General features: G+C 39.3%; 12 protein-coding genes across 24 annotated transcripts; 6 read left to right on the top strand and 6 right to left on the bottom strand.

Annotated features, from left to right (window-relative positions):
- Positions 1 to 2669: 2669 nt before the first annotated feature.
- Positions 2670 to 22640, bottom strand: scarb1 (scavenger receptor class B, member 1). 4 transcript variants are annotated; one of them, XM_044095825.1, is made up of 14 exons: positions 22243 to 22640; positions 20047 to 20207; positions 18213 to 18354; positions 17918 to 18121; positions 17607 to 17702; positions 16943 to 17058; positions 16691 to 16857; positions 15837 to 15955; positions 9493 to 9566; positions 9295 to 9346; positions 8455 to 8601; positions 7368 to 7415; positions 5449 to 5518; positions 2670 to 3600 (listed from the first exon to the last, which is right to left on the bottom strand). In XM_044095825.1, exons 1-14 carry the CDS (start codon positions 22360 to 22362, stop codon positions 3587 to 3589), a joined length of 1530 nt encoding a protein of 509 aa, XP_043951760.1. In that variant the 5' UTR covers positions 22363 to 22640; the 3' UTR covers positions 2670 to 3586. The 4 variants fall into 4 exon arrangements, with proteins under 4 accessions (XP_043951760.1, XP_043951762.1, XP_043951759.1 ...); XM_044095827.1 differs by lacking the exon at positions 7368 to 7415; XM_044095824.1 differs by lacking the exon at positions 5449 to 5518.
- A 10770-nt stretch (positions 22641 to 33410) lies between these two features.
- On the top strand, positions 33411 to 45323 carry LOC122819251 (G protein-coupled receptor kinase 6-like). The gene is made up of 16 exons (XM_044095828.1): positions 33411 to 33569; positions 34211 to 34300; positions 35797 to 35909; positions 37234 to 37311; positions 37423 to 37520; positions 37942 to 38034; positions 39158 to 39221; positions 39398 to 39538; positions 40381 to 40571; positions 40649 to 40686; positions 42061 to 42150; positions 43525 to 43733; positions 43877 to 44014; positions 44708 to 44845; positions 44922 to 45065; positions 45139 to 45323. The coding sequence occupies exons 1-16, from the start codon at positions 33518 to 33520 to the stop codon at positions 45205 to 45207; spliced, it is 1746 nt and encodes a 581-aa protein (XP_043951763.1). The 5' UTR covers positions 33411 to 33517; the 3' UTR covers positions 45208 to 45323.
- A 1139-nt stretch (positions 45324 to 46462) lies between these two features.
- On the bottom strand, positions 46463 to 56657 carry ash2l (ash2 like, histone lysine methyltransferase complex subunit). 4 transcript variants are annotated; one of them, XR_006368578.1, is made up of 18 exons: positions 56557 to 56657; positions 55622 to 55688; positions 55078 to 55223; positions 54912 to 55000; positions 54736 to 54830; positions 54006 to 54101; positions 53763 to 53858; positions 53602 to 53677; positions 52812 to 52829; positions 49082 to 49181; positions 48747 to 48964; positions 48499 to 48666; positions 47535 to 47728; positions 47331 to 47423; positions 47159 to 47257; positions 47027 to 47086; positions 46746 to 46919; positions 46484 to 46658 (listed from the first exon to the last, which is right to left on the bottom strand). XR_006368578.1 is itself a non-coding variant. In XM_044095829.1 (17 exons), exons 1-17 carry the CDS (start codon positions 56613 to 56615, stop codon positions 46812 to 46814), a joined length of 1782 nt encoding a protein of 593 aa, XP_043951764.1. In that variant the 5' UTR covers positions 56616 to 56657; the 3' UTR covers positions 46463 to 46811. The 4 variants fall into 4 exon arrangements, 2 of the variants coding, with proteins under 2 accessions (XP_043951764.1, XP_043951765.1); XR_006368579.1 differs by lacking the exon at positions 52812 to 52829 and having other exon boundaries at positions 46463 to 46658; XM_044095829.1 differs by having other exon boundaries at positions 46463 to 46919.
- Positions 56658 to 59280: 2623 nt separating this feature from the next.
- pnx (posterior neuron-specific homeobox) lies at positions 59281 to 60885 on the top strand. The gene is made up of 2 exons (XM_044096172.1): positions 59281 to 59302; positions 60353 to 60885. Exons 1-2 carry the CDS (start codon positions 59281 to 59283, stop codon positions 60790 to 60792), a joined length of 462 nt encoding a protein of 153 aa, XP_043952107.1. The 3' UTR covers positions 60793 to 60885.
- A 3248-nt stretch (positions 60886 to 64133) lies between these two features.
- Positions 64134 to 82341, top strand: aebp1a (AE binding protein 1a). The gene is made up of 20 exons (XM_044095831.1): positions 64134 to 64617; positions 68901 to 69131; positions 69292 to 69336; positions 71159 to 71221; positions 71837 to 71896; positions 71986 to 72054; positions 73183 to 73260; positions 73356 to 73465; positions 74162 to 74301; positions 74525 to 74609; positions 74705 to 74849; positions 75749 to 75828; positions 75924 to 76047; positions 76165 to 76361; positions 77375 to 77548; positions 77639 to 77764; positions 77847 to 78093; positions 78457 to 78596; positions 78710 to 78809; positions 79188 to 82341. The coding sequence occupies exons 1-20, from the start codon at positions 64377 to 64379 to the stop codon at positions 79742 to 79744; spliced, it is 3012 nt and encodes a 1003-aa protein (XP_043951766.1). The 5' UTR covers positions 64134 to 64376; the 3' UTR covers positions 79745 to 82341.
- On the bottom strand, positions 81898 to 91101 carry ddx56 (DEAD (Asp-Glu-Ala-Asp) box helicase 56). Its single transcript, XM_044095832.1, has 14 exons — positions 90979 to 91101; positions 89539 to 89700; positions 89260 to 89414; positions 87873 to 88043; positions 87065 to 87155; positions 86522 to 86763; positions 86299 to 86433; positions 85294 to 85407; positions 85116 to 85210; positions 84922 to 84995; positions 84752 to 84841; positions 84572 to 84677; positions 83501 to 83601; positions 81898 to 82938 (listed from the first exon to the last, which is right to left on the bottom strand). Exons 1-14 carry the CDS (start codon positions 91033 to 91035, stop codon positions 82855 to 82857), a joined length of 1677 nt encoding a protein of 558 aa, XP_043951767.1. The 5' UTR covers positions 91036 to 91101; the 3' UTR covers positions 81898 to 82854.
- A 1567-nt stretch (positions 91102 to 92668) lies between these two features.
- LOC122819256 (dual specificity protein phosphatase 26) lies at positions 92669 to 101440 on the top strand. Of its 3 annotated transcripts, none has more exons than XM_044095836.1 (4): positions 92669 to 93038; positions 93251 to 93429; positions 94243 to 94454; positions 95509 to 101440. In XM_044095836.1, the coding sequence occupies exons 2-4, from the start codon at positions 93251 to 93253 to the stop codon at positions 95718 to 95720; spliced, it is 603 nt and encodes a 200-aa protein (XP_043951771.1). In that variant the 5' UTR covers positions 92669 to 93038; the 3' UTR covers positions 95721 to 101440. The 3 variants fall into 3 exon arrangements, with proteins under 3 accessions (XP_043951771.1, XP_043951770.1, XP_043951769.1); XM_044095835.1 differs by having other exon boundaries at positions 92670 to 93144; positions 93246 to 93429; XM_044095834.1 differs by having other exon boundaries at positions 92670 to 93038; positions 93246 to 93429.
- A 1345-nt stretch (positions 101441 to 102785) lies between these two features.
- On the bottom strand, positions 102786 to 105388 carry ppiab (peptidylprolyl isomerase Ab (cyclophilin A)). Its single transcript, XM_044095837.1, has 5 exons — positions 105232 to 105388; positions 104120 to 104150; positions 103512 to 103600; positions 103234 to 103406; positions 102786 to 103137 (listed from the first exon to the last, which is right to left on the bottom strand). The coding sequence occupies exons 1-5, from the start codon at positions 105298 to 105300 to the stop codon at positions 103005 to 103007; spliced, it is 495 nt and encodes a 164-aa protein (XP_043951772.1). The 5' UTR covers positions 105301 to 105388; the 3' UTR covers positions 102786 to 103004.
- Positions 105389 to 106865: 1477 nt separating this feature from the next.
- Positions 106866 to 110090, top strand: LOC122819259. The gene is made up of 2 exons (XM_044095839.1): positions 106866 to 107312; positions 107584 to 110090. The coding sequence occupies exons 1-2, from the start codon at positions 107072 to 107074 to the stop codon at positions 108912 to 108914; spliced, it is 1572 nt and encodes a 523-aa protein (XP_043951774.1). The 5' UTR covers positions 106866 to 107071; the 3' UTR covers positions 108915 to 110090.
- Positions 110091 to 113081: 2991 nt separating this feature from the next.
- On the bottom strand, positions 113082 to 151256 carry zmiz2 (zinc finger, MIZ-type containing 2). 4 transcript variants are annotated; one of them, XM_044144688.1, is made up of 20 exons: positions 150730 to 151256; positions 138469 to 138570; positions 136150 to 136267; positions 134619 to 134821; positions 132038 to 132200; positions 129163 to 129381; positions 128824 to 129036; positions 128444 to 128572; positions 128104 to 128281; positions 126691 to 126832; positions 126061 to 126139; positions 123429 to 123560; positions 123202 to 123307; positions 121017 to 121174; positions 120853 to 120920; positions 120702 to 120770; positions 117566 to 117807; positions 117345 to 117466; positions 116449 to 116652; positions 113082 to 115958 (listed from the first exon to the last, which is right to left on the bottom strand). In XM_044144688.1, exons 2-20 carry the CDS (start codon positions 138516 to 138518, stop codon positions 115851 to 115853), a joined length of 2703 nt encoding a protein of 900 aa, XP_044000623.1. In that variant the 5' UTR covers positions 138519 to 138570; positions 150730 to 151256; the 3' UTR covers positions 113082 to 115850. The 4 variants fall into 4 exon arrangements, with proteins under 4 accessions (XP_044000623.1, XP_044000625.1, XP_044000626.1 ...); XM_044144690.1 differs by having other exon boundaries at positions 128444 to 128527; positions 150730 to 151255; XM_044144691.1 differs by having other exon boundaries at positions 128444 to 128527; positions 151173 to 151253.
- An 8013-nt stretch (positions 151257 to 159269) lies between these two features.
- Positions 159270 to 170588, top strand: pargl (poly (ADP-ribose) glycohydrolase, like). Of its 2 annotated transcripts, XM_044144877.1 has the most exons (17): positions 159284 to 159407; positions 160790 to 160980; positions 161026 to 161271; positions 161653 to 161790; positions 162674 to 162766; positions 163204 to 163275; positions 163365 to 163445; positions 164168 to 164328; positions 164414 to 164493; positions 164581 to 164653; positions 165659 to 165734; positions 165833 to 165980; positions 166477 to 166555; positions 166643 to 166751; positions 167369 to 167468; positions 167697 to 167825; positions 169658 to 170588. In XM_044144877.1, the coding sequence occupies exons 2-17, from the start codon at positions 160792 to 160794 to the stop codon at positions 169759 to 169761; spliced, it is 1878 nt and encodes a 625-aa protein (XP_044000812.1). In that variant the 5' UTR covers positions 159284 to 159407; positions 160790 to 160791; the 3' UTR covers positions 169762 to 170588. The 2 variants fall into 2 exon arrangements, with proteins under 2 accessions (XP_044000810.1, XP_044000812.1); XM_044144875.1 differs by having other exon boundaries at positions 159270 to 159407; positions 160790 to 161271.
- Positions 170589 to 170647: 59 nt separating this feature from the next.
- ogdhb (oxoglutarate dehydrogenase b) lies at positions 170648 to 193479 on the bottom strand. Its single transcript, XM_044144874.1, has 23 exons — positions 193369 to 193479; positions 191573 to 192000; positions 189150 to 189338; positions 188380 to 188473; positions 182966 to 183081; positions 180693 to 180847; positions 180458 to 180604; positions 179589 to 179679; positions 178964 to 179143; positions 178729 to 178857; positions 177548 to 177727; positions 177096 to 177248; positions 176844 to 176946; positions 176205 to 176333; positions 175965 to 176115; positions 174849 to 174976; positions 174405 to 174583; positions 174139 to 174210; positions 173815 to 173940; positions 173643 to 173715; positions 173381 to 173544; positions 173128 to 173282; positions 170648 to 172167 (listed from the first exon to the last, which is right to left on the bottom strand). Exons 2-23 carry the CDS (start codon positions 191804 to 191806, stop codon positions 172047 to 172049), a joined length of 3069 nt encoding a protein of 1022 aa, XP_044000809.1. The 5' UTR covers positions 191807 to 192000; positions 193369 to 193479; the 3' UTR covers positions 170648 to 172046.
- Between the last annotated feature and the right edge of the window lie 10833 nt (positions 193480 to 204312).

The raw sequence follows: 204312 nt of genomic DNA on the forward strand, positions 1-204312 counted from the left end.
TTTCCTTTGATGGACAGAAATTTTCTGCAGCTGCTGGTCCATTAATGCTGGTTGAGGTCAAGTTTTCTGGAATAAACGTTTTAAGAAATATTTTTTACTCAGTTTTTTTAACTTATTAGTGTTATTATGAAGCAAATCAACTGAAATAAAGAAACATCTTCCTTCAACACACACTTAGAAACAAGGCTTTTAATAAAATATGGGAACTGAAATTTGTTTTTTAGTCCTAAATGGAAAACATAAGCACTGAGTCATTCATTTCTCTCAGCTTCTCACTTCTTGTTTCTTTATAAAAAGGAATATGATATTAAAAAAGGCATTTGGAATGGACAGACTGGAAATGATATTACAGAACTCTAAATGCAAGTGTGTGTGGGTGTTTCTGTCTTGAACATGTCTAGCTGTAGGTTTGGACAAACTGACTGTAATCTGCATAAAATAACATAATCCATCACTGGTCTTTGTGAATGACTGAATAATAATTACTGTTGGCTCGATGAGTGTTGAGAACAGAAATCTCAATAAAACTAAACTCCTAATCACTCTGCATGAACACAAATCTGTGACATGCACCCTCTGTGATCCTGTTTACCTTTTAATGCGGCTTCCTTTATCATTTCTGCCGTCACGCTTAGACAGTCATCTAGAGATCAAAAACATTTAATTAAGAGATTGCTGGGTGTGACAACTTCCTCTTGGTTTTCCAGTTGGGATTTCTTTTTGATAAAACACAGGGATAGAATCCATGCTCACGCTGGTCAGAGTGAGACATCTCTCAGCCACTCCAGAGCTTTGAAGAGGAGGAAAGCAAAACGAGCTGCCAGCAAAATAATCCAGAGAGAGGACTTCACCGAGGCTGGATTTACAGAGCAGCAACACGGCCGTCTGTGCACCAAATATCAGGGCTGCACACTCATCTTATTGTAAAAAGATGAGTTTCCACAACTCATCGTTTTACAGATGAGTTGTAAAAAAAAAAAACGTCAGTGTTTAGAGTTGATTGGGCTTCATTAAATCCATAACAGTATTTACTGTCAAAGTATTCCACAAGATCAGATTTATGATGTAAATTCTAGATTTACATTAACTTTTATTTTTGTACAAAGAATACGACTCATTTTCTGTTGCCTTGATCTCCAACAGGAGAGCCAGAGAAAAAAAACTAGCGGAATGTCACCTTAGTTCTTCATTCCTCTCTTCCATTTTCCTTTGGTAATGAACAGAAAACCTTTGCTACATCGCAATATCCATTATCCAATTTCCTTGGCGCAAAGCTTGACTCAAAACTGCGTCTCTGGCGCCACCTGGCTGTTAACTTCCAAAGTGTAACTGTGCTGAATTAGTTTACAGATGGACAGTACTGGGCCCTAAAATTATTGAACTAAAGTCAAGCATATTGTCTTCAAAATAGGATTGTTGATAGGGAAAAATCTAAACCTAATATTTAAGTTACATAAAACCTTTTTGCTTTTTTTATTTCCCGTGCAGCAGTAGAGTATAGCCCCAAATCTTAACATGCCACACAAGCAGAAGAAAATGAACAATTTCGACATTTATGGAAAAGTATGGAAAGCCACAAGTACCACAAATCAATTTTCTAAAAAGACTTTAAATTGATACATGAAATTTTGTACATGAAAAGCCACAAGTGCCAGAATTCCATTTACTAAAAACCCCAAAATTGATTTCATACTTGAGTATATAGAATTAACAGAGCTTTAGGACTCTGCTTGAACCTGGAACCCCCACAAAAAATAGTTTGGACAATAATTACAGCACAGGTCTCTGCTATTGTAAAAGCTGTACAGAAGCAGATGGAAATGTTGACACTTGTTATTCCAGTTTGCGACAGACTGGCGACCTGTCCAGGGTGAACCCCGCCTCTCGCCCGGAACGCAGCTGGAGATAGGCACCAGCAACCCTCCCGACCCCGTTAGGGAAGAAGGGTGTTAGAAAATGGATGGATGGATGGATGTTATTCCAGTGAACAGAAACCTGTCCTCAGGAGGAAAAGGTCCACATCTCTCTGGGGGCAGGGATTGTGAAATATTCTGGCTAAGGAGGAGGGCAGGTTTCCAGAATGTGAACATAGACCTATAAAACAGATGCAACACTTTCAGCTACGTTTTCTCCAACCTGCATCAGTTCAGAGCATTCACACTTATTCCAGGAAAAGTTTTGAATTGATGAAGAAAGCTGCTTGAACATTGATTTATAAACAAAGACTTCACTCCTCTTCAATTCTTTCAAATCTGGAATCTGGACAGTTTAACAATTATATCTCAATATTATGCAACACTGCTTATTACGTAAGTATAGGTGTGCTTTTAAATTACTATGATACGTGGAAAATATTTTCCAGATTATAACAAAATTGGCTAAATTTCCTGGGATTTTGTGTGGAATTTTCTTTTTTTTTCCCCCCCCATCTTCTAAACAATTTCCCCTCAGGAACTCCGACTGACCTTTGTCCTGACCTTTGAGAATTAAACATGTACTAATAGGAAATAAGATTTAGCCCATGCGGTTAGTTGCTTTATTTATTTTTGCCACACTGGCTGGCTGATTTAAGATGGGATTTTTTTTTTTCTCTGAACTGAAATCGACGTCGATTCTTGCAATAAATTTCGGAACCAAACATGGAGATGAAATGGAACGTTTGTCAGTGGTTCCTCAATTGTTGCAAAATCTTTATTCAGATCATTTTATTAACATTTATTCCTTCCACAAATTTAAAAAAAAGACAGTACAGGTTGACATCTACTGAAAATGAGAAGATAGAGACTGAAGATCTCTGAGAACTTCAGTCTAAACTGATGTCAAACATCAGTTTATTTCTATGTGCATTTTATTCTTATTTAATACTCATTTCTTTTACACAATAAACGTGTGCTGGACATCAAACAGCGTTAACTGCGTCATCCCGAACATATACATTTAAACTCTAACAGAAGACAGTAGTACATAACAAGGAGTGCGTCTCCTCTGCTCAACTCGACGATTGTCACAGCTGTATGTGCAAAACTGTGGTGAGGGTTAAAAACGAGCCCAGTTCAATCTCCAGACTCTTCAGTGTAAACAGAAAGCAACAACACAGGAGCTCAACTGGACTCAATAAATTCCCATGATGAAGGCACATTTGTGATTAAAATACAAAACATCTGGCTAAAAAGAAATAAATTTAATTGGCTCCCTTGTAGTCACAGCTAAAGCATTTTTCTAACAGTTTCTATCCACTGCTGTCATTGGTGATGAAATAAGACGTATAAAATAGATCAGCTGAGACGACGACAGTGGGGGAGAAAAATCTGCATATTTAAAACGGTCACACATGTAAGCAGCTGACTGTTTTAACAAACCTTGAAAAGTCAGCGACCATCTTTGGCTGAGTGTTGTGTAAACCTTCAGTTTACGTAATATGGCGTTTTGTATCTTGTTCCATATTCTGAGCAGCTGAGTCGGTACAAGTTTTATTTTTTTTTTTTTTTTTTTGGAGGGGGGAGTATGTCAGTGTTGCTTGTCTTGAAGCAGAGGGGTTCGTTCATGAGTTGAAGTGCTCGTGCTTTCCCTCAGAGAGGCGTCTCCTTCACATGTTTCTCTCTGTGAGATGAATACAAAAATAAATTATTCACCATTCACATGATAAATGAAATGCTAAGACCTGCAAGCACTCCTATGAGGTTCTGTGTAAAAATACTTTGAACCAACTTTAAAGCTTTGATTTCTTTTATGGTTTCTGCATCTTAAAATGTTGACTCTTTGCAAACTCTAAATGTCTTCAGTCTTTTATTTATGAGCCTTGCTATTGTAATTCTAACCTGTTCTGAAAGCAGTTGGACAATAAGCCAGGGATTTCCTGAAAAATGACACATGGCAGAAACCCTAAGAGCGTTTAAAGGGCCAGTATTGTATGCTTTCTAAGTCATTTTATAGCATAATCATATGTTACCTTCAGTTGTTATAAAAATACCTTATATATTAAATATGATTGTGTCTCCGTCTCTGAATAAAATATCTTGCCCTTTCTGAAACAAATGGTTGCCATGGGAGATTAAAAGATTTCTAAAATATGCATGAAAGAATCCAGGTAACACTCCAGTTGTGTTTTTGATGAGGGAATAACATTTATAAGATGATGTAAAATTTTAAACCACTGCCCATTTAACCAAAATAATTATTAGACCAATTAACCATTAAATAGGTTGGACTGCTATCAGTTGGGGGCATTTAAATCATTTGGCATGTGGTTGGGATGAATCTTCATCAGAGCAGACTGAGAGTGATGTTATTATCATCCTCTGCTGTAATATTTGAGTATGAGGTTGCTTAATTTCCACAGACGTAACACAATAAGACTCAACAGGGGATCAAACTGAAGTATCAGATTGTGTAAAACAATGATACAGGATTATTATGTACTCTTTGTACACCACTGAAACACAAGGGAAACTTTTAACAGTGTGACAGCTGTCCTGCTCATTTAGACCACAGTTCTACTACAGTTGTTTTCCTGCGGATAAAGCAGACAAACCAGGAGCGATGTTTATGAACAGAGAAAGGAAGACTGTGGATGTTTACCTCTGTGGTCGTGCTAAGATCGTTTCCATTGTGCTTTTAAAGCATGTACAGGTATATCTGGTGTCTGAACTATTGAAATAGGCCATCATAATCGTCTTTAGAGAGGATTTCCAGTATTCATAGTATTCTAATAAAGGTCTGATGTGGTCAGATGATCAGTATTCTCTTTGCAAGCTTTGTAGGTGTTGCTTACCTGCTGGTGATATACTGTAATAAAATTTGGTTAACATATACAAATACAAGGGTATAAATTAAAGTCATTATCTTGCATCAGCTCCATCCTATTTCTCTGGAAATCCCACGAGGGTTGGAGTTATGTGAATGCATACTCTCCAAACTCAACCGGTCACAAAGCATGGCCGCAAAGTATATCTTGTGAGACATCTTGATTGATACAATTAAGTAAAAATAGCTGAGCCAGGTAAATCATGTTGACCCACTAGTTAGAAGTTATGAGATGACTTTGTTTTGATTCATTTCATTTTTCTTTACCTCCACAGTCATCACACAACCTTCTGGAACCTTTGACCACCTTTAAAAGCAGTTTAAAGGTTTTGAGTTCAAACAGAAATGAACTGCTAAATAGTTTCTGTCTAACATAGGAATGCTATTCCTAACCTTGTTTGTTTTTAGCCAAGCGCTAAAAACAAATCTAGTTTGCTTGCGAATGATTAGGTCAGGTCCAGCGTTACCCCCTGCAGAAGAGCTACCATCATGCAAAAATACAGACAGCAACAGACACAAAACACAATTGGGTTTTTGTGAAAAACAAAAGCAGACACGGTGTTTATTTCCTCTGCAGGTGTTGGACATTAGTAATCACTCCCAGTGTACCGTTTGCTACGTGCATGCCTTTGAGTGTGAACCTACCTGAATACCTCATACTTTTGTCCTGTGTTTCAAAGCCATGTGAGCCTTTACCCTGCCCACTACTGGTTGCCTAAAGGATGATCAAATTGCCTTACAAATGGGCCAATTAGAAAATATCAAACAAAAAAAATATAGTGTTGTAATTCAGATAGAGATTTCAGGGATTGTCCATGCACGGATTATTTTCTGTGGGCAATTGAGTGTGTCATGCAGTGAATTATAAGGGCAGGCAATTGGTTATATCTCAGCCATGATTAGTAGGAAGTCAGAAGGACGTCCAGGCAGAGTGGTCATTTGGAACAGTCTGTATGTTAAGGAATCAACTCATTCATTTTGCTACATAAAAGCAAATGAATTTTGCTACATAAAAATTTCAGGCACATTAAAAGAGGACACATTTCTCTGAAATTGTTGCAGTGATTTAATATAGTTATAGAAGATATGATGCACAAATTCTATAGGAGGATCATTTATGAGATTTTTCAGAGGAACCCTGGATTCCCTCCGTCCTGCAGCACCTTCCTGACGTGACTTCCCCACTTTGTTAGTTTTTCTTTAAAGCCTCAGCAGAATTGTGCTTCCCAAACTTAATCACAGTTAGCCATCAGTTGTAGCTTCATTACTTTTCTTCCCAAACTACCAGGTTAGAAATACAAAGAGTTCATACATTTTGTGAGCCAACTTGCCAAATCTACTGGGGCTTAAATGAATAATCAGCTTAATCGTGATGAATGGATTATTGCAATAATCGTCAACTAATTTAATAATCAATTAATTGTTAACTGGGGCATACAGGCTAAAAGAAATGTGTAATTTGCTGACAAAACAATACTTTCAGAGCAGGAAGTGTGTCAAACCTCCACAATAAATGTATACATTTTTCATTTAAGGTGAAAAAATCTTTTGTTCTACCCACCCTCTCAAGTGTCACAGTTTTAGCTTCACTGGTTTCAAATTACTGTAAAAAAGCCCAATTCTTTTTCAAATAAGATAAGATTTTATTGCCTAAAATGTACAGCAGTCCTTTAGCGAATGCTTGATCATTTGTAGCAAAAGGGTGAATCGTCTGTTGAGCATTTTTTGGATTAAGCACCTTCTGCTGTCCAATCATTAATCAGTTAATGTATGTGTTATTTGTAAAGGTTTGGCATAATTGCTGCTCAGAATGTGTTGTGAACTAGGGCTGCAAATAATTAACGGTGAATTGATAGATTCACAATTAATCTATTAATTATTCAATTGGCACATTCTGCAGATTTTAGAAAAGTATATTAGAAATAGCTACTTACTTAAAATATTAAAATAAACATATAATTAAATTCCTTTTTTATTTGCCAAGTTATTTTTGGTGGCATTTCTACCCAGAGGCCACTCTGGTGTATTTCTGACTACAGGAAGTATGAAAGGCTTAATGAACTAATGCCCACTATCTTTCACAGAAATAAGGACTGGCCATATTACTCCATTTACAATATTGAAACAGAAACTAAAGAAAACCTTTTGGCACCACTTGGTGGACTCCTCACCTTGTTGAACCTGATAACTGTCCATTCCTACTAGAGGGGAGGTTCAATGCCCAGTCCTTATGTGAATTACTGTTCATACTGTGTATAAGAGAGCGTCTGAAAGTTTATTGTTGCACAGTGAAACAAATATGCATTTATAACACACCAAGTCTGATTATGGGGACTTCCAAGCTATCGAAAAGCTGCCATTGGACCTTTTTTTCTATCTTACGATTTTGTCTTCATCCATTTAAAGTCCCAGATTAACTGACAATCAAAAACTTGTGCAATGATTTGGGAAGATAATTTAAAAAATATATATGTTTCACATCAATTTGATTATTAAAGTTAACGAGTCAAAGATTTTAAGCTGTTTCTTAATTTGGATGATTTGTATGAGGCGGTTGTACAAACCCAAGAATTCTCAAAGAATGGAGAAGTCGCTGCTTTATTACTAGACGTCTGGAAGCAAATGAAGAGCCTTTGTCAAAAATATTCAAATCTTTTACAGTTCAGTAAAAGATTTCAGTAAAATATTACATTTTGTTTTATTTTCCATGCTGCTGGCTGTCTGTCTGCTACAAATACGATACATATCACAAAAATAGTATGTAATCTGTTATCATTACACCAACTTTTACTTGTTAACCTTCAAAGCTTTTTCATGTTATTTTACAACTCTACCCATGACTCGTTTTATAACACAAAGGAATGACAGAGATAAGACTGACACTTTATTGATGGACTGTATTAGCTCGTTTTATCCGTTTTTGATCGTTCAGTAATTAATCAGTCATGATGACATTAGTCTGCGCTATAAATTACTAAAACAACTAAGAACGTGTTCAGTGTAGAACACAATAACAAAGCAGAAGAACCAAATCTGATCTTGTGTGTTTCCTGTTCCGCTGTCAGCAGTCCATTCAGAGAGCAGCTGTGTGTAAAACAAAGATGACTTTGACCTTTCTGATCAACACTACTGCGTAATGTCCCCCACTAATTTAGCCATAACTGATAGGCTCTCATTTACGAGTTAACGATGATGAGATAAACAGGCAGGAAGAATAATCAGCAGCAGCTGGGGAGGGGGAGTTTCAACAGCCAGCAACACTGGAGAGATTTGGACTTTTTACTCTCCTTGTCAGGTTAGCCAAAGCAGGGTTCATAGTTTAACTTGTAGACAAACAAAGCATGATCCTGGAAGGAGCAGGAGCGACTGCACGTCTTCACCAACAGCTGTGATGGAAATATGTTCCTTTGTGGAAAATAATTCCCATAAATTTGCCTGTTCTGCATCTGGCTAAAATCGACAGATACGCAAAGTTGCTGAAGACTTATACTGTCCATTCTCAGCATATTGTGCATTTATGAAAAGCCTAATTATGCCATTGATCCTCAGTGTAGTCTCTCCTGCTCTTTTCTTCCATCCACTAGTTGGAAAACATGCAGCGAGCCACAGGCAGAGTGTCAATGGCAGCAGCTGGCTGTTGGGGATTCTTACCTTGACTTTGTAAAACACCAGGACGGCCACTATGGTGGTGAGCAGGCCGAGGGCTATGAAGATGTACTGCATGTACTCCATGACAGCAGGGAGAATAACCAGGTTAGTGTGGAACGTAGTGAGGATCGGTCCATCAATGTATCCTTTCTGCAGAGGCAAAGGAAGCAAAAACTGTTTTACTCTTGATTTGGCTCAGAAAGAAATATTTCTGGTTGATTTTTTGGCAGCATTTCAGGTTTTGTCCCATATTTAGCTAGACCTATCTTCCCATTTTACACATATTTAAGAAAAAAAATAAAATGCTAACGAAATAAATGCCCTGTATCCTGCAACTTCCATTCACCAGCCCAAAATGACCAAAAAGCGATTTAAAAATTTCTGGAAAGCCAAAGCTTCGCTCTGTCTCTGTTAGCCATAGAATTGTGCAAATTAAAAACAGGAAAACAAATTTGCTTAACAGAAACACACCGATTTCGAAAAAATTCATATTTTTCAATAAAACATTTTTGCACTAGGAGGAAGTGCCTTTTCAGCCATATCAAAATAGATGCATTTCACAAAACTGTAATGGAAAAATTGATTTTGGATCATAGATGGAGGTTAATATTGCTGAAAACAACAAAGAAAACAACAGTCAGTAGTAGGGGGAGGAAGATTTGTTTTTGGTTTCTTGGACAAAAACCCATCTATTTTCAAACATCCATCTATATAAAAATAATCTATAAAATGTGATAAAGTTCCTAAATTAATGTAAAATAAATGTGCTTTTTATAACATTCTAATTTATTGACTGGATCTGTAGGCATCAGCCTCTCAAGATGCACAACATCAGCAGCTTACCTCCTCAAACCACAGCATGGGCATCACCACCTCTGAAATCCTTCCAGTTTCCCTGCAAGGTCAAAAACATAAAACTTCAAACACCACTACAAAGAAAGCAAGGTTAGACACAGGGAGCAGCAACTTGTTGAAAATGACAGGGCACTACAATAAACAATAGGTGACAAAATGGACAATGTGATAATTCAAAAGTCTTACGTAATTCCTGATACTCTCTTCATGTAGAGATTAAGCTGTAGGCGTATGGACACATTCAGAGGGACACCTGTGAGCTGTACACACACACACACACACAAAACAGAAGTCACAGGGGGAATAAAATCCATGTGGATTTTTAGTTATCAGTAATTATGCAATGAACAGAAAGCTGAACAATGCTAATTTCCAAGGAAGCATGCATGTTAAAGAAAAGGAGGAAATCCTTATCATCAAACTGGGATGGGAAACATAAAGCATTTTTCACAGCAAGCAGTTTTCAAGCACTCTGGTGTGAGTGTGAGCATGTCGCGAAGGGGGATAGATGTCAGCAATGACCTTAGCAAAGCAACTATTGCTGTCCATCAAACTGGGAAACCATTAGCAGATATCTGGAGATTGTTGTTTAGAGTAGAGAAAGACTATTGACCAGTGGAAAACGCTTGATGACAGTTGGAAATATTCACAGGGCTCCTCCAATACGCAGAAAATAAAAGCCAAAAAGCAACAGCTCAAGCTTCACATGGCTTAGCTTCAGTGGTATAGCAAGCTGCCAAAGTTGTGGGGGGATGTGGCTTGTCTGTATTACCTGCCTGAAAAGTTGACAGGTCTGTATGACCAGTCAACTGTATGACCTGATCATTATTTCTTTTTAGAAGTACCATGGGTTTCATCTTGAAAAAAAACCCTCATCTTTATTTTGAAGGAAACTGGATATAATGTGCTGTATTTATTTGGGCTAGCTTAACAATAACTCACAGACTGAGCAATGTCTCCGGTTTCTTCTGTGTGGCTTGAAAATGAGGGGGAGAGAGATTGGAGAAGCACTTTTTAATATCTTGCCTTAAGTTGAAAAACATTTTCTACCAGATCAATTCTTTATTTTTTTGTGAATAAAGGTGAAGCTTCAGACTTATGACCAATATTGGTTATTGATCCAGTCGATGGTGAGCCTTAGTCAATCTTTGAGCCACCACTACACCCTTCAATGGACTCTGAAGCAGGATAGTGTTAGTTCCACCACCTGATAGCACTAGCAGCCTTTCCATTGACCATATAATTGCTGGTGGCTATTTGGCCATACAGAAATTGGTTTGTTTTGAAAAACTGCAATGGAAACACATTTTGTGCATCACACGGGTTTTTTAAATGACATCGCACGAGCAAACTTTCTCACATGTGTCTTTAATTGGATTTGTTATTTAATTGAAATGCAACAATTGCAAAATTGTGTTTTTATGGTTTTACCAGAATATTGACAAAGTTTAGGATACATTTGTAATGGAACCACAGCTACGTAGAGCCTATATTGTAAGCTTTTCTTGACTTGACAATAAGTAACATTTCACAAAGTCATTGTCCATCAGTCTTGAAAAGTTAGAAAATCATTTCTAAGGTTTTGAAACTCCAGGTAGATCAATTATCGCCAATGGAGCAGCCATATTGTTAAAATTACTGCAAGAGAGCAGCTCATCCAGAAGGTCACAAAAGAAGTGAGAACAACATTTGAAGCACTGCAGGTCTGGCCTCTGAGCAAACTCCAAGGTTCCAACCCCTACTGAATGAAAGGAACACACAGGCTTGTCTACAATTTGCTAAAAAAAAATGCACTGAAAACATTCTGCTGGCTCACAACAGAAAATGGGACTGTTGGAAGGTGCACTGACCCTCCTTCCAAATCCCCCAAGAAACAAGATTGTTATGGCTTGTGACACTTGGAAGACAAATAAGTAAAGACACAGTTATGACCTGGACATTTTCTGGCAGAACAAAGTGCGACACACCTCAGAACCAGACAACTGACATCAGCTAAATACAGGGCTCAGTCCTCAGACATGTGGCTCTGATAAAAAAGCAATATAAATCAGGGCAGATGTGGGAGTGAGGGGAGGCCGATTAGGGGCAAACAATAGGAATGCAACTGGGGGCCAGTGACAATCACCACACCTGACAAAGAACACATGCATGTCCAGCTATTAGAGCTTTCCTGCACTTTGGTACTCATTATGCAACTTCCTGAAACCTTCTGTAATCTGCTATTAAGGTGAGCACTTTCCATTATACACAAGACAATGAGTACAATGAGTGTTGTACTACAAACACAGTTGTAGTAAAACTGTGTTTGTTTAAGAAGATGACAAAGAAAATCTGATTTATATTCTTTTCAGATGTGGACCTGCCTCCAGATGGGTCAAAAAGCCGCTACTGTCTACTACCATCTGAGTGGAATAATATAACATAACCTAAATCCTTAGAGAAACTCCTAGTGTCCGTTTCTCTCATGTAAATGAAGCCAATGTTGAATCTTCTAGGAATTTAGTAAATTACAAAAAAAATATCGAAAAAATTTCCTAATCTGTGCACAAGCTTTCCAACAATCAATAACAGGAACACACAACACCAAAACAAGTGAGGAAGCCAACATTGTCCAACATGCAGCAACTGAAATACAACAGTTTACTTTACACAGCATGCCCTAGCTCAAGGGTACATCCAACAAAAGCTCCCCTTGTTCCTCTGTGAATGCTTGTCCAGGAGATAATCTCCCGCTGTGATAATACAACAACTCTAAGCCAAGATGTGGGGGAAATAAATATGATCCAATTATTCCCATCTGCCATGTCTTTGTAGGTTTATAGTTGTACCATGCTCTTTCCAGGTGGATTGAACAGAGATCTGTGACGTTGAAAGTGTTGGATATTACTTAGAACCTAACCTCCCTTTAAGTCTCTGCAGTTTTCCTTGATCTTCATGAAACTGTTCATTCTGTAAGTCACCAGAGTTTCACGATTGCTTTTGCTATCAAAATCATTATCTGCGTTTCCACTAACCATAAACGTGCGCAAATTGAGATCATGAACATAGATTCGCTTAAGGGAAACACTGCAATTTTGAAAAAGTTTTTCAACAAAAGGTTTTTGTGGTAAGATGTGATGGTTTCTCAGCCACATCAAAATAGATGTATTTCACAAAACTGCTTTGGAGACATTTTTGTGATTCACATGATAAACAGCCCAATGTTACTACTGACGCAAACAACAAAGGAGCAGTGGGAGGAAGTAGGAGAATGATGGTTTGTTTTTGGTTGTTTCAGTCAATGTGCAGCTGCCTCCAACTGCAACTCTGACAGCATCACACAGTTCATAAAAGTGGTCATTCCAACACATTTAATCCATAGCTCTTCTGTAAAATTTCCAAATACAATTTTCCCAAAACGCAACATACTTAGACACTCCCAAGTATAAGCAGCTTGTAGCTCCTGCGGCTGAATAAGACCCCAATGTCTCCTCTGATGGCTGATTATGAGTGCCAACACGATGGATGAAATATGAATATAACTCATGTTTACATGAGCTACATGCTGTTTTAATGACTTATTGCAAAATCAAGATTATTCACATGCACTTTTAATTTCATTTCTTAATTTATGGAAACACAGCAAATGCACAACTGTTTTTTTTACATGAGCACATTTGTAATGGAAATGCAGCTAGTGTTTTGTGGTGTTATTTTAGAAATATTTGCAAGGAGAAGCAAATGTTGCACAGAGTGTTTCATTATATAACTCCAGGTCATTGCAGAAGAGGAAGGTTTGAATAAACACCGACTCCATCTTTCCAGCTTTCATCTTTGTACACAATCTGCTTTCTTATCAAAGCTGGATTATTCTCTTTTTATTGGAATCAGAGTGTTCTTTACAACCTCACAAACAACTGCAAATAGAAGCGAATAGCCCAATTTCCAATTACCTTATCACTTTCCATGTCACTGTGAAAAGATAAGGTATATGAGGTTTACACGGGTGGGGTCAAGTAACAGCAATAGCTGTGTTCTGCCCTATCAATCCTTGCATCAAGCATCAGGTGAGACAGCAGTGTGACTACTAACAACCTGACCTGCAGGTTTATCAGCAGTAAAATTTAATGTAATCAGAATCATTTTCCTAAGACATGTTCATGAGAGAAAAAAAAAACAAATTAACTTTAAACCTCATTCTCTCTGTCTGCTCATCACCAAACTGCTCTCATTGTTGACCAGCTACAACACAACGACACATTCTGATCATCATATGTGTCATTGTCATTCACCTTCTCATCGTTCTTAGATATGTTGTTTAAAAAGAACATTTAGGGACAAGTGCTGCAAATTAGCTCACACTATAAGCACCAGGACACAAGCTGCTGCTGTTCTGTTCTGTTCAGTTTGTCTGTTAATGTGTGTGTGTCCCTATCAAATAAACCTAATAAGGCTTGGAAGTTAGAAATTATGCTGACTTCTAAAGTCATGAGAATGGTACAATAAAATCTTAATAATAGGATGAAAACTTTAAAAGGGAAACAAATTCCTTATCATCTAAAGATTTCACCCTGCAGTTGACCCTGACACGACTAGCCCATGATTGCAATCAGACTATCTTTGTTCAAGATCCCAGCAGCAGACGTCAAGGACATCAGAGGTTTGAATGTTTGATCAGCAGTTTGACTTCATATTCCGGTAGCCTTTCTTAGGCAATTCCATCCTTTGGCGCTCAGTCTGCATGGGATTTGTCCCATTGAGATAGATCAAACAAAAGGAGAAATTGTGAACAAAACGTTGATTTTCTGCACTGTTTTAGAATTGTACTCTGCCTGTAGTTTTAGCAATGGCAGGGGAAGAAGTGAATGACATTGTTAAATCTGTGTTGGTCACATTTCTGAATATTGCAATTAAAGTTGGAGGAAAAGGAAGGTACAAGACATTTTATTATTGGCAAAGTTTCTCCCCACAGAGTTTAATGACAGTCTAATTTTCCAGCTGGCTCCGTTAAGAGCAGAGGAGGTGGTACCCAATAAGCTTCATAGAGTAGCTTCCTTCATGATTGAGCTGGCACATTTCATACATCAAGGCCAAAGGTTAACGATTGGGTAAAATCAGATCCAATCGTTCCAGGGTGAAACGATCATGAATTGCAAATCATGAGTTACTGAAGAAAATAAAGATGCCTTTACACCTGATAGTCTGGTAGACTCAGTTTGACTGGGGACTAAAGTTGCTACATTTGTTACATTTTCAGCTGGTGCGGTTCTCTTCCACACTGCACTGTGTCAAACAAACAAAACCCTTTAAAAAAAACATGTTCTGCCTGTGGTGGCTCTGCACCAAGAACAACAACAAGTAAATGACCCGATAACTGAGATCTGAAGAAGATACTGAGTACAACTTCCTTATTCATGAAATGCAAACAAAAATAAAATGGTGTCAGATTTTAGCAGTTGTAGGATTTCTCTTTTTTTTCCTCATTTCCCCTGCCAGGGCTGGACTCACACATTTGCTTTGGTTTTATTTACCTAGAATGCCCTGGGCTGTAGTCCACTTGCTGCTTTTAAAGCAGTCTCTGATCCTCTCCTACATGTATTCAAACCACGCCAGTGTTCACGTCAACCACTGAGGTTTCTAGGCGGAGCAGAGTTTGCTTTTATGAGTTTGACTCCATGTTCACACCTTCACAAACAAACTGTACTTTCTAGGCAAACGAACAAGAGTTCTAGAGTGTGAGACATATTTTTATTAATTTATTGATCCCTGGCATGGTACCAATAGACTCCGAGCCTGATACCAGTTTGGTGACCCCTGTCACTCCTGGTCTGGTATAGGTTTGGGTTTCAAATTGTTTTTCGGCTATGACCCGACATACAGTATTATCACATTTAAATGTAGAAAAACATCTATTTTTCCTAAACATTTTTGATGTCATAATAAATAAGCATGTTCTCCAAATGTTTCATTGGCAGCATTTGTATATTTTTTAATTCGTGTTCCAAGGAGAAGTGGAGCCATCTGTGATGAGGTGTTTGTGTGAGTCCTTAGCTGCTCAGTAGCCAAGTAGAAATCCAGGCACATCTGAAAAGTTTTGACTCAAATCCTTCTGAGAATGTATTTATATTGTGGAAAAATATGTATTTCCAAGCACTGTTAGATAAAGTCACTCAGTCAGGTTTATATGTATACTGTGCACAATCCAGAGAGCTTGTGCTCTCAGAGAGAGAAGTTCTGGATGAAAAGCTCTACCAGGCAGAATCAACACATGAGTTTTATACCAAGGATGAGGGATCCATAATTTGGAAACAGTCTGGTTATGCAGATGTAGGAAAACAACTTCCAACCTTGTGTGTGTTCAGGTTCTTTTGCTGAGATCACAATTTATATCCTGCTGAAATATCTTAAAATGCATAGAAGCACATAATATTAATAAAAAAGGATCCCCCAGCTTCTCTTCCTCTGCAATTTTAACTGTTTTGGTACAGTCTGGATGGGTTTCTTAAAAGTGGCGACTCTTTTATGTGTTTGTAAGTGGGATGGGAACTCACAGGGTGAATGTCAATGAAAAGCCCGTGCTCCTCCTCAGTGGGGTAAAGACCCAGCACGTAGTCCAGCAGCACAGGATCAGCATTAAAGAAGTGAGGATGAGAGATGAAGACCGGAGAGTCTAAAAATGGACAAAAACAATGGTGCAGTTATTTCTCTAAACCGCAATGCTACAACAACATAAATCTGCAGCAAATATGCTTCTTCTGCAAGAGCAATGTGCAGAAACCCAAACTAAATGTGAGAGCAAATAAGGGTTTCAGCTCAAAAAATGTTTTAATGTCAAGAGGAGGAATCCCCTTACAACTCAAAGGGGAAGTTTCATTTAATTAATTTATTTGATAAGGACAGTGTACATTAATCAACATTACCACAATGTATGGCAGTGTAAATATGCAGGAATTAGCACAACACCTACATTTCACCCTTTGTCCCAAGACAAGTGAGCACAAAAAACAAAACACTTCACTATACAATTCACAGGACAGAACACAATACACACAGTTCTATTAAAAGAAGTAAAAAAAACATCAGCAAAAGGAAACATTTACACAAGAAACAAGTAACCAACACATAGAAACAGTCTGAAAACAAGATACAAAACCCTTCACCATGAGACATTAAGTAAGAATTATCCCCCCCCTCTATGTAAATCAGCCTAGAGGTATAAAGTTATTAATCACTAGCTCTCACTATGCTGCTGTAATTAAAAGAAAACAACAACAAAATTAAATTAGGCTTACTGCATGTACTGCTTACAAAGAAAAAAAATAAATGAAGCTCAGAAGCCACAGAGACCAGCAACGTCAAAGGTAAATCGGTGACCTTTGTAATGTTTTGCTCTCCCTCTACTTACTGTAGCGGCAGCTGCTGACGTTGAGCAGCCCAGACTGCCTGCAGGGGCAGAAGCCTTCATTTGGAGGATAATCCGTCCCGTTGGCGAACATGGTCTTGGGAGCGACATATCGATACAGAGGGATGCCGTTCATCACGCCTGGTCGCTGATACACAAGCTCCAGAGATCTAAAATAACAGTGAAATTAATTACAGGAAATTATACAGGAAATAAGAAGAAGTTTCACAGAGGATGTGGAGGAAGTATTCCTACCTGCAGGCGTCTGGGCTGTAGAAAGGTAGAGTTGTCTCTTTTGTCATAAAAGGAGGCCACATCTGCCCGGCTGTTCCATTGATCATGTTACACTGAGGTGTCCTCCAGTATTTCAGCTGTTAAGACAAAAGGGAATCCAATCAGGTAGGAAAAGCATCCAGTCATTAAAAAAAGTTGAAAAGGTGACTTAGAGGGCTAGATCAGGGTCTAAAACTGAAACATTTGTTACATTTTCAGCTGCCGCGGTTCTCTTTCACACTGCACTGTCAAACCAACCAAACCGTTTGAAAAACCTGTTCCCCCACTCGCCTGTGGTGGCGCTGCAACAAGAACACTGAAGGAAACGGAACAAAAACCTCCAAATTTGACACTGAGTGCAACATTTTTCATTCCAAAATGTGAATAAAAAAGGAGCAGCAACATATTTTAGCAGTTGGAGAATTTCTATTTTGTTTTTAGCAAAAGACCATGAGCCATTTCTCCAGTTACAGCTGCACAAGCTTTGGTTGCATTTACCCAGAATGCCCTGCGCTGGTCTAGTTCACAAAAGCATTCAAACTGCACCAGAGTTCACTTCAACTAGACTTTCGAGACAAACAACCTGTAGTTTGATTACACCAGACTTAAGAGTGGTGATGTGAAAGTGGTATTATTTTAGTCTTACCTCAGTGAGGCCATTCCAGGAGTCGACTTTGTGGACGTTTCTGATGTCATCTTTCCCAGTGTGGGTGGTGAATAGACCAGTATTGGAGTTATTAAACTGATAAAAGCAAAATAATGAGAAACCAAAAGTCAGAACTAGAAAGAAGTGGTGCAAAGAGAACCGAGATGTAATCATTGAAAAAGTTAGTCTAGATTTTAGCAGCATTAGGGGGAAAAAAGTCCTAAACTTTAGCATTTAACATAAAAGCCACTTTATTACTATATACATTTCCCTTTGATTTATTTTTGCTTCAAAACCACATTAATATTCACCTCTGCAAAGAGGCCAAACTTTCCTGTGGACGGCAACATGCCCGGCAGGTACTTGTTGAGGAACTCGACCAGTTTGCTGTCATAGCCCCACATCAGCTCTTCCACCGTCTTGGTCAGGAAGGGACCTTCCTGGAACGTCTTGAAGGTGGCGCTGATCAACAGCCGCACTGCATAGGGCAGGTCCTCCAGCATCACAGCTGCGCCCTGCAAGCAAGGGTTGGAGTCAAAACACAAAGCTCCGAATGTGGGGGAAATATTAAGGGAGATCTGAAAAGACTGGAGCACGCTCTCATACCAGCACCAACATGTTGGGAATGGTGACGACGTCAGACTCATTCCCAACTGACATGGAGGGCTCAAAGAAGTATCTGCGGTATTCTCTGTAGGACACGGTGCTGTTGGGGTGAAAAGTGATGTTTTCCTTCCGACACTGCTTTCTGGAACATAAGAACGAAACAGGAAGTGATCTAACTGGACTCTATTTGGATCCAGGAGGTGGGTTTTAGTGCTGTCAATCATGTCCATGTCCCCAGTAAGAGCAAAAACCTTATCATGCCTGATAAGGCTAGTTAGTATGGTCATCATCCATGGTGGTTAATGACATATACAGTATACATATATATACACATGCTGTGTACCAGTGTTTTTTCTGTGGACCTCCAAAGCCCCTTTTGTGGTACATGTTAATTTTTTATGTTGTCACTGAGTAGTTTCGTGTTTTTTTAGGAGGACTAGTTTGAAGTAATTGCAGTGAGTATTATCTTGAGCAGAATTTGAAGACTTGCACATGATTCCTGACAAGGAGCCAATCAAACAGCCATGGTCACCAAAAGCAAGCAAGTCAGTCAGTCCGTCAGTCAGTCCATCAGTCCATCAGTCAGTCCATCAGTCAGTCCGTCCACAAGGCTGATCTAACTGTGACCAGTTTGACGACTATTTACTTTAACTACATAGTGCCTGATCAATGTATGCTGATTGAGTTGGGTTCCCAATCCCTGTTTTCAGTGGTTAATTAAAAACCCACATAAAAAAAATGAAATTCAAGTTTTCAAACAATGATTACCTAAGTAAATGCAACACAGCAGTTTTCCTAAATTCTTAATTTTATTTAATAAGGGCAAAGAAATCGACCTGGAGACGTGTGAAAGTAACTGACTTCACAGCTTTTTTTAAAATCACTAGGAAATAATAATAATTAAAAAAAACATGCATCTGGGGCATGCTGTGGTGACGTAGGGGATAGCGCGACCCACATTTGGAGGCCTTCAGTCCTCGACGCGGCCGTCGCGGGTTTGATTCCCGGACCCGGCCGACGTTTGCCGCATGTCTTCCCCTCTCTCCTTCCCCCTTTCCTGTCAGCCTACTTTCAAATAAGGGACACTAGAGCCCACAAAAAAGGGGGAAAAAAAAAAACATGCATCTCTGTCAAATATCATCCCATCCATGCATGACAGGAAGTCACTCACTTCAGTCAGCAAAAATCTGGGTCACACAAGCTACTTTTGTTTCAAAACAGTGCTAACCACCAACAGTTGTTTTTTTTCAAACTAAAAATGTAATGAAAACAGAATGAAATACAAAAATTCTCTCCACGAAGCCCAAAGAAATCCAACATAAACCTCAGTAGATTTCTTAAATGTAAGTGTTCACACTGCAAAAACACAAAATCTTACCAAGTATTCTTGGTTTAGTTTCTGATGCAAATATCAATAAACCTAAAATTGATATACAAGCACCTTTTAAGCAAGATAGAGGAGATTCTCTTAAGTCAGTAATTCCTTGATTTTGCTGAAAACTGATTCTACTGGCAGATTACTTTAATTTATAAGAGGAAAAATATGTAATTATAAGTAAAATAATATGCAGGTGGAACTAGCACAATTTATCGATATTAAGGAATTATTGCCATTATCTTGCTGAAAAGTAACTTGTAAAACTAGTTTTGTCTTACTTCAAGTGGACTAGACCAAACATACTTGGCAAGATTTTATGTTTTTGCAGTGTATTCCCAAGGAACAGCAGTTCTCATGTTTGGTCCTGCATTATAAAGCAAGTTGAACTCCATGCATGCAACATGCAGAACTAATGGGTGGCAAAGCTGCAGGCCTGGAGGTGCAGCAGTTCTGTACCTGTACACATACGGTCCTCTCTGCTCCACCATGGGCTTTTCTCCTTTCAGGATCTCCTCAGGGTTGAGGACATGAAAAAAGTAGACGGACATGAAGAAGGGCACAGGGAGGTCCTTCCACATAGTGTAGGTGAGGTCATTCTTTGGATCAATGATTGTGTTCTGAAATGACAAAAAAAGAGAGAGGGAGAAGGAGTCCTTATGGATAGGAAATATATTTTAACACAATCACTGCAAATTATTTAAAATGTTACTTTTTTGATTAATGACACACACAAAAAAACCACAAAGTTTTGATTATTATTATTATTATTATTACAGCAATTAAAATCAAAATACAGTTAATTATGTATTTATAGTGTCTCTTAAAAAATCTACAACTTTCAAACAGTGGACCCAAGATGAAGAGGCCATTGTTCCCCTGATGGGCTCTGACTGGTAATTAGGAGGGAAAATCTAATCATTAAATGCATAAACACACAAACAATAGTGGGGGGAAAAAAACTAACAGTCAAAGTACATTTGACAAATACATAGGGATAATCTTGTGATTTCCTCATTTTCTGATGGATTCAAAGTAATTTCCTCTATTTCCTGCCAAGATAATATTGCCATTTTTCTACCCAATTAGTTTGCCTATTATTTCGGCATACCTGACAGTTGAATTGGTGTCACTGAGGATTATTAAAACTATAAAATAAGCCAAATGTCATACTTCCTGCCTCAGTAATGTTATCTGCTCTCTTTCCTTCAAATATTTTGTCAAATGTTCAGATTGCCTGAGGGATGAAGGCTGAACTGCAACACATTCTCTTCTGAATAACTTTAACAGATTAAATGTGATATGATATACCCAACAACATGTAGACAAACATGTACCCAAGTTTAGTTACTTTAAGTTAACCTGTTTTTTTGTTTGTTTGTTTGTTTGTTACTTGCTTCGGATTTTAAATATGAAAGCAATTTTCCACCTTAAATCTTCATGTTTTCCCTGTTTTATCTGCGTATCAAATGCGTATCTTGGGAACTTTGTAGAAAATGTTTCTTTTTCAGTGATTAATAAGATTTGAAAGAAAGACCATGAAACTACTTCCTCCTCAGACCGCTCCACATTAGTAATTATTTTTGCAGGTACTTAGCATCTAAGGTCAATTACGGTATTTCTAATCCTCATCTGTCTTCAAGTGTTTATTTATTTTAAAATAACTGTTCTCCCATAAAACGTGGCAAAGATTCTTTGTATTCTGATGCTTAAGACTCTAGGCATTTTGTCCAATAAACTATGCATGCTTTGGCTGACAAGCATGCATAGACACTCGCATACGTTTGAATAAATACCTTTATGTATAACCATAATTTTTGTTACTGTCCATTTGCTAAGTGTTCCAATTATGTTTTGTTATTAGAAATAAGTCAGAAAAATTTATATTTCCAAGTCCATTTATTTTCTAAAAGTATCCAACATTGGCCAGTCATCTTTAGAAAAATCTTTTTTTTTTCCACTTGCAGAGCCACTCACTCTTTTTGCTGCTACCTTTTTGTTACAACAGTTTTGCAACAAAGTGTTTTTGCTTGTAGACAAATTTCAAATATAGCTTCACCTTCTTTGAACTATGTTTTAACTGGAAACATGGCCAGAACCATAATTTAAAGCATTTACAGTTGTACAAATTTAACAAAAATATGCTACTGTATTTAAGATATCTTTAATTGAAATGTGCTAAAGCAGTCCTGAAAGTGAACTTTGTGAATAAACTCAAACTAAAGCTGCTGCATGAGGCCTCACAAAGCTCAGTTTTGTAACTGAGATCTAAGGAGATCTTGACAGATGGCCTGGTGATCTAAAACAGATCACGTTTTCTCCCCTTACGAAATAGTTTGTTTGATTTTTAGTTTTTTTGTTTGGTTTTATAACCTTTAACTTACACACAGTCAGCGTTATCAACAATTCAATGACTTAATTAAAGCTCACATTAAACAAACAAAAAAGAAACTCCATCATTTTCACCCTGAACACAGCTTCATATTTCTGCATTACTTTATTTCTTTATCTAAGCTGATAACAGTCCCGCGTGCGCCTGTTATCAGGTAGAGGTTGCACGCGCGCTCCTCTGAACAAACTTTGACTTCAAGTCCATCTGCAAATAAAAATACCGGCTGTATTTATGCTAAACGTAAATGCAAGAACGCCCCTTACCTTTACCACTTGGTCATCGATGACTATTGGCCCCACAAAAACGAGAACGATACCGAAAAACGCAGTCAGGACACCTACTATGATGAATCCGACTGAGACTTTGGATTTATTAACAGCCATCCTGACTCTGACAGGTTCACAGGTCACTGGCAGTGTTCACGGCAAAGGAGTAGCTTTCTTTGTCTGCAAGCTGTTCAGCTGTGCCACGACACGAAGTTAGCTGCCTGTAAACGACCTTACGGTGTTTCAACATGAGACGAGCAGCTTCGTTTCTGGTGAAAGCCTGAAGTTTCACCGGCTGGCTCCTTCACCTTTCTGATTAACGACTCAGATCTGAGACCATGTCCCAGTGTTTATGGTCTAATGGTGACGCCTCCACATCAACAGCCGAGGATTCTGGGAAGCGTAGTTCCTGCGCTTCCCAGTAGAGCTGTGGATGTTTGTTTAATGCAAGGTACAAAATTTTCAGTATTAAAATTTTTGTAAAACTCACTTTGTTCTTTATATAATATATTTGAACAATTTTTTGGGGGGGAAGAAGTTGGATATAATTATAGATATTTTGTACACATGCACGCGCGCACACAAGTTTGAATTTACCTAAGATAAATTTGATTAAATAAGACTTTTGCAAGATCTGTCACAGTAGCAACATTTTCTGGAAGATACATTTTTGCCAGTATTATTGTTGTTTCGAGACCATTTTCAAGTAATATATTGATAATGTCATAATGATGCAAGTTCGCCCTCTCAAAGTCCACCGTACACACAAGCGAAACTAATACAATGAATGCCTCTGTAAACAAAAGTGCCCTTCAAAAAATATTATTTATCAGAATGGAAATCATCAAGCTCATCTTAATTTGTCATGTGATTCATTGCTTATTTTTGCAAGAGGCTTAACTGTGACGATGTTTGTAGGCCATTGACAAACTTCTGGCGTAATGCTGGTTTATGTTTGACGGTTAACCATTTTAATAACCATTCACTGTACAACAAAAGTGACTTCATAAAAAAGATATGGAAATGTGAATTTGAATAGTCTATAAACCAAAGTTTAAGATTAAAATGTTGATGCTAAAGCAGCAACATAATAATGTTGATCTTAAGTCTCAGCCATAGAAAGCTATAGATACAACTGTGCAATCCATAATGGTTCATAGTTACATTACTTCAAATAAAGTTTCACATCACCACCAAAAATAATTTCTTCCAACACTGGTGTTAAATGGGACTAAAAAAAATGTGTATTTTTGTGCTGAAGTTATGTTGTGTGTTTTGATTTATTTTCTGTCCATTGCAAATGTTTTGTTAATGAATTCGTAGAGATCTGCTGAGTTGTGATGGAGCTAAAAGAACTTATTTGTCCGTCTGTTAGTAAAATAAAAAAAAAAAACAAGAAATACTTTCTGTCAAAGTCAGAATCTGTGAAGCTCCAAGCATTTAGATTCTTTGACCACTTAAAGATGGGTCTGGATCAGAAAGCAACTCATTTATTCTCGCAAACCGAAGTGTTTTAGTTATCCAGCACAGTCTTACTTTTAAAAACTTTATTAGAATTTATTATTCTGTTTGGTGTCTTGCTTCAAATAATTTAAAATGTAGTTTTTCTTTTCATTTACCTCTTGTAGGATATTAATCCTTAATACTTTCCACTTTTTTCTGCAGACCCCAAACAATCAATAAGAACTCGTCAACAGCAAAACTAAACTTAAACTATTTTTTTTTTATCTCAATTCCATTAAAAGGACAGCGTTATTAGTTGGTAGCAAAGGGATTTTTTTATTTGCATTCTTCCAAATTGCTTGATAGTTTATATCTATTGTTTTTCTTTTAATTAAAATAGTTAACCGAAATTTTTGATAACAGTTAATGGTAGCAAAACTGATAGCAGATATCTGTTATAATTTATAAGTCAAGATTTTTAAAAGTTCAGTTTTCAGGTAAATTTGTGAAGTCAAAAATTTGTGGAGACATAATGCATAAATATTAGCTGAGGGCTGATTGAGACTTTAATATTAAAAAACAGCAACAAACAGATTAGTCAGTACAGAACATAGCTTACCTTCATTACTTGGTTCTTCATAACTGTTGGCCCAATAATTGCTGAAATTACTCCAAATGTCAGAGTCAGAGCGCCTGCTGCTATAAATCCAATGGCTACTTTAGATTTATCAGTGGCCATTGTTTTGGCATCAGTAACCAGCGGTGTGTGTGAAAATAAGAAGTGTGGCAAGTCTCTCTGGAAGTAAAAAAAAATGAGAGTGCTTTGTCTTAAGCTCCAAACATGAACAGTGAAGTCAAAGGAAACTGTTGTTGGGCTGTTGAGCTCGTTTTATACTCAGCAGATCCTCCATGGATCCCGCCCCACATCCTCACCCCATCTTCATTTCAAAATCCATCCAAATTCACCCAAGTCACATTTTAGTCAGATGACTGCTGTTTCTGTCAATGTGTATTTTAGGCAACTTTGTTTGGAAGGTTAACCTAGCAGTCATAGAGTTGATGCCGCTGTGAGTCTGTTCGTTTGTCGGATGAACTTTGAGACTCAAGTTAGCCGGCGGAATAGACCCAAGGAGACAGGAGATAACTTGAGTACACAAACAAGGTTAGAAAAGTGAATCAGTCAAACATAAGGGCAGATAAAATAGACTGCAAATACTCAGTCATAGCACAGTAGTAGGGAGTTTCTGTAAAGCTACTTTTAATCCTACGTGTCTATTCCTGTTTGTTACAATTAAATAGGTAAAGTAGGCGTCAACATGCATTTTCCACCCAGGAGTTCTGCTGGAATATTACTCAGGAACTTTGATTCCACTATCAATGCAAAACAACAGGCAGGAATTTACCCCACTCAGCAATCTTTAACTAGATTTTTCCAGCCTGTCAGTGGGAAGTGAATAATTGCTCAGGCTGCGACAGACTGGTGACCTGTCCAGGGTGACCCCGCCTCTCGCCCGGAACGTTAGCTGGAGATAGACACCAGCACATCCCGACCCGACCCCTCTAGGGACAAGGGTGTTAGAAAATGGATGGATGGATGGATGGATGGATGGATGGATGGATGGATGGATGGATGGATGGATGGATGGATGGATGGATGGATGGACTCTTTGGAAACATGCACCCATAAAATGATAATGTTTCTAATTTGAACAGTGCTGCAGCTAAAAAGCAAGCACATGACAACAAATGCACAATTTTGATTCTCCTGCGACCCAAAATCCCAACAGCGAAGTTCAAAGTTCTTTGAAAGGGGATGCGTCATTTCATGTTGCAGAGTCACCGCTTTGAGATGGTCAGCGGTTAACCACATATAATCCACAAACATCACGGCTCCAGTCAAACTGAAGATCACTTGAAAAGCTGCAGAAGGAATGACGTCTGAGTTGCACTTTGTGGGTTACAGCTGCAAAAATGTCAATAAGTCCAGAAGACCTATCAGAAGATCAAAGAGATTTATTGATGGAGTTGATAGTATCACGTAGAAGTTTTTGCCCCCAGCCATCAGCCGTTTGAGTAGATTTACATGACATTTAAAGTTTGTCTGTTCCCATTTCAGCTCACTCTCTGCCCATTAGATGAGGGTTCTTCCATTCCACTACAGGCTGAAGTTCTGCTGCTGCTGCTTTGTCCTGGTGCTGTCAGTTCATTGACTTGTTACAAACTGCTATCTACTATCAGCTCAGGATACTTTACAAATATATAAAACATTTACTTGTTTATGTTGGAATCATAATCACAGCAGATTGTAATCTGTCTTGTTGCTGAGATAAGCTAAACATCAACACTTAGGCTGGCATAGATCAGACCAGCTTGTTCTTCTTTCAATGTAAACTTTGCTCAACTCTCTGATGCATCACATTTTGACATACAGTCTTCCATGAGTGGGTCTTTTTGAACCTGTTTAAATCGATGTGTTTTTATGCTGCTTTTGTCATTTTGATTCAAAATAATGTTTAGTATGACACTTTCTGCTGTGTTTTATTTCACACAAGTATTATTTTATGTTTGAAATATTTTCATTTTTCACTTTTTTAAGCATTTTTAGAAGGAATTGTAGAACATTTGTGACGGTTTGTAGAACATTTTTAAAACGAAATGACAACAACAGCAATTTTACAACAGCAATGTTGGAACAATGTCAGTGTCCATTATGTGTGTGTGTAGGGTGGGTGTGTGTGTGTGTGTGTGTGTGTGTGTGTGTGTGTGTGTGGGCAGGGGGAGGAGGGAGGAGGTGATAGAAAGAGCACGTTTCTTGAAACTAGCTAGCTAACATTGCCGTCTGTATTCTATTGTGCTGTGTATCATGCATGTGAGTGTGTGTATGTATGTGCATTTATTTATCCATCTATCCATCCATCCATTCATTCATTGATCTTCTTCCGTTTATCCAGGGTCAGGTTGTAGGGTAGCAGCCTAAGAAGGGAGGTCCACAGTTTGCTCTCCCCAGCCATTTGTTCCTGTGCCTCCAGGGGAATCCCAAAGCGTTCCAAGGCCTCACTAGGAACGCCAATGAGGCCTTGGGCTGGCACCACAGCCTCTTTACTTCAGACATTGTGTCTGTCGATCTTCTGCTCCACTTGGGGCAGGACATCCTCCCTGACCCAGAGAAGGCACTCTGTTCTTTTTCAGCTCATTTATTTATACATTTATTTATATAGCCATGAATTTTTATTTTATTTATTGAAATAATAAAAGAAAGAACCTTGAACACATTGATCAACAGGCTTTGCATGTCATTCAACACATTTTCTCTTTTGGTTTTCTCATCCAGGGTGTCAGACACACACACGCACACACACACACACACACAAATAATACACATGCACAATAAAGTATAGGCAGTAATGTTAATTACTTTGGTTAGATAACTAGTGTTAGCTAACTTCAAGAAGGCTAATAGGTTGATTTGTGACAATAACATTGTCACAGCACTGCTGATCGACACACACACACACACGCACACGCACGCACACACACACACACACACACACACACACACATTTGTGAGGTAAAAATAAAGATAATAATTATATGTAAAAGTTCTTGCTGTGTAAAATATTATTATTCAGGGGTGAGACTTAGGACTCAGAGAAACATTTTTTTGTGAAACCATACACACTGACAGTCACAGCAGGTAAGAAACAAAGATTCCCTTTAAATTCCATGAGAAATGAATGCAGGTCATTTTGGACCCATTTATGGAAGAATGGGGTAGTGATATAAAGCATTCTATTTCTTAAAATGTGTAAAAGGTAAATTAAAAAATGTAATTGCATAATATCAATAACATGTTTGTTGAGGAATACCTGTAATATGAAGTGATGGAAACTTTTCATTACAAAGTTATTGCAAAAAGAGATGACCTCACCGGGTCCAAAAGGACCCACTTCTGCATCGGAGGGTTAAACAATGTTTGAAGAGATAATAATGTTTATAACAGGTTTTGTGAAAAATATAAGATTTTTTTGTCTTCCCAGTAGTTATCAGTTAATACAAATATATTGGGATTGTTTTTTATTAGTTTTCTTCAAAAAAAATTAAAAGATATTTGAAAGCATGCATTTTTGAAAGCTGTGAATGAATTGTTCTTTTAGTTTTTAGGTGGTAATTTGTCAAATATATATATATGTATGTGTATTTATAAAAATTCCTGACTTGAATAAAATAATGTCCATAGAACTTTGTGTCACTAACATAATTTATAATAAAAGAATGACAATTTTAAAGTAAAAAAAAAAAAAAACATTTAAAAAAAATCAAAGTAAAAATTTAACATTTACATTATAAAAGTGTGAAATTTTATATTAACTAAACTTGATTAACTTGGAATTTGAGTAATATAAAAACTTGAGTTGGGGCAACTTTTTAAAAGTTTCTGTTGACTAATCATTTTTAATTTAATATAATTGCTAAAGACACATAAGTCAACTTAACTGACACTGTAGCAACAGCTTTTACTAAGTATTTTTGAATTTGACACTTTAACTGAGTTGAAGCAACAAGGCAACTACTGACTCAAGTTGAGTGAGCAAATTTTATTCAGACTGACTGTTTACAATCCTCCATTACTTGCAGCTCAACATAACTTTGTTCCAAGCATAAAATGAACGTTATTAGTTATTTCAGGTCCTGACCCCAATAGAGTTCCAATATGTTGGTGCTGAATTCAGGTAGGGAACATTATCAAACCAAAGCTGTTTTCGTCTGTTAATTCTTATCCACGCTGCAAACATTTAGCTGAAGACCTTTTTTTTCATAATGTATTTGCTCAGCATGTGCAAATGGAATGTAAAATGTTCAAAGCTGAGAACCGCCTGCTGATTCTCAGAATCAACCACGTTTCATCTTCAATCTGTTTTCAAGGAAGAGGGCCATCTTCCTGTTTTGTTCAGTCTCTCAGATGGCAGATCCATCATCCAATGGTTCTGGAACTACGTCCGAGGAAGTTAACCACACCTCCTTTAACTTTGTGTAATTGCAAATTGCTGTTCACTTATATCATACCTCTCTTGAGCACTTCCTTTTTCCTTTCACAAACACGCTACAGCTTTCCACAAAGCTTTTTTGACAAAGAGTGTGCCGATTCTAATTTGGTGGTGCCAACTGCAGACACGACATTGTAACACGTTTTTTACTCGTTGGACATTTTGCGTCATGTCACATGCAGTTGTCGTTTTACATGGATTTGGAATGGCTTCATTGAACTGTCTGTATTTTGCTGTTTTCCTGTTATTATAACCTGTGGCTCACAAATGTGCACACTACTGTAAAATGTTTTGTGTTTGTAATGTAAAAATATGACAACAATCGTGTCAGAATTTTTTATCACGTTTAAGGTAACTTATGATTAGTTCAACACAACTAAAAAGCAAAATAAACATTTTTAAGGGGGGCAAATTGCAGATAAAACCTGAAACAATCTGGTCTTCCAGGTAACTGTATTCACAATTACCAGCAAAATTCAAAAGTGTTAAGTAGGAGTCAGATTTGAATTTGATTTGAAGCATCTCTGATTAACCCCATACAATGTTCAGCTGTTCCAGTAGGCTTTAATGGACGTGTTTTTGTCACATCTCACTGTAAAAAGCTTGCATTCTGTAGAGAACATACGAAATATGAGAGGACATAATGACCAAATCGGATACAGTAAATCGAGAGAGAGGTACACTAGAATACTCATGTCATTAGGACAAGTCATAGAATGGTGAAGATGGTCGTAATCTAATACTGGCATTGTTGGGAAGTAGGTTTCCGTCCAACAAGGATGAATGGACAAGTAGTTAACCAGCCAAGGAGTGTTAGCAGCATTAAAGGAGCATCTGGAACTACATCTTTATTTTTGTGTTTCATGTTGCTGCTCTGCATCAGCCAGCGTCGCCATGGAAACTCTGTCAAAGCCACGTTGAGAAAACACTCCTGCTGAATATATATATATATATATATATATATATATATATATATATATATATATTTTCTTGTTCCCCAAACACAATCTGTGCTACAGAGGGTCGTGTTGGAAAGCCATGGTTCCAACACAACCCTCTGCGTTGGAACCAGGCAGAGGGTACCTCGAAAGGTGCCCACACTAGCCTGGTCATTAAATTTTTACGTAATTGCACTTCATTATGATCTCCCTTCACTGCTTCATCTGGGCTTTGTCCAATTGAACTCGATTCCTCCGGTAGAATTTCAACCGGACCAATCAGCGAACAGAAGGCAAAGATGTGAACGATGTGCAGTTTTAAAATTCTGTACGCAGTTTTAACAATGTCGGCCAAAGAAGTGAGAAAAACTTTCAAACTAGGCAAACTTTTCTCCGGAATTTGAAAGAATCTGGCACTTCACGAGCCAGTCTGCACTCGTGAAGTGTTGATTGGTTGCTGCTATGTTATGACGCGTTAAGGCAGCTTGTGGTTTGTAAAAGAAAGCCCCAAAGGTTTCTTGAATTGTAGATTCACAGTTTATTCAATTAAGGTACAAGCAGGACCTTAGATCTGTACGGCATCAGCTAAATATTTGTACTTTATGTAAAATCATTGCATCTGTAATCCCTCCTTAGGCAATGTTTTTGTGTTGCAGCAAAAAGGCTTGTGGTTCGCCTGATTTCATTCAATTCCAAGTTTGGTTTGTTACACTTGGTAATCATACTTCCTGTGAAATATTTTTTTATAAAGAGGAAACATGATAGATTCTTTAGCCCCAGGAAATGAAATCTATTTTTTAAAGAACTGGAACTATTTGACATTCACTGCCATAATTTCTTTAGTCTTGGTTTCCATGGATCTGAATGAAGAGACTCTCTCCTTTTTATTGTTCACATGATCGAATAACATAATTTTTGTTTAAGCTCTCAGACCAGGCAGCCACCAGAGCTGCTCATCTGACTGCTCTGTGAAATCTGTCCTCAAATGAATTCAGCTGTCAAAAGCAGTAATTGTATTCATGCGTGTTCAAAAATGGAACTTGAGATTTTTCCCTCACTCACTTTCCTTCCTAACTGCTGATATGTCATTTGGAGAAATGAGGAAGTTTCCAAAAATAAATAAATCTCCAAAGATTTCCTCCAGAACACAAATTACTGCTGGTAAATCTCGGATTAAGTTCATTGTAAAGGTTACTGGGTTACTGGAATGATTAAACTTTTGATGCTAATTTACTGTGGTGCTCCTGTATGTGTCAGGTGTGAATGTAAACAAACCGTGCCAGGATAAAAAATAAACCTCAACCTCAGCTTAAAGCCGTTTCTGCTGAACACGTTGGTCAGTCATCTTCACTTCATCACAGGACTAGAGTTCCTCTTTTTTAATGCCAATGAAATCAGCCCCATGATGGTCTTAAAAACTGTAATAGTTATAATTTAGTGAAACCATCTGCAGATTTTTTTGTTACAGCTGTTTGTCAAACAAATCAAACAGAAACTGATATAAAGTTTCTTTATCTCAAGCAATGTTTTTATTTTAAATCAGGTAGGGATGGGCATAGATAGTTTGTACACTAGAATCAGTTCATGAGGCATCCATGCTGTTAAAGGAGACACTTTCTACTATGGAGGAATTCTACACAACCTGTTCATCTGTGAGGAGAAGGTGGAATTGCAGCAGCAAGAATATCACAAAGTGCATTAGGAGATATTTAAGTCATGTTGGCCCTTCTGCAGTAACAACTGAGGTACATTTTTCTTGCATTATGTGAATATAGAAAGGAATTTAAGCTTTATTTCAGAGTTCAAACGCACACATGGTTAATGAGATAATGTAATAATGCAATATGTCTACCAGAGGGCAGAGTTCACTCACTGTTTTAGACTCCAGAATCTGTTTTCTTGTTCACCAAATCAATGAAACACAATGCATGGTGCTACTTTTATTATCTCATTGGGAAACGTTTGATGAGTGCATGACAGACATGGGCTGGTGCAAGAAAACAGAAAGCTAGCTTACCACATTTTCAGTGTACAGTATTTAGAAATAAAATGAAGTTAAAATTTAAACTAAAATAAGCAAAATTTAAACTAAAATAAGCAGCAATCGTTCCTACTTCTGCTGCCAAAGTAATAGTGTATTTGCTATTGCATATTAAATAGCATAAAAGAAAACGTTTCTTATGATTGATTTATAAAAGCAAATCAATCATTTGCTTTTTTAAAAGTTCCTTTAAAAAAGGTTAAAAAAAAATAAAAAATAAACAGGCACTCTCCCACTTCTTGATGCATGAATCATTCAGCAAAGTCACAGAAGTTGTCCTTTTCCTCTACTTAAAAAGGTACTCCATCTCTGTGTTGGGGCATCTTTATAGCTGTACAGAAGAGGGCGCTGTAGGAGCTGATTCTGTTTCTAGGATGCCTTTGGACCTACCTATCTTTGTGAGCTATCATTATAATGATGGCTCCTGTTATTTACTATGTGGGATCTAACTGCCAGATTGGCTGGTCTGAGTATTTCAGACTGCTGATCTTCAACAATGTTCACATACAACCAGCATTCAGGTTTACAGAAACACTCCCAGAGAGAAAATAAAAGTCAAATAAGCAATTAGATCTGACTCTTAAAGATTGTCATGCTAAAAAAATTGTTTCATTGCCTGGTTGACGGTCGAGGTCAGAGGATAATAGGTAGACTGGCTCAAGATGAAGTTATATCTCTGAACAGTCAACAATTTGAACTTTGAAGAGGAAACTAGAGGGACTAGGCACACTTTGGACAAAGATGAAAAAGTTTAATGTCACAGCCTTCCAGAACATTGATGCTGATTGTATCCGCTTTGTACCATCTTCTAAAGGTGAATGAATTCCCTCAAAATGATGATTTTGTAGAAATTTACCAAAAAGTGCACCAAATATTATCTCAAACTGGTTTCTTGTGCATCAAAATGAGTTTATTAGGGTTGAATGTTATTGAGTTTATTAGGGAGCTAACTTGATGTCCAGGGAAAAGTGCAAAACTGTATTCAGTCCAGTTTGAGATGTAGAGGTGTAACGAGACACTCATATTATGCTTTTGGAGCTCAAAGAGCTGCAGCAACTGGGTGATGCTGCAATTTTAATATGAAATCTCGGAGGGAACATGTCCAGCACCCTGCTGCATCAAAGCAGATCTCAAGACAAGAGACTATGTTTATTGTAACATTTGTAATGCATACCTAATAAAATAGCTGATGAATGAAAATACAAAGTATTTTTGATTTATGGAGAAAAACGTTCACTTTGGAGTCATTTTTTGAATAGCAAATTGATCATCTGTTTTCCCATTTAGTGTGCAACTCTGTCCACAGTTTACTTATTTGTTTGAATGTTACAATGTTCTATTTAAACACTTTATAAAGTTCAGATAGAGACCAGCTTTATGGATCGCACCAGGTCAGAGAAGCATTTATTCCTTTTGGCAATCATTTTTGATTTACTAAATGAACACTTTATTGAGTTTCACTTCTAGAATTAATGTGAATTATCCGAGAGTTCGGGAGTGCCAGCACATGTCTGTCTTTTTTCTTTTTTCTTCTCACTTGAATTCCTTATACACTTCTTCGCCATTGACTCTCACAGGTGACTGGTCCCTCCTCTGTGATGAGGGAGTGTTCCTGAGCGTTGAGCACGCTACAACAAAACAAGTGTTTCCATTTATTATTGAGTAACAGGTTAGACTGCACGCCTCATTTGTCTCAGCTCACTTCCAGTCGACAAGATTTCTGAATCCTCTGCAGCAAAGATCCGATGTTTCTCAGTATTCTGGACAAGTTATCCAAGGACATATTCTAAGTCAGGCTTTCCAATATGGACATTGATAACATGGTGCAAAACAGCGCTCTTGTTAGAGCAAGAGAAGGTAAGAAGGATTTAAAGTTTGTCCTACATTTGTATGTCTTAAAAATGGATGTAACAGAAGTGAAAAAAATATATCCTTCTTTATTTAGAACAGATACATGTCCATTTGAGTATATGTTGTTGTTTTTCTTTTAAAATGCAAGTTCTTTTTAAAGAATTTTTGTCCCTTAATGACACAATCCTTATTGGAAACCAAAAGTAACATCAGGATATCCCTGCTTCCCTGAAGAAACATTTTGGAAAGCTGATGAGAACCACCCCTGCAGTGTGACAGGTTATTTCTTTCCCAGGTGTCTCCTTTTCAACATCTGTACATAAAAATCCAAAAAAGTACAAGACCCACACACTGGCAGCATGGTGACCATCCTGAGTTGATAAACAAATGCGTCTTGAGGAACCAAAATTCCTACTCTGAGTGACAGCCTCAGAGTTTGTAATGTGGTCACACAGGCTCCACTAACCTGTTCCTGGAGCTAATAATAGTTCATTCACTGTAGAGGAGCATGCTATTGTTTAAAACTTGATGTCTAGGGAGATGTGTGCGGGCGTGTGTGTGTGCGTGTGTGCGTGTGCAGGTGTGTGTTTATGACTTGTCAGCAGTAAGTTGAATGTTTCATTTTCTCTTCTGCTGATGGTCTGCAGGTGGAGGACACAAAGGCAGGAGCTGGAGATGGAAAGAAATGCTGCGCTTTCCCCACATCAGCGAGTGTAGGGAGCTAGCAAAGACCATCGGTGTGTGTAGGAGTGTGTGTGTGCAAACTTGTTTATATGAACTCAGTAGGACTTTTCCTGGTATCATCACCAACCTTCTAAGGACCAGAAGTAATATGAGGACAAAAGTCTTGTCCTAAAAGTGTTGAAAAAACCAATAAAGCGTTAGAGGTAAAGCTAAGGTTTGAATAAAATTTTGCAAGAGTGTTCATAAGTTTACATACATTAACAGAATTTCAGATTTTTAGCATTTGCTTAGGGTGATTTTTCAAAGTGGGGGCCAAGGAACCCTGGGGAGCCACCAGGAGGTTCTGGAGAGGTGGGGGGGAGTTATATGGGATATTAGAAAAAAATCTAGAAAAATTTTTAAGAAATGATTTTAATAAATTAACAATCATAGCGTTTTAAGTAGAATTTTTATCATAACAATGTATACGTGTTCTTCAATCATTATTATAAAATATAATTTAAAAAAATCTTATTTGCCATGCTGTTCTATCTGATTGGCTGTCAAAGTTTTCAAGCAAGAAACAGAAAAGTTTCTATTAAGTAAAAGGCCAGCAGCCCTGATGTGGAGGACACTGCAAAAACCATAAGAACTCATGATCAACTAAAACCAGAAGAAATGAATCAGAATTTATGCAAAACAAATGTAATATTTAATGAATAATGAGAAAAAGTCATTCTAAAAGTTAATGCTAAAAGTGCAACACTTTGGTTTTTATTTCACTGTTAAAGTAAAACGGTGAAAGCATAATATCAAATTATTCCAAGGGGACTGATTAGCTACTGTATCTATTCCAATTCACATCATCATAAAAAGTAGATTTAATACTATCCTTCTTATCAATCCTAATTTATTGTTAGCAGGTTGCTTTGCGGTCCTGGTGGAGTGCACCCCAACTTTTCCTTTAAGTAATTTTTAAGTGTCTGGTATGTCATGTGAAGATATTTGTGATTTATTTATTTATTTCTGTATCCCAAAAACATTTTAGACTTTTTAATTAGCAGCACATTAGCATTCATATCATTTTTCTGTTTCTGATCTTATGGTTCAAAATAGCAAAGACAATTGTTTTATACTGCGACAGACTGGCAGCCTGTCCAGGGTGACCCCGCCTCTCGCCTGGAACGTTAGCTGGAGATAGACACCAGCAACCCTCCCAATCCCACTAGGGACAATGGTGTTAGAAAATGGATGGATGGATGGATGGATGGATGGATGGATGGATGGAATTGTTTTATAATAAATGGATTTACTTAACTACTAATCTTGACAGAAGGAATGGCTTTTATCATTCTTAACTTTTCTGAGAATTTACATTCTTTAAAAAATGATCGAAAAACTAAAAATTCTGCCTTAATAAGTAAAGTTATAAGAACAACTGAAGGTGAAGGCTAGCGGTGAAAGTTGGGTAAAGTGTCAGAGATGTGCACAAACCGGGTTGCCAAAATTAATAGTCAATAAGTTGCTGCTAATTTGTTAATCACATCATGTTCTCTTTTCTCCCTGTCAGAACGAGACTACTATGATTTATGTGTCTATCAGCCTATTGGCAAGAAGCTCTTTCATCTCTACTGTCTGACTCGGCCAGACCTGCACAACTACATGTTGCTCCTGGATGCTTTGGTATGCTACAAAAAGGGCAAACAAATTGTGATCTCATCCTAGAATCAGAAATGTTCTTCTTTCCTCCTTGAACACTGGTAAATACTACTGAATAAGCATGAAATGAGAGAAAGATTCCCATCAAGTGCATAACAACACAGAAAAACCTCAAGTTCTGTATAGGAAAGTATACCCTCCTATAAATCCAACTTTTATATATCAGGATATAATACTAATGATTCGGTCTTCATCAGGTTCTAACATAATGGTCTAAATTAAATCTAAGGTGTACAAAAACCTATAATATATTTTATTACATCATAATCAAAAGAAAACCCAAAGTAGAGATCAATCATTACTGCTTACCCGATATTTCATTGAGAAAATTCACTTGATTACTTCATCATAGTCACTGTTACTACTTCTATGAATATCGATTGTTGGTTTTGTGCTGCTTTGCATCATCCAGGTTGCATGTTAACAAAATGCCAAGTGAGTAAGACATCAGGAATGGCCCTAGAGAGTATATACCGTAACCACCCTTCAGTCTGAGAAGGGTTACAAGGCCAATTTCAATTCTATTGTTTGCAATGGAAACAATCATTAAAAAGGGAAAAAAATATGTCAAATATTTGGCAATCGTCCCAGGAGTGTTCAAATTCACCCCTAATAAACTCTAAACACTGCATAAAGAGCTCTACCTCCAACTCCACAGGCCTTCTAAATGTTAATGTTTATAAGAGAATAATTGGAAGAAAAACAAATAAGTAATTCTTGTTTGAAAGAGTTTCAGGAAAAAGTGTCTTCCATGTAAAAAAATAGGATTCCACAAAAAATCTTCAGTTCCTTATCATGAAATATTCACATATTCATGTGAGAACTGACAACCAGCTGTATTTTTAGTTCAATAAGTGTTAACCTACACTTTCCAATGAGAATCTAACGTCTTAAATTTGTCAAACCACAGAACATTTCTTTTCATTTTTCATTTAAATTCAAACCATTTTGTTTATCTTCTCTGGATTCGTTTTCAGGCTCAATGCATTACGTTATGCTCCCACAGATAAACCACCTCACTGTCTTCATCTACAAATGGCTCAGTCCTTTTGAATCACGTTAAAGACTTGTTTTCAATGTATGTTGTAGCTCAAACTTTTGTAAATCGTTCAAACTTGACAACTTACCATCAACAGTTGACATGCTAAATCACATTTCATTTCAGATAAAAAGGTTATGAATGACAAGAAAAAATAAGTTTATTTAATTTTCACATTTCCTGAGCAAATTAGGCAAAGTTTGTATTTCTCATCCACCTTTTTCTTTCTTTTCTCTTTGTTTCCTTTAGGAAACCTTTGAAACAAAGACAGACGAGGAAAGGAAAAGTTTTGGGTTTTACATCATCCAAACATTTATCAGAAGTCAGGTCTGAAAGCCCCTGTTCATGTACATACAAATAAATCAGCTCTGTGTTCATTTATTAAATAGCAGCTGTTTTTCTTTCTTTCTTTTTTCTAACTTCCTCTGTGTTCCACAGTCCAACCAGTGTGTGCCGTCTTTAGCAAAGCATGAACAAAGTTGCATCAATAGTTTGGAGCTTGATTCCTGTGAAGACGTCTTTCATAAATGCAAAGAGTGAGTTCAAGTGTCTGTCTGGTTATACATGATCTTCACATGAGTAATCATACCCTTTATTCTACTCCTCCATTTATGACATTATAACCATAAACTTCAATATACTTAATTGAGTTATTGGTAGATGATAGGACAGCAGGATGTAAAGATACATCTTAAGTTAATTAGAATATTGTGAAAAAAATATAATTTTTTGACACTCATTTGAGAACTTATATTTTAAGCCTTTATTTCATGTAATTTTGATGATTGTCTGTCTCAGAACATTAGAATATTGCACAAGAACAATAAAAAATGTTTGTGTCTGTAATGTGACAAATAGCAAAAAGAAAAAAAATAGAGGGGTTTCAATAATTTTGCAAAGCACTGTGTTCAGAATGCATGTGTTTTACCACTAATACACTCAAAACTCTTCTTTTAGATTTCTGCATGAATACCTCAGTCAAGAGCCCTTCACACAGTACCAGTTCAGCATGCACTTTGACCGCTTTCTACAGTGGAAGCATCTGGAGAGGTCAGTGGACAAGTTGTGATGAATATCAGTACCTGAAGGAGGACGTGATACTCATAAAAAAATGGTTCTTTGAAATCGACCCAGATTTCCTTAATTTTGGGAGACCGGAGATCAGCACTTAGAAGACACTTACACATGAAACCGATCTTGAAATCTGTTTCTAGCAGAGCCATTCAGTCTATGGTTACCCTTTAGACACACCACCTTTGGGCAGACAGTTCTGTCAGTTAGTGGCGGTAACATCTGGAACAGTATTCCAGTCACTATCAGTGAGTGCCCACTCCTTTAAGAGCCAATTAAGGGATTAGCTAAGTTAAGTCACCAATGTCTCCATTAGAACCCATTGGATCAAAAATTGTTCTTCTTTTTTTTTGTTTATGAAACATATTGTTTCTTGTAATTTCATTGTATAAATATAAATGTTGTGTAATTTTAACTTTGTTGATTTTTAGGTTGGTTTTAACAACTGCCAGAGGGACTACCGATGAAAATTAGCTTATGTTGTAGTTCACCCATTTTCCCCTCTGTGCACCACCCAGGTCTGTTTACCAGTTTCAGGACCCGACCAAAGCCTGTAATCAGTTTCATTTTATTTATGTGTGACTGTTGCCAGTCTTATGTGATATGGTTATGTAAGCATCAGCAGTGTGCCTGTAAGCATCCATAACTATCCTTTGACAATTTGAAATCTGAAACTCCACAAAGGTTTGAAAATCAGCCATTGTTCCCTTTTAGTCTGTCGTGAAAGAGACAGTCTGTCAGTCAAACAACTGACAGACCCGACCACCAGGTCACGTCTGCATATGCCCAGTAGCCACCCCGTTGTTGCTGACTTACATTCTCATGGTACTTAGTGACATTTCAGACAAAAATAAAATCAGTACAAGCTAAAATCTGGTAGTGATCACCGATTCTTTCCTAAGGTGAAAAAATTGGTGAGAGAATTCAAAGACTTCTTTCAACAATTTAGGACACCAATAAATTACAACCTGTGCACCCCAGTTATTTGTTTGTGGAGTAGGTGGTTTAATCATTGACTTAATGCCACAAACTGCTGAAATAAGAAGTGGATAAGAAACAAAATCACAAAGATTTTTTTTTTCTCTTGTTTTGTCTCTTTAAGGCGGCCAATCACCAAACACAATTTCAGGGAGTACAGGCTACTGGGGAAAGGAGGCTTTGGAGAGGTAAGGCTGGTTAAAGTTGATCCCTACACTACCATACAAGTCTAAAAGGGAAAATTCTGACTTTACATGCCACAATCACTTTTGAGCAGATTTGCCTTTCCTGCTGCAGTTTCTGAAAATCTGTTTGTTTTTTTACCACATAAATCTCTTCATCACATTTCCATTTCAACCTGCAGGTTTGGGCTTCTCAGGTACGAGCCACAGGAATGATGTATGCCTGCAAAAAGCTAGAAAAGACTCATGTGAAGAAATGGCAAGGAGAACACATGGCACTCAACGAAAAGGAGCTACTGGAGGAGGTGGACAGCCGATTTGTGGTGAGATTACAACCAGGCTCTGAAGATGGTTTTCTGTGGACTGCTGTAAAAAAAAAAAGAGAGAAAATGTTTTCCCTTCATCCCAGAACAAGCATGTACATCATATGTACAGTGCTTTTCATATGAGGCAGTGTGAAGCAAAGGGTTCAACAAAAAGAACAGTACTGCTGTTGTAAAGTTAGCATGTTAGCATTCACAGATGCCGAGGAGGTAACCTGATACATCGACCAACACACACACACACGCGCACACGCACACACGCACACACACACGCGCACACACAACCACAGATGTAAACCCAGCAATTCTAATACAATCAAGAATGAAAGAAAGAAACACTACCCTTCGTCAATAGCTGTGATTCCAATGTCCATATAATTGTACAATTTGACATATTGAAAATAAATTTCCTTAAGAATTTTTTTACATCAAACAAATCACATAATCAACAAATAGTTATATCCAACTATTTGTATATTTAGGGCAGGCATATATTTTGCACATGCCAATAAACAGAACCACAAACAGAAAAGGGAACTCAGTTTTTTGACACCCAAAAGTGTTTAAACTGAACAATTCTGACCCTCTTGACAAAACTTTTATATATGCCTGCCCTAAAATATGAAAAAGTACATAGAGTTCATATTGTGGTGTGCAACTTTAGACATTTTAATTGATGAAAATGTTGAATCATTACCATAATTTCTTCACAAATTTGAATTGGGAGTCACAATGAGTCGGGGAAACATATACTGTTAAAACATATAACTGTCTTTACCGTTATAACACATTTTACACTCCTTGCAAACTTCTCTCTCATACATCTCCTGTTTTCTTTGCAGGTCAATCTTGCATATGCTTATGAGACCAAACATAGTCTCTGCATGGTTTTAACCATGATGAGTGGCGGCGACCTGAGGTTTCACATTCACAATATGGGAAAGCCCGGCTTAGCCATGGATAGAGTTTGTTTCTATGCCGCAGAAGTCTGCTGTGGTTTAATTCACCTCCACCAGAAGTCGATAGTTTACAGGTGAGTGTGTTTCCACGTGGATCTGAACACATCACTGCAGCAGGATCTGCTTCATACGCTGTGATTTTATGTTCCAGAGACCTCAAACCTGAAAACATTCTCCTGGATGACAACGGTATGTCTGCCCACAACAAGTGTGTGTTTGTTTTTCTCATGAGGGTGCAGTAATTGGCTTGAAGTCTACAAAAATAACTTTTAACAAGTCACATTCCAGCCAGTACCGTGTTGCTATTAGCAGCTATTTTTAGCTTTTGCATCAGATTTAAAGCAGTAGTAGTCCTGTCAGACTTCACATGAAACCTCAAGAACTCAAGAATGGAATGGTTTGATGGTATTTTGACAAGCCTTGAAACAAAATCTAAAGAGGAAGTTAAACATTGTGGGAAACAGGTGAGGTGTCACCTTGTGCCTGTATGTGTGTGTATATATATCGCTTCTGAGAACCAGAAGCGATAGACTTTTATATATATATATATATATAACCGAAGTGGCTGACATCAGAAAGTCCTACCAACGGCTGGAAAAAGCTGGACTGAAGGACAGCACAGAGGCCCTCATCATGGCCGCCCAGGAACAGGCCCTAAACACCAGAGCAATTGAGGCCCAGATCTACCACACCAGACAAGACCCAAGGTGTAGGTTGTGCAAGGAGGCCCCTGAGACAGTCCAACACATAACAGCAGGGTGCAAGATACTGGCAGGGAAAGAATACATGGAACGACACAACCAAGTGGCAGGCATAGTGTACAGAAACATCTGTGCAGAATATGGACTGGAACCCCCAAGATCAAAGTGGGAAACACCCCCGAAGGTAGTGGAGAATGACCGAGCTAAGATCCTGTGGGACTTCCAGATCCAGACAGACAAAATGGTGAGGGCGAACCAACCAGACATAGTCGTGGTGGATAAACAACAGAGGAAAGCCGTTGTGGTGGATGTGGCAATACCAAGTGACTGCAACATCAGGAAAAAGGAGCATGAGAAACTAGAGAAATACCAGGGCCTAAAGGAGGAACTGGAGAGGGCCTGGAAGGTGAAGACCACAGTGGTGCCTGTGGTCATCGGGACCCTCGGGGCAGTCATCCCCCAAACTGGAACAGTGGCTACAACAGATCCCAGGAACAACATCAGACATCTCAGTCCAGAAATGTGCAGTCCTAGGCACAGCCAAGATACTGCGCAGAACCCTCAAGCTCCCAGGCCTCTGGTAGAGGACCCGAGCTAAGAGGAAGAAGAATCACCACCCGCGGTGGGTGAGAAGGGAATTTTTTTTTTTTATATAAAAGTCTATCGTTTCTGGTTCTCATGGAGTCTTTGTCTCACTTCAGTTAAAAACATAGTGAGATGATGGACAGTTGTAAAATTAGCTCCAAGAAACGGGTTCTGCAGGTTCTGAAGAATGAGGAAAGGGAAAGTGCGTCAGTGCAGGAAAATAGAAAAGAGTATTAAACCTGTTGAGTGGATTTCTCTTTGTCTTTGTGCCAATAAGGACACATCCGCATCTCTGACCTGGGCTTGGCAGTGAAGCTGGAGGACGGGGATCTGGTGCACGGCAGGGTCGGCACATTATACTACATGGGTGTGTATTATTCCTACTGAAGAGGAGTCTCAATTAATTTACTAATATTAATGAGTATCTTAATTAGGATACTTAAGACACTTTAAGACACACCGTCTTAAAGTATAGTGCGCTTCTGTGTTCAGCCCATGGGGTCATTACTTTGTGGGGGCAATTGCTGCAAGTCAAATAACTCTAGCAAATAACTCTAGCTCTACTGTCTGTGAATGTCACTTTTCAAGTCTAAAAATGATGTACATCAAAAAAGAATCCAGACTTACAAAACCATGTGCATACACACCAGAAAGCAGTTTGACCACATGTTCTTCCCTCTACATGCTCACGTTCAACCATGAATAGTCAATGAAAAGTACTTCATGAATAGGGGCTGATGTTATGGCTTGAAATCTGCATCATGATATATTGAGGATTCACCTCGATAACGATAAATGGACAGTAACACTAAACATCCCCGACTCCTGAAAATGAACCTGTGACAGGCCAGCATAAATACTTCACAAGCAGTTGTATTGATGGTTTGATTCCCCTGAACCTGTTTTTCATAATATTTTTATTGGCACTTTAAGAAACATTAAAACTACAGTGTCTCCAAATAAGTAAAGAAAATGTGTATGTTTTAATTCTTAAGAGTTATTGCACAAACAAATACAACTGAGCAAGTTTAGAAGTATAAAACTTCACAACTTCCGACATCCTTGGTCTGATGGGACACCCCTCCCACCTACTGTCTGCCCGTGACATTTGCTGCACTCCTCCTAAGCATCGTGCAAAGACCTCTAGGGAGACATGAGCACAGTCCAAAAAAAACAAACAAACTAAAATATCAAATATACCAACATGGGCAAAATGACGTCGGCCACTGCCATAGTTTTCAATGACGGTTAATTTTCGGAGTATCTCTCATGAGTGTTAAGGTCTATTTAAATGAGCCACTTGATCAATGTTATTTCATGGTCAACGATGGTAACCACACTGAAAAAAATCATTTTTGGTTACCACCGTTGTTGGGGTCACATAAACAGAACACACCTGCATTTTAAGAGGTTGTTCCACAGTTGGGCGCTGATGGATGTGAGTGGAATGAAAGCTGCCTCCTTTCCTCATTAACTTACCAAGAGGCCAGTCATCACCTATAGGACCTGCATGCTACCTCTTCCCTACACTGCTTTAGGCCAGGATTAAGGAGGCAAGTAGTGAGCCAGCACATTGTGCTACTGAATATGTCAGTCACATAGAGGCATGCATATTAATAGACTTGCATATTAATAGCCGGGAAATCTTGATGATCCCTGAAAAGGCATTCCTTCTCTTTATGTTATTCTGTTTATTGCTGTATAGAGGATTTTCTCCTCCATTGCATTTCTCTATTTACAGCTCCTGAAGTGATCAGCAAAGAGAAATACAACATGAGTCCCGACTGGTGGGGCCTCGGCTGCCTGATTTATGAAATGATTGCGGGGAAGTCTCCCTTCAGGGACAAAGGCGAGCGCCCCAAATCCTCGGAAATGGAGAAAAGGATCAAATCAACAACTGTGGAATACAACGAGAAGTTCAGCAACGACGCCGTAGACATCTGCAGCGCTGTGAGTTCCACTCCCCACTGCTCATCTAACGTAGATAATGCAACCTTAGAGATGTAGAGCTTTTCCTGCTGTTATCTTCAGCACGCATCACGACGGGCTCAAGACTACTATCCAAACTATAAACGACTTGTCTTTGTTTTTAGTTGCTGAACAGGGATCCAAAACACAGACTGGGCTGCCAAGGCTCAGGAGGGAAAGAAGTGAAGTCTCACCCCTTCTTCAGACAGATCAACTTCCGGATGCTGGAAGCAGGACTGGTGGAGCCTTCTTTCAAACCAGACGTAAGACTGGTGGACTGGTTGAGTTTCATAACTCTAGTGGTGTGAAAAAGGGTTCACTCTCTTTCTGATTTCCTTTTTGCATTTTTTCACACTTCAGTGTTTTTTCATATGGGGGCCCCTTAGGGACATGAAGGAAATTTATTGTCTTGGCGTTAACAAACAAAAGGCTTGCATTCCATCGCAATAGTTTTAAGCATTTCTCACAGTAATGTACTAGTCAGTTCATGCAGCATCTTGAATACTGAAAGTCTTTCTGCTGCAATATGAGTTTTTCTTAAGGCTCTTCCATGTATGTTAATGTCTCGTTTGTGAGATACTGGAAGTTTTACTTTTTTTTCTAAAGATACAAATGTGCCACAAATTTATGTGCAATCTGCTAAAGTACAGCAGGTCAAACGTGGGCTTTCCATTCCTTCTAAGACATAAACAGAAGCTTTTATGAGAGAAGGAAAAATAGAAAGAAAAAATACATCCAAACTGGACTAGTTCTGAGTTATTTCACAGGCTTATAAACTCCAGTTACAGTTTTGATTGCTTCTCTTTCTTGTTGGCAGTTTTAATGGTTAATAAAAGGTTGTGTTCATTTACAGTTCCATGTCAACCTTACAAATATATGAAACAGTTCATAGATCAACTTTTAATCAAAATCTAACCACTAAATAAATACATGTATGTTGTTTTCGTCACCTTTAGCCCAGACTGGTGTACTGCGATGACGTGCAGGACATCGAGGAGTTCTGCGCACTGAGGGGAGTCGTTCTGAACCAGTCGGACGGCGAGTTCTACGCCAAATTCAACACGGGAAGCGTTCCGAGGAGCTGGCAAAACGAAGTGATTATAACCACAGGTTCCATTAGCATCTGACCGTGTACAGCTAAAACCAGCGTTAATCCATTTTTGTTCATAGCTCATAGATACGGGATGCTTTGAAGAACTGAACGTATTTGGTCCAATGGGATCTCGACCTCCAGACCTGGACTGGTCCTTGGGCCCTAGGAGCCCCAAAGCGAAGCAGGGCCTGTTGCGTCGCATGTTCCGCAGACATGAAAGAGTAAGTCCGGTCTTTGAAAGTGTGAACGAGTATCGTGACGGCAAAGGTTTCATATAACCGTTTCCTCCAACAGCACCACTCAGATCCAGCAGATGATGGTAAACATTGCCTGCCCAATGGAGAGATCAGCTCAACTCTCTAAGACCAACACCGACCCGAGCCACGTCCTTCCATCTCTAAAGCAGTTTGTGTTTGTACAGCAACGTAGCACTTCTAAAATTCTCATCTTTAAATAAACTTGTTTTTTTTTTATTCAAACTGCTTTCTTTTGTTTTACTCAGACTGAAAAAAAGATGCACTTATTTTAACAAATATTCTCACCGTCCCTGAAGACCAGTTCATTCATTTTTTTTCCTCATCTAAAAGAAACAAAACAAGTCAGCTATACCGACATAAAATATAGTCTGAAAGATGCTTCTTTTTGTTGTTTTGTTTTTAAAAGTCAAGATGATTTGAGTGTAAAAATGGCTGCTTTTTCAAGATTGCGTTGCAAAGTTCAGCCAGTAGCTAATCAACGTGTGAGTCAGTTTCATCCCCTTTGCTAGACCTTTCAACAGTGTTGCTCAGCATCAACTAAATGTCACAAGGAGTAAACAATCAGGAAAAAGTAAAAACAAAAGGAAATCAAAGCTAGTGATTTCATCTTCGAAATAACTAATACATGATGAAACTAAATTTATCAGCTACATTTGTAAAGACTGCTCAATCTTCCTTAAAGCAATTTAAACCCCAGTTGGTTATTGAGATCTACATTTTCCTTTTCTCATCGACAAAAATTACTACCATATACTCAGATCGTTCAGCAGGAACGCATTAAAGCAAGCCTCGCATTCCAAAGCAAACTTTTCAGGATTACAGAAAGTGTTTTGGTTTTCTTAGAAAGAATTATCTTTCTTGCCATCATAGAAAAGCTGAACTTATTTATAACCTGGCATGCCATTCTTTGCTGCGCACCTATAAATAATTGTCTTGTGGGATTATTTTTAGAAACGGAAACTAATTATCACAAGTCACATGACTTCAGATTTAAAGCCAGGCTTCATCTAAAAATCTCTGCAACACAAAAACAGCAACAACTTCTCTTACCTGTTATTTTGAAGAACGGAAATTCAAGAAGGCTGAAACCTTTACCTAAGCTACTGCTACGTATTTTACTTCACTTCTGGATTTCACAAACTGAACTGGGTTCTTCCGGCAGAATTTCAACAAGTGTTCCGATAAGTTGGGAAAGGTGACATCAATTTCCTGCGCTATTTTAGAATGAACAGTTTCAGTAGTCTGCCTGTTAGCAGAGACGGTCAACAAAGCCGTTCTGTTCGTGTTGGCCACACTTCTGAGCACACTGCACCGATCGGCACCGAATTATCCTTCAAATCAAGACAGTTCACACAAACAGATTTTTTTCATTAAACACACATTTATTTTTTAATCCAAAGTATAAAACAGTAAATAACAAAAACACAGAAAACGCTATGGATTAAGGACCAGACTTTCTTCTTGTTGTGTGGAACATACGGCAGATCAGGCTCCATTGTGATGATGTGAGTTCTCTGAAGCCAGAGCACCAATGATCAGTTTATTCTGATGGCACATCTGGGAAGGGGATGGTTTATGCCACCAACTCTTAATAATCACTACTGTGGATGTAGCTCATGGATCTAAAGAGGGGAAATTATTTACCTATGCTCTGTTTAGCATTGTCATAAGCCGTTCTGATGGTGGAACGGCTTATGAACTGGTCTACATTTATCCCTCCCATGGCGGGCTGCGGCGTCCGTCCACCTCTGTCTCAACGTGGTACAGCATATCCGCCAGCGTGTGCTCGATCACTGCACCCCAACCCATGTCACTCATCTGAGAGAGTGAAAGGAAATACATTCCAACATGAGCGATCAGCTGCTGTGGAGTTAGTTAGATGAGATTGGTAAAAAGTAGTAAGTACAGAGGTAAAAAGCTCTCACCGGTTGGTACTTAATGTCCTTAGGTGGGTATTTGAATTGAGGTCCAAAGTTGACAGAAACCTGTGAAGAAAAAGTAAAATTTACTCATCTGGTTGTTAAAGACAGAAATGTGTGTCCTGATCCTTTACTGACCGTACAGCTCTTGTACAAGGAGATTGCAGGAAAGTAGAGGCCTTCAAAGAGGTTCTCAAAGGCAACTCCTTGGTTAACGCCATTTTTATAGAACAACATCTGAAATACAACATTCCAGAGTCAACACCGGAAATTTCTCTAACTTCATTCGTTCAAAGGAGAGTCTCCTCACCCTGCTGGGAGTCACTGACTTCAGGCTTTTCTCCGCTTTGTCCACATAGTCCTTCTCCTCAAAGTACAGGTAACTCTTGAATTTAATAAGCGCCTGGAGAGAGAGTCATGAAATCAACCGTCAATCAAAGCAGCTGATATGAACCAATCGACAAAAGAGACTTTAACCATTGTTTGAGGTGAGTTTTATGTATCAGGTGCTTACCTTATCCTTGTATGTGTCTGGAAGAGCCTTTGCTGTCTCTGTTTCATCAGGCAGCTCTATGAAGAAGCCCAGTGTGTCCCCCTGACCGTAGCTTGAGGAGTAATGCTTCCCAATCGACTGGTGAAAGCGAGTCCCCTTCTTACTCCGCCAAGAATAACTGAACTTGTCATAACCCAGAGGAGCCTGAAGGTTGCCTGAAATTTGAGCATGAGAAATTAGTTCATGAGTTTGATCTCTTCTGAATTTCCATACAAAAGGAACATGCTCCATACTCTACGTGTCAGACTGGCCATTATATTTCTATGCAGTTCTGCTTGTTACCAATCTCCCTTCAGTGCTCCATCCAGAAATTCACCCACTGAGTTCAATTTCTCTGGTTAGAAAGTCAACGGATCAATCCGCGAACAGAAAGGGCCATTCAGTCTCAGTTGACAATGTTTCCAAGTATTGAGCAATTAAAGTCAGAACAAAAGGAGTGCATAAGACATTTTATTGTTGGCAAAGATGCAATGTCTCTACTCCCGACAGAGTTGATTACAGCGAACACAATTTACAGTAGGTTTAATTGAGCTGGCACATTACATACATCACAGCCAAACATCAGCGATTGGGTAAACTCCGATTCAATCCACACTTCCAGCAAGCCGTCATCTCTCAATAGCCAAGGGTTTAGACCAGGGACAGAGTCATGCAACTTCTAAATGTGTCTTTGCTTCAAGACACCTGAGTAAAATAATCAGGTATTAGCAGAACTCAGGAGAACTTGACTGCTTACTCAGGAGGTAATTCAGCCATTGGATTCAGGTCCGCTGGACCTTTAACACATCTTAAAGCTGCAGGATGCTGGCCCTTGAGGTCTGGAGTTGAATACCCCTGGTCTAAACCATTTGTATGAAACAAGAGGTTGGTTTTTACCAGGCTACTACATGGTATAATGTTTACAGTAGTGTGAGGAAATACTGACCAAGCGGTTGAGACCAGCCCAGTCTAGCTGCCGTCTCTGGGGGCATGTCATCCACAGTCACCTCAAAGTACCAGGCTCCTTTCCTCACGCCGTGTGAAGCCCGGACCATGGAGTAGCCCTTCTCCCCCGTCACCGTCAGCCGATCGTCTGAGATCTTCAGCTGAGGCGCTGCGACACATCAGGTGAAAAGTTGGGTTATGATTCATGAACAGATCTGAGCGTTGGAAAGACTGGTGACATTGTTGTACCTCTGTCATGTAAGGCCAGCAGCACCCTCTCATACAGACAGGCCCGGTACAGATCACCAGGAATGGGTTTTCCAGCCCAGCAGTCCAGCTCCAGTTTCTCAGGGTCCGGAGCATGAGGGTCTGGCTCTGCCAGGATGTAGCGATAGCCATCCTTGTTGAATGGGTGTTCCAGTGGATAACCATGAGGGGGCAGCCTCTGGGCTGAGAACAACGGGTCACTGCGTAACAAAGGGTCAAACGTGAGGAACAAACAGTGAGGAAGACGCTTTTATCCAGTTCAAAGCTTCATCATGTTCTCACTCAAATCGTCCCAGGTTTGTATTTACACGTCATACCTCCTGGTTCTCTTAGTCGCTCCTGTAGTCGTTCCCTCCTGCTGCTGCTGCTGTTTACGTTTGGCTCCCCTTCCTTTTCCAGGGCCAGGGGCCAGAGCACCTTTAAAAGCACAAGAAAGTTAAAAAGTGAAATCAAAAAAAGATGAACACAAACAAGCGCACAAGCAGTCAGCAGCAAGGGCAGCATACACTCAGTTGACAGGGGACCACAGAACACACAAACAGGTTGAAGCAGTGGCTGCTCTATTTAAGCCTCCATTAATTAGTCCCTTCAGCATTTTGCAATTGTTTTTTTGTTTTTTGCAATCAAAACCACTGATTTTGTGTCACTACTTTAGAAATATTTGCAAGAAATTTCACTATATTGATTACTCATTAAACAACTTCCAAAATCTACCTAAAAATGATGAGAAAAAAATAAACAGACAGACTGGACACAAACATTTTTATTCTTTAAAAAACTTAAATAGCTAGACTTTTCTTATTTGCAGTACTGATCACAGACTAAAACTTGACATAAAATAAGGCTGATGCAGTAGGATGATAGACTTAAGAAACACTGCCACCTGCAGGTGAGAGTTAGTCACTTAAACTAAATGTTAATTTTGCAGAAAATTTTGCATTGCAACTTTTTTTTTATTGTTTGTGCAAGCTAAACCTGATCTCAAATTTTAAAAAAAAAATTTTTTTTTGATCAAATCCTTTTAAAAACAATCTATAAGAGCAATAAAAGACATATTGGTAGTGTCAGTCCAATTTTTCTTTTTGAAACTTGTAATTATCTATCAGTTTTCTAAATAATTTTACTTGCTTACTATTTATTGCATCGGTTTAAAACAATGTCTACCACTTCAAATGTCATCATAAAACAACTAAAATACATAGTTTTTGTGTCCAGTTCACATCTGGAATAGAAGAATATTTGCCATTGTTTTTAACTCTTTGCCATCAGTGATCATTCTTAGCCGATATCCAAGGACGCCCAGCTCCTCGTTGCTGTCAGAATACATCAGTCAAACAGCTGCAAACGACCTCAGACCACAGTGAGTGTTTCTGGAATAATAATGGTGATCGTTCAACCAGCAGCAGTGTGACCTGCTCTGTGTAGGTCAGACATAACACACAAAATCGAATCGTCTGAAAAACGGTTTGTAGTGAAACAACAGGAGGTGAATACGTCACACTGCCAGTGAACACATGAACGCAAAGGGAAAGGCAGGTTATTTGGCCAACATGGGTGAAAGAGCAGGCATTAATGTCACCTAACTTTCTGGGGAGATTCTGGGGGCCTACTGTTTTTATTTTCAGGATATTTGAAAGTAAAGATGCAATGACCCACTATTTTTCCACTTCCGATACCGATATCTGAGGTTTTGTACCGGCAGATTCCGATCTGATACAGAAGAACAGTGCTGTTAAATTGACCTAAAACTATTTATTTTTAACAGACATAAATGTACTGAATTATAAGTTTATTTGATAACTCTGCACCAGTACAGCTCACTTAAATATACCCAAAGCGTCATTTGGGTGATTTTCCATGGTCAAACATGGAAAATCATCTTTAATTTGTTCAGTCAGTGTGATTAGGAGTAGAACAGCCGATGTGAAGTAAATGAGAAGGAAACTGAAACTGACAGAAACATTGGCTTGACTACCTTGATCAAGCCTGTTAAAAATAAACTTTAACAAACCTTCTTTCAAATAGTTCAGAAAGTGCAGTTAGGAATTCTAAATATAACGTAAAATAAATGAAAATGCTTGAATTGCATAAAGTACAGAATAGAATAGATCTGCCCTTTGGGATTGGGAACATAGTCACCAATACCGGATCTGGAATTTTTTCAATATCTGGATAGATATAGACATCGATATCAGATCTCTACTTGAAAGTGCTTAAACTAATGAAATATGAGAATCAGCAACAACTATACAAACTAGATAAAATAGAAATAAATATAAATGGAACCATAATAAGGATATCATTACTGCCCATAACATGTAAAGTCCTCCAACCCAGAGAACTATTTGAGGAACAGGACTCATTCAAGGAGGAAAAAGTGAGCTTTTTCTACCTCAGTGTAAAGAGAGGGAGGATGATGAGGCTAATTAGCATAAGGGGAGGCCAACAGCAACTACAAAAATGGCACTCTGCTCTCAGGTAGACTTCACCCTGGAGGCAAACTGTCATTTCACACAGCAAGCTTCTAAAGGAAGTCAGAGCCTGTTAGCAGCAAGCCAGACATGTGGAACCTTCAGTGAATTGCAAAAGCAGTCAAACCCCTGAGACCTTTTCTGATTTTGTCACATAACCACCAATATGTATTATTTTTATTGGGGTTCTATGTGACAGGCCAACACAAAGAGGTCCATAAATGTTATTGTGGGGAGAAAAAAATACATGATTTTGATTTTTTTTTTTTAACCAATAAAAACATGAAAAATGTGACTAGATTAATTTGTATTCAGAACAATTAAGTCTGAATATGATACTATGGAGAACCACATGTTGATGCATTTCTTTTGAGTCAAGTTTATCACAAAAAATCTTTGTTACATATCGTCACCTGAATTTTGATTCTATGGCTACGTTCACACTGCAGCTGAATGCGACAGGAATGCGATTGTTTTTTTGTTTTTTTTTGCCCACATGCGACCCGTGTTCGACATTTTCACATCACAACGACCCAATTCCAATCTTCTCACCCCCAAAATACTCGAGCCACTTCCATATGTGGAACTAAATCTGAAACGCATCAGGTTGCTTTCAAAGCAACTGCAGTCTGAATGGTTATGTTGCATTTCAACAAACATTTACATCATTGATGTGAGACATGGATCATAATCTGCACCAGAAGAAGCACCAGATTGGACGTAAAAAAAAATGGCTGGGAAAAAAAACAGAATTATGAAAATGAAGCACATCACATCAGAATCCCAACACTCTTGGCTCAGATTACATATCCAAACAGATTTCTCTATAGAAGTCGCAGTCAACTCTCCACAAAACAACACTATTATTAGTTGTACTTTTCTTTTAATTACCGTCCTTCATCTTGTGGGCTTCTTTTGGCATTCCTTTTGGCTCTCATCAATGAAAAAAACTATAATATCCATTATTACTTCCATAAACAGAAAGTTGCATTTTCTCATCTGATCAGAGCACCTTCTTCCACTTGTTCCCTGTATCCATTACAAAGCTGGTGGAAAAATCACAAACTAAATATGTTATGGTTCGTAAAGGTAAATTCAAAACGTTCATATTTGAATTTGTGAAAAAATAAATAAATAAATAAATAAAAATAAAACCATAAATCATTTGTGTTTACGCATAATTATGCACTAGTTTGTGTTGGTCTGTCACAGAAAATCCCAATAAAACATTGAAATTTGTTGTTGCGACATGAAAAATGTGGTATGAATACTTATGCAAGGAACTGTATGTTCAGTGGTTTGGGGGTTGCTACATAGAGCCGATGCAAAAAAAATAAATGAAAAAGCAGACAGGGAGGTTACATCAGCACATGGATGAAGTTGCCCACAAGATGCTTATTTGGAATCATGTTTTGGTTTGAGACAGCAGAGTAAGGGGGTTGGAGGGGTTGTGCTGGAGGAGAGGAGTCGGGGGGGTTTGGGGGGACTAAAACCTCAGGGCCAACTTCTATCCAGCAGATTACAAGACACACAAACACACTGAGAAGCTCCAGGTGTCAAAATGTAACATATTCACCTGCGAAAGAAGATCCACCTGGAAAAAAATGCACACAAACACTCCGGTCATCATCTCTGGACACTGCCTTCATTCAGGCTTGGCTTCTTTTGTTTTGTTTGTTTTTAACAAGCAACCTGATTCATTTTCATGTTTGTGAACAAAATCAAAACTCCTTAAAGCAATCAATTATTGACAGTTTTAAGTAAATGTGTAGGTTGTGTGAAAATAAAGATGACAAAGAATAGTATTTCTTTTTGCACATGTGATTTAAGCATAAATATAAGACCAGTAGTCAAATACTTCCACATATGCATATTATATATCGTCAGCAAGCAGTATAGATGGTAGCTAGTTATTCTTTAAATATAATAAGCAATAGCAAATCCTTGTATAGATTTAACAACTCAGTGTTTCATGAGCATAATATAAACTTCTGGGTTGGTTTATTACTTTGCTTCTAACATTCTTGAAAACTACTCATTTTGAAGAAATCGATAGTTTCTTCAATGAGTGGTTTAGTAAGATGTGCCAGTTTGTTTCTTCTGTTGTATGTGACTGTCGATAAATAGTATCTGCACTCCTATCTAAGAACCAAGATAGTGATTCCATTCAGGTCTGGTATGAATGTCTGTTCTGAAGATCCAAACAGCAACAAGACAGAACAACTCAGGGTGGAACAAAAACTTCATTTGCATAAGTTTAACCATCTGTAGGCATGTATGAATACATGAAAACATCCTCAAACACTATGCTTCTTCTAGTAAAGGATGGTTAAAAAAACAATAGTTTATCTTTGTTTAACTCTTACCATTGAGCCCACCGGCTGCCGGGGCTCCAGTGGTCTGTTTCTGAGAGTCATATGAGGGTCCTATGCTTCCCAGGTCCTACGCAGAAAAGAACACAAGCCTTCATAACACATTCTGATTGAGTTGAAACACGCTGTGTGTTTACATCCTTAGCAGTAATTACCTGATCTAAAAGGCCAAACTTGGGGTACTCCTCCTCCAGATCTTTACTGCCGGGGTCAGGGTGTTCTTTCACAAGGAACACATCTCGCTCTTTGCTCTAGAAATTTAACAAAACAAGACAACAATAACGATATGCTTATATGATGAATCCTGGAACTCAGAATGAAAAGAAACCTGCTCTGTGTGGGGAGAGGGACGAGTGAATTCAAAGCAACCACTGGTCTCCAGATCCACTCTACGTTACCATTGTCTTCACTATGTTGTTGGGCCAGGTGAGCTTCCCTGGTCTCTGACGGGTCGTCATGCATTCCCAGTGCTTATCAATAAATGGTATGATGTCCTGCAAAAACAAATGAAAAATGGAGGAATGTGACTGAAGGAAATAATTCAAGAAACTATTACTGTGATCCATAATTATTCATTTTCAAAAGTAAAGAAGGAAATTGGTTTTTGTGAGATCCAATTTTGTGCAAACAATTTGGATCCAAACGTTTGCGCAGCGCATTTTTATTTTTAGATTGTAAAGAGCAGATTAGTGGGCAAAAATTATAAGGAGCTGACTGGGAGAGTGACAGGGGAAGGGAGACAGAAGCTCTAGCAATGCTAGGTACAACGAGGTGTTTTGCACATGGAGAATAAAGGATTTCTCAAACATGCATAAAATAATCAAAGTCACACTCCAGGTATAGTTTTGATGAAGGACTAATATAGCTCAAAGAAGTTAATTTTACACAATATCACCCCTTCATAAATATTTTAACATGTTAAAATCTGTATAATTAATTATCTAAAATTAACATTTGGACCTAGTTTTAGTGAATCTCTTCATATTTGACATTCAATTTCTTCATACGATTTTGATAATAATCAAAATTGTAATTAGGAAAAAAAACAGTGAGAGTTTGAGTTATACATGTAACTCATGTTGTGTGACCAGCCAAGGTCACCAGCACCTTAAAAAGATCGACTCCCACCTTATCTTTGGAGAACATGGTCTTAGGATGCTCATCTTGTGTTCTGGACCTCCATGTGAGGTTCGCCAAAGCTGTGAGGCACATTTCCTTCAAGTCTAACAAAACAAAGTGGAATAATTAACAACACTACAAGGAATGAAGTTCAATAGTCGGGTCTCAGCACCCAGAATACCTACTGGCTTGTTTCCTGAGGAAGTATGTGTTGCCGCTGTGATGGCAGACATTGCAGTGAAACACGTAGTTGGTCATGAAGGGAAGACATGTCCTGTGGAGGAGACAGGCAGTTAACGGCTGCATGTGCATCAAACAAAAGCCGCCATCTATATTCTGAACAAGGCATACGCGGTTTCGATGCCAAACGTTTCCGCCGTGAACCACTTCATGCACAAAGCGCACTGCAGCTCCACCTCCCCGAGCTGCCGCCCGCTCTCCTCATCCCCGGATCCTGTTAGCGCATCGGCGGCTTCTGAGCCATCGCCAGCAGCTTCCTGATGAAAACACCGCCACACAGTCATAAAAACTAAACATCACCCATAAAGAGCATGTACTGTTAGGTAGGGAAGCATTCTTTAAATACCACTTCTGACCAAAGCAGGAAGCTGTTAATTTTGCCATTAAGTTCCTTGTTCTAGAATAGCAGGATGGGCAATAGTGTACTGAAATATTCAACAGTTGGTGAAATGCTTTCCAAGGCAGGTACTACCCTCTATCGACAGCTACATTTACATGCTGCTTCTTTTATTACATAAAGACACCAGCAAACTTTACATTTGTGCTTTAAAAGCTCACACTTTCTAACTACACAAGATGCATTAATAAATGAGACTGAAAATAAAAAAAGTAAATGTTAATCTTAGACATATTAATACCAAAATTAAAATATTACCATTCCCTCTTTGCCACTTGATGACTCTGTATCCATACTGGGAGGCTGTTCCCCAAAGGAGGTATCCCTGAAATTCAGAAGAGAGGAAAACATTTAAACATTTAGTTCTGCATTTTATGCTTCTTTTTTTTTTTTTTTTTGCAAAAACCAATATGAGAGGGCGTGCTGTGGTGGCGTAGGGGATAGCCCGACCCACGTTTGGAGGCCTTGAGTCATCTGCGCGGCTGTCGCGTGTTCGATTCCCGGACCCGGCGATATTTGCCGCATGTCTTCCCCGACTCTTCCCCCCTTTTCTGTCAGCCTACTTTCATATAAGGAACACTAGAGCCCACAAAAGACCCCTTTGAGGGGAGAAACAAAAAAACAAACAAAAAAAACAATATGAGAGTTCACACCCTATTCTGTAGGACCGTCTTTTTTTTCTCCCATAACAAAGCAATTCTCACTTTCTAACTGAAGACATTCTGTTCTGCAACCATTTAAGCTACTTCAGTTAGTATTCACATGCAAAATGGACCTTATGCAGGTTGACTTCCGATAAATTAACACTTAGAACTGTCAATGTACTGATTTAAAACGTCAGCTTAGGGTGTGTTTAGAGAACGTTGTTAGCTATAATTTGATTAAGTATAAGTTCAAGTGAATAAATATAAACTGTCACGCTCTAATTTGCAGAGTTCACATGCTCGGTGCCAAGCGAAACGACATTTAAACGTCAGTAAATAAGGTGTAGATACTTTTAGAGCTTTTAAAAAATTGGCTTTGTTGTTTCATTTTGCTCGTGTCAGCTCGTGTGTTCAGCTATCATTTGTTAGCTAGCTGCTCTGCTAACGGTCTTCCTCGCGTAACCGCGCCCTATATGTCTGCGAAACTTTAATACGTGAGCCGAATTACTACGATAACTTATGTAATTTTCGGAATAGGTGCACACATACCCGACAGCCAAGTCCTTTTCTGCTGCAGCTACGGTACCCGCCTGCAATTCAGACGCCATGTTTAGAAATCAATGAAAACAAAAAAGTATCGCGAGAGTGCGACTTCCTCTTTTTGTTTTTGCTGAAAGCAATAGCGACACAGCAAGTTAAAAAGAGAACTGCAACAATTCAAGTCAACAATTAGCACTAAAACTTATATTTATTTGTTGTAAATCATTATCAAAACCGTGCAGTTTTGGAAAGAGATTTTTTTTTCCATAGTATCCTAGTTTGATTAAATTACTTTTTTATTTTAAATTTATGTCGATATGTAACATATCATTTCAAGTACATTGAAGTTTGTGGTTATAAAACAATAACAATCTAATGTTTTGACACTGAAACAAAAAACGTTTTAACCCAATATACATCATTTTAATAGAAACGGTGTCCTGAGGTACCAAACTGTTACTTCCCTTTTTTCATTAATATTGGAAAAGGAACACAAATGCTCATCAGGGTGTCACTCTTTACTTTTATCAGATTTTGTGATATTGGTAACCAGTAAAAACTGTTTTTTTGTGTCTACTGAAAATCAATCATGCGAGAGGAAGTCCTTGTCTATCATAATGAACTCTCCACTTTTTCAGTCTCTGAAGAAATTTGATCCAGTGACTGTGACATTTCATTTTTACTTGATAAAATTATCTTCCTCATCATCCTCCCTGGAGTGTTGTTTAAAAATGTTTTTCTTGCTCTGTATTTTTGAAATTTGCAGCACATCACTTTTAACACAAAGGACTCAAAGTTCTTTTAAAAATGCAGTTTTTGAGCCATTCAGATTCTACACAGCTTAAAAATTAGAGGCCTTTCTCCAAGATCCCACTTATATCAAAACGTCTTTAAAAAGTAGTGGAAGAACAGTTCATTTTTTATACAAAAAAAAAAAACGACATACATTTAGTATGTCGTTTTTTTTCTGTGGAGTGTTTATGAAAGTTTAGCTTTCATAAACACTCCACAGAAACTGCTCTCCTCTGGTGACAGTGTCAGCTGACTCTGGAGCAGCGACTACAATGGTTCTCCTGGATCTTACACACATTTTTGTTCACGGTAGATCACAGTATTTCAGAGTTGTTGTCCATCATGTGTGGTTTTAGAGCTTTATAGCTCCTGTCTTACAGAACATCAAGTGTTTTTGCAACCCAGACTGCATCTCACTCCCAGAGCCTCCAGGGCTGAGTCTAAGGACCTATTCTCTTCCCCCCCAACGCAAAAATAATCCGTCGTCTTTTCTATGCAGATGATATCCAGTTCCACTGATCCTTAGAGCCAACTGAAAGTTAAATGTTGTACTCATTAATTAATTGTTTCCATTATACTAAATAGTGACAATTACTTGCAGGTGAACTCTTATAAGACCTTAACCCTAATTAATGACCCAAAGAGCAGAATTAAGAATATTACTTCACAGACTCGTCATCACAAAGGTTCTCTCTCGTTACTCTCGTTAACCCCTTCCTTTAATTGCTTTCCACTAAAGAGTAACAGGAAACAAGGCTTTTTGTGGCTGTAAGACCACCCCACAACACTCTCAGTTATTAACATCTTTAGAGGGTTGTTCACTCACAAGTACGATTACAACAAGCACAATAGCAAGTGTGCCAGCAGAGTTTGCACAAAGGAGCACTGGAATGCTGAAAACCTCCCTTGGTTGTCTCAAATGCCCTAAAGTGATTGTTAAGGAGATAATGGTGGTGCTCTCTCCTCTTCTTCCCTCTCCTAGAGAAGACACATCTGTGACATTTGGATGAAGATGTGACTGTGACATTGTAAATTAAGCCACATGTTTATTAATCAGTACATCATGCAATGATTTTATGAGAACATTTCCAGATTGTGGAAAGAGATCGTTTGAAAAGGGATGTCGTGTTCAACTCCCTTTTAGCACTTCCAGCTGTAAGTCTTTGGAATATGTCTCAGCTGGCTTTGCAAATGAACTTTTTTGCCCACTCACTTTTGCAAACTTACTCAAGCTCTTTTAGACCGGAAGCAGAGACACAGAACAACTGATTCCAGGTTTTTTCACAGATTCTCAGGTCTAGATTTTGACCATTTAAGCACATGGAAATAACTTGACATAAACCATTTCACTGCAACTCTGCCTCCGGCCGACCTGCATTAACCTAAGAACTGCCTTAAATTCTCCGTGGCATAGGTTCAACATGGTGTCTCAGTTATATCATATTATATCAATCGCAAAATTTAAATCATAACCCATTTAGTGGGAACACTAAATGCATGACTGTGATACACTTTCCTCTGTTAATCATTTCTTCTCGTTGTTCAGAGTCTGTCCCTGCCTCTCTTGTACTGAGAGACAAAGCCCAGGGTCGGAGAAGGTCAAGCCTACTGTAGACATCTGCTAATTGTCCTGGTGGGCCGGCCTGTCCCAGTCCGACAATACCAGCTGCTCTGTAGGTGTCGGTAGCTGGGAGCGATGTGGCAGCTGTCACATTCAGGAACATTTACTCCCGTCCTGATCCCCCTCAGTGACCCTTACCTCCTCCACCCTGCTGTAATCTAAACCCCCAATACCCCTGATGCCGAGAGCTGCAGCCATTAAAGTTATTAGGAAACTGTCAGCAGTAATGTGGGCTAAAAGGTGAGGCAGTCAGGTTTAATTATAAAGGTAATGGAGATGTTCGAAGCTTAGTGGGGAGTTTAAATATAAAAACAGGAGGAATGGACCAGAACTCCAGCAAACGTTTGTGAAAAGCTTGTAGCAGGAAACCCTAAAGGTTTGACCCAAGTCATAGAGTTTAAAAGTTTAGATCCCTGAAGCTGGCCAAATATGCACTTAAAGAAAGTTTTTTAAAAATATATCTAAAATGTTCTCAATTCATTTTCTGGCATTTAGCAAATAGAAAACAATTTTGGTAATTCTAAATAAGTTAAGAAAAGAGAAGTTTGGTCTCATTTAGCTTCAGACAGTGACAAAAAAAAGTCTTTTTATTCAGTCTAATCAAACCTCTTGTTTCAACTGCATTATCCCCAAAACAATGCAATAACATGAAGAAATGGGAAGATGTTCAAACTTGATTACTTTTGCAACAAGGGGTTGCAAGAAAGTTAGAATAATGAGATGTACTGTCATAAAATTGTCTTTGCCCCCCCCCACAAACACACATTGCACACAATAACCAGACAAATGGAACTTGTGGAAACTGGAACACAAAGAAGAAAAGGTTCCAACTTTCCCCTCCACGGGTCTATAAATTAGCATCACAACGAGCCTTCACGGTAAAAAATCTCCCATTTGCAAACAATGACAAGTCCGAGCACAAAAAGTAACACGGAGGGAATGAAAGAGCGCACATTTTGACCAGATGCCACACAATAATTAACAAGCTCAGGGGCCCCTCCGGATCCTCCTCATTTACATTGTGAAGGGCCAGCACGGGGGTCCCACAAGGCCGGAGCGTGTCTGCAAAGGTTACGATTGTTCCTGTGAGACGAATGGCCTCACTTAGAATAAAATGCACATCTGAAAGAGATGCCTATATATATATATATATTGACTCACGAGGGGCCGGGAGCCCCCAGAAGCAGACATGCAGGCAGTTACAGTCAAATTACCACAGAGCCAAAGAACACAGTTTTCAGTGGAGGATATCTTGGATCCGACTAAGTTTACCCGGAAATTAAACTCGGCTGGGGAGAAATCAGCTGAAGGTGGAAAACCAGATCAAATCTTATTTAATCTTTGAAATTGTCGATGGCTTTTAAAAAAAAGTTCTTCTGTTGTTTTCTCTAGGAAATCATAATCCGAATGAGGAAAATGGAAAGACGGTGCATCGCACGGCGGGTAATAGAGAGTCATTACCCCCGATCAAGGTGAAGAGTCGTCGGATCCGCACCGCCTTCACCCCGGAGCAGCTGCGGGTTCTGGAGTGCAGCTTCCAGAGAAGCCACTATCTGTCGGTGCTGGAGCGCCACACCATCGCTGCGGCCCTCCGCCTGTCCGAGACTCAGGTCAAGATCTGGTTCCAGAACCGACGGACAAAGTGGAGGAAGGAGAGCGTGACTGTGCGGGGAAAGGAGGAGGAAGGGGAGCAGCGCGGCTTCATCCCGGCGTTCTCGTCCCACCCCGCGATCTGCGCGGCTCTGACCTGCGGGCCCCTGTACCAGCAAGGCCCCCCGCTCCGGCTAGTTCCGACGCTGCCTCTCATGCCCTACGGATACTGTTACACATGAAACGTAATAGTAGCTCGAGCTTGAAATGGGCCAGAACCAGAAAAGTCCTCCAGAACCCGCAGCAACCCGCAGGGATTTGTTGCCAGACTGTGACTGTTCAGAAAATATTTCAATAGGAGAAATGTGACATGTTTTCTATTTTATTTTTACTTTTTGATCAAAGTAGCCTAAATGGGTTTTTTTTTTTTTTTTTTTTTTTTTTTTTTTTTTTTTTACAGATTTAATTTTATTTATTGCGTTGATATTTTGTTAAGCAGAATTTATGAGCATCTTAATAAGACCCTCAAATGTGTGTCAGAATAATAAAAAATTTTGTGGCAATAAAATATTTCTGTTTTGGTTTCACGTTTGTTTAATAAATTATCATAATGTGGAATGTCTTGTGGGTGTTTTTTTTACACTTGAGGTCAGATTCTGTAAATTCAGTATTGTGGTAAAGATCAGTGATTATTTCCAGATCGGCTAAACGGTAGAATGGAAAAATGTTTGAATTACTCTATGCCTTTTCTTTACGTGGCAAACAAGATTAACAAGAAATCGACTCAAAATGTGGTAAAAAAATAAATAAATAAATAATAGATTGCCCGTTCATCAACTCCTACACATGTTGGATCTTAATAAGCAGGCTATTTTGAATACAGATTTTGTTTTTCAAAGCTAATATAAAAAAAAAAAATCAAAAAGTTTTACTTGGGTTCTCCATTCATACATATGTGTATTACATTTAGTAAAGCTAAAAATAAAATGATCTATTGGACTTCGAAAGTTGTTAATCCGTAAATCAATTTAAGCGATAGGGGGGGGAAATGGTTGAGTAAAATTCGTGTAAAATCTGAAAATGTAATAATAAAGTGAAACTTAGTGCCGTTTTGGTCAGACGGACTATTTAAAAAAAAATAGAATTCCTAAACAAAAAGCATGAATTTCAATTTGTGTCGTGTTGATTAAAAATTACAAAAGTGTCGAACTCAAAATTTTGCTGCAGCTGCCGTTCCGACCAGTAGATGGCAACAGATTACACATTTATACGAGCGGCTGATCATGGAAGTCACCATCAATGTCCAGCCAACCTGTCCGTGTTTTTACCCATCAAGTAATGTATTATTGCAAAGATGAAATGTCAGCATCATGGGAAAACGGGAAAAAAGAATTCAGAGTGAACTTTAAAGACTTTAACTGCATTGCTTGTTCAGATCCACACATATAGTTTTTACTGAGATGTTCAATTCTTGTCAAACTGATGAATGTGTTACTTTCTATGTACAATAAAAAACAACATAAAATGAAACTCCACCACTGAATTTGACCTTTTTGTAAAAAGCATTTTTGACACACTTATCACAAACAGTAACAATCCTTCTGCAGCACATCTGCATGTAATTTGGCTCCCACTCTCCTCCTCAGATGTCAGGCCATTTTTAACCCAGCAGCACATCCAGCAAAAACAGGCACAGAAACAAAGCACTGGCACATTTTAAAGAACCATCTGGTGGCCTTAAAACCAATGTTTCCATTTCCATTTCAGAAGCCAGTTAATTTTTCACTGAGTAAAGTTTGAGACCATTGTAGAATAAACATCATGGAGAGAGTAAATGGGGCATGTACAACACTTTTTGGTAAGGAAGAAGAATGTAAATAACATCAGCAATAGTCCTTTCACCTCACAAATATGGACCTTGTATTAGTCTGTATCAAAAAATCCCAATAAAATATATTACTTGTTTTTGTGGCTTGACATATATATGCAAAAGTTACAAGTTAAGAGTTTTTACACAGTAGTGTAAAAATTGATCATAAGATAAAGTGCTGAGGGACCTTTATGTCCTGAAGAGGATGCTGGTGTCAACCCTAAATCCATCTACACTAGAGAGAATTATTACCAGATGGAAGGGAAAGAAAACAGAGATAAAGAAGGCTTCTGACATCCAGCTGGAAAATTAGTCCAGACCTGAGTTTATTTTAGGTTTCTGTTTGATGATTTAGATGACTGGTACAATTTTGTAGCATCTGTTTACTGAGATCAAAGAAGAGCCTGCACTGCAAGCTAATGCTAAAAATACCAATGTGGAGCTTTTATCACAGAGAAAGAAGTTTGTGTTGTTCAGTTTTATTCAGTAATACTTTCCTAATGTTTTGTGAAATTAAATGACCTAGTAATTTTCCATTAACTCATTATAAATGCGAATGACTTTGGACAGGAAGGATCTCATGTAGTGGTCTGTATTACAGCGGTTCTGAAGGAACGTCTGACTGAAGTCAGTGTTGTCATGAAGAGGACACTCTGCTGTCTGTTATGTTTTTAATTTTATGAAGGATCCAACTTTAGAACAGTTCTTTTTTAAGCCGTGCATTCATGCAAAAACACCTCTGCACTGGATTATCAGTGATTAATAAATATAATTTTCAAAAGTTTAAATTACATACATTTCACCTGCATCATGCTTCTGGGAAAGACTTGTTTTGCTAACAAGATTTTGTTAGGCAAAATCACAATTGTGAGCTGATGCTCTTAAGGTGACAGTTTCACTCTTAAATGAAATGCTGTATGTACAAAGTATGGCTTAAAATAAATTTTACATAATTTAAAGATTTAAAATTGGGCCTCTGCCTCTTTAAAAACTACAGTTCTATCTGAAACTCTGCCTTCAAGAAGTCATCACAACATGGCTCCTCTAGTAACCCTTTAGCAACGATTTTAGCAGCATTGCACTGAGAAGTACCTCCTATAATGAGCTTCATAGATGCATGGGTCCACCAGGTGTCTGCTAATTGCTGCTGGCTAGTCTGAAGGAGCTGAATGGGGGAGTACTGGGGAGGGCGGCTCTGTGAGGAGCTATGTCTCGAAGGCGGTGCTAAGTCCGCCCAGGCATTTTGTACAGATGAATGGTTGCCATGGGAGATTAAAGGATTTCTTAATCATTCATGAAAGAATCAAAACCACCCTCCAGGTATGTTTTTGATGTGGGAATGACATTTTAAAATGATGTGAAGCTTAAAAAAAATCAATTTTACACAATACTGCCTCTTTAAATCACAGAGTTTTACACATACACAGCAAAAGGCCATCATGTTATTCCTCTTATTCTTCCCACAAGCAAATCTTCTGGCTTTGTTCAGCATGAAATCCGTTTTTCCAAAGTTATAATTAGCCTCCTGCATCAAGCAAACCTGAGAGTAGAGTCTTTTTCTTTTGTTAAAAGCCAAACAGTCACCCTCCTACACTTCTTCCTCTTTTTCCTTCTGCTGTCTCCCTCACAGGAATGTCCCACGCATGACAGATGCTCCTCCCCTCTCCTAAGAGACGGGTGAGGGGAAAGAGGGGGTGAAGGGCTATGACGGATAAGTAAGAGGCAGCAGAGGAGGTGTATGTGTGCGTGTTAAGTCAGCAGAGTTTTCTTCCTCAGCCTGTGCAAGCTCTCATTAGAGAGGAGGAAGTTCTCTAGACTCTTCCTTTTCATGTCCTCATCTCCAGACGCCTCCGTTGCATCTGCAGATCAGATGTCGAGCAATCTCTGCATCTAGTTTTGGGATTTACCCCTGGAGTACATCTGCTGGAATTCACCCTCCTGCTTTATTTCAGAGAAATGAGGGCCGAGGTGCTGGTGGTCTGGGTCGGGCTGAGCCTTTGTTGGGCTCTTGTCACCCCCAAAGAACCTGCGGAGGAGAAGCAGCTGTCAAGAGCCAAAGCTCTGGTGAAAGAACCCCGGGGGCTGATCGGAGACGGGGGCAGATGGGACACTGAAATGTCAGACGAGCCAGTTGAAGTTACAGTAGAAGAGAAGAGCAAAGCAAAGAAAAAGAAAAGCCCTGAGGAAATCGAGGCCGGTAAGTTGGAGCTCAAGCGAAAAATGCATGTGAGTTTTCCTGACCTTTCCTGGCCTCTCATGTTGTTAGAGGTCCCACTTACAGCCTTAAAGGAATAGTGTGGAGTTGTTGAAATGAAATTCTGCTAAAAGTGTATTACATCATAACTGCAGTAGACAATGCAATTTGTTTCTTCATTTGCACAAAAATCCATTTGTGCAAAATGGAAAAATTGTGCCATGGCAAAACAAAGATTAATTATAGCAATGACTACATCAGCTGCAATACACACATTTTCCTTATTTCTCTTTAGCAATTCATTGTTGAGAAAAAATCTTAGTCTTTTGACCTAATTTGCTGAATGAGCTGGAGAACAGGGACAAGGCAAGTGCAGATAGCTAGTTTAGACAGACAGATAGGTAGACAGACAGGTTATTATTATTATTATTATTATGGATAGATGGCATTTAGCAGGGTGATACAGTCTTCATTCAGTATAGATCCATATAAGTTGGTCTCAAATGCTGAAGCAAAAGGGACCTTGACCAAAGCGGATTTTTTTTTACAGTCTTAAAGTGCAACAAACCAACTTAAAAAAAGCTTATCCTCACCCCTCACAAATTTGGAAACATACCAGCAAAGTGGGTGGAGCCAAAAGACACAGAGGGCTGTGGCCAGGTGTGGGGATCAATGGAGGCTGTTAAGCAGGGCTGTGGTCAGGAGGAAAGATGCACTGTTGCTTACTTCTAAACTTTGTCACTATATTTGGTGACTATTAAAATCCCTGTAGCGACTTCTTATACAAACAAAAACAAAACAAAAACAAAAACAAGAAAATCTTTTTTTCTGTGTTGTTGGAGATTTTTATGGCAACAATGCTCTGCCGTGAGCACCTCCCACTTCCTGTACTGCAGCATACTGTCACCAGTGATCAGAGTAGAGGAGAGTCATTCCACTCTGTGTCCACATTGCAAATACATCACACCTTTGTAAAGTTGAGTAATGCCATCGATCAAAGCTTGCTGTGGCCACGCTTGCCATTCCAGCTATTGAGTCTTGATGACTCACCATGTGTCTGAGTGAGATGCTTTTATACCTGAATGTGGAGCAGAGTGTCGAAAAGCTCTATTGTTTATCATTTGACCAAAGGGGCCAGCACTGAGATGATTTTAGTTAAAATAACATGGAAGTAAACATAAAGATAGAAACTTAGATAACATATTTATAAATAGCTCCAGTCTCTATATGAATTTGAAAATCGTTTACAGAAAAGGCCATCGTTTATATGGAATATGGAGATAAGTGGTGGTATGCCACCAATGATCTTTCTGCATGAAAACAAAACTTAACAAAACTTAAAGCATTTCTGTTCAATAAAAATCCAAAAGCAAATAATTTTACACTCATTAAAACTTCTAAAATAGCTTTGCATTTGAAACTGCTGAGTACACAAAGCAAATACAAAGGATCATAAAAATAGATGCATAAATGCGGCAAGAATAATTTTTGGATTTGGATTCCTTGAAACAGAAAACTATTTTGGTATTGTCCTTTCTCATACCAGCTGTTGACCTCAGCGTCCAAAACCAATGAATTTTAACTAATATTGAATGAAGAGAGCAAGGAAATTGTCTTTAACTGCTTCAAACCTTTTTAAAAGAAGCACAATTAAAAATACTGAAATGTCTCTTTAAATTTGAGACTCTGAGGCGACACAGGCGGGAAAGTCTGCAATCAATCTATGAGGCAGGCAGTCGTTTAGTTTGAGAAAAGAGAGAGAGAGAAAGATGTGTCCAGACATTTATTTTTGCATCAGCAATATTCTTACCTCTCTGCAAATGTTGTCCTAAACAAAAGCAGATCAAGAGCTGCAGGAATGTTGTTTGGTTAAACATGCCTCTGATTCTGGGATGACTGGCCAGAATCTTGCAGTGATTCAGCTGGTGGCCTGACATTTTCCTGGCAGGACCACAACGATACGGCTGACATGTTATATTTTCCGGGTACGTGTGTGTGTGTGTGTGTGTGTGGCCTTGCATTTTATGCATCATAAGGATAATGTTATGTTGTAGGGACCTCTTGAAGAGGTGCTGTTTTGGGATTAGTTGTTAGGTTTAGGACTAAGGTGTGAATTTAGATCAGGTTGGGATTAGGGTTAGGGTCAGGGTTAAGCTATAGAAATTAATACAAAATGAATGGAAGTCAATGTGACGAAAGAAAGACATACTAAATGTGTGTGTGTGTGTGTGTGCGTGTGTGTGTATACTTGTTTAGCTATTCTTTTTAGGACTATTTTTGGCATATTTACTTACCTCTGAAGAGTGATGGGCCTTATGGGAACCAAAGCCTAATAAAGTGAGCCCCATTGTTTAGCATTAGAGTTTAGGTGAAGAGGTAAGGTGTGAATTAGGTTTTGTTTAAGGTTAGCAGTAGGAATACACTAATAATAGTAAGAGAAGGTTTGAAAAAATGTCCAGGTTAGGCATAAATGCATGGAAGTCAATGCAAAGTCCTAATATGGGTAAAGTTACCCATATTACATTACATATAGATTTTAGGTGCTGGTTTTGATAAGCAAGTTTTTTTAGGGAAAAGGAAAATAGAAGGCTCATTTGTGGGGAAACCACACAGAATGACTAACAGCTGAAATGTTTCCACTACAATTTTCCATAAGTGGGGAGAAAGGATTTACAAGAGGCCCCACTTTCAGATACACCACTGCAAGGGAGCTCATGTTGTGACTCTGCTCCACATTCAGCTAAACCACAAACCTGGCTACCTGTGTTTTCCATGAGTAACAGTAGTTACATAAAGGTCTGTACTTGCCTTTGTCTGTGCAGCTCTTAGTCCTTGCCAAAGTCTGAATTCCTTTATCTCCATTTTGCTAACACGAACTGAGTGAAGTGATGTGATTCAGCGTCTTGGCAAGAATGTTCCTACTGGCTTCTTTCTGCTCAAGCCCAAGCTCATCTTCTGAATAACACTGTAATTTAATTTGATGCAGATGAGTTTTGATTTTAGGGTAGTGCTAGTTTTTTATCTTCTATTTCTTAAAAAAATTTAATATAACTGCACAACAGTGCTAAAACCCTCCTTCTGGTTCTGATTGGTTGTATCTCACTGGTGTATCTCTGAAGTTAGTACTGGGAGTACTGGGAAAATTCAGAGGAGTTCCGTTTCTACACAAATTATCTGTCTTACACAGTCATAACAATAATTTTAACAAATATGTAAAATACATATTTCTTTAAAAGGTGCACACTCCAACTTTAAAGTATAATGGTACATACATTTTGTTTTAGTCAGAACAAGTCCACAAATGTGACAAGATCAGAGAAGGAGAAGTATACACTCTTTTGAAACATGTTTAATTTATGGTAGGGAATGTAACGAATGAAATTATGTTAGGAAGAGAAGAAAAGGAAGATGAGGAAAACTAGTGGACTTGGCGGAAGCCCTCACCGCTTTATGCAACAATATAAAGAAGAAGTGAATCGGAACCACAGAGGAGAATCAAACTGCCAGATGACTGAAATATGAGAAAGTGTTGTGATCTGAAAGGACAATGAATCCAAAGAGGAAGAGTGGTCAGGTAATCAGTCAGAATCACGTCAGGAGATGGAGGATGGCTCCAAGAAGCATGAGGCATGCAAACTGAAACTTTTCTTTTAGTTCGGGATTGGCGCGTTTAAAGGGACCTATAATGCAAAATTCATATTTTGCAATATATGAAAAATATGATGCAGGAGGGAAATGATTAAAAGTGCATCAGGCAAAAAATATTAGTGTGCGTAACTTTCTATTGTTTTTATTCAGAAACTCCAAAATTAAACTAAACAATAAAAGAAATTTCAGATCTAAGTTATCTATTTTAATTTCGCATATATATGTTTTACATAAAACAATATAGGTAACAGACCAAATGCCCATGGACAATTTGTCAATGTCCCTCTACATCTGCTTCTACACCTGCAGAAAGAGAGAAAATTAACAGGAACCAGGACGGGTTCTAACAGAGCATTTTGTACTGGACCCAAACACACTCCTCTCTATGATACGTCTTGATTCTCTGTAGTATAAAGCGGCGCTTTGTTTCTGCACAGACTAATCTACATGTATTTGATGCAGCGTCTGCCCGTGCTCCAGTCTGAACACGTTTTCTGATGCAGATTGATGGTTGCAGTAAAACACTTGCTGGCTATGTAGCAGTTAAACATCCACAGAAGTGACACAGCTGCTCTGAGTAGGCATCTTCACTCGCGTTCTGGTTTCAATTAACGGATTATGTCTCCGTCTCCCTGAAGCCAAAGCGAAGAAGGCAGCAGAGAAAGAGGCTAAAGCCAAAAAGCAGAAAGCTCCAAAGCCCACCAAGAAACCCAAACCACCAAAGCCCACCAAGAAACCAAAGCCACCCAAACCCACAAAGAAGCCAAAGACGCCCAAACCCACCAAGAAACCAAAGCTGGTAACGACCACGGCGCAACCGGAGCTCCGCCTTCCTCCACTGGAGGAGGAGGAAGAGGGCCTGGAAACAAGTGAGTTCACTTCAGATTTATGGTTTCAGGTAGGAGGAGAGTCAGGGGAGCAATATTCAACTTGATGATCTTTTTGCCAGAATACTCTGACTGTTCCAGTCTGTTGCTGTAAAATAAAGGGATTTCAGTGTGCTTAAAGCTTTTGATCTGATCTTTACAGCGAATCAACCCGAGTTTCCAACGGAGCCTGTTGAGCCAGACCTGGGTAAGATGCCCAACCCGAGTCCTCACAGAAGAATTAATAGTTTAAAACTATATTTCTGGTAGCGTAATTAAACCTTTCTAAAACAAAAATCGGTGTAGCTAAAGTATTTATGCGTTTATTTACAATTGAAATAAGATAGTAACATACACTGAATAATAATACAAACATTTTTTCCCTCACTGTTTGAAGTTAAATCTGACCCAGCTTTTCTTGTTTTGACTTAGAATTATCAAAGTATTTATATTTGTTAAATGCCAGAAAACTTGCCGAAAACATTTTTTAGACATTTTTTGGAACTTTCCTCAAATTCAAAAGTTTAGATTCATTAAATCAGTATTAGATATAGCTGCCTTTTAAGCTACATGAGTTTTTGGTTTCCTTTCAGAAACTTCTGATAGATTAACAGACACATTTGAATTAATATACCTGTGGATGTATTCTGTGAAAACATTGTCAATTAACCGCTGAGGTGCCAGTTAAAAAGGTGAATTATAAAAAAAACAAACGCTTCATTTTAAAGTCTTTTATTAACTTTAATTGGGCCTTTGCTTTCTGGTCCCTGCATTTTGATCCCAGTTCACTTAAAAAGGGAAGGCTGCAGTGATATAAAACAAAGCCCTCACATTTGGAGGCCCTTTAGTCCTCGACGCGGCCGTCGCGGGTTCGATTCCCGGACCCGGCGACATTTGCCGCATGTCTTCCCCTCTCTCCTTCCCCCTTTCCTGTCAGCCTACTGTCATATAAGGGACACTAGAGCCCACAAAAGACCCCCTGGAGGGGAGAAAAACATGTAAAAAAAATAAAACAAAGCCCTGTTTCCAATTTAGTGGAAATAAGTTAGTGCTTTTCTACAAAGCGATCTTGCATTTGAGCCTACAAAGCAAACAAACCTCAACATCCACATCATAAATCAGGGCTAGAATTACAATTAAATAACATTGTAAAACTAATTATTCCTTTTATTTGGCTTCATCTGCTACTAAAACCCAACATGGACCGTTGAGCTGCCAGATGCCGTTTTAATCAGCATCTTTGCTTCTGGAGCCAAAGCTTTTCCTTAAGCCTTTAACAACAAAGCACTGAGGTTCCTGTGGGTTGTAAGTAGTGGTTGTACATATTCGCAGGAAGTGAAAAATTTCTGTTTTCTGCTAAACGGATCTGCAATTGTGATGTTTTCAATGAGAAAGCAAATAAAAAACTGCACCACACTAACTTCTTTTAAAACTCGCCAGGAAGGTGTGTAACGATACTTAAAAACAACCGTAGCATCTGACGCTAACTGATGGCTGTACATGAACGGCTCAAAGGGTTTTTGCTTGTTTGGGAAAGATCAGAAACACTTCAGTTTCTCAAACGTTTCCAGTTACTGTATAATTGTGCAATTTGGCATTTTAAAAATAAATTTGCTTTATGGAAACACGCCAATTTCCTCATTGAAAAACAATTTTTTTTTCCAATAAAGATTTTTTCACTAGGATGAGGTGTTTTTTATTTTGGGCCATATCTAAAGCTACAATGGAAACACTTTTTCCGCATCATACAAATGACATGATCAACAACTGGATGTTGCCACTGGTGAAAACCATGAAAAAGATGACATCTGGAAGTAAGGATCCTGGCACAGCATTTTACATTATCATCATCTGCTACTTTATTATTACATTACTATTGATTTTGCATTATGTCTACAGTAGATGTGTTTTCAGCTTGAAGTGAAGTTCAGATGAGATGGGATTAAAATTCAGTACAAAAGTTGACTGTAGACATAAAAATCACCTTCATACATCTCCATGTATCTGTGATGATAATGTGATATTTCCAGACAAATGGATCAGAGGACACAAGAAGGAAGCCACTACCACTGAGGTCATCATGTACATACCAGGTAGTCCTCATCACACAGTGAATGGTTGGGATTTTATCATTTGTGTCTGATCTGCATCTGCTTCTGTGTTGATTTTGTTCCCAAATAAGATCAAATTTATGGGCAACATAATTTGTCCCACTATTCCTGTGGGACAAATTGAGGATTTGCTTGAAAATGAAAAGAAAGATACGGTGTCAGATACTTTCAATAATTTGACATAAATGAAAAGTTCATCTTTTTCCCAGTAACACACTTGTATTTATTGATTACACAGTCTAATGTTTTAATACTATTTATTTGTCAACAGCTAATGAAGACATAACATTTAGGATTAGAATATTACAGCAGGTCTGTTTTTATCAGATAAAAGGGGATGTTACTGATGAGTATTTTTAATAGTTGCAATTGTCATGAAGTAATTTTAATATGACAAACAAGCCTTACCAAAATGCATGTTTTAATTTATTGAATATTACTGTAATTTTACAACTGGCGGGTACCAATCAAAACACTCCCACTTTTTTTTTTTCTGTATATATATGGATTTTTTTTTAAATGGCCTCATGGGAAAAGATCACTGCTGAAATATCTCTAACACCATATATCTGAATTATTTCTTTCTTGTTGTTCCAGAGGAAACCACGTCTGTTCCATTCGTTGGTCCCTGGTATGAAGAGTATGATTACTCTGACTGTACGTCTTGATCCAGCCGAGAACCGGACAAATATTAAGACAGCTGTCTTGATGGTGGCTGACGAGAGACTTTCTCTGTGTTTTTCCAGTGGCAGAGGCAATAGCAAAGAAACAACAAGAGGAGGAGGAGAGAGCCCGCAAAGAGAAAGCAGAAAAAGGTAACCGAAGGAAAATATAGATTTATTTTTTTTAAGGACAAGTCTGCTTATATAAGGGATCTATAGCCACATGTATCTCTACACTCACCACTATAGCTTCTAATAAACAAAAAATGTAAAACCAGTGAACTCAATAAATAAATGAATTACCAGGGGGGGGAGGGCAATGACATTTCAGTACAGCCCGTCCGAAGAACAAAAGAACCCAAACAATCAACCTGGGCAGACAGGTACAAACTCCAGCCCTAAGAATCCACCCTTTTGTTAGATAAAAACAAGAATATTAGGGTAGTTGAGGAAAATAAAATCATATCTGCACATAAAAAGCAACATATTAAACATAAAAACACAAAAAGTAAAGATCATTCAAAAAATAGCAGGTTTAAAAGTTTTTCTTAGCCGTTTTCATCAAAGAAATAGAATCGCCACAAAGAATGAGACTAGTGGTGGACTAGTTACTTCATACAAAAGAAATACTCTTTTGTATGAAGTAATTTATCTTTTCTTTTGGTTCCAAACTACATACTTGTTTGACGACATTTTCAACAGAGATGCAATGTTCCAAAGAATATGCATTAGTTTTAGTTTAATAGTTTGAAAATTTCCTTTAAAAAAAAAAAGGAAATTACAAAATTCCCTTTGGAAGATTCAATAAAAATAAGCTGATCTGTGACTCTAAACAAGAGGATTGAGGTCAATTCCAGCTCTCAGGTCGTACAGGTATTGGACCCCCGGCTTATACACTCTGTCATTGTTCTCTAGGAAACCCGAGGATGCTTTTACACTCAGAATAAAGTACCAACTACAAAGCAGCTGGTAGAGTTGTATTTTGATTTAGGGTTAAATGAGTGACAGGTTCTCAATAAAAATGTCACATATTTGAGATTTTTCTTTGTAAAAGACTTTTGCTCCACCACATGAAAAGAACATATCTCGGCATATTGAAGGATACAATCTTTCTGCCAAAACAGCATCAACAAGTTAAGGCATGGCCCCTTAATTTAGTAGCAGGGCTACTACATTAGTAGTAGCATCTACTAATGCTAAGAACACATTAGCATTAGTAGGACAAAAAAAGTGGAGCTTGATCCTCTATAAGTTAGATCTGTTTGCTTTGTAATCCCACAGCTGAGCAGCAGAGGAAACAATGGGAGGAGGAAGAAGCAGAGAGACTGAAGCAGGCGGCTTTTCCTGCTCAGCCAAAAAGTACAACATTTACAACACTGGTTTGACTTACATGGACTGGTTTGATCCTGAGACATTTGGCAGTGAGATCTGGCGTGTTGTTGTCGTTGTGTCAGAGTGTCCTCCTTTGGGCTTGGAGTCTCACCGGGTGGATGACGACCAGCTGCTGGCTTCCTCTCAGTCTCACCACGGCTTCGCAGTTCAGAGGGGACGCCTCAACATGCAGGTACACTGTAGAAGAAAACGATCTGAACGCCTGATACCCCCTTCCCCCAGCTGATGCTTTATGATCACACATTGTACCTTGTATGATGGCCATAAAACAGCCAAACTAATGGAATCTAAGCATATTCCTGACATTTTTTAGCTTTATATCATGTAATGTTGTTTCCTCATCAAAACGTACCTGGAGTGTTGCTTTGATTCTTTCATACATGTTTGAGAAATCCATTAGTACCCGAGTGGATCTAGGGCTGCCTTCAAGGCCTCGATTTCAAACTTCCACCTCACAGAGCGGCCCTTCCCACTTAGCTCCTACTTCCCACTTTAGCAAAAACCTACACATGTGATGAGCTCATTTTATGAGCTACTTGTCAGTGAAAGACTGGTAAAGACACTGTTAATGGGTTAACAGAGGAGCCATGTTGTTATGACTTCCTGAAGGTGGATTTCAGAAAAAGCTGGAGCTTTTAAAGCGCCAGAGGCCCAATTTCAAGGCATCAAATCACAAAGTCAAGTTTCTTTTAAATCATATTTGATGTGTATAGCATTTTTATGACAACTGGGGGTAACATAGTTATTTGATTATGTATTATGTACCTGGAAAAATACATCATACTGTCCCTTTAGATCCTCAGAACAAACATAATGTATGATGAAGGATACAACAGTGTATTTGCAGCTCTGTGAACTGTGTTTGCAGAGCTCTGAAGATGAGGAGGACATGTATGGAGGTGCATGGTGTGCAGACCCTGAGGACAAGGAGCACTGGTTCCAGGTGGACGCTCGGCGAGAGGTGGAGTTCACCGGTGTCATCACCCAAGGGAGGAACTCGGAGCAACTGTGAGTTTTGTTTCAAACGGCATTTAGAAAAGCTTTTTTTTTTTTTTTAACAATCTCTTCTCATAACACCGGATGACATTTCATAAATAAAAACGGAATCTTGATTTCAATTTTATGGTTAGTGGAAATGCGGCATAGGTTTGAGCTATTTTGTCAAGACCGTCCGTCTCTAGATCTTGGAGCTTGGAGGACTGTGGACTCAAGACTCATGTTCTCATTTCAGGGAGGATTTTGTATCGTCCTACTTTGTGGCCTTCAGCAACGACAGCCGGGACTGGACGGTGCTGCATGATGGCTACGCCGAATGGGTGAGCAGGACCTAAACAGTGCAGTCCAGCCGGACATTTTCAAAGAGGAACTTCAAAAACATAATCCCTCTCTCTGTGTGATCCCTTTCCTCAAGCTCTTCTACGGGAACGTGGATAAGGAAACACCCGTAATGAGTCAGTTCGCTGCACCAGTGGTGGCGCGTTACATCCGGATCCTTCCCCAGAGCTGGAACGGCAGCCTGTGTCTGAGAGCCGAAGTCCTGGCCTGTCAGCTACCAAGTCAGTACTACAGAAACCAACATCAGGACAAACAAAATTGACAATCAGAACTACTATGTTTCTTTACTCTAACACCCCTGAACCATGTGACTGAGTATGTGACCAACTTCTAAAGAACTTAACAGTCCATTCATTTAAACCAGGCGCACTGAAGTAGGAAAACATATAAAAGGTCCTTAAAAGTACTGACATAAAAAAAACCATCAAATTTTATTTCATTCAATTAATCTATTGTTTTCTATACAACTGATTGACTCACTTAAGCTACACTCTGCAATTTGTAGGTAACATTAAAATGGCTGAAACTGGCATTTTAGGACGGTGTATCGATGTTTGGGGACATAATTCAGGTTTCATAACTCTAGAACTACTGAGACGTTTATATTTAGATATTTTCATCCAGGGTTTCCTTCCTTTGAGTTAGGACATTCTCGTTCACCTTCCCCTGGAAAGAAAAACACTGCAGTTTGGCAAACATGGGCTATATTTACACACAGCACTGGAGGTATCCATTTCTTTAACATGAACTTTAACATGAACTGTTAAGTTGTCTCTCAGCGGTAAGGCTCAAATGACAGCTATTCCAACTGCTAGAAAAGTAGCAGCTTTAACAACAACAAAAACACTCAAAAGAGAAAAATCAAGTATATTGTTTAAATGGATCACTAATTAATTAAAAAGTAAAACAAAGATTTAATAATTAAAAATACTTTCAGTAAGCTAGATAGCTAGTAAACTAGTATCTAGCCAGCTAACTTGATAGCTGCTATCCAGTAGTTAGTCTTTTTGAAGGAAGAAAGCTATCTCTGTCTCTCTTTCTTCAATTTTATTTGAATTGTGGTCTGTGTAAATAAGGTATTAATTCATTTATTTCTGACATTATGGGTGTTATTTTACAGGCACTTACCACAGTGAGAATGAGGTCAACGCGTCTGACGATCTGGACTTCAGACATCACAACTACAAGGAGATGAGACAGGTTTCGTACAAGACAGTGAAGAGGAAATTCTGGTCAAAATAAATTAAACATAAATGAGCAATAAATTTGCTCTTTCTTGTATTTCAATGCTTTAGATGATGAAGGTGATAAATGAGGAGTGCCCCAACATCACAAGGATCTACAACATTGGGAAAAGCTCACAAGGCCTCAAGATGTACGCCATGGAGATCTCAGACAACCCAGGCGAACACGAAACCGGTCGACATTTAGACTTCTTAAACATTTTACTTCAAAACATGTCATAACATCACAAGCAGAGTGATTACATGGGAAAAACTTCCCTGACATTACAACTTTACCTTACCCCATCTTCAGGTGAACCCGAGTTTCGCTACACAGCAGGTCTCCATGGCAATGAGGCTCTGGGTAGGGAGCTTCTCCTGCTATTAATGCAGTTCCTCTGCAAGGAGTACAGAGATGAAAACCCAAGAGTGCGACGCCTAGTGGATGGAGTGAGGATTCACCTGGTGCCATCACTGAATCCAGATGCCTACGAGCTGGCCTATGAGATGGTACCGTACCCCAAGAGTCACAACGACATTAATGACATCTAAAGTTTAGTTTGTCTATTTTTAAATGGAGGGAAAATCTACCTAAAATGAATATAAAAAGAAAGTATATCCTTGTAACAACTTAGGATTTTAAGTGTTTGGATATTAGAAAAACAGTCTGTCCAAAAAGGGTGTGTAACCAAACTAAACCCACTCCATGATTTCATACCTTGTAGAAACATCTTCAGTAGCAAAAACACAAAGCAATCGTTTTTATGCATAAACTCACCCCTCTTCCCCTCAATTTGGAGAAATTTTAAACCATTCTCCATCTTCATCACACAACATTGCTCTACTGTTTGGATCCCTTAATTTGGGCAAAAATAGAGCCGTCAGATGATTGGCTGCAAAGTGCCCAAATTTAAATTCCTCTTCCATTGTGCATGTCTGTTTCTATGAGGTGTCTATGATAACATGGCATGGTAATGTGCTTTATGTGTAAACATCTGTATTTTGCATTCATTTGCCCAAAAGCCATTGTTCCATCATGATTCATTATGATGCACCTTTGCTAGACAGAGTTGTGAATTTTTACATAAGCTAAATATGTTGAGTCTTTCTTTAGTTGTTCAAACTTTAACATATTGGAACTTTATTACAACACAGCTTGGAAGTGCTCATCTGGCTGATCTTGTTTGCTTGCAAAAAGTATCACTTCTCACTACTTTGGTAGAAATAATGGTGTTCCTCAGGCACTGATCCTTGGACTACTCTTAATATCTTCATGGGAATGGCTCAAATTGAGTGTTGATGACATGGTGATAATTTGACTTTATTTATAAAAATGTTTTAATATTGTCCACCTTACCAAACATTATTTAGTTATTAGTAGTTTTGAGTATTGTTTAAAAGTTAGAGTTCTTGATGCTTTAAAGCCAAAATGTCAGGCAAAATGTTGCTTCTGTTCTAGAAAAGTGAGTCATTCATAAAATCTACATTTAGATTTTTTATATTGTCCTCCTGCTGTCCTATAGGGCTCAGAGATGGGAAACTGGGCACTGGGTCACTGGACTGAAGAAGGTTATGACATCTTCCAGAACTTCCCAGACCTGAACAGCATCTTGTGGGGAGCCGAGGACAGAGGCTGGGTGCCTCGCATAGTGCCCAATCATCACATTCCACTGCCAGAAAACTTCCTTGGTGGCTCTGTGAGTGAGCAAACATCAGAGGCTGAATCTGTATTTACGAAACTTCCACAAATATATTAACAAGTATTTCTTTCTGTGCCGTTGCTTTAGCTTGCAGTAGAAACCAAAGCCATAATTTCATGGATGGAGCGCAATCCATTTGTGCTCGGAGCCAATTTACAAGCAGGAGAGAAAATGGTGGTGTACCCTTTTGATATGCAGCGTCCTCCAATTTCTGTAAGGTTAATAGGATAAAGAGTATCATGGAATATCTTCCAAAATGTACAATCATTGATTCTGTGCTGTCTCGCTTTGTTAGTTAACCGACAGTCGGCGTTGGAGGGTTAACGCTGAGATGAACGAAGAGACCTGGGCTCGTATTCAGAGGCAGAACGAAGGAGCGCTCAGAGAGACTCCTGATGATGCCATGTTTCGCTGGTTGGCAATGTCATACGCACACAGCCATCTAACCATGACTGAGACCTATTGGGGATCCTGCCACGGTGATGATGTCACTGGAGGACAGGGGATTGTTAATAGAGCCAGCTGGAAACCAGTGGTGGGCAGTGAGTAGAAGATGGCAAATAACCGAGAGGAATGGGCACTCCTTGTGACAAGAAAATCAAAAGAGCAAATTCTACTTTGATTTATAAGGACATTTTTTTGTAACAAGACTAACCAAAAGGGCTAAGATGTAGTATCTGTAGAGTCCGTCTAAAGAACTGAGTTTCATCATTTGACAAAGAAAAATACTGGGTGTTCAATATCCAGGCATCATTTTCCCACTGCATTTTCCCCTAGGCTTGGATATTTTCTAAACCTCTGTTTCACATTCATGATTTCTCCTAACCCTACTCCAATAGATACAAGCATCTGCAATACAACTCTTACAAGTTAACAATAACAAGCTCCGTGAATTTCCTTCTCAGGTATGAACGACTTCAGCTACCTTCACACCAACTGCTTTGAGCTCTCTGTCTTCCTCGGCTGTGACAAGTTTCCTCATGAGAGCGAACTGGCACTGGAGTGGGAGAACAATCGCGAGGCTCTTCTGTCCTTCATGGAACAAGTGAGCACAAATTCATTCATTTATGGGAAGGAGAGTTTTATTTCAGAATATTTATGTAAAAGAATGACCATAAAATAAATCCTGCTCTGAAATGATCTGCCTTCTTGTTGCAGGTGAATCGAGGAATAAAAGGTATAGTAAGAGACATGGAGGGAAACCCGCTGCCAAATGCCACAATAACTGTGGAGGGAATCCGGCATGATGTCAAAACTGGTACGCTTTGATTAAGATTTTATGTTTCACACAAAGTGTGTGCTGTGAAAAGAAGGGAAGACATGGTTTACAAACCTTCTCAAGACGTGCTATAACGTTCCTTCAGCAGTTCTTCCATAAAGACCATATTTAGAGTGTGCACCACTAATAATCCGATTCTCTTGTCAATGTTCTCTTTGGCTAACATACCAGTTCAGGTGGATATCCATGTCATCATTCTTCCAGTTCACAGTTGGATCCTAATTTGTGTCAGTCTGTCACATAGAATTCCATGAAAATACATGGAAGTTTGTGGTTGTAGACTGACTAAATGTTTAAATAAAAAGAGGGTACAGGTATTTTAGCAAGGTTCTGTATTAATTAAACATGTCTTTCTAGCTGCCAGCGGGGATTATTGGCGGCTGCTGAATCCCGGTGAATACAAGGTGACGGCCAAAGCTGACGGCCACACGCCCCAGACGCGGCTCTGCATGGTGGGCTACGACACTGGGGCTACTCCCTGCAGCTTCACCTTAGCCAAGTCCAACTGGGACCGCATCAAAGAAATTATGGCGCGCAACGGGAACAGACCCATTCGACTCGTCACCAAAACGAACAGGGTGAAGTCGACCGCTTCGAGCACAACGGCACAGCCAGCCGTCACAGGGGAGGAGAGTCAGGTCAACTCTCAGAGAGCCGAGCGACTCAGACGGTTCAAGATGATGCGTCTACGCAAATTGCGCGAAAGGTTAAGAGGCAGAGTCACCACCACAACAACGACGACGACGACGACAACAACAACAACAACAACAACACAACCACCTGTTGCTGAGAGCACGACCTCCTGGTATGACTCCTGGTTACCTGTGGACAGCTATACAGAGAACCCGTTTGACACCTTCATATTTGCCTCAGCACCTACGCAAGAGTATAATTTTGAATACACCATTGATTAGCAAAAAATTTAAAATTAAAAAATAAATAAATCACTATCTATCTGCACAACTCCTCAATAACCACACATTACAAACTACTACTTCTACAGTCTTTTAATGAGTTTTCTAAAGGTCTCTGTGAAGAGAAATGCACCAAAAAATTGGCAGATTTTCAACTCGACTGATCTGGAGCAGTGACTAGTAAGCCGGTAACTTTAAATCTGATCAGTAAACGCACCATGTCTAAGACCTAACAATTTGAAAATGCAGATGTCGGTGGTGTGAAAGTGATTGTTTAGATTGCTTAGGAAGACTTTCAAGGTCTCAGTACTTGTGCGCTGACAGAGGAAGCACAGACGTAAGATAACAGGAAGGCTGAACATACACTGCTTGGGCAAAGAAAAAAGTCACTAACTGGACTGAACTAAGCAAAGTGGAACAAGTCTCCTTGTAGATAATTATTGCATAATCTTTGAGCCAGAAACAAGTTATTTAACCCCAACTGATGCAATGTGTAAAAATCATGTTGAAAGTCAAGTCCTGTGGTCAAAGAAATGGTATTAGCCTGTTTGAGAAGGGTCAGTTTATTGGCATCAAGCAGAGAAAACATCTAAGGAGATCGCAGAAGCTTCTAAAATTAGGTTCAGAACTGTCCAACACATTGAAAACTGAAAGGGAAGGAAACCTGGGAAGCAGCATCCCCAAGGAAGATATATGGTCGGAAAAAAATCCTGAATGGTCATGATCTGCGATCACTTAGGTGTTCTGTGACATCAAACCGAAGACTAACAGTGGAACTCGAAGAAATGTTATGTTTAATAACAAAAGCAAGAGCATTTCCACTCTCACAATGTGGAGGGTACTGAAGGAATTGGGACTGAGCAGCTGTGTAGCCATAAGAAAACTACTGACCAGAGAGGCTAACTGGAGAGCAGAACCCCTGGGGTTGGGGACCACTGCTCTAGAGCGATTTAACAAGGTCGGGCAACTGATGCCTGACCTTGGCGGCATTGCAAACGATCTGGGATTGCTGCAGTACTTCCGGTCAAGGTTTAGCTGACTACTTGAATATACTTAATGACCAGGTTATTCAGACTCATCCCCCATCTCAACCACAGAATCCGTTAAGAATCTTTGGGATGTTCTGGAGAAGACTTTGCACCACGGCCAGACTTTCCCATCACCAATACAACATCTTGGTGAAGAATTCATGCAACACTGGATGAAAATAAGTCCTCTATCTCTGAGACGACTTGTTTTCAGAACCTCATCAAAAGGTTCTGAAATCCCACAATATATGATGTAATCAAAACTAAAGGTAGTCCGGAGATGCATTAGTGTGTGACCTGTGATTTTTATTTTATTTTTGGCCAGGCAGTGTGATACAGTGACATTACCCTGTTCTATCCTCGAGTGTCCGATCTCTGGCCGTCATTGAACATGCTGTTATTTGGGAATGTTGTCAGAAATCTCCAAATTAGAGGATCTGAATTTTCTAGTGCAGGGTCTAAGACTTTAGTCCTCGAAGCCTGGTAACCTGCAGTGTTTAGATGTGTCCCCGATCCAACACATCTGAAACAAATGAGTATTGTCTCCTCAGCAGGTAGTCAAGTTCTTTAGATATCTGGCAATGACCTAATTATTTGACTTATGTGTGCTAAAGCAAAGATGCATCCGAATGTTGCATTTAGCATTAAAAAGTGGAGTTTGACATCGGAGTTCTAGGGAATGAACTGAAGATCAATGCCGAGAGTCACAAATGATAACTGGACAATCTAAAGTCTGTAATCAGTTTGATTTTGTTTCATAGGTATTAAACTAACATTTTAAAAGTGCTTCCTCTCCCTAACACATGGCATGCCAATAGAAATATTTAGCAATCTCTCACAGTAGGAAGGGTAGAAAAATGTTTTGAATGCCATTCTTATTCCTGTCAGTTTTTTAAGGAGAACTGGGAATCAACTAAAATTGGTATTGGCAGGTAAAATCTTCACAAAACCAGAGACTGAAAAACTGTCACAAAACTCTGATCAGTGCCTCTCTTATGAATGAAGAGAATGGATTTTTATGAGGTTTCACTTTAAAGTTACCACTGAATAGTCTGTTGAGCAGAGACTAAGGCAGAGTTTGCTGGGTTAGAGTCAAATCAAATTGAAAGTACATGTTTAAAAATGTAACATGTTCAGTATTCTTTATTACTCATTAAAGAAAGTTCAATTCATACTATATGGACTTATCATACAGTGAAATATTTCTAGCCTTCATTTTTGGTCATTTATGTGATTATGACTTACAGAAAATGAAAACCAAAACTCTGTGTCTGAGAAAACTAGAATATTGTGAAATATTGGAAATCATGGTGTCCCAGTCTAATCAGTTAAAAAAGCTGTAAAGGCTGATTGGCCAACAAACTTCCTTTCACAATATTCTAATTTTTTTATTTGTATTTCTACGTTCCACTGCATACAAAACAGAAAAAGCAATGTTTTCTTAAGAGTTTTGTTTTTGTATCGTCTTTATTTTTATTACACTGATTTCTTGTAATGGCTGAATGCATTAAAATAAAATATAAGCTGAGCTGTCATGGTTGAAGGGGAAACAATAAAGGTTTAAATGTACAACCGTTTGTCATGATCAAACTTTCACAAACATTTCATTAAACATTTTTATTTCAGTTCACCGTTAACTCTTGAGAGTTTAAAATAAGTTTATTTGCATTTCCAAACAATGCAAACAAATTTCAGCTGTATGAGAAATTTTAGTAAATACTGCTGCTCGAATGGTAATGACATGGGATCTTTTCATCATGTTCCCACCTGGATCCAAGATATTTCAAGCTCTCAATTGTTACAAAAAAACAACAAAAAAACAGCCAAAACTGGTGTGAAGAAATTTTACCTTTAAAACATTTTCAAATTATTTAGAAAACAGAGTTTTTCATGTGATAACAGGTCTAACTGTGAGTTTGTCAGGATCCAGAAGCCCATGTTTTGTTTAACGCGATATGTCGATATGCAGAGTCCATTCTGTCTTCAGTGTGTTTACGATCACACACACCATCCTCATAATGACAGTCTCTGAATGGGTGGAATATGCAGAACTGATCTCCTCCCCCTTCTGGGCTCCAGCAGCTATGATTTGCCACCTCTGGCTTTTTTGCTTCCTGTTTGTTTGTACTGGAAACTCTTCAGCGGATTCCTCCCCCGGACGTTCTTCTGCCAAGGACACAATCACTCATTTCAGTTTATCGTGATCCGAATAAAATCTGATTACATTATTCAGGGAAACAAAGAAACACAAAAAAAAAAAAAAACAAGAGAACTTCGGAAGAGAAGAACATATCAACATATATTGAACCATGAACTAAATGTGCACATTCAGCTGAAAACAGACAGTTCAAAGTTAATTATACTGCAATCTATGATCTTTTGTAAAAATATGAATTACTGCATGTTGTCTGATACCATTTAATCATGACAGCTCCCTTAAAACAACATCATGTTTTAAAATAAACTAATTATGTTTTTTCAAATCCACAAGATGTTCATTTAGAAAAATGCATTAAGTACAAACTGAAAGAAGAGCAAAAAAAAAAAACCCTATTAATTTAATCTAAACCTACTTTTATCTGTAACTCCATGTTAGTTAAAACTTTGAAAATGGAAGGTAGCTCACCAAAGTAACACACTAAGATTAAAACTTTTCAGGATTGTTTGATTTGCCCTTCATAAACAAGACAAGTATCACGCTGCTCTGGTGTTCTCATCTGCAACCAACCTTGAAGCTGCTTTTCACCACTCCTTCTGCAGCTGGTTTTATCTTCCTCTTCCTCCTCCTGTTCGACAGTGGATTCACTACGCCACGCAGAGTCTCAGGAACTGCAGCATAAGTGTGAAACTGATGCGTTAGCTTTGTTGGATGCCCTCAGGCTGACGGACAGAAGCCTGAGCTTCTGATTCTGTGAGGACAAATCTGTCCAACTGCAGTTCATGTCATCAGAACATAATGAACAACATCCCGTATTTATAAGGTTCCAAAATTATTTAAATCAAACATAAGGAGAACAAAACCTCACAACTGACTCCATCATGTTATCATTTATAAAAAATAAATAAAAATGAAAGCGCAATATGTGAGAAACTAAGTGCAACTCATAGTTCAAGATCTTGTAGAACCGACTTTGGTCTATTGCATTAGCTGCATTTTCATTGATCACATAATTGCGTAATCTGACAAACTAAAAATAAATTGGCTTAACAGAAACATGGCGATTTCATAAAGAACTCTTGTTTAATAAATTGTTTTGGTGCTAGGATGATTTTTTTCTTTTGGCCACATCAAAATTGATTTATTTCGCAAAACTGCAACAGAAACACATTTTTCGAATCACATCATCAACAACCACATGCTGCCACTGGCGCAAATCACAAAGAAGATGATGACAGGAAGCAGTTGTAGGATGATGGTATAGCATGATTGTAATCACTTGTCACATGAACAAACTTATTGATGTCTGATTTAAAACTGTGTTCATTTGCAGCGTTTAATGTAAACAAAATTGCATTTATTCGACAGTAGCAGAATAGTAGCGTTTTGATCTAATTTATTCTTGAATTGTGGTCAGGCTCCACTTTAAACACCCCTAGTTTAGAATAATGACTTTATCGGACCAGTAACAAGGAGTACGCCTGTCACAAGCAATTAATCAGTTAATCGCATGATACATTAAAATGAGCTGAATTATTTTCATTCTAGTGACAACAATATCATTGTTTGTGGTAATAATTTATCGTCCAAGAAAATGTGTAATGAGTCCCATCAGTGCAGCAGTGTGTGTGCTGTACATACTCAGATAGTCGGGAATGTTTTTCATGTGAGGCTTGATGACGGCAGGATGAAGGTCTTTGTCGTGTCTGAGCAGCTGCAGATCTCTGGGGTTGTCTTCAAAATACGTCTGGGTGAGAGAGCAGAGTCGTCGGTTCCTACATTATCTGAACGTGGCCTCCGTTCCTCCAGACGGCCCCTCACCTTGAGTTTCTCCGAGTTGAGCAGCTCCTGTTTGATCTCCTTCAGTCTGGCCTCCTTCACGGCCTGCTTCGTCACGGCCCGCATGGCGTCCTGCCAAAGGAACCGCGTCGGTGAGCTCACAAGACGACACAGATCGTTCTGCAACCTAACAGGAAGCGACGAGGACTCACCCTGCACCTGTACCGGAAGCCTTCGATCTCCTCCATCTTAAACTCATAAGGTTTGAGCGCCGCCTCGGCTTTATCTGAACACAAAGCACGCAGGCACGCTCCAGTTATCACCAAATAAAACATAAAGAATGCTTCTGCAAACATGTCAGCTGCAGGATTGGACTTGGACACAAACACATTTAAGACAGACTCACCTCCACCGAGGGCCTCCTCCACCTCTGCCAGGGCATCGAGTTCGGTGTGAGAGATGAACGACAGGGCCGTGCCTGGGTTGTCGGCTCTCGCTGTCCTACGATCAGAAAGAGATGGAAATGTCTGAAACGGCACAGAGGATGGAACACACAACCTGAAAGCCGTCTGAACGTTGCCGACCTTCCGACTCGATGGATGTACGAATCAACAGACGTTGGGAAGTCAAAGTTGATGACATTGGAAACGTTTTGGAAATCCACGCCTCTGGAGATGCCGTATTCCTTATCTTTAGCCCTGAAAATCCCCGATCACAAAGAAACTGTCAACAGATGACTTTTTAAAAGTTTTCAGAAATCCATACCACTGATGGCTTCATTCATCAAACGCAGGGCTTCTGCAGGATCCACCAACTCAAAATTTTGACTTTTTAAGACCCTTATGAATGAAATATACAAAAGAAAATCGGATATCTTTTTTTTTTTCTTGTGTTGTTTTTTTTTAGATGAATGTGATTCTACCAACCAGTGATAAATTTGCGCTTACCCATCATAGATGCAAAAAAGCCAGTTAGCTAGCAAGAGTATATTAGCAGCTAGTTAGCGATAGCCTGAAACCCCTTGAATCACAGAATAATGAAGATGTCAGTGTGTGTCTCAAACAGTCACACGTATAATGTACAAGATCAGATAGTCCTACCAGGACAAAATGTGAGTGAGTGATGTGTTTCAGGCCAGTTTACATTTTCTTTGATGAATGTAAAACATTTTAAAGTCTTGTTTTTAGATACACAAATTTAAGACATTTTAAAGGGGCAGTAATTTGTGTTTTTCAGGCACATAGTGTTATTTTATAGCACAATGAAGTAACTATGTTAACTTCAGTTGTTAAAAATATATATATATCAAATATGACTTTAAAGAAATATGACTACATATGTGCAGTTCCACCAGGTGTTTGCTATTTGCTGCTGGCTGAAGGAGCTGAGTGGAGGAGTCATAGTGAAGAGGAGAGCTGCTTGGTGACGCAGAAACTCTGCAGCTCTGAGGAAGCAGAGCTACGTTCCCCCGAGTGTTGATTTTACAGAACATTGCCCCTTTAGGACTTTTTAAGGCTGCACAGACAGCCGGATCCAGTTGACCAAGTGGATTCTACATGTTTTCTCTAATCTCATGGAGCGATACCAACTTTGCTGCTTTCGCTCTGCCATTTTTCTTCTTCTCCTTCCCTGAAGAAGACGGGGCAGGTTCAACCAAGCTCTGCTCGTCTGTGGCGATGATGATATCATAGAACCCCTGGTTAAACTGGCTGATGATGTGGCACCTGCAGAGGAGCACAACAGCTCTTTAGTAAATGTTCTATAGTAATCTTTCATCCCATCTTTAAAAAGGATTCAGCATCAGCGGTCCACCTGGACTGGACGGGCAGCTCCGAGTTCAGGACACACGCTGGGATGGCGAACTGTTCCAGAAACAGTTTGAGTCTGTAGCTGCGGTCCACTGCTGCCACAAACAGCAGCGTTTTCCCCTGGACCAGCTGCAGCTTCAGCAGCGTGTAGATGAGCAGGAACTTGTCCTCCTCTTCACATTTGATGGTGTACTGCTGCAGCTGGCTGCTGTCAGGCAGCTGAGAGCCCTGGAGCTTCAAGGTCACCTGAAGAGACGCAGAAACGAATTTGGGCAAACATTACATATTATACATTGGAGATGTTTTCATGTGCAGCATGAAATGGAACACTGAGGGTTTCAGTGCACATTCCTGCAAGAATTGACATTTTTTTGAGTTTGCATTTTTTTCATTTGTATAATTTTTGCAGGAGGAAAAAACATTTGACGGATTTGTTTGATGGAAAATGTTGCCGAGAATAAAATGTGGCTTGCAAAAACAAGCCTTCAGCATGTCAAATGTATAATAATTATAATAATAATAATAATAATAATAAAAAAGAGATTACCGGGTTGTGCAGCAGCAGTTGCTTTAAGGCCTGAACATCTTCGTTGAAAGTAGCCGACATGAGGAACGACTGATAGATCTTCGGCAAATGGCTACAAAAACACGGAGAAAACATTAAAAAAGTAGTTTTGTTATCATTTAAGGTCACACAAACAACAGTAAGCAGCCCCTCCAGATGTCTGTGATTTTGCAATTGCATAAATTCACACAAAATCAACAGATTCTCGCATTAATTGTGTAAATATTCCCCTCTTTTTAAGTGCCTGGCCTAATTCAACAGAGGTCCAGGCAATTGGTGTTTCCAAAGCTACAAATTTGGAAAACAGTCCTTCCAGTTTTTTTGATTTCACGATAGAGGAAACTTGTGCAGTAGGATCAAATCCCCACATTTGTTTGCACAGATACATAATTGTGCATTTCTTGTATATTTTCTGCAAAAATTGCAAGAAACACTAAAAGTAGTTTTTAAAAACTACTATTATGTCATTTTTATAACTAGGTCTCTTTTGAAAATGAGAACTGATTTTCCTGTAAAAAATTAAACAAAATTTTCAACTGAAACTTAAATTAGAAATAATCTACAGAATCATACATTCAATGTCTCCAAAAAACAACAAACTAGAAAATAAACAGAAGTTTTCAGATCACAACCAAAAACTTTTAATGCTACAGTGTGCAATTGTCAACTAACAGGAAAATGATGCCTTCTGTTGAATCTTCTTTTCTGATTAAGAGTCTGGAAGGTGTGGCAGGTATTAGTATTCAGTATATACATTGTCCTTAATGTATAGTATTATTCCTGTTCTCACCACAGCAGGTTCTTCAGGTCAGACTCGAAGCCGAAGGAGAAGACCAAGTCGGCCTCGTCTACAACCAGCATCTCCAGGGAAGAGTGGAGCACCAGGTTCTGGGCGTTGAGGTGGGCGAGAACGCGGGACGGTGTCCCCACCACCACATCAGGCTTCTCCATTAAAATGGGTCTGTTCAGGAACAGGATCACACACACACACACACACACGCCGTCAACAGACAGGAAAACATTTGGAGCATCTATCGTGTAATAATGCATTTTTCGTTCCCTCCGAGATTTGCACAATTATTTTTGTGGATTTTTTTGCCATCAAAATCCCTGATTTTGTGGTGTTACTTTAGATATTTTCACAAGGGATTTAGCTATATATTTTTTTCTTTATTATACTCCTTCAAATATCTACATAGAGAAGAAAAAAAGATGAGTTTAAATTAAGAAAATGGATGGGACACAAATATTTTTCACAGGCTGTAACTTGACAAGTAAGGCTGAGGCAGAAGTATAGGAGGAGTAAAAATACTGCCACCTGCAGGGGGGAGTTAGCCACTTTAATACAACGTTCCTTTTTTTGCCATTTTTACAGAAAATTTGCAATAAATTCACAATTATGCATTAGCACAAAGAAATTCTGGGATTTGTTGATTTTGTGTGAAATTTGCAAAAAACAGAAGGGACTGATTTTTATAACACTGGTTTTTACAAATCTGGCATTAAAGGTTCATAAAGGTACATAACTCATATTCTGAAATAAGCTGGACCCAATAATAAACAAATAAATAAATAAAAGCTGTAGTGAAAACGAAGCAGGTCATGTTCAAATATTGAATTTAGCTCTGAACATAACAGGGACATATGAACTTAAATTTAGTTTTATGGTGTACAAGCTGATATTAGAACTAGTTCAGGTAAAAGGGTGAACTTCAACACCGACCAGAGTGGATGGCTGGAAAAATATAATGAACAAATAAAGTAAAAAGTTGCATAATCTGACTGCTGCCGTCTTTATGCTCATCAGACCACATCATTCAACTTCACCTCAAATAAATAAGACAAATTCAAAGTCAGTGTCATGACAGTTATCAAATATTGCAGTCAAGTTCAGCTTATTATTACAGCTGGAAACCTTTTTTCTATCGATGGAAACCCAGAGTCACTGACTACCCAGCAATCCCTTCTCCTGACAGACCAAAGTCTAAAGCAGGAGAATCTCTAAACAGAAGATTTAGAGATTCTGTTTAGAGAATCTCTAAACAGAGATTGACAAGATGACAATCATCTTGTCAAGCCAGAAGCAGCTTACAACTCTGAGTTTAGGACAACTTACAATGGAAAACGGTTGCATTTAGCAGAGGAAACAAAGGATGTTCCAAAACCAAAAGACTCACCTCTGCGTTGACACGTCGGCCTTGCCGGAGATGTCTGCCACCCGGACATCTCTAGAACAGAACGACGTCAACTGTCTCACCATGGTCTGAACCTGCTGACCGAGCTCTTTGGTTGGCACCAGGATGAGAGCTCTCACGTCCTGCTCCCGAACGCTCTGAAGACGAAAAACAAACAGGGAAAATCACCACAGAAACGTCTCGAAGCAGGAAGTGCTGATCTTTAGTGTTTCATAAAACAGAGTTATATCAAACAATGTGTGAGATGGGATTCCTACCCACCTGTTTGGAGGCCAGGACGCGCTGAATGATGGGTATGGCGTAGGCTGCAGTCTTTCCAGATCCGGTCCGCGCTCGAGCCAGAAGGTCCTTCCCCTCCAGAGCCAGAGGAATGGCCTTCTCTTGGATGAGGGTGGGCTGAGACCAACCCAGATCCGCCACCGCCTGAGCCAACAAGAGCAGGAAGTGAGAGCCACTGAGCAGCAGACTGGTAACCGTGCATTGATCCAATGACACACCGTGAATAGGTTACCATGCCACTAATTTTACTTCATATTGTAATGCTTGGGTTGTGTTCAAAGGAGATAAACATTACTATGTTTATTCTGTCACGTTGAATAAATAGCAATATATGAGGATCATAAAAATAGCAATTATTTTAGTGCCTAATTTATAAACAATTTTGACAATAGGAGCAAAACATTTGGCACATTTTGCAGATTTTTCTCTTAAGGCTTTTCATGCAATATTAGAGCGAGAATAGATGCAAATAAACTATTCAATTCTTTAAAAAAAAAAACAATAATTAAAGCAAAACATATTTCCTAAAATGTTTTTTTAAATCATCTTCAATGCAAAATGTTTATATTTTTGTGCAGTTTTGGTTTAACTACTTTTCTGAGTGTGCTTCTCATTCAGCAATTGCCCTGGAATTGTGTCTTTATACTCCAGTTAATGATTATTCGATTACTTAAGTAGTAGAAAATTATTTTAATGAACGATTCATCACGATTATTCGTTCCAGCCCTAGACTATGTGCACTAATAAACTGAGCTAAAACGTTAAATCAAGCAAATTTATAATCAGCATAAAAACTGCAATACACTCAAGCTTACGGGTTTGATCTGTTTTTGTTCTGATTTTTCTTTGTCACACATTTTTTCACGTCATTAAACCCTTTTTAATATTAGACAAAGACAACTAGAGTAAACTAAACACATAAACCAACAGTTGGTTGTGCCATCTTTGGTGGCAACGACTCCAATCCAGGACTTCTAATAAATAACCAGAGCAATCAGTCTGACAGGCGGAAGAAAGAAAAACTCAAACACAGAGGTCATATGTAAGGAGGCATTAACTACTACACACACTAACATAGCGGCCAAACAAAACACACCATCACTTATGTTTTTCATTTTATTCCATTCGAAAGTTTAGTGTGTTTGTCATTCCCTTAGAGTGGTTCAGAATTTAAAAAAAATGAACAAATGCATTGATATTCAATTAATATTCAGTTTAGATATTATTATATCCCACGGCACATATGTTTTAGCCTGACAACACGAGACACTAGCAGAGCAGAGAGAAACCTCTCCTCCGTTTCTATCAAGTTTTTAAACGTATTCTCGGCTCTTAACACTTCAGCTAAAGACTGAAAGTTTTAACTAACATTTGCTTTCTTAACAACTTCTTGGGTGTTTTTGTTTTGTTTTGTTTTTTTACCTTTAACAGGCGGTCGTCTAACCCCATTTCATGAAACTGAAGTCTTTCAGCAGCCATCACTGCTCTGCACTACGCTCACACGTGCGTCGAGGAGATTTGACGTCATGCCGCCTTCACGGTCTTCGGGAAAAGTCCAAATAGATTAAAATAAAATGTATTTTTATTTATTGCTTTAATAACACGATTTCACGTGTCATTTGTTTATTGTTATGTATGACTACATACCACAATAACAAGCTGAACTAAAATTTTAAATGGTGCAAATTTATACAGTGTATATCAAAGTTTATAAAAGTTTGCAGTGCTTTCTGTTGCGTCTCCTTCCTTAACTACAGATCTACAATGGCATTCAGTATTTCTTTTGATTGTTTTGTTTTGTTCTGTATGATGCAACACAAGAAACTGAAAAAGTCCATGTCGTTAAATATTTGAAATATCTGTAATATTGTGGCACTTGGTCATATTTAGTAGGTGGAACTTATGAAAGTTTTAGTCACCCTAAATAAATTAGTTGGTTACATATTTATTTGAATCCTTCTTTTATTTGCATCCATCCATCCATCCATCCATCCATCCATCCATCCATCCATCCATCCATCCATCCATCCATCCATTCATTCATTCATTCATTCATTCATTCATTCATTCATTCATTCATCCATCCATCCATCCATCCATCCATCCATTTCCTTACACCTTTTTCCCTAGCGGGGTCAGGAGGGGTGCTGGTGCCTATCTCCAGCAAGACATTTCGTGCTAGTCCTAAAGACAACTAGAGTAAACTAAACTCTAGTTTAGTAAACTACACTAAATTAAACCGTTGTCAGTCCATCGCCGGAATCCATTTTTGAGAATATCTGATCAACATCTCTTTTGATCATTTTAACTTGGTTGCAGTCTCTTGCAAAAGTATTTAAACCTGTTGGACAATCCCACATTTTCTCACATTGCAACCACACACGGGTGTATATTTATTTGCATGCTTGTCAGATTTAATTGTGAAAGAAAAAAAAAGATACCTGATTTATCAAAAAATTTTGGGTTGGTTTGTTTGAGAAACACACCAAAAAAAAAAAAGTATAAATTGATTTGTTTGAGAACAAACCAACATTTTCTTACATCACAACTACACACTGATCTATAATGTTAGACTTAATTGTTCATAGAAATTAATACACGATTTTTCAAAATGTGTTGTTTTGTTTAGGAACATTTGGGAACTAAGAATCAGGATCCCAGGTCAGTGAAAAATATGGTTTTATTTTTTATATACCATGTTTTGTGTTAAATCAGTACGTTGTGCTATTGTGACTAAAATTCCAAATACTGAATAATACTCCTTGTTTCCTTTTTAAATAACTTTTTGTATTTAGTACTTAATCCTATCTTTACTAGGGATCGGTTTGATTTTGCAATCGCTGTAAATATTTCTTTGGATCCCAATTTTGAAATTTCGTTATCATTGTCTTATTTGCCATTATTTCGACAGAAAAGTCCAATTAACATTCTTATCTGCAGTCAAATGACAATATAGATAATCAATCGATTAAAACAGTTTTCATAACCAGCTAAACTGAACTACTATCGAGGATCATCAGATGTGATCGAAACATCCAGAACGCCATAGGTTTTACAAAGATACTATTTTTGAAGTTCTACCTTTTGGCCTGTAGATGGAGACAAACACCAACCGTCTGGGCGAGAAGGTCTCCGTCATACATGGGGAAAATAACTGTACAAATAACCTCCATTGTTTTTCGAAGAAACGACGGGAACCTCATCACACGGGAGAGACCACGGACCTGTCTGCACTGCTTGAGTAAGCATTACTTGTGTTTCATTGGTAAACGGGAGCTGTGATTGTGGAGCGACGGTCTTTACGACGACTTGTTGCGGGGACGGAGATGCGGCGGCGACGGCGGCGGGCGGTGGATGCTGAGAAGCGTCTGTAGTCTCCATCACCAACCATCCTTCCTCCCACAGCAGCTATATGAGTCAACATGGCCGCGGAGCAGCTCGACCTGCTCATCCTCTGAGCCGTAGTGCAAAGCAATACTGAGGTAAAGAAAAATACACGGTTCGTTTTATACATGCTCAGAAGGGCATTTTAATTTTAAGACATGGGGGAAAACGAGACAAAGAAAGTTTTTGGCTCCATATCCACAGGTAATATAATTTTATTGAATATGCTTGTATTTATGGCTCTGAAAGCAGTTTAAATACAGTTCCGTGCGATAAACGGGGTCGTTTTCTTCCTTTTTGTTCAGCATAGATGGCGTTCATGTCCCGCTTCTCTCGGTCTCGGAGCAGCTCCAGGTCTCCGAGCCGAAAGGAGTCTGAGCGTGACTCCCAGACACTGACGGTGTCCGAGCTGGAGAGGCTGCTGTACACGGGCAAGACGGCCTGCAACCATGCGGACGAAGTGTGGCCCAGGCTCTACATTGGAGACCAGTGAGTTGGTTTTCAGTAGAGCTGCTATTGCCAGAATGATGTATCAGACAGCAGAGAAGAGTAGAGGTTCCTGTTTACTCCCCAAACTATTCTCTTGAGCGAACCTCTCCCCATACATATAACACAACGTTGGCTTCGTAAGACTGACTACAGAGCTGCAATTCTTGTAAATTTCTGTGTATGTACAAAGGCTGCCCGAATACCAACACTGTTTAAAGAATCTGACCACAAGAAAAATTCAGCTGAGGTGTCACCAACATACTTATTCTGTTTTTAGTTTTAGTTAGTCCCTACCGGATGCAATAAAATATCTCCCATATATATATTTGTGTGTGTGTATATATATATATATATATATATATATATATATATATATATATATATATATACATAAACATCCCTGTAACTCCTGAACAGTAGCTGGATTTCTGTAATTTTTGCGTGGATTTACAATGATAGTGAATATGGATCGGGTGGTCACATAAATATGGGTCTTAATATTATGGATGATGCTGTTTGAGAAGGAGAGTGAGTGTCTCAGAGCAACAGGTTTTTTTTAATGATAATCATTGATTTTTAATGCCGTGGTCTTTAATTTGTTACTTTACATTTTGAAAGCATTGTTTTGCTATAGATCAACACTAAAGTTATAAAGTGCACATTGGGAATTTCAGTGCTTGAAATAAAGAAGACTACTCTCCCGAATGCACTTATTAGAAACAAGTTAGAAATACCAAAGTAAACATCCTCATTCTGTTAGGAAGAACAGCAGCTCAATAACTGAAAATGCTGATACGACTCTCCTGTCCTCAGAAACATTGCCTCCGACCGCCGTGAGCTGGCCAGACTCGGTATCACACACATTCTGAACTGCGCGCAGAGCAAGTGGCGAGGCGGAGCCGAGTATTACGCGGGAATGAACATCACCTACCACGGGATCGAGGCTCACGACTCCCCGACCTTTGACATGAGCGTCAACTTTTATCCGGCTGCCGAGTTTATCCACAAAGCCCTCTCGAGTGGAGGTAAATCTGTAAATACGAAGGCATTCGTACAGATAGAAACCATTCATTAATGACTGATTTACATTTTCATCAGTACTAATTCATAGTACAGTAAGCCTCGGCAGCAAAATCGGACCAAACCGCCTCTCATGATCAGACTGAGGCAGATTCCAAAGGACGAGTGACCCTAAAACAACCAGAACTTACTGTTTAGTGTCAAAACACCAACTCTGCCATAACATCACTTCCACAAAAAGATCATAACTGTGCAGATCTCTCCATGAGCTGTTGGTATCCCTGGTTAAAATGTATAAAACATTATTAAGATCTGAAATAAAGGAATTGATTACAGTAGCATAATCTGACATTGACCAGTTTTAGGGAAAAAAAATATCAACCTTTTATTTGAGTACATTTATGGGGAAAATGACATGATTAGTATGTAAAAATTAGAAATATTTGTGTAAAAGAAACACAATAAAAGAAAATGGAACCAGCCTATTGTAGAAATGAGGATTGTTGGGGTAAATTTTGAAGTGGTTAGATGCAAAAAAAAAAAAATTTGATTGATTGATTGATCTAAATCATAGAGTGCCTTGTAAAAAACATTTTTGAAGTTTATATACACTGAATTAAAAAAAAATAAAAAATTGACCGGGGGCTTTTTTTTCTGTCTGAAGCTGAATCGAATCAAACCTCTCTTGTTTCAGGTCAGTTAAAATGACCAAAGTTACTCCTACTTGCTAAATGCCACAGCAGAGAGAAAGAAAATGTCAGAGATTGATTTATTGATGTGTTTGATATTAGAGGTTTATCTACATAATCTCCTCCAACTGACCTAAAACAAGAGAAGTTTGGTCTGATTTAACTTCAGACAGTGAGAAATAAAAGGTCTATGAGTCAAAATCCAAATGAAGTGCATTGAAGTTTTTTTGTTGTATTGTGGCAAAATGTGCAAAAGCCCTGCAGGTTCAATCCAGACGGTTGCATTTTACCTTAAAAGTAAAAAAAAAAAAACAAGCTCTTCCTTAGCATGTTGGAAACATAATCATTTAACACCGGCACATGTGTGTAGGTAAGGTGCTGGTCCACTGCACAGTGGGAGTGAGTCGCTCAGCCACTCTGGTGCTGGCCTACCTGATGATCAGACAGAACCTGACGCTGGTGGAGGCCATCAGAACAGTCAAAGACCACCGAGGCGTCATCCCCAACCGAGGCTTCCTCCGCCAACTCAATGGACTGGACGGCATCCTGAGAGAAAGCCGGAAGACATCGCCGCAGAGCTGAAAACCCTCCCACACACACAACCACACATATAAGCCAAGGTAGCAGCCAGACACACAAAACAGAGACAAATTCAGAGCAACAAGTGACTTTCTGACGCTGGAGGCTCTGAGTGGCAAAAGGTGACTGAATGTCACTTTCCTGAGCTAACGGTAATCTTCATTTCTTTTCATCTGGTCAGTCCTTTCACGTGTACTGCTGGTGGTGCCCGTCAAGGTCACACTCTCCAGGGAGGGTCCAAGTTTCATCAGATTGATTAGCGGAGGCAATGACAGCCTCACACTGCCCTTTAAAGCATTCACACATTCATTTAACGAGTCATATTTTTACTGAAGGAAAAATCAGGGAAACCCTCAGGGAAACAGCAGAGGGTGACACTTTCAGGTCATGTAACTGGAGAATGCAACAATTGATGTGTTTCTGTCCTTCAGACCAAGTACTTTCCCTTTGGGATTTAGAAGTATTGACATTTTAAAGATAAAAAGCTACTGATTTGATGGAAAATTGGTAAACGAGCATTGATAGAACGTCACTCTGTGGCATGTAGGTTGGAGAGGTTTTAAAAGCACAACTCAAGTCCCCAAAATGCACGAGACAAAAATCAAACCCACACTGAAAACAAAGATGTGGATCCAGCAGAGTTTATTGTACTGCGATTGCCTTCATACAGGAAGTCTTGATAAAATCCCAACTAATTTCTGGAGAAACCAACATCTACTTCCTTTTTGGTTGACCCTCGACTTTAAACTTCTCACATTCCAGAGTACACTGGTGGCTTATACTTACTCACTTTACCAGTTTATTCCAGTTTACTCAATTCTAAATACCGACTTGCCGAATTAATGATTTCATACACGTTCATCTATGCCATGGCTTCTGCCATGGCTTCAGCATACATCACATCCAGTGATGTATGCTGAATCAAGAGGAGTGTTGCTAGGTGGTCTGTGGCGTGTATGAACCAGTGTGTTCGAATACTCACGGCCCGCAATCAAGTGACCAGGTATCAACTGTTTGGCTTCGAAGGAATTATGGAAGAACCTTCAGGAAACTAGAGCTGTAGAACAGAAAAGGCTTCCACACTATTCCCAGAGGCATTTTTTGAGGATTTGGCTCTAGTACGTCATTCCAGGGATTCTACTAAGGGTGTTCTGATGCTTTATAATGTTAGCCTCAGATATAGGTAGAAGGGATCAGAAGTCAGCCCAGAGCCCTTTGCACCAAGAAGAGTGGAAATGTTCTTGACTGTTTTTCTTGGCCGCAGGGTAGATTCTGAAGGCTCTCAAGGGATGACGTATCTCTTCCCAGCCATGGAGAATTTCAGATTCTTCTAAGGGAACTGAAAAACAGGGCTGGATGTTTGGAATTTCTGATTTAGCCTACATGAACATAGTAAGAAGTATCCTGTGCATTTAAGGCTGGAGATCAAAACTAGGGAGAGTGGAATGCACAACTCCAAATTGCACAGATGTGCTGCTGTCTGAGCACAGGATGCAGGTTTCTGCCAGAGAAAGTCCCTGGTATCTATGTTCAGGTGTTACCAGGTTGAGAATTGGGTCTGGTTCAGCTGCTGAGTCGACGTAGCAACGATTTATGCGTTCACTTTGCGCTCTAGGACATCATCACCTTTCCTGCAGACCTAAACAGTTCAAACATGTTGTGCAAGACAACATGTTTGAGCATGCTCCCCGTCAACGCCACCTCGCTCCACTCTGCATCACTTAAACAAAAACAGGTTTGGAAGCAGTGCACTGCTCCCGCTGCTCAACCCCTTAACTGTCATGATGACACCGGTATCCTCGTGGACACACTGACTTACATGTTAGCATTTTGAGGGCAACAAAGAAACAGTACACACCATCATGATTTGTTCTTTTCCTCTCCTTGCACTATGTTCCAGAACCGTGTGAAGGCACAGTTCCCGCTTTACATTCTTCTGCCCACATTGACAGGAAAAGTGACATTCTGTTGATACCAATCTCCAATTACACAACCAGATGGCTCTAAACGTCTACACTGAATTTATAGGCATTGTTTTTACTACTCAGATGATTCCATTGAATAAGTGCCCTGGCCTGAGCTATTGAGTCGTGCAGCAGTTGTAATATGGATCTAAACCAGCAACGCTTTGTAGCCGTTAGGTATTCAAAATAACAACATAGCTTTTTTCAGTGTGAATAGACTGCAGAATACTTTAACAGGCACGGCCTTTCATCTATGTCCATTAGTGCTACGATTGCGCTGAATTAAAAACTGTCCAGTCTAGTGTGTGTTTAAATGTTATATTGACTGGAAGGTCTCTTGGATTTTGTCACAAAATAATACCAGATATGTGCCACTGCAAAAGCTACTACCTGCCTGGCTGACAGGAAGTGTTGGGTGTTCAGAGCCCTGTCGTACCCAGTGCTCTCTGTGACTTATGCTAAGTGAGCCTTGTGCTTCCTAAAAACATTCTCAGTTTATGCTAACTTATTAAAAGTCATTTTTAGTGTTGTTGTTAAATACCTCAACTATAGTGTTTCAAATATACTTTTTGGAGTTGTTCTGTGCTATTCTACTGGCAAGACGAAGTTTGGGTGAGAAGACAGACGGTTCGTTGCTGAAAAGGTACATCTTGGATATGAACCTTTGTATTTGTAAAGTCTAGAATATAGATCTCAGCTAATTTAGAAATATCATTTTAGAGAGGCTGTCTCCCCAGAAAATCTTATCCTGCTCTCATTGGTTATCTGTAGTAGCATGGACAGACTCCGCCCATATTTCCATATTGACCCTTTGCATGCGACATCACACTCTTCAAAAAGTAGCCCACATGGCCATGACGGAACGTCCAAGCCACCTATGCGCATGTTAACTCTTGCAAAACTTGTCAATAAAACAGAGTTGGTAGTCTAATATGGTCACAGGGTGCTGCACGGACGAGGATTCGAAAGATGATGGTGATGCATAGCAGCAACTTGAACAAGTAGCAGGCATGGCTAAACTGGCAAAACTAACTTGGGAAAACAATCGCAGTCGTCTGTTCAATACTTTGATCCCTCAGGCGTCCGTCATGGTACCTCAGTATGATCAGGTGACAGAGCTGCAAAGGGTCAATAAGGTTCGTTAGAACTTAAAACTCCTGACAGTCTTTCAATAGAGAAAAAACTAAACTTGCTCTCATTGGTGGTAACTTGTAGCTGTATAGAAGTCTTATAGAGGTCAACACATAAACAGATGAACTTTTTCACTGAACCTTTAAGGGTTTGGTTTGAAACCATGTTAAGTTGCCGTCCCTCCAAACACTGGTCTCCCGTAGAGATCATTATTCCAGGTCAGTCATTGCCAGACAATTTGGGCTATATAGGGGTCTTGTCCAGATTTACTCTTAACAAAGATGTTAAAAGTCAGGCATCACCAACTGCTTTCATCAACCCTAGCCCAAACTTTTACTTTCAGGAAACTTCCATGTTTGGACAGAAGTCCAAATGTCTTAATCAAAATTCAAGGTTTCATTTTGACTCTTTAAGCAGTGCGAGCTTTTGATTTTAAAATACGAAGCAGCGGTTAACCCAAGACATGGAAATATATTTGAATGTTTGTGTTGTCCAAATTTCTTGATTCTTGTCTCAGTGGTCCACAATGCAAGAACATAATAGTCCCTGGAGACCATAACCACAATGCAGCTTTTGGTCGAGATTTGTAAAGGGACTAACAGAAGAAAGCTGCAGTGAGATCAGGCATCTGAAAAGGCGGGAATTTTTCATTCTTGCTATTTTTGACCAATAAACACATTTGAAACCTGTGGATCAAGAATTGGTATTTTCCTGAAACACAGGAAATTCTTTTTGTGGTATTATATTTTGTTTACATCAAAACTAGCTAAGTTAATAACATGTTGTTACTGTGATATGTTTTTTTGTTTTTAAATCTCCCCAAAATTAAAAATCTCTGCAACAGTTTTTTAACAATAAAGCCTGAAGCTTGAATGGAGCCTGATCCTCCCACAACCCTTTTAATGTTGAGAATTGTAAACTTCATAATCTTCTGAGTCATCAGATACCACTACTTTAATGTTTAAACCCACATTTGGCTGTTATGTCAAATCACTTTCATTATGAATACACTTCATAAAACATCAGGTTGTCTCAGCTTGGAAAACAAGAGAGCTGAAACTGGACATTACCTACATTATCTAAGTGTTACGTTGCGGCTTACGGATCATGGCTTCATGCCTTCACCATGTTGTGGCCCCGTTGATCACAGTGGGCTCCAGTGTTTTTTCCAAAAGAAAGTACCAGAACACATCTGAAGACTCCCTCTAACTGGGTGACAAACACGTATCAGCAGGTTCCCGGCGTCTTTTGGTTTGTCTTTACTATGCGCTTGTTTTCTGATGCCTTCTGCATCTCGTGTTTCAGTGTTGTCCATCTTGATGTTCGGTCTAAGCAGACAGCATTACAAGGTTATTTAAGTGACAACATTTTTGTACAGCTTAGGCTGAACTTCAGAGGTCTGATGTTTCTTCTGCTCAGTGTTCTCCTCCAGACAGAGGAGCATATATGATGTCCTATTAACAGCATTACCTGCTGATCTGAATAAGCTAAGCTACTAACATAGAGATGGCAGTCAAAGAACAATTAAGAACTCTCCTAAAAGAGCACGGAGGAAAACGTTTTCATTGCGACTTTCAGCTTTCCTGCGGTATGTTTTGTATTTGTGACTTTGTTGTGCTGTGACTTGTTCTTCCCGTTTATATCCCTGGGTCCTAGCAGCAGCCCTTTGATAGGAAGACTGGAATTCCAGTGAATTTATTTTTGTATCACTCTGTCTGTGATTCCCCCCGAAAGGAGATGTTCATGCCTTAATCTGTGTTCTTCAACTTGGTCTTGTTACGGTGAGAAACTATGACAATTGTCAACTTTGTTTTGATAAATGCTGTAATCGGTCATAAATAAATAGAAAAATCCTTTGAGTTTTATCGTGGTTTTTTTTTTGGTATTTAATACCCCTACATTCTACAATGTAAAGGATAATTCACAATTGGATAATGCCAAACATGGCAGACTAGCTTAGGTTTGCAAACCTATTCATGATGAGTGAGTATGGTGGTACTTTGGAAATATTTTAAAGGAGTTTTTTTGGAAGACTTTTACAATAACTTTCCTCAAATCTCATGGAAAGCAGAGAGATACTGCTTTATTTGATCCTTTGTGCTGACATGTGACGGTAAATGTAACTTTTTGTCACTCGCCATGTCGATCACAGACTATGACTTCACACCAAGTTAGTCTGAGGCAGCAGAAACCTAACATTTTTTAACATTTTTGCAGAAAATTTGGAACAAAAGAACCCCCTTATAAGTATGGACCAGTTTGATCTGATTATTCTGCATGAATTTCCTCACTTGTGAAAATCTGAAGGGACTGTTTTACTAGAACTAATTTGCTGGACCTCTGTTGAATTACATCAGCCACTTAAAAGGTCGTGAATATTTAAGCAATCTCATTTTTATGCTCACCAGTTTTTGTCATTTTCTAGAAATGGTATGTTTTTGTAATAAAACCAAACAAAACATTTGATCGTCACTGTTGATTTGTAAAAGCCTTATGCTGTGCTAACACGTCTCGGTTGGGTTGTTAATGGTCCACTCAACCCAACCAGGTGAAGAAAATGGACATGTTGCTGGTTCTATTCCAGTGAACCATATCTCTATAAGCAATTTGGAAGAAATGCTGGTCAGTCAGTATAACCAGGATTTTGTAGAGCACCAGTGTAATGAGCGTACTGAAATGTCTGTGGAAGGCAAACAGTTCATGGATGTTAGATCAAAATCAGCTTTGCTTAAAGATGGGCACTATTACCTGACGTTTCCCTTTTTTAATCCATCCATCCATTTTCTATTCACCCTTTGTCCCTAATGGGGTCAGGAGGGTTGCTGATTCCAGCTAACGTTCCAGGCGAGGTACACCCTGGGAGAATTTAGAGAAACCAATTAACCGGACAGTCATGTTTTTGGACTGTGGGAGGAAACTGGAGAACCTGGAGAGAACCCACCATGCACAGGGAGAACATGCAAACTCCATGCAGAAAGACCCCGGGCCGGGAATCGAACCCAGGACCTTCTTGCTGCAAGGCAACAGCTCTATGAACTGCGCCACTGTGCAGCCCTTTTTTAATCCTGAAGTAAAAATGCCCAACAAACAGGTGGCCCAGAAGAGAGCGCAATGTCTGTTAAAACTTTGTCACAACAATAATCTGTTAAAGAAATATCCGACCATTCAGAATCTGACCCCGAGGTTAAAGGTCAGGCACTAACATGTGCAGCTGTGTTGAAATATGTGTGCTCCACTACTAAGCAGATAATGTACTTTTCCAGTTGGACAAAGCTAACTGGACTTCTGCATAAGATGATGTTTAAATGAATTATGTGACAATATGAAGATATTGAAAAGCCAAGTCGGCTAATGTTAATATTAATAATGCATTTGGTAATGGTCACTTATGTAATTCTTGTTGTACATAAATGATGTTGTGGCCATTTGTGTTCAATTTTGTGATTGTAATTTCTACCAATTTGATTTTCTTCTTTGGGCAGTAAAATATATTTTAGTTTAGAACCTAAATCTGTATTTCTTTTTTAGATTTGGAATTGTTTGGATTACTTTGTTGACTTTTAGACCCTCCCATCAATTTGCATAATTAAGAACAATGGGTGTTTGGTGGAGGTCTATTGTCTGGTAAATGTCAAACAATAGATGACGGGAGGTTTGTGTAAAATGATTTTTTTTTGACCACTTTTCGAATGTCAGATTAAGTTAACCTTCGTTTTCAACTAAGCTGTAAGAGATTTTTAGTAGTTATTCTGTCTATGTTTTTACAAGGAATAAAGTATATATATTTTTTCAAACAATCAAGTCAAAAATGCGTGCAAGAATCAAAGAATCATCTTTAAGCACCTGTTACCACCCACAGCCTTTGTTGGAAATTTTTGGATTTTGAACCTGGAAGGTTGCGAGGGGCACTGAAGGAAACAAGTAGACAAGTGAAACAAGCGTGTTTTCTAGGAACAAAAACATACACACTGGCTGGATTTTACAGCCACTGTTTTTTTAATTATTATTATTAACATCAGTGTAATTTATGCTGATTGTCATAATACGTATTGTCCTCCAAAGAAAGACAACAGAAGCTACAAGATGTCCCACCACACAACTGAACACAGCAGATGAGTTTAAACAGGAAGAAGGTATTTCACCAAGGTCAACTCATTAACCTTACAGAGAGCAGGTCAAACAGCTGCCCTGCTCACAGCTGATCACAATAAGCAATGACAATCTTGACACTTGTCCTGCCCTTAGAACTTCCATACGATTCCATCTTTCGGACAACATCCATGCCCTCCACAACTTGGCCGAACACCACGTGCTTTCCATCCAGCCTGCACAGCAGAACAGCCCATCGTCAGTGTGTGTGTGTGTGTGTGTGTAGCAACAGCGAGTCCGAGCTCAAGCTCTGAACGGGGCGTCAGACTCACCAGGGTGTCCTTTCCGTGCAGATGAAGAACTGGGAGCCGTTGGTGTTTGGTCCTGAGTTCGCCATGGACAGGATCCCTGGTCCTGTGTGCTTCAGCTGAAAGTTCTCATCAGCAAACATATTACCATAGATGGACTTGCCTCCAGTTCCATTATGTTTGGTGAAATCTCCACCCTAAATGTTCAAGAGGAGAAAGAGGTCTTCTGGATTCAGTGCTGCCATCCATCCCTCCCATTAGGTCAGATCGTTGCCAACAGTAATTTCCTGCGCTTACTCTACCTGGCACATGAACCCGGGGATAATACGGTGGAAGGTGGAGTCTTTGTAACCAAACCCTTTGTCTCCGGTGCACAAGACCCGGAAATTTTCTGGAGAAACATAAATGTCACTAATCTTCAGACACAAACATCGACTGTAACCAAGAAAAATAAAAAACAGAACAGTTTGTGTGCAATATAACTGCAGCAGATGATTAAATATACTAGTATGAGTATTTGTAATCATCAACCTCAGTCTGAAAATAAAAAAAGCACTTGGTCATCTTGGCACAGGTCCCCTTTATTACCAAATATTTGATAACCAGTACAATCTTTCTTTCTGTTCTTATTGGGATTTGTTTATATTTGTCTTTTTTTTTTTCCTTTTTCAGGATTTTTTTTTTTTTTTTTTCAAAATCATACATTTTCTTTTTAGTCACGTTGCACTTATCTAGAGTTAATATCTTGGTGATTTTTCTTGGATCCCTATCAATATTCAGAATAAACTTAATTAATGAATAATAAACTCCTGAGGATTAATGTCCCATTTCCCAGAATCAGGTGTGATTCTGTTTCAGTGAAGCAGCAGCAGCTCAGTTAACTCTGAAGGAAGCTTCCAGGGTCACTAACCTGCAGTCTTTGGGACCACATCAGATCGCAGCTGTCACACAGAGAGGAAAGCAAATAAATTAAAATGCAAGTTCACATCAATAATTTCAGAAATCTTTAAAAACTTCAGTAATTTCCTTAACTAGTGCCCTGGCCCCTAGCTAGTTAGACCACTGTAAAGGAAGGAGTCTTCCCTATGATTAAGAAGGTGATAATATGTATGTTATTTTTGTCATAATTAAAATCTTAAACTGTGTTTAGCTAATCTGTGTAACATAAATTTTCACTTTTTTAATTCAATTCCAGAAATAAATAAACTCAGATGCAGCTGAAAGCTGCTCTCTAACAGCTTTCCTGTCTGAACCGCTGTCAAATATAGACCAGTAGAGATCAGGGGGGAAAACATGATTGGGGTGTCACTAAAAATCAAGTTATAACCTCTGTTTCGCTCCCCAAGTCGTTCAAAGGTCAGAGTTCACAGATGACTCAGTGACAAAGGCTCACACTCTTGTCGGAAAAAGGAACACAATGTGAAAACGTCCAACTACACAAGTCAGACAAGTCTGACCAGTCAAAGCTGTTGGCAGCCAACGCTGCGGGGTGGGGCTCAGCAAAGCGATGTCTCAACAAGCCGGGCTGCTGAACAGGTTTGGGGAGAATCGTTTTGAAACGTTTGAGAGCCGTTTAAAACGCCGATCTGGTTTCCAGAGTGCCAACATTCAAATTGGTCCTATCCTCTTCATTTTTGACGTGGGGGGTTTCCATGTGTTTAACATCTTTGGAAAACTCAGAACCTGTAAAGAAGTCAAAACGGGGAGGCTTGTTCGTGGCTTTACTGGGACCAGTTACATTTTGCTCTCAGCCATTTTCTGCTCTGTCAGCGCAGAGTTTGGGAGTTTCCACTTCAGCCTTACAGGATTTCTTATGACCTGCACGCACTTTTAGACATGATTATTCAACACAGTCTCACTCCCGACTCGTCATATATGTGTTGGATTATTGGCGTCAGTTGCGACATAAACGACATCAGAATACATGACTAAACAAAGGCAAAGTTGTCAGCAGGGTCAGTCACAGGTACGGATCTCTGTATCACTCCTGAACTCAGACTTACGTGAGCAGCTTCAGCTTACCTCCATTACGATCCTGCCAAGTGGTTTCCCATCAGCCGTGATGTCAAAAAAAACTCTGGGGTTTGCCATTTCTGCAGCTCTGAAGGGATGAGTAGAAGACGCGCGAGTCCAGACAACTCACTGAGAGACTCTGTTTAGTTTAGTTAATATGTGACGAAAAGCTCTCTAACAGCCAATTAATAAACCCGCACTAGAAAAACCTTCAAAGTGGACCAATAGGGATCCAGATAGGCGTGTGCAAACCGACAGACTTTTGAGACCGAGGCAGAGACCGAAGGAAAATATAAATCACCTAATAAAACCCATAGTTTTAATAGGGAAAGTTTATTTTATTTTAATATTTTTTAATAAAGTTTTTTCTTTTTTGTTTTCATCTTTTTCGCATCAAAATTAATACTACAGAAGCTTTGAGCGACAATATATCAAATAAATGTAACTCAGCAATAAGCAGGCTTAGATAACTTCCTATCGAGGAGCTCACGGTGTTGAGGTGAAGCGCTGTGGCCCCCAACCCGGGGACTCGATTCCCGAACCCCCGACCCCCAAACCTTTCTCTGCCCATTTCCTGTCTGAAATAAATGTACGGAGCCCCTGAAGGGATACTAAAGGGAGGGGGGGGGAAAGAAAATAAACTTTTCTTACAGATACTGTCTGGTGCGCGCGAGCACGTCAAAGTATCCACCAGACAATACGTGGTGCGCACCAGATTGAGAAGGTTTATTTTTATTTTATTTTTTTCGTGAATGTCCCTTTATGGGCACCGTAGTTCCGTACACAAGTTCCTCAACACCTCAAATAAAACAAAAATAAATAACTAGAAGCACATTATGAAATTGTTTTGTCATTTTAAAATGACAAAACTCCACTTTTAATAGTTTCCTAATATTTATTTATTTATTTATTTATTTATTTATTTATTTATTTATTTATTTATTTATTTATTTATTAATTATTTGGGACGTTTGTATTTTACAATGACTGTAAAAACAAAGTAAAAAAAGAAATTATTTCTGTATTCTAAAATGATTTAAATCTAATCCCACATGAATAAAAATACAGAAATAATTCACTGTCTTTATTTCTCAAACAAAATATCTCAGTTGAAAAGCCTGTATTGCTTCCATTGGCAGCTATTGCTGATAATGTTTTTTTATTATTATTTCTCTTCATCATTGCTCTCATGAAGTCTTCGCCATTCTTTAGTTTTATGGAAATGGCTTCATCCTGGACTCTAGTAAATGTTAGAAAAAACAATCCTCTCCTCTTCAAATGTTTGAAAATCAGCCTCTGTTCCCTTTTGATCTTTCCCTGAGAGGTTTGACTGGCAGACCTGTCAACCTGGTCACGTCTGTACTGCGCAGTTAACAACAGCCACTCAGAGACTCTGTCAATATATTTATTGACTTTACAGACAAAAACCAAAACAAAAACACATTTTAAAAAAAAAAACCCCTCGAACAAAATCAGAATCGGCAGGTCAAGCTTTATAAAGTTCAGCAGCGATCGGCCAGAAAACTGCAATCGGTGTGTTTCTCCATAACAGCAACAATTGCTTCTCAAGTAAGCTCCACAAAGCGCTGATTCAGAGGCGGTCGCACTTTCTGATGATGATTTGATCAAGTGCGTCTGACTAACAACACCTTTTCAGTTATTTGGAGCAATAGGAACTTGGATTTTGACCATTTTCACTCCACCTTTGTTTAATTAATAGAGCTTTGGAACGTGACGTCACTGTTATGGGCGTAGAGATATGAGCGCCTTCTTGTATGGCCATAAACACAACCGCGCGAAACGACTGTCTCAGATATTTTGAATATAAGTTACTTAAAATTAATCAGCAATGGTTCACACTTGCTGCGTTTCTGGATGTACTGTCCGGTCACACGACCGAAAAGGTAAAAGGATGGAAAACGGACTTTCGTTTCACGGTTTTCCTGCCTGGAAACAACGCGAGGGAGCAAAGCTATCGGAGCTCACGAAAAGGAGACGAATGGCCTGGATATCAGCGGTGGGACGTCCTGATATTAAGTTCTCCAACATCCCAAGATACCTAAAAGTTTGCTCCAGACATTTCCATTCTGGTGAGTGTCTAAATTCGCTTTGTTGGTGTTGTGTCATTTTTTTTTTTTTTGCTAGAATTTTTTCCGGGTGTACTCATGTTCAGATATGTTGAGTTCATTTAAGTGGGTCATCCTTGTTTAGGTCGGGCTTATATTTTTTATGTAGCATAGTCCGAGTTTTGACAGCGGATATTTGTGTAATTCCATTTTTACAAAGCAAACTATTTAAGTTTTCTAGTGGTATAATTTACAGTGTAAATACTGATGTGGGTTCCGATATGCTCTCTTCAAGGCAAACCGTCCTATGAAATGGATGAGCTCAACCTAGACTGGTTTCCAACGCTGAATCTGGGTCACTGCGAGGTAAAAGCCACAACATCGGACCGACATGCACGTAAATTAACGAGGCGACACGGCAGCGCAGTTGAAGGCCAGGCAGCAAACACCACGGTAGATCAACAAGTGGGGGAGCAAGTTACAGAATCACCAGAAGAGGTAAATAATGACAACACAGCAGCGGAGGCTGTAGGAGAGGAGCAAGTTGGAGAGGCTGATGAGGAAACCCCAGGAGAGGAGCTCAGCAAGGCTGCAAACTCCGGAGAGGAACATGAACCAGCAGCAAAAAGGCAACAACTAGAATGTTACTGGTGTGAACAGAGGAGAGAAGAAATAAACCGCCTGTTACAGGAGAACAGGGAGCTCAGGTCAGAGCTGAGTAAAAAACAGCTGGATGCAGATTTTCTCAAGGATGACACAGAAAAAGTAGAATATTATACAGGACTTCCGTGCTTTGTCATTTTGTTGTCATTGTTTAACACTGTTAGGCCTTTTCTGCCAGCATCAAAAGATCTCTCCCAGTTTCAAATGGTTTTACTTACATTAATGCGTCTAAGACTCGATCTGCCTGTTCAGCATCTTTGCCATCTTTTTAATGTGTCTCATAAAACTCTGTCTAATGCCTTTGCTGACACCCTTGATGTGTTGTACGCACGCCTTAAGCCCATGGTCAGCTGGCCCGAGAGGCACTGCTTACAAGCTGCAATGCCTCCTCGGTTTTTGGAAACCTTTGGAGACCGTGTAGCAATTATTGTTGACTGTTTTGAATTAGGCAGAGAAAGACCCTCCAATTTAAAAGCGCAAGCACAATCCTTCTCCCGGCACAAAGGCAGACACACTATGAAATACCTCATCGGTGTGACACCACATGGGTCCATCTCTTTTATTTCTAAGGGATGGGGCGGGCGTGCATCAGACAAGCACATAACTGAAAACTGTGGCCTTCTCTCCAATTTATTACCTGGGGACGTTGTGTTAGCGGACAGAGGCTTTGATATCAAAGACAGTGTAGGAATGATGTGTGCTGAGGTTCAAACGCCGACATTCACTAAAAGGAGACGTCAACTGGACGCTAAAGACGTCGAAGACACGCGAGCTTTAGCTCACCTCAGAGTTCACGTGGAAAGAGTGATGGGCTGCATGAGGAACAAATACAAAATGTTACACAGAACTACACCAATTCAGCTGCTGCTTCCATGTGAGGGTGAAGAGGTGACGCGTCTCGACAAGGTTGTGTATGTGTGCTGCAGCTTAGTGAACATGTGTTCTAGTGTGGCTGTGAAATGAAAGCTGCACATGTTGACATGGAACTGCACTGATGTCAATTAAAATGCAGGTTGGAAAAAAATAAAAAGATTTTCTGAACTCATTTTGAAATATTTATACAGTCAGTACTGTTTTATGTAAAATGTAGATAGTAAAAATTCGTGATTTTTGCATTGGAATGTGTGTAGAGTTGAATAACAACATGGGAGTGGCTGATTTCTCTCATTTAATAATTTAATGTGGTAAACGTGAAACATTTGATTCAAGCACTTCAAGTCGCATGTAAACAGGCGATGAAGTGGATTACATTTTAAGTAAAAAAATGTAAATATTTCATATAGTAAATATACATGGAATGAAATAGATTACATTTTTAAATGAGCATATTATGTGATTAAAGGTAAACGCTTATAAAATCAGACAGTTTGCAGTAAATTTCATGTAACAAGCAAACCAGGTGAAAGAGCCCATCTTTAAACATTGGACGTGTAATTATGAAATAAATCACACCTTTTAGTAAATACTGGTGTGAATAGTGTGTAATATTCCTCCATTCCTGACAAACCAACAGCCTTCCTGTGCTCTAATAGCGTGTCAAGGAGAGGATCCAAGTCTTCCAGATTTGCAGGTGGGATTTTTCTTTGTTGTGAACGGTTTCTTCTGGCTGTTGCTGAGACTTCAGCATGGATTCTTTTGAGAAGCTGAAGTACTGGAGTCAATTTTATGGCCAAACTTCTGGGTGAACCTTTTGGCTCATCTGTAGCAGTTTCTGTGCCTCATATCTTCGCTGTTGCTTCCACCTTAGAAAGTAGGGCACCTATATGGGTGCAGGTCTCTGCTGCCCCTGCCATGCAGGTGCAATGTTCACTCTCAACAGTCCCAGTGTTGCTCAGCATGACCAACGGTGTTCAACGGTGGCTCAGAGAGTCTCAGAGTTCATAAACCTGATGACACAAATTTAAAATGGTGAATGAAAAGACAGAAACATTTAAAAAAAAATGTGTACATGTGAATCTACAGGTAGTTGAACTGTTTATTATAGAATAATAACCATGACATTGTAATTTCAAAGAGGTGATCAATTACAAAGCTGAAGTTGGGTTCTGATTGTAGCTTCCAATAGGTTAAATGCATACTTTACTTCCTTGAGCATCTGTGGTCTACTTATTTAAAAATTACAATATTTCATCAATTACACCCAAATTATCTGATTATTGTGAAGTAAAATAATCAGTTTGTTTAACCTGCTGCCCTCAGGGAGACGCTGCAGGTGCACCAAAGGCAATAAACACATTGAATTCTCACATGCATCCCAGAAGTACTTTATTGAAATTATTTTTAAAAATTAAGTTATGGATAAAGCACTCTTTTATTCATTTATTTAATATATTTTATTTGCCTAGTTTTTTTTTTATTGTTGTTTCTTTTGTTTTTGTGCTACGGAAGAGGATTAGGGCCACAGAAAAAAAAAAAGAATTCTGACTTTAATCTCAGAATTATTTTTATTTATTTTTTTCGGTGGCCCTAATCCTCTTCCGTACAAATCAGTTAGTACTTTAATAATAACGCGTTCAAACTTTTTAGTACTCATACTAAGCAACATTCTGATTGATTGTAAGATAATGTACATTAAGAATGTATATAAAACTGGAAAATTCCTGAAGAAATTTAAACGGGCCGTTCTTGTGCTACAAATTAGCATCGATGCTAAAGTAAGCTACAATGTACTTAGCATGTGGAGAGTCACAAGCATGTTGAGTAACATGGACTTTTGCCATTAAGTATGTTGAAATTAGTGTACAATTTAAAATGAGCCAAATTGCTAACATTAACCAAAATCTTGTCCGTAGCATTTTATATTCCTATAAAACGTTCATATACAAAAGCTGATCGGGTAGAATTTCTCAAAAACTCAGTCACTGCTCTCTTTATGCATTGCTATGGGCAGGCCCCAATAATAAAGAGACGTTCTATTGGGTGTTAGAATAGAATAATATGTGCCTGGCCATAGCAATGCATAAGGAGAGCAGTGACTGACTTGCCTAGAGAAACCCAGAGAAATTTAAATAGATTTTCTACATAATTACATCTTTTCTATGAGCTGCTGGTATAAGTTTCATATCAATAGGACAATAGACAGGGGATGCAAATATTGTCAGGCTCAGACATTACAATGCATCTTCTCCTAATTAATAGACTGGACAGTTAAGGGTGATATCAAATGTCCTACATAATGGACCTCTGTTTTCTCATGCTTTAAGTCAAAGGTGTCAAACTCATTTTGGTTCAGGGGCCGCCTACGGCTTAATCTGATCTCAAGGGGGCCACACAAGTAAACTCATTCCAAGATTAAATAGAACTAATCTTGGAATGTTGATTTTTATATTAAACAAATTTCACTTTTAAATATATTATGAATAACTTCAGGGTTTTTAAGAAAAGTATGTGCAATTTTAACAATACTCATTTAAAGTGCATTATGCATAAGAACTGATCACAGTGACTGTACAATGTTGCAAAAACATTTATTCACAGTTTTTGGAACTTAAAGCATTGTCCTGCATGACAGGATACACTAGAAAATTTCTGAAGAAATTTAACCAGGGCCTGCCAAAGTGTGCGCTTTGGTTTGGACCCAGCGTTCTGATGCTAAAAATTAGCATCAATGCTAAAGAAAGCTGCAATGTTATCAATAGCATGTGAAGAGTAACAAGCATGTTGATGAACCTGGACTAGCACCATTCAGCATGTTAAAATTAGTGTATAAGCTAAAATTAGCCAAATGCTAATGTAAGTCTAAATGCTGTCAGTAGCATGTGGGGCATCATTAGAATGTTTTCTTAGATTGACTTCCTACATTCAGTGTCTTAAACATGGCTAATATGTAAAAAAAGTAGCTAAAAGCTTATTTTAGGGAAAAGGCCAATGCTAATGCAAGGTAATATTATTGCACCACCTACGGCGGTGCACAAGTGGGGGGCAGTGAAATGCTAATGTTTGTGCAAATGTTAATGTATTGCCTTGCTATGCGGGGCAGCGCACAAACCTAAGAGAGAAAGATAATACAGGTTAGTATTATTGTACCGCCTATGGCGATGCGCTAACCAGAGGGGAGTATTAAGGCTTTTACTTTGAAATTTTAAGTAAGCTTCATTTTTAATGTCCAAACTAATCCCATGAGTCACAGTGATTGGGTTAAATGCTCAAAAGAGCAATAACTCATGGAAAAATTGCCAAGGCTTTTGTTTTGGAATTTTCAGTAAGCTTCATTTTAAGTGGCCTCACTAATCCTATGTGTAACAATGGTTGGTTAAAATCAGTTATAAAATGCCCAAAACACAAGTAGTTCTAAAGGGCAGTTCAGTCCTCCTCTGTAGTAACTGACAGTTCCGCCATGTTGTATTTCTGACATTCAGCTCAGACCTCCTGTAGGCACTGAGGATTCCGCCATGTTGTAGTTCTAACCTCCAGTCTTTGTAGTTCTAAAGAGCAGCTCAACTGTCATGTGAGTGAAACACACAGAGAGAGACAGAATTCTAATAGTTTGAAGTAGTTAGTTTTTCTGAAAGGCCTGAGAAGAATATTCAGGCTTTTATTTTGAAATTTTCAGTAAGCTTCATTTTAAATGTCCAAACTAATCCCATGAGTAACAGTGATTGGGTTAAATCAGTTATATAATGCTCAAAAGAGCAATAACCTGATGTAAAAATTGTCAAGGCTTTTATTTTGACATTTTTATTAAGCTTAAAATTGCCACACTTATAAAATGCCCAAAACACAAGTAGTTCTAAAGGGAGGCTCATTCCTCCTCTGTAGTAATAGACAGTTCTGCTATGTTGTAGTTCTAACCTGTATGTTCTGCCATAGTTAGAACATACAGTGATGCGTTTTTGTAGTTCTAATCAGTTGCTCTGCCCTGCTCTTGGTTCTGTTGCTATGGTAATGAAGCTTGTGTGTCACTCACAGCTGACAGACAAGCGATAAAAACACCGGAAAAAGTTTGTTTTGGTATGTGGCCATACAAGATGGCGCCGAGCGACGTAAACGTCACACGCAGTGACGTCAGTTCCAAAGCTCTATAATGAAAGTGTTCAGATTAAAACACTTCCATGAAGAAAGTCCAGTGAAGTGGATCCCAGTCACACGTGACAAGAAACGTTTTCAATAAAGATGAAAGATCGAACAGTCTTTGCCAAATAAAGTGACTTTTAATTTAGATTCAGAGGTGGGAGGGGAGGGGGAGACAAAGTAAATGTGGGTACAATGATGATTATGATTAAAAAATAAATAGAAAATAATGGCAATTACAATGTGCTACAAAATATGTGGAGTAGTTTACATATTTAAAAAAGCTTTTTCTTCTTCCTTTCTAGCAAATTTGCAGTTTAAATAGTCCATCGTTTCCAAATATAATATCGCTGTTGCTCAAATTGGCAAAGAACCTTTTTGCTCTAGTTACCTCGTTAAGGCAACGCTGGACCACAAAGGGTGCGGTTGCAAAACTGATCATAGAAAAAAAAAAACATAAACAAAAAAAAAACAATAAACTTCAGCTTTACAAAGTAGAATTAGGAACCAACCGTTGCATGTTTCACTGCCTGACCTAGTGTCAGATGACTAGTTTCTGTCATACATGCGTCATGTGTCTATGTGTGATGTTTTTTCTTCTTTTTTTTTTTTTTTACAACAGCTTTATAGTTTTCTAACATATAGAATGTATACAGTGCCAACAATGATCCATTATCCAACTAATGACAAAGTTACCATGATTAACAATTCTTTTGATACACACACGTTCTCTAATGAAAACAGCTGATTATACAGTACATAAACCCGCGTCTGGATGGGTTATACATGTCAAACCATTTAAAAACATACAATGGCAGAAAAGGCCATCGCACACACAGCTCTGAAAGCCCCGACAGAGGGAAGGAACGGTGGTGGTGCTGGTATGGTGGGGGATTTTGAATTTTTTATTTTCCCACAGTGCTGAAGCACGTCGCAGACAGTGAACCTCCGAAAACAATGATGCTGCGATTGCACTAAGTGTCGCCAGAACTGGTCAGTTTTTGTTGTTTTAGTGAATCATTTCCTAGTAAATGACATAGAAAGCAAAACCAACAGTGTTATTGGACTGATTTTATACAACCTACGATGGAAATTCAAGAAAGTAGCTGAGGTGGTTGATGCTGCCGGAGACTTTTCGCTTTTCAATTAGGGCCATCTCAAAGGTTTAGGATTTAGGTGCTGATGGAGGAAGAAGAAGAAGAAGAAGAGGCAGATTGTTTTGTGTGGTGAACGGCTTTTGATGATTTGGCTGAATGTTTTGGATGTTTACATGCTGCTTCTGCAAGCCAACGACCCGATGCAATGTGCTGGGTTTCCCTAGAAAACATTTTAAACTAATCTGAATAATAAACTGATCTCACTGCACTGTGTGATAGCTAGGATCAATTTGAACAGATGTGTGGATGAATTGTCAGAAAAATATTTCTTTCAGTAGTATACTACCCACTGTTGGCCAAAAGTGGCACTGCACTTTAAGGCACTTTCTTGTTGCTTTCGTTTCTGACACTGATTCTAAATCTGATGCAGTCTGGATAACCTGAGCTGCAACTTAACATACAATGGAGCAGCAAATTATATTTATAGAGATTTTTTAAAATTGTATTCAGAGTATAAAATGTATTGACTTAGATCTATTTAAACTAATAATACCAGGAAGTTACTTTTTTGTTGTGTTCAGATTCCCAGTCCTAACTCTTACTCTATTTCCTGATATTCAGAGAAACGAAAAAATAAATCATTTAAGGGTTGAGAAAGGGATGATGTTGGTTTTGATTTTTATGTCTTTGATGAAATAAAAATATTCTGAAATACCATAAAAAAAAACTAAAGATCTTCATACATACAGATGTGACGAGGTTTTTCCCCAAATAGCCATTAATGTTATCTTTAAAAATTGTTGTTTGACCACCAACTAACTTTGGGCAGTGAGAGGAATAAAAACCAAACAATAGTAAAGTGAGGCTGATAAACGGATACATTTCAGTTATATGTTGTCACAATATTGCTCGACTCTGTATGTGTGAGGACCTTTAATCTTCAAATGTAAGTGATATCACACTGGCTGTGTTTCCATTACAAATGTGCGCAAAACTTTGTCAATATTCCGCTAATGTCGACAAAAAAACTGTTTTGCAATTGTGCTGTTTCCCTTCAGTAAAAAGCGCAATTAAAATCACACATCAATAAGTTTGTTCACATAACGCATTAAAAAAACTTGCCAACTACTTCCTGTCGTCTTCTTCTTCGTGGTTTGCGCCAGTGGCAACATCCAGTTGTTGATCCATGAGGCTGGTGTGATGCGGAAAAAATGTTTCGCTAAGTAAACTGACATCAATATGACCAAAAACCAAACCATCAGAGTGCAAAAACGTTTTTATCAAGAAATTAGTTTTCGAAATTTGTGTTTCTATTCAAAATGTCAAACTGTGCAGTTACATGGTCACTGGAAACGCAGCTACTGTGTCATACTGAGCAGATTTCTTTTGTAGTTTGGTTGCACTGTCTTCGACTTCCAGATGGGAACCTGCTCCTTTCCACTAAATATTTCAAATGCATATGGCAACATGAAGCAGCTACAGTAAAGTTAATGTGAGCATCCTTCAGTTTCCATCATCTTCATCGTACACACCCCCTGCCCTCCTCGCCCCCAGTCTGAGGCTTGTGCTTGTGTTTGAAATGCTGGCCTGTGGAGTCGGTGCCTGTTAGGCTCTTTTATTTTTTCTTCACTCACCATGTTCCTTCATGCACCTCCACACTGCACTGAAAGGACCTCAGAGTACAGTAGGACACTTAAAAGACAAGAGACGAACAAAAACACTGGTATGCACGCACACGCTGAAGTGTGTGCAGACGGTGCCCCGGGCGGCCCTCTTCGGCTCAGTCCACACGTCAGTTGTTTTCGAACAGCGCCAGCAGGTCGTCGTTGCTGTTGTTTGGGAGGTCGGGGGGGCCCAGGTACGACAGCAGCTCGTCCGGGTTGGTCAGCTCTGGAAGAAGCTGCAGGGCAGACAGAAACGGTGTGTGATGCTGAGGGTTCTGTACAGTAAGTACAACTATCTCTGTTTTTCATGGCTCTGCTGCTTCAAAGAAAGAAAATAAACTGATTTAAACTGCAAGCTGCCTCTTTGCACAAAGAAAACATTTTCAAAGTTAGCATTTCATAATGCAGTATATATAATAAGAGTTTCCCCTTTTTACATGAAATGACTGGAATAAATGAGGTTTTCAATAGAGGTCTCTGGTTTGTTTGAGGTAAAAAGAACTACTACAATATGGACTGTTGTACTTCGTTATTAATTAGCAAACAACATATTAGCTGAAAGATTCTGTTACTGCAAAACAAACCTGGATCCTCATCTTGCCGCCATGTTTCACAGGTCATCTCATCTGACCAAAGAACTGTTCTTCACAGTATTTTTCTTAAAAGCCTTCCCAAACAAGTTGCTCACTGTTTGTTTTTCCTTGTTCAGGTCTGATTGTTACTCACATCCAGAGCGTGATCGGCCCCCTCCCCTCCAGGGCCTCCCAGACCGAAGGAGCCTTCGCCCTGCAGCCGTGAGTTCTGTGTGGCTGAGCTCCTCTGTGCTAGCGGGCTGTTAGCCTCGCCAAGACTCTGGTTGTTGTGGACCCCCGATACGTGCTGCTGGAGGATGCTGCTGTGCGAATGCTCCATTCCTCCAGAGTGGGCCGCCTGAAAGCAATTATAATATATTTACAATCTATGGGGGGGGGGGGGGTATATCTGAGGTCTAGTAGACATGTAGGTGGATATCTGGGAAAGCAAATTCATTTTTAGCCGTTTTAGCCTTTCATCCACAAGAAAACTCAGTTTAATATCACTAAAAACATTCTTTTATAAAAACTCAGACTAAAGTGCAGATTTGAGAAAACTGTATTTCTGTTTGTGTCTACATGGGGAAGCTGACAGAGTTTCATGCATTACAGTCTAACTTTCTGATCAACATCGCCTTGTGTTTTAGTAAGTGTGTATTCTAATGCCTTATTTAAAAGTAGCTCAATGTCAATATCTGTCCACACACATGGACCTCCTGGCACCATGTTTAATTTCTAACAGAAAGTTGTGGTTGTTTTGAAGCAATCTGATTGGCTGACAGGTCTTAGCTTTACGCAGAATATTGACATGGTTTTGCACACATTTTTAATGAAAATTCAGCTACTGAGATCACATGCACATACGTGTCATAACCTACTTTTACTGCTGAGCCTGAATCATTTGGCATGTTTAAAGAAACTCCCAGGTTCATGTGGATGAAAACGTTTCTGAAACCGATTCTGTGTGTTCGATATTAGGTTTTTAAACAATGTGGTGTAGATATTGGTTTTTGTAAAGAGCTGGCTACCTTCGGCTTTAATATGTCTAACCTGCTCAGACTGGTAGGGGAGGGGGGGCGGCGGTCCGGAGGAGGTGTACTCTCCGAGTGTTGGGGTCCCAGGTGTGTTGGGGAAGTCTGTAAATCCTGTTTGTCCAGAGAATCCCTGGCTTCCTGCAAGACCAAAACAAACCCGGCACGACTTCGGTTCAGCATGCCGTATATCAGGGGTTTCCAAATATTTTATCACTGGGTCCAAAATCGTCGAGCTACCTGGCCGGCTGTAGTCAGGGGTGTTCCTGCCCCCTGCACTCAGGCTCTGGTATGGGGACGAAGCGGGTCCCAGGGCCGCGATCATTTCCATCACATTCGGCAGGACCATGTGACTCGGACTGACTGTGCGGCAGCGCTTTAGGACCGGACCGTCGGGCTCCTCCTTTATGTGGAGGTCGGGTTTGATCGGCACAGGCCTCCAGCCGCACACCGGGTCGATGGTGATCTCCTCGTAATCAGAACTGAGAGAGGGGAAACAGAACCGCAACGTTAGAATATAAAGCTCTTAACCAGTGGTTTTATAAACATTTTTTTGTGCTGAGGACCAAAATCTCCAAGTTGAAAGGAATTGAGGGGCCAAAATAGCTTTCTTCCAAGTTAAAAACGCAAAAAGATTATTGTGAATTCTTTGTCTTTTACTAATGATGGTGTTTTAGAGTCACTGCAGAGAGGGAGAAAAAATGGGTACGTTTTCTAAGATAGAAACTCAAAGGTTTTCAACTTTTGAAACTCTGAAAGTTCCATGTTTTTTTCTAGTAGATTACTCTAAAAATTTCTGTTTTTTATCTTTTTTCTATCTATCCATCCATCCATCCATCCATCTTCTTCCGCTTATCTGGGGTCGGGTCGCGGGGGAAGCAGCTTCAGAAGGGAGGCCCAGACTTCCCTCTCTCCAGCCACTTGTTCCAGCTCCTCTGGGGGAATCCCAAAGCGTTCCCAGGCCAGCCAAGAAACATAGTCCCTCCAGCGTGTCCAGGGTCTTCCCTGGGGCCTCCTCCTGGTGGGACGTGCCTGGAACACCTCACCAGGGAGGCGTCCAGGAGGCATCCAGACCAGATGCCCGAGCCACCTCAACTGGCTCCTCTCCTTGTGAAGGAGCAGCAGCTCTACTCTGAGTCCCTCCCGGATGACTGAGCTTCTCACCCTATCTCTAAGGGAGAGTCCAGACACCCTGCAGAGAAAACCTATTTCGGCCGCTTGTATTCACAATCTCGTTCTTTCGGTCATGACCCAAAGCTCATGACCATAAATGAGGGTGGGAACGTAGATCAACCGGTAAATTGAGAGCTTCGCTTTTTGGCTCAGCTCTCTCTTCACCACGACGGACCGGTACAGCGCCCGCTTGACGGCAGACGCTACGCCAATCTGCCTGTCGATCTCCCGCTCCCTTCTTCCCTCATTCGTGAACAAGATCCCGAGATACTTGAACTCCTCCACTTGGGGCAGGACTCCCTCACCCCCTGACCCGGAGAAGGCACTCTACCCTTTTCCGGCTCAAGACCACTTGGAAGCACTGATCGCCATCCCAGCCGCTTCACACTTCACACACTTTCTATCTACAATGGCCCTAATACGACATCGTATTTCAGGGCCGGCCCAAGCCTCCATGGGGCCTGATGTGAAATGTGGTTTTGGGGCCCTCTAGTTCTGCTAACAATGTGGACTGACTGCAATCAGCAGCCCGATCATTAGATCATTTACACACCTGCTAAAAACTTATTGCATCTCTAGCAGTGCTGTTTACATTTTATACATTTATAATTTATTGGCCAACTGATTTATCAACCAGTTAATTTCTTGGCGCTGGTTTCCTTCATTTTGGGGGATCGTGATCGGCCGATACTTACATGTGAATCCCATCTTATCCCCTAATCTGAACTTCGTCAGTAAAGTACAGTACAGTGAGAGGTTTGACTGACAGACCGACCCACCAGGTCAGGTCTGAACGTTTAGTTAACAATATTCAGCTCATTAATACATTAATGCAGTAGCCATGCAGCCTGACGTAAAAACATTTTGCTAGACAATGTCAAAGATTGAGAAGTTTTAATTATTGTTATTAAATGTTATCAAACACGCCATTTTGAAGCCAAAAATATACAGAGCCAAGCAGGAAAATCAACTAATTTCAAGTTAAAACTCAGCTCCACACTGAGACGCTGGCATAAATGTTTGGCTGTTGAACTGAACCGTTGAAGGTCGATATAAATCTAATTTTCTATTAGCAGCTTCACAAATCTTTTTTTTATAAACATTACATAACCAAGGCACATTAAGACAAACTTTATCTTGGCTTTTTTCTATTCTTCCTCTTCTCTCCCTCCCTGAAGGATAAGTCTTTTTTAGAGACATTGTTTTGCTAAATTACCTTCTGACCGGAGCTTTGGACGTCTGGATGCTCACTGCATGTAGCAGGGGAGCAACATGCAGTGCGTCATTTTAACCAACAGCATTTAAAAAAATTTTTTACCTGTAAAAATATAATCATATTAACATAGGCTACTTAGCTGCATTTTATGTGGTTTAGTTAATATTCACCTAGTGGAACCGTGAATCCAGATCCCATCACACATAAAGCAGATAAATGCACCTACATTTTTCTCCGTAGTGACACAAACCTCTGACTGTGGCCCCAATAACTTAGAATAAATTAAACGACTCCACCTAAGTTACCAGCACTTCACCTGGTGCAGTCAGTAATTCCTCACAAATTCCTCCTGGTCGCATCTATAGAGAAATCTGTGCTGGTTCATCAGTCAGTTGGATCTGTCAGATCCAAACAGATCAATTGAACTCTGCTAACTTTTTACCCTGTGCGGTCCGGGCATTCGTTTTGCGAGGATTTTTATTTCTTTACTATTTACATGCACCATAATAAATTAAACATGTAATATTTTACATTTGACTTAATGTTTTCAACAGGTAAACATTAAATCAGATGTTTACCTGGTTAACCTTTAACTTTTTGGACACATCACGGAAAACATCATCTTAAAAAATTACAAAAGGTGTCAGAGGGCCAAAATGGCCCCAAGGGCCGCACTTTGAAAACCTCTGCTCTAAACTCAAAACCCTCAGGACCCTGTTGACTTGCTGTGTTTGATATCAGCTCAACAATTTGACAATGCTTTATTTACAGAATCATCACAGACATGTTCACTGATTCAGGATTCAGTATTTTGTTAATCTAAAGACTTCATTTGAAAAGCCTCTAAATTCCAGCTCCATCTATCCCCCATTTCAGTTCTCAGTCTGTTATTCACTCCACATAATTTTCATGTGGGTTAAAAAGTTTCACTTTGTTCTGAAACAAGTGGTTCACAATTATGTGCTATTTATTATTATTTTTACTTACTTCTGTATGTAGACCAGAATCCCCAGCATGTACTGGTCGACCTCCAGGCCTTCTAGCAAAGCTGTTTTACTGCAAACGAGAGGAGCAGCTAGTTGGTTAAGTTTCATGTCGGTAAAAGTGGCTTTGACAGAAAAGTTGCCTCTCCACGTACTTGCACACAGGACACCGCCACGTCCCTCTTTCACAGTTCAGTTGTAAATAAGACTCCAGGTCAAAACACTTGAAGAAAAAAACAAAACAAAACATGGCTGCTGCGTGTTAAGTTGCGATTTGGAGTAGTCAGGGTGTGTGATGCGGGACAGTGTGTGACCTCACCTGTATGTGCCTGCAGTCGTGGCCTCTGGCTGGCAGCTGGATTCGTCTGAATGTGATCGGACACTTGAGGGAGACTTTGATTGCCGTCTGCTCCACGCCGTCCTCTCCGTTTAGACCGGGCGTCCCGGGGATGGTGCCGCTACTGAAGTTTCGCTTTACTGGAACAAAAGCACAGCGGCGACCATATTTGACTACGTTGTTGCTCAGGAAACAGTCCAGCTGTGTGATCGCTCGACGACAACGAGCGATTACACTGGTGACCGGAATCGGATGATTTACAGCTTGACTGACCTTAACCAGCGTTGATTAATCAATTATATCAGATGATAAACTCCACTACTTTCCTTTGCCTTGAGAAATGAGTAAAACCCCTTTGTACAGAGACTGCTTCTACATGTACAAACTGTTATAATTGTGGTTCGTACAGTAAAAGTGTTTTGAGGACAAGAAAAGTTCCATATAACTTCAATTGGTTTCCCTTCTCAGAAAAGAACATTCTGAATGCTTGCTCCTTCATATCTCTTTTATTATTTTTAAAGAAAACTGTGAAGCTGCTCAAATAGGTTTTGGCAGATCAGATCGGAAATTGGCCAAAAAATTAGGATCAGTGCACCCAAGTTGAAACTAAAATTTTGTCCCTGCCCCTAAGCACCCATTGGACTTTTTCTTTACCTGACAAAAACTAGAAATACCTGACTGAATGAAGAACGATACGCAGAAGAAAACAGCTGGAGTTTCTTTCCTGTCAGAAAATTGTCTACTGAGGGATCACTCCAGGAAAGAAATGTTTAATTAGAGATTAGGTTATCTAAATAAATAAAAAATAGTTAGACACAAAATACATTAAAAAAATTCCAAAAATACCATTAAAGCTCTCACTAACTTCCTTCAGCTTTTTTAAAGGTTTCACCTTCTACAGGAAGAATTGAATTTGTAATTTTTGACAAGCCTCCCTCTGATGTGTGGAATCAGATGAAAATATTGTTGCAAAAACAACAATATTTTTTAGTTTTAATTATGCTTTTATAAACCTTGATATGCAAAGAATTTGTGGAATTTCCGTAACACTTTTTCTTCTTGTGGTATTGTGTCACCATGGTGACGTGAGACAGATGGTCCCGGATGTTTGTGAGAGATGAGCAGAGACAGCAAACTCCTGTTTCCAGAGTTCCTCAACAACATCAGGTGGACTCTGTGGCGGCCCGCCAGGGACTGGACACGTCTAACTGGGACGACTCCAACTCCCATTAGGAAACAGTCCACAGCTGCTCCACTGGTGGCGTCCTCATTGTCCCACGCCGCTCCTCTTCTCTGCTCACTGTAGTCAAACTGAAAAGCACATCTGGTCTTCTCCGAATAGTTCAAACTCAGTCGGACTGGTCTGTGCTTTGGATCTTCCTCCATAGCTTGTAAGAACTTTGATAAAAAGTGGTAAAGGACACATCTAATGCAGCTGTCCAAAATGTTTTTTGTTTTATCTCCTCAACAATAACATTGTTTTTTAGGAAATATGTATATTATTAAAGATCCAAAACTTTAAAAGGGCTTATTAAAAGAAAAGCAGACATTTCCAAAAATGTTGGGGGTCACTGATTGTTCGTACTATCTTGACTTGTGATCAGGGGCCGAACAAAATCAACTGATGGCCCCGGGACCACACCTTGGACACCTCTGAATTAATGTCTTTAAGATAACAAATGCAGCTTGGACAATTCTTCAGCTTTTTGATGGAGTCATTTTAATTTCCACCAAACAACGACTCTAAAAGAACTAGTGAATTTTTTAAAACTTTGTAGGGGAAAAAAAATTACTTCGATTTTAAGAGCTCACATTGTACAGACATTAAGTATACATAAATAAACTTCAGAGGAAACAGAATAAAGAATTTTTATGGCATTCTCCACAAACATCAACATCATATAGACGAAAATGAATCCATCCACTTTATTGTAAAAATGTTGAGTCTCTCTTTATTCCTAAAATGTAAAAACAAATAAAATGATGGTTCTTTAAAAATGAGAACAGATTTTTTTGCAGGAGGTATTAATTAAAATGTATAAGCAGTCTTTTTCCACTAAATCGTGGAACATCTGTGGCTCTAAAGTTTTATTCAGCTGCACTGAGGCCAAAATGGCTGTTTGGATTATAAAGGTTGCAGACCAAACATAGTTGTAAGTTTACTCACTCTTGGTAATGCAGTGCTCAGCTGGCAGCAGCCTCTTCTTCATCAGGCCCTGCAGGACGGACCTGACCGACGGCCGGTGGACCAACTGCAGCACAAACAGGTGAGACTGTGGACAAAGACATAAGAGGGAACAAAGAAACAGAAGGGACAAATTCAGTGTGCATCACTGTGATCCGTGATGTAGTTAGTGGAGCGTCGCTGCGGCGACAGGAGGCTCCTGGACTTACGCAGCAGCATGCCGTCACCGTGATCTGCACGGTGTTGCGTCCCGGTTGACACACTTGCTTTAGGTACAGGGGCTTGTGGGAGGTCTTGTTGTCCCCTCTCTCGATGGACAAAGGAGTTGCGTTAACGCTGACCTGAGACAGAAAGTTCAGAAAAAACAGTCAACAATACAAATCTGGAGCCTTTTAAGCATGTCCCGATGTAACTTTTACACTTACGATGCGATACAGATAACTGAGCTTTGAGAATTGACAGATACCAATATTGATAAGATATCAGCAGGAATCATACACACTTTTATTGCTTATTTTGTAGTGTGAAATGTTAGAGAAGGCTTGATCAATTGATATTACTAAAGCAGAGAACAATAGTCAACAACAACAACAGGTATGAGAACAAACTCATTTATTATTAACCATTGTGACTGTGTGGGATACAAATGCAGATTGAGGTAATCCGATACTCGTTTCTGGCTGATATCGGACCACTGTCCGATACCACTGGTGCTTTTAAATTCTCAAAACTGCTGAATCCTGTAATTTAAACGGCTCTGTTTCCATGGTTACATACCCAACGCGCTAAAGGTTCAAAGTGTAGCAATCTCTGATGGCCCGTTTCTTTTTCTCCAACATCATCACTCTTCCACAACTTCACCTCCTTGGATTCAAACGCAAAAATGCATCAAGAGCTTTTTTTTTTTACCACAAACTGAGCTTTGCGCAGTTTGACCTGCTAAAATGTTCAGCTCATAAAGAAATGAGTAAGAAAATCGGGCAGGTTGGTACTGAAACTGATAGCCAAAATATAAAACGTTGAATAAATTTATCAGACATCTTCAATGTATATTTACAAAGACACATATTGAGACCATAAAAACACCATAACATCGATTTTTTTGTCTGTATAATCGATGTTACAGACAACTCCTTAACAAGTGACGTCATCTCAGCGACTAATATAAAGCACCAGCATGGCTACAAAAACCTGAACACTGCTTATTATACTGCTCTGTGTACTAAAAATCTAAAAAAGCACTGAAAGAGATGAAAGAAAATGAAGTGACTTTAAAGAAAGTGATATTCCAATTGCCATGTTTATCAATCATATCACCATCACATGATTTTATATTATCCAACCATCGATATTGTATTGACAGAAAATCAGCCATAAAACTCATCTCTACATGCTTATAGGAACCCTGGAATTTATTAGTGCATTACATGCAATAATATGCACTTTTCTGCAAAAATGGGTCAAGAGACATTTTCTTTTCATGCTGCTGTTGCAACAGTTTCCTCTGAGACAGTCATTAATAAAGTGTCATGGAATAACAAAATAGGTATTTGTTAAATATTTAAGGTGACGACAAAATAAAAACTAAAAAAATGAAGCCGCTGTACTGATGTTGGATGCCCTGCATTTAGGTACAGTAAGTGACAACGGAAGCTGTCCCTGCCAGTGGCTGTCTGCTGCCATTAGCTCTGATGTCAAATGAATAAAATATGCATAAGATAGGCAAAGAGCTGTTAATAATTATCGAGATTTATGGTAGTGAGCAAATCGCTGATTTTATCCTTTTAATTATCCATGTACAAATATTGATTGTTGCAGATTTGAAATGGGTATAATAACAGATTAAAACTGTATTTTTCTGATGTTATCAGTTTAAATTAGATTAATGGGCTAAGTAGGCTGCAAGCAAATGAACCATTCTTAGGAAGCAGTTTTAAATGGTCCCAGGAATTATAGCCATAAACCGCAATATTGTGGCATTTTTAAGTAATATAAAGATAGTGAAATAAAAGTGGAAGTACGTCCTCTCAAAGATCAATAAACTTTCATTTATAAAGAACAACTAATGCCGGGTCTGGAAAACATTTTGACTATTTAAAATAAAAAAATAAATAATAATAAAACAATAAAAAGATGGAAATAAAACCCAAACATAATCAAAACCATTAACAAAATGGATTATGACGCCTCAGTAAACAACACTGCTGTAAAAAATGTATTATCATTAGATTCAGAGGTAAGAGATGCAAAACTGCCAGTTAGGACTTTTGTGATAATGGAGCTCATTTTCATTTACGATGTGATTAAATGATTTATTGCTTATTGCCAAAGGCTTGTTGATTGTAGGAAGACAAAATATTCAAAAAGAACTAAATGAGCTCTTTATCAAATGGTTTCTGTGTTCTTACAGTTTCAGAACCAAAATCTGTTATTAGACATGTCGGCCTCAATGTTTTCTTCCTGTAAGTCAGCTGCACTGCAACATGGCGGTCATAAAGAGCTGCAGCACCATTGTCCCAACATTTCCACTGAGTCAAGTTCAGTGCTACTAATTTAATCAGACAGTTAAAGGTCAAACACAACTTCGCTGAGATAACTTGGCCTCAATCAGCTGAGTAGATGAATAAGAAAAGAAGTTTTTTTCTAAGAAGTCCACTTTAAAGACTTCTTTGTGGCACATAAATGATTCTTTATCGTCACAGTAAATAGACAAATAGCTTATCTCAAATATATGAGATCAAAACAAAACGTCTACATCAGTGAGTCAGTTTGGATCCTTGAAAATTAGATGAATCCACCCGAGTGCTGGATCCAGTGGAAAAGATCGAGGGTGCTGCTTACCTGCACAGAGGCGGGCCAGTTAGTGTTCATCTGCCTGTCTTCATGGTGGTAACATTTGAACTGCAACTCCAGATCTGGTCTGTAGGGGGAGACACAACACAGCGGTCAAACAGACCCACTGGTGGGGTGTCCTATGCATCTGGGTCTGTTTTCTGTGTTAGATAAACAGCTGAACTTTATGTGTATTTAATCAAATTCACAATACTTCATGATAAGCATAAATTCACTTTTGACTGAAACCAAATCAAAAGTGGTTTCAGTGTTCGCTTAAATATGTCAACACGTATGCAACTGAGTTATTGCAGCTTTTTCTTTTTTACCTTTGTTGGTTCAGTTCTTCAGAATAATTGCCATATTATACATGGAAAAAGTTCTGAAATTAAGTTTCTTTATTTGCATCACAAAAACATGGAATTTGAATAGTGATGTAGATGCTCCAATATCCCTTGTACTTGACCAGAAACAACCACCAGGTGTCACACTAGAGCAGTAAAGTCACAGTGGAAAACGGAAACCCAACTCAAAAGCTTTCAATCATTTCTTTAATCAAGAGAACCAGACTCAAGTCTCCGTCTTTCTTTTTTCCCCTCTGGAGATCACATATAAACTATTTTATTTATATCTTCTCACCTCATCACTAATGTTTTGTAGACCGAGTCTCGGAGCTGGAAAGCGTGGTTGCTGACAGCCAGGTTGTGCTCCAATCGGAACGGCTCCAACACCACGCCGTCTCGGACGGGGAAGGTCAGACGCAGGTCGTCGCTAGGGTTACCTTCAAAGGCAAACATATTTTATTGCTGGAATCAGTAACTAAAGTTCACACTTTAGACAACTTCTGTATCAACAAACTGCAAACAGATACAACCAATAAAACTAATCAACTAAGGCTGCGTTCACGCTGCAGCCTGAAGTGACCCAATTCCGATTTTTTTGAGGTAATGCGACCTGTATCTGATCTTTTCTGATCTTTCAGGCATATTGTTGAGGAGATGTTCAGGTCGCATTGATCCAACCAGAAAGTCACTCGTACTCGACAAAGGTCACTATTCTACGACCTGAATTGAATTGAATTCAATTACAAGGTGTGTCCAAACCTTTGGTCTGTACTGTATGTGCAAGCGGGAAGAAAACAACAACCATGATGGACTATAATGAGGATTAATTTGTTAATATGCTGGTTCCGGTTGGACAACAACATAAAAGTGTAAGCTATGCTCCACCATTAGCATCCACGTATACTTCCGCAAACACTGAGCACTTCTTCTTTTATGGTGGTTGGCAGAACACTGAGAACGCTGTTATTGTGCCCTCTACTGCACATGAGGGACACTTTCAGGTCAAGTGTCGCGTGTCTGCAAATCTTAATGAACTTAGGGAACAATGTGAACACAATTCTTTCATAACAATGTGAGACACTGATGATGTCACGCAGAATATGACCACCAGGAGTCACCGCACCGATGGTGCTTCAACAAAATCCTTTCACAGCATTTTGGCTCTATTTAGTCCTTTAGGGATGATATATATGCTTTTTACATATTTGTTTACATATTTGTTAAAATTGTCATTATGTCCTGGGAGGAGAACATGAGACAAGAAATCTGGAAAGTAGTCTTCTGCCTTCTCCATTTGGCCCCACTACCATCTGTGGAAATACAACACTCAGTGTTAGAACCAACCAATAAGAGCCAGGAGGAGGGTCTTAGCGCTGTCAACCATGCTCTTATGCAAGCTGCTCACACCCTGCCCCTTCTCTTTGCTACGCAACAGCTCCTCCCCCACAGCAGAGCCTGCCATGAATGCTAAGGCTAGTTAGCATGGCCACAGATGATGGTGGATAAACACTTTCCTGTATTGTTAGATTGTTTCTCCTCCATTACATTTTTTTAGATCTGTCTCACAGATTTAACAAATATGTAAAAAATATTTTTACAAAAGTTACATGCTGCATCTTTAATATCTCATGGGTTCTTGATCATCTGAGGTTGTATTGTTCTAATTCTAAGGTGAAAGAGAGTGCGGCAACATGTAACCCTGACCGACCTGTAGAGGGCTGCTGGGTGCTGATGTTGGCTTTGGAGTCCAGCGGAAGGTAGGGTGGCTTGGTGTCCTGGCCTGGGGAGAGGTAGGGGGGTATGGAGCTCCCTGGTGTCATCGGCGGGGTGGGGTTCCCTCCCATTGGGGAGCTGGGGTACCCGGGTATTACTGCACCTCGACCTGGCTGAGAAACAGAGATGAAAACAAAGTTAGAAATTCAATAATTTTTTTTTTTTCCATGTTGAAAGTTTTCCATGCTTGGCTCTGCTTGTAGATGTATTTAGGTTAGAGTCTAACAGAAGGCATTAACTGTTGTAACAAGTTGAAGGAGTCTTAAAGGACTTACCCCGTTGACTGCAGCCTGTGTAAAGGCGTTGTAGCCCCCTGCTGCTCCAGATGGTAGACTGCCCTGGCCATTGAAAGGCTCTGACTGGAAGCCACAGGCAGGAAGCACAATGTTCAGATAATTCCTCACCTATCTTGACACAAAGAAGTTCAGCAGGAATGCTGAGAAGAAATCCTCACAGGATTCCTCAACGATTCTCAAACATTTATTCAGGTAAAATTTTAAATATAATATCATTTGAAATATCAAAGGCAGGAGATCTGAATTTTGAATTGAAGGCTCTGTGATTTACTTGTTTGACAAGTTTTCAAATTAATTCAGCTTTAGAATTAAGCATTAGACAGAATCCCATACTAGTCAACCACAGTGAATCTGATCACCTTATAAAACTGTGGAGGATTGGGCTGGCTGGCACCAGGAGGGAACTGTGTTGGGTTGTGGGTTCCAGATGTGTACGGCCCCATGTGAGGCATCCGACTGGACGGGTAAGAGGGTGACGGCGCGCATCTCTGCTGTGGACCACTAGGGTACTGCAGAGGCTGGTTGGAATACCCAGAGATCCCTCCAGAGTTGTACTGTTGCCCTGGAAACCCCTGGGAAAAGAGACAACAGTTAAAGAAAGGCATAGGTTCGGCCGCAGTCAGAGTCCTAAATGTCAGTGATGATTGAAAAAAAAAAAAAAAAAAAAAGTCAAAAGTGAAGTTAAAACCTCCACTGACCTCTGAATGGAAAGGTCGCTTGAGGCCCTGCTGTCCGCCCGAGAAGCCGGTGTGCTGGGGCATCCTCTGGGCCTGCGCGGGGTGAGAGGGATACAGTCCACCTGTGGAAGGTGGAAGTCCGGGTCTCAAAGGGACCATCCCGCCGTGGTTCATACCCGGGGGGCCGCGGGGCCCAGAATGAGACAGGAACTGGTTGCTGTATGGGGATGCTCCACCCATCTGACCGGGGGAAGAGGGAAATAAAACAGGAGGCGTAAAAACAAAGCCTGCTGGTTCTTTTCCGCAGCCTGGTTGGCTTGTAGAGAACAGGGAGGGAAAGTTGCTGATAAACTGATGACGCCAAGTTACAAGGAGGTCAGGAAAATGTTTTGATAACTTCTACCAACAAAAAGTCAGTTATCGGGACATCTGCAATCATGGGCTGTCTGGTTGCTAGGAGATGAAAAAGCAAGGTTTCTGCAGACTTCAGCTGGTTAAGTTTATGTTCACTAGGACTCACATTTAAAACCTACATAAGTTCCAGAAAATTACTTTAGTGAACTGAATAACGTTTCCACTCAGTAACTTAAAGTTGCCTCAGACAGCTAAAAATAATTTGATTATTTATCTTTACCTCTGCATGTGAGTTAATTTGCACTTTAAGTTGCAGTGTGTAACTTTTATAAAAAGTATATTATATATTTGTTTAAACTGTCACTGTGTCCTGACAGTATGACACAAATCATCTGTGAAAAAACACCAAGTTCCTCTGCCTTCTGCCTGTCGTTCTACTGTCATCTGCAGAAATACTCTGCATGGTCAGAAACAACCAATCACAGCCAGGGGAAGGGTCTTAGTGTTGTGAATTACCTTAATTAATATATATATATATATAGATAGATAGATAGATAGATAGATATCTATCTATCTATCTATCTATCTATATATATATATATAAACTAAGGTTTGTGGCTGTTTTGTATATATAAAAAACAGCCACAAAACATAAATTTTTTAGATTTTCTATATTTTTTTTTGTCTGTTCAGCAACAAAAACAGGATGTGGCCCAATTTTGCTTTATTTTGCTAAGATTATGCAACAAGCATGTCAAAGTATGTTTTATGTGTAAGCAATGTTTGAGGACAGTTTATATGCTTTACTTGCTTACAGATTTTTTTTGGCAGGAAAGGAACGCCATAACAAAAAACAGGAAGTGAGCCAAAAAACAAAACAAAAAACATTTTCACAAAGAGTAAAGGCAAGCTCTAAACTGAAACACTTTTATGATGTATAGAAGAACTGACTGACATATATATATATATGTGTGTGTATATATATACATATATATATAAGTACAGACCAAAAGTTTGAACACACCTTCTCATTGAATTCAATGAGAAGGTGTGTTCAAACGTTTGTGGCTATTTTGTATATATAAAAAACAGCCACAAAACATACATTTTTTAGATTTTCTATATTTTTTTTTCTGTTCAGCAACAAAAACAGGATGTGGCCCAATTGTACTTTATTTTGCTAAGATTATGCAACAGGCATGTCAAAGTCTGCATTTTAGTAAAAGCCACAGGATGTTTTTGGTCTCCTCTACTAATAAATAATGTTAAATTGAAAACAAAAACATGAATACTTTATGTTGGTAGTTCGGTCACAGTAACAAATTTTGCTGGATAATAAATTGTCCCAGAAGTTCAAATTGTTGTTTTCAAACCATTTTCAAGTAATGTAATAAACTTTTAATTCTATGAACCTTTGACACGGGAACTGTAAGACATTTTAAATAGCCAAAATAAATTAACAAAAAAACAGGATCAACAAATAAACAAATTCAGAATTGCTGTTCAATTCAAAAGAGCAAAGCATCAGACTGAAGACTTTTGTCATCCAGATTGTGGTAGGAAGAGAAAAGACAAAATAGAAAAAGAATAAATCATCATGAATTAATTTATCTATTATTTATTGTGACAGCCCCATCTGTTGCATCTTACATTGTCCATTTTAAGATTTTACTTGAATCTTTTTGAACGATGTGGTGTAAGTGAAAACATCAAATTTAGGTTATTCTTGAATTGTGATCAAGGATCGCTCAAAATGGTTCATAGCTTCAAATGGGCCCTGGGCCACATTTTGGACACCAAAGCAGTCCTAGCTCTTGCTATTGCAGACACTAATATTGACATTTGTGAATTGGTCTAACTTTTCATTTGGTAAGTGAATTTGTAACTAAATACCTAAGCAGCAAACATGGACAAAACAAACAAAAAAAAGAGCAAACATGAAATTCGAGGACAAGAATTGCCTTGCAACCACAGATTCAGTTCTTTCTGCATCTCAGCCAGATGTTCGGGGTTTTCAGCAGCCTTTTCAGCCAGAGGGAGAGATCTGGCAGAGAATCTGCTGGAACATGGATTCCACCATCCACGGAGTGAATCTTCCCGAGACGAGTGGAGGGGGTGTTTTTAATAACTAATACATACATTTAAATGTCTGCACTCTGCTTACATTTCATTTCAGCAGTTGCAGCTCACAGCGCTGGTGATTCAGTCTGTTCAGCTTTGACAGTGACTCATACATAGTGTTTAAGTTTGAATGGCAAGCCAGTATCTAATTATGCAACGTCTCTGCTGGTAATCAGAAGCATGTGTCCTGGACTTGATGTGAGCATGAAGCAGAAAAACAGCTTTTGATTTCCAGCCCTGCAGCTAAAACGTTCCAACTAAAGAGCAGAGTCAGAACCAAGACGTTTGGAAACTTTCACAACCAACATCCCGGCTTGTGTGTGTGTGTGTGTGTGTGTGTGTGTGTGTGTGTGTGTGTGGCTCTTAGAAGCTCTTATTGTTCCAGGAAGTATGTGTGTGTGTTTTTCTCTGAGACGTTTACCTGACCGTAGCTCAGCTCCTGGTTCTGTTTCTCCTGTATTGCTGCGACCGTTGCCGTGGCGGTGGCAGTGGCTGTGGCGGCGGCGACGGCGGCAGCTGCAGCCTGAGTGAAGTCGGAGGGAGCGCGGACGCCCAGGCCCGCGCCTCCGCCGTTGCCAGAGTAACTGTGGCGAGAGGGGAAAGTCGCAGAGATGAGTGGGCCGCGGTCTTAGTCAGCTGAGTCAATGAGTGTGTGAGGTGTCGTCACAGTGGTGGGTGACAGCGGCCACGCTGGCATATGTTGGTGTGGAACCCCGCCGCAGCAGAACAACAGCTCATGACATGAAAACATTACAGCTGCAAAAACCTGCTTAAATCAGCTCACTTAATCTCAGGTATGAAGTAAAAGAGACGCAACAGCCCAGCTGCACAGTTTGCTCACCTTTAAAGCTGCAGTATGTAACTTTACACTTTTTTTTTTTTTTTGAATATTTGTTTAAACTGTCACTACGTTGTGACACCATGGTATGAAACAGATGATGTACAAAAAAAAATCTACCTTCTTCCAATGCTAACTAAAACAACCAATCAAACCCAGGAGGAGGGTCTTATCGCTGTCAATCACCCTCTCTTTAGTGCTTCTCATACCCACTTTCTCTCTGCTATGCTAAAGCTCGCAGAGTCTGTCCAATGATGACAGATATGCAGTTTTCTTGTAACAATAAGCTGTTTCTCTGCCATTAGCACATTGAGCAGCGAGTACATGAGGATGATTGACAGCACCAAGATCCTCCTTGTGGCTACGACTGGTTGTTCTTGGTCGGAGCTGTGCATTTATTCAGATAGCTTTAGTAAATCAGGAGGAGATCAATTTTTTCACAGATAATCTGTCATATTTTACCATTTCCACCAACCGTTTCTAAAGTGATGCTTCAAAATGCGTATAAAAATGTTAATGGAAACACGGCTACTGAGCAGGATGCTAGGGTAAAAAATAAGATTGAGGTTTTCGGTGTAATTTGAGCTGGTTTGGGTCTGGATGATGTAGAGAGACTGTCCGCAGAGGAAAAGTCAAAGATCAAACTTAAGTATAATTTAACTTTGGATAACACTGAGATATTTTACAGTAGAGCAAAGTAGAGCACTTCAGCCAGAAGGCTCTACTGTTGGGAAACCACAGGGAAACCAGACTGGACATGTGATTTGTTTCCCCACAGAACAAATGTCCTCAAACTTACATTCAGTCTGAGAATATGCTAATGTAATGTAAGAAATATATATATATATATATATATATATATATATATATATATATATATCCCAAAGATGTTTTACCCGTCTTTATGAGGGGTTGCAACAAATTTGCCTGCATCTGTAAAAATCTCCGTTTTGTCATGAAAACACTGAGAGAAGAAACTGGAACTCAGAAGACAGTCGGGTAGAGAAGGGTCAAAGAAAGAAAAAAAATAATCAAAGGATAACTGACAACAACACCGAGGAGCTCCATGAAAGAGCTTTCAGACAATATTAACGCCTGCTCTGTGTTGTTCTCCTCCAGGGACGATGGAACAAAGCAGTGCAACTTGCTATTAAAGATGTGTTTAAAAATAAAGGTTGACAAAAAGGTAGCAGCTAATCTTATAAGAAATCGTTTTAAAAGAAGCTCGTTATTCAAAGAGATGGAGATTTATGTCTTTTGGAGCTTCACAGAGAAATGCCGTTAAATGCAGCTTAATGCTTTTAGACATGCAAAACAGCAACACGTATCAATAGATCCTTTATGGTAAAGCTTTGGAAACAGGAAGTGGTTTTAAACTGTATGAGTGCCGTCATGTGACAACCACAAACTGCAATATATTTGAATAAATTTTATGTAATGGACCAAAAGAAAGTAGGGCAGGATTGTGAAATGGAAGAATACAGATTTTTAATTCCAAAAAAGAAAAATAAACAAAATAAAATCTGAAAAGTGTGCCGTGTATCTATATTTGGACCCTTTTAAAAAAGACTGAGGAGTACAGCAGAAAGGTCAAGTCGCAAGAAGAAATCCATTGTTTAAAAAAATCTTCATGAGTCCTGCACCTTTCTGAATTTTATGTTTAAAATAAAAAGCTAAATAATTTCCCACTTTATAGTTGTGAGTCATAAAATCTCCCCAAATTTATCAAAGATTTTGGTTGTACTGGAACAAAAAGTGACAACAAGGCATAAAGAGTTTAAATATTTTTGTAAGGCGGCGTATAAAAAGTTACAGAGGCATAAAAACTCAAAGTGTTTTTATGCCTATGGTAATAACTAGCAAATAAATTTATTAAACTTTATATTGGCGGTTACTAGAACAACAGCACAGATTTTACATACTGTTAATGATTATCAAATGAATAAAATTACATTAAATGTTCCAATATAAGACCTTTCGGATAACATCAGCTGATTTATTAATTTCTTAAAACAACTGCAGGAAGTCGAGGTTTTCAAACATCCTTCATACATCCCTATAAAATGCTGAAAGAGCCACGGCTCCCCTCATATTTACTATTTCTGATACTTAATACTCAGTTAACAAAGTGAAGCCTCTTGTTTTGATGAAGAAAGCAGCTTACCTTCCTCCATAGGCTGAAGCCGGGTTGTAGGCGGTGCTGGGTCGTCCGTACATGACCGGCTGGCCGTAGCCTTTAGACACGCCGTCCCCGTACGACTGCTGGCCCATGAACTGGGAGCCCATGCTGCCTCCCATCCCTGGGCTGCCAACTGGCATTATGTGACCACCAGAACTCTCTCCAGGGCCCATGGGTGATCCAAACACCTGCAGGTGAAACGGAGGAGGGGTGCATTATGACCCTGGAGATCTGAGGTTGTGGATTTCAAAGATGTCAAGAAAGTTCAAAAGTAGACAAGAAGTTCACAAAGAGAGCGTCCACTCTGAGGTGAGACTCAAACTTTAAAGTAAACCTGACATAAACTGTAAGTAAAGTTAATCTAAAAAAATCTAAATGTATTAAAAGAGTAAAATTCAGGGTTCTTGTATAATTTTAATATCAGAATTTCCAAACAATTTTCGAGTTCTCAGTCCCTTATCGTCGTTTAAAATGTAAAATCGTGTCCTCCATACAGGAAGGAAAAATACAAGGAAGGAAGAAAAGAAGGAAGTCATCACAACATGGCAACTTGCTATTAAAGATGTGTTTAAAAATAAAGGTTGACAAAAAGGTAGCAGCTAATCTTATAAGGAATCGTCTTAACCCTAAAACAACGTTTTTACCAGCGCTGCATTGAGATGTAGCCCGGCAGATGCACAGTTCCACCAGATGTTTGCTAATTGTTGCTGGCTAGTCTGTAGGAGCTGAGTGGGGGAGTTGCAGAAGCTCATTAGCTTGGAAGCTGCAGCTCTAAGGAGGAGCTTTGTCCTCGAAGGCAAAGCTAAGTCCAACCAGGAATTTTGCACAATTGAATGGTTGCCATGGAGATTAAAGAATTTCCAAAACATGCATTAAAGAATCTAAGTAAAATTCCAGGTATGTTTTTGAGGAGGGAGTATTATAGCATAATGTAAAGCTAAAAAAAGTTGATTTCTACATAATACTGCCCCTTTAATAAGAGGAATAGTTTAGTTTCCACATCTTGACTCTCCATATTTTGTTGCAATCCAGATATTTACAGTCATGAAAAACATGGACATTTCACAAGGGAAAGCTAAAGTAGTGCCACCTATCTCTTTACAACTGCTGTTGGAAAGTTGTTTTCAATTCAAAGTAACACATAGATTATTTTAAGTATTTGTGTCAATATTGTGATATATTTACTCAATGTTATCATACTTCATAAATGTCAAATAAACAGGACATTTATTTGATAGCATGCTGGATTTCTATTGACCTTTAGACGTCTAGTCTAGAAATCCACTAGAAATGTGTCACTGAAGAAATGTTTTAAACCAAAGGAGGTAGACAAAAAAGTTCTGGTTATCATAGAATCAAATTAGGAAAGAATTCTCCACACAAATTCCTTAAGTATTGTTCTGAGACATACTGGTCACTTTAGGTTTAAATATTAACAAGAAAACGCACTAAATAAAGCGTGTATTAGTGAACACAAGAGGAGAACAATGTCCCTGGGTAGTGAGTCATGTGTTACCTGGCTGTGTGTGGGATTGGTCACGCCCCACACTGTGGTTACTACAGAGAGAGATCTTGCGTGTTGATTGGTGCCTGGTTGCCAGGAGACTGGCTCATTTAGGAAGGGGCCGTCAGTGCTGCAGAGGGATAAGAAGGGATGGTTCAGGAGAGGCAGAAAGAGAGAGAGAGAGAGAGAGAGAGAGAGTGTTCATCCAGATAGCAGTAATCGCAATAAGAGCATCACAGACGGCGTTCCATGGTTTCCTCCTGAAAACAAGGAGGCTTTAACTCCCTGTAATAGTTCATTTGCTGTTCTAGCTCAGAGAAACTCAGCTGATTGTAAAGGTCACAAACAAATGTTCGCTTTGCGGAGCTAAAGATTAACCTGAGCACAGTTTATTCATCTGACAGTTGAGGTTAGCCTCAGTTTCCTCCTTCTGAACCATTTCCTCAGCAGGAAGCTACCGCAGCAGCATGGCTGTCACACCGCATCACTTGCACGTCTCACTGTCTGCAATACCTAATGTTTTTGGCAAGAAAACTGAAAAAGTAGGGTGATGTTGTGTGAATACAAACACACAACACACACAAAAAAAAAAAAAAATCAGCAACTGAATTAAGAGCAAATGCATTGCTTTTGTTACTGTTGGCATAGAAGTGCAAACTTTAAAATATATTTTTTTAAAGAATAACACCAGACTGATTTGTGAAACATTCAAACATTATTTTAATAAAGTTGTTCAGTAGGAAACAAGGAAACTAGTGTTGCACCGATTGCAGTTTTCTGGCAGGTCATGCCGATTCTGATTTTGGCCGATAATTTTTTCTGTCTGAAAAGTTGCTGACTAAAGTTGGTGAGTTAGCAACAGAGGGGTAGCTATTGCTAAACACACACGTAGACGTGAATCACTGACCTCCCAAAATCAAGCAATTCAGGAAATTATTTGTGCACCCATAAAAAACCCACATCCTATTTAAAGAAAAATTGTCACTGGTACAATACCTAGATAGTAAACAGCCTAAGCAGCCTTAACATTCTGTACTCTTTAAGTTAAGAATAGTTAGAAAATTTATAAAGATTATTTTTATCCCATTTGTTGTTCCTTGAATGCAGCATCACAGTTACAATTCTCAGATATCACCACCCTGAACGCATCATCTCACTTACAAATCCCATGCGGTGAGAAAGTCTCAAAATGCATTTCAGCTGATCTGTGCACTCGTGTTGACCAATCCGTCCACAACTGGTGATTTGTGTACGTGCATTTGGCGATTTGTATTTGTTGTGGAAAACTTGTACATTTGAGAATGTGTGAATCATGTGGCACACTTACAGGTCTTCTTTTATGCACATGCAAATCTTACTGTACGCTTTGTGAATCTTCCAGAGACTAATTGAGCTCCGTACAAAACATTTCATCATGTTATAATCTAGAAAATGAAACAAGCCTGTCTGACTTGCTGCCATCAATTTTTCTGTTTTTGCATTTTTGAAAATCTAATGACTTTTAATCAGATAAAACTCTTCAGAGGCGAATAGTTTAGCTGTAAAAAGGCAGAACAGAACAAATGGTGGAGTAAAACAGTCTGAAACCCACCGGAGTGGTCTAGAAAAGATCTGCAGATTATCTGCAGAATTATATGTTCAAAACATATAATTATATGTTCAAAATATAGTAAAGTAAAGAAAAAAAATTACTCTATAGAGAATCGCAATTCTTAGTTCTGGGAATACAGAATTAATTCAAAATACTCTTTATATCTGCTTCGTTTTTTAAATATAATTCTTTCATATTTTTTTATTGAAGAAAAAGCCAGGTAGCTAAGCTAAAGTAATCCTGATAATTTACATTAGAGAATTTTACGCACAAACTTGTTTTTGTTTAGATATAAACTGATGGAATTTGATATAGTGTAGAGCCGTACAAACTTGTTCTACATAAATGATTTATGTGCTTATGCCATCTTCTCCTGTCAGTCATATAACAAACAGAATCTCTTGACCGTTTGGAAAGAAAAAATGCTTCCGTGACGATTAAAATCAGACTCTATTTACTAGACACTAAAAAGTAGCATCTCTAGTGTAGTAGTGATGACATTGTTTCATTTCTTTATCATGACTAAATAATTTCCAGATCAGTTTCCTCCTAGTGGTGTAAGGTGACATGTGAGTTGAATTATTCGTTTAAGATCGATCCTTGTGCAGATCCATCATCAAGTGGCATTGTTGCTTGAATGAGACAGTCACAGAGATACACCACATCATCTTCCTGGGCTTAATGTCAGCACAGTGTGTGTGTGTGTGCGTGCGTGGGTGTGCGTGTGTGTGTGTGGGTACCTTTGTGGAGTGGGAGGCAGGGAGGGTTTCATGGAGTTAAGGGGGTTCATCGGATGAATGGTGGGATCATTAGAGAGCCCCCACTGTCCTCAAGCATCAGCCCTGGGAGAAGGGAAAGAAAAAAAAAAACAAAAAAAAACACGCATAAACAGACAAACTCTCACAGCTCATTTGCTGCACGGCAACCATTTATCATCACTATAGCCCACACTGTGTGCACAAAAGACATAGCGACCTCCCACTCTGTGCCACTCACTTTAATCTGTGTGTGTGTGGACTGCGCACTTCAAAAACGTTAGCCTATCACTGTCTGCTGCAGCTCGGATACCTCTGGAAGAGGGAGGGGGGAGGGAGTACGAGCTAAATTTAGCTTGCTGATTTCAAAAGGAATTTAAGAGAACAGAGATGAGACGAGGCGAGCTCTTCTCTCGCCTCACCGACGTACAAGCAGTGACTCAGGAGCGTGCGGTGCTCTCTCCCGCAGCTGACTAGAGTCATGGTCGGGACCTTTTTTACGTTAATAAAAGGTCAACGTCTTTCCTACGTCACTCCCGGGAACACCGAGGACACACAAAACCACTCTGACTGTTGATCAATAGGTAGCTGATTAGCCACATGTTCCAAGTGTTTTCACTAAATTCACGTCATTTCTCTGTTTGAACTTAATGAAATGGATTTTAGTTAAAGGATGCTTTGGATCCTGAAGTGGATTTAAAAAAAGACAAGAGAAAAAAAAAAACGAAAGGCGGCACACCAAAGGTGCTACACATTTCCTTTCCTGTGTTGTGAACTTTTAAAGATTATGTGAGAAAATCTGCATTTTACTGAGGTTGACTTCAGAACTCTTCTGACAAAACTTAACCAATACATGCTGGTCCAAAGTACTGAAAGTCTGGCCTTGGAGTCTCTTTCTCCTGTAGTCTCATTCTCACGTCACTCAAGGACAGAAATTTTGTTTTGAACCCTGAGTCCACTGATAAGAAGCCCCAGATTTCCTTAATTTTTAAAGATTGGTTGATACAAAAAAAAAGGAAAAAGATTTATTTATCGATCTTCTCTAAAGATAATCAGCCACTAGCCGTGTTTCCATCAACACCTTTTCTGCCCATTTTGATGTATCGTATTAGAAAAGATTGACGGAAACTGAAAGATTGGAAATAACTTTCTCAATTTGGCTCAAATGTTTTTGTGCTCACTTGAAGTGTTTTTTGCTTTTCTGAAAAAGAGTTAATATGCAAAAAGGGTTTGTCGAATAGGTCAGAACCTCCAGCATGTGAGGGAAGACTGTCAGCCTTTAGTGGCAGGCGAGAGGCACTCCGGCCTGGGGTGGGAGTGACAGAATGCCCCCCATCTACTGGTGGGTCTGTGCCTTACCAGAGGCACGAAAAGGTAGAAAATTCTAATTCCAAAAATTCTGTCAATTTTTCTGGGATGCGTGGTTCAGGCTAGTTTGCATTCTCTACTTCTTGCTTATAACGGCCATGTATAGCGTCAGCATCTGACAAAACCAGGATTCGCCTAGGACAGACATGATAAGTTTTGCTAGACAATAAATTGTCTGAGTAATTATTGCAAAAAGCGATAATATTATGCAAAGAAAACTGCCCTTCCAAAAATATTGAAAAACAAAAACAAAAAAAATCAATATCAGCCAAAAAGTAATAATAATCAGTATCACCCAAATCTGCCAATATCAGCCTTATCTGAACAGATCAACTTGTTCCATGTGATTTCTGTTTCCCATATATGCCTACCGATCAGCAATGAACAAGATTTTGTGTGAACCAAAGAAGGGATTAAAACAATTTATGCATTCAAACATGTGCCCTTCTCCTTGATCTGAACTCAAACACGATGGAGTCACAGAACTCCATCGTGTTCACACAACACGAACACAATCCTTTTTTTAATCCCAAAAGAAGGATCGGAATTGCTGATCAATCAGTTTATCAAAACAAAATCACAAGTTGACCAAATTTTTAGAAGGTCAAGATAACTATATATATAAAACAATAAAGCAGCAAACATTCGCTCTATCTAGATTTTTGACAGTAAACTGATCATCTTCAGATTTTCTGACTCAGACAAAACAAGAAGTTTCATGAGGTTAGCTTAACAGGCTGTCTAAATCTTCACTATCCCAGTGACCTCATCAATGGCTCTGGTTTACATCAGTCAATAAAACAGAAACATGCGAGAACAGATGGGTGGTATTATGGAGGTCATTATTGGTGGAGTCTTTAGAATATGAATGATGTTCCATATCCATTCATTATTTGCAAACTTTATGATGTAGAGCTTATTCGTAGTAGTCTATGATTTCAGCATTAGGCGGCTTTTTATTCTCCTTTATCTAATTAAAAAAGACTCATAAATACATTTTGGGGGGATTTATAAATGTTGTCTGAAATGTCTGAAATTTATAGACAACGATAAATCAAAACTCTTATCATGACAGGTTTTTTACAGTAAGTGCTAAACAACCAATACGGTAAATGTCCACCACTATTTCAGTGCATGCTCTTCTCTAATAACGAGTCCAATTCATGAATCAACCAATACAAGTTCTAGTTCAAAGACAGTTTGTGTTGAAAGAGTCTTCCTTGAGAGATGCTGTTCACATTTTGACACCAAGATGACACCTAGATATCAATCAGCCATACCTGGCCAGTGCTAAGCTTCAAACAGGATTTTCTAGGGAGGGAGTTTCCACAGAGCTTATATGTTAAGTCATCAAACAGTAGCAACAAAGAGACGGTCAGATTCTATGCTGATGACAACTTCAATGTAAACAATGTCATGCAGAACCATAGTCAATGCCACTTAACTCCACACACACTTAAGGAACTCAGAAGCAAGTAGACGCAACAGTTTATGGGGCATATGTAAGAACACTGGCAAAGATATAAAATAATTGGATAATAATTGGATCAAATCCATGCCATATGCAGGATGTGTGAAACTGAAAGAAAATCTCTCAAAACAAGAGAAAACAGATCTATCTTTAAACCCAAAGCGCATCAAGCTAACAATGCTAATGATTCCTAGTTCAGAAAATTCAGTTCAAGTACAAACATACAAGACCTGGGACCAAACAAAAGTCAAGTAGAATCAGGACTTTTGAGTCATTCATTGATTCATTATCATATAAAAGCCTTGTGAATAGCAATCAAACAGCTGCCAAGTGCCTGAGTACTCCTTAGGTATCCCAATTCCTAAGTATTTGTGACTAGTTAGTCTGACATTGCCTATTGAGGCAATGTGTTTACTGTGTCCACTTCCCTTCACAGCTCTAACTCAAAGATGGCCTCGGTTATACCTGCAAGTTCACACATTTAGCCCCGATGATGATGCTGATATAATGTACATCCTTATTTATGGTCTTTATTTAGAGAGGAAAAAGATACACATGGAAAAAAGTCTCATCTACAGCTTACAGAAAAAAGTTTCTCATTCCTCCTTGTTTTTCAAACAGGTAGTAATTATTTTATAATAAAATGTTTCAGTTACTGCAGCTGTACCGTGTAGATGGCTTGCCACTGGAGAAAACACAATATGGACATCTAAAGGAATAATTAAGGTCTAAATTAGGTTTTTATAAACCAGCTTATTAAACATTACACCTGCATCTTCAGCGCCATATGTTCCCTCATTTTCTTTATCCCTGCTCCAAGCTGCTCCTCCGCCTTTACCTAACAAGTTCCTTCATCTGAGGGTTACCAAGTGGCATGCTAATTCCCCAACATCAGAGCCCCGACATCCTCCAACCCCCTCCCTGTTTTCTTTCACTGCCACTTTCCTTTTTGTACTTTGCAGATTTGGGTCAGACATCATGAATCTTGTGTAAAAACAGAGAGCGGGAGGGAGGCTGCTCCTCAGATCACATGATCGCCACTCGCGAATTCCCTCCTATTGAGTACCTTGGAACTTCCATCACAGCTGAGCGGTGAAACCACACAAAGGGAGGGTGAGACGTGCGAGACGTGTGTGGCTGCATCAGATGTTCAAAGCGAGCACGAGGCGCAGACTGTACCTGTAGAGGACCCATTGCGACACTCCGTTCTTTTTCTTTGCCTCCTTTGACCTCGGCATCTTGACATTTTCTTTACCCTCGACTCTTCCTCTTCACGTCGCTCCTCGCTGTCGGATTCTCTTCTAGTTCTTTCCCTCTCGGCTCTCAGATCTTGCCGTCAGCTGAATCGCTCAATCAAACCCTCAAACTGCTGCTGGTTTACAAGGACCACATACAGTCATATGTGCAACAGCAAACGAAGCGGTTACAGTGCCTTTCAAAAGGCACTTAAAGGGTTCCGCGTTTCATTTTACGTTGCAGCCACAACCGTCATCCAATATTTAAAATGAGATTTTATGTCTCAGAGCAACACAAAACGGTGCAAACCCGTGAAGATGGAGGAAAATGGCACATTTAAAAAACACATTCCCAGATAAAATCTAAACCAGTTACTACCAAATGTCGCCTAATTAGAACAAAGTATCCACCTGTGTGTAATTTAACTTAACCAAGATTATGTAATAAAACATTATGCTCTGACAGAGTTTTGTTCAATCTATCACCCTAGAATGGAAAGAGTATGACACAACTGCACCTGACTGTCAACTGAAGATTAATAGGCCAGGCGAGGAGAGCATTAATCAGAGGAGCAGGCAAGAGGCCCCACTCAGGTGGGTTAATGTTTCAACAGGATCACTATTAAGTCATGCTCAATGGGGCTGCAAACAACTATTATTTTAGTTATCGATTATTCTCTATCGATTATTCTGACAATCGGTAAATTGGATAAAACAATTGGCACGCTGCAGATTTTTTATTTAAATCCTCTTTATATAACATTGGAAATACATTACAAGATGCAAATAAACAAATATTTCAAATCCTTTTTTTTAAATAAGAAAATAAACATTCCTTTGACTAAAATGTAATAACAGTCCAGGTGTGCAATACTGGATATTTTGGTATCAATCCGATACCAAGTAAATACAGCACCAGCATTGCCGATACCGATACTGATTTCAATACATTTTATTCAGGTTTGAAATATCATTAAACTTCTGACCTCTAGGTTTTTATGTTTCTTTCTTTAGAATTTCTTTTTTTAAAACCTGGGACAGACGTTGGACAAAGTTTATAGGTTTCTGCAAAATACTTTAACAAAATATTAAAATAATATATACAAAACTAGAAAAACAAAACATATGTGAGGATCTTTTTCTGCATAAACAATTCCAAAAAATATAATTTCAGAACAATAAAATCTTTTTGAGGTAGGGCTGAAAAACTACAATTCCAAAGATAAAATAAAAATTCAAGAAAGAATCTGAAACTATCAATCTTACCATGCTAGTATCGATCTAACACTGATGCCAACTTGTTATCAATATTATTGATATGTTGGCGTGATCTGCCCACCTCTAAACAAAAACATTCTTTTTGTGAACGCTTTATCATTTGTCGCAAAGGACGCATCTGCAGGTAAAAAATGTTTCAAACATCAAAATGTGAAAAGCTCAGATATTTCTGCTAGATCTAACATCAAAACAGTGTAGGGGTGATTACTTTTTTAATTAACCAATTAATAATTGAATAGCAAAAGGTCCTTGATAGGAGATTTATTTATCTACAGAATTTAAACCCGATGAAGTTGATAATCTTCTTTATGCAACATTGGAAATACATTACAAGATGCAAATGAAAACTTGATGAATCTTGGGTAGAACATATACAAACCGTTAGTTTTTTTTTATCTTAAATGAAAAATGTACACATTTTTGGTACCGTTTTTGGTTTAATTCCTGCTCTGATCATGTTGTTCTGTCAGCAAATGTAATTTTTTTGAGCCTGTGTACTCTAGTTAGCAATAAATCGATTACTAAATGAATTAATGATCATGTCAATAATTGAGTCATAATGACTAATCTGATTAATCTGATTTAAAAAAAAAAAAAAAAAAAAAAAGCTGTATGTGTCTTTTTGTGCGCTGTATTTAAACTTCTGGATTGAACTGAAATCAAAAGTGTTGGAGTTGAAGTAAAGACACGAGTCACTGGTGTGAAAATCCAAGTCAAGTCCAAAGTCTTTTATGATATTCTCAAGTTGAGTACGGTCTTTAAATTTGTGACTAAAATATGGCTTGATTTTCATTCGCATGATTCAAGTCCACACCTCTGGTATATATACATTAATAATACAATTTTATTTACAGTATAAAGTATAGAAAATATAAAATAGCAGAAGTGTGACCAATTAAAGTCTACCTTAGGCTTTGGTTTCTTGGTGCCATCATCTCAAGATCAGTTTAGGAAAAAAATCTTTGAAAAATACACGTCGTACTTTGTATCTAACAGAGCCCTCCACTGGATAAGAACTAGTGGACAAAACATCAAGATAAACATCCTAAAATCTAAATCCAGCTTTAGATTTTAGGGTCAAATCTAAACATGCATTGCATCATATCATACCGCTAATAAGCCAGTGGAAATACTAGTGGTATTTCCTTCTTCACAGAAAAAAACTAATCAGTTGTCAGAGGTGCAGAAAACTCCCATGGAAATAAGAAAATGTCATCCATTCAAGTAATCTTGTGTTGCAGTCTTAAATTTACAAAAATAAGCTTAAGTTAAAAAAACAACAACTCACCTACTGTATTACTGTGACAGATCCACCTAACAGTTATTTTTACTTTGTTATTTATACTTTGACAGATTTCCCAATTCCAGGAAAGGTGAACAAAAATGCCTACGTTTCCACACCAGAAATGGACGCCTCCCAATGTTTTCTTTGGCTTCACCAACACCTACAAGTAAAGAGTCAAAACTAGAACACCTTACGGAACATAAATTTAAAAAAAAAGCAGCCAAGTTACTTCCCTTATTAACTTTCTCAAAACCGAGTTAGTATAACTCTTTACAATCATATCACTAATCAGGAATAGTATCAGTTGCATTTCTACTGAATATTACAAAGCTTGACTTGCATAGTTTGTGCAAGAAGACAAGTTGGGAAAATAAAGGCTAGCAATTTCTAAAATGCAGGTTTGAAAAAGAAAATCATTCAACACAAAGTACAACGTTCCCTAGCTGACCTGCTCTGCTCTCCTCTTTTAAAAGAACTAATGAAGAGCTTTGAATAGCTAATGTTTTAATGTCAACTGTCCAAATCCCCTCCAGTCCTTCCCGAACAAAAAACAAAACAACAACAACAAAATAATAAAGTAGTAATTTAACCATGTTTATGTGAATTACTTATAGGTTTTGGATAAAAAGTCTTGCCCTTGAAACATCATAGATACCATCTTAATGCATCTGAGAATAAAATGAATTAGCACTGCAAATAATGACTATTTTAGTAATCGATTATTCTAGCTAGTATTTTGATGATTAATCGATTATTCAGATAAAAATGTAAGCATTTTTTGATTAACCACTTAAGCTTTTAGTAATCAATTATTCTGTCAATTATTCTGACAATTAATGGATAAAAAAATTGTCATCTTCTGCAGAGTTTCCAGTTAAACGTTTAAGTTTATTTTAAGTTCAAAATAAACTTAAAATATTTATTTTAACAGTAAACAGAAAAGACGAGATGTGCTTCTGTAAAATCTTTAGTCATGCTCAGAATGTTCTTCTTTTGTGTTTTTATGTCTCTCCATTACTGCAACTCCCAGGTGGGTATTCAAATTTTAGCGTTTTTATGGGAAACTCTATAGTCAATGCCAGAAATACATAAAAAATACAAAGAAACAACCAATTTGGGGTTTTTTCTTAAATAAAAAAAATATATATATATATATTTTTTTTTTTTTTGCGTAAAATACAGTAGCATGACATCATTTTATGTATGCTTGATCATTTCTAGCAAAAAGAATGCATCCGCAGCTAAACCAATGCTTCGAACATCGAAGCTCAGCCCTTTCTGCTCGACTCAACATCAACACAGCGTAGGGCGAAGGATCCGTTTAATGTTTTTCTCAATTAGTGAGTGAACAGCAACAGGTGCTTAATAGGAGATTTTTTTTAATGAGTTTGAACCTGGTGAAGCTAAAACTTTGTCACTTGAGGAATTCTGGGTAGAACACATTTACAGACTGGGGGGGTTTTTATCATCCAGGGGAAATGTACACATTATTGGACAGTTTTGGCTTAATTAGTGCTCTGAGTATGTTGTTCTTTCAGAAAATTGCAAGTTTTTGAGCTTGCATGCTCCAGTTAACCACTAAATTAGTTAATTATTTCAATTGTCAATTCATCACAATTAATACGATTAATCATTTAAGCCCTAAAATTATTCATGGGATATTTAAGAAATTCTCCTGTCTAGTGGTTAATACATGGATTTGTTGAATAATACAAACACAGAACCTTTACTATACAACTCTTTCTTTTGAAATATTACTTGAACTAGACATTTCCTTCTGTCACTCTGTATTAGATATGCACAGCACATTAAAAAACTCCTGCCATCAATTTGAGAGTTAGTACATCAACACTTTCCTTTCCAGATCTAGATTCCTGTTTTCCACATTTCTGAGGGGAGAACGAATTTTTGTCAAAACTGACCTAAAGTAACAGAGCCTGGCCTCCTGCCAAGTCAACATGTTTTTGTGCCCATGATACGTCCAGGAAGCCACGGCCAGAGAGGAAAAACAGGCAGTGGCTCCCTCACCTCAGAGACACACTCCAACTCAAAAACAACAAGTCATGCTTGTTCAAATAACAGCTTTGAACCATCTTGTGTCCCATATATGTCATTTCTGTGTCCTATTGGCTGAAGGATAAAATTCAGACCACAACCTGACATCTTATGTAAAAAAAAAAAAAAAAACACCAACTCCAACTTTAATATCTGCGCTATAAAAACAAAATAAAGATGCTGTCACTGTGTTTATGAGGTTAGCAAGGTTAACTGATGTTGTTAGCATGTATTCACAAGTCGCATTAAAGATTGTTGCATAAGCAGCACTGTGTCCGTGATGAGCAGAGCTGGTGATCTGTCCAGGGTGTAACCCGGTTCTCCCCTGATACCTGCTGTGACAGACCATATGGAGGAGGAAAAAAACATAAACAAAACAAAACACAGCTTCAATCATCTAAGACGATTGTAAATGTGATCAGCAGTACCCCTGTGTTGCTGCTATTAGAGTTTACTGTAGACCATGTGAATAAGTCTTCATTTTTATCATAGTTCTAATCAGTGCAAATCACTCCAGTAACATCCAATCATACATTCAGATCAGATCCAAAATCTCTACATGTTAATGGCTTATTAGCTTAGATAATATGTCAAATGTTTACCTTTTACCCTTTGAAATCTAGGTATTAGCAATGATTCATGCGAATCCATGATTTTAAAAAGAACATCAGACCATACATTATGTAATAGCACTTTTTGGTATTTGTTATACTGCTTTATAAAAGTGATAACACTGGAACTGTTTGTATTCAATAAATATGTGACATCCCAGTTGAACAGTTCCCTTGGCAACCAAGGAGTGCCTCAGAGCTCTAGTCTTGGGCCACTATTCTTTATCATTGGCAGGAGCCCATTTGGTCAAATCCCAACATGTCATTCATATGCTGAGAGCATACAAACTTACATCCGCACCTGATCACACTTACTGATCAACTCTTCACATGGTATAAGAGTCGAACGGTTTGTAAGTCTCCCTAACCTTAAAAACAGTAAAACACACACTAGACAGTCAGGTTGAAGATGTCCTCTTGGAAATAGATTGCTATTAGATCTGTCCATCTTCCATCTTCTGCTTTGAGTCACATTTTAAACCCTCCACAGAATCTGCTCTCTCTCTGACCTTAAATATGTCTCAAGAATATTGTCATGTCTCACTGATCCTGGGTCACTGCAAAATGGTCTTGTTTTGGTCTTAGGGTGTTCCATATGTACAATGCCTATAAAACGTATTCACTCCGTTTGGATGTTTTGCATTATTTGTTGCTTTTATAAATCAGTCATGATCAGCAAAATACGGCTTCAGCGACAATAAGATTCACAAAGAACTCTTTAATATCAAATTGAAATCTGATTTCTCCTAAATGACAATGAAACAAAAATATTTAACATAAAATATGCTGCCACCACCGTGCCTCACAATGGGGATGGTGTGTTTGTGGTGATGTGCAGCGTTTCTTATCCCCCAAACATAGCATCTTATCTGACGGTCGAAAAGCTCCATTTTGGTCTCATCAGACCAAAGAACTTTCTTCCACTTGACTATGGAGGCATGTTGTCTTCATGCTGTCATGGCAACTGAATGGATCTTTCAGATGCAGGCTTTTTTATATTAAGATTACTTGAGACACACTCGCTGTACTCAGGTGAGCTCCCTTCCATTCATTGGGAGATGACTATCACCAATTGGCTGGACCTTTGTCGAATTAAGTCCGTCACTTCAAAGGGGGTGGATATTATGTTACATATTTTTACTTAATTGTCATAATTATGTAGAAATCAATTTTCACTTTGACATTAAAGAGGTTTTTTTGTCATTTATTGGTCACATAATAAAGAAAAATTTTGTTGATGGTTGATTCGTAAAAGCAATAAAAGGGTAAAACATCCAAGGGGCTGAATACTTTTATAGTACAAATACTCTAAATATAGATACTTGTTTTCCCATGTAGCTGTGCACTAAATCATGGAAAACACATTACAACTTCATGAAGTTCTCCTTGAATGTGTTATTTTTGACAATGACCGTACCCATGCACATGAATGAAAATATTATTTAGTTCAGTTTAAGTATCCAGTTCCAATAAAATTCATATCTGGTTTATATGTAAAGAATAAATTACTTAAATTAAGTAGTATGCCACTGGCTGTGACTGCACATTATGCAGTCAAAACCAGAAATGACCTCGGCAATCATTGCTAATACCTAGTACCAGTACAACGAACATCTGTGGACTGTAAGAGTTAGCTAGCTTTGTGTCTGTTGTCGGCATTGAAATGACTCAAGCTAGCTACGTGGAAAATGATGCCACCACCACCGGATTAGTAGTAGCATCATGCTGTGGGGATGCTTCTCTCCAGCAGGGACAATTAAGTTGAAAAACTAAGAAAAAGAATAGAGTCATTCTGGACGAAAATATGTCAATAGCTGAAGAAAACTTGAGATTGGGTGTAATTGATGTCCGCATGCACCACCTGTCAAATCTGACTAAGCTTGAGTTAATTTGCAGAAGAATAGTTCAAGTAAAAATGTAATTCTTTAAATGTGGAAACAAGTAGAGACAACCCCCTCCCCAAAGATTTGTAACTGTCAAAAAGTGTTTCTTTCTTTTTCTTTTTTTTTTTGCTTGTTTGTTTATTTGTTGCTTTACAAACGATTGAATCAGGAGGATCAATACATGTCCACTCCACACTTTTCAGATATTTATTTGTATTCAGAATTATACGCTGGCTTATGCAAAATCTATCCAAACAAAGCATGAGATTGTAATGTGGCAAAATGTGAAAAAGTTCAAAGGGCGCAAATACTTTTGCAAGGAAGATTGTTATATAAATGCATCACAGTAAAGGTCAGCCAACAAATGTAACACGGCACTGAATTTTTCCCTCCAAATATCTCTTCAGAGAAAGACCTCTCAACTGTGCTATGTACATATTCACTATATATATATATATATATATATATATATATATATATATATATATATATATATATCCATCCATTTTCTTAAACCCTTGTCTCCACCTAACGTGTGCATGTATATATATATATATATATATATATATATATATATATATATATGTATATATATATATATATATATATATATATATATATATATATATATATATATATATATATATATATATATAATAGATATTGTCTCCCGTTTACAGCGTGTTTTGTTTTCTCTGCAGTTGCCTTCTCCCAAAATAACCCAATCATTCCACAGCAGGTAATTCTTCCCAAACAGGTTTAATGATCTAATATGACTGCAATATTTATGTGACACATATTACTGCTCATTATCTCAGCGCCAGACGTTTTCAATAAGCTGCAGCCCTTTCTGCAAACATGAACACCCTGATTTGTAAACGCATCTTGAAGAGTGTCACAGGAAAAACATGCAGCAGAGCAGAACAAAGCATTTCGGCAGTGTGCAGCACAGAGTGGATGAGACCAGCCTCTCTCTGTCTGTGTCCGCGTGTGTTCTGTGCGCGCGTGTTCCCCTCCGTCACTAAAACAGAGAATAGCAGCTGTTTTGTTTCAACCTTACCTTATCGGGCTGCTCGGGGGATAAAGCGCAGACACTCCGGGTGATGGAGCTCCGCCGTTAAAAAACAAAAACAACAAAAACAACAAAAAACAAGCACAAACGTGAAGAAATAGGCGCAGGTAGTCCCGTTTTGAAGGAAATGGAAGAAGGCGCTGCGCTGGCAGCCTCTCGTCGCTTTAAGTTTGGGTTATATGTCGCTGTGTTAAGTGCCAGCAGAGGACTGGAATAAGAGAGCTGTCTGTGGAGGGGCTTTAACACGCTGCTGGCTGAGCCGCTGGCTGCCACCCTGAGCTAACTGAGAGCTACTTAACTCACACCGTTAACTTTGTGTAACACCGTGGAACGCTCCTTTGTGCGGCGCCGCTAAGCGCGAGCGACATTGTAACGAAAGCTAGCTAACCGAACACCTTAACACACTGCCTGTTCACTGCCCCGGAGCTTACCGTGGGTATGCTTCAGCTGGCAGACAATGAAGCTGCTTTATAGTATACAGTTATGTTAGCTTAGCTAAACGGAGATAAAGCTAGCGGTGCGTTCAATGACCTTTGAGAACTCGTATTTTTGTCAACTGACACTATAATATAAATATTAAAACATTAATACAGTTGCATCTGTGTTAATGTATTTCAGTAATCAAAATGAATAAGTGAAACTCATAAGTAGGTATGTTATGTGTATATTGCTGTGATTGTGAAGATAATGAAACGTGAAAATTATTTCTCACAAATTAAAATATTGTATTAGATTTTTTTTTTTAAATGAGATTGGGGGGCTTCTTAAAAGTTTGTTTATGTACTGTACACGTTTCATTCAATATTACTTGGCCCGGGCTCCTTTTGCATTAATTACTCCACCAGACAATATAATATATTTCATTTATTTTAATAGACACTTTACAAGAATCAAGTAAAATTGCAAACAGAACACTAGGTCATCAAACAAAATCATAAAAGGAGAACACTTAAATACACACCTTGTTTAAAAATAGTCATACATTTAAAAACTCTTCTGAAAAGATGTGTTTTTAGATATGATTAATAATCCGTCCGTGTCTGGAAGCTCTGGTAATAATCCTTCCTCCTTCAACTGCTTGTTTGAAAATGGGGGCGGGGGGGACAGCCGATGCATCTCTGTATTACTTTATTTCAGTAGGATAGGGTGTAATTTTTTTCACGAACTGTTTGTATTAAGTCAACTTTTCTTTTTTTTCTTTTCTTTTACTCCGAACCATACTTTCAGGCGTGGGAGGAGACGGGAAAAGGATATGTCCGACGGTCACTAAACGCAGCATTATCTCTTCGTGTCGCAGTCAGGTTACAGAGAGAAGGCGATGCTGCTTGAGGACCGATGTGACCACCATAGCTCAGCGGTACAAATTCTTCTGGTCTCTTTAAACTGCACTCTTTACGTTTACAAATGTGCAACTACCGTCGCGATATTTTTGTGGCACTTCTTTTTTTTCCCCCAATAACAAAAAGCAAACAAAAAAAATAAAAAAATAAAATATGTATTACATATTTATATACAAAAAAGCAAGAATAATCCAAAGCTTTAATCCTAATTTTCCCACACAGGCTGTTGCAGTTTGTGCTTGCTTTCGCAGGAGGACCTGGCAGCACAGTGTGCCTTTCCTCAATGCTCAATAGCCCTCTATAATATATTCATGAGCTCACAGGGCTAATGTCTCCCACAGAGAAAAGGATGTTTCCCCTCCCTCCTCCTGAAGCCTACTGAGTGAATGACTGCAGATTAGAGCAGATCATTTTCGAGAAAAAGCAGAAGAAAAAAAAGGAGGAGGATCATGACGTCACCTGCAGATGATCACCATGTATGGAGGTTGGGGATGGCATGGATCATGCAGCATGGCCTTGTGATTTCCCTTTACCTGCGACACACATGTGACAGAAGTACACGCTCTCTGACAGGAGCCAGAGTCCCTTAAAGCCAGCGTGGGCCCAATGGGAGACGAAGCCGGAGCCCTTGCCAGAGACGGAGCCCGGGATGGGGTTGGGGTCGGGGCCCCAGACCAGAGCCAGGGCCGCTGTTATTAGATTCGTCTGCAGTATCTTGCCACAGGGCAGTGCAGCGTGGCGAATAAACAGTCCAACCTGCCTGTGTTTTTCAGACCTCTGTTGCCCTGGAAACAGGTTCCCGAGATTTCCCATTTCTTCATTTTTTTTTCTTCTTCTCTATCCATCTCTCCTCCTCCTCCTCCTCCTACCCAGCATCACCACCACCACCACCTCTACACTCCACGCGCTGCAGCTGCCTCGCTGCTTCCTCCCCCAGCGACCTGCCGCATCACGTACAATCCCAATCTGCTGCAGTGTTTTCACTATGTCACAGGACCAGAGGCGACACGGCCATGCAGGAGCAGCGGCCGAGGAGTGCTGACCCCTTCGCTCACTCCGATCGGAGTCTGAGCGGCCATCACTGCAGCAGCAGCCTGACTTCCACAGGCAGAGAAAAGGAGCGGGGAGGAAGGGAGGGCTGGAGAGACAAAGAGGGAAAACAAAGCAGGTTCAGATTGGTTTCTGGTTTTGATGGCGGCGCAGATGCAAAATGCTCCTCTGAAATGGATCATGCAGATGGGTGTAAACGGTGAGATGAAAAGTATTTGCCTTGACTCTCCTTTTGGAGATGTCGCCTCAATCAAATGTTCAGAACATAAAAAGATAAACCTGAGTAAAATCCAAACAGCAGTTCTCAAATGTTCATTTCGGTTACCAGTGAAAAGACGACAACTTTCCAAACCAACCTGGTTGTATATGGAAAAGTAATTGATAAACTTAACCTGGAAACTGGCAACAATACTTCAATGTTTGGGAGCCGAGAACAGAAAAGAGAACAGATAGAAGAACCAGAAAGTTATGACTTTATTTCTCACTGTTTTCAACGTAGAGCCTTTAAAAGCACAAAATAAAATCTGAATATTTTTCTACATAAACCATTGTGCTTTTAGTGTTATGTTTAAGTTATAATTCCCCATTCATTTCTATCTACTTGTTGTTCTCCGTCACCCATGACAAAACTAAAAAAGGCTTAAAAATAAAGCAACTTAAGTTATAATTTAAATAGCCCATAATTTGCATTGGGAGCCTTTTCAATAAATCAATGTTTATAAGGAATTTTATTAAGAGCAGCTACTCATTAAAGATCTTTTATTTAGAACCTTACATTTTTGTAAAGGTGTAGCAGAGATTAGATCAGTCAGATTGAACAAAACTCATATAGAAGCAACATTTGAATTTGAATTTTATTTCTCAACAGTTTGTTGATGTGCATACTGGTCATTTTTGGTCTTGCAGCTTGAATGTGGTTTAAAAACTTTTTAAACCACATTTTATGTTACATTACACTGTAACTTCACTGACTCCCCCCCAAAATTGCTCTTAAGAATTTTTCCTGTTTATGGTCCCCCCCCAATAATGAGATGAGATTTGCGCCGTTGCTGCTTCAGTTCATTGAGCCTTCTGCCTAACCCAAGGTCACATGAGCTGCTGGAAAAACGTTCTCCTTAAGGATTTTGTTGGTAGTGAGCAGAATTTATAGTCCATCAGTTACGGTCCTGAAGAAGCAAAGCTGCCCCAGACCATCATACTCCCACCTCTTATTATTTTTTGGAATGATATTAGCTTTAGCTCATGCGTAACATGCTTTTACTTTCATCTTGTCAGGCCACAGAATATTTCCCCTAAAGTCCTGGGGACCACCAAGGTGTTTTTGGTCGACTTGAGACCCGTCTTAGCGTTCTTCCTGGTCAGCAGTGGCTTTGACCTTGAAATTCTACCATGGGAAAAACTTTAGTCAAGTCTTTTTCTTGTTGTTCATTCACTGACCTTCACTCAAGCCAGCTGTGTTTTGGCTGTTCTTGGTTTTCTTTTAATCTCTTCGGTGAATTGTTGATGTTCTCCTCCTGGAGTGATTCCGGTAGGAGGGGTGCGGCTTTTTCTAGATAAGTGGTTCACTGTGGTTCACTGCTGGCCAGGGCTGCAACTATAGGTCATTTTAGTAATTGATTAATCTGATGATTAATTGGATAAAAAAAAAATAGGCACATTCACAGATTTTTCAATTAACCACTTATCCTTATTTTACAAAATACTGGAAACACATTTAAGTAATACAAATAAATGATTTAACTCCTTTTTTAAAATGATAAAATTAACATTTTGTTGCATATAATGCAATTAGTGAATGCCTGATCATTCAAATTGTACAGTTATCTTATCTACTGCTCTGACTATGTTGTTCTTTGTGCAAATTACATTGTTTTTTTGATGTTGTTTCGATTACCAAAGCAGTCGACGATTATTTTAATAATCAAATCATCACAATTAATCCAAATAATTGTTTCAGAGCATCTGGAGACAAATACGTGTCACTTTTTTCCCCATCTGTTTTTGAATTTCTTTTATACTCTATGTTACTTTTTGAGATCTTTAGCCTACTTCGTGTTCTCAGGCTCTGTTTATGTCTTCCTTTTTTTTTTTTTTTTTTACTCTTTAAGGGCTTTAATTAGGCCCATGTGGAAATGTAACTCACTTGTTTTAAAAGTGTGGTTAATCACTTTTCATTAATGATGTAACTAGAGGAGCAGTCATATTTTCACACAGTCACATGTTGGATCAGGTTGCTATATTTTCCCCTAGTAAAGAAAATAATCAAACGTTTTGGTATTTAGACAGATTATCTTTGCTGGTATTTAAATTTGTTTGATGATACAAACTGTTTAAGTGAGCCAAAAAAAAGCAAAAAAAAAAACAACCCCTGAAGAAATCAGTTTTTTTCCCTCATAGCACTATATTTCATAATTGTGTTTTCCTCAACAGTCAAAAAAAAAAATAAAGTGCCACATGGAAGAGGAGTGAGGAGAACTTAGCATGTTGCCCGTCTCCTCTGACTTTCAGTCCTTTTTAAGTCATCCTTGTGTTTCTGCAGTGTTATGTGTGCATTCCTTTGTAGTGACTTCTCTTTGGCAGCCAGCAGAACATTCCAGGGAAATGGCTGACCTAGAATAACACTTACACACACACACAGAGAGAGAGAGAGAGAGAGAGAGAGAGAGAGAGAGAGAGAGAGAGAGGGAGAGAGTTGGGATGACTGAGGCAGTGAAGTCCTCCGCCCTCTTGCAGGCCAGACTCACTGAAACCGCTGTTTACCGTTCATGTGGAAAAACACAGCCACGCCGCGCTGTGTGGATGCAGCTGGGGCAAAGCCTCACATGACTGTTATCACAAGAACACATGACGCCGTGACTCCACTGACCATCTCCTCCGGCCCTGCAGGACCTTCTCAAGCGGGATAAGAAGGCATTTTCCATGATGCAAGCCTGGACTCGGCTGTCCCGGAAAACAATCTCAGTTTTTAAAACTGAAATGTGTAGTTTTGTGATCATGAAGATTTTTTTTTTTTAAATCAAAAGAAAAGCTTACATTGCCTTGCAAAAGTATTCAACTGGTAGATAAATGGGTGTTTGGACCAATACAAAGTATAGTTGAAGGATAATATTATGTTGTTGTTGTTGTTTTTTTTTTTGTTTCTACTAATTTAAATCTGAAATGTGTGGCATGATTGTTAAGTTGTGCATAACTGAAAACTACCCAATCAGCCACTGTTCCAGCCAATAAAGGCCTCTCCTCACATCTCTTTTCTGAGCTCCAGTCACTCCACCTGTGTGGCCCTTCGCTCACACAGGTGGTGTGGACACTAAACTGTTCACATAGTCTAACAGAGATTTGTTTCCACCTCACCTCTTCGGAGCAGTTAGTGCCAGTTCAAATAAATTCTTGTTGCTCTGCTGTCGCCTCTGTTCTGATTTCTCTGAAATATCCACCGGAGTTTAAATGAAATTGACCTCACATAACTACATTGATCCCAAAATCCTGAACAGTGACGGTGGAAAACTACATCTACCAGATGTCAAGAATTCTAACTCTAATGCACTGCAATTCTCACACAAATCAGATAAATTTTTCTTTTATTCCCTATTTTGAGTTGTCTTTTTTTTTTTTTTTTTACATTGTTAGCATTGGGACAATATTTGTATGAGGGTCAAAAATTTTGGTCTTTTTTTTAAAATTCCTTTATAGAGAAAATATTCTTCACCAAACTGCAGAAGTAGAGAGAAAAAAAGCTAGTTAAAACTGTCATCATCAGGAAGAATCATTTGCTTTCCCTGGATTTATTTTGGTTATTTTTGGAGAGCACAGTGAGTCATGGTGGATAGTTGGTGGAAACTTTCCATCCTTTATTCAGGCAATATTACCAGCTTGCCTCTAAAAACCAAAGAATATATTTAATAGAAAAATAGAAAAATTTGATTTTTTTTTCCAAAACGTGAAATTCATTCCAAAAGTTAGAATAGGTGATAACAGTTCAGTAAGAATAATATTCAGATTTTTCTTTCCAGTTATAGCATGTAAAGCAAGCAGACTACATCTTTAAGATTTTCCTTACTGTCCATCTTAATAATCAAGTAATAAAGAAATTGTTCTTGGTAAAAAAAAAAAAAAAAAAGTTGGAAAAGTTTTTAAAGTTGCTCTGTGTCTGAAATAACACTGTGAATGTATTACAACATTTCTTAGTTTTGACTTAGTTCATAAAATGTGATATATTTTACAGAGATATATTTTAGAATCCCTTCTGTTTGGTGTTATCAAACATCCTTTAGGTTCCGTCTTCTGCAACCTAATTTAGGAAATTCCAAAGGAAATAAAAATAGCAATAAAAAATCCTAAACCATTTAATCCAGACATCTCCACACCAGTCAGGAGTTTCTTAAAGGTCGTTCAGGAAGTGAAATATTAACTGGTAAATTGTATCTGGACAAAGTGGTTTGAGGTGCAGCAGATTGTTCCTGAAGAGGTTTGTGGTGAGTCCAGATTTATGAACCTAATGCACAAGAAGACAATGGGCTAAACTACAAGCACTCAACATGCGGAGATCTAGATTAATGCAATGTTTACAGAACAATCCAGTGAAGCGAGAGCTTCTTACTGGTCGTCTTGCATTGGAATATTTGCCTTCCATATTTAGATCCTTCTACAAGTTTCCAGTAAATGCAGAACATTTTTGAAATAGTAACCTTTTTGTTTTTAAGGCTTTACACAGGTTTCCTTCCATCTTTTCACTATTTCACCATGAGGCTTTGATTTGTAAGTAAAATGTCTTCACATATTTCGGTGCCTGGATAATGTCAACATATTGTACATTTTTTGCTGCTATTCAGAACTTTAAAATTGTATCTCACTGACAATTAATTAAAAGTATTAATCCCATAGCATTATGTAAATGTGTACCTCAGACACATTTGTATTTATTTTATGCTTCAGATGTAAATTTAGATCTCTTTTTTTATGCAAAGTTTGGCTATTACATTAATAAGTTGTTAGGTGATAACTCTAAAAAAAAAAAAAACTAAATAATTGAATTTAGTGTGAAATTCAATTATTAAGTGTGAAAATGTGAGTGTATAAGATTCGGTTTAAATTAAAAGCTTATCTCTAATAATACAAACGTGATCTTGTGAAAAACCTGGCGTTAACTCTCATATTCTGGCTCACTACTGCCATCCTCTGTTGAAAAGCAAACCCAGCAAACCCAGTGAAATCTGTGTTGTGACTAAAAGAACATAGTGCATATAGGTGTTTTTATTGTTTTTTGTTTTTTATTATTTACTCTATGATTATGATTAATTGCAAGGAAGCAAATTAACTAACTTTCAATGTATTTCATATCTCATAATTCAGGGTGCATGCTTGTTTGACTAAAATAGACAAAATAAAGATGTATATTTTTCAAGGATTATTCTGGCCTAAATCTATACTAAATTCATCAAGCTGTGTATCCGTGTGTGTGTGTGTGTGGGCGTGTGTGTGTTTTATTAGTAAATTCAGTAACTTGTCCATTTCTCTGGGCAGTTTTTATAAGTTGGAGGTCAAAATTTAAAGAATTTGACAACAATTTTCTAATAAGTCATCTCTGCATTTTCACTCATTTCCCTTGATATTACATTCTTAGTCTATTGAGGTAAGTATGATGTTATCCAACCCATATTCAGCTACAGAACACACCTGGGAGGATTTTTCACAAGTGTTAGGAATATAATTCTGTAATTCTTTGAGCATTATCCCAAGATGATTTCTAGAGATGTGACATTTTGGGTCCTCAAAACAGTCTTTGTTTTCTTTATCATCTGATTAAAAATAAATAAATAAAAATAAACACCGATTTATTAAGTTTGGGGAACATTCTAGTACTCTCCGTATATGCAATTAATACAGTCTTTAGTTTTGGTGGTTTAAACGTTATTTTCAGATTTATTGTCTACAGTAGTATTATACAATTTTACTTTTTCATTTATAACTAAGATGTTTAATCATCTCTTATATAGAACGTGCTCGCACGCAATAAATTCTAAAAAGCCTTGAATTTAGCTGGAGCCAAGTTATTAGCTTTAAATCAGATAATCAGATTTCAACATGCCCAACTCCAAAGCTTCTTTCTAGGTTGTGCGCAGCCGCAGTTGGTTTCAGTTCACTTTCGTTTTCGATTCTAATCTAAAGTAAACTGAACTGTGTCCCTCCAGCCCCGGGGGCGTTCACAGCGAGGAAAACAGCTCTATTAGACAGAATTACACGACATTCAAATAAACCCAACGCAGACTTTGGTCAAAGGTGAGTTTTATAGCAGAATGTTTGCTAAATTAAATATATTACTGACGACTACATATGGGCACGCGCCTGTCTTTGGGAGTTTTTTCAGTGTAACCTCGAACGTGACGCTAAAGAGGTCAATTTACACTGGACTGCTTTATCAGTTCACCTCCAGACAAATGATTCCCGTCACTGAGATGCTTGAGCTTCATGCTGCTGAATGACTTGTGTTTTCTGTCATGTGTATAGACTTTCAGTTTCATTATTGCTTCTTTGGGTAATTTCTTCATTGTTTACTTTATTTCTAGTCTTAGTTTGTCGCCTAGATTTGGTTCTTAGTTTGTTATTGTATCTCATTTTGTGTTTCTTAAGATGTTGGTGTTCTTAGTTCATGTTCCGTTTATTATTTAGTTTTTGTTCAGTCACTTAGCTTTTGTTATTTATTTAGCTTTTAGAACTTTTGATTTTTCCCCCGTTAGTTTTATGGTTTTTCCTTCTTCACTCTGCTTGCCATTATGCTCTTTTCCCCCTTTTATTCCCCATTTCCTTTTCTCTAGCTGTCCCCACTCACCTGTGATTAGCTCTTCTGATTCCTTCTTCTCTTCCACATCTCCCTCAGTACTTAAGATCCTCTCTCCTTCAGTTTTTGTTGGATTTTTTTTGTTGTTTGCTCTGTTGTTTGTCTGTTGCTGGTTGTGCGGTTTATGCTTATACTTTTCTTATAGCTCAACATTACAACAACTGAGAAGAAATTCGGCTTACAAAGCTATTCATGGAAGAAGAGTTATAAGATTTATTTCTACAGAAACCCCAAAAGTAGAACCTTCTTCCCAGGGACACAAAATGGAATAAATGTACTATTTTGCTCACAGTTGTTAATTCTGATTCAGAATATTCTATACACATTACAAAATGGATATTCTATTAAATGTCTTATTTATTGATATCAAGCACATGCCAGTTTTAGTACATAAATGTCTTAAAAAGATTTTATTGATCCTTCTTAATAAAAATATTTCTTACAAAAAGATTTGTTTGTCAGTTAAAAACAGGATCAGTGAAAGTGACAGAAGGCTAAAAGTTTTGTCGCAACAGAATTCAGAAAACAGATCTCAGATCACGAAACAACGTAGAACTAAACCCCTTCCTTCCTGTTTCTAGTCTGAAAATTTCATATTTTATGCACTGAAAATGTGGCCACAATCATACCAGTAGACATCATATGTGCCAACAGATTTAATAAAAAATAAACAGCTTATTGCTACTGTTAGGACTGTTATTGGTACGTGTTGGTTTCTGAGAAATATCTGACGGGGAATATCTTGGAATTAACCAAGTTGAACCCAGAGAAGATAAAACTCACACTGACAGTCGTCCTGGTCACCTTCTCTTGTTTCCTGCAGACATGGAAAACAAAAAACATCACAACGACAGCTCCCAGGTCAAAGAATGCCTCCGAATATTTGATCCTCTGCACAGTGAAAATGAGAAGCCCAGAAATGAAAACCAGCAGAACGGCAAGGATGGCTTAATGCAGGCCAGCTCCTCTGATACATCCACATCTGGACACAGCTGCAACCAGAACGCAAGTGAGGCAAACAAACGCGATGGAGACAGCTGCAGCGAGGACGCAAGAAAGGCAAGCAGACACCATGGAGACAGCTGCAGTAAGGATGGAAGTAAAGCGAGCAAACTGGATGGAGGCAGTTGCGACGAGGATGGAAGTAAGGCAGCCAAACACATGCCTGTGGGGACGCCGTGTGGCGAGGAGCTCAGTGAAGTCGGCTTGTCGTGCTGCCGGCTGGATGAACTGAAGACGCTTCCACAGTGTGACATCAAACTGGGAAAACTGAACTTCTCAGAGACTCACACCGTCCTTATAGATGTGAGTTGTTCCTGCCTTTCTCTCCTGTCTCTTTTGTTCTGAACTTGGAACAAGTAGGACGTTTTCATTTACAGGCACCACCTGTTGGAAAAAAATACACGCATATTCAAAGCAGGGCGGCCACTATCGACTATTCTGCCGATTATTCTGACGATTCATTGGAAAAAATTTGGTTACATTCTGCAGATTTTTCATCTAAGCCTTTTTTAATGCGGTATTAGAAATGCATTAATAAAATGCTAATAAATGAACATGAATAATGAACTGTACATGACATCTCGATCAATAATCATTGAAAAGCACTTATCAAAAGTATCCTTCAATGGAGGTTAGATTTATTGAGTGATAATAAAAGTCATTTCTGCTCTGCTTGCTTTTCAGGTGAAATCCTTCAGCTGCGGGGCGATTGTCCCTCAGGACGGGAGAGACCTGTGGCACAGTAGCTTCGTTAAGATACCGTGTTCACCATCGAGTGTCTCAACGAAACCAGACACACAGTTTGGTCCCGTTAGATTCAAGGTGAAGAATTAGTGAAGTCACATTTAGATAGTTTCATAAGGTCATCCAGACTTTGTACTTGTAGTGTTTCAGAGTAAAGACAATGTTTTATGACCTGCTGTGAAGAGGTTAAGAGATGTTTTGCTCTGCAGCAGATGAGCTTCTTCTCCAAATAAGGAATATTTGCTGACACCGGGGGAAATAAAAAAAAAATAATAAAAAAAATTATAACGCATAAAGGAAAGGTATGGCAGGTCAAAAGTCAAATCAAAGATCCCAGAAACAATCAGTTTAAAGAGACTGATCAATAAAAGATCTTTATTGATCTTTGTTCAGATGATCTTTGCACTTTTAGCGTCTGAACTTAAACAGATAGTTTCCAGCAGTCCCTGAAAATAAACGGTGGAGGTTCTAAGGAAATGTTAAATTTAATTAATTTAATGTTTATGTCTGTATCTAGACCTCAAAGGGATGGTACCCATTTTGTACGTCTTTTATTAACTCACTTTGTCATTTGCAAAACAACCTTTACGTTGACTCTAGTTGTGACAGCAGCATCTAGTGCTCTTGAAAAAGTTTGACTTGAAGGAGTTTAAAGTGGTAGAAATCAGCTTGTATGTTAGCTTAGCTCCCAAATGGAAACTTTTCCCTCATTCTTCAAACTGATATTGCTCTGGACTAATTTCTACTACAGACAAGATACTGATTGCTCATAAGTACATCACATAACCCTGCTGCTTCCTTGAACTGTCCTGTGAACACAATGTCTTCTACTACCTGCCTTGGGTTTAAAATAAGAGAGACGAGGAGCAGGACTGCTTATATTTTCAAATTGATCAACTTTTGGTGAAATAAAGCAGATGTTTTAATATGTTGAAAATGTAAAAAGTAAATGATGTTGCAGAGTCAATCCAGCCCAGTGTGGAGGTGGAGCCTGATCTCCGAGCAGCTGCGTGCTCTGGCCAAGAAGAAAGCAGCAAAAGCCGAAGAGGTGGAGGTATGGTTGAACTACGGACGCAACTAAGTAATCGATTAGTTCTGACGATTAATCCAGTAATCAGATAAAAACAAATTGACACATTCTACAGATTTCATACAAGCTCTTAACCTTTTTCAATTCAATGTTAGAAATGTATTAGAAATAATTCACAAATAATTCAATTCCTATTATAAGTAAGAAAATCATAGTTTTACTTCCTGAAATAATAAAGATTTCCCTCAAGTGAATTTGAACCAGGTGAGGATAAAACTGCCACCTGAGGACTTTTGAGTAAAACGTATTTACAGACAACAACGTGTGTTTCTATCTTAAATGCAGAAACACACAATCGGCTGGATTAGTTGACAATTATTACACTGAATGATTAGTCATTATTAATACTATGATTATACTAATTCTCTGATGTTTGACCCAGGTTACTTGTCTCCCATCAGAAAGCCATCCTCAGATACAACCCCAGCTATGAACGCGTGTGGTCTTTTGATGCACTTCACCGATACGTGAAGGTCAGTGGTCATCTCTTAAACTGACGTGATGAGTTTTCTGACTGATTAAAGCCATGGGTGATGAGAAATGGTTCATGCTTTCCCTCTAGAATGACATTGAAAACCTCTACGAGAAGCTGTTTCCGAAGATCGCTGCTTTGGCCTTGAAGCTGCCTGATGAAGTCAAGAAGGTACCAATGGAGGCATCGCTAGGTGACTCATCACCAAACAGACAGGGAAGAGTCGAAGGCTTAGACTGACGTTGTACTGAACTCACAAAAACACAGACTCCAGACCTGGATTGGACACAGACTTTAAGTCCAATCTTTAGACTCGACTTGGAATCATTTATATATAATGAGGGTGAAATCAAGCCTGGAAGTTTAATTCATTGAGTTAATGGTCCATTTTGTCGCTTCAATTCTGGTCCAGCAAGATTAATGTGAAGCTGACTGGACCTAAAGCTAACACAACTCTTTACGGGGGTTGTGAAGTATGAAAGAAACAATCTTATTACATTTCTTTCTTTAAATTGCTCTTTTGTTGCTACGTTGCTATGCAGTAAAACTAAGACGTAATCGCAGAAGAAAAAAAAATTGGCATTTGGCAAGAACCAAACAAAAACCTTCACGCTAACATTAGTAAATCATGATACATAGAAGGTAAAAGTGAAGAAAGATGTATTACACACAAAAGACCATAAAGCTAATGAAAAACTGTACAAGCATGAGTCCACATGCAGCGCAGGAGTATAACATTCAGCTGCATTTTCATCTGCTGCTGCCCTGTAGGGCAGCCAGACCCACCGTAGTGTTCGCTTGTATGGAAAGGAAAAAGTACAGCGACATTCATCGTATGTTCAGTGTCATTGTCCAGTCGCCATAAGTGTAATAGTTTGTGTCTGTGTGTCCAGGCCATCCCTCTGCTGCAGCACCACAAACCAGCCTCCATCACTTTGTCCCAGGGTCAGATTTCCTGTCTCCTCGCCAACGCCTTCTACTGCACCTTCCCTCACCGCAACACCACCAGGTCCAACGCAGAATACCACAACTACCCGTCCATAAACTTCAGCAGGTCAGCAGACGCAGCGTCGCCGCTCCCCCTTTCTGCTGCCCCGTCTTTATTCAACATCCCGACTGATTCTTCTGATTCTGCTCAGATTGTTCGGAAACTGGTCAGAGCGGAAGAACCAGAAGTTCAAGGCCATCATGCACTACTTTAACGTGATGACAGACGAGAGTGAGTGCAGACCTCGGACCGTGGACGCGTGTTCGCGGGATACGTACGTCGCAGGAGGTTTGTGACAATCTGCTGATGTCTCTTCAGAATCTAAACCAGAAGGCCTGGTGACGTTCGAGAGGCGGCGGCTCGACGAGGCAGAAACTCAGACCTGGAGAAAGTAATGTCTGATTTCAATTAATACAAAAAAAAAATGAAAACATTCACACATCAATGACGCTGTTACACACTTCATTACTTTTGGTAGCACTGATTGAAAGGATTTAATAAAAAAAACAAAAAAGAAAAACCCACACAAAGTCAGTACTTAGCTTTGATACTTCATCATTTCTGGAAATGTACTGACTGATGACCCTTTGTCGTCATTTTAGTCTCTTTTGCACAATTTTTTCCACTGTTGTTCATCTTGTCAAACACCCTGAGAGGATATAAGTTGTGAGTTGACGACAGATGGTTCAATGTGAAGACTGAAGACTTGAGTTTTCCTTGTCTTTGGAGAATTTGCCACAAACTCCCTGTGGAGTTAACAAAATGAATTGATATGTATCTGATACTTTTGCACATTCATGTCTGAGCAATGAGAAAACTAAAAGTGCAGAGCTTTGAAGTGTTTCCATGTTGCACAGGTAAAGTTTTATGGGATTAAGATGGAGGTCTTTATTTGTGTTTGTGCTGGATATCTGTTTATCCAGAATGAACTACTTTGTTAGCACTGATGAAGATTTATGGGCCAAATGTAATGCTAAATGTAACAATAACATTAATAATTCAAACCAAATTCAGCTGTAGGTGGACACATCTTATGGTTTGTGTTGTATTCAGATTCAGATTCAGTTCATGTGTTTTGTAGAACTCCACTTCTATTAAAGGGGCAGTGTTGTGTAAAATCCACTTTTCTGAGCCTTACAGCATGTCATAATGTTATTCCCCCATCAGAAACACACCTTAAATGACAAAGTCACATGTCTTTTAAGCCGTATTTGCAGTATTTTGATAATTTGTATAACAAAAACACACAGCACCGTCCCTTTAACGAGAACGACCAGAAGAAGAAGATTTTGAAGCAGCCATATTGTTTGTGTTTCTGTTACACTTTAGAAACATGGAACCGAACCTTTAGACCTGGTCAGCTCAGGCTGACCCACACTGTTGTGTTTTCTCGTAGGTGCACACACACCCTGCACAAGCTGCATGTGACATCAGAGGGCCGGATCGAGGTCGAAGGCGCACAGTTGCTTCAGGTGAGAAGAGGCATTCAGCCGAGAGGATCCACAACTGTTTCAGTCCACAGCTGAGGCCTGACTGGATTGCGTGTGTGTGTGTGGGTGTGTGTGTGCAGGTGGACTTTGCTGCCAGCAGGATAGGCGGGGGTGTCCTGGACTCCGGCCTGGTTCAGGAAGAGATCCTGTTCCTCATGAACCCGGAGCTAATCGTAGCTCGTCTCTTCACAGAGAAACTTGACAAGGACGAGTGTCTCATCATTACAGGTAGAAATGAAACACCTCAGGCCAGCTGGGTGCCGTGGAACTATAGGTTTAGGTTTGGCTATGAATAATAAAATGATTAATTCAGATCAAAATGAGCACATCGAGGCGCCACATGATTATCAAGGGACAGTAGCCAAATAGTTTTCAGTCTCATTTATTGTTTTATGAATGTCTTGGCTGATAAGGTTTGGTGTTAAATGGCATTATATGAATGAAAGATACATATCCAATATACAGGTTAAAGGTGATTAAATCTTTAAGTGTTTTGTTAGATATGTTTTGTCCATAAAACAGAAGCCGCTGCAGAAAATGTAAAATACAACTTGTTCATACTGGAGGATAAATTTATTGGGTTCTGATTGGTTCTCAGCCTTTCAGTTCATTTGCTGTAAGCATGCACATTCTGAAGACTCTTCTAAACGTAAAACCTAAGACGTTTGATCAGACCGTGTCACATCTCACATGTTGCCATGTGTTTCTGCTGTCTGTTCCTCAGGTACGCAGCAGTTCAGCTGTTACTCTGGTTTCAGTGACAGCTTTCAGTGGTTGGGCCCTTTTGATGATCACCTTGAAAGGTGTGAGATGTTTAAAAAAACAAACAAAAAAACTAGAATGTTTTCAGTTTGTGCTGGTTTTCTGATTTCTTTGAACTATTTCTGCAGAGATGAGTGGCGTCGGCTGAAGCGGCAGATTCTGGCCATCGACGCCTGTCACTTCAACCATCCCATGGATCAGTACAACATGGAGAAAGTTAAACGGGAACTGAACAAGGTAAAGTCACTGTGTTGACCACAGGTCTCTAATGTCCCGTTTGGAGCTTTGGGTTGTAGATAAATGCTACGCTGCTTTCGTTCACATCTGTTGGATAGAACTTTTCTGTGTTCAGAAAACTTCAGCAACTTTTTCCTCAAGAGTTCCTCAAGGTTGAATTCTCAGTCCTCTCCTTTTGACATTGTATCTCCTCGTTTTAGAGATGATTTTGAGATATCCTGGCATCCTTTGTAAGTTTTATGCATACCACTCAAATTTATTTCCCCCTATTTCCACCCTTGCTGCCTTTAACCTCTTAAAGAACCTTGAGAACATCCTGGCCATGAATTCTCTGATCTTTAATGAAAAGAAAACAGACGGGGTTTCTCTATTTCAGCAGTTTTGGTACTTTGGTTGAACAAGTTATTTATTAGATGTGCTTGGTAAATAAAAATGAATTTAGATTTGTTCGACTGAATGCAGAGGAGGTTCCGATCACGTGATGCAAAATGTGTCTCAGGTTTCTGTCTTGCTGGTCCATCTTAGCTCAAACCTGATCGAATGGACTTTGTCATATTAGTTCAATGTATTTACATTTGAAATTACTTTTTTTTTTTGGCATGTGTGTGTTTTCCAAGGCCTACTGTGGGTTCAAAGGTCACCATAGTCATGAAGAGCCAGACATCGCCACAGGAAAGTGGGGCTGTGGAGCCTTCAATGGAGACCCAGAACTCAAAGGTAAACTCTGCTACTCTAATGTCGGGTCTGTATTATTATTATTATTATTATTATTATTATTATTATTATTATTATTATTATTATTATTATTATTATTATTATTACAATTCCCTGACAAGATATTCCACCTTTAAGCCCGGAGCTAAAACAGGCCAATATTTTCTGCATTTGGCTGCTTTTCATCTGACACCGAGTGACTGAGTGATGCTGCTATGTTTTGGTTTGCAGCTGTGATCCAGCTGATGGCAGCAGCAAAGGCCAGGCGGGGTTTGGCCTTCTTCACGTTTGGAGACCACGATCTGTGCAGAAGGCTGCAGCAGACGTACCGCCTGCTGGTCACACAGAAGACGACAGTTGGTGAGACATTTCATGACAGAAAGCCGAGTTGAAGTTTCAGCCGAAGAAGCTGCCGTGACTATGAACGGCGTGTGCATTTACTTTGAGACAAAAAGTGAAAAACTGTGAAGTTTAATGAAACAAATTCGCCCCAGCTTTTCTTAGTGACAAATAATAGGGCAACCAGAGGTGGGGATTTGAGTCACATTACTTTTATTATCACATCCAAAATTCCAAACCACTGGGCTTTATTTGCAATGAGACCATTGTGTGTTTGATTTTAAAAAAGAAGACATGGTCTTTTATTTACATTTAGCATAATTGGAACATTGTTTACAAAAAAAAAAAAAAAATGACTCGAAAGGACTTGAAATTCCAAGCTCCTGACTTGAGACTTGTCTCGATTTTTGCCTGTCTTTACTTGAGACTTGACTCAGACTTAAGACTTGAGACTTACTTAGGACCTGCAAATCAGTGACTCAGTCCCACCTCTGAGGGCAACTTAAAAAAAAATACATTGGGAAGATATCAGTTGAAAACTGGAATAATTAATAAAACTGAATGGCTGACCATTCAGATGACCTTTAAAATCGGCATTTGTCTATATAAAAAAATGTCAGATTCCCAAAGCGCACCTTAAGGACAATAAATATATTGAAACTAGTTCAGCCTGGAGATGCTGTGGTGCGGTGCTAAGCACAACCCACATAAGGAGGCCCTGGTCATCAACGTGGCTGTCGCAGGTTTGATTCCCAGCCTGGTGACCTTTGCCACATGTCTTCCCTCTTCTCTCATTACCCACATTCCTGTTAATTTACTGTCAAATAACAGCCACTAGAACCAATAAAACCTTAAAAAAAAGAAACTAGTTAAGCTTGAAATGGTAAAATAGCATTTTAATCATTTAATAAAAACAAAAAAACACGCCATTCCCAAACTTCAGTAGCAAAACATGCTAATCATATCAGTCGCTCTGTCAGGTTCATTACTGTAGTAAAACAGTAGATACTCTGAGATTTTGTATTGCCGTCAGAATTGGGAACAACACCGCCCTCTGGTGGAAAAACATACAAATAAAAAATTGATGACGAGAACTTAAAATGAAATCTTCACAAAATTGATCCTTTTATTCCCTGAAAAAAAAACTATAATAAGATGAAATTCTTTACTCTTTTATTTTCTGAAGAGCTTCTTAAATAATAGGTCATCAATTTAAAAAAACAGGAAGGTTTTACACTGATACAGCTAAGAACACAATTACCAGGAGTTATTTTTTTCTGATGTTCTGTTAGCAGAGCTTCAAAGATCTAAAGTGACAGTAGAAACATGCAAGAAAGTTGAACAGTAAGTACAAGAAAAGTTGGATGTTTGATTGCTGTAGTGTCAGGAAAGATTCATGCCTCATTTCCTATAAGAAACAAACTTCTTGGCAGAATGAAATAATTTAAAATTATTTTTAAACACAATCCTTTAGAAAAATGTTTCAGCCTCAGAATCAGTAGTGTTCGTGTCAAGGTTGCTCTTCTCTTGCTCACCTTTCAGTAAATTATTTGTCATGTAGAAATATAATTTCTTTCTACCAAAATGGTCCTGATTTAAATTGGGACTATTTTTCATTCTGGTCAGTAGTACAACAATATAAACCAATCATGCAAATAGTTTGGGTCAAGTTCCTCACACTGGAATATTAAGGAATAGTCAGATTCACATTTGAATCATCCATAAGCAGCTTTATTTTTGATGGGATTTGATGTAAATGTTGAGCTGCTTCTTTACACAGTTTACTGTTTAAGTAAATAGTACTGGGAGAACGAATCTTTTTTTATTCTACTTCATGTTCTGTTTCTTTTCAGGCCAGCTGTACAGACATCTGGAAAAGTACTGTGCTCTACGTAACAAATCCAATTTCCATGAGGGTTTGTTTGACTACCTGAGAAAAACCCAGAGTCAGCTCTGAGGCGGTCTGCTCTATGTGCATCAAACATCAAATTAGTTTATAATGAAGAAAACGATGCTTCTGAAATACGCTTTTTGCACATTTTGACACTGTGATCGAGATCAAACTGTAACACATCAGGGCGTTAAGCCAGTCTAAAATGATTAACCAATCAAATTACATTCACGGTTCTTAGAAGCTGCCGGAGCCTGAATGACCAAACATCCCATCACTGAATGTTCGCTCCTGATACATGGAGCTTAGTTTTTACTTCTATTTGTGTTTAACAGTGATTGTTCTTGTCTTACCCAGATATTTCTGGATTTGAAAAATTTGCAGAATAAACCGAACTAGAATAATTTTTTTTTGTGTGTTCTAATGAGTTTTCTCTGATTCTTCTCGCTGTCTGGATTACACTACAGCTTTCATTTACAGTACATCAGTTTTGCTTTCTCGGTGAAATAATTCAGCACGGTTATTGTTCAACAGCACTGATAGAAATCCTTTATTTTTGGTTCACGACATTAAAACAGGCAGTAACAAATGAAAAATAAATACTTGCTTTAATTCAGAGGTTGTGTGTTTACTGACATATCTGCATCAATTCTGTGACGTTTCCATAGAGACAGGCTATGATGTGGTGCAAACAGACCATAAAGAGCGATGATTTGGACTGGGGGGAAAAAAAAGTATCAATGATCTATACATGTGACAGATCTGTGAGATTTGTCACATGTATAGAGGTGATAAATATAGATGTGTCACATTTATAGATGCTGAAGACGCGACTATGTAACTCAGAGGCCGCTTAAGATGTTGAACTTCTAATAAAACCTTTTTTTTTTTTTTTTAAAACACCAAAAAAACATTCTTCTGCTATATTGGCTCAAAGTGTCAAACAATCCCTGATGCTCAGTGTTGCATTTTTATCTAGAAACCTTCACCTCATAGTTAGCTGTACGCAGCTGTAGATCTTGATATTAACAAAAAACATTTTCAAATAAAAATGGGGGAAAAAAAAGATCTGACTGCTTTTAGTCATAACAAAACAGCAACAAAATATCCTCTCTGCTGTTAAAATGATATATACATGTTAATTAACAGTGTTGCCTACAACATGTATTTGATACTCTGATCCATGACACAGATAAACCATATATCGGTGTTTTTTAAGCTAAACCAGATATTTAGAACTTTAAGGGTTCAGTCGAACTGTTCTCCTAAGTGGTGAGATTAAATTCAGCCTTTGGTGTTGACATGAGCAGATCATTTTAACAGCTCTTTTTAAAGCACATGAACACATCAGCTGCAGACAAACTGTAAAGTGAAAAAGTGGCAGTATTAGTGTTGTTGTTTTTTTTAAATAAGTGAACATATTGTGCAAAATGTCATCATTTCTTTGCCATACTGGAGCCTACTGAGGAGATGTTAGCTTGCTAACATGTAGCTGGCTGCTGCATAGATGTGGAGTTTGCAAGGTGAACTTTAAACAGCTTTTACTCAGTAAGAGGGAAAAAAAAACACTGACAGCAGAGCAACAGGTGGGGGAGGGGGAAGTACAGTTGAATAGCAGTCATTCCAACACTTAGACATTTCATTAAAAGACTTTAAGTTGCTTTTTGGCTTTGAATCAGTAAAAGTTTGAATCCTGTAATCTTGATTCCAAAATCCAGTTAAAGGGTTTTTCAGGCACATAGGATCATTTTATAGCACAATCAGGTAACTATGTTACCTTCAGTGGTTATAAAAATGTGATATCAGATATGACTCTAAAAAATTTCACTTTGTAATTTAACACCTTGCTGTTGGGCCTCTATCTCTTTAAAAGCTCCTGCTTTTTCTGAGACTACACCATTTTGCATAATGCTGTCCCTTAAATGCTTAGTTGGCAATTTTTCAAAGTTATTGAGTATAAATCAGTTCTTTCTGTCCAGCATCTCTAAAACTTCTAAAAAACCCCTCTTCTACCTGATTTTTCTCAGTCAAATTCCCTAAAAACAATCATTCATATTTTTGCTAGTTGGGAGGCAAACAGTTCTGACAGAGAGCCACACAAATGAAAGTTTTTACCATGTCACCAATCTGACTGATCGCTTGTCTTAGTTTCTGAGGTTTAGATTTTCACACAACCTTTCTTTTAATAGTTAAATATTCTTTAACTGATTATTGTTATTCTGCAAATATTTCACCAAAATCAATAAATGAATGAGTCAGCGGTTCTGTGGTTTTCCTGTCTCAATGTGAACACACAGTCCTCATGGTAACAGTGAAAACAGTCCGGTCTGGGCTGTGGCGTTCTGGGGCCGTCACAGTTTCCCTGGGGAAGTTTCCAGATCGAAGGCTGCGTCCAGTAAACGCTGGAGCTCCATCAGGTGAGTGTGTTTGTTTCCAGTGGCTGGAGCTGCGGCGGGCTCACGGCCTGCATACCTGCACAAACACACAGGCACTAAGGTCAACACAGAAACTCAAGGGTTTCGTTTACGTCGACCTTGTGTTGATCGGTCCTACATGTCTAGGGAGGCGGCTCCTAAGACACCAGGATACTTCCAGAAGTGGTTCTAACTCAGACGCGTATCGGATTGTTTTCAAACAGCCTAAACTGTCATGGCGCATTTGATCCGACTTTCACCTCGTCGACGTGACGCGTGCGTCAGAATTCTGCACCAGAAGGAACCAGAAGTGGTAAATACCTGACGTTAACAATGGAAGAAAATCATAATTATGAGAGTATGAAAGAACGAGTCACATCACAAACCCACAACTAATTTTGGCCATTGTGGATTTCCATGTGGAGTCTTTCAAAAGTACTGCGTAATGCGATACGCAGTTTACTGGGAATGCATATTTGAGTGTCCGAAAGTGTGTTGTAAAATATTTTCTGTATTGTTCTTATGCTCTCAAACAGGAGCAGCATTTTCAAATGGACTTTTGAGCATTTTCAGTGGATTCGGGATTCCCAGGACTTGGAATTCCGATTCTATTTAGAATCAATTTTTCTTGCACCTTTTCTGTTTGTTCACCAACAATCCTCTGAGGCCTACACCAAGCAGCAGCATCCACACTGAGACACAGTGGTACCACTGATTACCTGTGCACTTACCTGTGTGCTATTTCCTCATTATGTGACTTTCACATTTTATGTAGTGGTTAAGAAAAAGAGAATAAAGGAAATGAACGCATGGCACACTTTTCAGATTCCCATTTGTAAAAATAAAACATTGACAGCCATGCATCTTCCATTTCACAGTCATGCATTACTTCATGTTATAAATCCCCCCGATGTTATTGCTAAGCACTGCATATTGCATCTCATTACTTCTACCATTCTTGCATTGGTTTGGTGTGGACTGCTTCACACCAGGTCACCTTATATTCTGTAAAACTGACCAGATGGGGCGCGTGCGGTTTATTGTCGTACGGAGGCGGGGCTTGACGTAGTCGTAGTAACCCTGGTTCTTATGCTCCTCCTGACACCAAACCAGATCGGCGTTCTGGAACCGATCGGCCTCGGCTTTCACCAGGTCGAAGGGGAACGGAGACAGCTGCAAACATCACACAAGCAGGACTTTAAATCTGCTGCGGCGTTGATCCAGGCCTGGAGATGAAGTCGGTTGGGTGAAGCGAAGGCGGAACCAATCACCTGCTCGATGCGGACCACAGCGACAGCATCCTCCAGGCCTCTGCTCTTACGTTCTCTGATGAGGTCGTAGTAAATCTTGCCTGTGCAGAAAACGACCCTCTTCACGTTCTGGGGGCCGACAGCTGCGGGCCCCTCATCCGGGATGAGGCGCTGGAAGTGGGTACCTGGTGGGAGAAAATATAGCATAATCTAAAACCAAGACTTTAATTCATTGGCATCATTTCCTGGATGTTTTTTCCTTTTTTTTAAAATCAGTTCTTACCTGGCAACATGTTGTCAAAACTCGATTTGGCCTCTGGGTGGCGCAACAGCGACTTTGGAGTAAACACGATGAGCTGTTGTTTGAAAAGCAGAGAGAAGAAGAAGAACACGTTGAGCTTTAGGAACTGGATGGTTTTAACTCGGAGCTGCGGTTCATGGTGAGAGTCGCTCACAGGCTTCCTGAAGGGCAGCAGGATCTGCCTGCGCAGGACATGGAAGTAGTTTGCAGGAGTGGAGCAGTTGGCCACGATCCAGTTACAGTCATAAAGCTGATGCACCGCAAAGTCCCCAGTGACTTTCTAATAAATTAAAAAAATGTAATAAGTTTGAAAATAATAAAAACCTGATTTGCAAAAAGCAACAGTTTCGAATGTTGATGTCAGATCTCTGTTTAACGTACGCAGACAATAGTTGACATGACTTTACAACAAATTAAAACATTAGATCATGTCAACACATCCAGTCTTTAGTGTCCTTTTATAGGGACACAGACTTACAGGAAAAACATCTGGGTCGTCATTGCACATCTGTAGGAACCTCTCAGGGCGGGCAGATGAATGTTCTGGACCCTGGATGTGGGCAAGAGACACAAAGAGTAGAATGCAGAAAACATTGTGTCTGCGGAATAAAATGAAGAGGCCTTATTTATTTAATTTCCCTTTGGGATTGATAAAGTATCTTTGAACTGAGCTGAATATACTAGAAGCTGAATATACAGAAGAAAAACCCAGAATGTTCTCAGGCGGTGTGTGTTTGTTCCTACCATGCCCTCCATGCCGTGGGGGAGCAGCAGCACTATGCCGTTCTGTCTGACCCACTTGGCCTGTCCGGAGCTGATGAACTGGTCGATGATGCACTGAGCCGTGTTGTGGAAGTCTCCGAACTGGGCCTCCCACAGAACCAGAGCTTTGGGACTGGCCATGGCGAAGCCGAGCTCAAAACCTGCACAGACGGGATAAAAACAGACGCCATCGTATGACTGAAGGAAATCATGTTTAATGTGATAAGAGTTTATGGGGTAGGAGTTCATAAGTTTCTTACTCCTTCCTACTCCTTTCCAGGTTGTTAAGATTACTGTACAAAAATAAGTGTCCTTCCCATTCCTTGTTCGTGTGTGTGATTTTATACTTCTGTCATGTTCGAAATAACAGTGTCAAATGTGTAAATTGTGACTTTTTGTAGCGCTGCCGGTCGGTGTGCCACTCACCCAGGACTCCGTACTCAGACAGGGAGCTGTTGCACACGGTGTAAGGAGCCTGATCAGGGGAGATGGAGTTCATCGGGATGCAGATCCTCTTATCAACGTTCTGGTCGTGGAGAACGTGATGTCGGTGGCTGTGAAAAAGAGTAAAGACGATTTGATTTATTTCTTTAACAGCACACTGTGACCAAAGATATGAAACAATATGTTTTAGTTGAAAGAATGAGGATCTGTGTCCAACTTTTTGTTGAAGAATACATAAAACATACCATTAGCTTTTTGTGTGTGTATTTAGCATATTTTCATTGATTAGCATTTTATGAAGTCCTGAATTTGATCGCTGGTCAAAGAATCAGATTTTCACATAAAACGATGTAATCTAATCCGAGGGATATATTGTGATGTAAAATGTGTGGCCAACACAAAATCCACCTCCAACCAATTTAATCAGTGTGTATATTTTGTACAAATCAAACCCAGTTACCTTTAACCAGAGTAGTTGATCTACAACCAGCAGTAAAACATTTAACTTTTACCAATAACATAATTTTCTCGTTTTCTTGAGGACAATACTGCATTGCAATAGTCTGGCCATTGTATTCTTGTCTAATTCCATTTGATTTTAATCTCTCTTCGCAGCTCAGTTTGTGCATTCTCCCATTCACTTGGATTCCCTCTGCCGATTTCCGGAATCAGTGAAGAGAAGGAGGAATTGTGAACCATGACATTGATTTTCTGTACTGTTTTAGAATTAGAATCTGCCAGTTTTAGCGATGGAAGCAGTGGAACTGAACAAATACGTTTGTGTTGGCCAAATATTGAATTAACATTCAGCTTGACACTTCTCTCTTCATAACGATGGTTGTTTACAGCGCAGATCATTTCCAATAAGTTCATAGCACCAAAGTGTCTCATGACACGTTAGCGATTGGGTAACATTTAAAACTCCGTGAGAGTCCACGCTTCCAGGAAGCAATCGTTTCTCAACAGCCGAGAGTCCAGACCCTCAAAGTGAAGCGCAGAACAAGACGCTGGTTTTTTTACCAGGCTAGTACTGTCAGTGTTGAGGAAATAAACCATGTCACTCAGTATTTACCATTAAACATGCTGTTTTGTTGTTACCTGAACGTCCCCCTCTCTACATCCTGTCCGCTGAGACGCACGTGGATGCCCTCTTTGAGCAGTGAGCCGAAGGCCATGTACTCTCCCAGGGCCCAGTCACACACTCGCTGGCTCACCATATCTGCGCGTCCCTTCAGGATCCGACTCAACCCTGCGGCGTGATCCAAAAAGCAGAAACAGGAAGGCTCAAGGCTAATTCACAATATTTTCTAACAGTCCTAATGTAGTGATGGAGAATACCTCCATGTATCAGGAAATCTTTCACCGGGACAGAGGCTGCGATGTTTCCAATGTGACAGAGCTCGTCTTCTCGAATACCAGTGGAAGGACAGCTCATAGTTTTAGGTTGACCATCCAGAGTGAAAAAACCTAAAGATTTTATAGACAAAAGACATAAAAAATAATAATAACTCAGTGGTGGAGTGTTGTAATTGAGAGACACCATAAATACCACACCACTGCTACAAACCCTCACACTTACACACATTCTACTCAAATGTCACAACAGCGACCTGATGCTAACCTTACTCAATCCCATGCTACACTACGCAGACACTCTGTCTGCGCTGAGGAAGATCCACTCACCACAGCATGCCAAAAGCTTGAGGTGATTCCAACAGCAGTGGAGTCCGACTTGGTTTCTGATCATTTTAACATTTAATTATCTGACTATTTGAAGACACTCACATAGCATGCAAGTTTCAGTGATCATTAAATATGAAAAAAGACAAAAAGAAAGTAATTTTCTCAGTTCAGATGCATTAGCAGACTGCATTAACACTAAATATACATGTAATCTATATGAAATAGGTCAAATCATTTTACTGTGAAAAAATATGACACAAATCAACATTTAAATGATTCCTAGAAACAAGTTACCTGGCCAGGGAGAGTCCAGCCAGTGTTTGGTATGGAGGATCTTCTCGTCTTTGGAGTGAGCAAAAGCGTCCTCACAGATTTTGTCGTATCGAGCTACTTCCTCCTAAGTGTCAAAAAGGTTTGCATTTCTGTTTCATGAATGAAAATGTGGAGTTCAAACCTAAAACTCAATTTCAGCCTTTTTAAAGCTTAGGATAGATAAAAATCACATCCTCAAAGTGATACAGCGTACAGGCATGCTGGTGGCGTTACCTCGTACTGTTGTGTGGTGACGACTCCTTCGGCAACGAGCTTCTCTACAAACTTCTGCAAGACTCCTTTCTGCTTCTTTATCTGCTTGTACATCAGCGGCTGGGTGAACATCGGCTCATCCATCTCGTTGTGGCCGTTGCGTCTGTAAGAAACCTGCAGCAGAAACAGTCGATAACAACCCTGTCCTGATATGGGACTGGGAATTCTCATGATTTCTGAGTTATTGTGTAATGATCTATGGATCTATCATTTTAATATTTACAGCAATAAGTTTGACAGATACAGGAACTTCATTTCTGCCATGGCGCATGCAACACTTTCTGACTTGAACGTTCAGGTTGTAAAAGTTTTGTTAATGGCTTTTCTTACCTTTTCCTCCAAACTACAAGTTTAAAAGGGATGTCATTTTTTATTTTTATTTTTTAAATGCAGACATTTGCTTAAACATTTACCAGATCTACAACGACGTCTTTATGGAACGTGTTCCTCCACTCTGCCGCTACGTTGCACACAAACATCACGGCCTCCGGGTCGTCTGCATTGACGTGGAAGATCGGCGCGTTCACGACTCGGGCCACGTCTGTAGGGTACGGAGATGAGCGAGCCATCCGGGGGTCTGTGGTGAATCCAATCTGCAGGAAGCAGAGAAGGCTGTCAGGTGTTTTCATGTCTCTGCTTGGTTGACAGCTTGGCATAAACTAATATGGTTTTATGTTACTGGCTAAATTAAGTTTCATTACACTTCTTCAGTCCAATTGGAATCATCATGAACAGTGCATAAGACACCAAGTTTTATGCACTGTGGGGGAAGGGAAGGGCACCTAGCATATTCATGGCCATAAAAAAAATCTGCATAGTTATAGAATTCAAAATAGTGACGTATTTAAATTAAAATATGTCACTATTTTTACTGTGTTTTAGTAGATATAATAAAAAAATAAAAAAGTAAGTTGCAGTGGCTAAGGAGATAAACAGGAAGAACCTACAGGATTATTTTACTACTGTAGACAAAAGAAAACATAGTAATGCATAATTTTAAATGCACTTATTCACTACTGAAGTAACACTTAGCTACTTTGACCAAATAAAAAACATGAAAAATTATATTTATTTTATTCTGAATTCCATGTTCACCCTGTTAAATCTGTCCTGCTTCAAAAATAATTTACTTTAAACGCAGTGTTACAGTCTGTTAACCTAAAATAATATGTAACTTAATGTGTAGATGTTCTGCAGACTTTGAGGATTTTTGGTTCTGAAAAGCTCTTTTAATGAATCTTCCTCAGAAAAACAAAACTTGTCATGATTAAGCGGGTCGGTTTCCTCTGTAAAGTCAAACCTTTGGTTGTTTTGAGGAGTTTGCATCGACCAAATACAACATGTATTCCTACTCTAGCAGCATTTCTCAGGATGAGACCTAGTTCTGAATTACACTGCCTGTTGTTACAGTTACAAAAAACACACAGATTTTCCATTTTTAGGTAACAGAGGACACGAGGATTTCAAGGCATTTGATTTATCAGACTGAGCCGTCCATCATAAACCCAATAAAAGCCTTGAGGCCTCATTTCTCCACTGCATGTCTTCTGGTGAATAGCATTCTTTAACTCCTTCAGAGTTCACAAGTGAATACCTGGTTGTTCACCACCACATGGATGGTGCCATGGGTGGTGTAGGACGGCAGGTCCGAAAGGTGGAATGTCTCGTACACAATGCCCTGGCCTGCGAACGCAGCATCTCCGTGGAGCAGAATAGACATCACCTGAAACAGTTTCCAAATTCACAACCTATAGACAGTTCTTTTCATGAACTGTCATGGAAAGACAGTTCATGAAACTGTCTTTTCATGAACTGGTTAGGCCTCTCACCCTCTTCCCCTCGGTGTCTCCAGAGTAAAACTGCTCTGCTTTGGTCTTCCCCTGCACCACTGGGTCCACGGCCTCCAGGTGGGACGGGTTGGCCATGAGCGACAGGGTGATGTACCTGTCACTGACTCGGTTCATCCTCCTGTGATACATGCCTAAATGATATTTCACATCTCCTGAGCCCTAAACACAGACGGTAAACGGTTACAGCTCATGTGTTTAAGCCACTGTGATCCATAAGTCAGTTTTCCAATTTGGAGGAAGCATTTCTTCTGATTAAATTTGTCCTTGTGCTAAGATGCTTTTACGTGTGTTTATTTTAATAACAAGTTGGTTTGAAAGTACTACAATATGGGGGAAGTTAACCAGGTTGATGTCTTAATCTAAACTAGAAGAACCAGAGATTCCTGATGTTTCTGGCCTCTATGCAATAGAAAAATAAGTATAAAATGTTTTTTTCAATGATTCCACAATAACACATTTTTGTGTTAAATCCATGGTATTTAGAAGAAATCTTTTTATATATATTTAAATATATATAAATGCAAACATTCAAAGCATGTAATTAGTTGGAGTCAGTTTCATTAACGTTTGCACAGACGTCTGTGAGTGGTTTTGTTGTGCAAACCTCATCAGCAGCCTCCAGCTTGGAATCGAACTGACAGAAGATTTGGTCTAGGTCTTTCCGGATAACGTTGGCCAGAACGTTCAGCCTCCCTCTGAAGAGAATCATGGGGGAAAAAAAACAAAAACACAGGAATGAGAATACTTCATTTTGCCTCCCAGCACAGTATCCAGATCACATTTTGTCATGTTACAACAACAAACTTCAGTGTCTTTCATTTTTTTTATTTCCTTTTTTCTTTTCGTTTCGGTGAAAGACCAATACAAAGACCAATACAAAGACCAATACAAAGGGCATACAGTGATGGCATGGAAGGATAATGCTACATAGCTTTTAAAGATTTTTTTCACTAAAAAATATTTAAATTGTGGAGCACATTCGCATTCAGTCACCATGGGTCAGTACTTTGTAGAAAAATGTTTTTGCTGAATTTGCAACATTACAAGAAATAAAAGAAAACGCTATACTTTACATACCATCTAGAAACCATTTAGAAGCATCATATGGTGCCTCTAGTGACATTTAAGTGAAGAATCTGTGAACATGAAAATCATTTTCATGGATGGGGATTTTTTTAAGGGGCAAACTGTTTTTTGGAGCAAATTAAATTTGTATTTAGAGGTTCCCCTGTACTTGTAAAAAATTGAAAAAATGTAAAATTATGAATCACTTTTCTTCCACTTCAAAATTATGCGCATGTCATATAATGCACGACAGTTGTTTCATGACAAAACATGAAGAAGTTCATACTTTTTTTGAGAGTGTATGAAAAATCCATTAAGTTTCTTCTACAGGCTTCAGCTTGGTGAACAGCAAGAGAATAAAAAGTCTCCTTGTGTGCGTTAGAGGACACCAGGTGTGTCTGTCTGTACCTGTGAGGCATTCCCAGGATCACGCTCTCCACCCCGCACTGACTGGACCGGTCAATGATGGTCTTCAGGGCTGGGATGAGCGACTCGCAGCCTTCCAAGCCGAAGCGTTTCTCTGAAGACCACTTCCTCTGAAGGAACTCCTCAAACCTGCCAACAGTTGTGACCGCTGTGACGCTTCTCAGAACTCTGGCTCCGTTACCTTCGGACTCAGAGCGTGTAGAACCGACAGACTGACCTGGTGGAGCGGATCATCCTGCCCAGCAGAGTCCTCTTCTCTTCCAAGGAAAACTGCATGATTCCTGGAGTTTCGAACTTTTGTCGGATCCACTGGCACTGTTCCACGTCATTTATGAACATGAACTCCACCCCGATATGCTGACAGTAGGCCATCTAGAAAACACAGACATGAACATGTATTGGTTTGAGACAGACTGGATTATAGATTAATGGTGGATGGATACTACAGGATTGTTGATGGGGTTTTTTCTCCTGACTTTCTGAAAATAGGGCTGGACAAGAAATCAGTAACAACACATGTCAAGATAGACATATGATCAATGTTAATAATCAATACTTTCACTGAACTCCAGAACTGAACAGCATTCTGGGTGATGTAGGAAGAGGAAAGATTTTAGCTGTTCAACCTCTCACAGCGAGCTAACCAAGGTTGGTGGCATCAACTAGCTAACTCATTGTTTGGTTGCCTAGCAACAATGTGTTTAGTAACTTGCGCAGCAGCAGTTTCAGGTTTTGCTGTGTTGCCTCATAACTGATTAAAAGTAAACAAAGTGAAAACTAAATAAAACAAGAGAGGTCACATCACCAGTTGGGCAGTAATTCAGATATTTCAAACAAAAAAAACCTAATCAATAATCATTGAACTTGATTGACATGAAATGCTTAAATCGTAATATATTTTTCAGCCATATTGTCCAGCTCCATCTGGAAGCTTCTCCAAATTCTGTTGGATCATTTGTTCTGCCCTTCGTCCAGTAACAGGTCATGGGCCGCCAAAGGTAGAACTCCAGAGATTTCTGTCCTCGACCGTCTTGTCTAGTTGGTTCCATGCATTGCATTTCTTTTTGACGTTTTCCTTGATGTCTCATCACCAGGTGTTTGTAGGATTGCCTCTCTTTCTCTTGTCTTGGAGGTTTCACCTGACAGCCTATCTGGTGAAGTTGGTCGGTGGTGTCAGTGGTGTCCAAAGTCGATCCTGGAGGGCCGGCATCCTGCATGGTTTAGTTCTTTTGCTGGTTTAACGTATCTGGATCAAACGATGGGCCGTTAAAAGGCCTAAGAAGGACAGTGACATGCTGAGGAAGTTGTTACTACCACCAGAAAGAAAACTAAAACATGCAGGCCGCCGGCCCTCGAGGACCGACTTTGGGCACCCCTGGCGTAGGGTATGCCTTACCTAGAATGATCTTTTCTTCCTAATTTCTGCCTCTGCTGAGAGTTGACAGATCTTTTCCAATAGCGAATGTGGAGAAGTTTTAAGGTTTTAATGAAGAAGAAAAAGCATATTTCTACCATCTGTCGTGCTGTTAAGGCCACTGAACGTATAAGTCTGAGAAGAGTCTGAATGTACCAGTGACGTGCGGTGAGGTTCATAGCTGGTATTGCACTGATTTAATCATAATCAGATTTACAAATATAGGCCCCCTGCATGTTATTGTTTACATAAGAAAATTGGGCGCATGCAGACAACGCTAGAGGGCAAAAATGCTAGAGGCATGTCATCCATAGCTGCGCTGCCGCCGTAGAATAATTCCGTTAACTCAATCAAACTTGGACATGTAGATATTATTAATTTCATGCTGTGCTCCACAGAAAAGTGAAAAACCGTTAAAGTACAACTCAAAACCACTTCTTTCTCGCTCTCTGTATCAGCGCAGCTGCACGCAGACTTGTTGCCATAGCTACATAGTTGCAAGAGAACTGCCTGCCTCTCCTCGAATCTGTTCTCTGTCTGTCGCTCCTCAGCACACGAAACACATTACAGTTATTGACAAAAAAAGCATTGTACACTATATACCTGAACTAAATTATGGAAAATCAGTTCATACATTAAATGTTTCTTAACCATTTTATTGACGACGTACAGAAAGGATGAACATGCTCCCATAGAATGGCAGCCAGTGCAGTTAGCGAGGTGTTGCACAATCTCACCTGCTTCGCTTCCGAGCATTTGAATGGGAAAATACAAAGATTCAGTGATTTTGAAGAGAAAAATCATCAGAACTGGTTAAGCTAAATGAAAAATATGTACTTTATAGTACAAAATACCGGGTGAAAATAGAAATTTATCTTATCATTATATTTTTCGTCCATGATGACAGGTGAGTCATTCCTGACAGCACGTCACTGGAATGTACATAAATATTCCTGTAAAGTAGAATTATATTAATATAAAAGTGCTCCAGTAAATGTCCAAGTTGTTTTTGACAGAGACCTTATGAATGCAAACAAAGCTGATTTAATCTGTGTGTGCACTTATCAGAGCTCTACCTCAAGGCGGCGAATGATCTCTCTGAGTGGTAGAGCGCTGTCATTGCCGCCAATGAAAGTGCTGGCGGGGAGCCGGAACACCTTGTCCAGGTCACCCTCAGTCAGGCCGTACAAACCTGGAGCCAACAAGAGGCACAGGAAACAGAATCGAACTGAATTTAAACCAGATCAGTGGAGCCATGTGGAGAGGAACTGATCTAAAGAAGGATGGCAAACCTGAGACAGAAACAGAAACTAAATACAGAGAAACGTTTAGAATTTCTGCCTTTATCTTATCTAGTATGGAAGATAACATTCACTGACAGACTCCCGCTGATATGACTTCTCACAGGAATAAAAGCCACATATCCCTCCAACCCCTCATGTGGGGCCAAAGTCGCTGTCATGAAATGGTGTTGTGGTGGTGGTGAGGCAAACGCAGCAGACCCAGATGATGTGAGATGAGGAGTTTAATGGAGACAAACAAACAGAAAACACAGTCCACAGACCTGGCAGCACTGCTGAGCGGAAGGCTGAAGCTCACTACAGGTAGCAACAGGCGATACGAGGACTCGACATACACAGACGTACACAGACTGACGTAGACGTAGACAAGGATCCGACGAACACAGACACACACAGGTGACGCTAAATACACAAGAGGGTAATCAGGGAACGAGACACACCTGGGAACTAATCAAGGGAAGACAGGACAACACGGAGACTCAGACACACAGGAAACTTCAAAATAAACACAGGAAAACACAGAACACAACAGTACCCCCCCCTTAACGGGCGGCTCCCAGACGCCCAAAAACTGAAACACAACAAGGGTGGGTGGAGGGGAGCTGGACGGGGGGCCAGAGTCTATGGAAAAAGAAAAACAACCTATCAAATAGGCGGAGACACGAGGGTCCAAAGTCCAAAAACAAAACAAAACAACTTCGGTCGGAAACACAGGAAGGCGGGAACCAAGGAGACGGTCCGGCGGCCGTCCGCGGCGCAGGAGGCGGGAACCACGGAGGCTGTCCGGCGGCCGTCCGCGGCGCAGGAGGCGGGAACCACGGAGGCTGTCCGGCGGCCGTCCGCGGCGCAGGCGGGAACCACGGAGGCTGTCCGGCGGCCTCCATGGCGCAGGGCGGGAAACCACGGAGGCTGTCCGGCGGCGTCCGCGGCGCAGAGGCGCGAGAACCACGGAGGCGGTCGGCGGCCGTCCGCGGCGCAGGGGCGAGAACCCGCAGGCGGTCGGCGGCCGTCCAGCGGCGCAGGCGAGAACCACAGGCGGTCCGGCGGCGTCCCGCGGCGCGAAGGCGAGAACCCGCAGGCGGTCAGCGGCGTCCAGCGGCGCAGGCGGGAACCACGGAGGCGGTCGGCGGCCGTCCCGCGGCGCAGGCGAGAACCACGGAGGCGGTCGGCGGCCGTCCCGGCGCAGGCGAAACCACGAGGCGGTCCGGCGGCGTCCAGCGGCGCAGGGCGCGAACCACGCAGGCGGTCGGCGGCCGTCCAGCGCGGGAGGCGGGAACCACGGAGGCTGTCCGGCGGCCGTCCAGCGGCGCAGAAGTCTCTAGGACCGCAGGCGTGACGAGCAAACAAAGGAGTCTCTGGGGCCGCAGGCGGCGGCGAAGGAGCACAAGGAGTCTCTGGGGCGCAGGCGGCGACGAGGCACAAGGAGTCTCGGGGGAAGCACTAGGAGTCTCGGGGGAAGCACTAGGAGTCTCGGGAAGCACTAGGAGTCTCGGGAAGCACTAGGAGTCTCGGGAAGCACTAGGAGTCTCGGGAAGCACTAGGAGTCTCGGGAAGCACTAGGAGTCTCGGGGAAGCACTAGGAGTCTCGGGGAAGCACTAGGAGTCTCGGGGAAGCACTAGGAGTCTCGGGGAAGCACTAGGAGTCTCGGGAAGCACTAGGAGTCTCGGGGAAGCACTAGGAGTCTCGGGAAGCACTAGGAGTCTCGGGGAAGCACTAGGAGTCTCGGGAAGCACTAGGAGTCTCGGGGAAGCACTAGGAGTCTCGGGAAAGCACTAGGAGTCTCGGGGGAAGCACTAGGAGTCTCGGGGGAAGCACTAGGAGTCTCGGGGGAAGCACTAGGAGTCTCGGGGGAAGCACTAGGAGTCTCGGGGGAAGCACTAGGAGTCTCGGGGGAAGCACTAGGAGTCTCGGGGGAAGCACTCTCTGTAGCGCCGGCTGGAGCGGCGGCAGGAACGGGAGCTGGTCGCTGCTGGGCTGGGCGGCAGGAACGGGCTCGGGTGCGCCGGCTGGAGCGGCGGCAGGAACGGGCTCGGGTGCGCCGGCTGGAGCGGCGGCAGGAACGGGCTCGGGTGGCGGAAGCGCTGCTGGCGGCTCCGGCCGCGGAAGCGCTGCTGGCGGCTCCGGCCGCGGAGGGTCTGCTGGCGGCTCCGGCCGCGGAAGCGCTGCTGGCGGCTCCGGCCGCGGAAGCGCTGCTGGCGGCTCCGGCCGCGGAGGGTCTGCTGGCGGCTCCGGCTGCGGAGGGTCTGCTGCTGGCTCTTCAGGCGACGGAACGGGGGTGGTGGATCGGGAGGACAGAGTCTTGGGTCTGGGAGGCAGCGGTTCTCCAGCCATGACAGCATGCGCTGCCTCACGCTCCCACTCTGCCTCCCTCTGCAATGCCACCAGCTCAGGAAGCGGAAAACGTGGGACCCAGTAATCCAGCAACAGACCCAACCGGATGGCGAATCCAAGCCGTTTTGTCGCCGCGTACGGCTTGGCCATGGCAGCCTCATACTCCCGTATGGTTTCCGTTAATTCCTTAATATCATCTGGGTCCATGGTGGTTTGTGCGTGCCTCACCGTTCAGCTTGGTCGGATCCTTCTGTCATGAAGCGGTGTGTTGGTGGCGGTGAGGCAAACGCAGTAGACCCAGATGAGGTGAGAGGAGTTTTAATGAATGATATAAATAAACAGAAAACACAGTCCACAGACCTGGCAGCACTGCTGAGCGGAAGGCTGAAGCTCACTACAGGTAGCAACAGGTTTTACGAGGACTAGACGTACCTAGACATAAACGGACGTACACAGACTGACGTAGACGTAGACAAGGATCCGACGAACACAGACACACACAGGTGACGCTAAATACACAAGAGGGTAATCAGGGAACGAGACACACCTGGGAACTAATCAAGGGAAGACAGGACAACACGGAGACTCAGACACACAGGAAACTTCAAAATAAACACAGGAAAACACAGAACACAACAGTCGCACCATTCTTGAATTACAGTGGACAGCACAGAACTACAAATGTCCAGCGAGAAGCACTTTGGACACCCTGATCTAAACTTTCTTTATCACACCATGAGATAACTCACTTAACAAGGAACAGAAAGTCCAGAAAGTTTCCTCAAGGTTCTATGGTAATCATTTATTATGTTAACAACTCAAATATTAACTTTATGGATCTGCAAGCTCCTAATCACTTTCTTTAAAGATTCCTGGAAACATGGAAAAATTTACCACAAACTGGAGAAACAGCATTCAGCTTCTGTGCACCATAAATCTGGACCAAACCTCCAGAAAACTGTAAAGCAGCCGGAACACTGAGTTCCTTTAAATCCAGACTAAAGACCCACCTGTTTAGGGTTGATTTTGAAACATTTGTGATTTTACGATGCAAAGTACTTTGAACTAGCTTGTTGCCGAGAAGCTAAAAAATGTAATAGTTCACTAATCCTAAATTATTGTCAGAATAATATGGAATAATTTCTCTCCGGGTGATTACTGCAGAAGATGGGCCACAAGCTGAACAACATCGACCAATCAGAACACACGGATCATTCAGTGACAAACACACAAACTGCTGGTTAAGGATCCAGTAGAACGCCACACATTTCATTTCAGAGGCCAGATAATGCAGCGACCTTTTGCTGACCTCAGTGACCCCTCTCACTGAAAATGAACAAAACCACAAGTGAGCGTGGAAACATCCAATCAGAGGTCAGAGGAATCAGCAGGTTGTGAACTCAGAGACACCGGGCCTTTTCATAGGGAACAATGACAACATGTGTGACACTGAACAGCAAACACACACCTTTCACACAGTCAGGTGGATACTTCCTGTTTACAGGACCAGTTTGCTTTTTGCTTTTTTGAGGAGCAAACTCACATATTTCTCTCACATTCTGACTTTGGTGAAACTGAAAACACACACAGTCTTGACAGAAGCGAAGTGCTGTGAGAGGACACACTGCACAGCTGTACTTTGACTGAACTGCTGACATCATCATGAAGCCAGAGCATCATAAAGCAAGAACATAGTCTTATCTCACAGGGAACATGGCTTTCTGTACAGGATGTTCTAAAACAACTGGAGCAGCACAAGTCCATGTGATACATGAAATATTCATGATAACATCACTACCACTGATAATAATCAGAATGACAACAAGAAGTAGTAGTTTAGGTTGATAATGCATCAGGTTTTGAGGCAGTGAGGAAGCTTGTGTTTATCTTTCTGATTTATCTGGGCTGCTTAATAGAAAATAATTGTTCCATAAAATCACATCAAGGGTTTATAAGTTCAGATAAGCCATAATCTACAGTAATTAATGTTCTCAAATTATTACAACCATACCCTGATGGTATGATAACAGATCATGTGTGCACTCTTTTTTTTTACTTCTGCAAATCATCTAGAAAATTTTAATTTCCTGTATAAAGACTTTATTTACTGACACTTTCTGGGCTTCAGTAATTACTGTTATAGCCAAAGGTTGAATTCTGAAATAATTTATTGCTGTCTTACTGGATCTTTGTTGAGTGTTGAGTGACAGACACAAAACAAATGAATCACTGAATTAAAAAACATTTATTTCAAAGATAGTGTGAAATAAATGTAGGAGTCACCTATTTAACTTCATAATTTGTCTCATCAACTGAACATTCCCCTCTCCCTGAGGAAGAGGAAGCATCCCCGCAGCCTCATGCTGCCACCACTATGTTTTTACCTTGTGATGTTGTGTCAGGCTGATATGCAGCGTTACTGTTTGTATCACAAATAGGATTTAAATTTAGGTGAAGAACTAAACTTACATTATTTATTAAAACGTTAACTACTTTAATCTCTGTTTCCATGAACACAGTAAACTAATAAGACTTGTAATGTACAGCGCCACGCAAAAGTAATGAAATGTTTAATGAAGCTTTTTTTTTATTAGTGGAATTTCATTTCATAGAACAACACAAAGTAGAGGAAGAATATATATATATATATATATACATATATACATATTCAGCCCCCCTGTGTAAATGCTCTAGAGATCAGGTACATAGTTCTAGCAGAACATACATTTTGCTCATAAAAATGAAAGTACTAAATAAATTAAGATCCTAAATATACTGCCCCAAATTCAAAAGGGAGTCAGAGAGACGCTTAGTGAAGTGAAATGTAACACGGATTGTGCAGGGCTGTTTTTCTCACCAACATTTTGAAAGCCAACAGTACACGGAGCGTCATCAAAGTCCACACAGCTGATACCGAGGGGGTCCAGCTTGGCTATGTGATGGCCCCGTACCTGCAGAAAGGCAGATGAGGGTCGGTGAGGTTAGAATGTCTAAACTCATTCCAGCAGGTCACCTTCATGATGTCAACATGGCTGGCCCAGTTTTCTGTCCTCATATCAGAAGTGGGTTAAAGGCTTTTAACCAGCTGCCTGTTTTACCTGGAACCAGCGTTCTGCCTGAACAAAATACTTTCGTTCTGAAAAGTTTTGTGTTTGCCCAGATGAAAATGACCTTTGTGCAACTTTAATCCTCACTAAAAGGATGTTCAATCCTTTTAGTGAGGATTAAACAATAAACAGAGAGAAAGCTAGAAATTCACCAATTCACTTTTTTTTTTAACTTCCTATATCTGAAGTTTATTATTGGCTGATACCGATCCGATACAGAAAAACAGATGAATTTTTTTTAAACAGACATAAATGTCTGTTTATGTTATTTATGTCATAAATTTGTATCAGGACCGATACAAATATGAATATCGGATCTGTGCATAGCTATTGAAAACATACGTTTGCAATAATGTTTTTGCCTTTCTGTAACTTATAAAGCCTTTAAAAATGCAATGATTTATTACGGTGGAGAAAATTCTGCTATGAATGTAGTAGAAACAGTTGTAAATATAAGATACAGGTAAATTTGATATTGATCTGAAACAACATTTATCATACCACAGTGTTTGTTGTTTACCTGGTAGGCTCTAATCAGTGACTGCACTGCCAGGTGGTCTTTCACCAGTTTCTCTACATTGGGCTGAGGTCCCACCAGCATCCGGACGCCCGTCGCTCCATCAGAAGGCCCGCTGAGCGGCGGAGGGCTTTGGTACGCCGCACCGGGCGGCGCTCCAGCATTTGCATTCCGAAAGAAAATATCCCAAGACTGTGAGGAGAAAAAAAAAATAAAAATGACCTCTGCTGTTTGTCTGCTCATCTCCTGGTGGTAAACAGTAACTGGAAGTTTTTGTTTACTGCCAACAGGCTTAGACTGAGTCTGACAACACGACACAAAGTAGGGGAACACAGCTACTCCCAACCTCAAAGTTGTTTATGGTTGATGGTTAAGATGATATAAGTTACTTTATGCCAGTGAAATGGCATAAAGTAACAATGAAAACTCACGAGTTTTATCTACGTTTTTGAATTGTTGTTGAAGATTTTTGTTGTTGAAAATTAAAAATGAAAAGAATTACAAAATTAAAGTAGATTTGCATTCAAATCAGATGTTAGATGAACTGTAAGTAACACCATTAACTAATGAGCATTAACCTCACTCTCTACCTAAGTTTCTAATAGGAGCAGGGAGTAATTAGATTACAGGAGTGAGAAGCTTTTAGGATCAGATTTCTGTGCTGGATGCTAGCTTACAGTTAGCGCGGTGCACGAGTTACTTTACAGCTGTACTCAAACTATGAACCCTGACAGCAGGGGGCTCAGTTTGTTAGCTGAAAACAGATTGCAAGTTCAAAGCCTATGTTTGAACCTTTTATGACATACAATTCCCCCACTGTAAAAGTCTGTTCACTGAATGTAGTTTAATCCATTTAGTGGTGTTCATGAGCTAACTGACAGCTAATGTTTTACTGTCCTACTTAAAGTAGCACAAGCAGTGCTTCAAGTTCTAGATGTGATAATTAGTTGGTGTTATTTCTAAATCTCAAGCAGTTATGAGATAGACATGAAGATCTGCACTGATGTTTTTGCTGTCTTGTTCAGCATGCGTCATAATAACATGGTTCCTGTCAGCTCTCATCATTTTCACCAACACAACAAAATGTATTGCTATGGTAACATAATTTGAGGTATTACCAAGAAAGGTGACCTTTTAACTAATAACTATTTTCTTCAACAAAGAAGCTTCCCTCCTGTAATAATGTTAATTCTGAGTTTCTACTTAAATAAAAATGCACTCACAAATAAGCAGTTGGAGGATCAAAGTCAACTGCGTAAACTTTAGCCCACTGCATCCTGGACATTCATCCGTTAGTGCCCGAAATCTCAGTTCGGTTTGCATGCAATCAGTGCAAAGGGCTCAGACTGGATGTGATGACAAATGTGCACAAGTGAGCAGATCCAGGGCAGAAGGTCATTTGCTCCTGAGAGACTAGCGTTCCCTGAATTTTGCCAGAAAGGCAGAGGCTACTAACAGAGACGCTTCCAGTCAGCAGCTGGAGGGAAAGTCAGAAGATTCCTGTGATTAAACAATGAGCTTTGAGTTCTAATGTGTACAAACATGACTACTGCGTAGTATTATTATTTTTAATCATGTTTCATGGGATTCTTCCACAATATACCACAAGAAGCTGCAATGCTTCAAAATTACGTTAATTAAATACAAGGTAATATGACTGAACTTCAAATCAAGACTCATTTAGACCTGTCACAATAAGCAATAAATCAACTGCATGATAAATTAAAAATAACTCTATAGTTTCCATTTGCATGATGTACTGTCTTTCTCTTTTCTCTCTTTCTACCAAAAACTAGATGATAAAAGTCTTCATGGTTTCAACTAAACCCTTTTATGAAGGACAATTTTGTTTCTAGAGACTAATTCATAATAATAATTCATTTCATTTGTTGTTTCTGTTGTTTTGTTTATTTATTTTGGATAATGTCTTCCAGTTCCAGTGTTACATGTTTATTAGAGTTTAAAGTTTATTGATCTCTGAGATTTTTGTTACATTGCCATTATTTTACTTATAATGTTCCCAAAATGATAATGTTATTGTTTATTGCAATAACTTCCAAGACAATTTATCGTCCAGTAAAACTTGTTGGCACAACAGGCCTAGACTCAGTTTTCTTTATCGCAACAAATCATCTTTCACTCATTCTGCAAAGCACAGTTTGGTCAGAATGACAATCCTCCCCATCCTTCACTATGGTGATATCAGACCTGCATCTAAAACTTTTAACTTAAACAAAAAAAAACCAATAAAATAAAAAATGTATTATTATCTAGCTACTGAATAATTAAGTGTGTTTGGCGGCTTCACTTAAAAATTTTAATAACCTGTTTGGTTAGGCTAAACAAATAATCTTCCCTGTCACAGTTTTGAACACATGGAACGTCAGTTTTTGGTCATTAGCTGCCATCTCATAAACCCTCACTACCTTATGCACATTCCTAGGATCCTCCAGCCAGGCGTAGTACATCTCCTCCACATAGTTGGAACTGGTTCCGTTGAGAAAAGGCTCAGCAGCCACAGACGCACTCAGGCTCCTCACAGGCTGAAATGTCCTTGCACCTCCTTCCAGCGCCAACAGTCGGGACTGTGGCGCGCTCTGGGGTGTCTGTGCAGCAGCTAAAGGCCCAAGCCTCGCAACTGCAGTCCTTAAGCGGTGCATGGCCGCGGGTCAGCCACGGTTCCTAACGCCCCAACTCTCCCCTTGGAAGAAAAGTGCAGCAGAACGTAGGGAGTAAGGAGACTCTGTCAACATGAAGTCTTCTCCTGCTCCGTTCCTGGAGGTGTTTTTAAATCGTCGATGCTAGAATTCGTACAGATGTTGCTCCTCACTCCTTCCACAGGTTTCAGTCGAGTCTAAAACGCACACAAGTTTATTAAACTCTTCTAAAGAACAATGAAAACAGCAGGGCTGAATTAATGCAAATGTCACTCTTCCCACGTTGTTTTCCATCATTTTTGAGTTCACTAATTATTCCAAGCTGAAGAAACTGCTGACCAAATGATGTAATACTAGGGCCACTGTAGACAGAAAAAAAGAGAGGAGTACATTTATGCCAAAGACCTCCAAACTTTTGAGATTAGTCTCAGAAATATATCTAGAAAAAACAAGGAAATTTCTATGTTTAAAAAGTCAAAAATGTGCTAGAAAAACCCCAATATATTTTTAGATTAATCTCAGAAACATACAAAAACAAAATCAGAGAAATTTCTATGTATTTTTCTTTAAAATTTCTGAGATTTCTTTTCAGTGGAAATTTAATATTAATCAATCAATCAAATTTAATTTGTATAGCACATTTCAGCAACAAGGCATTTCAAAGTGCTTTCCTACTTTTTTTGTTCCATCTACAGTGGCTCTAACATGCCATCATGAGAAACAGAGGTCAATAACACAATATCATTTATTAAACACACCTTTTGTCTCAAAATTAGAAATGTGCCTCTGTTTGTAGATCTTACTGAATTTGTGAAATTGTGCCTCTGGGGGCAAAATTACCAGCAGCTGTCCTGATGTAACCACTGAGTTTTGACCCAGATGTTTGGTTTTATAGTAACAGCCTGGTTTTAGGTATGATTCAATGAAGAAAAATAAATAAATACATTTAGAAAAATATTTTGGTTCGGACAGCAGTAAACAAAGTTTTTAATTTCTGAAATGAATTTATTTCATTAAGTCCACAGAGAGAGAACCCTGGTCACTCAGACACTTCTTTCTGGCGTCTCTTTAGAAGACTGTACTCAACGTAGGAATTGTTGTTCAACATGTTTGGAGTGTTTTCATTTAATAAACCTTTTCAAACCAACAACTTTAAATAATAAAAACATTACAGTAGTGCTGTAAAATCATCTCTGTCGCCTGTGTTAATGTTCAGATCTCATAATCCCGATAACGATAAGACTAGTATTTTAAAAAAAGTTATGACTATATGAGAGTTGAGGTGTTAAAGAATAAATCGTTGTAGACGAATCTAAACATTCAAAGTGAAAATAATATTAACGTATTTTGATGGGCATGTCGTATTTACTCTGAAAGGGACAAGACTCCGAAAATACACAGCAGATGGGTCATCTATGACTAGACTTACAACACAACTTTGCTCGAAGACCTGCAAACAAACCGGAAGGTCACGAGGAGGGAAACTTTAAACTTTAATGTATTCAAATAAATTAAACTCAGGCTGAAACCTGAGGCGGACGTGTTCGTGTATTTCGGTTTATTACCTTTTTTTTCTGTAGGTTTCCTGGCGCTTCTCTCGGCCTCTCGCTCCGCTGCTACTGTGAATTAGGAGCAGCGGGTCCAGCGCGCGGGTGCATGGGTGCGGGCGCGCGCGTTTTGTGTGTTAGTGTGGTAAATAGCCGCGTGCGCTACTGCTCAATCACTTCACCTCTAAATTGCGTCATGCGATGATGTCAGCACGATAAACAGGTTAGGGTAAAAAAAAAAAAAAAAAAAAAAAAAGGAAAATCCAATGGAAAGGTGATGAAACACGTTCCTTTGTCAACAATTCCAATTGTATGGAAATAAGCTGCTTAGATGCAAAGTTGTTCGTCTAAAAATAAAAAATAAAATAAGATCAATTAGGCTTATACGGTTTTATAAAAGAAAAACAGTTACAATGCCTTCAAGCGTAAAAAAGAAAAAGGAAAAAAAAGTATCACTTTCTTCTTAAATGCCAAGAAATGACTGGAATGTGTGGCAGTGTCCAGCCACTGAATACAAATGTATAAACTACAGAGGAGAAAAATATATAAGAATGAAAGGATAATGCAGTCATTTGTTTCTAAGTTAAAAAAGATTCCTTGTTGTGACAGTGTAGATATGCTTATTTTGCTTCACAGTGAAGTAGCTGACAGCTTTGGCTGTAAAGTGTTTAGTGTGATCGTCATAGAAACAGGCTGGGGGAAGAAATTGCTTCTGTGGCGGCTGCTTTATCCAAATGAAAGTTTACATCGCTACAACCTGTGTCCAGGATGTGTGGGATCTGCAGACTTGCTAGCTTACAGAATTACACAGCTAGCAAGTCCAGGAGGTCTGACACAGTGAAGGCAACTTGTAAAAAGTAATATTTGAGTCAGATTAGGGAAGTCAAACAGCTCCATCTCACACTGAGAAGAAAACTCCTCCACTACACTTCAGAGGGACTGAAATGTTCTCATTACAATTAGACATGTGTTTTTCAAAGTGCTTTAGAAAAACCTCAGTTTGGAAATGAACAAAGACCATCTCCTGGAATTTTGCATCCTTGTGCCGGTCATTTTCATGCTAATGTGTATTATAATGAAGTTACTGTTTTGTCAACAGAACCCAGCTGAGATGCAAACAAAGTCTTTGTAATACGAGAGGTTGATAGGCAGGAGGACAACAGTTCGGTGAAACACATTCCAGTCATTTCTTAAGAAGCGAAGCGCTTGGATCTTTGAGCTGCAGGGAAAAAAAGCAAAAAGCCAGACTTCTAACATTAAATTAATTCAGTAGGTTATAGGCAGAAAACTAACCCTTGCAAAAAAATCCCTTGAAAATCACATGTGATCACATGTAGATCACAAGTGACTTTCACATGTGATCACATGTGGTTCACACAAATTTTACATGTGAATGATGTGAATCACATGTGAAAGCACATGAATACGTGTCATTTTGGAACGTTTCGTGGTAAAATCACATGTGATTCATGTGAATCACACATTTCCACATGTGATAACATGAAAATCACATGTGAAAACATGTGATTTCTTTGGTGGATTATGTGATCACATGTGATTTTCATGGGATATTTTTTGTAAGGGCAGTCTGCTATGGTTGGTGTGGTGGAAGCAGGACCAAAACACAGACTGGAAAATGAGGAAACAAATAGTAGCTGCATTTCCATTGACCATATAATTGTGCATTATGACACTTCAAAAATAAATTTGCTTAATGGACTCAAAACTCTCTTTTTTCGATAAAAAGTTTTGGCTCTAGGATGAGGTTGTTTTTCGGCCGAAAAATTGTCATCTTCGTCAAACTGCAGTAGAAACTTACATCACATGATCAACAACCGGATGTTGCCGCTAGCGAAAACCACAAAGAAGAAGACACCAGGAAGTAATTGGAGGATGATGGCGCAGCATATTTTATTATTAAAAAAAACAGCAAAAAAAAACCCAAAAAGTATTCACATGTGATTTTAATTGCATTTCTTATTTAATTCTAAATTATAAAAAAATTTTTTTCGACATTTGCAAAAATATTGACAAAGTTTTATGCAAGCTTGTATTGGAAACGTAGCCAGTGTCACAGAAGGAACCAGTGATGGACATAAAAACCAGCAAGTTTAAATAATGAGGGATAAGAAGAAAATTATATTAAATCAGGTGATTGGAAAGAGCAAACTGGAAGCTGAATAACTAACATAAAAAGACAACAAATCAGAGGAGAGAAAAACAACATTGTTCTAAGAAAACAAAATCCAAAAGAACCAAGAAGAGAACACATTCATAAACGAACTAAACACAAAAACTTTAATAACACCCATAGGACGGAAGAAAATAAGATAAAACCTAATGAATAAAAATAAATAACAAGAAAAATATCAATACTTAAACATCTTTGTTATCACCCAAACATCATAAGATATTCTTTTATGGTCTAGTCAAAGTCCAGTCCTAAATCTAATTGCCACAATTTGATATTTAGAGATGCTCATCTATATGCCTGAGATATTTGTAGCATGACAAAATGTAAAATCAAATTCCAGCCGTATCAATAGATCTGTGGGGTATGTTAGATTATCTCTAAGTAAGAATGGTTGAGGCCCCATTTATGCCCTCCATTGTTTCTGGTGCTTCCTAGTGCAGGATGGAATACTTTGGACATTTTTTTTGCCCATTCTATGTTCTGAAAAACAATCTCTATGGCTACTCTCCACGTCACTCATGATTTACCGCCAGCAGCCGTTTCATAAAGCATGTCTGATTATTGGACCGGCAGCGATAATGTATTTTGCTTTGCAAGAGTTCAGTTTAAGATATAATTTCACGAGCAGAGAGAGGAGATAAGCTTCCAAAACAAATTGACTTTTGCTGATTCAATCCTGCACGCTCTCCAGATAAGACACCCCGACTGATGTGTGACCTGTTGTACTTTCACATCAAGTACATTTGGACGTTCAGGTTCATTGACAGGCGGCCTCACTTCATTCACTGCTACACCCAGGGCGGAGCAATAAATGTCAACCTTTGTCCTTCTGGCTTTGGCTACAAGGTAACAACCCTGAGGTTGACTCAAGGAAGCACTCAGAGAAATCATTAAACTGTGCTGAATGCAGATCCCTCGTGTGAAATAAATGAAAGTGTCAACACAGGAGTCTTCAGGATGATGTAATATTTACGTAGAATATTGTCTCTGTGTCCGTTCCGCTGCATTTATAGGGTGAGCTGGACTGCTGTAAATGGACTGACTGAACTTATATAGCGCTTTTCCAGTCATTTTGACCACTCAAAGCGCTTTACAGTAGAGTCACATTCACGCAGTCGCACTCACAAACACGCACACATTTAAACACTGATACGCAGATCGGTAGGCAATTTGTAGAGGAAAACAGAAAGAGAGTTTTACTCTCTCCAGCTACTGACCTCATGAAAGTACAATTCAACTATTTTCAGAATTATCCTAATTGGTTGATCACAAAGTTTATTGCACTACTATCTACTTAATGTGTGCTGAAAGTTTAAAGAACTTGTCTCGCCACTGTGAACCTCTTATAATATTTTGTGTATTGTTGACTCTGGTTAGACAATTAGTGCCTGGGAGTAATATAGTATTGTTGAATTGAACACAAGTGAAATGAAGAATATGTTTCTAGGCTTATTTATTGTTACCTTCCTAAGTAATGGCCTAAATCATTTTTTATCATTTTTAGTTTTTACAGAAAAAAAATAAAAATTTCTTAGGAAGTTGTCTTTGTCACCGTCATGAAACACAAATCAAATGTGACTTAAAATAAAATGAAAATCTTCATATGTGGTTAAGAAAGCGTCACCTTGTCCAGTAACTTGATCTTAAACGCTGAAAAGTCACCGCAGCGCGTTGAGGAGAAGGTGACATTAAATACGGACAAGAAATGATTCCAAGAAGTGACTCACAAACAAATGTCTCTGTGTTCTCCTGACACTGAGTCAAGATAAAAGACAGAGGAAGTCTCCACCTGGTCAGTTTATTTATTCACACACTGATTACATCACAGGACATTTTAATATTGACAAACAACATAATAAGCTGAAAACACTGATTTGTTTAACATTTACTCAGTAGGTTTTGCTTTTACTTGTGTGACCTTGAGAAAAATAAAATCTTTAAATCAGATCTTTTTCGTCAGTATCAACGCCTCAACTTCACAAGATAAATCAGTCCTCCACAATATCCTCAGAGACCCTCAATCTGATTAAAAAACTAATTTTATAACCTTGGCCTGAATAGAGAAAGGGAATCCGTTCTGTCCTGTTGCTTTTTTTGGGGTGGGCTAAATGGCACAAACGCTAATAAAAAGCTGAGAATCTGCAGAATGCTTTTGAAAATAACCTTGATATTCAGTCAGAAGTCAGAAGATGTCCTTCTCTGCGAGGCAGCGTTGGCTTCTCTGATATGTGCATTTTAGTCACATTCACATCACAATAAAGCACCTTCTAAATTAGTGTGACATCTTGAAAATCAAGAATTGCTTGATTTTGAATTGGAAGTTGGACCTTGGATCTGGGGACAGCACCCCCAGATTAAATGTTCAAGAGCTGTGGTAGAAAACCAGTGGCAGTCACTGCGATCACTGATCAGGCTAATCTGCACTAGCAACATAAGCTAATGATGTATTTCTCTGCATTTATAGACTTGACACTGAAGTAATGTATTCTCGGACATATGGATTTTCTTGAATTAAGATTCACATAATTTAAGAAGCGAATGAAGAATTTATTACTATGTTTTCATTACATAACAGCCATGTTGAACGATGAGGGAGGGGCTGGTCATAAATATTTAGTACTTGTAAATCAGACTGTGTAGTTGTGAATTTGGATGTATGTTTGTGTGTGTTTGAGAATTCCTGACCTCTCGGAGGAGCATTTGTGAGGTCAAACACTGATGTTGGGCAAGAAGGCCTAGTTGCTTTTCTTACACTTGTCTGACTTTAACATTGAATTGTACTTAATTGAATGAATTACCTGAACTTAACTTGGACCTTGTTAGATTCTACAGAATCAGATCTGAATGGCCTCCGTTTGCCTTGAAAGGATAATTAATAAAACATTTTATGTGAATAAAAGATATATAAATAGACTAAATAAGGAAAGTATTCCATGACAGAGCAGAATAGCATGTCCATTTCCAATAATTTAATTTAGCATGTGGAAAATAAAAACATCCTCTTTGCATCTGTGTTAAACCCACATGTTGTTTAACCTTTACCAGTGTAACCAATTTGTGTAACTTACTAACGGGTAAGTTGAGAAATTTAGATTTCACAATTAGTCTTCTTGCTAAGTTCAAAAAAGGAGGATAATAAGCACAAACAACCTTAATGTCAAAAAAATATTAACAGATTATTTAATACAAAATTAAACAGTACATTGTTGTAACATTTTTCTTTTAACATAAAGTGTCCACCCTTATCAGGTAGTGTGTTTTCTTTTAGTCCAGAATCCTTATTGTTCAGTTCCTTTCTTTAGTTCAGTATTTGAAATTTAAGTCAGTCAGTCAAGTCTTTGTCAAATTCAATGGCCATGTGTTTCTTTGGATCCAAAATCTTATCTTAATCCAGTGCAAAAGCAGGCAGCGACTCCAGCAGTTCCAGGTCTTGGGTTGGAACCTGGAGCTCAGCACATCCCAATCCAGGCCTGCGGTAGTATGCAGCTGGGCAGCACTCCAAGCTGAATGTGGCTCTAAAAAAAACCAACCTGCATATATATAGAACTTAATTTACTATTAAAGTCCCAAAAGTATACAGGAGTAATAGATCCCATTTATAACAAAAATAACAATTAACTAATAGCAAGCATAAAAAAAATATCACTGTATGCAAACCTTTTTTTTTTTTAAGTTTATACATAACAAAAATATAATACAGTGAAAATCATTCTAATATTCCAATGTTACATGTTTCTCCGATTGGTTTTATGTTTCTTTTATTTTCTTGTTGGAACATAACGAGCAGTAATGCCTGTGGCGCCATTTAGCATTAGCTTCATTTCAGGTTGCAAAAATACAACACTCACCGGAGAGAATCACAGCAGAAAGAAATTTAACTGCAAGGATCGGGTCACTTTTCTTCTCTTCTGTCAATCATTACCAGAATTAATCAGAATTGATTATATATCTCGCTTTCTTTTCTTTTAGCGTGCAATAGCTCAGCACAACGTGCTACAGCCAGCTACGGTTCCTTCTTCTGCTCCAATTTTTTTTTCTGCTGTCTTAACCAGAGTGTAAACTCACAAGCCACCTACAGGCGGTTTCTGGTAGAAAAAAAAGAAAAAAAATAGAAACCGATTTGCTGGTGCATTAAATTACAAGACAAAATCCAATAAGAACAAAATAAAAAATACTACCCACAATAATATTACAACCATATATGGGGGTTACATCCTCCCCCCCATTAATTGCATGCGTCCCTGCATGTCAACATTTACTAAACGTCAAACACAGGGGCATACAAGTCACTTTCAAGGGCTACTTGTAGTGCTTTGTCTAAGCCACCCAGTAAAGACTGCATAACTACCACAAGGGGGTTCCCTAAGGATGGATAGGTCAGTCTCTTGGGATGGGTTCTTTCTCTTGTAGATCTCCTCACTTCAACATTCTCTTCATGGTGGTCTGTTCCAACAGGGATAATAGTGGATGTTTCAGGACTGTCAATATTTATTACTACATGGTCTGGCGATTGTTTGGACATCTGAGGTATGGGCGACTGCGTCAACTCACTCCTGAGCTGCTTCTCTTCTGAGATGGTCTCTTTTGGCCCTTGTGGCTCAAATGGTGAAGCTTCAGGATTAAGTGGTGGCACTGAAACATGTTCGTTTGTCACATCCAATCCTGCTTTGCCAGGTTCTGTTCCCTCACCGGCAAGTTCATTTGTGTCCAACATATGGTGTTCAGGTTCAGTTTGTATGTCCTCGTCTGGTTCTTCATTGGTTCTGGTTCCAACATCAGTCACCATTTTTATGGGAGGATAGTAGTAATATTCGGCGTCTTCATCCTCGCTGTCCGACAGCAAATCCTCTGGAATTTCATTTCCAGCGCCTCTGTTTGTTGCACTTGACTGTAGTCTTTTAGATTTCCTTAGTTGGTTTTGTATTCTGGGCTCAGGTTGGTCTTTTGTAACCGACAGAAAACCACAGGGCAGTAACAAGTCTCTATGCAAGACTCTTTCTGGACCCTCAGCATCAAATGGAGTTACTACATAAACAGGGAGGTTTTCTATCTGTTTGATCACTTTGTAAACAGTGTTAGTCCACTTGTTGGAGATTTTGTGTTTACCACGGAGACCAACATTTTTCACTAACACACGATCTCCCACTTCAAGCTTAGACTCCCTGACCGTAGTGTCAAACCTCTGTTTGTTGTAAGAGGCAGTCTTTTCGCTATGTTCAATAGCAATTTTGTAGCTCTCTGTCAAACTTGCTCTGAGGCCTTTCACATACTGACAATGTGTGTCGCCCCTCCCACTTTGCTTGTTGAGTCCGAATGCAATGTCAATGGGTAAGTTTGGTTGTCTCCCAAACATGAGCTGATAAGGTGAGTATCCTGTAGTGTCATTTTTCGTGCAATTATAGGCATGCACCAATGGCTGCACAAAATCTTTCCACCTTAACTTCTCCTCCTCTTGCAAGGTGCCCAACATGGCAAGGAGTGTCCTGTTAAACCTTTCCACAGGGTTGCCACGTGGATGGTAAGGCGTCGTTCTTGTTTTTTTTATTCCAAGAAGATTGCATAGCTCTCTGATCAGGGTGGACTCAAAATCTCGGCCCTGATCACTATGCAATCGCTCTGGCAGGCCATAGTGAACAAAAAAATTATTCCACAAAGCTTTGGCCACGGTTTTTGCTTTTTGGTCAACTGTGGGCACTGCCACTGCGTACTTGGTGAAGTGGTCAGTGATTACAAGTATATTTTTTGACCCTTTGTCATCAGATTCCAAGGACAGATAGTCCATGCAGACCAGCTCCAGTGGTCTGCTGGTACAAATGTTCACCAAAGGGGCACTACGTTCAGCTCTGGCTTTTGTCTGACGCACCTCTCACATGTGTGTATTCTGTGATTTATGTCAGTGAGCATGCGTGGCCAATAAAAGCGTGCACGAACTAGATCTGTGGTGCGATCTACACCCATGTGCCCAATACAGTCATGTAGAGCCTCTAAAGCTTTATTTGAAAAGTGCTCGGCAGAACTAGTTGAAAGGATGGTACACCATTCAGAAGTCTTTTCGGTAAAGCACCTCATCTCTCATAACTAATTGGTCCCATAGCCGTAACATGAGCTGGACCTCCCTGTCTTCATGTTGCTGTGCCCTGTGAGGTGGTCTCCTTCCTCCCATTAACAAGGAGATGACTCTGTTTATGGATGGGTCTTTCCTCTGCTCTAAAGCCCAGTCGTGTTGAGACATTTGCGGTAAAGTGCATGAGCCAGGTAAAATGTCTGTGTGGCTGTACTCGGTGGAATAGCATTGGCATCCATAGCAACACACTCAATAAAGCCAAGGAAGGGTGACTCAGACTGTGGTTGAGAATCTGAGTGGACAATGTGTCGTTGGCATATTGCAGTACCACTTCTGGAGGGACAGCTATGTCCTTAGTAATGTCAGACATGAACCGATCAATACGGTCATCCTCATCTTTAGCAGAGTTGTCCATTTCATCTTGTACATGAGGCCTGCGGAGAGACCGTCCGCATCTTGGTTTGTCTTTCCAGCCCTGTATTGAATACGAAAATCAAAGGTGGCAAGTGCAGCCAACCATCTGTGACCAGCATCTAATTTGGCGGATGTCAGGACATATGTTAAAGGGTTATTGTCCGTCACAACAGTAAACTTGGCACCAGAGATAGTCGAAAAACTTGTCCGTTACTGCCCACTTTAGGGCAAGGAACTCAAGTTTGTGTGTTGGATATCTTTTTCACAGTTTGACAGACCCGGCTTGCAAAAGCTATTACTCTTAGATGTCCATCTTGCTCTTGGTAAAGAGCTGCACCAAGTCCATGAATGCTTGCATCCGTATGAAGGATGTAGGGCTGTTTAGCATCTGCGAAGCCTAAGACTGGAGCTGTCGTCAGTTTGTGTATAAGAGTGTTGAAGGATTCATCACAGTTTGCAGTCCACTTATCAGCAAAGGGTCTCTTTGGGTCTATGGTGGAGTTGTGCTTTGCTCCTGCTCTGTTAGTCTTTCTGGGGGGGTAGCAGCCTGCAGTGAGATCATTTAAGGGCCTTGCGATTTTAGAGTAGTCCTTGATGAACCTCCTGTAATAGCCTGCGAACCCTAAAAATGACTTGAGCTCTTTTATGTTTCTGGGTTTTGGCCAGGTGGTGAGGGCAGCTATTTTTTCAGGGTCAGTCTCCACGCCTTTCTCTGAGACAATGTGACCAAGATATTTAACAGACTTCCTGAAGAAATGGCACTTATCAGGGGAAAGTTTGAGTCCAAATTCTCTGAGTTTTGACAGGACACGCATGAGACGCTCCTCATGCTCCTCCAATGTACTTGAGAACACAATGAGGTCATCTAGAAAGACTAGGACCTCTTTGAGGTTAAGACTTCCCATGCACCTTTCCATAACACGTTGAAATGTGCTAGGCATTAGTGACTCCCTGGGGCATTCTATTAAACTCCCAAAATCCCATGGGAGTAACAAATGCTGTCTTATGTTTGTCACTTTCCTCAACTTCCACTTGATAATATCCAGACTTTAAGTCCATAACAGAGAACCATTTTGAGCCTGTTAAGGCTGAAAAAGCTTCTTCAATGTTTGGTAGGGCGTATGCATCTTTGATGGTTTGGTTGTTTAGTTTTCTGTAATCGATGCATAACCTAATAGCCCCATTTTTTTTTTTAACCACCACAATCGGGGATGCGAATGGACTCTCAGATTCACGAATTACGTTGGCCTCACAAAGTTCTTTCAAATGCTGTCTGACAGCTTCATAGTCCGAGGGGTGTATAGGTCTGGGTCGTTGCTTGAATGGAGTTTCATCCGAAAGTCGTATGCGATGCTTCACAGCAGTTGTGTGTCCATAATCTAAATCATGCATGGCAAAAACATCTGACATTGAGTTTAGTTTATCTATAATCCTCTGCCTCCATTCTTCAGAGAGAGGAGTGTCAGTTAAGTCAAACTTAAGTGGGCTAGCTGCAGTGGTTTTGATGTTATCAAACTCAGCAGCAGACTTTGGAGTCTGAGAGGTAGTCTTTGTGTTAGTACTCAAGCCCGAAGCTAAAGAGCACACTGTCAGGGGGGCATACAGTTCAGCCAATGTTTTACCAGCAGGGATCCTGATTGTATGAGCACTTTCATTCTTGATCAAAATAGGAAGCTTAAAAGAACCCTTTGAGGGAGCTGTCATAATATAGTTACAAAATAGGAAACCCCCAGGTAAGCTTGATGCTATGGATTCTACTAACAGAGGGCTACCTGGGGTTATGTCAACACGTCTGGCATAGCCTGTCAAGACAGCTTTCTCGCCAGCTGGTACTGGGACACACTTTTTGCTCAACAGCTTAACTTTTCCTGTTTTGCCACTCCCCTTATCCACTTTGACTCTATTGTACATGGTTTGGATCAATGGAATGCTGTCATGGCCCATCTGTCTGACACTTGTGTCTGAATCTCTGTAGGATGTGAATGTTTCATAAAGTACATCCAAAACATTTGTCCCAATGAGAACTGGAACTTCTTGGTTTGATCTACAGTCTGGTACAATGAGTGCTAGGGTGTTCACTTCCTCAGGTCTCCCAGTAACTTCTTTTGAAAAGCACAAGCTGAGTTCTATATAACCCAAGTAGGGTACTTGCTGACCCCCTGCACCCTCTATGTCAAGCAAATTGGCCACAGACTGAATCGGGCGTGCAGGTAGGTGTAGTTTGTGAAATGTCTCTGATACTGTGGTTACCTGGGAGCCAGAATCTAAAAGGCACACACTGTGAACCCCA

This window comes from Gambusia affinis, linkage group LG17 (genome assembly GCF_019740435.1).
Source record: "Gambusia affinis linkage group LG17, SWU_Gaff_1.0, whole genome shotgun sequence".
In the NCBI taxonomy this organism is placed as follows: domain Eukaryota; kingdom Metazoa; phylum Chordata; class Actinopteri; order Cyprinodontiformes; family Poeciliidae; genus Gambusia; species Gambusia affinis.

Bases quoted from the DNA above. Each gene is read 5' to 3' on its own strand.
- aebp1a (XM_044095831.1), top strand. From the start codon at position 64,377: ATGAGGGCCGAGGTGCTGGTGGTCTGGGTCGGGCTGAGCCTTTGTTGG. The intron at 69,337-71,158 runs GTAAGATGCCCA...TGATATTTCCAG, and splicing joins GCCTGTTGAGCCAGACCTGG to ACAAATGGATCAGAGGACAC. The intron at 72,055-73,182 runs GTAACCGAAGGA...GTAATCCCACAG, and splicing joins CAAAGAGAAAGCAGAAAAAG to CTGAGCAGCAGAGGAAACAA.
- LOC122819259 (XM_044095839.1), top strand. From the start codon at position 107,072: ATGGTTCACACTTGCTGCGTTTCTGGATGTACTGTCCGGTCACACGAC. The intron at 107,313-107,583 runs GTGAGTGTCTAA...GCTCTCTTCAAG, and splicing joins CTCCAGACATTTCCATTCTG to GCAAACCGTCCTATGAAATG.
- pargl (XM_044144875.1), top strand. From the start codon at position 160,792: ATGGAAAACAAAAAACATCACAACGACAGCTCCCAGGTCAAAGAATGC. The intron at 164,494-164,580 runs GTGAGTGCAGAC...ATGTCTCTTCAG, and splicing joins TAACGTGATGACAGACGAGA to AATCTAAACCAGAAGGCCTG. The intron at 164,654-165,658 runs GTAATGTCTGAT...GTTTTCTCGTAG, and splicing joins GAAACTCAGACCTGGAGAAA to GTGCACACACACCCTGCACA.
- LOC122819256 (XM_044095836.1), top strand. From the start codon at position 93,251: ATGGCGTTCATGTCCCGCTTCTCTCGGTCTCGGAGCAGCTCCAGGTCT. The intron at 93,430-94,242 runs GTGAGTTGGTTT...TCCTGTCCTCAG, and splicing joins AGGCTCTACATTGGAGACCA to AAACATTGCCTCCGACCGCC. The intron at 94,455-95,508 runs GTAAATCTGTAA...ACATGTGTGTAG, and splicing joins CAAAGCCCTCTCGAGTGGAG to GTAAGGTGCTGGTCCACTGC.
- ppiab (XM_044095837.1), bottom strand. From the start codon at position 105,300: ATGGCAAACCCCAGAGTTTTTTTTGACATCACGGCTGATGGGAAACCA. The intron at 103,601-104,119 runs GTTAGTGACCCT...ATGTTTCTCCAG, and splicing joins TGTGGTCCCAAAGACTGCAG to AAAATTTCCGGGTCTTGTGC. The intron at 103,407-103,511 runs GTAGAGTAAGCG...TTGAACATTTAG, and splicing joins TCCCCGGGTTCATGTGCCAG to GGTGGAGATTTCACCAAACA.
- zmiz2 (XM_044144688.1), bottom strand. From the start codon at position 138,518: ATGAACCCCCTTAACTCCATGAAACCCTCCCTGCCTCCCACTCCACAA. The intron at 128,282-128,443 runs GTAAGTCCTTTA...TCTGTTTCTCAG, and splicing joins CACAGGCTGCAGTCAACGGG to CCAGGTCGAGGTGCAGTAAT. The intron at 126,140-126,690 runs GTGAGAAGATAT...CTCCCCCTACAG, and splicing joins TACAAAACATTAGTGATGAG to ACCAGATCTGGAGTTGCAGT.
- ash2l (XM_044095829.1), bottom strand. From the start codon at position 56,615: ATGGCGTCTGAATTGCAGGCGGGTACCGTAGCTGCAGCAGAAAAGGAC. The intron at 55,689-56,556 runs GTATGTGTGCAC...TCTGAATTTCAG, and splicing joins GAAAAGGACTTGGCTGTCGG to GGATACCTCCTTTGGGGAAC. The intron at 47,258-47,330 runs GTGAGGAGACTC...GTTGTATTTCAG, and splicing joins AGTCAGTGACTCCCAGCAGG to ATGTTGTTCTATAAAAATGG.
- scarb1 (XM_044095824.1), bottom strand. From the start codon at position 22,362: ATGGCTGTTAATAAATCCAAAGTCTCAGTCGGATTCATCATAGTAGGT. The intron at 20,208-22,242 runs GTAAGGGGCGTT...TTGTCATTTCAG, and splicing joins TCGATGACCAAGTGGTAAAG to AACACAATCATTGATCCAAA. The intron at 8,602-9,294 runs GTAAGCTGCTGA...TTGCCTCTGCAG, and splicing joins CCATGCTGTGGTTTGAGGAG to AAAGGATACATTGATGGACC.
- pnx (XM_044096172.1), top strand. From the start codon at position 59,281: ATGGACCAGAACTCCAGCAAAC. The intron at 59,303-60,352 runs GTTTGTGAAAAG...TGTTTTCTCTAG, and splicing joins GGACCAGAACTCCAGCAAAC to GAAATCATAATCCGAATGAG.
- LOC122819251 (XM_044095828.1), top strand. From the start codon at position 33,518: ATGGACATTGATAACATGGTGCAAAACAGCGCTCTTGTTAGAGCAAGA. The intron at 38,035-39,157 runs GTCAGTGGACAA...TGTCTCTTTAAG, and splicing joins CAGTGGAAGCATCTGGAGAG to GCGGCCAATCACCAAACACA. The intron at 44,015-44,707 runs GTAAGACTGGTG...CGTCACCTTTAG, and splicing joins AGCCTTCTTTCAAACCAGAC to CCCAGACTGGTGTACTGCGA.
- ogdhb (XM_044144874.1), bottom strand. From the start codon at position 191,806: ATGCACCGCTTAAGGACTGCAGTTGCGAGGCTTGGGCCTTTAGCTGCT. The intron at 178,858-178,963 runs GTGAGAGGCCTA...AAACTGTTTCAG, and splicing joins GAGACACCGAGGGGAAGAGG to GTGATGTCTATTCTGCTCCA. The intron at 174,977-175,964 runs GTAACAACAAAA...TCTTTTTCACAG, and splicing joins GTAGAGAGGGGGACGTTCAG to CCACCGACATCACGTTCTCC.
- ddx56 (XM_044095832.1), bottom strand. From the start codon at position 91,035: ATGGCTGCTGAAAGACTTCAGTTTCATGAAATGGGGTTAGACGACCGC. The intron at 86,764-87,064 runs GTAATCTCTTTT...GCGTCTCTTCAG, and splicing joins AACTGCTGCTGCACAACCCG to GTGACCTTGAAGCTCCAGGG. The intron at 82,939-83,500 runs GTTGGTTGCAGA...TGTCCTTGGCAG, and splicing joins TGGTGAAAAGCAGCTTCAAG to AAGAACGTCCGGGGGAGGAA.